At 43.1% G+C, this 215,335-nt stretch overlaps 6 protein-coding genes across 16 annotated transcripts; 2 read left to right on the top strand and 4 right to left on the bottom strand.

The window, feature by feature from the left end:
* Nucleotides 1–9,069: 9,069 nt before the first annotated feature.
* Nucleotides 9,070–68,024, bottom strand: TMED8 (transmembrane p24 trafficking protein family member 8). 4 transcript variants are annotated; one of them, XM_061611864.1, is made up of 6 exons: nucleotides 67,946–68,024; nucleotides 41,658–41,736; nucleotides 29,413–29,536; nucleotides 27,040–27,181; nucleotides 24,537–24,830; nucleotides 9,070–11,827 (listed from the first exon to the last, which is right to left on the bottom strand). In XM_061611864.1, the coding sequence occupies exons 1-6, from the start codon at nucleotides 67,986–67,988 to the stop codon at nucleotides 11,610–11,612; spliced, it is 900 nt and encodes a 299-aa protein (XP_061467848.1). In that variant the 5' UTR covers nucleotides 67,989–68,024; the 3' UTR covers nucleotides 9,070–11,609. The 4 variants fall into 4 exon arrangements, with proteins under 4 accessions (XP_061467848.1, XP_061467847.1, XP_061467846.1 ...); XM_061611863.1 differs by lacking the exon at nucleotides 67,946–68,024 and adding an exon at nucleotides 66,638–67,253 and having other exon boundaries at nucleotides 27,055–27,181; XM_061611862.1 differs by lacking the exon at nucleotides 67,946–68,024 and adding an exon at nucleotides 66,638–67,252.
* On the top strand, nucleotides 66,808–80,977 carry SAMD15 (sterile alpha motif domain containing 15). 5 transcript variants are annotated; one of them, XM_061611868.1, is made up of 3 exons: nucleotides 66,808–67,510; nucleotides 74,828–74,929; nucleotides 79,770–80,977. In XM_061611868.1, exons 1-3 carry the CDS (start codon nucleotides 67,130–67,132, stop codon nucleotides 80,151–80,153), a joined length of 867 nt encoding a protein of 288 aa, XP_061467852.1. In that variant the 5' UTR covers nucleotides 66,808–67,129; the 3' UTR covers nucleotides 80,154–80,977. The 5 variants fall into 5 exon arrangements, with proteins under 5 accessions (XP_061467852.1, XP_061467853.1, XP_061467854.1 ...); XM_061611869.1 differs by having other exon boundaries at nucleotides 74,831–74,929; XM_061611870.1 differs by having other exon boundaries at nucleotides 74,900–74,929.
* Nucleotides 80,978–84,940: 3,963 nt separating this feature from the next.
* NOXRED1 (NADP dependent oxidoreductase domain containing 1) lies at nucleotides 84,941–112,225 on the bottom strand. Its single transcript, XM_061612813.1, has 6 exons — nucleotides 112,051–112,225; nucleotides 95,619–95,815; nucleotides 90,964–91,144; nucleotides 89,999–90,153; nucleotides 87,110–87,335; nucleotides 84,941–85,220 (listed from the first exon to the last, which is right to left on the bottom strand). Exons 1-6 carry the CDS (start codon nucleotides 112,203–112,205, stop codon nucleotides 84,941–84,943), a joined length of 1,194 nt encoding a protein of 397 aa, XP_061468797.1. The 5' UTR covers nucleotides 112,206–112,225.
* Nucleotides 112,226–116,338: 4,113 nt separating this feature from the next.
* VIPAS39 (VPS33B interacting protein, apical-basolateral polarity regulator, spe-39 homolog) lies at nucleotides 116,339–146,391 on the bottom strand. Of its 2 annotated transcripts, none has more exons than XM_061611844.1 (20): nucleotides 145,995–146,391; nucleotides 139,301–139,393; nucleotides 138,172–138,268; nucleotides 136,435–136,578; nucleotides 135,087–135,125; nucleotides 134,256–134,320; nucleotides 133,073–133,129; nucleotides 131,973–132,032; nucleotides 130,976–131,009; nucleotides 128,686–128,788; nucleotides 128,137–128,164; nucleotides 127,881–127,954; nucleotides 126,199–126,274; nucleotides 124,963–125,097; nucleotides 122,874–122,915; nucleotides 122,429–122,518; nucleotides 121,317–121,403; nucleotides 119,726–119,815; nucleotides 118,674–118,778; nucleotides 116,339–116,656 (listed from the first exon to the last, which is right to left on the bottom strand). In XM_061611844.1, exons 1-20 carry the CDS (start codon nucleotides 146,052–146,054, stop codon nucleotides 116,636–116,638), a joined length of 1,500 nt encoding a protein of 499 aa, XP_061467828.1. In that variant the 5' UTR covers nucleotides 146,055–146,391; the 3' UTR covers nucleotides 116,339–116,635. The 2 variants fall into 2 exon arrangements, with proteins under 2 accessions (XP_061467828.1, XP_061467827.1); XM_061611843.1 differs by having other exon boundaries at nucleotides 131,973–132,065; nucleotides 145,995–146,388.
* Nucleotides 146,392–146,958: 567 nt separating this feature from the next.
* Nucleotides 146,959–162,077, top strand: AHSA1 (activator of HSP90 ATPase activity 1). Of its 2 annotated transcripts, XM_061611845.1 has the most exons (10): nucleotides 146,959–147,053; nucleotides 147,606–147,899; nucleotides 152,003–152,193; nucleotides 152,436–152,518; nucleotides 152,866–152,983; nucleotides 156,988–157,076; nucleotides 158,000–158,134; nucleotides 160,129–160,230; nucleotides 161,214–161,265; nucleotides 161,651–162,077. In XM_061611845.1, exons 2-10 carry the CDS (start codon nucleotides 147,820–147,822, stop codon nucleotides 161,821–161,823), a joined length of 1,023 nt encoding a protein of 340 aa, XP_061467829.1. In that variant the 5' UTR covers nucleotides 146,959–147,053; nucleotides 147,606–147,819; the 3' UTR covers nucleotides 161,824–162,077. The 2 variants fall into 2 exon arrangements, with proteins under 2 accessions (XP_061467829.1, XP_061467830.1); XM_061611846.1 differs by lacking the exon at nucleotides 146,959–147,053 and having other exon boundaries at nucleotides 147,593–147,899.
* Nucleotides 162,078–170,805: 8,728 nt separating this feature from the next.
* ISM2 (isthmin 2) lies at nucleotides 170,806–210,577 on the bottom strand. 2 transcript variants are annotated; one of them, XM_061611848.1, is made up of 6 exons: nucleotides 209,149–210,577; nucleotides 179,699–179,962; nucleotides 175,843–176,179; nucleotides 174,800–174,940; nucleotides 174,022–174,099; nucleotides 170,806–171,422 (listed from the first exon to the last, which is right to left on the bottom strand). In XM_061611848.1, the coding sequence occupies exons 1-6, from the start codon at nucleotides 209,284–209,286 to the stop codon at nucleotides 170,905–170,907; spliced, it is 1,476 nt and encodes a 491-aa protein (XP_061467832.1). In that variant the 5' UTR covers nucleotides 209,287–210,577; the 3' UTR covers nucleotides 170,806–170,904. The 2 variants fall into 2 exon arrangements, with proteins under 2 accessions (XP_061467832.1, XP_061467831.1); XM_061611847.1 differs by having other exon boundaries at nucleotides 175,819–176,179.
* Between the last annotated feature and the right edge of the window lie 4,758 nt (nucleotides 210,578–215,335).

Raw genomic sequence — 215,335 nt, forward strand, 5'->3', positions numbered from 1 at the left:
TTTCTCAAACTTTGGGCCCATCTATGTTGTTATGTGCCTCCAAGTCAACTGTGACTTATGGCGACCCTATGAATCAGTGACCTCCAAGATCATCTGTAATGAACCACCCTGTTCAAATCTTGTAAGTTCAGGTCTGTGGCTTCCTTTATGGAATCAATCCATCTCTTGTTTGGCCTTCCTCTTTTTCTACTCCCTGCTGTTTTTCCCAGCATTATTGTCTTTTCTAGTGAATCATGTCTTCTCATGATGTGTCCAAAGTATGATAACCTCAGTTTCATCATTTTAGCTTCTAGTGACAGTTCTGGTTTAATTTGTTCTAACACCCATTTATTTATCTTTTTCGCACTCCATGGTATGCGCTAAGCTCTCCTCCAGCACCACATTTCAAATGAGTTGATTTTTCTCTTACCTGCCTTTTTCACTGTCCAACTTCCACATCCATACATCAGGAGATCAGGAATACCATGGTCTGAATGATCCTGACTTTGGTGTTCAGTGATACATCTTTGCATTTGAGGACCTTTTCTAGTTCTCTCACAGCTGCCTTCCCCAGTCCTAGCCTTCTTCTGATTTCTTGACTATTGTCTCCATTTTGGTTAATGACTGTGCCGAGGTATTGACAATCCTTGACAAGTTCAATGTCCTCATTGTCAACTGTAAAGTTACATAAATCTTCTGTTGTCATTACTTTAGTCTTCTTGACATTCAGCTGTAGTCCTGCTTTTGTGCTTTCCTCTTGAACTTTCATCAGCATTCGTTTCAAATCATAACTGGTTTCTGCTAGTAGTATGGTATCATCTACATATCTTAAATTATTGATGTTTCTCCCTCCAATTTTCACACCTCCTTCATCTTGGTCCAATCCCGCTTTCCGTATGATATGTTCTGCTTACAGATTAAACAAATAGGGTGATAAAATACACACCTGTCTCACACCCTTTCCGATGGGGAACCAATTGGTTTCTCCATATTCTGTCCTTACAGTAGCCTCTTGTCCAGAGTATAGGTTGCACATCAGGACAATTAGATGCTGTGGCACCCCCATTTCTTTTAAAGCATGCCATAGTTTTTCATGGTCTACACACAGTCAAAGGCTTTGCTGTAATCTATAAAGCACAGGGTGATTTTCTTCTGAAATTCCTTGCTCCGTTCCATTATCCAACGTACGTTTGCGATATGATCTCTGGTGCCTCTTCCCTTTCTAAATCCAGCTTGGACGTCTGGCATTTCTCGCTCCATATATTGTAAGAGCCTTTGTTGTAGAATCTTGAGCATTACTTTACTTGCATGGGATATTAAGGCAATAGTTCAATAATTACTGCATTCCCTGGGGTCCCCTTTCTTTGGAATTGGGATGTGTATGGAACGCTTCCAGTCTGTGGGCAATTGTTTAGTTTTCCATATTTCTTTAAAGATTTTTGTCAAAATTTGGACAGATTCAATCTCAATAGCTTGTAGCAACTCTATTGGTATGCCGTCTATTCCTGGTGATTTGTTTCTTCCAAGTATTTTAAGGGCAGCTTTCACCTCACATTCCAAAATTTCTGGTTCTTCATCATACGGTTCCTCCGTGAATGAATCTGTCATCTAACCTCAAAATCCACATTTTCCATATTCAGTTGGTGGTCCCAAGATCCATACATGCTGTATTTGTGCTCAGATTTATTTTTTAAAACCCAAACGTGTGGGCTTTTTTTTTTTAGACTAATCTGCTTCTACGTTAGTCACACTCCTGTGTCCATAAAGTTATGATGATTGGTCCAGGGTAGTACTTCGCTTTTCTCATGCTTTTCCGGAAGAGCACAAAAACATATATCTGGCTTTTTGAATTAATGTGTATGTGCAGGTTTATTGTGTTTTCAATAAAGACTATTGGCCTTTGCATAATATTGCAAAATAGCTTTTAATTGGAAAGGTGATTCATTAAACATTTGATTTTATGTTGGATCGAAAAAGAGTAGGTTTTTTTTCCCTAAAGCAATGTGATACAGTTACAGAAGGAGGAAGTCATTCATCATTCATTAGCAATCACTCATGGCCGAGTAAGATTGTCTTCCAAGATAAGGTCTTTAACAGTGGGTTCGTAAGTGACTGTGGAGGCCAATTCTGGATCCACACAGCCTCCCACAGTGAGGACATAGGTTTCCACATGGAAGATAGTCATGATGAGGATTTGCTTGACAACCCTTCCACTTAGCTTGTTTGTCCCTTTTGCCCTGTACTCGTGCTTCTTCAAAGTCCATAGCATCTTTGATAATAGCCGACCTCCAATTGGGACACTCATGGGCCAAAACTTCCCAGTTCTCGATGCTCATGTTACATTTTTTTAGATTAGCTTTAAGAACATCTTTAAATCTCTTGCCGACCACCGATATTCCATTTTCCATCCTTAAGTTGGGTGTAAAGTAGCTGCTTTGGAAGACGGTGATCAGCGTTGGAACAACATGGCCAGTAGTGAAGTTGATGTTGAAGGATCATTGTTTCAACACTGGTGGTCTTTGCTTCTTCCAAAATGCTAACATTAGTCCATCTGTCTTCCCAAGTAATTTGCAGAATTTTCCAGAGGCAGAGTTGGTGGAATCTTTGAAGAAGTTGGGAGTGGCATTTATAAATGTCTATGTTTCACAGGCGTACAATAAGGTTGGTAGTACAATGGCTTTGTAAGTAAGCATTTTGGTCTCCCTGCGAATATCCCTATCCTTGAACATTTTACGCTTCATTCGGGAGAATGCAGCATTCGCAGAGCTCAGATGATGTTGAATTTCAGCATCGATGTCAGCTTTTACAGAGAGATGGCTGCCAAGATAGGAAAAGTGATCAATGTTCTCCAGTGTCGCACCACTAAGCTGTATTGATGGTGCTACAGAGGGACTAGTTCACACCTGTTGATGAAGCACTTTGGGATTTTTTATATTAAGTGAGAGTCTAAGCTTTCCACATGCTTCTGCAAAGACATTTAGGAAGATCTTTCTCTGAATGTGCGGGGACTACATTATCATCGGCATATTGAAGTTCTACATCAGAGGTTGACATTACCTTACTTTTTGCTTTCAGCCTACTGAGATTAAAAAGCTTTCCATCTGGTCGATATATGATTTCCACACCAGTAGGAAGTTTCCCCTCAATAAGGTGTAGAATCATACCAATGAAGATAGCAAATAAGGTAGGAGCAATGACACCTCCCTGTTTTACATCTGATCTGACTCTGAATGGGTCTCTCTGAAAGCCATTGTTATCCAAAATTGTCGCTGTCATGTTATCATGAAGGAGTTGCAAAATATTCACAAATTTATAAGGGCATCCAGTTTTCAGTAGGATGGTCCAGACAGTGATTCAATTCCCAGTATCAAAGGCCTTAGTCAGATCAACAAATGCTATATATAAAGGTCGATTCTGCTCCTTGTATTTTTCTTGTAGCTGTTGTGCAGTGAAGATCATGTCCACTGTCCCCCTGGAAGGGTGGAAACCATTTTGGGATTCAGGGAGGACATCTTCTGAGATAGGTAGGAGGTGATTTGCAATGGTCCTTGCAAGGATTTTACCTGCAGTAGCAAGAAGATGCCTCGATAGTTCCCACAACTTGTTTTCTCACCCTTTTTAAAAGGGTGATAATTATGGCATCCCTAAAGTCTTCTGGGATAAAGTACCCTGGTTCAGTACTGGAAGCAGGAATGAACTGAAAGAAAAGAGGAGGAGGCGTGGACAGAGGGTGGGATCTAACATCATCTGCTCATAATACAAAAAAGCAGGGAAAGATGTCCTCACTACAGAGGTTAAAGCAGCTAATAATCGGGACAGAAAAAATAATTCCCCATACCTGCTAAAGTGTGGATTTAACTAGGAGGAAGTCCAAAATGGCGGTGAACGTCATATGGACTCTGGCAAATTAATGGACGCACAAGGGGGTTTGATCGCAGATTAAAAGGATATGGATGGGTCCTTTGCTTCTAGCAGCACAACACATGAAATCTCTATGTACAGGCAGTAGTGTCATTGGTCTTTAAACCGCATGCCACCCACTGATTTGAGACTAAGCCCTATGGAACTCAATGGGACTTCTGAGCAGACATGTACAGGTTTGCACTATCCTATTGCTGGAGGGCAGCTTATAAATTGACTAACAGTGAAATCATTTACAGGTCTGTATTAAGTTCAATGGGACCTAAGTGTTTACAGCAGCCTTCCCCAACCTGGTACCAGATGTTTTGGACAACTCCTCCCATCAGCCCTAGCCCCTACTGAATTTCCCGGGTTGGGAAAGGCTGGTGTATACGATTGCAGCCTAAATAAATAAAGTCTACCACTTCCTGTTAAACAATATGCAGGGGTTTGGGATCACAATAAACATTTAAAAAAACTCAGATTCTGTTTCTTAGGCTGCAAACCTATGTACACCTATCTTAGAGTCAGCCCCATTGAATTTATTGGGGCTTACTTCTGAGTAGGCATGTATCAGATGGCACTGTTACTGATGATAGTACGAGATGGATCCATTGCATTTACCGACCAACCAGTGTGTTAGCAGGATAACCTTTTTAAAAAAATGAGATCAAATGGATGAGGCAGTTTTTAAGTAAGTGTGCTCCTTATATATTTATCTCGTATATATATCATTTTCTCAGCAGTACCAACCCAGCAGGACTTAGAGGCAGGTAATGAAACCAATTTAAATACTTTAGAAATTTTTAAATCAATCATTTTAAATCTTATAGAAAATATTTAGTGTTTGATCAATTGATCTGACTTTGCCTTTCAGAGTCAGATCAATCGCAATGGCTGGCAAAATCACTTACAAATCTTTCAGCACTACTGTGCAGCTGATAATTCCAATCTTTCATCTGTGGGACATAAGAGTTCCCCAAAGGCCATTGCAGCAAGGGAAAAATAAGTTATCAGTAGTTAGCAAGGGCACAAATTTCCTGAAAAGTGTTTTCACACTCTTTTGAATAGGGTCTTTTTTGCACTTGTAGTGCAGAGGAAACCTCTCACTTGCCATGGCATGAAGTAAGGCTGAACATTTGTTATTTTATTGTCATTTCTTACATTTATATGCCACCTTTCCACAAAGGAGTTTAAAGCAGGATTCATCCTTCTCTCTCCCCCCCACCTCCATTTTATCATCACAAGCAGGTTAGGTAGGTTAGACTGAAATATGATGACTGGCCCAATGTCACCCAATTAATTTCATGGCTGACAGGGAATTGAATCAAAGTCTGCCTGGCCCTAGTCAAACATTCTAACTACTATGCCACTCTGGATCAGTCATTGGTGTATGAAGGAACATTAGGTGGAGTTTTCTTGGTATCCCTTTCAATGGAGATGGAAAACCCATGGCCTTTCAGATATTGATGGACCACAACTCCCATCATCTCTGACCACTGACTATTCTGGCTGGGGCTGATGAGAGGTGGAATCCAACAACATTTGGAAGGTCACAGATTCCCCATCCCTGCCATAACAGGAAGCCCCATCTGGCTGTAGCAGATTGCTTAAATAAATTAATTTAAAGGATTCCTCCCCAACCCCTCCAAAGAAAACTGTAAAATAAGCCTAGAAACTTTTGATTCTAGGTCAAACCCCTCCCCTCTACTAAGATCGTAATATTTGAGGATCTTTTACGTAGCAAATTCTCTTGAATCAACTCTCTGCAGTGAACACTGAAAATTATTTGGCCCAAGTAATAAAAATAAGGTATGACCATGCAGCTGGTGTATCAAGAGAACTAAACCATTTAGGGCTTTTTAGGGCAAGTAAAATATATGATTTTCTTTCTTTAGCCATCTTAAGGCAAGCAAATGATTGGACCAGATATAATCTTTTGAGGCCATAATGTAATTGTGTGGATGTGAATTTGCCTACCCACACACCGAGTATTCTTGACATTTAAATACTAACCTATTCTCATTTCCAATTAGGGCTATTAGTACACATATATGCAGGTGAAGCTGGGACATGCCTGTTGTAAATATGAAGTATCTCCATTAGCTTTCTTTTTTAAAAAAATTTAACAAGGCACTCTCCTTTCATATGAAGGTAGCAAGTTCAAAGCAAGAAAAAACAAAGGGCATCACTCCATGCTTCAAATAAGCTGCAAACAAGGAAACCAAACCCTGCTGGTTTTCACTCCAGAATTTTCACTCCAGAAGCCCTCATACCGGGGGGGGGGGGGGAAACCACTTCCATTTCCAAAGCATCTTGCCTCATTGTGTGTCAAGTCCCTAGCATCTCCAGGTAGGGCTGGAAATACCCCTTACCTGAAACAGTGGAGAGCTGATGCTTGTTAGCGTAGACAGTGCTAAGCTAGATGGACCAGTAGTCTGGCTCAGTATAAGGCAGCTCCTTATAGTCCCTTGTGCCTTTGTACATAGCTCCCTGAAAGCCACTAATTTTGAATCGTAAACCATTTCTGGAGTGTTATGTGAAAAGGATAGGGTGCAAAAGGTAGGGAAAATTATATCCGTTGTATTCCTTCTGCAGGTGTTCTCAAAGACATGATATCCATTAGCTCCACTTGAAAGTACGGTGAAATTACAAAAGGTCAGTTTGGAGATATAACATGTTTGGTAGAGTAACCAGTATTACACAGTGGGAACATTTTGAAAGATTGTTTTACATCCAATATGCAACCTTTATATATTTAGGTAGTGTCACCCACTTTTCATGTGGGTCCTTTTCCTTTCTTGAAGAGCCCCCAGCCTTTCAGAGGCTCTGGAGGTGGGAAGCATTGGTCTGTAAGCAAAGACGACCTAAGACATTTGCTGCCCAAGGCAAGGCCAAGATGGTAGTCTCTCTCTCATATACATGCATGCCATTCTATGTACAGAAGCTGACTGGACTGGCAGCTGAATCGTACTTCAATGCTGGCAACAGGTAAATGCCTTCCAGTGCACTTGAAGGCAATAGGCTAGTTTAGAGGGCGTAAGGCAAGCCTGTGGTGCACATATTTCTGATCTCCAACAGATCACACAACTCACAGGTTCCAAATCTGAGCCTATAGCTGTAAACTGTGAGTTTAGGTTAAACACACACAATTATTTGGAGGAAGGCATATTAGAATCAAAAATCCCTGTTAGCAGCATGTTAAGTTTCACATATATTTAAGGCCAGGGAACTTCTCCCCACCCCCAATAACAAGTAACAGCAATTGGTTTTGGAAAAAAACCCTTTGTTTCATAGTCATGAGTGATCACCTCTATCTGTACCCTAACATATTTTGCTAGGATGCTCTTTAGTCTTTAGTCTGGGCCAATGAGTGGACACCTGCCAATATGTCTGAAAAGCTGCAAAGCCTAGCAAGTAGCTCATTTGATAAATCCCTCCTTTTGATCATAGCCTTTATGCTTCAATTGCTTCTTTTTTATCAAAGTAACGTATAGGGTATTCTTAAGAAGCCTCCAACACTGAAGAATTACGCAAATTAAGCACATTTGCTAACATTTACTCATCTGACATCATCCACATGGGAACTAATGATACTGCCAAGTGGAGCTATGAAGAAATCATGTCAGACTTTGAAGCTCTGGGAAGGAAACTAAAGGATTTTGGGGCCCAGATAGTTTTCTCATCCATCCTTCCAGTACTCAGAAGAGGAGTAGAAAGGGAAAGAAAAATACTCCCAAGTGAATAACTGGCTACGAAGATGGTGCCGATGTGAGAGATTTGGATTCTGGGACCATGGGCTACGCTTCCTGGAAGATGGACTGCTAGCAAGTGACGGGTTGTACCTCACAAGGACTGGGAACAATGTGTTTGGCCACAGCATGGAAAAATTCATCAGGATAGCTTTAAACTGAATTCTAAGGTGGACGGAGACATAAACTCAGCAGCAATGACTAATAGAGGCTTATGCACAGTAAGAGGAACTGAGGGAATAGCTTTAATGGAGCCCAGTAATAATCTTCATAAAAATGTAGTAAGGAAGCCAGACCATAAATCACATGGCCTTTGATGTCAGTATACTAATGCCCAGAGTATGGGAAACAAACAGAATGAACTTGAACTCTTAATTCAGGAAAGTAAATATGACTTGATAGGTACAACTGAAACTTGGTGGGACTCCCATGACTGGAATACAGTAATTGAAGGATATAACTTGTTCAAAAAGAACAGAAAGATTAGAAAGGGAGGCGGTGTTGCACTATACTGGGGAAGAACAAAGGATCCCCTTTAGGATGCACACCTTAACGTGGTGAGGGGGTTTGAGAGTGTTGAAGAAGCTGAGAGCAATGCTGTCAGGAGGCTAGACCAGGAGGCTAGACTGCTAGCAGGGGCACCCATGGCGGAATGGTCAAAGCTGAGACACCAGACTAAGATGCATGATGGTAGCACATATTTATTAAAATGTTTTGATTTGGGCCTGGAAATGAAACAATGAAAAAAAGAGGCTTCTGAACTTCTCAGATCTAGGCCAATGTTCATATTGGAGTCTTGTAGCAACCATATTGGTTGTATATAATGAAAATTGCAGAGCAAGCTTTTCAAAATGGTGGAAGTGAGCTTCTGAATTGCACAATAACTCTCCTTCCAGAGTAGGTCAAATAAAACAAATGACCCTATATACTGATGTCAAGTGAGTTGTTTGTCATAATCGACTTGAAAGCACATAACCTCAGGTTTTAAAATGCATAATTGAAATATAGAGTTTTTAGTTTGAACCCTTAAGCCTGAATCAAACTTCTGTGAAGTCAAACACTGTCTCAAAAGTTACATTACATTTGTATGTGGCCAAAGCATGTTTGCGAAGGAGTAGATTTTAAATTGAATGATTCAACCAGGACAGTGCTAAAACCATTTTGTCATTGAAAAGACTAGAGAAGAGACCATGTAAGGCCTTCGCTCATTTGAAACCTATTGCAGTATAGGTGATTAACTTTGATTTCAAATTCTATTCTTTTTCCCAAAATCAACTATTTTCAGCCAGGAAGGAGACACTGCCTTCTATATTTGTAGGCAGAACATGCAGTACAACTTCAGTAGCAATTAACATGATCTAGTACACCTCTAGCAGACATGGGCTAAAGAACAAAGACAGGTTTATTGTGCTGAGCAGAGATTTTCATATTACTCATGTGACAAAAAAGGAAACCGCTCTTTAATTATGAATAAACTTAGCTCAAACTTACATACTTGATACACACAACCTCTTTTTTTTAATTCCATATTCAGGCAGAACCCTAAAGAAAGCAAACACCTATCATTTTGATTTTCTATGCCCAAATAAGGCCCCTTGAATAAAAAATGGGCACATATATAGTGGGCTCAGTATGTTCTCTACAATGTGGGAAATCAAGAGATTAGGTTTTAAAGGAAAAATGCTTTGAACAATAACAAACAATGTTTAAATAACATTCAGGGGGAAGAGTCACTAAAAAGCTGTCCAAGGGCTGCGTAATAGTGATACACAAGAGAGTCCCTGTTTCGGTTTTTTAAGAATACCTCAAGGAACAGCTGCTGTCTAGGACATTTATAGAGAAATAAATACACACACTGTCCTTTAAGCCAAAGAACCTATTTGTGTTGCTATTAGAATGCTTATCATTTCTCCACAATACTTCCAATCAATTTGCAAAAAAGAGAAACCAAAACTTTGCTTCTTGCAAACCCTGTGCTTTGTATTTTATTGGAATGGAACTGGTCACTTATTTCTCCATTCTCACCTTGAGTAAAAACAAAATGCCTAGGAGTTGTTGCACCTGACTCCCACCTTTAAAGTTAGGAGGAGCCTTCATTTGCTAGTCTCCCTTCCAACATTTGAAATATGTAGGTTTTTATTTCTTTAGTCTTTTATCTGTTTTCTCGGCCTTTGGTTCCATGATGGAAGAAAGGTGGGATAGAATTTTTAAAACATATAAATAAAAATAAAATGTCAACTGGAACCAATAATCTCTTGCTACCTCATTTGCTTTGCCACTTTCCCTTACTTGGTGAAGCACTTAATATGGCATAGTTAGAGAATCATCATGTCTGTCTGAAAGATGAATTCTTTGGCATTATTACTTCTATCACTAAACTGTAACAGCAAAAGACAGCTGTTTTTCCTGGAAATATCTCCAAAGAAATCTTCCTTACACCATGACTGCCTCCTCCAATCATGCAAAGAACCAAACAAACACATTAGATAAACATCACAAGCAGTTGCTACTTTAAAAGGCATATTCACATTTGCACCTGAAATCTTAATAAATACATTTATAAATCTTTTGCTACAGAAAGATGAACTACACATATACACCCTATAAGACCTGAGCTGTGAATGATAGATGATGCAATTGCCAGCCTCTGAAATAGAATAGTTATCTGTGCTGCTTATGTTGAATTAAAGACCGGCATTGTCCTCTGAAGTGGGAATATAATGAAAGAGGCTCTCTTACAGACTCTTTAACACATGAGATCTTAAATTAGCGGTGTGAAAAATAAGGTCAAGGGACCTTCTCAGGCCCTTTATGCACACCATATCACACAAAATTACTGAATCATCAGGGCTAGGAAGTCCAGAATGGACAAAAAGGGCCAACTTGTCAAAAACTGCTACTGCATGCTCAGCTTTCTGTCACTGGTACTCTCTTGTGTGCGTCTGGGATGCTATGCACTCATATGCCTGTGCACAATAGTCTTGTGCCTCGGAGTGCTTATTCCTGGGGAGCCCAGGCATAGCAAACAAATATGCATAAGCATAACAATGTTATCATATGCAAACTATGTTATGTTTTATTTCCAGTAAAAGCACCTTTTAAAAAAAATTAAAAGGTCAGGCCTGGGCATCCACCTGATGAAATATTTGGAACCCCAGCCCATTTGGGGTTTAACACCCTGTCTTAAGTTACACTGAATTCAGGCAAAAAGTAATGAGTATAACATTATGCCCCAAAAGGCGTGTGTGTAGGTGGAGTGCACAGAATCTTTGTTTGGTAATTTTTTTCTTAGCCATGTTCTACGACTGGATTATTTCATTTAATGCTTCCCTCTTTCATAGTTGTTTTGCACTCTTTTCAAGAAAGAATGCTTGCAACTTAAGACTCTTCCAGACAAACTGTGAAATTCAAATATGTATACCAGCAACTGCACATCAGCTGTGCCTTACAATAAGCTAGCTACAGTTGCATGGAGCTAGAAGAGAAAAGTCAGGCTGCCAGTGGCCTGGATGACACACAAATGTTCCATTTCACAAGATTTCCAGAGACCAAGCAAATGGCAGTGCACCACAGTAACAGTGTAGTTCTAGGCAGAGTTCTACAGGCTGCTTTGATTGATCCCAATGATTATTTGCAGCCAGCAGAGTAGGTGATAATATATTTACCCAAAAAGAAAAGGCATATTTCAGCTTCAGTTCACGTAAGCGCAACAGAAAGTAAAAGCAGCCACTTGAGCCTGGTATCCAGTGACTTGCTTTCTATAGCTAAGTTCTCAGCTTGGTGTCTGCATAAAACAAACTGGAGTTGCCAATATCACGTGCACCACTTTAACAATGAGGCAGAGTAGAAAGAGGTAATCTGCACATAAGCATAGAGATTCAGCCATCAAGTGTGTGTGTGTCTGTGAGGAGATACTAGTCGTCAGGCAGCGTGCTTTGGTGTCTTATGTCCCATCCTCTCCAAATCCCATTGACGTCTTTAGCTTGCATAATAGACATGGAAGAAGAGAATCTTGTTGCGCAGGAGGGAGTAAGAATTGTCAAATTTGAGCAAGTAGATCCCCTCGCCTGGATAATCATGACTTCCTACTTGCACGTCCCGGTGGCTGTCCCTTCGGTAGACAGGCATGATCTCCCCATAACGGTTTCGCAGATAGCTTTTGGAGCCTCTTTCCACATCACCAACTGGAATAGGTCCTGAGAAGAAACACACAAAACACCAATCAGCAACAGTAGCTAAAATGAGGACTAAAGACTTAGGGTTATCAGACTGACTAAGGAAGCCTACATGGCCATTATGCCATACACTGGACCGTGACTTTCAAAGCATGTGCTGATGGCAATGTAGCTGAAACTCTACATCTCTCAAAGTAGATATTTGAAAACCAACGTCCCAATCCTTGTAACGTGACAAGAACTGTCACTATGGGTAGACACACATACAGGTGGAGATGCTGATTCCAGTGCATCTCCACCTTTATTTTCTGAAAATGAGGGCACATGACTCCAGTCAAACTCCACCCCTTTTTACTCTAAAACCCTAGCCAGATTTCGCAACTGATTGGTAGATCAACCCATTTGTCTTCCAGATGTGATCCATGGATGAATGAATAACTTTATTGCTCATGGCCATTGGCTGCCAAAATAAAATACAGACACACATTTATATACAAAAGCTAAAATACAACATTTTACAAGATTAAACCATTAAAACTAGAGGCCATGTGGCCATAACAATCCTAAAAACCCGAGTCAGAGATTAGTCTGCTACAGAACTGAACATTCCAGACACAGATTCGGGGAAAAAACTACCAAAGACAAGACCGGGCCAGAGTTGTTACTTGCTTTTGGACCTAATTTTGCCTGCGGCAAGTGCAAAATTTGCCACTTGACAAGTTAGAAACATATCTCTACCTGCTAGCAAAAAACTAATTTGTTCCAGAAGGGGCCTGCATGACAAAAGGCCAATAATAGGAGAAAGAAATTTGGCCCTCGGCTCTTTATACAGGGGACAGCTCAGGAGATAATGGACAATATCCTCCACCTCGCCAATTTTGCAAATGCACAGGCGAAGATGAGCTGGAATTTTGGCATATCTCCCCTCAAGCACAGCTGTAGGCATTGACTGAAAACGCAGAGCCATGAAGGCTCTTCTCAACAACGGCGCATTTAGATGAATGAAATATTGCTCCATACCAAAGGTAGTTTTAAAAATGGAGTACCAGCAGGAAAAAGAGGACTGGGAAGAGGCATGTAAGTCCCATCTGTTTGCATATAAGTTAATTCTTTCCCTTAGAATCTGTTTCGCCTGCCTCAAGCAATAAGAGGGAGAAGACCTTATTCCATACGCTGCCAGTATAGATTTAGTCCGAGATAACCAACTCTTCTGAGTGGGGTTTTGAGATTGTTCCAGAAGACTTTTTTTGGGAGGCGCAAGTTGGTCATACCCACCAGTCTTAGCCAGTACCCGGCTAAAGCCCCGCGTGCCAAAGCTTCTAAGGGGAGAGTACCTGTCTCTATCCTCATAAAGGCGATGGGAGTACCTTTTGGAGTTGCCAAGATATAACGAAGAAAATAGTTTTGTACTTTCTCTAAGATGGAGATATTGGCATAGCCCCAAATCTCAGCCCCATATAATAGCATAGGAATTATTTTCCTTTGGAACACCTCGATGACAGGTGGAATCAAGCTACCTCCTTTAGCTTTAAAAAACCAAAATAACAGTTGGGATGAATGGAAGGCTTTCAATTTAGTCAGTTCAAAGTGTGGGTTCCATGTAAGCTTGGTGTTAAAGGTAAGACCCAAATATCTATAACTGCATTTCTGTTTAATCAACTTGTCCTTTAATTTCCAGACATGAGATTTAGTGTTTTTCCCAAACACAACAACATTAGTTTTGGAATGATTAATTAATACATGTTCCTTATCACAGAACGTTCCTAGTTGTCTTAGCAATCTTCTCATGCCAATCTGAGTAATGGACAGTAAAGCTAAATCATCGGTGTAAAGTAGCACCGAGAGCTTGTCGTTTAGAATCAAGGGAGGAAAATACTCTGGACCAGACAGATCCATAACAATATTAGTAATATGAAAATTAAAAAGAAATGGGGCCAGTAAACAGCCCTGCCGGACACCTCTATTGGTTTGAACCGAGTCCAACAGGAGGCCATTAGCACCCAGTCTAACCCGGAGTGAAGTATTTGTGTGGAGCATTTGAATCAGCCAGAATAGCCTCCTAACTATATTAGTAGAGGATAACTTTTGCCAGAGTCGATCTCGATCGATGAGGTCGAAAGCTGATGTGAAGTCGACAAAAGTGACAAACAGTTCCTTTCTAGTGGTCAATGAATATTTCTGGATTAGATGAGACAATATAAAGCATTGGTCCATGGTGGACTTTCCCTTACAAAAGCCCGTCTGTTCCTCCACAATGACCATATTCTTGGCAGCCCACATGTCCAATTTGTCCAGTAAGTATTTGACATAGATTTTAGCAGCCACATCTAAAAGGCTGATTGGCCTGAAGTTACTCAGGTCCGCCTTTGAACCCTTTTTATGGAGAGGTATCACAATACTGTCACCCCAACCCCTGGGAACTGTGCCATATTGATTAATGAAAGTGAACATCTTAGCAAAGACCGGGGCCCACCATTCAAGATCAGCTTTATATAGCTCCACCGGAATCATATCCTCGCCCGGCGCTTTTTTCCCAGGAAGGGAGTTAATCAGTATGGCAATTTCTTGGGGCGTAACGGGTTCCCACTCTTGGCAATGTAATAACAGATGATCGATTTTAACTGGGACAGCCGTAAAATGGGGAGGGGGGGCCTGGCTATAGAGGGCAGAGAAGTAAGAGCACCACTGAGTTGACGTTATTTGGTTGTCTAGGTCAGTATATTCCCCATTTAATCCTTTGGTAATTAACCTCCAGAACTTGGCCGTGTTGCGATCCAGAGAGGCAAGGCCCAGCTCCAGCCATTGTAGGCGAATGCAGTTAGCTCTTTTGAAACGTAATAAATTTTTGTAGGTCCTACGAAGCTGGATAAAAATATCATAATTTTCTGGCGAATCTACCCGCCTCAATTTCCTGATGGCACGAGATAAATTATTTTTAGCTACAGCACATTGATTGTCAAACCAACTGTTGTTCCTCAAAGGAATCGAGGTGGGATGGATCATCAAAGGCCTTAGCACCATGATTATAGAGTTATAACATTTGAGGGGATTTGCTGCAACCAAGAGCTGATCCTGTAAGTTAAGAAGGGTGGGTGAATTTAAACGAGTAATTAGCTCATCTTTAATCCTCCCATTCCACCGGATCCTCTGCCCTTCCTGCATGATAATAGTATCCGAGGGGGTAGGGGCACTGGAAAGGGGAGCCAAAGGGACAGTGAGGGAAGAGCTGACAGGCATATGATCACTCTCCAATCTAATCAGGACAGCAAAGGACTCCAAATAAATGATAAGTGAAGGAGAGAGAATCATCAGATCAATAACACTCCTCCCTCTTGGACCAAAGTACGTGTATGAGTCTGAAGACGGATATCTAGGGGAGCCATTGCAGATAAATAGATGATATTTAAAAATGAGAGCAAACAGCAAAGATCCCACTGAGTTCATAATTGAGTCCCTAGAATCCCTTGCAGGAAAGGAGGATAAGTCCTCCGGAGACAGCCCCAATTTGTTTCCTATTTCATTATTATTTGAGCCCATTCTGGCGTTAAAGTCCCCTACCAGCAGTATTAAAGGATCTGGAAACTCCTGGAATATATGACTCAGTACCTGATCTAGTTCTGTCCAGATATGAATACCCCTTTGTCTAGATTTCAGGGGCGGAGCATAAACATTGATCAAATATACTTTTAAATTAGATGGCCAAATGATTTGCATGATTAAGATATTGTTGGAAGGCATTATCTCAACCTGGTTAACATTCAGATTCAAGTCTACCGAAATTAGCGTAGCTATTCCACCTCTCGGTCTGCCCCCTTTAGCAGACTTAATAGCGGGTAGGGAAAAGACAACATACCCTGGGAATGACAGAAACGATGTTGAGGTTGTCATGAACCTGTAATGGTCATGAGTTATTAGAAATCTGATGACAACACTTTGGTTCCAGTAAGGGACTCTGGGAGATGGTTATAGTCAGAAAGGACAGGCCTTGCCACTTTGCAAAGTTAAGTTTCATTTTCCCAGCTGAAGACGGTTAGAAGAAGCCTTAACAAGCTGCACCTGTTTATCTTTGTTGATTAGCCAGTGCCTGGCACCCAAGGTCATCCTTGGCCTATGCAGTTGGAAAACACCGTTGGGAGGGGGGCCTGAAGGCGCGAAAATGTGAGAAACATCGAGAAGAAAGTTACATCAGTCAATTCCTGATTGGTCAATTAATCTTGGACCGTTAGGATCTTTTTCCCTTAAGTATAGGGCTAGGGACCCACAGCCTTTGTTCTCTGTTCTCTGCCTATGCTGACTGGCACCAGAGTTCCAAACCTTTTCTGCTTTATGGTTCCTGGGGTTGCTTATGGGAAGGCAACCTATGTCTGGTTCCATTGCTTTATGTTGAACATCCATCTCTCTTAGGAGAGGTGCCCCGCAACCAACTACCTCGTATGTAAGTAGTTAGGTGAGCTAGTTTATTATTTTCTTGTTGTGTGTATGAATTCTCTTGTAAGAACCTAAACCCCTGTTGGGTGAATGGTCTTAAAGGATTACTTGCTGCTATATGATATGTGCACTTATATATTTTAATAAAGCTACTTCTATTTAACCTGGTGTGTTCATTTGAGAGAAGGGGTGGTTCTAAATTCAGTGTTTTGACCCAACCTCAGTCACTCACTACCAAAGAGGGTTAAGAAGTTAAAAGCTTGGATTTTAAGTGTTAAACCAGAGGTGCCTGGCAAGGAGTGTAACTGTGACTCTTGCCTTTTAGGACCTTGGTTTTATATACCTTCTGGGCTCAGAGATCCCCTGGCTCTGAGTGGACCAGTATACAGGGGTGGTGGCAGCCTACCTTCTACCTTGCAGGGTTGTTGTGAGCGTACACAGCCTTGGCAAGGGTGAAGTAATAGCTTTTCGGTTCCAGTCTCATTTCCCTAAGGGTGGGGGTCTGAGCCTGATGCATGTTCCCGGGACCCTGAGGGTCGGGCGGGCATGACATGGTGGCAGCGGTGGGATCGAAGCCATTCCTACTCTTAAGTGAACACGCTGTGTGAGATAAGTGCATTGCAGCAAGTTGTAAATTTTAAAGAGACTTCTGACACAATTGTTTGTTACTTTGGGTAGTAAGGTTAGTGCAGAATGTCGCAAAAGATAAAAACCAGATCTCAAAAGAATGGAGCCGAGGATGTGCTCCTGGCAGACACTGTGTTGCCTAGTCAGCTTGTTCAGCTGGAAGAAGGCGCTGCTGCTCTGTCGTTTATACCTCAGCCTTCTGTGGATGACAAGGAGTTCGTGTCTAAGCAAACTGAGGATAGCGAAGATGAGGAGGAATCAGATTTGGATGAGGAAGAGCTGCCTAGGAGCATGCAGCGCTACCTGGCTAAGCAAATGAAGCTGTTGTCCCTGCAGTTCAAGGCTATGGAGGAAGATCGCCGGAGTAGGGAAAGCTTTGCTCGTGAGATGCAACAACCGCGAGGAGGAAGACCAGACCTCCATAAAAAATCCTTTCCGACTTTTCGTGAGACAGATGACATTTTTACCTTCTTCCAAGTTTTTGCTCACTCTTGTAGAGATCAAGGTGTGCCTAAAAAGTACTGGATGAGTGCTTTACGCATTAATGCTGAAGGCGAGTTGAGAGAACTGTTGAACTCCTTGCCACTGGAGTATGCCGATGATTTTGATTACTTTTATGCTGTAGCCAAGTCTCACTTTGCGCTAACTTCAGAGGATTGTTTTCGGCATTTAGAAACAGACCAGAAGAAGTCTCGGGAAAGCTTCTCAGCCTTTGCTGCACGGATGGGCAGAAATGTGGAACGTTGGGCTGACACAGCCGAGGCTGTAACCCGAGAGGAGGTTTTAGATCTGTTTGCAAAAGAACTGTTTTACAGACGCCTCCCTCGAGATTTGATGGCTCTGGTCAGAGACCAGCAGCCCCGTTCTCTGACTGAAGCAGGCATGCTAGCAGATCGTATGTTTAAAAACAGAGCTGGAGAAAAGTATACTTTGTTTCGGAGACCGGAGTACGTTCCTGTGAAACCGCTGAGGCGAGAGACCGCAGGTATGCAGAAACCAGGGCAACCGGCGAAGGAAGAGAAAGGGGGGCCTGCTGGCTACTTCAAAGTGCCTTCCGCCCGGCCCGAGGCTGCATTGCAAGAGAAGCCCCGTGGAGAAATAATCTGCTTTAAATGTGGGCAAATTGGTCATAAGGCTAATTCCTGTTCTAAAACCTTGTCTAAGCCCAATCCTGCTGGAAGGAAGAACCCAAAGGTTGCTCCAGTTGCACGCGTGAGAGACTTAACGTCCCCTGGAGCGGAACCTCCTGAACTTTCTTCATGGTCGTCAGCCGAGGAGAATGAAGGAGCAGAATCGGATTTTGTATTTTCTGCCCCAAATTCACAAGACCGTCCTGAGACCCCTCGTGGACCAGTTGTTAAGGCCCTGTCGGTGAGTGTTGTACAAAATATATCCGGGGGCCAAGAGGGAGAAGAAAAGGATGGTTTGCTGCAAGGGAGGGACTGTCCAGAACCTCTTTCATCGGAATGCAAGGAATGGGTTCAAACGCAGTTTTCAGAACCCATATATGTTAACTGTATTCAGGTCATGGGACGGGTAGATTCGGGCGCAGAGCTCTCCAGTGTTGCTGAACACTTGGTGAAACCAGAGCAATATGTCCCTGACTTACAAGTGACTGTCACGGCTTATGGACCCAGGGCTGTGCAAGCTCGTGTGGCCGAGCTAGTGCTTTCATACAAGAATTGGACTGGGCGCCATAGAGTTCTAGTTCATTCAACCAACAGTTTGTGGGACGTTTTGATAGGAACAGACCTGCTCTTCCTGCACCATAAAGAGACTGAACGTAGGGCGGAGAGGGATGCTCTTGCTAAGTCTCAAGTTTTGTTAGACACCTGGAAAGGTAGTGGGAGAGAAGCTAAGGCTTTAAAGGAACGGGCTGTGTGCTTGCCTAAGCCACAGAAAGAAAGTTCGCTTTTGCAGCCCAGGGGAGGGGGGCTGATGGAATGTAAAGTGCCGCCTGTTGGCTCTCAAGGAACTAAGACTGTTCTAAAAAGGAAGGAAAGCCTTCAAGGTTGTAAAAGCAAAACAGAAGTTAACTCGGCTGGTTTATTACCAGCGGAGGAATCTGAGCCTCCTAATAGACATTTAATTATGGCCTGTACCAAGGCGTGTGAATTTGCAGAGGATTCTTTGGATTTGGTTACAGAGAGTCAACAAGCAGGGGGGATAACTGAAATTACCCTGCCCGAAGGTTTGACTCAGGAGCAACGAAGGCAATTAGTTCAAATCCTGATGGACTTTAAACCTATGTTTTCCAGTAAGCCTGGAAGAACTGACTTGGCTATTCATTCCATTAACACCGGGGATCATCCCCCTGTGCAAGCTTCTCCGTACAGAGTTATAGGACGAAATGCAGAAGTGGTAGAGAGGGAAATCCAAGCTATGCTGGAAATGGGAGTTATTGAACCCTCTACTAGTCCCTGGTCCTCCCCTATTGTGCTAGTGGCTAAACGGGAAGCTAATGAAGTGCGTTTCTGTGTGGATTACAGGAAGTTGAACCAGATTTCCCAAGTGGATCCGTATCCTTTGCCTAGGATGGACCATTTAATAGAAAGACTGGGAGCAGCAAAATATATCACTACACTGGATTTAACTAAGGGATATTGGCAAGTGCCTCTAGATGGGGACGCTGCTGTGAAATCTGCTTTTGTCACGCATATGGGCTTGTTCCAGTTCAAGGTTCTCCCATTCGGACTTCGAAATGCCCCAGCCACGTTCATGAGGCTTATTAATTCTGTGATTAATGGCCTAGGTGAATTTTCTTGTGCGTATCTGGACGATCTGGCCATCTTTAGCCCTGACTGGAAGTCGCATTTGAACCATTTGAGAATTGTTTTACAGCGACTGCAGGCCGCTGGACTAACCATCAAAGCGCAGAAATGTCAATTTGGTCTGGGAGAAGTTGTGTATTTGGGACACAGGGTGGGGCAGGATTGTGTCAAACCCCTAAAGGCTAAGATCGAAGCTATTCAAAATTGGCCTGTCCCTAAGACCAAGAAACAGGTTCAATCTTTCTTGGGGTTAGCCGGCTATTACAGAAAATTTGCTCCACATTTTAGTAGTGTTGCTACCCCTCTAACTGAACTGTGCAAAAAGACTATGCCAATGCGTGTCATTTGGACTGATAAATGTCAAAGTGCTTTTGATGCTTTAAAGACGATGTTGATAAACTATCCTGTTTTGAAAGCTCCTGATTTTTCAAGCCCTTTTGTAGTTCAGACGGATGCCTCTAACTTTGGGCTTGGAGCTGCTTTGCTCCAGGAAGATGCTGCTGGAGAATTGCACCCTATTGCATACATTAGTAAGAAATTGCTTCCAAGAGAGCGCAATTTGGCTACCATTGAAAAGGAGTGTCTTGCTTTGGTTTGGGCTCTTGATAAGTTACGCCCGTACCTATGGGGACGTCATTTTCAATTGCAGACAGACCATTCTCCTTTGTGTTGGTTGAACAGGATGAAAAACTCCAACCAAAAATTGTTACGTTGGAGTCTGGCCCTCCAAGATTTTGATTTTACAATTCAGTTCATAAAGGGGCGTGATAATATAGTAGCTGATGCTCTATCTCGCCTGTCTGTTCCAGTTGATTGATATTTGATTCATGCCTATTCCACTGACTGATTTCCCGGCTCTGATGACCTCTGGACCGTTTTTAGACCTTGTTTTACTCTTTTACGCTTTTAACATGTTTTATGGACTTTTTAAAGATTTTACGGCTTATGACCTTTTTTGAACTTGGACCAGTTTTGGATCACCCCATTTTTTATTCTATTTTTTTTTATTATTATTTTTTTTTTGATAATAAAGTTTTCTTTTTTTTTTTGGGTGTTTTAGGGGTCCCTTATTTCTTTTTTTTTTCTCCTTTATTGTTTGTTATGTTGTAACTTTGAACTTAATTAGAAGGCATAAGACAAGAAGTAGCTCACTTGCTTAAAATGTATTAAATTGTTTTTTCTTCTCTTTTTTATATGCTGTATTGTAATGTTGATGGAATTTTTTTTTCTGATTGTTCCCTTATTCCTGGTTGCTGTGGCGATGACGCAGAACTATTCAGAGTTCTGACATCATCTTCCCAAAAAGGGGCGTGTCATGAACCTGTAATGGTCATGAGTTATTAGAAATCTGATGACAACACTTTGGTTCCAGTAAGGGACTCTGGGAGATGGTTATAGTCAGAAAGGACAGGCCTTGCCACTTTGCAAAGTTAAGTTTCATTTTCCCAGCTGAAGACGGTTAGAAGAAGCCTTAACAAGCTGCACCTGTTTATCTTTGTTGATTAGCCAGTGCCTGGCACCCAAGGTCATCCTTGGCCTATGCAGTTGGAAAACACCGTTGGGAGGGGGGCCTGAAGGCGCGAAAATGTGAGAAACATCGAGAAGAAAGTTACATCAGTCAATTCCTGATTGGTCAATTAATCTTGGACCGTTAGGATCTTTTTCCCTTAAGTATAGGGCTAGGGACCCACAGCCTTTGTTCTCTGTTCTCTGCCTATGCTGACTGGCACCAGAGTTCCAAACCTTTTCTGCTTTATGGTTCCTGGGGTTGCTTATGGGAAGGCAACCTATGTCTGGTTCCATTGCTTTATGTTGAACATCCATCTCTCTTAGGAGAGGTGCCCCGCAACCAACTACCTCGTATGTAAGTAGTTAGGTGAGCTAGTTTATTATTTTCTTGTTGTGTGTATGAATTCTCTTGTAAGAACCTAAACCCCTGTTGGGTGAATGGTCTTAAAGGATTACTTGCTGCTATATGATATGTGCACTTATATATTTTAATAAAGCTACTTCTATTTAACCTGGTGTGTTCATTTGAGAGAAGGGGTGGTTCTAAATTCAGTGTTTTGACCCAACCTCAGTCACTCACTACCAAAGAGGGTTAAGAAGTTAAAAGCTTGGATTTTAAGTGTTAAACCAGAGGTGCCTGGCAAGGAGTGTAACTGTGACTCTTGCCTTTTAGGACCTTGGTTTTATATACCTTCTGGGCTCAGAGATCCCCTGGCTCTGAGTGGACCAGTATACAGGGGTGGTGGCAGCCTACCTTCTACCTTGCAGGGTTGTTGTGAGCGTACACAGCCTTGGCAAGGGTGAAGTAATAGCTTTTCGGTTCCAGTCTCATTTCCCTAAGGGTGGGGGTCTGAGCCTGATGCATGTTCCCGGGACCCTGAGGGTCGGGCGGGCATGACAGAGGTAACCCAAGTTTCCTGGATACAAAGGAATTGAGATTGAATATAAAATTCTTTAAACGAACTGTCCATAAGTTTGGCTTGCCAGCCAGCAACATTCCAAGACACCACTCTTATGGGGGGCAGATTCTTGACAATTGGTAGCAGAGGCGGTCAGACAGTACAAGGAGTATCCATCAGCCCATTCACAGGGAAGTCAAAATTTGTAGATCCTTAGTGTGAACTATAGCCTCACACATATGCGCCGGTCTACAAATGTTAGAAATAAATTGCTTCGACATTGGTATCAAAGGCATTGCTGTGCATTTGGATGGTGATCCCAACTCTGAATTCTCTAAAAATCTAACATCAGTCCATGACGGTAAGGAGTGGGTATTCAGATACACTCTTTCACTCGATAAATGGACCTTAGGGGATATGGTCTCAAACTGGGGAACACTTGGATCCTTCTCCAACAGTAATTCAGGGCACAAGGCGCCCACAGATCGTTGGAGTCCCTTCGCCTCTACGTTAGTTTGTGGATCTATTCTTTCTTGTGCAAGGGGCACAGAATGAATCATCCTCTCCTGTAACCAGCCGATTAGATTATAGAGTCTAGAGATAATGTCATATTGAGCATAGTCCGGGAATATAAGAAAATTTGTAAAAAGCTCCTCTTCCTCGTCGGTAAAGAAACTGCAGGCTTCTTCCTTTCTGGATAATTACGTTTGTTGTTAAAATCGTGGACAGGAGGAATTAACTGATTTACACCAGGGCAAACTTTGCCGCTGCCCACTGGGTAATTAGATGGAGCAATCCTATCAGGGGGAGACGCCATAGTGAATGGATCACAATTCCCAACCGACTGTCTCTTAGCCGAGGCATTCATACTATGCTCAGAAGGCACATCTGCTTGTATAAGGTTGACCGGATTCCGAGATGGAAACAAGGGATATGGACCATTTACATTCTGGAAATGCCGTTGAATAATTATCCCATGTAACAGTAAAATATGTTTATTTGCTTGTAAGAAATTTGTGGCTTCCAAATCTCTAAAAGTGATTAGAACCCTAGGATTCTTATAATTGTCCTGAAGATATTCCACTTTAGAGGTATCTGACACCTTTACCTGAGTCAGGTCCATCGACTGTAAGAGGTTAACCACATTTAATTTCCGCTTATAATAGGTGTCACTCAGATTGATCCTTGGGCAGTTGAGTAAAGCTATTTTATTCTGGCTGTATCTTAAGTTCCAGCACTTCTCTTTGCTTAATAAACCAATGGGGTTTGAATCTGGCCATCTTTCTTTTTTATACAGTTGCACCGGCACTTAGGGCTGCAAAGAAGCCAGGGCCACTTCAGAAAGAGGATTCGTAGATGGACCTCCACGCTCACGTGGGGGTTCAACATGGTTGTGTATATCCCTAGATTTTACTTGGGCTTCTAGAAGTTTGAACAATTTACAGTAATTCATTTTCTTGGCCCTCGGAGCCTTGTAATTCTTGATATTTTTAGATTTTTTGTTTGTTTGTAGGCCTTTTAGTATTAGCACGTCGTTTACTTGTCAGAGGTCTCTTGTTGGACTTGGTTTTATGACAGGACATCTGGTCCATGGTGGAGTTACTTGCGGTAATACCGACGCTGTAGTAGTCGATCAATTTTTTAAATCCCTCAGTAAGGATTGTTAATAAACCATTGGACTCCATGATGAAGGTTTTAATACAACAAAGATCCCTCGAAATTATTGCAAACTGAGACTCCATCCAGTGAAAATCACCAGTGCTAGAAGCACGCTGTTCGCCTGTTAAAGAATTCTGAGCTGAGGAATTCTGTGGCATATGACTAGTTGAAACATTTGCTGCCGGCTCAGGCAGAGACAGTAATTGGCCCAACACTTTGCTATGGGTGGTCATGAAAGATGTCAAGTCAGCAGAGGGGAAAGGAGGTGTGGCCAGCAGACAGCAGAGTCACTTCAAAATGCAGCCAGAAAAACCATGCTTGCTGCTTTTGAAGCTGAGTAGTGTGCCCACAGCCTATATTTTATACACATACACACGGTCCTTGGAGGGTTAGCCAGGGTGAATGTGGCCCTTGGGCCAAAAAAGGATAGTCACCCCTAATGTAAAATAAGTAAGTTAACAATGGTTTAAAGGATAACTGGCTTCAGTGGAATTGTCACTGACCTACAATTTTGTTTTGTTTTTTAATCCTGGTGTTGATTTTAGATTAAGTTGGTATTAAAGATACATTTTAATGTTTTACTTTATGAGCCACCACATCCATAATGGATATGGCAGGATATACCTATCAACCTATATAAATTAAATTTGATGAAAGATGTGTGAAGGGAAAAGCAGGATAAAAGGACTAAGTAGTTTTAGTGACTTCATTTGGGGCTTCAAAAATACAGAAACCCATGAAGTGTGAATAATATGAATGGACAGAAACTACATAAAAATGTATAGTCATGCAGATACCAAGGCAACAGTCATGAGTCTTGTCCAGTTCAGCACTGACCTTCAAACTCTTCCTCTTCATCTTCTTCATCACTTGATTCACTGACTTGCACAGTAATGGCAGTGCTAGTAACAGGAGTCCAATCGAAATAGACCCCAAAGCCAATGTCATAATCTTCCGTGGCAAACTCCCAGCAGACACGCTTTCCATCAGGGTGGGTTGGCACCCGGACTGTTAACACCTCACCCCTTTTCACTACCATTTGGGCATTCTTCTCCTTTGCCATCTTTGTTTTGAACTCCCTTATCTTGGCGCTTGTCCAAGTAGTGGGTGGAATCAGGGGTGGTGGCCGAGCTGAAAGAAACAAGGATGACTTTACTGGCTCCTGATTAAAAGGTGGTATATTCCTTAACTGGACTGTACATTTTAAATTGGTGGTTCTCAACTTTTTTTCACCCCTGGATCACTTGAAAATTGCTGAGGACCTTGGTAGACTACTTGATGCTTTTTTCCTGCTTGTTGTAGGAATTGTAATGTGCTGTGCTAGATGCTGAATGATTTTTAATTGCATTATTATTGCTTCTTTTATTTCTTTTACTGTATGTTACTGGGTTACAATCTGAATTCCACAGAGTTCTATAGAATTCAAATTGCAAGTGTTCTTCACATACATACTGCAGATCACCTGAATGAAGCTGCTAGTCCTTGGACCACTGCTAGTCCGTGGACCAGTTTAGGAACCCCTGTTCTAAATCATAGGGTTGTATCCAATGCTGTCTGTGAATAAGTGGAATGGATTTTACTTGTGCAATGAGACTTTACCTTCCTGTCATCTCCCAATCACCCTCAAGATCTGATCTGAAGAGTTAAGGGATCCCCCAGAGCAGATTTAGAGGGTAAATTGTGGGCTACAGAGGAGAGGAAAGGGAAGTCTCATTGTGCAAATGGAAGCCTACTCACACAATGTTAGTTTCTGCCCATAATGCTGCAATCTTTCAAAAGGGGGCAATAATAGTTTCCTTCTGCCCTTATACTATCAATTATCAAGTTATCAGACTTGAGAATAACAGTTTTTGTTCCTCTTCATCTCATCCCAACTTTTCCTTGGGAAAACTGACACTACTTTTTAAATTTGGATGACTAAAACCACACACTTAAACCACTGTGCAATAGCTTTAACCACACACCCAGACTAGAGCTTAGTACACACTTAGCTTCTGACAGTAACGCTTCTCACCGGGGATGGGCGACAATATATTAAATTGTCACCACAAGGTGGATTGAGTATATTTGCTATGGTGGAAGGATTGTTTTAAGTGAATTTCTATTCTGCGGGGACCTCCCCCCCAGGGCCGGATTATCCATTAGGCTTAGTAGGCTGAAGCCTAGGGGCCCGGAGCTCTTGGGGGCCCATGAGGAAGCAGGACAGGAGCCGCGGATCGCGGGACAAGAGCTTCCGAACCACCTGCCATCCCTCCGCTTCACTTACATTTTTCTCCGCTGTTTTTTGTGGTTTGCCATCAATCAAGATGGCGGCCGAGGTTTCCCTAAGGGGCTGAAGCCTCTGCTGCCATCTTGGTTGATGGCACACATGCGTGCTACATGCGCGCATTGCTGCCATCAACCAAGATGGCGGCAGAGGCTTCAGCCCCTTAGGGAAACTTCGGCCGCCGTCTTGATTGATGGCAAACCTGCACGCGCAGTGTGCGCAGCCGCAAAAGAAGCGGAAAGGTAGGTGAAGCAGGGGGGATGGGATGGGACAAAATAACATACAAGTCTATTAATAAAACTATATATACCATCAGTCCATTACCATTGTAAGGGGTTTGAGAAAAATATTGCCTAAGAGGAGAAGGGGGGCTCAAACACCAATCAGCCTAGGGGCCCTCCTCAGCTTAATCTGGCCCTGCTCCCCCCCCCGAGAAATATAGCTTTGAGAGCCTTGCTCCAGAGCTAAATAAACAAAGACAATATTTCAGATCTGTTGGCATCTCCATTCCACTGCTTCTCTTCCAATTCTATCATGGTACTCTAACCATGTAATTTACACTAAGCACAATACCACAGTATAGCTTGAGAACGCATAAAATATAAAGAAGAATCAAAAAGTGGCCAACAGAGGATAGGAATTGCTCTTCAACAGGACTCAAATGCCACTAGATAAATACTTTATTTATTTATTTGATTTATATCCCACCCTTCCTCCCAGTAGGAGCCTAAATTAAACAAAAGACGATAGCTACAAAAAAGAAAACTAAACTAAAAACTAAACAGCAAACAGTCTAATCTCCCAGTATTGCTACAAGACTCTGAAATGGACTGCCTTCAAGTCGATTCTGACTTATGGCGACCCTATGAATAGGGTTTTCATGGTAAGTGGTATTCAGAGGTGGTTTACCATTGCCTTCCTCCAAGGCTAAGAGGCAGTGACTGGCCCAAGGTCACCCAGTAAGCTTTACCATACCCTATTTGACATAAGAGTACCAATATTACAAATGCTTCTTGCCCAGAAATCTGGGTAATATTCAATACTCTGAGATAGAGATACAGTCTTAAACCTTACCTTTCTTCTGCTCACCCAGTAAGTCTGTAGTTTCCAGCTCTGCTGAAAGGACATCCACTGCGCCTGTGTATTCAGACTGTATCATGACTATATCACCTGGTCCTTGTGGGACACGATACTTTGTCATCAGCACTACAGCCTCCTATGCAGAGGACACAAGCTTCCTTAGAATCACACCACACTTGCATCTAGCTGCTCTTTCTATATTTCTTTAATTAATGCATTTAACTTTTTGATTACATTTTATTTGAAATACACCATTTCTAGATCACATACTAACAGCCAGGGACATTTCTAAAGGGTAGGAACTAGATAACCAGGAAGCTGTGCATGCACCTCTAAAATCTGAGTCACTAGGACAGGACACACATACTGTATCTACATACTTCCACTAGTTGTGATGCCCACCCTCTTCTCCCACCTGTGGTTGGGCAAAGTAGCAACTTGGTGATCAGAGTATATAAGTGAGAAGTTGGGCAAGGGACCAGTGCCAACACTAGGAAGCAGGTACACAGGTTGTTAGGGTGTATATTGACATCTTCCCCAGGTTAAAATCTGATATTACTAGTAAAAACTGTCAAAATTGCCCTGACCTCAGCCTTGGAGCTCTGGAATAGAAGTTAGGTTAGTCATTTAGAAATTCTCCTGTAATGAAATCATCTCAAAGTGCATTCATTGCAATAATTAGGACAATACAACCTTGCCATTAAAAGACATCTATTTTACTTCATTTAAGAAACCCTGAAGCACAGCCCAGACGTTTGCCTCTGAAGTCTCAGAGCCTTCCTGCTGGAAAAAAAGCAGGAAACTATAGAAGAACTTGATATTTTTTTCCCTCTTAAGTTTAATTTTCAATTCCAATCATACCTTTTACAGAGATTCAAAAGCAACCAAATTCACTTTCGAAGTATCGATTCTACATCACAGATGCTCAGCAACAGATAGAAAGAACTCTAGCAGAATTATATTTTTTATTTATTTATCTTCATAAAGGTACATACATCTTTATTCTCTCAATTCAAAGAATTTATATACAGCCAATACTGTATCATGAGATACTCTTTGCAACTTTGTTATATGGTCTAACACTCAAACCTTCTACTCCCAGAGCTCAGTTAAGAGGACTGAAATTTATGGAGGCCCACCAGACACAAAATGGTAGTGCAACTGTAATCCTTTCCATTTCTAGTTTATTTTTTTAAAAATCAACCTCTCTTTTTGCAGTTTCCTTCAGCACCTACTCGAAACACTTTTTCCCCTCAGAGGAAGGAAACTCTCTTCTCCCGCCCCCCCCTCCCCAGCTCCCAGTCACCTTTACTCAGCTGGTTCAACAAAAGGGTTACGGCATGGCCTGTGGGCAAGGCAGGTGAATGAGGTGGCACTGGGCAAGATGTGGAGTGAGGCCCAATAATGATTCCTAGTTCACCATTTCAGAACCATTAGCTTCTCCCTCTTATGTTCCAAAGCCACAGAGATGTCTTCTCAAGGTTCTTCCTCATCCCCGGCTTTTTTAAAATTTAAAAGATTTTGCAGACCCCAGCAAAGTCAAAATGCTCCCATGTCTGTTTATTAGGAATGGGAGAGAATTTTACTGAATTTGGATTGAGCATTGGAGTTTTCAATGGTCCACATATTCACCATCTTTGCAGAGCCATCATGTTCGGTCTGAACTTCAGCAACTTTCCCCCAACACCGGATTTCCCCCCCTCAAATATATTTTTATTTTACTCACAGCACAGCAGTACAGATTTCTCTCTGTGTGTGTGTGCCACCCCCCTCCATTCAAATAATCCAAGCTCCAAGCAGAAGAAAGCAAGGCACATCTTGGCCATGTTAAGAACTCAGAGGTTGCTGAGGAGAAGGTTAGGAGCACTGAAAGCTGCTTTTCTCCTTTCCTTTCCAAAAGGAAAACAGCCAGTCTCTGCTAACATGAAAACTGACTAGCCTCAGTCATAGCAGAGGAGGAGGCAGAAAAAGCCATGTTCCTTTCAAATAATTTAAAAAGAAAATAGTGATAGCAATATCAATATTTGTGGGGATGGAAAAAAACTGGATCTGTAAAAGCAGCAGATAGCAGACAAAGAACAAACTCTAATTGATACTGTCTGTAAAGTCGACTGAATACTTTTGAAGTGGCACCAGCCAATGGATGCCATTCCTACTGGTAATACACAAATGTGATGAAGTTGAAAAAAAATCTAAGAAATACAAAGAATAGTCCAATACGCTTAACAGGAAGTTCACATGTATTATGAACAGCATCACAAATAAACATAACAATGCATATTGTCCCTGTGCAGCAAAGATGAGTGCACTCAGAAACAAAGAACTGCAACAATAGTGTGTACACAGCCCAGGAGACAAGTCCCCCACCTCTTTTTGGTGCTGGTCAGTTAGGATCTCTTCCTTTCCTTCTACATCTTGCTCTTCCAGACTATCATCAGCAGTTCCAGAATCTTTTGTAGCCTCTGCATTCACAGGTGATCCATTTTGTAGCCTCTCAAAGAAAAACAGCAGATTAATTCAGGATGTTTTAAGAGCATGATGCAACAAGCTTAAATGAATCTCCAATCAAATAGAAAAATATTTAGGGAACAATAATAGGACTTGAGATGCTAAAGAAACAGGATTTCTTTTGCACATGTATTTCTGACACATCCAGGTAAAGTTGTCTCTGCTGAACCAAAGCTAATGTGAATAATTCTACTGCGTTGTACTCCCTTAGGTAGCAGAAATACACTCCAGCTGAGCCCATCCAACTATCTCTTCATAGCTGTGTTACTTTGTAAACACTAGCTGTAGCAAATCATACCCTGCACTCAGGCTGATTTAGCCATGATAAATTAATTTGCCCAGACAGAAAAAGTACACTAGAGAAATCTGACAATTTTATTCAAAGATCTCCATGCCTATAAATGCAGTTTTCACCAATAACATTTTAAAAAAGATTTTAAGTTTAATGAAATACGTTTTACAGGAAACAGTATAGGGCTTAGCTCATATTTTATAAACAAATCTTCAGGGCTGATTACAGCAGTAAGTTCCTGTCCATGACAACCTCTCACAAAACAGACTATTGCACTGAGCTTCATACAAACTATGAAGCTATCTTACATTGGTGAGACCATTGGTCCATCTAGTTCAATGCTGTCTACTCTGATTGTACTGAAAGATCATCTTACCCCTTATATACCCAGTCGATCACTACTCTCTGCAGGTGAGGGCCTCCTGCAGATACCATCTTATCAGGAGGTCCATTCTGCACAACATAGGAAGCAGACCTTTAGTGTAGTGGCACCTACCCTTTGGAATTCCCTCCCCTTTAATGATAGACAGGCGCCATCTGTTATCTTTTTGGTGCCTACTGAAGACCTTCCTCTTTCAGCTGCCTTGGGTTTCTATCATGAAAAGAAAGGTGGGGTATACATTTTTATAAATAAATAAACAAGCCTTTTAAGTAGAGACCTTATCCCAGTCTGTGTTGGAATTGCTTTTAAGATGTTTTTAAAGCTTTTTTTAAAAATATGTTTTTAAAGGTATTTTGTTGTAATATATTTTAAAGTCTGTTTTTATGAAGTTTTAAAGTGTTTTTAGTGCTTTTGTTTGCCGCCCTGGGCTCCTACTGGGAGGAAGGCCAGGATATAATATAGTAATAAATAAAATAAATAAAACTGATAGCAGCTCCCCAAAAGTGCAGGCAGCTGTCTTTACCAGGCTTGCTTTGCAGGATTCTTTAAAGTGGAAATGACAGGGACATTTGATCTGTCTATGACATCTCCCCTTCACAGTATGACAAAATCATTTATCAAGATTTGGCAGGAGGGGTGTTGCATTAAAAACAACCAATGTCTAAAGCCAGCTCCTTCTTCCACCCTCCCAAATCCTCTACTGTAGAAGTGTGGTCCTGAGGGTTATGTTCTGGCCTGCATATTTGGTGCCATCATGTAACATTCACATATATTGGAGGATCACAAAGGCCCTACTACAGCATAAAAGGAAGTGCTTATACGCCATGTTTGTCATTGGTATTGTGCAGACCTTTTTCTAGATTGGACTACCATCCAGCAACTTGCTGTGCTTACACTGACAACATCTGGCTATGTGTAGCTAACAAGTGACTCAAGCTATACTGGGGGGGGGGGGCATCGGGCTCCCGGTAGGGATTTGGAGTCTCCTCTAAGGTTAGCAAAGACCGGTGGAACACAGGGTGTATCCTCATGGAAGAGGGCAAGCGGAGCCAGAATGCTACAGGGTTGATCTGGGCTTCCACTTCGAATGGTCCCACCCTCCTACCTTCCAGTTTATGGCAAGGCACCCTCACAGGCAGATAAAGACTCTTTATAAAGATAAAGACTTCAAGTGCTATACCCTATTCCCCCACCTGTATTTCAGGGCCAGGCTGCTGGTGTTGGTCGCCTACTCTCTTGTAAGCGGCCTTAGCTCTTGCCAGCTGCTCTTGTAACAACTGTTGCATTGTCTGTAACTCTTGGACAAACTCTGCCACCACAGGTGCTGCCAGTGTGGAGTTAGGAGTGGGGAAGGTTCAAGGGTGGTAGACAAAGTTGGTGAAAAAGGGAGTTTGCTGGGTAGGGGCATGAACCGAGTTATTGTAGGCAAACTCAGCCAGGGGCAATAAAGATACCCAATTGTCCTGCTGGTAGTTGACATAGCAGCACAGGTACTGCTCCAGAGTGGCATTAACTTTCTCAGTTTGCCCATCCATCTGGGGATGGTGTGAAGACGACAGCCTTAGTTCAATCTGTACAAGCAGCCATAAGGAGTGCCAGAACTGGGCCATGAACTGGGGCCCCCAATCTGAGACAAGGCGGGTTAGGAGCCCATGTAGCTGGAACACATGCTGGATAAACAACTGTGCCATCTCTCCGGCTGTTGGTATGCCGGCACATGGAATGAAATAGGTCATATTGCTGGTCATAACCACCAGGATAGTAATTTTCCTTGGGAGAGAGGTAAATCCATGATGCAGGGTGACCATCTGCCAAGGCCCCTCAGGGAGTGGCTCCAACAACCTGGCCAGGCGCCCTGAGGTGTGCTTGACTCTCAGGCAAGTACAGCAGGAGTGGAAGTATTTCTCGACGTCATGCTTCATTCGTGGCCACCTGAAGTCACGTGCAACAGACTGCAAGGTTTTGAACACCCAAAAATGGCCCGCTATCGGAATGTTGTGGCCTTGCTGTAGGACTTTGGCTCGAAGCTCCCCAGGAGCCATGTAAAGGGCTTTGAAATGATAGAACAACCCTCATCTCTGGGTGAAGCCCAGGGTGTGGTCTTGTAGGAACTGCTGTAGCTCTTGTACTTGGGCTTGGGTGTATGGGTCTTGTTCCACAGCTGTACACAATTCTTCAACCCATGGACTGGGGCAGGCCACCAACACCATTTTGTCTAGGGGAATGATGTGGCCCAAAGAGGGTTCAGGCTGGGTTTCTTGATATTCTGGCTTGCGGGACAGTGAATCGGCCCTGCGGTTTTGCATCTGGGGAATGTAGCTGATGTGGAAGTGAAACCTCATGAAGAACTGAGCCCAGCGCAATTGTTGGTTCAACTTCCAGTCTCTTTGTAGGCTCTCGAGGTTCCAATGATCAGTGCAGACTACCACTTCATACTGGGCTCCCTGCAGGAGGTGTTGCCAGGTCTCGAACATGTCTTGAATGGTGAGCAGCTTCTTCTCCCACAAGGCGTAGTTTTACTCCAAGCTAGATAGCTTTCAGAAGAAGTAGGCACAGGGAAGCAACTCCTCTCCCTTTTCAGTGGGTTGTAACAGCACCGCTCCTATGGCTACGTCCAAGGCATCTGATTCCACCACGAATGGTTGGTGAGGGTCAGCATGTTGCAGTACAAGTTCCGAGGAGAAAAAACCTTCAGTTGCTCAAAAGCCTGTTGGGCATCTTCAGTTTAGCAAAAGGGACAAGTCCCTTTTAAACAGTCTGTTGTGGGGCTGTCTTGTTGGAGAAGGCGGCAATGAAGTATCTGTAGTAGTTGGCAAATCCCAAGAACCGCTATGGTCTTTCTTGGTTTGGGGGGGGTGCTAAGAAAGCATGGAACACACCTTTCCAGGGTCCATCTCTATTCCCATGGGGGTAATAAGGTATCCCAGAAAGTCCAGGGTGATCAGGTCAAAGCCACATTTCTCCAGTTTGGCATACAGGTGATGCAATCTCTGCAACACTGCTCTCGCACGAGCCTCATGCTGTTCTGGGGAGCCTGAGTAGATAAGGATGTCATCTAAATAGACTACAGTAGAGCCTCGCTTCTCGGCGCCCTGCTTTTCGGCATTCCGCTAATACGGTGCCAACGGGGCGATCAGCTGGAGGAGGGCTGGAGCTCCCCACGTTCCAGCTGATCTTGCTGGAGGAGGGGAAGATCAGCTGCAGTGTGCTCCAGCTGATCTTCTCCTCCTCTGGCGCGATCAGCAGGTTAAGTTCCAGACCCCTGCGCTACAGCTGATCCGCTTTTCGGTGGTTTTCACTTTTCGGTGGGGGTCTGGAACCTAACCTGCCATATGAGTGGGCCCCTACTGTGTCATGAAATGATCTCAGTAGTTCCAAAAGATGTCATTCATGAAATTTTGGAAGTCATCTGGAGCATCTGATAGACCAAATGGCATGACCAGATACTCAAAGAGGCCATACTGGGTCTAAAAGGCAGTTTGCCACTCATCCTCTTTCCTGATATGGACCAGGTTGTGAGGGCTGAGTAAAACCCTGCTGAAGGTTAACATCCAAAAAGTCCTGTAATGCAACCAGCTCTGGCTCTGACAAGGAGTATATGCATCTACAGGGAACTAGGGCCCCTGGGAGCAAGTCTATGGCACAGTCATACAGCCTATGGGGGGGGCTGGTCCACCTCCTTGTTCTCAAAGATGTCTCAATAGTCCAGGTATTTGGCAGGCAGCACAACCCCCTCAGACAGGGGCAGGGTGGCTTCTGCCGCAGGGGCCTCAGTAACCTGGCAGTGTTGTTGGCAATAGTCTGACTATAACATCACAGTGGCCTTCCCCCACAAAATAAGGGTGTCATGTTGTGCCAACCAGGTCATCCTGAGCACCACTGGGAAACGGGGCAGGGTGGCAAGGTAAAAGGCCAGCTGCTCTACACGCCGTGGTAGCTCCACCCACAAGCCCACAGTTGCCTGGGCAACCACCCGAGACGTCAGGGGCCACCCATCTATGGTTTCCACAAAAAGGGGGGCCTTGAGCTTGGTGACTAGCATCTCATGGTGTTTAGCAATGTCCAAGTCCATAAAGTTACTGGATGCCCCCAAATCAGCCATGGCATATATGTGGATCTTTTGGCTCAAGGGCAACCATAGACAGATGGGGAGATGCAGCGCTGACTTTGGCAGAATAGGTCCATCTTGAGGTCCCTGGCTTACAGTTGATCCCAGCTCATGGACCTCTATGACAGCTGGGATTTGAAGTTTTCCTGCACTGGGGCCTTCTCCAACTTCCCACAGCAAAGACACAACCCCTCTCTGTGCCGCTTCTCTTCCTCCGCCTCCATCAGGTGTGGCCACGCCCCCTCATCTGCATGGGCACCACCCCGAAGGGGGTTGAGGTTCCCACACTGGGGGAGAGGTGTGTGAGGGGGAGAGATATGGGAGGTAGGGTTCGGGCTGCCTCGGCCTTGTGCTCCAAGCAATGACCTTCAAGTCTGCGGTCAATCTGCATGCACAGCTGGACGAGCTCCAAGGTGATGTCTGGTTGCGGGGTGCGCACCAATTCATCAAGGATCTCGCTGCTGAGGCCATTATGGTATAGGTACATCAAGGTGGACTTGTTAAAAACCATCTCTTGGGCCAGGATACAAAAGGTGTTAGTGTAGGTCCTGACAATTTTTTCCCTGCCGCAGGGTTCCAATTGGAGGGACACAGTGGCCTTCTGCTGGGGGTCTTGAAAGATCTCTACCATGGCTTCAACGAAGTTATCGTACTGCGTCACCACAGGGCCGTTCTGGAGCAACAGAGGTATTGCCCACTGGGCAGCCTCTCCTTCCAGGAGGCTGATGACAAAGGCCACTTTCAAGGAGTCATTAGGGAAATCCGACTGCTGCACCCGAATGTAGAGCTTGCACTGGACAATGAATGTGGCGAACTGCTCCAGCTTCCCACTGTAACGGAGGGGCAGACTCACGGGCGTCTTGACATGAGGCACTGGCATGGGCGGGATGGGGCCCAGTCCCTGCTGCACGGCGGTCGCTTGAGCCCCCAGCTGGGTCACTTGGAGGCGCAAGGTCTGATTCTCCAACTGAAGGGACTGGGTCTCAAATCAGAGATTCTGTAGCTCAGTTAACACAGACTCAAAGGCTCTCTGGTAGTCCTCCCCTGTTCCACCACTTGCTTCCATCCTCTCTGTCATGGGGGCGCCAGTTGGAGGAGGTGGTGGCTGAGTCAAACTGTCCTGCCCAAACTCGAAGAACTCAGACTCAGACACAGCTGTAGCTTTTTCTTTTATTGAAGAGAAAGTTTCAGTTCAGTGCACTTCATGAATCTACCTCCAACTTATTCAGAACTCAGCATCCCTCTCTAACTACGCACAACTTGGCAGCAATAACACATTGACTCAGCAACTAACCCTTCTCCCTTGCCCAGCTTAAGTAGTACTGGGTGGGCTCTCTGCTTGTGTGTACCCTGAGTACTGTTGGGCACATGCGTGTAAGCGCAGACTTCTCCTTAGCTGGATTGTTGAATCTCCCACCGCATTTGCTTCCTGGACCAGGGCGAAGGCAGGGCCTCGGTCTCAGTCCCGTCCTCTCTCTCTATATATATGAGGAGTGGGTTGTCTGGCGGCGGCGGCAGCGCGGACACTGGGAGTGGAGCCTTGTCAGGCAGAGGAGTGACCGGTGGGTCTGGTGGTCTCTCCAGGGGGGTGTCTGGGACTGCTGGAGATGACCCGTCAACGTCCAGAGCAGGGATCACTTTGTTGTCCCTCCCCTCATTTGGTCCTTCTGACTGGGACATCCCACTCCAAGTCCTCTTCGCCCCCTCCTGCTCACCAGTCCACCCCCTGCTAGCATGGCTCATGACAGTATCTCTTTCTTCACAACTATCTACACCATCTAAATTAGAAGTGATAACAAGAAAGTGCACACATTTTATTCAACTGTGCACTTTTCTGTAAAGCCTGTAAGCCGTCAAGAATTCACTGAAAGGCTTCTTAAGGCTCCATGCTGGCTGCCCATGAGTTACTGAGCCTGAATCAAGGACTTGCTATTAGCATATAAAGCCCTAAACAACCTGTGACTTAGGTACCTAAAAGAACATTTCTCCCTGTATTGTCTACCATGTGCCTTGAGGCCAGCCAGCCAGGACCTGCTCATGGTTCCACCCGCAAGAGATGCAGGAGGGTGGTGACATGGAACAGGGCATTTTCCATAGTAATTCCCCCTCTCTCCCTGGGGAAATGCGGTCAGGCCCCACAGTGGATTGTTTCAAGAAACAAGTAAACACTTTATTTCTCTAGGCATTTGATTGAAGAGTTTTACTGATCCACTACTCTGTAGCTTTTGGAATTTTATTGGTATTTTATAGTGGTTCTATTTATTTCTTTTTTGTATGCATGTACGCATACATTTGTTTTTTATAAGCCACCTTGAGCTCCATATTGGAGGATAGACAAATTAATAAATAGATAATAAAAATAATCTTTAGAAATAATCTAATTATAGTGTATGATCTAGAAGAAAGGAAAGGGTCACACCAACAGAGAAATCTATTGAAGTGGGCTCTAGTCCACAAAAGCTCATGCTATAATAAAATTTGTTTGTCTTTAAGATGTCACAAGTCTCTTGATTGCTTAAATTAATCCATGACCAACAGTAAGAAGTACAAGTGCAACTAACCAGATTTTGTTGTTGTTGTAATGCACCTTCAAGTCAATTACAACTTATGGCAACCCTATGAATCAGCAATCTCCAATAACATCTGTCACGAACCACCCTGTTCAGACCTTGTAAGTTCAGGTCTGTGGCTTCCTTTATGGAATCAATCCATCTCTTGTTCGGCCTTCCTCATTTTCTACTCCCTTGTTCTTCCCAGCATTATTGTCTTCTCTAGTGAATCATGGCTTCTCATTATGTGTCCAAAGTATGATAACTTCAGTTTCATCATTTAAGCTTCTATTTATTTATTTATTTATTCGACTTATTAGTCGCTTATCTGGCTGAATTGTCAGCCACTCTAAGCGACGTACAAAGCAGAACATGCAAACATCAAAACATTAAGAGACTAACAATAAAAACTAACAATAACGGAAAAGCGAAAAAAACAGGAACAGCAAACCAAAAACATTCATCTTCCTGGTAAAGGACAGTCCCCAAACAAATGTCACTAAGAGCAGGGGTGGGGGGCAAGGCAGGTGGAAATGTTTGCCCCTTGATGGTCCCAGCACAGTCTCATCCCTGCAGCAGCATGACTCAGCCTGCAGCTCCTCCTGATAAGGCCCAGGCAGAGGTGTGGGGCAAGGCAGGTGGAAATGCTTGCCCCTTGATGGTCCCAGCACAGTCTCATCCCTGCAGCAGCATGACTCAGCCTGCAGCTCCTCCTGATAAGGCCCAGGCAGAGGGGTGGGGCAAGGCAGGTGGAAATGCTTGCTCCTTGATGGTCCCAGCACAATCTCATCCCTGCAGTGATAGTAATGGCTTAATTTGTTCTAACACCCAATTATTTGTCTTTTTCGCAGTCCATGGTATGCGCAAAGATCTCCTCCAACATCACATTTCAAATAAGCTGATATTTCACTTATCCACTTTTTTCACTGTCCAACTTTCACATCCATACATAGAGATCGGAAATACCACGGTCTGAATGATCCTTACTTTGGTGTTCAGTGATACATCTTTGCGTTTGAGGACTTTTTCTAGTTCTCTAATAGCTGCCCTACCCAGTCCTAGCCTTCTTCTGATTTCTTGACTATTGTCTCCATTTTGGTTAATGACTGTGCCACGGTACTGATAATCCTTGACAAGTTCAGTGTCCTCGTTGTCAGCTTTAAAGTTACATAAATCTTCTGTTGTCATTACTTTAGTCTTCTTGACGTTCAGCTGTAGTCCTGCTTTTGTGCTTTCCTCTTGAACTTCCATCCGCATTCATTTCAAATCATTACTGGTTTCTGCTAGTAGTATGGTATTGTCTGCATATCTTGAATTATTGATGTTTCTCCCTTCAGTTTTCACACCTCCTTCATCTTGGTCCAATCCTGCTTTCCATATGATATGTTCTGCGTACAGATTAAACAAATAGGGTGATAAAATACAACCCTGTCTCACACCCTTTCCGATGGGGAACCAATCGGTTTCTTCATATTCTGTCCTTACAGTAGCCTCTTGTCCAGAGTATAGGTTGCGCATCAGGACAATCAGATGCTGTGGCACCCCCACTTCTTTTAAAGCATTCCATATTTTTTCATGATCTACACAGTCAAAGGCTTTGCTGTAATCTATAAAGCACAGGGTGATTTTCTTCTGATATTCCTTGGTCCGTTCCATTATCCAACGTACGTTTGCGATATGATCTCTGGTGCCTCTTCCCTTTCTAAATCCAGCTTGGAAGTCTGGCATTTCTCGCTCCATCTATGGTAAGAGCCTTTGTTGTAGAATCTTGAGCATTACTTTAGTTGCATGGGATATTAAGGCAATAGTTCAATAATTACTGCATTCTCTGGGATCCCCTTTCTTTGGAAGTGGGATATATATTGAACGCTTCCAGTGTGTGGGCCATTGTTTAGTTTTCCATATGTCTTGACAAATTTTAGTTAAAATTTGGACAGATTCAGTCTCAGTAGCTTGTTGCAACTCTATTCGTATGCCATCTGTTCCTGGTGATTTGTTTCTTTTAAGTATTTTAAGAGCAGCTTTCACCTCACATTTTAAAATTTCTGGTACTTCATCATACAGTTCCTCCATGAATGAATCTGTCATCCTTGCATCTCTTTTATATAATTCTTCAGTGTATTGCTTCCATCTTCCTGTTATTTCATCTCGGACGGTCAGTGTGTTCCCCTGTTGATTATTCAATATCCCTACTCTTGGTGTAAATTTCCCTTTCATTTCTCTATTCTTTTGGAATTGGACTTTTGGCTGTTCTACCCTTTTTGTTGTCCTCTTCTATTTCTATAGAATAGTTATTGTAATAGTACTCTTTGTCCCTACATACTAGTCATTATATTGTTGCATTTAGGGTTCTAACCATGTTTCTATCTCCTTTTGCTTAGGCTTTCCTTCTCTCTTTAATCATTTCAAGAGTTTCTTCAGTCATCCATTAAGGTCTTTCTCTCTTTTTAACGGGAGGTATTCGCTTTTTACATTCTTCCCTGATCAGGTCTCTGACTTCAGTCCATAGTTCTTCTGGTTCTCTGTCAACTAAGTTGAAAGCCTCAAACCGGTTCCTTATTTGATCTTTATATTCTTCTGGGATGTTATTTAAATTGTATTTTGGCATTATGATTGATTTGTTCTTCTTTAGCTTTACTCTAATTTTCGATATTACCAGTTCATGACCTGTACCGCAGTCTACTCCTGGTATTGTTTTTGCAGAAAGTATGGAACTTCTCCATCTTCTGCTACCAATTATATAATCAATTTGATTCCTATATTGACCATTTGGTGATGTCCACGTGAACAGTCATCTTTTCGGTTGCTCAAAAAATGTGCAAGAAACAAATTATTGTAAGCCCCATTTCCCCACAATTCCTAGTTCTTCTGTTCCCTGCTTTTGCATTCCAGTCCCCCATGATTATCAGCACATCTTGTTTTAGCGTGTGATCAATTTCTTCCTGTACTTCTGCAGTTCCTCCTCTTCTGTGTTTGCCATTGGAGCATAGACTTGGATTATGGTTATGTTAATAGGTTTCCCATTTAATCTCATTGATATCACTTGCTCAGACCTTGCATTATAGCTCCTAATTACTTTTGCTATATACTTCTCACTATTAAAGCAACCCTGTTTCTGTAATTTTTAATTTCTTGCATAAAATACTTTGTAGTCGTCCTACTGAAAATGTCTCATACCCGTCCATTTTAATTCACTCACGCCAAGTATTGTAATGTTGATACGTTCCATTTCTTGCTTGACTATTTTGAACTTTCCCTGGTTCATGCCTCTCACATATTATGTTCCTATTGCGTGCGTTGTACAACTCCGGACTCTTGCATCTGTGCACATCAGTCTCTAGGCTTCCTTTCAGCTTTGAACTAACTGCGTCATTAGTCACAGCGCTACTTATCCTTGTCCTTTCTTCTAACCAGTTTAGCTGCCACCTAAATCAGTGGTAGCCAACCTTTTGGGTGCAGGACACATTTGGAAATTTTAAAAACTGTTGTGGGCACCACAAGATACCAATTTCACAGAACAGCTAGTGATGGTCAGACGCCCCTCCCCCAAAATAGGCAGAACACTTACACCCCTCCCAAACAAATAAAACACAATAAAAGTAGGCAACATACCCTTCAAAAAACAGGCAAAACATCCCCCAAACAAAATAGGCAAACAAACAAAAAAGCAGGCAAAACACTCAGGGACATTCTGGGGAAACATAGATGAGAGTGTACAGATGGGTGCACCTCATTTTCCAGTCTAGTACCACACACTGGGTGAGGGGCAGATCCAAAATAACCCATTCCAAAAACATCGCATTGCAAGAGGCCTTGGCAGGCACAAACAATACTATGTCCCCATGGGTAATATATTAATTCAACAGTATTCAGGAGCCCAGGTAGTCACCATGCAGAAAATATCTTCACAGGTGACCCAGTGCTCCCTTACTTCTACTGTCTTACTTGCTTCTTATATTGTGTCTGTTTTAAACCAGGAAATATTAAAAAGGTCATTGACCCCACCCATATCCTAGACTGTGCCTAGGAAGCTATTAGTAACCAATGGTGAAATCAAAGCTGAAAAATCAACCAGAGAGACTTATATCAGGACAATCACAGACATTTAATATTCAGACAAGTGAAGGGAACAAAAATGGTGGTCTTGCAAAAAATTATCTAAAGTTCATGCTATCACAGAGATTTAAATGCTTACTTGGCACCAACCAGATGCTGTACTGTATTCTTGGATGTAGACATAATTACAGAGGCAGCAGGGATTTTTATATCATCTTGATACAGATCTTACATGCCAAGATTACCTCAGTTTGCTTTTAAAAATAATGTGCTTCCACAAGAAGAACAAAGTTTGACCGATTTAATTGCAGTCTCTCTTTTTCAGTCTGGTGCACTATACAGCCTTACGATTATAAACATCAATAGATCAATGCCTGAACAGAAACCCATTAATAAAGGATCAGTATGCCATTTATGGATATTCTATACCATGGGGATTTTAAATTCGAGTTGTTCTGATCACAATCAGTTCTGATAAATGTTTGCTTTTGATAAATGCTTGCTTTTGAATCCAGACAAACTGTCTTCCTCCATTTTACAGGCGTAGTAGAATCCAACAAAACTCCAGAATAAAGCAACTGACAGATGTTCAATTTTCTACTTTATCTTCAGAAGCAAACGCTGATTGCCTGATCCATCACCAGAAATTCTCTTTCATTCTTTGCTCATGAGCAAGAGCTAATGTAAGCCTTCATCAACACATTATTTATTTCCTACCTGCACTGCAAGGCATCATTTTCTGAAGTGACAGGTGCCTGGAATGTAGATTCCGATCTTTGAGCTGAATCTTCATTCTCTAGAAGCGAGTAAATAGAAATAGTCTTTGGTCTTTCAGCTGTTATAGAACTCTAGCTATCATCCAGTGTTAGGCACACAAAGTATGACTGTTTTTCATCCTATATGCCATTTTGGGGGGGGGGGTTGCCTCAGCAGAATGCAAAGATCTTAATATATCTTCAGCTGCTTCTGGTAAAAAGTATGAGAAAAGCCAATACATTTTCTGTATAAAACATATGAATAGAGCAGGCTTCTCTTTCAAAACAGTATGCTTAGCTTTAGGATAACAAGTTCTAAACAAAAGCTAAAGCACATTTTAAAAGGCTCATAAAGTCCTAGACAAGCATCTGAAAGCAGCCTACAGTAGTTCCAAAACTACTGTGGTGAGGTTAAATAATGGGCTGGAACCAGGCTTTCCTGAAACATAATTCTGCTAAACTGGATGCTCCCATGAGTGGAAGAGGGGGAGACCATTTTTGGCTGTTTCTCCTCTACCCTGAAGCCCCTTGTTCTCCCTGAAAAAGTTGCTTCAGGGTTGGGGGACCCTCTGAAACACTGTGAGTTGTGGTTCTGCGGGTTGCAGGGGAAAGGGCTGCATACCCCATCTACCTCAGGCCACATCAGAACCATAACAAAATGTATGCCCTACTTCCTTACAGTTGGTTTACGTTACTTGCAGAACACAATGAGCTACACTGGCAGTATCCAGATTTTATAGCCTCTGAGCTGCAGAAAACAGATGTGGCAGCTTGACCGACAAGCCCTGGATTTAAGGTGTCTTCCTAAATGAAAAATAAGAGCTTATGATCAATGACATTTTACAAAGAGCTGTGGGCCTTTAGATGAACTCTTAATCAGTGATACTTTCCACAGGGAGTTATGGAACTAGATATAATATCTATTTTTATAGAATTGTGCAAAATTTTGTGACAATGGCCTTGTTTGGATAATGAGATATTGGCTTAATAAACCAAGAATATGCCTTTTGCCTGCACATGCAGCTCTGCATTACTCCCTTTGCACAAGCCGTCATTAAACCAGGAAGCCTCTGCTTAAATATAGTTTTCCACTTTATCTAAACCAGGAAACCACTGTTACCAGCTTCAGAACAAGCCAGGATATTAAAGCATATCATGGCTTGTTCCAAAGCTGATTAGGAGCCGCCCTGGGCTCCTACTGGGAGAAAGGGCAGGATATATATATAAATAAATAAGTAAATGAAATAAGTAAATAAGTGAATATTAACACATCATTGGCTGGCAGCAGTAGCTGGGAGGGACCAGCCACACATAAATTCAGAGCACCCTAGCGAGACAGCCTGCTCCACGAGCTAAGAGAGAGCCCCCAGCTGACGCAGTGACAAGGCCCCAGCTGACAAAGCGTCAAGCCAAGTTAAGCAGCAGAGCAAGGAGGCCAGGGCCCCCCACTCTGCCCGTCTGTTCCCTGACCTCAACTAAACCGCAGTTTCCAGCCCATTAACTTAAACTTTAAACAAAACTATGCAGGTAAGAAGCCAGCAGGGGTGGGGGTGGGGCTTTCCAGTGTTTTGCACTGCCTGCAGCATGTATGCAGCATGAACAAAGGACAAGTACGAGTAGCTAATGACGCAGCTGGGTCAAAGCCGAAAGGAAGCCAGGAGGCTGATGCGCACAGATGTGAAAGGAGAGTCCGGAGTTGTACAAAGCACACAATAGGAACATGGAATGTGAGAAGCATGAACCAGGGAAAGTTAGAAATTGTCAAGCAAGAAATGGAACATATCAACATTACAATACTTGGCGTGAGTGAATTAAAATGGACGGGAATGGGACATTTTCAATCAGGCAACTACAAAATATTTTATGCAGGAAATGAGAAATCAAGAAGAAACGGGGTTGCTTTAATAGTGAGAAGTGATATAGCAAAAGCAATTAGGAGGTACAACGCATGGTCTGAGAGAGTGATATCAATGAGATTAAACGGGAAACCTATTAACATAACCATCATCCAAGTCTACGCTCCAACATCAAACGCAGAAGAAGAAGAATTGGAGAGATTTTACGCAGAAGTACAGGAGGAAATTGATCACACACCAAAACAAGATATGATGATAATCATGGGGGACTGGAATGCAAAAGTAGGGAACAGAGAAGAACTAGGAATTGTGGGGAAATGGGGCTTAGGTGACAGAAATGAAGCAGGAGACTTATTGAATTCTGTGAAGCCAATGATTTGTTTCTTGCCAACACATTTTTTGAGCAACCAAAAAGACGACTGTACACGTGAACATCACCAAATGGTCAATATAGGAATCAAATTGATTATATAATTGGAAACAGAAGATGGAGAAGTTCCATACTTTCTGCAAAAACAAGACCAGGAGCAGACTGCGGTACAGATCATGAACTGGTCATATTGAAAATCAGAGTAAAGCTAAAGAATGAATGAATTGTTTATTTTGGTCATAGACCAGCAGAAACAGCACAAAACAATTTGCATATAATTTATGTTTACAGAATAAAAACTGAATCATCAGTAAGTTAAAAAGGAGTTTTAAAATCTTTAACTAAAACCTTCCGGCGAGCAACAGCGGCTGCGCAAAATTTCGCTACCAGTTCTGTAACCTCATGACATTTGTCCTCAAGTAAACTGTGAGTGTGTAGTGTGTCTAAGGCTCTCGGCGTTTTGGTCAAACAAGGGGCAATAAAGAGATCACGAAGATCAGAATACAGCGGGCACTGGAGTAAAACATGTTCAATAGTTTCCACTGCATCATTCTCACAGAGGCACACCCGATCAAGATAAGGGATTTTCTTATACCTTCCTTCCAGAAGTGCTGAAGGAAGTACGTTGAAACGTGCCAGTGTGAATGATCTCCTATACTTAATAATGCTCAGTTTAGTTAAATAATCCGCAGGCACTAAAGATCTCACACTAAGCCAGTAGGATGAGTATGCAGCCACACAGCTCAGATTATTTTGTAACTCGATGTCATAAAGACGTTGGCGTATGGCTTCCTTGGCCTTGTAATAGCCCAGGCCTATCACCGCCGGCTGTGATAGGCCTATCAAATGCAATTTTTTAATTACAGCGATTTGCCAGCGTGATTGGAAAGTGTTGATCAAAATTAGTGGGGCAAGCCCTAGGGGAGCAAATAACAATTTCAGCCACAGATTAAATCTATGGATCCATGCACACATTTCTACCAGAAGTGTCCCTAGCTCCAGGAGTAGCATCACGTTAGGGACACACTTAGGAACACCGAGAATACTTCTGGAGAATTTGGATTGAATACTCTCAAATACAGAATAATTACCCTGTATACAAAGCTGGGCGCCGTACAGCAATTGGAGAAGAACCTTAGCATTAAATACCTGTAGGGCTGAGGGAATGTACTGCCCACCTTTAGAAAAGAAAAAGGTAAGTACTGCATTCGCACTTCTAATTGCATTCTCAGCCGCGTAGTTCATGTGCGGAGGCCATGATCCAGAAGAATGGAACAATATTCCTAAATATCTAAAGGCCGGGACCTGTTCGATTTGGTGTCCGTTTAACTGCCAACGATAGTTGGACCTTCTATGGGTAAAGACCAAGATTTTAAATTTATCGTGGTTAACTTCAAGTTTTTCCTCCTTACAATAAGCAGATAACGCTCCCAGAAGATGCCGAAGACCCACAGGAGTTAAAGATAGAAGAACAGCGTCATCGGCATAAAGTAGGGCAGATAAAGATCTATTGGCCAATTTAGGGGGGTGAGAATTTACAGTTGCTATGGAGGCAGTTAAAGTTAATATAAAAATTAAAAAGAGTGGGGGCAAGTACGCATCTCTGTTTGACTCCGTTGATAGTTGAGACCAACACAGTCAGATGGCCATCGCGATTGCATCTCACCTTCAGATAGGTGTTTTCATATAAAGTGCGGATAAGAATTAAATATGTTTGTCAATACTGGACTCCCTTAATTTTCTCCATAGCCTATCCCTGGGGATCAGGTCGAAGGCTGCCTTGAAATCTATAAATGCAGCATAGAGGGATCCCCTGGGTCTTGAAGAATACTTGTCCACCAAGTGTTGTAGCACCAAACACTGATCTATTGTGGAACGTCCGGTTCTAAAGCCGGCTTGTTCGTCCACTAAAGTGTTTTTGGCCTCCATCCAATGTTAATTTCTACAGAAGATGAGATGCATACAGTTTGCTAATGATGCTCAGCAGACTGATCGGGCGATAATTTGCCAGGTCAGTTCTGTTCCCTTTTTTAAAAATAGGGATTATAATTGCTAGTCTCCAGTCCTCCGGTATGTACCCTGTTTGATCGATAGAAGTAAATAGGGCAGCTAAGATTGGCACCCACCACTCTATATTACCCTTTAAAAGTTCCGGGGGGATATTATCAGCCCCGGGTGCCTTGCCCAGTTTGAGGTTGTTAAGAGTGGTGGTTTCAGAGATTGACACTGGGGGCCAAATTGGGAGAGTATTAATATCCTCCCAATCTGAAAACGGAGTGCAGTGTCCCTTCATGAAGACAGATCTAAAGTGGGCTTCCCACGCACAAGGAGAGATGTAGAAATCCAAACTCGTTCGGCATCCTCTAGACACCAGTCTCTAAAATGTAGACGTGTCTTTTGTTCTGGCAGCATTTATTAAGTTTTGCCACGCTTCTCTTTGCACCAATTTCTTTTTTTGCTTTATTGTGGCCTTAGAACTTTTTTTTAGCTCTAAATAATCTGCAGGGATAAAATTTAGATCTAGACTTCTGTAATATTTGTATTTATCCAGAAGGGAATTCTTTAAATTAATACAATCCTGGTCAAACCAGGATTTGGAACCATATGAGGAGGAGAGTGGCCTTTTTTGTCTTTCAGCAGTTAGTTGAGTATTGAAAGAGTTTATCATCTCCTGAAAGAGATCTACAACTGACTCAGGCACTTTGGTGGATAATAAAGACTCGCGTAAAGTGAGGGAGCCAGTAGAATACAAGAAATTTGTTAAATTAGTCGCTAACTTAGGGGACCATTTAACACGCAAATATCTTTGTTCCACATCTAGATGTAACATAGGCTCACAAGTCACGTGGAGTGACTGATATCCCAAATTGAGGGAAAGTAATAAGGGCAGATGGTCACTATCCCCTCTCTCCCCCACACAACAATTGAGTACACCTATTAGGAGGCTATGTGAGACAACAAAATAATCGATCGTAGACGCCCCCAAGGGCTTGATACAGGTGAATTCTCCACACAAGTCACCTACCACTCTCCCGTTCAGTATCACCAGATCTAATCTGTTAATCAGCTGGGTAAAACAAAGTTCAGCATAATTGCATCTGGCATCCTTGAATGTCTGACTGGGAGGGCATGATCCGTCTCCAATTCCACATGGGGGGGGCATGTGAAAGTAAGAATGTAAAGCTGCATCGTTAGGGCCTATTCTTGCATTAAAATCCCCAGCCAAGATGACATGTGCCTCAGTGTGTTCACTCATCAATTTAGTAATAAACTCCTCCAATTTCCTCCAAGTATCTTTGACTAGAAGTTACTGATGCAATGGAGGAAGATAAATGTTGATCAGCAATAGATGAGATAAGGGGAATTTGAGCAACAAGGCCACCACAAGGTTTCCCAGCTCTCCTAACTTTGTGATACCCGCACCAAGTTTGGTCGACACCAGTATGGCTAAGCCCCCCTTGGGGCGACTCCCTCTCTCACTGGGCATAGCCCTGAGTGAATAGACAACAAAATCACTCAGAGCTAATTCCTCTAGGAGCCAAGTTTCCTGAACTAAGATAATGTCTTGTGTGGTGAGGAAAGCAAAATAGGAAGGGTCAAAGCTCTTATTCGCCCATCCAGCAACGTTCCATGTCAGTAGAGATAGTTGCTCATGTGGCTGAAGGGATCTCTGTCAGGGGGAAAGATACCTGGGGGTATTAGGATTAATATTTTTGTTTCTCAGTTCGGATTTGGCCTCCCAGCACTCTACAACCTCGATGTCCTTTTCAAGGAGCTCAATCTCCTCCAGGGATGTACTCCACCTGCTGACATTTGAGTATGGGCAATTGAAGGTCGTGCATGGATGATCATTTTTGGGAGTTGTTATTTCCGGTGTGCCCATTTCCCTCGGGTCCAGCCTTTGCATCTCTAACCATGTGGGGGTCACTTTAATCCTCAGGGAACTATTGCTGGTATATGGACATTTTGAGGGGCTCTTAGTATCTCTGCATACAGAGTTATTAATTATCAGGTTCACATCTACTAGAACCTGGAGTTTCCTCGTCCCAGGCTCATTGCCTGGGGCATCCTTCAGAACACTGGAGCCGATATAATAGGGTGTTTCACCACAGCTTTAAGATTTCCAATTTTGGGTCCACTTTCAGCAGAGGAGAGTGTTATCAAACGGGATTTTAGGGCTTCCAACCTTGCTAAAATTTCCCTTTGGGATGCTACAGGCAGCTCGCCAAATGAATCAAGAAATTTAAGTTCCTCCATATCAATGGAGGAGCCTACCTCATCACCAGAGAATCGAGTTTTGTCTACAACCTCAATATCCTCAGTCACCAAGTGGGCTTCTACAGTGTGTTCTGGAGATGGTTGAAGGAGATATTTACTACAGTCCACCTTTGTTGTCCCCATAGGGTTAGACACTTTCTTCACATCAGTGTTACGTAAGGGATTGTAGGGGGGCATAATCAGCGGCATAGGAGAAGCCACGTTTTCGAATACCCGCGAGACGAAGATGTTACGACTGTAGAAGGTATCTTTACAAGCGTAGCAAGCCCTGGCCAAGCTCTAATCGCTTTAGCGTTGATTCCGTTATAATAAAGGTATTTGGCACAAACTATGTCAGCAGATGAAAACATGCCTGATAATATTTGCTTTAAGACACTTATGAGATGAGATTTTCATTCATCTTGGGTCAAAAAGCCCTTAGGTTTATGGAAATTGCATAGAGCCAATTTTGTCCGGTCCAGGGTTAAATTCCATTTGTTTTTTATATGGAGCTTTTCCTTCTCACTATTGTTGATATTAGGCTCCTCGTCCTGTAGAGTTTTTTCCAGCCTGATGCCTAAAGGAAAAGAGACTGATGGCGAGTTGGAGTCAGGAGCCTTGGGAGTGTGCGACAAGTCCCTTTCCTTAGAGCAACTCGTATTGCTGTGGTGAAAAAGGTCCTGTTGCAAAGTACTCTGCTTAGGCTCAGGGTCTAGGTGTCGGAACAATTTTCGAAATTCCATTTTTCTATATTTTGGTAGCTGTATATTTTTGATATTTTTGCTTTTTTTTGCAACTTGGATCTCTTTTTTTTTGAAAGTTTAAGTCTCTTTTCATTGTTGTCCTGGTGTTGAGATTACTGGCTTTATCCGCCATTATATGGCGTGTCAGCTCCTCTCTGAGGTGTGCCTGATTCAGCATCAATAAAAATTCTGTGATGGAGGTTAAAAGGTTATTGCTTTTATCAAGAAAATATTTTATTAACCCAATTTCTTTTGAGATTCGAGAGAGCCATCCTTCGATTGACAGACCCTCAGTAGCTGAAGGAGATGAAAGCACCAATGTATTTTGCTTAGTTGCAAAAAGAGGCCATTGCAGCAAGTTTTCGGGGGTTGTTTCAATGTTCCTGCTGGCTGAGTTGTTTTGAATTGAAAAACAAGGTGACGGAGCTTGTAGTTTCACCTCCGCCTCCGCCAATGCAAGTTCATGAGCAAGATTAATATTATCCTCTTTATCCTCGCAATCTACCAAATTATTCTTGGTGTCTATAGACCAGTCTAAACTGGCATGGTCCTCCTCCTTACTCAACACCCTCTTCGTCTCTGCAAAGAATTGAGTAATTTTCATTTTTGTATCATACTTATTTGAGGGGGTATCTGGAAAGAGGAATACCCAGGGACTGGTATTCCAATCTCGTTAGCACCATATCTGCAATTGCTCCAACGATAAATTTTCTTGTAAATGTTTGTTAAGAAGCCAGAAGCCCTTGGATTTCTTGGTGCCTGTATCTTTAAGCCCCCGAGTAACTCCAGTAATGGCTAACGCTGGGCTCAGTCAATTCCCGCACCTGGCGTGGTAGTCTCAAAGGGCCATTAATCATAAAGTTCACTGAGGCATATGTATCCACATATTTATACGCTCCAAGGGTTTCAAGGTTAGTTTGTCTGTGATTTCCACAATCTACACAAAAAGTTAAGGCTTGAGGAAGGAGCACAGCAGAATGCAGCCTGTCAAGGAGCTATTTCTTTCTCGGAGCTTAGTTGTTTTATCTTTGTTGTCTTGGCTGAGCAAGAATCTCAGCTAGATAACAAGCAGCCAGGGTTTGTGGGGGGGAGTAACAATAGTTGTTAATATGGTGAGAGGCCTTTTGAAGTATTTTAAAAACATTCACCCCTCAGCTCACATGTATGCTTATCTCCCCTCATAGGGCAAAATAGGCCTCCACATTAAGTTAACTTTCTGGTCTTAGTTTGTTATCCTAGAGTAATATTTAAAAGAGTGAGCTATAAAATACTCAACAGAATGCAGGAGCTTGACCAACAAGCGGCCGGCCTCATTATTCTCTCCGCCGAAAGCTAAAGAACAACAATAAAGCACTCATAATTGAAATGAATTGAATTGAAACTTTATTTTTACCCTGCCCTTTTTCCAAACTGGAACTCAGGGCGGCTTACAAATAAAACTACATGTAGTTAAAAACATAGAAAAACATACAATTAAAATACAATTAAACTATGCACAACCTTAAAACTGTAAAAGGCACATAAAAATCTAAAAGCAATTTAAAATAATACAGATAATATAAAACAATAAAACAAGCCTTGTAAAGCCCAATCCCAAAAGCCTGTCGGAATAAAAAAGTCTTTACTTGCAGACGGAAGGATGGCAAGGAGGGCGCCATTCGTGCCTCCCTAGGAAGGGAGTTCCAGAACCTAGGAGCAGCCACCGAGAAGGCCCTATCTTGCGTCCTGACCAATCGCACTTGCGAGGGTGTTGGGACTGAGAGAAGGGCCTCTCCTGAAGATCTCAGAGCCCGGGCAGGCTCGTATAGGGAGATACGGTCTGACAGATAGCCTGGACCTGGGCCGTATACGGCTTTAAAGGTCAAAACCAGCACTTTGAATTGTGACCGGAAACAAACTGGCAGCCAGTGGAGCTGTTGTAAAAAGGGAGTTGTATGGTCCCTGTAACCAGCCCCTGTTAATACTCTGGCTGCAGCTCTTTGTACCAGTTTAAGTTTCCGAACAGTCTTCAAAGGCAGCCCCACGTCGAGTGCATTACAGTAGTCTAAACGGGATGTAACTAAGGCATGCATCACCATAGTCAAATCAGGCATTTCCAGGAATGCCAAAATACAATTTAAATAACATCCCAGAAGCATATAAAGATCAAATAAGGAACAGGTTTGAGGCTTTAAACTTAGTCGACAGAGAACAGAAGAACTATGGAATGAAGTCAGAGACCTGATCAGGGAAGAATGCAAAAAGACAATAAATACCTCTAGTTAAAAAGAGAGAAAGACCCCAATGGATGACTGAAGAAACTCTTAAAATGGTTAAAGAGAGAAGGAAAGCAAAACCAAAAGGAAATAGAAACATGGTCCGAACCCTAAATGCAACTATACAACGACTAGTACGTGGGGACAAAGAACACTATTACAATAGTTATTGTATAGAAATAGAAAAGGACAACAAAATGGGAAGAACAAGAGCCCTATTCCAAAAGATTAGAGAAATTAAAGGGAAATTTAAACCAAGAGTAGGGATGTTGAATAATCAACAGAGGAACACACTGACTGACAGAGATGAAATAAAAGGAAGATGGAAGCAATACAATGAAGAACTCTATAAAACAGATGCCAGGATGACTGATTCATTCATGGAGGAACCGTATGATGAAGAACCAGAAATTTTAGAATGTGAGGTGAAAGCTGTCCTTAAAATACTTGGAAGAAACAAATCACCAGGAATAGATGGCATACCAATAGAGTTGCTACAAGCTACTGAGACTGAATCTGTCCAAATTTTGACAAATATTTGTCAAGAAATATGGAAAACTAAACAATTGCCCACAGACTGGAAGCGTTCCATACACATCCCAATTCCAAAGAAAGGGGATCCCAGGGAATGCAATAATTATCGAACTATTGCCTTAATATCCCATGCAAGTAAAGTAATGCTCAAGGTTCCACAACAAAGGCTCTTACAATATATGGAGCGAGAAATGCCAGACTTCCAAGCCGGATTTAGAAAGGGAAGAGGCACCAGAGATCATATCGTAAACATACGTTGGATAATGGAATGGAGCAAGGAATTTCAGAAGAAAATCACCCTCTGCTTTATAGATTACAGCAAAGCCTTTGACTGTGTAGATCATGAAAAACTATGGAATGCTTTAAAAGAAATGGGGGTGCCACAGCATCTAATTGTCCTGATGCGCAACCTATACTCTGGACAAGAGGCTACTGTAAGGACAGAATATGGAGAAACCGATTGGTTCCCCATCGGAAAGGGTATGAGACAGCGTTGTATTTTATCACCCTATTTGTTTAATCTATACGCAGAACATATCATACGGAAAGCGGGATTGGACCAAGATGGAGGTGTGAAAATTGGAGGGAGAAACATCAATAATTTAAGATATGCAGACAATACCATACTACTAGCAGAAACCAGTTATGATTTTAAAATAATGCTGATGAAAGTTCAAGGGGAAAGCACAAAAGCAGGACTACAGCTGAACGTCAAGAAGACTAAAGTAACAGAAGATTTATGTAACTTTACAGTTGACAATGAGGACATTGAACTTGTCAAGGATTATCAATACCTCGGCACAGTCATTAACCAAAATGAAGACAATAGTCAAGAAATCAGAAGAAGGCTAGGACTGGGGAGGGCAGCTGTGAGAGAACTAGAAAAGGTCCTCAAATGCAAAGATGTATCACTGAACACCAAAGTCAGGATCATTCAGACCGTGGTTTTCCCGACCTCTATATATGGATGTGAAAGTTGGACAGTGAAAAAGGCGGGTAAGAGAAAAATCAACTCATTTGAAATGTGGTGCTGGAGGAGAGCTTTGCGCATACAATGGACTGCGAAAAAGATAAATAAATGGGTGTTAGAACAAATTAGACCAGAACTGTCACTAGAAGCTAAAATGATGAAACTGAGGTTATCATTCTTTGGACACATCATGAGAAGACATGATTCACTAGAAAAGACAATAATGCTGGAAAAAACAGCAGGGAGTAGAAAAAGAGGAAGGCCAAACAAGAGATGGATTGATTCCCTAAAGGAAGCCACAGACCTGAAGTTACAACACCTGAGCAGGGTGGTTCATGACAGATGCTCTTGGAGATCGCTGATTCATAGGGTCGCCATAAGTTGTAATCTACTTGAAGGCACATAACAACAACAACAAGCAGCATGTACGACTATCTGCCTGTTGGACAGAAGTCGTAGGTGTGCTCTCGGTGCAATGAGCTCCTGGCTCTCTGGGAATGACTCCATTTCCTTGAGGCCAAGGTGGTGGACCTGGAAAAGCTGAGAGAGGCAGAGAGGTGATGAGGCGTTCAGGGACATTATAGCTGTGTCCCACTCCAAGGATGATAGCTCTCCTGCTATCATGGAGAACGGGGAAGGACAGCATCCAGCCGAGAAACAGGAAAACGATCCCTTAGAAGGGACCCATTCCTTGGGGGATGAGCAGCTATCCTCTCGTGCTGTGGATACATCCTTGTAGTGGGTGATTCGATCATTAGGACATAGACAGTGGGGTGTGTGATGGGTGTGTAGACCGCAAGGTGATTTGCCTGCCTGGTGTGAAGGCTGCAGATATCGCCCATCGTTTAGATAGTTTGGTAGACAGTGCTGGGGAGGAGTCAGTGGTCGTGGTGCAAGTTGGCACCAATGACATGGGGAAATGCAGCCGTGAGGTCCTGGAAACAAAATTTAGGCTGCTAAGTAGGATGCTGAAAGCCAGGACCTCCAAGGTGGCTTTCTCTGAAATGCTACCAGTTCCACGCGCAGGACCAGCCAGACAGGCACAGCTTTGAAGTTTCAATGTGTGGATGAGACAATGGTGTCGGGAGGAGAGGTTTGGATTTGTTAGGCACTGGGGAACATTTTGGGACAAGCTGGGCCTCTACAAAAGGGACAGGCTCCACTTGAACCAGAATGGAACCAGACTGCTGGCACTTAAAATTAAAAAGGTAGCAGGGCAGCTTTTAAACTGACTGAGGGGGGAAACCCGACAGGAGCTGAGGAAGGTCCAGTTCGGAATAAACCTCCCCCCTGGGATAAAGACCAAAGAAATGATGAAATCTTAAAAGGGGTAGGCCTAGAAGTAGGCATTGTGAGAGCAGGGGCACAGGATATAAATTCAGAAGGGCAAAATTACCATAGGCCAAACCAAAAGTACCAAAGACACTTGAAGAGAGACACTGCTTACAAGTGCCTGTACGCTAATGCTAGAAGCCTCCAAACCAAGATGGGAGAACTGGAGTGCTTGGTCTTAGGGGAGAGCATTGATATAGCGAGCATAACGGAGACCTGGTGGAATGGAGAAAACCAGTGGGATACGGTTATCCCTGGATATAAACTATATCGGAAGGACAGGGAAGGACGTATTGGTGGCGGAGTCGCTCTATACGTGAAAGAAGGCATTGAATCCAGCAAGCTCGAAACCCCAAAAGAGGCAGACTCCTCCACAGAATCGTTGTTGGTGGTGATACCATGCCCCAGGAGGGACTTAATACTGGGAACGATCTATCGTCCCCCTGATCAAAATGCTCAGGGAGACCTGGAGATGAGATATGAAATTGAGGAAGCATCCAAACTAGGAAATGTGGTAGTAATGGGTGACTTCAACTACCCAGACATACTGGCCGCATATGTGTTCCAGTCATGACAAAGAAGCAAAATGTCTAGATATTCTAAATGACTATGCCCTAGACCAGTTGGTCATGGAACCGACCAGAGGGATGAGAACCCTGGACTTAATCCTCAGTGGGGACCTGGACCTGGTGCGAAATGTAAGTGTTGTTGAACCGATTGGAGCAGTGACCATAGTGCTATTAAATTAAACATACATGTAACTGGCCAATTGCCAAGAAAATCCAACACGGTCACATTTGACTTCAAAAGAGGAAACTTCACAAAAATGAGGGGATTGGTAAAAAGAAAGCTGAAAAACAAAGTCCAGAGGGTCACATCACTCGAAAATGCTTGGAAGTTGTTTAAAAACACTATATTAGAAGCTCAACTGGAGTAATCAGAAAAGGTACCGCCAGGGCCAAGAAGATGCCAGCATGGTTAACGAGCAAAGTCAAGGAAGCTCTTAGAGGCAAAAAGGCTTCCTTCAGAAAATGGAAGTCTTGTCAGAATGAAGAAAATAAAAAAGAACACAAACTCTGGCAAAAGAAATGCAAGAAGACAATAAGGGATGCTAAAAAAGAATTTGAGGAGCACATTGCTAAGAACATAAAAACCAACCACAAAAAATTCTATAAATACATTCAAAGTGGGAGACCATCTAGGGAGGCGATTGGACCCTTGGATGATAAGGGAGTCAAAGGTGTACTAAAGAACGATAAGGAGGTTGCAGAGAAGCTAAATGAATTTTTTGCATCTGTCTTCACAATGGAAGATATAGGGCAGATCCCTGAACCTGAACTAACATTTGCAGGAAGGGATTCTGAGGAACTGAGACAAATAGTGGTAACGAGAGAGGAAGTTCTAGGCTTAATAGACAACATAAAAACTGACAAATCACCGGGCCCAGATGGCATCCACCCGAGAGTTCTCAACTCAAATGTGAAATTGCTGATCTGCTAACTAAAATATGTAACTTGTCCCTCTGGTCCTCCTCCGTGCCTGAGGACTGGAAAGTGGCAAATGTAACGCCAATCTTCAAAAAGGGATCCAGGGGGGATCCTGGAAATTACAGGCCACTTAGCTTAACTTCTGTCCCTGGAAAAGTGGTAGAAAGTATTATTAAAGCTAGAAGAACTAAGCACATAGAAATAAAAGCCTTGCTGAAGTAGAGCCAGCATGGCTTCTGCAAGGGAAAGTCCTGTCTCAGTAACCTATTAGAATTCTTTGAGAGTGTCAACAAGCATATAAATAGAGGTGATCCAGTGGACATAGTGTACTTAGACTTTCAAAAAGCTTTTGACAAGGTACCTCAGCAAAGACTTCTGAGGAAGCTTAGAAGTCATGGAATAAGAGGAGAGGTCCTCTTGTGGATAAGGAATTGGTTAAGAACCAGAAAGCAGAGAGTAGGAATAAACAGACAGTTCTCCCAATGGAGGGCTGTAGAAAGTGGAGTCCCTCAAGGATTGGTATTGGGACCTGTACTTTTCAACTTGTTCATTAATGACCTAGAATTAAGAGTGAGCAGTGAAGCGGCCAAGTTTGCTGACGACACTAAATTGTTCAGGGTTGTTAAAACAAAAAGGGATTGCGAAGAGCTCCAAAAAGACCTCTCCAAACTGAGTGAATGGGCGGAAAAATGGCAAATGCAATACAATATAAACAAGTGTAAAATTAGGCATATTGGGGCAAAAAATCTTCATTTCACATATATGCTCATGGGGTCTGAACTGGTGGTGACCAACCAGGAGAGAGACCTCGGGGTTGTAGTAGACAGCACAATGAAAATGTCGACCCAGTGTGTGGCAGCTGTGAAAAAGGCAAATTCCATGCTAGGGATAATTAGGAAAGGTATTGAAAATAAAACAGCCGATATCATAATGCCGTTGTATAAATCTATGGTGAGGCCGCATTTGGAATACTGTGTACAGTTCTGGTCGCCTCATCTCAAAAAGGATATTATAGAGTTGGAAAAGGTTCAGAAGAGGGCAACCAGAATGATCAAGGGGATGGAGCGACTCCCTTACGAGGAAAGGTTGCAGCATTTGGGGCTTTTTAGTTTAGAGAAAAGGCGGGTCAGAGGAGACATGATAGAAGTGTATAAAATTATGCATGGCATTGAGAAAGTGGATAGAGAAAAGTTTTTCTCCCTCTCTCATAATACTAGAACTCATGGACATTCAAAGAAGCTGAATGTTGGAAGATTTAGGACAGACAAAAGGAAGTACTTCTTTACTCAGCGCATAGTTAAACTATGGAATTTGCTCCCACAAGACCCAGTAATGCCACCAGCTTGGATGGCTTTAAAAGTAGATTAGACAAATTCATGGAGGACAGGGCTATCAATGGCTACTAGCCGTGATGGCTGTGCTCTGCCACCCTAGTCAGAGGCAGCATGCTTCTGAAAACCAGTTGCCGGAAGCCTCAGGAGGGGAGAGTGTTCTTGCACTCAGGTCCTGCTTGCGGGCTTCCCCCAGGCACTTGGTTGGCCACTATGAGAACAGGATGCTAGAGTAGATGGGCCACAGGCCTGATCCAGCAGGCTCTTCTTATGTTCTTATGTTTTAAATAAATAACTATCATCTTCAGGTGCAGATGAAATGGGAAACTGTGCCTAAATAGAGATTTTCTGGTTTCATCACAGCTTCCATGAATGAACTTTGAGTGTGGGCAAAAGTGTTATAGCTCAGCATTACAACATCTGCCTTACAAGCAGAAGGTCCCATGTTTAATCCCCCGCATCTCCAGGTAGGGCTGGAAAAGACCCCTGTCAAACCCTGGAGAGTCACTGCCAGTTACTGGTAGACAATTCTAAGCTAGAGGGACCAACAGTCTGATTTGGTATAAGGCAGCTTCCTATGTTCCTAAGGCTTGCTGGTATTAAATCGAGATAATTGTCTGAATGCAGCCAATGAGTTCAGAATTGGCTGCAGAGTTAATATATATATTTAAAATAAACAGAAACATATAAGGTAAAATTTCCAGAAAGCAATACTGTTTGTGAATGCTAGAGATATATGAGGCTTGATGGAAATACCATAGCAGCAGTGTTGATTACAAAGTGGCTGCTGGCACCATAGCAAAGGGAGTACCCAGCATTAAGCAACATGTTGTCACTCCCAGCCAATGATATAGGTTTTCCAGGGGGGAAATTGTTTCCTCTAAAATTAATCTTATTTAGTAAACATGTTTAGTTTTTAGGCTTATATTTAGAAAGCAAAACCTTTTTAAAAAAGGCATTCCACATTTTACTTGCTATATAAACATCTTAAAAAAAATTTCAATAGCCAAAAATAGCAAAACTGGAATACACAATATTTTAAGGTATGACAACTCAATAGTAATACTTCCCTTAAATAATTTGGATTTTAAGAAAAAATGAAGGCACTGAAAACTATGAACATATTCAATCTGAAAAGTTGTGCACATAGGGACAGTGATATGAAAAGAAAATAACTTTGATTTTAGATTTCACAGGTGAGGTACTGTATCCATTTCAGTTGCACATTCTGATTTATATTGTATCTATTCATTATAGTACTTATTCAAATTTTGAGAAAATGTATTTCCAAACTGGGAAACAATCCAATGAAAAACATAACAGTCCACCCCACATCACTAGTACTAACCAACTGTAAATATTTCTCACTGCAGCTGCTTCTCTCCATTAGGGTGCAGGAAAAGCAGAAGCAAAGGCCCCTGTCACTACTCATCATGATGCCTGTAAAACTGCCCCTCTCAGCTCTTAAACAGCAGTGGAAAAATCAGAGACGACATTAATATTAGGTGAAAACCAGCAACAGTAGAAGGATAATGAGGGGCAACTTTTTAAACAAACAAATCAGGCCCATCTCTTAATCACTGAGAAGCACACAGAGACATGCTTTCTGTCACTGGAGAACAGGATGGCATTGTAAATCTTTTAGTCATGACCTTCTCAGTAGTGAATACCAAGAAAGAGAGCCGATTACCATTAGTCTTATTATTTCAATCCATTAAAGCCGAGACCAGGAGCGACAAATTAAATTCATTGTTTATAGAGCTCTGGTATACATTGTTCACCAACTGTACATTTAATGCAGGAACTGGGAACAAACAATACCATAACGGCTTTTATCTAAGCCCATATCTTCAGAACGGTAATAAAGCACAATACTACGGCAATTGTTAGAGTTGCATGTACACTGCACAGATGTTTTAATAAGCCAGAAAATCTACATAAAGGTAAATGAAATTCTGCACATTAATTACATTTAAATAAACTTGTTCATTTTGTACAATTTAGTCTGATTCCAAGATTCAGCTTTTCAAATAATGTAAAATTTTAGGGAACAATTTGCAGAAATGGAAGGAAGTATGGAGAATGGCAAAGAATTAGACTGGAAAATATGGAGAACAGTGCTGAAATAATAATACTTTGGCACTACCAAAGTGCTGTCAGGGCATTCCATATATTCTCTCGTCATCCATACAACATAATCCATTTCAACTCTGATGTGTGCGCGTGTGCATGTCAGAGAGTCGGGGGAAGGGGGAGAATAATAGTTGCTTAACACGACCTACTGCAGGACTGGGAAACCTGTGGCCATCCAAATGTTGTTGGACATTAGCTCCTATCACCCCCAGCAAAGGGGAGTCTATGGTTTTTATCAGGAGGAATCATGGGATACCGACTCTCAAAATGGATTTAGAAAGCCACCTTTAGACTTTTATCTTCCCAGTATTGTAAACCATTTGGGAAATAATTTTACAGGTAATTTTGTTGCACTGCCTTTTTGTTCAATTTAATTGATTTTCAGGAAGCTGTACAAAGCAATAAAGAAATGTTTGTTGTGATATAGTTGCAACAACTACCCCTCGCTGGATCGTCACCTTGCAGTGGTGAGTGGGCTTGCATGTTCCAATGAACCCTGTGAGCGATGCCGTCGGGAGTCATGTACTCTCAGCAGGGTCACCCATGGTGGTAAGGTCAAGGGAGAGGAACCAGACAAAGAATGATCCAAGAAAGTCCTCAACAGCAGAACAGGCAGAGGATGACAATGTGTATGTTACAATGGCTGTGAAGGCGGATGAAGACTGCAGCAGATAAAAGACTTCCAATCGTCATGGTATCCATGCCATTGGATCAAAGCCTTTTTCTGTCAAGATTGTGTGTTGATCATCATGCACCGATCTCCCCACATAAAACAAATTCACACACAGGTGTCTTCCAACCAAACCAAACCAAAAGTCCCATGGCGATCGGCGAATGGCGACGGGGGCAGGACTGTGAAATCCGGAAGCCCCTAGTCATGGACTGGCACATGGGCGGTGGATACAGACTCAGTCATCCTGGCTCAAGGACCGAGGCAGTTGAGTTGTTTAGCAGTTGTATCCACGACTGAGCAGTCCTATTCAGGATCCACTCTGCTCACCCCGTATGGGGAAGGGGCTAGAAAAGCTGCCCTAAACGTAGTCTGCCTCATCTCTCTCCCTGACTGGATCACCGTGTCCAGTGGGGTCACCACTTAGCTGTCACAAAAGACAAATGAACTTTGGAGTGTGGAATATACGGACATTGCTGGACAATACAGATAGTGAACGTCCTGAATGCAGGACTGCCATCATTGCAAAGGAGTTGAGACGTTTTGATATTGACATAGCAGTACTCCAAGAAACTTGAAGAGCAGGAGAGGGACAATTGAAGGAAGAAAAAGGAGGTTACACCTTCATCTGGAAAGGACTGCCTGAACAAGAATGACGAATGCATGGAGTAGGCTTTGCTATTAAAAATGATCTTGTGAAGCTCTTGTCAGAAGTTCCTACCGGCATTAATGAACGACTCTCAACTCTCTGATTAAAACTCGCCAAAAACCAGCAGGCAACCATTGTAAGTGTTTATGCACCAACATTAGATGCTGATGAAGACATCAAGGAAAATTTTTATACCCAGCTGGACACCATCTTATCAGAGATACCTAAAGAGGATAAAATTATCCTCCTGGGTGATTTCAATGCAAGAGTTGGGCGTGATTTTGATTTATGGCCAGAAACCATTGGGAAAGAAGGAGTTGGCAATAGCAACCTGAATGGAATTCTACTTCTGACAAAATGTGCAGAGCATAATCTTGTTATCACAAACATACTCTTTCGCCAGAAAGATAAATTTAAAGTATCATGCAAGCACCCTCAGTCGAAGCACTGGCATCTCCTGGATTACATAGTTGTCCGTGCCAGAGATCGTCATGATGTACTCCTCACCAGGGCCATGACGAGTGCCGATGACTGCTGGACAGATTACCGATTAATTTGATCCACTATAGCCATTAATACTGTTTCTCAACGTAGGCTCCAAGGAAGAAAACCAAGGCGTAAAATGAACATCCATGCCCTTCAAGATCCTATTAAGCGAGCTTGCTTTCAAACAACTCTCAAGAAACACCTACCTACGGAACTCCCTGAAAATATTGAGGAACACTGGATTAAACTGAAGACTTCCATTATTGCAGCATGTGAACAAACTACTGGATACCAAACTAAGAAACATCAGGACTGGTTTGATGAGAATGATAGTGAGACTGAACATATCATTGACAAGAAAAGGAAAGCCTTCCAGATATGGCAAAAAGACATTAACTGTGCTGCTAAGAAAAAAAATCTATGCCAGTGCAAAGGCTGAGGTCCAAAGAAGAACTAGAGAACTTAAGAACTCCTGGTGGATAAAGAAAGCTCAAGAAATCCAGCATTTTGCAGATGCTCATGATGCACGGGGCTTTTTTTAATGCCACAAAGGCCATCTACGGACCAACAAATTATGGTACAAATCCCTTATGTTCAACAGAAGGTACCAAACTTCTAAAGGACAAAGAGTCTATTGCACTGTGTTAGAAAGAGCATTACCACAACCTCCTTAATCATAACTCTATTGTGGCTGATGAGGTCTTCTCACAAATCCCGCAACAACAAATTAGAGATGAGCTTGTAGTATCCTCTAATTTGGATGAAGTCAGTAAAGCCATTAATCAAATGAAGAACAACAAAGCTAGTGGACCTGATGGGATTCTTGCTGAAGTCTTTAAAGAAGGTGGGCCTGAACTTACACAACAACTTCATAAACTCATCAAAAAAATCTGGATGAGGGAGGAGACTCCAGAAGACTTTAGGGATGTCATAATTATCACTCTTTTCAAGAAGGGTGATAGAACAGATTGTGGGAACTACCGAGGCAACTCTCTTCTTGCTATCGCAGGTAAAATCCTTGCAAGAATCCTTGCAAATCGCCTCCTACCTAACTCAGAAGACATCCTCCCTGAATCCCAAAATGGTTTCCGCCCTTCCAGGGGGACAGTGGACATGATCTTCACTGCACAACAGCTTCAAGAAAAATGTAGGGAGCAAAACCGACCTCTGTATATGGCGCCTATTGATCTGACTAAGGCCTTTGATACAGTAAATCAAACTGCTCTCTGGACCATCCTTCTGAAAATTGGATGCCCTGGTAAATTTGTGAATGTTTTGCAACTCCTCCATGACAACATGACGGCAACAAGTTTGGATAACAATGGCTCTCAAAGTGATCCATTCAAAGTGGGATCAGGCATCAAACAGGGATGTGTCATTGCTCCAACCTTATTTGCTATTTTTATCGCCATGATTCTACACCTTGTTGAGGGGAAACTTCCCACTGGTGTGGAAATCACATATCGAACAGATGGAAAGCTTTTTAATCTCAGTAGGCTGAAAGCAAAAAGTAAGGTAATCACAACCTCTGTCATAGAACTTCAGTATGCTGATGATAATGTAGTCTCTGCACATTCAGAGAAAGATCTTCAAACGATCCTAAATGTCTTTGCAGAAGCATATGAAAAGCTTGGCCTCTCGCTTAACATCAAAAAACCCAAAGTGCTTCATCAGCAAGTGCGAACCAATCCCTCTGTAGCTCCATCAATACAGCTTAATGGTGCGATGCTGGAGAATGTCGATCACTTTTCTTATCTTGGCAGCCATCTCTCTGTAAAAACTGAATTTCAGCATCGTCTGAGCTCTGCGAGTGCCGCATTCTCCTGAATGAAACGTAGAGTGTTTGAGGATTGGGATATTCGCAGGGAGACCAAAATGCTTACTTACAAAGCCATTGTACTACCGACCTTACTGTACACCTGTGAAACTTGGACCATCTATAAACGCCACTCCCAACTTCTTGAAAGATTCCACCAACGCTGCCTCCAGAAAATTCTGCAAATTACTTGGGAAGATAGGCGGACTAATGTTAGCGTATTGGAAGAAGCAAAGACCACCAGTGTTGAAACAATGATCCTCCAACATCAACTTCGCTGGACCGGCCATGTTGTTTGAATGCCTGATCACCGTCTTTCTTCCAAAGCAGCTACTTTACTCCCAACTTAAGGATGGAAAATGGAATATTGGTGGACAGCAAAAGAAGTTTAAAGATGTTCTCAAAGCTAATCTAAAAAAATGTAACATAAGCATCGAGAACTGGGAAGCCTTGGCCCATGAGCATCCCAATTGGAGGTCGGCCATTATCAAAGGTGCTATGGACTTTGAAGTACAGGGGGAAAGGGACAAACAAGCTAAGCGGAAGGCACGTCAAGCAAATCCTCATCATGACCATCTTCCATCTGGAAACCTATGTCCTCACTGTGGGAGGCTGTGTGGATCCAGAATTGGCCTTCACAGTCACTTACGGACCCACCGCTAAAGACCTTATCTTGGAAGACAATCTTACTCGGCCACGAGTGATTGCCAATGAATGAATGCAACAACTAATTTAATAATTCCTTTTTCTGGGCTTTATGTAAAAAGATCCCTCTACCTTATATTTTTCATAAAATATAAAGGATATTAACTACAGACAAGGTTGTGTTCCACAATTTCTCTAGGCCAGTACAGATTTTGGCATCAAGTACAGAATTCAGCATCCTAAGAATCTCAGGCTTTTCTGTTTGTTTTCATTTTTTAAAAAAAGAAAACACATTTTTAGAGTCTAACAGCTGTGAGAATATGCTTGAAAATGTGTAGGTAGTAACTGGCAGAAACCTGAGAAGCTGTTGAGAAAGACTTACAGTAGAGGCATGAGGCTCCAATACTGTTTTCATAAGGGGGAGCATGTCACAGAACTGAGGGGAGGATTTTCCTTTACTTTTATTTTTTTTAAAAAAACAAATCTACTCAGAAACCAGAGCCACCAATGGTTTAGAAGTTCTGAGGGTCATCATGATTTTAAAAAAAGTTAAAAGGACAAAGAGAGAAGAGTGGAGAGGGCACTTCCTCTCACAACTGTAGAAGTTAACATGTTGTATGGCACCAAAAACGGAAGCAAGTGTTTACTTTGATGATGTTACAGCTGCACTATGACAGCTGTGGTTTTTAAGAAAAAAATACTACATTAGCTTTGTGAACATAAAAGGAGAAAGAAGTCCAGCACTCTCATCTCCTTCTAGGATAGTCACCAGCTTGTCTCCAAGCCAGCATTGAAACCCAATACTACAGGAACAGATGCATTCATTTTTAATATCACTAACCCTCAACCTTTGTATGTTAACATAGGTATGAAGGAGCTAACCAACACTAGCATTTGCACAATGTTTTTTCAAAGCACTTTACATATATTATTTTGCTGTAATCCTGACAAGCAATCCTGACAAGTAGGTCAAAAATTACCCTCAGACATCAAATGAGAGATTAAGTCTATGATTTCCCTAGGCTCCCGAATTATGGAATTCTCTCCCTGATGAGGTACGCCTGGTGCCAACATTGTTATCTTTTCGGCGCCAGGTAAAAACCTTCCTCTTCTCCCAGGCATTTTAATATGTTAATATTTTAATATTTAATATTTTAATATTTAACATCTTAACATCTTAATATTTCAACCAATTTAATACTTTTTTAATATTTACTATTTTAGTGTTGAGTTTTGTAGCTGCTTATGTGTTTAATTATGTTTAGGTTTCTGGTATAATTATTTTATTTTTAAGTTGTTTAATATATATTTTAATTGTATATTGGATGTTTATGTTGTGAACCGCCCAGAGAGCTTCGGCTATGGGGCGGTATATAAATCTAATTAATAAATAATAAATAAATAAATAGGTCTACCTGGTGAGTTCAGATGGCAGAAACTAGATTTGAAGTGGAGACATCCTGATCCATAGCCCAGCTTTTCAGCCACAATGCTTCACCAGCTCTCAAAGAAAGTAATGGATTGCAAGCAGAGAGATTGAAGCAGAGAAAAGAGCATTTGCTGTGCACTTGGAAAGTCAGGCATAAGATAGGAAACAAACTAATAACACCCTGTACTTCTAGGATCCTCCAGTTGAATAATCAGTCAACATACTTCCTTTGTTTTCACTAAAGACCCTTTATGCTGTGTTATTACACTTGAAATTTAAAAGGAAGTTCCTGGTGCATAAAAGAAAGCAAAAAACTTTATGGCAATGTTACTACTGTCTATTATATGATGCAACAGTTACACCAAGGTGCATTAGCCTAATTATAAAACAGCTGGTATGTCAGGAAAAAACTAAACAATGCTGTACCCCAGGGGAACAGAAGCTATTAGAGACTAGCTCCTGACAAACAAGCAACACTACAGCATAATATCAACCATATTATTTCTTGAGCATTAAATGCAACACTGAGAGGTATTGCAAACTTCTAATGCAATATTATAATTTTGTCCTCACACCTGTTCAACACTGTTCCACTTTTCAGCAACAGAGTACTTAGTTAGTTCTTGGTGATCTGCTTATTAACAGTATTCTGTAACATCCAGATTTCCTAATGCTCATCTTTCCGTTATAGTGGAAATTGGTTCCATGCTCTTTGGTTTCACCTCTGGCTATTGGAATACTACAATTTTTAAACAAATGCGGAATACCTCTGAGGTCACAGAACAGGCACCAACCTCTACATCAATATGGACAACGGTTGTCTGGATACAACATATCTTCAAGGATTATTTTATGCCACTGTTCTACTCTGCCCGAACACACCTTTACCAGAGAGCACCTAACAGCTGAAGATCAACATAAAGGCAAGACAACAATCAACCCATTCTTTCTGTAAACCACTTGTCCAAGTAACAATGGTTCCAGAAAAATCCTTGATCCACCACCACTCAAGGCTTATTTTGGTATGGAGTTATATCTACAGAGGAGTAGGCTAGCGAAGGGATGCTGTTACATTTAATTTTAAGTGAATATTATTTGTAACTTCAGTTATGTGTCAGGGGAAGGTGAGTGCAAAATGGGGCAAATCCAGAAAGGGCGTAACAGGGTAAGTAGGGGAGAGATTATTTTCTGTCCTTTCAGCATGTATGTGGCCATTCGAAAACTCGGGCTGCAAGTAATCCTACAAAGCAGGATTACTCCCAGAGAGATCGCATACTTAAAACGGAGATCTAGGAGGGCCTGTCTCGAAACAGAAATCAAATGCTCTTCCTAATGGTTGCTGAAATGAGCAGAAACGGGTGGAGATAGTGAGCAATGATATTTCCAGTACCCACGCACCCCGCCCAGCTGGTCTTAGAAGGTTCCTTTTCAGGCTTCCACGATTCCTTGTCTCGAACACCTGCCGTCCCAGCTCCACACACACAACCCCACCGTCCCAGCCCAGGCTGCTTCCCTCACAGGCTCTGTGCAGTACGCCCAATCCGTTTCCCAAGATAAACACGTTCCGATCCCCCCCCCGCGACCTCCCCGGCTCAGGCCCCTCAGTCCCAACTAAAGGTCGGCACTTTATCCTGTTTATTTCATTTCCCTCACCCCCAACAGGGAAGCAACTCATTCAACAGGTGCAGCATATCCTGTCACAGCGTCTCTATTGCCGGGAAGGAAGCACCTGTAGAATCTCTGTCTGCAGCGCAGTTGTTAGGGCACAGGGGACTTGTAAGGTGGGGGAGAGGAGCAGGAGATGGCAAACCAACCTCCCCCCCCTCCAAACAGGCAGCTACTAATTCTGCCCTGCCCTCTTTGAGAGCTCCTTCAGTGAGATGGCGAGGGAAGGCCCGACAGAAACGCGCCGCCCCCATCACCACCCGAGAGCCGTGAGAGACCACCAGAAGCAGATCTATGGGCGACCCCTGAAGTACCTGAGGGAGGCAGGAGCGGCGGAGAGAGGCACCTTTTCTCCGTGGTTCCAGCCCCACCACGGAGGCAACTGTCTTCGTCGACGCTGCCCAAGCCCCCGGCCGCGGAGGGTTCGAAGCGGGTGCCAACCGCAGCGGCCAGCACGTCCGACATGGAAAGGCGGGGAACTGAGCCAACCGAAAAGAGTCGGGGAGAGTCGAGTGGAACCGAGCACACCCGGAAAGAGCCGAGCGGCGATCGAAGCAACGGCCACTCCGACCACAGCCGCTGCTTCTCAGGCCTCTGCCCTGTAGAGTTCCCGCCTAAAGCCGGCCGCAAACGAGGACAGCTTTCGTCAAGCTGCGGCACAGTCTTCCCTGAAAAGCGGAATGGGGAAAGGAAAGACAGCGACACTTCCCGGAAGTTCTGGTAACCATGGAGACCGTTCCAGGAAGGACGCGTTGCCATAGCGCCGCCGCCGGACTGAGAGGGACACGCATCCCTTTTCTATAAGGATGGAGGACAACGCGGAGGAGCTGGAAGATGTAGCAGACGCGGCAGAAGAAGAAGAAGAAGAAGAGGACGACGACGACGACGACGAATATGGAGACGAAGAGGACGACGAAGAGGAGGAGGAGGAAGAAGAAGAAGGAGGAGGTGGATGGACTCTGCGGCGCCAGAGGCGCCGCCCCCGCATCACACTCTGTCCCGAATCGAGTCTCAAAGTAGATTCTGCTAAATCTGTATGCGAAGCGGTGCCTCAAACCGAAGAGAGAACTGAGGAACAATTGACTCGCGAGCTCAAGACTCCCGTCCTGATTGGCCCCTCCTATTTAGCCTGGACCCCTGAAGAGGTAGCTGAATGGATCGAAGCACTGGGTTTCCCCCAGTACAAGGTACCAATCTTGACATTGTTGCGGAGGGGGGAGGGCAGGCTGGACTCCTTTTGAGGCAAGGCTCAGGGTGGAACCTGCTTTGAAAATCCTTAGTCCTGTGATTATACAGCCACAAGAGTGGCTGTATACTATAGCCAGCATGGATTTTTCACATTCCGCAATGTTAAATGGAAAGTACCCCCGCATGTCATTCTGATGCTTCCCATAAACGCATATCAAAACAAAACCTTACAAAACTTATAGTCCTGAACTCAGAAACGCTTGCTTAACAACCCTCTCAATTTTCATGGCGATACACAAAACAGTCAGAGAGAATAGACAGTTCAAAGTGTAAAAAGAGAGAGAGAAACCTCAGAGCCCTTTTGGACTTTTTTTCTGCCAGAGTTCTCATAATCTGTTGAAATTCATTAAAAATCAGCCATGTTCACAGAGTACCTGTAATCCTAATGCTGACCTTGCCCCATACTCTGACCTTCATCTACTGCAGTTTAAAAGTTTAAAAAATGCCTGGTTGGTTTTTAATTAATTTAAGAAATTTTGGCTGGAAGCCTATTATAACACAGGGCATGCTCAGTAAGGACCAACTGTCAGTGTTCTAAAAGCCTCACAGCTGCTGGGCTTGGCTAATAAGAGGGCCACACCCACACCAGGCTTGATTTCACTTGAGACAGTCATGGCTTCCCTCAAAGAATCCTGGGAAGTGTAGTTTGTGAAGGGTGCTGAGAGGAGACTCCTATTCCCCTGAGAAAATGGTTAACAGTCAGCCACTCTGATTGAAGGTCTGTGAGAGGAACAGGGCGTCTCCTAGCAACTCTCAGCACCCTTCACTATCTACACTTCCCAGGATTCTTTCAGAGAAGCCATGATTGGCTTTGAGCCATGGCTTTGAGAGAAGCCATGATAAATTCTTTTAAATTGCTTTTAAAAGATGTGTTTTTAAATTTGTTTATTTGTTTTTAATGTTTTTAGTTATTGTAAACCGCCCAGAGAGCTTCGGCTATGGGGCGGTATATAAATACACTAAATAAATAGATAAATAAATAATGATTGTCCAAAGTGTAATAGAGGCCTGGTGTGGATGTGGCCAGGGACAGCTTTGTTTTAAATTTGGGTGGGAGGTAGGGTTGCCAGGTTCAGGGCCTGAGACTGATCCTGTATCTTTAGGAGAAGAGAAAGTCAGCCAAGTGCAGGTGTTCTTGCAACACTGTAATGGGAAAAACCACAAGGTAGAATTCTCCCTTCCCCCAGCACAACTTTGAAAGATACAGAAGACATCTTGGTTGGCAGGCCCAGCCTGGTCAGTTTACCTATCCTAATCATGATTGCATAGGAGTATATCTGATTCAACTCAATAATCATACAAATGATCAGACCTACCTTTTCCTTCCTTCCCCTTTCCTCTCCCTTTCTTCTCCCCTGCCCTCTTCCTTCTGCCTCCTCCCCTGTCCACTTCAGGCTTCCCTCCCCATGGTCAGTTTTACCTATCCTAAGCGTGATTGCATGGGAGTAAATCCCACTGAACTCAATAAACATGCAAATGACCACATCTGTTGTAGCAGTGATTTCACGCGTATGCCCAGTGACCGGTTGTACCCGGTTGTAGCTAGCAGCAGTGTACCCAAAGATAGATAGACGCAGACAGTTATAGGTTTAAGAGTCTTTACTGACTTTAAGGTACAGACATAAACGCATTCCTGGCTTCTCCTAACTTCTAACAACATCTCCCACACTTGTGCTTTCGCTTTCAAGGATATATAGCTTTCACTGCCCTTCGCCAGCTGCATCTGCTGTGAGCTGACCTTGGCAGTCCTGAACACAGATTAACCCCTTTATAGTCAGTTCTGTACTGTACTGTCTTTCTGGAAAACTCTACACACATACTTCACAGCAGCCTACAGCTCCCACCTTTTCCATAAAGACATACATTTGCACTAACAATACAGGTTTGATACATTGCTTTACAGGATTACAATCATTACAGACAATCATGGTTTCACACAATCTAGATACAACGTTTCCTCATCATATTTTTCTGTGTTTTTATTTGTTTCTTTACTACTGATTGTGCCAATCCGAAACCTTTCCGGTGGTTTCCCCAGGTTAGCTCTTTCAGAGCATCTCAATGTTACAGTTTCCTCTATGTTTTCCCCATCCACTCCAGTAACAGGTTGTTTGATTACACACATCACATTCTATATATTTGTCACACTCCTTCAGTGTTACATCCACACTATTACTGGGGGTTTTCATGATTGTACCAAAACTAGCGTGTCCTAGGTTTCTGTGCCAGAGATGCACGCAGCTGTCATGAGGCTTTCTGTTAGCACTCGTAGCAGCACAACCTGCGTGTTTGAATTGAATGTAAAACAGTGAATCCTTCAGAAACCCCTGCATACAGATTTTGTCTCCTTTCTGTATCTCACACGTCCCTTGTTTAAATGTTACAGTATATCCCATTGTATTCAGTTTCTTTACAGACATTATATTACATTCCAAACCTGGTACATACAATACATCTGTCATGGATGTATTTAATACACTGAGTTCTATTGTACCTCTTCCCAACACCTCTCTGCGTGTGCCATCCGCCAGCACAACGTCCTCTTTCACGGGAAGTGAAGTTCTGAACAAAGTTTTGTCCTTTATTAAGCTATGGGTGGCTCCAGAATCAACAACCCATACATCACTGTCTCTTTTCTCACAGCTTTTCGGTTTATTAGTCCCAGCACTCACCAGCTGCACACTTGTCGGCTTCCAGCCTCGTCCTCTTCGCTTCGCTTCACCGTCTCTTTGTAGATGTGATTTCGAACCACAATAATAACAAGCTTTTAGTCCAAACGACCTTGCTTCTGTGTCTTTGAAGTTTGTCTTCCTGCTTTCTCTTTTCTCCATTTTCTCTCGTCCTTCGGCTTCTTTTCTTCTCTCCCATTCCTGGAGAAGCTTGCCTGAGACGTAATCCGTAGTCAAGCCTGCATCTTGCATAGCCTCTAATGAACTGACTAACGGATCCCAAGACGAATCCAATGAAGATAGGATTATATAAACTCTCTGCAACTGTGTGTGCTCTACATTCCGCTCCTGCAGCTCTGCAAACAGTCTTTGTAATTCCAACAAATGCTCAGACATTGTCCTGTCCTCAGCCAGCTTCATCTGATAAAGTTTACGTGCTAGATATATTTTGCTACTGGCTGGCTGTCTCACATGAACTTCGTTCAAAGCAGTCCACATAAGTTTCGCTGTTGGCCGTTCTTTCACGTGTAATAATTGAGAGTCTTCTAAAGCCAATATAATAAACGCTCTTGCCTTTTCATCCATGCGAATCCACGCTTGCTGCGGAGCTCCTGGTGGGTCTTCTTCGATTACCTGCCATAAGTCTTCTTTTGTTAGGAAAGCCTGCATTCTAAGTCTCCAGCTAGAATAATTACGTTCTGTGAGCCTCTCCAGAGGCATTCCGGCTGAAAGTGAAACTGCCATCTCCGCACAACACTTCTCCCTCGCCTTTCTCGATCAAGCACTCAGCCACGTTACCGCTTCTCCCAAGCTCCTGGCTCGCTTGCTTCTTTGCTGAACTGGTTGCCCCTTCTCTTGTCTCACTCTGGGTTCGAATGCTGCCTATTCTGGGGCGTAGCCTGGGCCCATAACCCCTGTTGTAGCGGTGATTTCACACGTATGCCCAGTGACCGGTTGTACCCGGTTGTAGCTAGCAGCAGTGTACCCAAAGGTAGATAGATGCAGGCAGTTATAGGTTTAAGAGTCTTTACTGACTTTAAGGTACAGACATAAACGCATTCCTGGCTTCTCCTAACTTCTAACAACATCCCCCACACTTTGTGCTTTTGCTTTCAAGGATATATAGCTTTCACTGCCCTTCGCCAGCCGCATCTGCTGTGAGCTGACCTTGGCAGTCCTGAACACAGATTAACCCCTTTATAGTCAGTTCTGTACTGTACTGTCTTTCTGGAAAACTCTACACACATACTTCACAGCAGCCTACACATCTGTCCTTCTTCTCCCCGCCCCCTCCTGCCAGCTCCCATCCCAGTCCTCCCCTCTGCTTTTCCACCCCTCCCTCCTCCCCCTCCTCCCCCTCCTCCCTTCCCCATCCCCTGTGGTCAGTTTCATCCTAAGCATGATTGCCGTATGTGTGTGTGTAAATCCCACTTAACTCAATAAGCATGCAAATGATCAATCCATTCTCAGCAAACTTGCGAAGGATCCCATTTCTTACCTCCTGGATTAAAAAGCAAGGAAATTCACTAATACGCAAAAAAACTTGCGGTTTAAGAATGTACCTATAGCCCACAGATATTTCTACCAAACTTTAACAAGCAGGGAAACTGGGCAGCTATAGTGAATGCACCAGGGGAGCAGGAGACCTGACCTCCTCTCTGAGATATTGTACTGCCCTACAAAGTTGTCAAAATGCAAACACAATTTGGGTTGGTCTTTCACAGTCCAATCCACTTGCTGTGTAGCTTGGAAGAATTTGGTAACATGTGCCTCTGAGCATACGGTGAGTGGTGGCAACACCTGCCATCTCCAAAGATGGAGAAATATATTTTTGTATTTTGTGTTCTTCTTACTTTGCTTCTTTCCTGTGTTACTAATGTTTCTACAGAGAATCTAAACCAGAAAATGTTCCCCCTCCTTATTCATCCCAGAAATAGGGTAGGCTCACTGACACAAAACAAAATTCCAGGTATCTAAAACAGTATAGTGAAGGTGCCTGCCTAATGTCAATGTCCTCTTCGCCCATGCATTTTAGCATGCGTTTTTAAATTGCTTTTTAAAAATGTGTTTTAAATTTGTATATTTGTTTTTAATGTTTTTAATTGTTGTAAAACGCCCAGAGAGCTTCAGCTATGGGGCAGTATACAAATGCAATAAATAAATAAATAAATGGGCAGGGAGTTCCAGAGTATAGCTGCTGCCACACTAAAGGAATTACTCCTCACAAATGTGGAACAAACATTGTGTGCACTTGTAAAAGTGCAAGTTATGCAGATTGAAGTGATCAAAGTGAATGGGGTAAAGCAATCCCTTAAGTAAACTGGTCCCAAGCTACTAGGGCGTTATATACCAATAGAAACACGAAGTCACAGACCTGAACTTACAAGATCTGAACAGGGTGGTTCATGACAGATGCTCTTGGAGGTCGCTGATTCATAGGGTCGCCATAAGTCATAATCGACTTGAAGGCACATAATAACGACAACAAAGCAAACTGCCAGTCAGTGCAGATCTTTGAGTACAGGTGTAATATGCTGACAGATTCTTATTTCTGTCAGCAATCATGCTGCAGCATTTTGCACTAACTGCAATTTCTGAATAAAGTGCAAGGGAAATCCCATATAGAGTGCATTGCAGTCATCCAGTCTTGAAGTTACCAGTGCCTGAACCACTGCAGCTGTCGTACTATCTGAAGCCTGTAAAAAGTACTCCTAGCCGCCAAGACCATTTGGGCCTCTATTGATAAAGCTGGACCCAGGAACACACCAAGACTGCATACCTGCTCCTTCAGAGGGAGTACAACCCCATCCAGAGCAGGCAATTGACCAGTTCCTTGGACACAAGGTCACTTGCCCACAGAGCCTTTATCTTGCCAAGATTCAAGATGAGTTTAGTTTTTGTCATCCAGCCCACTCCTGCATAGATGTGAAGGCCCAGGAAAAATTGGGGGATGATGACGTGTTTCCCCCCCTAGGCTTTCACATCTCTAGATGTGATGGAGAAATAGAGCTGAGTGTCATTGGCGTAAAGATGGCAACTGATCCCAAATCCATTAATGACAACTCCAAATAGCTTCATTGTAACTGCTGCTTTTTGTAAATTGTATTGTTTTTATTGATGTATTTTTATATTTGTGTTTTTTGTAAGCCGCTTTGAGGGCCTTTTGGCCAAAAGGCGGGGTAGAAATAAATAATAATAATAATAACAGATGTTAAATAGCATTGGGAATAAAATGGTGCCCTGCGGCTCCCCATAGCATACTTGCCAGGGGTCCAAAAAGCACTTTCCCAACACTGTTCTCTTGACTCAACCCCATAGGTAGAACTGGAACTACTGTAACACCTTGCCCCCAATACCCATATCACTGAACTGATCCAGGATACCATGGTCAATGGTATCAAAAGCTGCAGAAGAACTGAGAAGGAGCAAGATTACACTCCCCTTGTCCCACTCTCAGGAAAAGTAATCCATCAGGGTGACCAAAGCCAATTCAGTCCCATGGCCGAGCCCCAGCCTAGATTGGAATGGATCTAAATCAGTGTGTCCTAAGGCCACTTTAAGGTCGGCCTCTGTGCCACAGCCTGCCCAGTGACTCCTCATTTGCCTGCACTGTATCAGCACTGCATGCATACTATGTAAAGTTGGAAGGGATACAGAGAGGTTCATGGGGTCAGGAAGATCTCCCTTCTCTGAGTGGAAAGGGCTAGAAGAGGTGTTGAAGATAATTATGAAGTGAGATTAAAGATTAAGAATAATAATAATGTACAAGTTGAGTATGGAAGGAGAATGGGATAAGAAATTACAGGAGATGGGTAACAGTACTTTGAGAGTTATGTGGGAGTGGAGGAGGGAAGGGAAAGATATAATATAATTTGAATCAGCAAATTCTGCCTAAAATGGGGAGAATGAGTCACAATGACTTCAGATCAAATGTCTGTATTTTAGCTTGAGGAAAACTGAGCTGTAGAACTCCTTGCCACAAGGAAAACACTGTGGCAAAAAAAAAGCAATTTCCAAAGATGGATTAGATATCAGGAGAAAATTATGATGTAAACAAGGAGTCTTTGTGTGAAAAGAAGAATAGACTGGCAGTTTGGAGTCTGGCTAAGACCAACAGAGAGCTACATTTTTGGATTCTGGAAGATTTTAAAGTGTTTAAGTTGTACCTCCAGCTGTATTCAACCTCTGTATCCATAAACAAACACAAATATTACAAAATGCAGGTAAGTGCTGCACTTTGGGAGGAAACTTGTTACCACTTGGAGAACACAACAAGAGTGGCAGACTGTGGTCAAGATCCAGATCTCCAGTACATGTTTTATGGGAGGAAAAACTTAGCAATGTAAATAGTTCTTCCATATTTCATTTATTTTATTTATTAAATTTCTATCCCACTTTTCCTCCCAAAGAAGCCCAGGGCAGCATATGTGAGAAAATAGGGGTTGTAGCCCAGCTCAACTTCTGTGAATTTTTGGATTTTTGTTACATTTATTACATGCCATTGGTGAAGAAACGGGGGGGAAAGTAATGTTGTGCCACTTCTCATACAGACTATATGCTATGCTATGTTCTGTTTTTTGTTTTAAGCAGGAGTGTTTTACTGCAAACTTTATCTCTGGGCGCAAACTTATCCATGTAAACTGTTCTAATTTACCACAGATTGGAATAACTGACTTTGAGCATATGAAGGTAAGAGAACAAATTGCAATTGTATCTTCTCTGTAGAAGGGAAGCTTTTGTTATGTGACTGTTGCAAAACAGTCACGAGTGATGTAGGCATATGCACTTGCGTTGAGACCATTTTTTTCTCAAAAATTTCCCCCCTCCAAATTGATAGTATTCACTCATTCAGTTTTTCCGCAGAATCTAGATTTCCATTTTCCCTCCCAAGTATTAATGTATACTGATTTTGGGGCTTCGGACTGCAGCAGAATTTGTGCATGTATAATGACTAGAATAATACTTGCATTGCCTTCAGTGAATTTAGGAGCATTTTGTGACACAGCTGGGGACAGTGTCTTTTTTCCACATTTTTCAGCATAAATATATTAGTATAGATTAGAATAGATTAAAGCTCAATTTTGCAATAGTGATCACCCATGCGGTTTTTTTGTTAGCTTTGGAATAGCATGGCTGGAAACAACCACCACATATATTATGGGTTTGTAGTGGGCTTATTGTACAGGTAGGCATCATGTATGAAATTCTCAGGCTGTACTTTTGCCCTGTACTTTCAGATATATATTCACAGGTAAGGGGGTGGAATACTGAGGCATGGCAGTCAGGAAGAAGAGACCACTGGCTACCTTAATATGCAAGATATGCCCACCATTGTGTAACCACTTCTGCAGTTGTAGCATAGTTGGCGATTGTGTTATGTTAGCAGGCAAAATTATTTATTATCTTTATTTTATTATCTTTATTTTTACCCCACCCTTTTTCCAAAACTGGAACTCAAGGCGGCTTACAGATAAAAGTGGATACATATAATAAAAAGATACAAGAATCTGCATTAAGCTAAAATGAAACTGTTTGCAACATTAAAACATTAACATACACTCAAGATACTTAAAACAATTAAAAAATAGTGCAATTAAAACTATGAGCAATACAGCATACCTCTTAAGGCCCTGTCCTAAGCACCTTCTGTTCCAAAAGCCCATTGGAATAAAAAAGTCTTCACCTGCCGACGAAAAGACAGCAAGGAGGGAGCCATTCTTACCTCCCTAGAAAGGGAGTTCCAAAGCCTAGGGGCAGCCACCGAAAAAGCGCTATCTCACGTCCCCACCCGTCGTGCTTGTGAGGGTGTTGGGACCGTGAGGAGGGCTTCTGCTGAAGATCTCAAGGCCTGGACAGGTTCATATTGGGAGATACGGTCTGACAGATAGCCTGGACCTAGGGTTTTATAGGTCAAAACCAGCACTTTGAATTGTGCCCGGAAACAAACTGGCAACCAGTGGAGCTGTTGTAACAGGGGAGATGTATGATCCCTGTAGCCAGCCTCCGTTAGCACTCTGGCTGCAGCTCACTGTACCAGTTAAAGTTTCCACTCAGTCTTCAAAGGCAGCCCCACGTAGAGCATGTTACAGTAATCTAAACGGGATGTAACTAAGGCATGTATCACCATAGCCAGATCAGGCGTCTCAAGGAATGGGGACAGTTGACGTACTAGCCTTAACTGGGCAAAAGCACTCCTGGCCACCGCAGCCACCTGAGCCTCCAGGTTTAAGGCTGAGTCCAGAAGCACACCCAAGCTGCGAACCTGTGTCTTCAGGGGGAGTGTAGCCCCATCCAGCACAGGCTGCATCCCTATTCCCTGATCTGCCTTTCGACTGACCAGAAGCAGCTCTGTCTTGTCTGGATTAAGCTTCAATTTGTTCACCCTCATCCAATCTGTCACTGATGCCAGGCACTGGTTTAGAACCAAGACAGCTTCCTTGGCGTTAGGTGGGAAGGAGAAATAGAGTTGGGTGTCATCAGCATACTGATGGCCCCGAACCCCCGGACAACCTCTCCCAGCGGTTTCATGTAGATGTTAAATAGCATGGGGGATAAAACTGAGCCCTGAGGGACCCCACAGGCCAACAGCCAAGGAGTCGAACAGGAATCGCCCAGCACCACCTTCTGAGTACGCCCCTCCAGGAAGGAACAGAGCCACTGTAAAACAGTGCCCCCAAGTCCCATCCCAGCAAGGCGACCCAAAAGGATACCATGGTCAATGGTATCAAAAGCCACTGAGAGATCCAGTAGAACCAACAGGGACACACTCCCCCTGTCCAGTTCTCTGAGCAGGTTATCCACCAAGGCTACCAGATAATTTGATGTAGAAAACCAGAGTTAAAATCAGTAATGCAGAAGTGCAGGGTTACTTCATGATAGTCGTGCCATACCCCCTCACAGCCACACCCCCTCACCTGCTTGCTTGCTGTCATCATCTCCACATTCCTCAGACCTTCCTGCTTGTGCCTTCTTCCACAAGAACAGACATACCTAGGAGCCAATCAGCATGAAAGGGGAGCTTGTTAGATACCGAGAAGAGTCTTCTCAGTGGCTCACCTCCTTTCACTCTGATCGGCTTCTATCAGCAGAAAAGGATAAGGAAGCATATTAGAAGGTTCTTAGTGACTAACACACTCCCCTTTGATGCTGATTGGCTTGTAGGACGCTGAAGACATAGGGACCCTGCCCCCCAAAAAGGAAGGAGTGTAAGACCCACTTCAGACCCCGGATGACTACACCCACCCCTGGGTACAATTCAGCTTCCAATTGACTGTGGAACAGCTTTGACTGTGGAGTGTTAAAGGATATGGAAGCATAAACTCACATTAATATTGCTTTTGTTCACACATCTGGCATGTTAAATATTATTTGTGTTCCTGTTTAAAACCCATGTAACTGAGTGTGGCTACTTAAATGAGGAACTGTAGAGGGTTAATACAAAAAAAGGACAGGTGTCTGTCTTCTGTCATGGAACCCAATGCAGCATACAGGTGGTCTCCAATCCAGGCACTGACCAGACCCAGACCTACTTAGCTTCAGCAAGTTAGGCTGCAATCCAATACACTCTTACTCAAAAGTAAACTCCATTGGGCTCAATGGGACTTACTCCCAGGTAAGTGTGTTTTGGATTGCAGCTTTAGTGGCCTCATGTACTTTCAGTCCATACCCTGGAATAGCTTGAAGTTACACTTAATTCGATTAGTTTTCCTAAGTGTGCTTAGAAACAAAGAATTTCACTGCACCTTAGACTAACAAATTTATTATGGCATAAGCTTTTGTGGAGCGATAGATGAAGTGTTGTCCTTGGTTGGCAGGGACAAAATAATCAGATGTTCATGAAATGCAAGAAGTGCAGTCTTGACAATTTCACTGAAACTTTATGCAAAATAAATATAATTCACAACAACAGTAATTGATCATTGGGCTCTGGAGGACTATTGCCAGCCCCAGGAGACCATGCTGGGCTGGATGGTATAATGGCCTGTCTCAGACTAGGCAGTTCAAGGGGTCGGATTAGGAAGGCTGAACTGTGCGTGAGGGAGTGGAGCAGTGAAGAATTTTGTTGGGGGACAAAGAATTGCCTGGTTGCTTCAGTGTGACTTTCCCCACAGCAAGGCAGGCTAATTATTATTATTATTTATTTATTTTGTTCAATTTATATACCGCCCACAGCCCGAAGGCTCTCAGGGCAGTGTACAGCATAGGATAAAATACAATAAAATCACAAGAACAATAGAACATAAATATAAACAATAAATAACCTCATATACATTAAAAGCTTAAAAGGTAGATTAAAATGCCTGGGAGAATAAAAAGGTTTTCACCTGGCGCCGAAAAGATAGAAGTGTAGGCGCCAGACGGACCTCATTGGGGAGACTGTTCCATAATTCGGGGGCAGCCACTGAAAAGGCCCTAGATCTTGTTACGACCCTCGAGCCTCTCTGTGATTCGGAACTCGGAGGAGGGCCTTTGATGTTGAACGTAGTGAGCGGGTAGGTTCGTATCGGGAGAGGCGTTCCGCCAGGTACTGTGGTCCCGCACCGTGTAAGGCTTTATAAGTCAAAACTAGCACTTTGAATCTAGCCCGGAAACAACAGGATGTCTTACAGTGTGCTTGGTCCATCACAGAAGTCTCACTTTGATGGTGTTCATATACTTTCTCAGTTTGCTTCCATACTATGTAGTGACTGCCACCATCACTTGGATGGCTTTAAAAGAGGATTAGACATATTCATGGAGGATAAGGCTATCAGTGGCTACTAGCCACAATGGTTATGTTCTCCTTCCACTGTTGGAGGCAGTATGGTATTAAAATACATACCAGTTGCTGGGAATCACAAGGGGGGAGAGTTCTGTTGCACTCAGATCCTGCCTGAGAGCTTCTCAGAGGCATCTGGTTGGCCACTGTGAGAACAGGATCTTGATTGATCAGGTCATTTCTTATGTTTTTAGGATTGCAATATTAAATCAGTAAAATCTGTATAATGTTGCTGGGTCCTAGGTCCTAAAACTATTGTTATTGCAAGCTTATGGTAGAACTATACTAGATAGCTCCCTGTGTTTAGACGTTCTTATATAAATTAAAAAACCTTGTATATAACATAAAATAGCAGCAGCCAGAGTAATTCTAGGAAACCATAAAAGAAACTGCTTCAACAAAGGTTTCTATTAACTATCATTTCAGGTTTTTATCCTTCCCAATTAAAGGCTTAGTACATAGGAAGCTGCCTTATACCAGGTCAGACTATTTGTCCATGGAGTCCAGTATTAAGTACTCTGATAACAACTTTCCTGGGTCTCATGGAGAGATTTTTCCCATTACGTACTACACATGATCCCTTTAAATGAAGATGTCAGGAATTGAAACTGGGTTTTTCTGCATGCATAATATGTGTTGTGCCACTGAGCTATGGTCTCTTCCTGACTTGCTGTTTTGTTATACCATACAAGGATGAAAACTGAGCAGAGAAACAACACATTTACTTTGCTAATAGAGATTATTTTGTTACAACTTTCTTTTGCTTTTCAGGAAGTTTCACGGTATGTGCGAGAATTGCTAGAAATAGAGGAGCCTCTCTTTGTCAGAAGCATTGCTCTCCCCCCCAGGGATAACATGGGTTTGTTTCTAGAGCAAAAATCTCGGACTGGAACACGAAGTGATGCCCTTGCCTATTCTCAGTTTATTAAAGATGCAGGATTATGTGCATACGAGCCCCAGCCTCTAACTCCACAGGATGAAAGTTCAGAAAATGTTAGTTCGTGGCATGGAAGTTCACAATGTAAAAGTTTACAGCAAGCTAGCTCACAAGCTAGCTCACAGCAGGCTGGTTTACGGCAAGCTAGCGCACAACAAGGGAGCCCACAATGTGATAGCTCGCAGCAAGCTAGCTCACTTCTCCCAAAACAACAATAAAAAGATAAAACAAGACTAATGCTAGCAACCCCCCACACACACACACACTCACTGAACATCCAGTTGGACAACCTGATCTGAAAGAGAAAAAGCAGAGCAAACAGAGATGTGTTTCGCTGCAGCTTAAGCACTACCCTAATCCTAAACATGTTAAATAGAACAGTCATAGAGCTGCTGTGTCAACAGAACTAGAGCACACATGAACACAGGAGATTGTTGATACTGGAGTTTATCCTGTAGTCCTTTCTCATATTTGGGCCATTCCTTAGCATAAACTTGCATATGTGGAGGTTCCTGGAGAGGAGATTGCAGCCACTTTGCTCCTTCCTGGTCATTCTGCTACTACGCTGAGCTAAGCCATGGTTTGGCTTAGCATTTTGTCCTAACTTAGACCCCTGGTTTGGCTATCCTAGACAAACCATGAGCTGTGAACCATAGAACAAACCTTGGTTACAGCTTGTGATTAGAAGAGAACAAAACCCTGAGCCTGGGTTTCAATGACATGCTAAGCCAAACCATGGCTTAGCTTAGTCAGCACAATAGCAGAATGATCAAGAAGGAGCAAAGTGGCTATGATATCCTCTCCCAGAGCTTGTGTGCTCTCACATGTTTGCATTAAGCTATGGTTTGTCTTAGGATGTATGAACCAGGCCATAGTGTGGTGGCTATGAACATATGCTGTGAAAGCCATGGTGCAAAGTTCACCCCAGCCATGATCTCACCTGTTAGCCTTAGGAAAGCTACAATCCCTCATCCTTAATACCTCCATCTATGGTACAGAGTTGTAAGGATTACTTAATTTATGTATATGAAGTATTTAATACATGCCAAGTGTTTTTGTAATAAAAAATGTGAATCTGCAGTAGTTTATATTTTATGCTACAATTTTTGTGTTCCCATTTGTGTTCATAAAATACAGGTTTTACTTCATAATGCAACTTAGCAGATACCATCTGGATATCTGGATAAACAGTTACCTATTACACGCAAAGGAATACAAACAGACAACTTTCTTGAAGCTTGGTTCCTCCACTTCAGGAATAGTTATGACATGACCCTTGGTTGCAGAGGTTCTAGCATTAATCTTTAACCCTTTAATCTACCATTAATCTTTAATCTACCACAGAAGACGAGGGCAAGGCTATGTACGCCTTGTTCCTCGCTCCCACTACTCTCATGGATTATTTATTTATTTTATTATTTGATTTATATTCCGCCCTTCCTCCCAGCAGGAGCCCAGGGTGGTAATGGGCTGGGTTCCTCGTTGCTCATCTGCTGTGCCCACTGGCACAATACACAATAAGACCACACTCATCCATGATTTGATTGTGGATGAAGATGCCGATTTGGTTGTGGATTACCGACACCTGAGTGGGTGAACTGGGAGGAGTTCATCTGACCCAGCTTTGCCCACCTGGATAATCAGTGCAACACCAGCACAGGCTGCAGGGATGGGGGTGGGGGGAGGAGTTGCTGTGGTCTACAGAACTTCCATCTCTGTCAACAGGAAACCACTATCTTGAAGCTGGCAGTGAGGGCCTGCACCTGGTGTTGGCCCAAGGAGACAGGACGCTAGGGCTGCTGCTGGTATACCATCCACCCTGCTGCCCGGCAGCTTCTCTGACTGAGCTGGTGGAGGCCATCTCAGCTGTGGTATTGGAGGAGCCCAGAACAATAGTCCTGGGTGATTTCAATGTCCATGCTGAGGCTGCCTCTAGTGTTCCAGATTGGGACTTCATGGGACTTCACCAGCCCAGCACATAGGGCAGGGCACACCCTTAACTTGGTTTTTGCTCCAAATGGAGCAAGGGGTGGTCTGGAGATGGGGGGGTGGATTGTCATGGTCAGACCACTTTCTGATCCTTATGGCTCTGATCCTCCGCTGCAGGGGTGGTGGACAGGTTAAGATGGTCCACCCCTGGAGACTAATGGAATCCACTGGATTCCTAAATGCCCTGGGGGAGTTCCCAGTAGATAGAGCAGGTGACCCTGTTGAAGCCCTTGTCACACTATGGAACAGTGAGGTGTGTCGGGCCCTTGACACGGTTGCCCCTGAGCGCCCTCTCTGGCATTTTGGAGCCCGGTTTGCACTTTGGTACACCAGTGAGCTTATGGGCAATGAAACAGGCTGGACGATGGCTTGAATGCAAACGGCGAAAGATGTGCTGTGAGACTGATCGGGCACACATAAAACATAACTGTGCCTACTGTGCAGCAGTGAGGGAGGCGAAGAAGGCCCACTGCCCTGCTACCATCTCATCCTCAAGTAGCCATCTGGTGGAGCTTTTCTGTATTATCAGGGGTCTGTTGACATCAACTCCAGGAAATGGAGTTTTAGACTCTTCAGAGGTCCACTGTGGATTGTTTGCAAGGCAAACAAGGGTAAAGTTGATTGCATCCGCAGCAGTCTTGATGCCCCATCCAGATATACTGTAGTCCCTGATGAGGTGTCCAGTGCAACGTCTGCTACAACTTCTTGGGAACAGTTTTAGTTGATGCGGCCTGATGACGTGGACAAGGTGCTTGTGATGATGTGGCCAGTAATGTGTCCTTTCTATCTTTGCCTTTCTTGACTTATTAAAGCTTGCCGAGGGGGTTTGACCGAGTGGATCCAGGCTGTGGTCAATGCATTATTGTGAGAGGCAATGGTTCCAGCCTCCCTGAAAGACGCTGTGATCTGACCTTCTGAAAAAGCCCACCATGGACCCACTTGTTTGTGACAACTACCACCCGGTCACAAATACCCCCTTCTTAGGGAAGGTGATTGAAAGGGTTGTGGTGCAGCAAATGCAAGTACTCTTGGATAAAACAGATTACCTTGACCCATTCCAATCTGGGTTCAGGCCTGGTTATGGGACTGAATTGGCCTTGGTTGCCCTGATGGATTACCTTTATCAGGAGAAGGACAGAGGGAGTGCAACCCTGTTATTCTTACTTGATCTCTTGGCAGCTTTTGATACCATTGACCATGGTATTCTTCTGAGCCAACTTGGTGAGATGGCACTGTTTCACAGTGGTTCCGATCATTTCTCCAGGGATGTTTTCAGAGAATAGCATTGGGTGATTGTCTTTTTGCCCCCTGGCAGTTGTGCTGTGGGGTGCCGCAGGGTACGATCTTGTCCCCTATGCTGTTTAACATATATATATAAATCCCTTGGGAACAGTCATCAGGAGATTTGGGGCAAGGTGTCAGCAGTACACTGACAATACCCAGCTCGATTTCTCTATAACATCTGAATCAGGAGCAGGCGTGCAAGCCCTGGACTGCTGCCTGGACTCAGTGGTGGGCTGGATGAGGGCCAATAAACTGAGACTGAATTCTAGCAAGATAGAGACACTGTGGGCTGGTGGTTCCTGAGTTTGGATAATTGGTCAGTTGCCTGCTCTGGATGGGATCATACTTCCTCTGAAAGACCAGGTCCATAGTTTGAGGGTGCTCCTCTATTCATCTTTGTCGCTAGAGGCCCAGGTGACCTCCATGGCTTTAGCTGGTAAGACAGCTGCGGCCGTTTCTGGACTGGGATAGCCTGACCACTGTTGTCCACGCACTGGTAACCTCCAGGCTCGATTACTGTAATGTGCTCTATGTGGGGCTACACTTGAGGTTGGTCCAGAAGCTGCAGCTGGTGCAAAATGCAACGGCGAGACTGCTCACTGGGGCAGGGTATCGCCAAGATGTCACTGAAGGGAGATTATAAGGTAGTGTACATTCACTCACCCAGCCAATTAGGTTTGACCTTATCTGGCCTCCCTCATAATTATCTGATTTATTACTGCTTTTTAACAGCACTCATTTTGATATGTCTCATGAAAACAATGGGAAGGACTTTCAAGGAAACATGTTTACTGCTGCTACCCACATGAACAAGGCAGGTATACCAAGTGTTGGAATAGTAATTAAGAAAGATTAGTAATGTCACTGTTCCTGTTCTATATCCGCTGCTTCAGATCTGCCCTAGTATGTCACTGGAATGATCCAAATACTGGTTTGGGGCCATGTGAACATACCAATAGGAAAAAAAAAACTTTCACTGGATAAAGCATAATGGATGGACATTGTAGGGGTTTCCCATTCATTTATGTGAAAGGAAACAGTGTATACACAGGAATACGCCACAGCAATGTTCCTCTGCTCATAGAAAAAAATGGGATATTCCACCACTAGAAGTATGGAGTTGCTGGATCATAACCAATATTGTTTAAAAGATTGAACCAAAACAGGGTGTTCTTTCGACTGTTCCACTGTTTTTAGTTGAATGTCTTTTCAAGTGATCTTGCTTAGATTCACTTAAGTGCTGTTCCTATTTCCCCCTTATCCTGAACTCATCACCACCATCATATTGCAAGATTGCAAATGATATTTATTTAAATCACTTATGTTCAGCTATGAGTTTTAAGTAAAATTACTTAAATGGGCAAATGGGAAAACACAGGTTTAGCTAGATGGAAGGTCAAAGACCCAGAGGCTCTTTAATGATTCTCTTAGTATTTCTGTTCACTTTATTTTACAATAACATACAGATCAATATAATAAGCCTAAAAAAAAATTAAAAATAACATCAGTCCTGAGATTCAGTTTGCAGGATTTCCTTTCTCCTAAGTTTCCATTGTAACATCTTCTTCACTGATACATTGGATTTTAATTACAAATTGCTATTTGGATTTTTGCAATGCATGTGGTTAGAAAGGGGCACTAGTTATTACTACTCACATAGTATTTTTTTAAATACTAATATAAAAGCAAAACTTTTCCCACTTCTGTGGTTTGGAATCACAGAATAGTTAATTTATGTCTCTTCAGATTCAGAATCAGTACTAGATCCCTCTTCTACTTTGCTTACGCAAGTCCTGTCCATGCCATGAATCAAAGTTTTGGTAGGATCCAGTAGCACTGCTGAAAGAGATGTCTTAAGGGTTATTTTCATGGATTCTTCAGTGGGCAATGCTGCAATCATTTTACAGTACAAAGAAGCAATGCTATTCTGGAAAGATGTACTTGTTGCAAGAAGCTGGCTAAGAGGCGAGTCCTTTAGCTGTACAGTTGTCAGGTCAAACCATGGGAAGGTACTAGGAGAACAGAAAACATATAGATCAACAAACACATCCAAAAAAAGTTCTATCCCTATCATTTTACAGTTATAGAGTTATTAAACAGAGAAATGGGAAGATTTCATATTTAACCAGTCAATCCCTTTTCTCTTGTGTAAGTGTCACTAAGAGAAAACAGACACTCAAAGAACAGGACATACTGCACAGCTAGGTAGCACAGCTACCTTCTTGTCAGCAGTAGCTGTCCAAAACAGACATGACATTAAATGCTTTTTAGGAAACCTGTTTTTTCTCTTAACAAGAGCAGTTGAATAGAAGCTTCCCTCCTGAGGACAACAACAGCTTGGATGGGGAGAGGATTGTCAGCAGAATTGCAGCATGGGCAAACATAGGGTTAAAACCCACCCTTGCACACCACAGCTCCAGTCCTGCCCCCGCCCGCCCACTCACACACATAACTGCTATTGCTGAAGGGACAAAAAACAGATACGTTAAAATGTATTTGCTCATTTAAATTCATGTCTATTTATGCCAAAGAAGAAGGGAGAAAATGACTGAATAAGACAGCAATGTAAATATGTTTTACATTAGGGTAGAGTCAAACATTCTATTACAGCTGCTAGAAATGCTGGGAGAAGCTCTATGTAATGTTTTGGAAATTGTTCGCTCCATAAATAGTTTATCCATGCCAGTGGATTATACTCAGTGACCACAGCAATGTTATAGAACGAACACACACACACAGAGGATTATCCACCCTAAATATTATTTAAATAATGATTATGGTATTGCTATCATGAAGCATTTCCAATAGCCTCCACACAACCGCCCAACTTTAGAACTGACTCTGTCTCAAGCAGACACTAACCCCAGATGTTAGAAATAATCAACTATATAATCTCTAAGTCTCCTGGATACTTACACTGAGCAGAAATTGGAGAACAAGAAAATTGGGGGTTAGGTCATCAGAACTGAAGTTACTGGCACCTCTTCAAGAACATACCTAGGGTTCTTTAACTTGGAAATCCTGCTTCTAATGCAGATCACTCATAGCTACCAAAAATGAGCTTGGGGGTACTCCTGGATCCAACATTGTCACTGGAGGCTCAGGTGGCCTTGGTGGCTAGGAGTGCCTATTTCCAGCTACGGCTGTTTTGCCATCACAGCCCCTTTTGGACAGAGGTAACTTGGCAACAGTACTTTGTGCTCTGGTAACATCCATATTGGATTACTGCAATGCACTCTACGTGGGGCTGCCCTTGAAGATGACTTGGAAACTTCAAATGGTCCAAAATGTAGTGGCTAGATTACTGGCTAGGGTTGTTTTTAGAACTCATATAATCACTATTTTAAAACTGCTGCAGTGGTTGCTAGTTTGTTTCTGGGCTCAATTGAAGGTGCTCACATTAGTGTTTAAAGCTGTAAGCAACTGAGGCCCCAAATATCTTAGAGACCATCTCCTTCCCTACAGACCCTCTCAGGTATTACAATCAACGGAGAAGGCATTCTTGGTAGTTCCAGCAACCTCAGAAGTGTGGTGGCCTGGGGAATAGTGCCCGTGAGAGGGATTTCTCTGTGACAGCCCCTAAGTTGTGGAATTTCCTCCGTACAGAGGAGCATCTGGCACATTTGATGTACAGTTTTTGGAAACCACTAAAGATGCACCTCTTTTCTCCGGCCTTCAGCACTTGAGATGTATGTTTTCAGGACTATCCTATTCCTGTGAACGTAATTTGTATTGATTGCTTTTAATATTTTATCTTAAATTTCTGTAAACTGTCTGGAGACTTACTGGCAAAGTGTGGATGATTATAATAATAATAAATAACAAAAATAGAGCACTATCAGCCTTTTAAAAATGTTTAGGTCAAGATTAAACACCATTATTTCCAGTTTGACTGACTTACTCAGTATTTGTCAGGGAGGAAGCAAAGGCTGGGTTGATAAAGTTTTCACAAACAAGCACTGGTGATTCTGATTTATCTTCTACAGAGGCAGGGGCAGCATCCTCAAGAAAACACACTTGATTGAGAAAGAGGAGGGCTCTCATGTAGGGCAAATGCTGCCGTGTGTAGCTATTTAGAGCCGCATAGAAAACAGCTGCCAACCACTTCACATTGACAACAATTTCCTCTGTAAAATAACATATTGATCTGTTTTAATTGTTTTTAGTTACTAGCTGTTTTAATTGTTTTAAATAGGTTTTGATTTTAACTATCTTATTGATAATTTTAATGTTTTTGTAAACCGCTAAGAGGTGTTTACATTGAAGTGGCATATATAATTTTGTTAAATAAAATAAAGATAAATGTTGCATTAGACATATCAAATGTTTATTTCACCATATTTACAACATAAGGCCTTTAGGCCAATTGCAGCCCTCTCCTGTCAATTTGTGACCTCCATGTGGAGGCTTGCAAATACCCATGGTTTAAGGCCCCTTCCTGTATCTTTTTGGGGAAACATCTAAGGCCTGCACAAGAAGTATCGTGAACAGTGGTGCAGTGGCAAATTCAGAAGTGCACGGTCCCTTCATGATAGTCATAGCCTCACCACCTTCTCCCCCTATTTTGCTGCTGAGTTTAGAATGAGATCCTTCTTAAAGCCTTCTCCCACAACAACAGACATCCTTAGGAGCCAATCAGCACGGAGGAGAGAGTGTTAGCTATTGAGAAAAGTCTTCTCAGTGGCTGACTCACCTACTTTCACTCCAATCAGCAGGAAAGGACAAGGAAGCATATTAGGAGATGTTTCTCAGTGGCTAACACCCCCCCCTTTCATGCTGACTGGCTTGTAGGATGCTGGAGACATATGGACTCAACCCCCCAAAAAGTAAAGGGTCTAAGACCCCCCAAGACCCTGGACAACTACACCCCTGATGATGAATGGGGACTGGGCTGAGAGAACACCTGCATCACTCTTCCTCTCCCTGGATGCAGGGTCCATATTTACACGCAGCTAAATGAGGAAAGAATAAAATGGTTGGTTTCTGAAGCAGCTACCACTTCAGGACTATAGGTGGAAGTATCACATTTTTCATGTCTTTCTATTTATTTATTTATTTATTATTTCATTTACATCCCGCCCTTCCTCTCAGTAGGAGCCCAGCAGTCTACATAGACAAGTCCCTGCATGAAGAAAGCTAGTACAGCAAGAAGCCCAATAGTCTACAGATTTGCTAGTTATTTATTTATAGAAAGCTTTTTTTTTTACATGGGGGAGCATTAGCAAAAGTCACCCCTCTCACCTCCAGCCTGCTCTACCATTCTGCTGCATGTGTGGATTGAGTCTCAGAGGTATGTGGTGCTGGCACTACTTTTTCCAGGCTGATGTGGCCAGCGATATTACATGGTGCACCTGCCTCTGAGACTCCATCTCTGGGCTGCAGAGAGAAATAGAAAAAGAAAGTAAATGACTAACAGGGTCAGACCTTTGGTGGTAGGGAGAGAAGAGACAATGCTATGGAATGGAGAGAGAGACAAAGTGAACGGGTTAACAGACAGGGTTCAAACAGACAAGAACGTATGCTATAGCATTCAGAGAGAAAAGTGTTGGAAGTGGGGCAAGTGCAACTCCTGTTCGGGTTCTTTTTTGTTTGTATTCCAGAAGAAATATAGAGTTAGTCCTCCAGCTGGCTAGGCTTGCCTACCTAGCCTTAGTGATTTAAATGGAGGATAAAAGCCTACTTCTTAGGTAAAAACACACACTGGCACACTCCATACTCAGACTGCTGAGTTACTCTGCTCATATTTCCATAACAAAAATGGGTTTATCTATTTATTTATTTTGTTTATATTCTCCAAGGAGCTCAAGGCAGCATACATGGTTCTTCTTCCTCTCCATTTTATCCTCACAACAACCCTGTGAAGTAGGTTAGGCTGAAGGGCTGTGACCGGTCCAAGATCACCTAGCGAGCTTCATGGCCAAGTGGGGATTTGAATCCTAGTCTCCCAGGTCCTAGTCTGACATTCTAACTACTATACCACGCTGGCTCAAAAATGAAAAATAAAACTGTTAAAATTGTAACAAAAATAAACTTTGCATTTAATACCAGCTAGACTTAATGAAATGTATTCAGATACACACTTTATGTGTTGAACATGCTCAGCTATATACACTCATTTGTCACCTATCTGGTGGGAATATCAGGAGGTTTTATGGTTTTTGGAGGCAAATTGTGAGAACAATAATAGATATATGGTAGGATGTACACTGAGGCTAACTCCAGTGTTGGTCTTGTTTAATGTGCTTGAAGAAAATATCCCCCAAAATTTGAAATCCTTGATAGCAATTGTGTTAATTGTGGCAAAACCAATTTGGGCACGTAGATGGGAAAATCCACAAGCCCCATCTCTTAGGGAATGGCTACTGAAATATCTTGAGATGGCAGAAATGGACAAAGAGGAGAATTAGAAATTTTCAGCTTATGTTTGCAGAGAGATGGACTTGTTTTATCAGTTACTGGAATGAAAACCATGAAAATGTAACACTTGAAAGATATTTATTATTGAAAACAAGAGGTAGTATGGTTTATATTTTTCTGTTATCTGACTGATAAATAAAGAATGAATAAATGTTGCAGTCTTGGTCTCTAGTATAAACATAAAAGTGTTCCTCGGGATGATGCGATGTGCATCTTGATTCAGGGCTGGGCAGGTAAATTACTTATTTCCTATTTATTGACACATACAACAATCAGGCTATGATTACAACTAAATATTAAATTTTTAAAAATATAAAAAATCAACCTCTCTTCTTCACATGGGCTGTGAATTGAAGAAAAGTAGGTTACCTACCTTTAGGGCTACAGGGACATGTGGCTTGGATAACAGCTGGGTCTTTAAGGGCTTCCACAACCGTCCTGCTAGCCTCCCACATTTGAAAGAGTCCACTCTCTGTGAACTTGTACTGTGGCCTCAAGATGGCATTGCAGGAAAGAAGTTGCTTCAGCCTAAAAGCAAATAAGAGCAGAGTTACTCAAGATTATACTGTGGTCTGAGAGGCAAGCAGGAAGAAGGAGTACATCTGTAAAGTAGCACTCTATAACCCAATGCACACCAGTAGGAAAATTCCATTGGAACTGTATGGGATTTATTTCCCAGTTAACAGGGGTGTAGTCATCTGAGGACTCGAGGGGTCTGAGATCGGTTATATTTCTGCGAGTCCCAGCAAGGTCCATATGTCTCCAGCATCCTATGAGCCAATCAGCATGAAAGGGGAGTGTGTTAGCCACTGAGAAGAGTCTTCTAACATGCTTCCTTGTCTTTCCTGCTGACTGGAGCCAATCAGAGTGAAAAGGTGAGTGAGCCACTGAGAAGACTCTCCTCAGTAGCAAATACTTTCTCCTTTCATGCTGATTTGCTCCTAGGGATGTCCGTTGTTGTGGGAGAAAGCATTAACAAGGATCTCATTCTCAACTTAGCAGAAAAAAAGGATGGGAGTGGACATGGCTGTGACTATCTTGAAGGGACCCTGCACTTCTGAATTTGCCACTATACTACCACCAGTAAACATCCATAGATTTGCATTGTTACTCTCAAAATTCCAAAGTTAAATATGAACAAAATTCTTAGATCTAGTTCCCAAGTAAAGTACATGGAACTAGGAAGGGTCACCTAGAACAGGGTCACCAAGACTTCCACAAAGTAACAGCTAAATGTAGAGGAAATAGTTACTTGTTACTTTTAAGTCATATTGCACAGTTATACGATATGCAGTTAATTTGTTCAGACTAAACTAGCTCTGATATAATATACAATACCTGGGAAGAGGGATAGCTGTGACTAGGCTGTAAACAATGGAACATTTTTTAAGTGCGTCCTGGACTTCTGAGCAGATTTGTGGGAGGTGAGACGGAAGACAGCAGAGAAATACAGCATCTGCCCAGCTTACTAGCTTCCTATTGTTGTAAAAGCAGTCAACTCCCAACATCTGGAATTCCGCTAGAAAAGAACAAAAGAAAGGAATCATTATCCCTGCTCCCCTATAAGAATGGCCACCTATTTAATATCTGGGGCTGCAATCCTATGCACACTCAACTCAGAGTACCACTTGAGCACAGAACGCCTAATTTCTGAGTAAACTTATTTAGGACTGCACTGTTAGATTATGATGCTAAGCACACAGAACACTTGATTTGCATGAATAGCACACACCATTCCAAGGACCTGGAGTGGAAACAGACTATTCCAATTATCCCATTCTGCCCTTCTCTATAGCTCCCTATTCCTGCCATCAGTAAAAGCATCTTCCACTAGCACTTCCAAAAGATGCACAGCCTCAGGCTTTGGCAAACCTCTGGAGAGAGAGTATTCTACAGTTACAGAGAAACCCCTGAGAATTTTCTGTGCATGCCCTTTTAGTTCTGATCTGGGGCGTAATCTGGTGCACACTTAAAAGAGTATTTCCCACCAGCCTTAATGTAGAGGACACTAGGGTGGAGGCAGCGTCTCAGGTAGGTTGGCTCCATTACGGTGGGGAGCAGGCAGCAGGGTATGTGTGTAATTTCCTTTCAAATACATTAACGTGAAAGAAAACGAGCCACAAACTTGATGAGATGATCTCTTTGTAGCCAGTCCCTCTCATCTGATGCCACTTTGAGAATTTTGTATAGAAATTATGACAAGTAGATGTTATACAACACAGGTCATTAAGTTAATTAAGTTTCTATTCCAGAAACAACAAATATAGAAAAAATAATCAGCTGGCACTATTTCAAAAACTCTGATTTAAAGCCTATAATTCAAAAAGAGCAAAGCCTAGGGAACTGGCCACCTTTCAAAAACTATAAAAAGCCTTTTAATAATCCTCTTCTCCCTGCCCTTAGGGATGATGATGGAAAAGGATTTTATTTTTCTAAGCATCCCTCGACTGTCTAGTTATTCCATGTGTGTGTACACCTCATTTGAAATAATGACCTTCCTCGATATTTGAATATAATTATCATACATGGCAACATATCCTAATCGCCTGGTTCCATTTCTGAGTGTTTTTGGAATGCCTTGGAGTAAAGAGAGAGTGGGGGCAACTAAATTTCTGCAAGTTTATTTATTTATTTATTTATTTTATTTATTTATTTATTAGACTTTTATACCGCCCGACTAGCAATAGCTCTCTGGGCGGTGAACACAAGAAATACAATAAAACCACACAATATAATACAACAAAACATATAAAAATAAAACAATCTAAAATCAGTTACAACAAATTTTAAAAATTAAGTTAACTTAAATTAAAATGCCTCGGAAAAGAGGAAGGTTTTAACTTGGTACCGAAAGGATAACAATGTCGGCGCCAAGCGCACCTCCTCGGGGAGACTATTCCACAGTTCGGGGGCCACCACTGAGAAGGCCCTAGATCTTGTCACCACCCTCCGGGCCTCCCTATGAGTCGGAACCCAGAGGAGGGCCTTCGTAGTAGACCGTAGTGTACGGGCCGGTTCGTATCGGGAGAGGCGTTCCAACAGGTATCGTGGTCCCGCGCCGTATAGGGCTTTATAGGTTAATACCAACACTTTGAATCTGGCCCGGAAGCATATTGGTAGCCAGTGCAGGCGAGCCAGAACAGGTGTTATGTGCTCGGACCGCTTGGTCCTTGTTAACAATCTGGCCGCCGCATTTTGCACTAGCTGTAGCTTCTGAACTGTCTTCAAAGGTAGCCCTACGTAGAGCGCATTGCAGTAGTCCAAATGCGAGGTTACCAGAGCATGTACAACTGATGTAAGGTCCTCCTTACTCAAATTTGGACCTAGCTGGGCTACCAACCGGAGTTGGTAGAACGCATTCCGTGCCACCGAGGCTACTTGAGCCTCAAGTGAAAGGGAAGAGTCTAAGAAGACTCCCAGACTACGAACCTGCTCCTTTAGGGGGAGTGTAACCCCATCCAGGACAGGGTATATATCCACCATCCGATCAGAGAAACCATCCACCAACAGCATCTCAGTCTTGTCAGGATTGAGCCTCAGTTTGTTAGCTCTCATCCAGTCCATTGTTGTGGCCAGGCAACGGTTCAGCACATCGACAGCCTCACCTGAAGAGGATGAAAAGGAGAAGTAGAGCTGCGTGTCATCAGCATACTGATGACAGCGCACTCCAAAACTCCTGATGACCGCACCCAATGGCTTCATGTAGATGTTGAAAAGCATGGGAGACAAAACCGACCCCTGCGGGACCCCACATTGGAGAGCCCACGGTGTCGAGCAATGTTCCCCAAGCACTACCTTCTGGAGACGGCCCGCCAAGTAGGAGCGGAACCACTGCCAAGCAGTACCTCCAACTCCCAACTCCGCGAGCCTCTCCAGAAGGATACCATGGTCGATGGTATCAAAAGCCGCTGAGAGATCAAGGAGAATCAACAGAGTTACACTCCCTCTGTCTCTCTCCCGACATAGGTCATCAAACAGGGCGACCAAGGCCGTCTCAGTGCCAAAACCAGGCCTAAAACCCGATTGAAATGGATCTAGATAATCGGTTTCATCCAATAGTGCCTGGAGCTGGCCAGCAACCACTCTTTCCAAGATCTTGCCCAGGAATGGAACATTCGCTACTGGTCTGTAGCTGCTGAAATTTTCTGGGTCCAAGGAAGGTTTTTTCAGAAGTGGTCTCACCACCGCCTCTTTCAGACAGCCAGGGACCACTCCCTCTCGTAAAGAGGCATTTATCACTTCCTTGGCCCAGCCAACTGTTCCATCCCTGCTAGTTTTTATTAGCCAGGAGGGGCAAGGATCCAGTACCGAAGTGGTTGCACGTACCTGTCCAAGCACCTTGTCTACGTCCTCAAGCTGAACGAACTGGAACTCATCCAATAAAACATGACAAGACTGTGCTCCGGACACCTCATTAGGATCAACTGCTATAAAGTGAAGCTATAAATCATAAAACTGAAAAATATTGCTGTAACAATAGTGACTTTTCAGATCAATACTGAGACTGCTGGCAAAAATGTATTTGAGCCAAAGCAATTAAAAAAACTATGTAGATGCTTGCCTATTAACCTATGACTTATCTGGGGAAGATGAATAATAGAGCACCCATGCTTTTTTTTAGAAGAATTAGTTGCAAAAAAACCAGGAGCCTTTAAAGAAGGAGGGGGGATAATCCATTATATTTCTCTTATTTTAACATTCATAATGGGATTATATTTTTATTTGGATGCATAGATTCTTTTCCCTCCCATTCCCAAGAACTCAGTGTGTAAATAACAATGGGTTGTATTCATGGTGGCTTTGTCTTAATTGAATGGACCTGCTTGTGAAAGCTTCCCCCGTTCCTACCCTCAGGAGCAGGTTCTTTCGGGCAGGCCAAGGGCTTAAGTAGTCCGGGGTTGGCGAAAATTGGTTGCCCCAACTAGCACAGATGAAAGTGCTTTCCACCAGCAGATGCAACCCAACTTTTGCTTAAGTCATTCCACCTAGGAAAAACTCTGAAGCACGTTCCTATTTGTCTCAAATGTTCCATTTTAAGAATGTAGAACTGAGACAGACAATGACTTACCCCAAGCTCCCTACTAAGTCCATACCTCAGGGGTGGGGAACTGGATCCAACCCATGTATATTTCCTTCCCCATACCCTACCAGCCAACTTGATGAGAGGGGCCACCTACCTGTCAGTCTCCTGATGTATCAGGTGACAGCTTCAATGGGGCTGTTAATGTCAGTGAGCTGATTGCAAGCGACCTCTCCAGTGCCAAAGGGCTGTCCCCATCCATCAGCTAATCAGTAAGGAGAGAGCCATCCCCTCTGAAGTCCATTTGTATGACATACACTGGGGTTTGAATCCTTGCTCCTGGTCCAAAATCCAACATTTAATCTAGTGGACCACAGCAGCTCTTGTAATTTTAAACAATGTGGCTTAACTTGTGATTTATTCATTTTTTAACCATTTGTAGCTGGTACCTCTACAGAGTAAAATTTTGGAGGAGGAGAATAAATCAAATGTTATAATCAGGAAATATATCGTCATGTTGAAAGCCAATAGCCTATGGAGGTGGATTCTTAAGCAGAATTGGACTTTTACCATTGCAGGAGTCAGGGGTGTTCTTAGGAGTGACCCTGGGGAGGGAGTGTTGAGCCCCTGCTCTTTTGTGCCAAGCACAGATTTCCTGCCCCTTCCCCCACCCATTTTTTTTTTTTTTTACATTTAGGATGGCTGGGCACTCTGCAAAGTGCAGTGCTGGTGATACTCCACCCACCCACCATCTTTGTTTCCCAAAGGCACCTCTGCACATAAATGAGCATTATGCACATTTGTGTCATGGGCCTGTATTCTGAGTTCTTTAAGTATCTAGCAAGACCTTTCTTCGCAGCAGTGGGACTAAACTATGGTGGCAGGATTGGCAAGCAAGCTAGATCTGTAGGCAGGAGTGCTTCTGACATTTACAAGTAGAGTGCCAAATGTCTGTTAAGCATGTGATTCTTACACAGAGTTTCTGGCCGCCTTGTGGAGATCTGAATGTTCTTTCCTGAAATGCCACCCAGATGCTGCAGTGTCCTCACCAGCTGTTTCCCAATATGGCCTCCACCAATAATTCCAATGTTCAGACTTTGGCTGCCTTTCGATCCTGGGGGAGAAGCGAGTGTGCAAGCAGGTGTGCCTGCACAACTCTCCTCTTTCTTCCTGAGGAAGAACAGAAAAGAACCAACATCCCTTTAAATGGAAGTGTAACAAATTAAATTAGAAATAAGAATGGGTGGTACACACTCCTTAGAGCAGTCTTCCCCAACGTGGTGCCTTCCAGATGGTGGTGGACTACAACTCCAATCAACCCCATGGCCAGTGGTGAGGGATGACAGGAGTTCTAGCCTAATAGCATCTGGAGTCACCAGGCTGGAGAAGGCTGCTTTAGAGGAATCCTTCCTTAAACTAAGAAAATGTTTATTTAAACTGTTGTTGCTGTTATGTGCCTTCAAGTCAGTTACGACTTATGGCGACCCTATGAATTACTGACCTCCAATAGCATCTGTTATAAACCACTCTGTTCAGGTCTGTAGCTTCCTTTATGGAATCAATCCATCTCTTCTTCAGCCTTCCTCTTTTTCTACTCCCTGCTATTTTTCCCAGCATTGTTGTCTTTTCTAGTGAATCATGGCTTCTCATTATGTGTCCAAAGTATGATAACCTCAGTTTCATCATTTTAGCTTCTAGTGATAGTTCTGGTTTAATTTGTTCTAACACCCAATTATTTGACTTTTTCATGGTCCATGGTATCCGCAAAGCTCTCCTCCCATACCACATTTCAAATGAACTGATTTTTCTCTTATCCACTTTTTTCACTGTCCAACTTTCACATCCATACATAGAGATTGGGAATACCATGGTCTGAATGATCCTGACTTTAGTGTTCAGTGATACATTTTTGCATTTGAGGACCTTTTCTAGTTCTCTCATAGCTGCCCTCCCCAGTTCCAGCCTTCTTCTAATTTCGTAACTATGGCAGGCATGGCAAATTGTTCCTGATGTGCCTTGACAGTCTTCAGGAAAGGTAGATATTCCTCTACTATTCCCTTCTTTTTCTTATTTCTTTGATGTGAGTCTATGTGCTTACTATCTTGGGTGTGAATAGGCATAGAACATCTCTATACTCTCATAGCTCTAGTATGTGATTCTATTAGCTAGATGGTGCCCATGTTTTAATTATAATATCACTTCTATATTTTCCATTTTCCTCTTTCAAGAAATCAACCTTTATTATATCTTTAGTGTGTGTTTGCCAGATCCCTACTCAGGGTCTGGTCTCGTAATGGATCTCTCACACTGGCACAGGTCTCCCATGATCCCACTATTAGGCGCCACCTAGTAGTGCAATACTGCCCTGAGACTGTGCCTTAGTCTCCTCCACAGATTGCTACGTAGTGTCTGGGTGCACTTACAGGCCACAATCCCCATGTATTTTTCTGCCTTTAAAGATTACAGCCCTGGGTTGCTTTGGATACCTGCTGCTCTTACACTATCCCTTCACCGCTGCCACCATTGATACTGTTCCCAGCTTTGGTATTTGCTCTGCCCACCCTTCTGGTCTGTAATATCCCAGCCAAGGATCAGACATGCTGTTATACCAAAACTATTTATTTAATAACACAAGGAATAAACAAGATTATTTTTAAGTTCAGTCAACATGCATGCAGTTACATATAATAGTTTTCTCTTTATATATCTTAGTCCTAAAACCTGCCTCATTACCCGCCTAAACACAAATCCACCTCTTCAAAACCCACAACCGACAACAACCTCCAACTGTCATTCTCTCATTTATACATTCAACCATCCAGATGCTCAGCCAATCACACCTCAGCATTCTTCAACATTCCAACCCATGTACTCCCCCCTATTACTCACCCTACTTACCACAATTACCCTACAAAACCGACACTTACCATAATTACTATACAACATTTACAAGGGCATCACAATTCCCCCCTTTAACAAAAGCATAGTATTCTTCTTGTGCCCAAGAATAATACAATGCGTTACAACAGAGTTCATATCACTCAAGAGGAGAGTGTCCATCCAGTCCAACTTCCAGGTCAGGTGACTGAAATCTCTGGAACATGTCTGGAAAGTCCATCATCATCACATTGTCCGTTCCTTTAATATGTACAAAGTCCACTAGATATTCCTGCAGTGCCCACGACTATCTCTGGAGCATGGTGTTACTGTTCTTCATGGAGTCCAGCCACATTAGCGCATGATGATCGTTGACCACGGTAAATCTTCCTCCCCACATGTAGGGACACAGTTTACTCAGGGCCCACACAACAGTCAAGCATTCTTTTGGGTACCAACACAATTCTATATGACCATGGACTAATCGATTCATGTATCACACCTAGCTCTAACATTTCCTTCTCTTCCTTCCTGATCTCTTCAAGCACTCTTCCATTCACACAACAGGGTTAGACCTTATTGGAGGGTGATTGCCAGTGTCTATAGAGTGTTTTGCAACACTAGTTCTACCAGGTCTATTATCAAAGAGTCCCTCATGTTTACTCAAAGAGGAAATACTCTCAGGATTTCCTCTTTGATCTGATCATCCACCTCCTCTGACCACTCCAGCTGATCTAAGCCTCTCTCTGTCTTGCTCTCTTGCACCAAATCCGGCAAGTCAGCGCCACTCCCTTCAGGAAAAAGGTGACTTGTAAACAGGGCCGGCTCCAGGAATGCCAGGGCCCTTGGGCATCAGCTTGCCCTGGCCCCCGGCGTGTGTGCGCATGCATGTGCGTGTGCACATATCACACATGCACGCACTCCCCACTCTCCCTACCTTTCTGCTGTCTTTTACCATTGCCCTTAATGAAGATGGCGGCTGCAGTTTCCCTAACGGGATGACGCCTCCGCCGTCATCTTTGTTGATGGCACGTGTGCGTGCTACGCACATGCATCTGCCATCAACTAAGATGGCGGCAGGGGCTTCAGTACCTTAGGGAAACCGCGGCCACCATCTTCATTAAGGGCAATGGTAAAAGACAGCAAAAAGGTAGGTGGGGTAGGTTGGGTGTGGGGGGCATGGGGGGTCCATGGATCGCAGAAGGGGAGTGGAGGGGCAGCTGAGGGGCCCCCTGTAGCTCCAGGGACCATCGGGCCAGTGCCCAACCTGGCCGCCCTTTAGAACCGGCCCTGCTTGTAAAACCCTTGCATCTCTGGCGTGATAGGGCTTTAACATGTTCACATGTACCACTTTGTCTTTCTCCAGTTTGTCTGATGTTATAACATAAGTCAAGGTGTCTAATTTTTCTCTATTAACAAATGGTCCCTCCCAGCTGGCTTGTAACTTGTCATGTTTTCTGGGAATAAATGCCATGACCACAGCTCTCACTTCATAGGTATGCTCTCTAGCAGTCTTGTCATACCAATAGCTCTGTTTTTGTTGAGCTTGGCTCATATTTTCTTGTACCACTTTCATCATGGATTCTAATTTATTATGGAAGTCCATCACATAATCTACCATGGACGTTTTATATTCCACCAAGGACCCTTCCCAAGAATTCTGTAACAACTCTAGAGGACCCCTTCCTTGCATACATTAATTCAAAAGGTGAAAACCCAGTCAATTCTTGTGGCACCTCCCGGTAAGCAAACAAGAAACACCCCAAGCAATCATCCCAATCTTGTGGGTGATCCTGTACATAATTTTTTATCATCCCTTTCAGCACCCTGGTAAATCGTTCAGTTAACACATTGGTAGCTGGATTATAAGTGGTTGTTAGATGTTCAGCCCATAGCACTTCCATATGCACTGCATAACTTCTCCCAAAAATACACTGCCTTGATCTGTCAAAACTTCATGGGGAAAACCCAGCCTCATAAAAATCTTCAGTAAGGCTTCTGCCACTGCAGGAGCTTCTACTGATCTCAATGCCTCAGTATCTTGGTACCTTGTGGCATAGTCTACCACCACCCAGATATATCTCCAGCCATGCCTTGAGGGTTTAGAGAAAGGACCCACTATGTCAATCCCCACTCTGTTAAAAGGTTGTCCTATTATAGGAAGGGGTTTCAATGGAGTATTTGTTTTCACTCCACTTTTACCCACTCTTTGGCACACTGGGCAAGATAAACAGTACTGGTTGACATCTTTGGCAATATTCAACCAATAATAATGTGCAGTTAGTCTCTTTTTTGTCTTTTTTATACCTAGGTGTCCCAAGCAAGGTATACCATGTGCCATTATTAGCAACCTAGATCTGTATTTGCTGAGCGCTATTGACTGTTTGACTAGTTCACAGTTTATATCTCTCTCTTTTGGCAGTCACATTCTATACAGCACCCCATTTTCCCATACTGTTTGATCCCTCAGGCTCTCTGTAAAAAGAAATCCTTGTGGTAGGGCTTGCTCCTTTATGGCTTTCAAGATGGAATCTTGTTTCATCTCTGAACTCCTGTGCCTCCCCAGCAGCTAGCTTCTGTTCAGCTTCAGGCAAAATGGCTTCTGTAGCTTTGTCAAACTGTTGCCTTGTCACCACATAAATCTGGCCCTGTGATCCCATCACATCTCTGCCGAAAATTACAGGCTCCTGCTGTTGGGCATTGATACCCACTTTATAAGCCTCCTCTTTTCTTCTCCAGTTCAATGTTATCAAGGCCATCAGAATGCTGTCTCGCACACGTCTCACACCTTGTATAACCACTTTTTCCTGAGGTAAAATTTCCTCAGCTTTCACCAGATCTGGCCTCAACAGAGTCTGGGCAGCACCAGTAGAGCCCAATATTTCACTCCTTGCACACACACTTCTTCCCTTAAGCTTGGGTCAAAATCCTGCACATTTGACCAGCTTATTTGACAGAATTGAATTTTCTTAACTTTCCCCTCTCTCTGCTCATTCTTCACTGTTCTTACACGAACAGGATTGCTGGTGGGGTTGCTAGCTTCACACTGGAATCGTGGATGTCCTGGTTTACCACATCCAAAAGAGATTTTTCCCTCCATTTTAGGATACACAGACCCATTTTGAGGTGCCCTGCGACCTTCAGATTTTGTTAGAGTGTTTACTCTCTGTGGTACCACATCCTTTCTGCCATTTTTTTAAAATACTTTTGATTGAAACTTTAAACTTTTTTCAATCAAAACAAATCCAAAATATTCTTTTCATATTTTGTTATATACAAATTTTAAAACAAAAGCCATTATGATAAATCAATCTAAGATAAAAAACAATAAATGATTATAAATAACTCAGGTCCATATTCTAACATCATATGGCTAACTTAATAAAACCTTATATTAAACAAACAATCAACAAAACATTAAGACTATCCCCCTCAATTATCTCCTTATCACTCACCCTCTAGGCATAGCTATATTTAATCTTAGGCATTCCATATATTAGCATAATATATCGGCGGGGTTACATCCCCTTGAGCTTGATTAACATAAACTATGAATGGATACCAGATATCTACAAAGGTATTTGCTTGTGCGATGCCCTGAGCTTGCCGTAATTTTGAGGTCAATTTCTCCATAATGGCTATATACCATACTTTTTGGCTCCAATATTTCAGGGTGGCCCCTTTCAAATCTTGCCAATGTTTGGCTATAGTGAGCCGGGCTGCCATCAAAAGGTGGCCTATTAATGGTTTACAATTTAAATCTTTATTTAAATCTGTGAAGAAATTTAATAATGCTAATTGTGGTTTTTTTCCTATATTTTGTCCTGTAATTCATTGAATCTCATCAAATATTAGGGTCCAAAACATCTGTATTGGAGCACATGACCACCACATATGATGGTACGTACCTAATTCCTCGCAACCCCTCCAGCATTTGGGAGACATCGCGTGGGTAACTTTGGAAATTTGCACAGGCGTGGCATACCACCTATGCACTACCTTCAGCATGGTTTCATGGACTTGATGAGAGGAAGTGGGCACCAATTGTTTATTCCAAAGTTGACTCCATTCCCCCTCAAGCTCGATTGAACAATCGCCCTCCCACTGACTCTTAAGCCATAACAAAGGGTTTCCCCCCAATTCTAATAGCATTGAATATAACTTAGAGACAATTCCTCTTTCCTTGTTTTGGGTTGCCAGGATTATATTTTCGAAAGTGGATAAATTCAAAATAGCCTGAGTTTTAATTTTTGGACGGAGAAGAAAATCATGTATTTGTCCCCATTGTAGCCAAGGCACTTCTGTTTGACCCTTGCATGTCTGAATGATCTTTCTGTGATGGAGGTTATGTTAGGGAAAAAATCCTGAAGATAAAAGAAGCCATGTTCTTTCCATGTTTGCCAGGGTAGACTTCTATTAGTATTGAAGAAATCTTGGTGGAAAACTAATGGAATTAGCGGTGATGCATTAGGTACCACATGGTGTTTCCATGTTTTCCAACTTTTTAATAGTGCATTGGTAAGTGGGTTCTGCCCAGCAATCTGGAATATTTTTTTTTTAAAGGTCGAAGCCAAATTCCCAGTTTAATTTTTTGTATTGTTTTATTTTCTAATTGTGTCCAACTTTGTGATTTACTCCCTAATATTAAATGAATTATATGGAATAATTGATTAGCTCCAAAATAAAATTTCAGATTTGGAATCCCCCACCCTCCTTTCTTGGAATGTCTGAATAATAATGATTGTCTAATCCTAGGCTTCCTTTTATTAAACATAAAATGTTCCAATTTCTTCTGCCAAATTTTTAACTGTTTATCAGGGATATACACTGGTAATGCATGGAAGAGAAAACTGAGCCGTGGCAATATGTTCATTTTCACTGAGGCAATGAGAGCTGATAGGGAGAGATTTAGTCTTTGCCATCTCTTTATATCTGCTTTTATATTATACCAGAGAGGTCTATAATTTGTCATAAATAGTTTATTATAATTTCTATGTAATTGTATGCCTAATTATCTCAACTGCCTTGGACATAAACGTACGCCCAAGGCAGCTGAGAATTGTTTTTGTTGTATGGGTGGAATATTAAAACACAGTGCCTCTGATTTATTTAGATTTACTTTGAGACCAGACACCTCCTCAAAGACCTGTAACTCTTGCTTGATATGTGGTGTTGCTTCCAGAGGATTGGAGATTAATAGTGCGGTATCATCTGCATAGAGACTCATTAAATGCGTATTATTTTCAATTTGGACTCCTTTTATGTAAACATTATTCCGAAGGTGTTGAGGCAATGATTCCATAACTAAGAGAAAAAGCAGTGGTGAAAGGGGGCACCCTTGTTTGGTGCCTCTGAGAATATCAAACTGTGATGAATTCATTCCATTAATTTTAATTTTAGAGATGGTGGGCGAATATATTTTATTTAATAACATTATAAATTTCTCATTAAATTGTATTGTTTGGGCTGTTTTAATCAAAAAGGGCCAGGACACACAATCAAAAGCTTTAAACATATCTAAGGACAAGAATGCAAGGGGAGAATTGTTTATTTTACAATAATTGATAACATTTACAATTCGCCTAATGGGGTCTGCAATTTGCCTATGGGGTATAAAGCCAGATTGATCAGGGTGAATCAAATGTGATATTACACATTTTAATCTGTTTGCTATAACTGTGGTGAATATTTTGTAATCTGTATTCAGTAGAGCTATGGGCCTGTAGGAATCTACTGATAGAGGATAACGGAATGGTTTGGGGATAACTATTATTCTTGATTCTGCCCAAGTATGGGGAAATGGATCTCCATGTAATATAGCATTAAATAGGCACAATAATTTAGGGATTAGTATGCCTTTAAATCTTTTATAGAATTCGTTGGTAAACCCATCTGGGCCTGGTGATTTATTGGTTTTGAGAGAGAACACTGTTTTCAACTCATCTGCTGTGAGAGATTCCCTCTGCCTCTGATAAAGTGTTTAATTTTGAATTTTGGAGATAGGAATCAATGTCTTTAGGATTGGTTTTCTTATCTTTATATAGTTTTTTGAAAAAATCTATAAATGTTTCCTTGATTTCAGCCACAGAACAAGTCAGCTTATTATTTTCTTTTCTGATAGTAGATATGGTGTTCCTTTTTCTTTTTGATTTAAGCCTATTAGCCAAAAGACGGGAGCCTTTGCTGCCAAATTCATAGAATCTCTGTTTTGTATATAGCATATTAATCATAATTTTATTTGTATCTATAAGATCTAATTCTTTACGTTTTGTGTCTAATTGTTTATATACACGCTTTGAACACGTTATACCAAATTCCTGTAATAACTTCTTTATTTCCCTCTCCAATTGATCAATTTGTATTTTATTCCTAAACTTCATTTCTTTAAGTTCTTTTATGCAGACCCCTCTTACTACTGCTTTCATCGTTTCCCATTGTATTTTTAAGGGCATCCCAGGTGTATCATTTTCTTTGAAATAGTTTACAAGAGTTTCCTGTAACTTGTCTTGGGAAGTTTGTGTAGTTAAAACGAGAGGATTTAGTTTCCAGTCAAAATCTCTAATCTCTTGTATTTCTGTCTGCAAGGTGGCTATGACAGGGGCATGATCTGTGATTCTGATCATTCCTATTGTGGTGTCGTGAAGGGCAGGAAGCAATGCCTTTGTGATTAGGATGCTGTCTAGCCTGGATTGTGTATGAGTTACATGAGAATAATATGTAAAACTATGGTCATTTGGGTGGAGTGCGGACCAAGTATCTTTTAAATCATACTTATGTATGAGATCCATGAATTGTCATCCCAAATGTGAGACATTAGTCTTTCTTTTCATTTGTTGCTTTGAAGATGATCCTTGTCTCACTGTAGGTGTGAATAATCCCTTAAAATTAACATTGAAATCCCCTCCCAGTATTAGATTACCTAACGGAAACTTCTTAAGTTTGTATAATACCCTTGATAGGAATTTTAATTGGCCTTTACTGGGCACATACAGTGTTCCAAATGTGTAATAATCTTTACCATTCAATAAACCAGCCACAAATAAATAACGTCCTGCAGGGTCTTTCCAAATTTTCTGAGTTATAAATGGAAATGCTGTTTGAAAAATTATTGCCACCTCTCTGGCTTTAGAGGAACCTGGTGCTATAAATTGGCTGCCGAAATATTTATGATTGAGTAGTGGTTCAGAAGATTTTGGTTTGTGTACCTCTTGTAAAAAAGTGACTGCAGGGGACATGCGTTTTACATAGTGTGTCATCTTGTTCCTTTTTATTACATTGCCAAGGCCTTTTACGTTTAGTGTAACCAATCTTAAACCTTGTCTGTTATCTGTCATGTGCACACTTCATTTACACATTCTACCAGTGTGCGTACTAACATTAGAAAAGTAAAATGAAATATTTTAGATGCCATGCCTGCACCCTCCCCCCTCCCCATTTCTTCATTTATTATTACTATTAAAAAAAAATTGTAACCAAACTATAAACCTACTTATAAACTGTAGGAACATTGATCTGATCCTGCAGATACTGGTATGATTACCAGAACTGCGCCCTTGCCCATGGGCAAGGGATCTGGACTTAGATCTAATATGCTGAAAGCACATATTAAATTAAGGGGATAGGCCATCAAAAGAAGAACAAAATGCAATACAAAACTACCATTTTTCCCCTACTACTGTCTCCCTCCCCGGGAGAAAATGCCCCCGAAGAAAGAAAAAAAAAACTTCGGAGGTAGATATTAAATTATAAGGGATCAAACCCCCTATATCTACATACATATCTCCTCTCTCTAGTATTGGAACCTTTTAATAGAACGACATTGCCCCTTGTTATGTATGAATACTTAAGTAAGCAGTGGAGTGGTAAAGAAATATCAGGAGTCTTTGCAGGAGTTCGGTGTGGGTTGTCTATCTTTCTCAGCTTCCAAATGCATTTGGCGCTTCCAGGAAGATTTCCCTGGCTTGGATTTCTGCCATCAGTTCTGAGGGTCTCGTTGATCCATTTCATCTCCTTCTTCAACTGGAGGGTTGTCTAGCTCTACCGGGCAGTCTACATTGCAGGCTTGGAGTAATCTGATGGCTTCTCTTGGCGTCGCTGCAGATATAGTCTGGCCATTATACGATGTTATGAGACAGAAAGGAAATCCCCATCGGCAGCGGATTCCTTCCTTCTGAAGTAGCATAGTAAATGGACGTAATTCTCTTCTTCATCTTAAAGTTTCAGGGCAAAGGTCCTGCAGAACCATGACAGGGCGTTCTTCAAATAATAATTCCTTAGCTCTTCTGATTTTAAGTAGCAGTTCTTCCTTTTTGCATAGCATGTAAAACAAACCACAATACCGCGTGGGAGAGCTTTTTCTTCAGGCTTGTCGCCAGCGTTCTGTGTGCTCTCTCCAGGTCATCAGATGTTATCTCAAAGTCAGGCAGGGCTGTTGTAAGCCACGCTGCGAGGAAGGATGCCATGGAGAGCGAGTATTCCTCCGCACCTTCTTTAATCCCTCTAAATTTCAGGTTGGAACGTCTACTTCGGTTCTGCAGGTCCTCCAAGTGATTCTTAAGAATTTTATTTTCATGTTTTAATTTCAATATATCCTCTGAATTCTGTATGCCGACATCCAGGGCCTCTGATGCAGTAGTAGCAATTTCCCTCGGCTGCGAGTTTAAAGTTTCCAATTTATCATCAATTGGTTTTACTGCTGCTGTCCAGCCTCCTTCTAATTTCTTTTCCAGTATTTGCAGTTGTGAGGCTAGTTCGTCTTTGAAGTTACGTGAGTTGTGGCCTGCATCTGCCGTTGAAGCATGTGTGAGTTTGTGTTGCCCAGGGGCCATGTTGTCCAGTGCAGGCCTCTTTGTGGAGCTCGGGTAATCCACCTCAATCGGTCAAAAATAATCCTCCAGGAGTCCTTCTTTCGACTTAGAAAGGGAGGGGAGCATTCCTCAGAGTAAGACAGGAGGAAATTAAGAGTATTTGAGTTCAATAGTGTGTATAGAGAGGGTGTTGAATCCCGGGGAGGAGCAAAGGGATTATGCGGCCATTTTATGGCTCCTTGAAGCCACGCCCCCCTTCTGCCATTTGTATTGGGTTTTGTTTTAAAATATTTTGTGTCTTTCCCAACCAACCCGTTCGGTTTGATGCGAAATGATCTGCCAGCTCTGCAGCCTCCTGCACAGTCTTAGGGGAACAATCTTTAACCAGTAACCTAATGTCTGGTGGCAGTTGATGGAATAACTGGTCTACCACCATAAGGAGTTTTACCTCCTCCACAGATTGAGCTTTCACACTCAACATCCACTTTTCAAATATATCCATCAATTTTGCCCCCAACTCCACAAAAGACCTCCCTGTCTGTAACTGGCAATTTCTGAAAAGTTTTCTGAAATAATCAGGCCCCAGTTTAAATCTTTTAAACACTGCTTCCTTAAAATCAGCATATGTCACTGGCCTGTCTGAGGGGAAACACTGATATACCTCAGCCAATTCTCCTTTAATTAAGTTTGATAAATACTGCATATATGTATCTTCTGGTAACCCCCACATCTGTGCTGCCTTTTCAAAAGTTGTGAGGTAAATTTGGGGATCCTGCCCAAGCTCATATGCGGAGAAATCTTTTGGAGTCACTTTTATTTTTGCTGCATTTCTCTCTTATCTCCTCAGAATGAAACTTCTCCCTTTCTAATCTTAACCTTTCCACTTCCATCTCAGCTTCCATTCTCAATCTTTCAGCCTCTAAGACCCACTGCTTCTCCTTTTCTTCAGCCTCCATTCTCAATCTTTCAGTCTCTATTCTCAGTTTCACCATCTCAGTCTCTCTATCTTTTTCTTCATGTTCCCATCTTAACTTGTCTCTTAAATACTCCACATAGGCAGAATTACTTGAGCACTCTTCAGGGGTCTCTTCTCTCACAGGCTCTTGGTTTTGGACCGATGTATAACTGATTAGTGTTACACACAATTCATCTATACCCTCATGAGGTAAATGAAAGGCTATACATCAGGGGTTATGTGCCCTGCCACGTGTGCAGCCGTGGGCAAGCTACATAGTCCCAAGGAGTCCAGTTGCCCCCCAGCTGGCAGTTGCGGACAAGGAATTGGCTGGCTTGTGCAGCTGTGGCAAGCTGAGCAGGCCCTAGCCAGCTGGGGAGGACTAGCCTCAGAGGGAGGCAATGGTAAACCCCCTCTGAATACTGCTTACCATGAAAACCCTATTCATAGGGTAGCCATAAGTCGGGATCGACTTGAAGGCAGTCCATACATTTCTTCACCAGCTCTTCCCACTTCATTTTCAAGTACTCAGCCATGTTGTTAAGAACTCACAAACTTTACCACACACACTTAGAAGCTGTCTTTGTTTATTATTCCCCACACAACCACACTGCTTTCTGGGGACTCCCTCTTGTTCATATCCCACCACAACTGGCACCACCTGTCAGACTCCTACTCAGGGTCTAGTCTCGTAATGGATCTCTCACACTGGCCCCAGCACAGGTCCGTTTGGTCTCATAATGGATCTCTCACACTGGCCCCAGCACAGGTCTCTCACAATCCCACTACTAGGCGCCACCACTTGACACTCTGTAATGCAGTACTGCCCTGAGACTGTGCCTTAGTCTCCTCCACAGATTGCTACATAATGTCTGGGTGCACTTACAGGCCACAATTCCCATGTATCTTTCTGCCTTTAAAGATTACAGCCCTGGGTTGCTTTGGATTCCTGCTGCTGTTACACTATCCCTTCACCGCTGCCACCATTGATACTGTTCCCAGCTTTAGTATTTGCTCTGCCCACCCTTCTGGCCTGTAATATCCCAGCCAAGGATCAGACGTGCTGTTATACCAAAACTATTTATTTAATAACACAAGGAATAAACAAGATTACTTTAAGTTCATTCTAACCCATGTACCCTCCCCCCCACACTCACTCTACTTACCACAATTACCCTACAAAACAGGGGCATCATGGTGTTTTCTTGCGATTATTGCCAGGAGGATCACATACTTAGAGCAATGTGAAGGTTTAAATTCCAGAAAAAAGTTCTGTTACACTCTTGGGGTACATTTAAGTTTCATGCAAGGTGGATTCACATTGGGGGTTCAGACAATGAACAATGGTATTTAAGCAGAGACTGAACAATCATTGGTCAAGGATGGGGAACCTGTGGCCATTATCCTTAAGCAACTACCATAATCCTTAACCAATAGCCATGTTGGCAGGGATTTATAGGAGTCGGAGTCCAACAGCCAGAGGATGATAGATTCCCCATTGCTACTGAAAGTGCATCTTGTATTACAGATCCTGTACTAAGCAATGAGTTGGACTACATGACCTCTAAGGTCCCTTTCCACCTCATAATTCTATGATTTCCTAGCTGTTTTTCACAAGACAAGCAAATTATATTTTTAAATTAAAGTTGTGTTTTGTACTTTGACAGCACTCAGACATGAGAAGTTCACATGCCAGTGTATGTTATAGAAGAAGAATGCAGCACAATTCTATGCATGTTTACTTAAAAGTAAGCTCGACTATGCTCAATAGGGCTTACTCCAGGTAAGTGTGCATAGGACAGCAGCCTTAGACTGTTTTTACACAACTGCGAGAAGTACCTTTGAATCTCTCCTGTACTTTTGCACTGTTTTTATGAATGTTACCAATGTGGATGAAATGTATGTGTGGGGGGGGGGGAAGTACACTGAATAAAAATTCTCTTGCCAGTGTAAATTTAATTTTGCATGAACACAAATTTTCAATTTTGGTTTAGGATGCCCCTACTAATATGCACAATAAGAATGTATGTATATATACCAACTTATTCTACGGTCCGCTGCCCAATATAAGCTCATTCTCTCCTTCATAATACATCATATAGAAGAAATCCATAGTACTGTCTTTTCGTGTTCTTCGCCCCTCTCTAATAACCATTACAAACAGTGTCTTGCTGTGTCATGTACAGATCAATAAACTCAAACTTCGATTAAACAGGTGAACAAAAGGGGGAAAGCTGAAGTCAGAACAAAGTCTTAAAGTAAATGTTTGTTTTTGATCCCTTTATGTTTTGCCTCCAAGAAAAGGGGAAGAAAGTGTCTTTGACATCTTTTGTCAAGAGGACTAAAAGGCATGCAAGGACAAAGTCAACAGCACTTTAAAGTCCACCCTTGGCAAAATTTAGTAGTCTATGTGTTTCATCCTAGTGAGTGGTGTTCCATTAAAATAAAAACATATTCTAAGAACATAAGAAGAGCCTGCTCGATGAGGCCAGTGGCCCATTTGGTCTAGCATCCTGTTCTCACAGTGGCCAAAGAGCTACCTATGGGAAGCCTGCAAGCAGGACCTGAGCAAAACAGTACCCTCTCCTGAGGTTTCCAGCTACTAATATTCAGAAGCATGCTGACTCCAACCATGGAGGCACAGCATAATTGATAGCCTTCTCCTCCATGTATTTGTCTAATTCCCTTTTGAAGCCAATCCAAGTTGGTGACCATCACTGCCTCCTGTGGGAACAAATTCCATCGTTTAACTATGTGATGTGTGAAGTCCTTTCTTTTGCCTGTCCTAAGTCTTCCAACATTCAGCTTCACTGGATGGCCACGATTTTTAGTGTTATGAGAAACAGAAAAACTTTTCTCTATCCACTTTCTCCATTTCATGCATAATTGTATACTCGTCTATCATGTCACCTCTCACTTGCCTTTTCTCTAAATTAGAAAGCCCCAAATGCTACAACCTTTCCTCATAAGGTCCATCACCTTGATCATCTTGGTTGCCCTTTTTTTAACCTTTTCTAAATCTCCAATAAACTTTTTTGAGGTGAGGTGACCAGAACTGTACACAGTATTGCAAACGTGGTCGCATGATAGATTTGTATGACAGCATTAAGATATCGGCAGCTTTATTTTCAATACTTTTCCTAATCATCCCACATGGAATTTGCCTTTTCCACAGCTGCTACACACTGGGTTGACATCTTCATCAAGCTATCCACTATGACCCCAAGGTCTCATTCCTGGTCATTCACTGCCCCTTCAGATCCCATGAGCATATATGTGAAATTAAGATTTTTTTGACCCAACATGCATCACTTTATCATCAGCAAGTATCATCAGCAAACTTGCCCACCTCACTCCTCACACCTAACTCTAGTTTATAAACAAATTTACAAGCACGATGTAATAAACTCCGAATTGTTAATTTAGATTTAGTATCTTCTGCTGAGGATACATCTCTAGGGGAGTGGAGGGATCCTGGTAGTGTGTGATTCGATCATTAGATAGTTGGGTGGGTGATGGGGTACAGATCACAGGGTTAATTCCTGGCTGGCACAAACATTGCAGATGTCTGTTGTCTGGATAGCCTGATAGATAGTGCTGGGGAGGAGTTAGTGGCCGTGGTGCACGATGGCCCAAATGACACAGGGAAATGCAGTGGCGAGGTCCTGGAAGCAAAATTTAGGTTGCTAGATAGGATGCTGAAAGCCAGGACCTCGAAGGAAGCTTTCTTTTAATGCTACTGGTTCCACATGCAGAGCCAGCTAGACAGGCACAGCTTTGTAGTCTCATTGTGCTGATGAAACGATAATGTCAGGAGGAGAGGTTTGGATTTGGTTGGCTTTGGTTGGCTTTGGGGAACATTTTGGGACAAGCCAGGGCTGTTAAAAGGGAACAGGCTCCACTTGAACTGGGATGGAACTGGACTGTTGGCACTTAAAAAAGGAGGTAGAGCAGCTTTGAAATTGATTACGGGGGAAAGTCAGCAGGAGCTAAGGAGGTTCCTGTTTGGAACAAATCTTCCCCCTGGGATGAAGATGGAAACAATTGGTGAAAAATTAATTTGGGGAGACGCAGAACTAGGCATTGTGAATGCAGAGAGACAAAAGCACTATAGGCCTAAACACGAATGCCAGCAACACTTGAAGAGAGACACTGTATGCAAGTGTTTATACACTAATGCTGGAAGCTTCTGAGCCAAGATGGGAGAACTGGAGTGCCTGGTATTAGAGGACAACGTTGATATAGTGGACATAATGGGAAACTGGTGGAATGGAGAGAACCAGTGAGACAACAGTTATCTCTGGAATCGGAATATAAACTCTATAGGAAGAACAAGGAAGGATGTACCAGAGATGCTGTCACTCTGTACATCAAAGAGGGCATTGAGTCCAACAAGCTAGAAATCTCAGAAGGGGAAGACTTTTCAACAGAATCATTCTGGTGGTGATACTGGAGCCCAAGAGTAATTTAGTATTGTGGACATGCTATCGTTCCCCTGATCAAAATACTCAGGGAGATCTTGAAATGAAGAATGAAATCAAGGAAACATCCCAAGAAGGAAATGTTATAGTAATCGGTGCCTTCAGTTTCCCTCACAGACGGGCTACACATGTGTTCCAGCCATGGCAAAGAGGTAAAATTTCTAGATATCCTAAGTGACTGCGCCCTCGTTCTTATGGCAGCACACAGCCCTAAAAGGCCAGTTTGCAACTTTAATCCATATCAGAAAATCTAAACCAGAGAAGTATGTATCTTCTTTGCCTTACCTGGTGGCCTGGAGCAGTTTGCAGAAGAAGAGTGCGTGGGCACAGGCATTCACTGTCAGCCCTTTGGCACGGCATCTCAGGCTCATCAGGGGCTCATTTGTCCCTGCTCTATACTCTGGGTGAAAGGTCTTGAGATTCACCATAATATCATCCATCTTGAGCTTGAACAGAAACCTTTTGTGGTGAGCAGCAGCTGCAATAGCAACAGAAGAGGCATGCTCAGTCATGGCCATGCTTTTTGCAAGTGTCCAGTTGCAAGTGTTAAATCAATTCTAGCGCACACAGTTATACAGGTGTGGTACCCAGAGCACTGGGTGCTTTTGCCTCTAGTCAACCACACAGGGAACATAAGACAAACCTACTGGATCAGGCCAATGGCTCATCTAGTCCAGCATCCTGTTCTCAGAGTGGCCAACCAGATGCACATGGGAAGCCCACAAGCATAATCTGAGCATAAGAACACTTTCCCGTCCTGCAATTTGTAGCAACTTGTATTTGGAAGCATACTGCCTCCAACCTTGGAGACAGAGCATAGCCTTTATGGCTAGTAGCCATTGATAGCCTTATCCTCCATTAATTTGGCTAACCCTCTTTTAAAGCCATCCGGGTTGGTGGCCATCACTGTCTCCTGTGGGAGTGAATTTATGCACTGTGTGAAGAAGTACTTTCTTTTGTCTGTCCTGAATTTTCCAATATTCAGCTTCATTAAATGTCTACGAGTTCTAGTACTATGAGAAATGGGAAAAAGCTTTTCTCTATCCACTTTCTCCATGTCATGCATAATTTTATAAACATCTGTCATGCCACCTCTTACTCACCTTTTCTCTAAACCAACTCCCCCAAGTTACCTTTTTCTCATAGAATTGCTCCATCCCCTTGATTATTTTGGTTGCCTTTTTCTGAACCTTTTCCAACTCTACAATATCCTTTTTGAAGTGAGGCAATCAGAACTGTATACAGTAGGGCCCCACTCATATGGCGGGTTACACTCCAGACCCCCGCTGTAAAGCGAAAACCGCTGTAAAGCAGAACCCATTGAATAGAATGGTGCGTGATGCCCAACAACCGCTGTAAAAGTGGAACAAGCGCTGTATGAGTGGGCTTTAGTCTAATTGCATCTAATTGAGACCGCTGTATTAGCGAATGCTGTAAAGCGGGGCCCTACTGTACAGTATTCCAAATGCAGCCACACCATGGATTTGTATAACAGCGTTATGATATCAGCACTTATCTCTTCAATACCTTTCCTGATGATCCCCAACATGGAGTTTGCCTTTTTCACAGCTGCCGCATATTGGGTTAACTTCTTCACCGAGCTATCCACTATGACCCCAAGGTCTCATTCCTGGTCAGCCACCGCCAGTTCAGACCCCATGAGTGTATGTGAAATTAAGATTTTTTTTTGCTTCCATATGCATAACTGTACACTTGTCATCCCTAATTCAAGGAACCTTCCCCATCCCATTTGTTTGCACCTCCACCAGTTTCTCCTGCATGAGGAAAGACCAGCAAAGTGCTCCAACACTTGCCTTCCCCACATAAGTAGCAGCAGAAAAATACTGCATCCAGTTCTGGTCTTCACACTTTAAGAAGGACGCAGACAAACTGGAACAAGTTCAGAGGAGGGCAACAAGGATGATCAGGGGACTGGAAACAAAGTCCTATGAGGAGAGACTGAAAGAACTGGGCATGTTTAGCGTGGAGAAGACTGAGGGGAGATACGATGACACTCTTCAAGTACAAGAAAGGTTGTCACATAGAGGAGGGCCGGGATCTCTTCTCAATCGTCCCAGAGTGCAGGACATGGAATAATGGGCTCAAGTTGCAGGAACCCAGATTTCGACTGGACATCAGGAAAAACTTCCTGTTAGAGCCATACGACAATGGAACCAATTACCTAGAGAGGTAGTGGGCTCTCCGACACTGGAAGCATTCAAGAGGCAGCTGGATAGCCATCTGTCTGGAATGCTTTGATTTGGATTCCTGCATTGAGTAGAGGGTTGGACTTGGTGGCCTTATAGGCCCCTTCCAACTCTACTATTCTATGATTCTATGAAACTTTATCAGGCTGAAGTTAAGGGGAGACCTTAGACATTGCCTCGGCTGCTTTTTACATTGGGGAGGATAGAGATACATGTATCTTAGGAATGAATCAGCAGCTGGAGCTAAAGTCCCTGGTTCTTCAGCCTATGCTGAATTCAAAATATAGCTTGTAAAAAAAAGGGGGGGGGGAAGCTACTGACCAAGGCAGTCGAGTTTCCACCAAGGGGCAATTATCTTGCCCTAACAAAACACTGACGTCCAAGAGAAGCATGGTTGCCTTAGGCTAGCACAAGAAGGGGGGGGGAATCTCATCCTCTTACCAGCCTTCACATCTGCTGACAGAACCAGGCAGCTGCAGTGCACTGCACCACACTCTGTTTCGGTTGTAGGAGCTTCTGGGTCATCATTAACTGCCACGCTGGGCCACAGCCAAGAACACAATCCAAACAAAAGTACTGTTGCCATGGCAAATGCTTAGTAACTGAACCTTGCTTCTAGAACTCTTTTCACATGTGATGACTTCACAGTTGCAGCCTTGAAAGGGGAGGGCAATTTGTTTCCCTCCTTACAGAGAATCTGAGAAAATGTTTGATAGACATTGTTACATTTATTAATTAACCCTGTGTGCTTATCATATTACTTAATTATATAACACAAGTGGCTTACCTGTATACAGGTTATAGAAACTAAAATAGTAGATCAGTTTGAACTGATGTATTTAAGCTCTTTACAGTTTTAGACTTCTCTGTCTGAATATGCTTTGAAAACTTGGGTTTAAAATTATCACTGAGCATATTCATACAGCTATAAAGGATATAAGGGGGTTTGAGTGCCTTTCAAGACAAACACTAGGAACATTTATGGCTTTGTTTATTTTATGAATTCATATCTTTAAACTTTAATGCAGATGAAATTACCAGGACAACTGACAACACTTCCTGCCTTATTTTTTCATCCTAAAGCAAAACAGGGAAAGTGAATGCAGTTACCTAAAAATACGATCCCTCAAACTAGTCATAGAAGAATTGTCTGATGGGCATAGATACTAGTCTAAATGTAATCGTCACACTAAGGCTGTTCTTGTCGTATAGTGGAAAACAGAGGAACATCCCACAGGCTGTCAGAAAATAGCCACCACTGAAGCATGCTTCCAGATGGAGCTTCAACTCAGCCTCCCAGCTCCAAGTTCAACAGCTTACTCCTTTGCCACTGACTAAAAAAAAAAAAAGAATGTGCATACTGGATGTGCAAGGGTGGATACTCAGTGTGAGGGCAGCTGCTTTGCATGACGAAGGCCCCAAGTTCAATGCTCCAGCTACTCCAGGTAAGGCTGGGAAATATTCCGCATCTGAAATGCTGGGCAGCAGCGCACTGCCAGTCAGTTGAGGCAACACTGAGCTTGATAGACCATTTGGCTGGCTCAGTATAAAGGAGCTTCCTATACATGTGCAAGTGAATCCTTCTGAGTCCAGGGTAAACTCACAACTCTAGTATACCGAAATATGCTGCGTCCTCACACCAAAAAGCCACCCCAGGACAAAAATACTTCAGAACTTCCAGAATGCTATTTCTTATCATACGTACAGTCTCTTGAGGATATGGCTGCAACTAGTTGTTCTACTCTTGCAGAAGATAATCTTCATAGTCATATGTAAAAAAGCCAAGAAAATACACTGCAGCCACACAGAGGGAGGCAAAGCTTTATTTACAGGAAAAGAAAAAGTGTAGGATAAAGAGAGCAGGAGAGGAGTCCCATGTGAAGCCTGGAGAGAGGGATCCAGGCCTGTGGTACACTTTAGGGCATAAGTACCATGGGACAAATAGTCTTATTGGCTCTTGTGGAGGTAAAATGTTGTCTCAGCTGTCCAGTCAGCACAGGAACAATATTTATAGGTCTCAAACTAGAATTGGCTTAAGCTCTCCTTGGCCAAAAGCCAAGTGGTTAACATACAAGGATCTGGAGAGGAGAACACGAATGGGGTGATCTCCTTGAAGAGCTTTTATACAGCCTTTCCTAGGTTAAATAAAAATCCCAGTTATTTTGTTTAGTTTGCAGTTATTTTGCTCAATTCATACTGGAGGCAAAAACACTGCCCAGTCCAGAATGTTAATCCTATCAAAGCAGCCACTGTCCCATATTTCAGACCTTGATAAAGTAGAAGGACTGGAAGGACTGGAGATTTGCATGGACAACTGTCCTTCCTTGCCCTTTAAAATAAGCAGAGAGTCAGCAAGACGCATGTGCCAGCTTCTCAATCCATATTTACTTCTCTCATCTATACAATGATGTTCTATTTACCACAGAGTCAAGTTGAAAAGAGAGTATTGGATTCCAGCTTAATAGCTTTGTGTTCGATTGGTTGGCTGAACATCTCTTTGGGGAATGCCTAGATGTCTGTTTCTGTCCCAGGATCCAAAAGCAGCGCCAGCTGACAATAAGACAATCTAGGCAGTGGATTAAAACCAATGCAGAGGTATATTTGGCAGCTTGCCTTTATTGTGCCAGTGAAATCGGACTGCTGCCACCAGGAGTGAGCGCTTCTCAGTTCTTCCACCGGATTTGCTGAAAGAAAAGCAGAACAAGATATAGCTAGTATCAAATATAACAACACCTTCAGGCTGTCTGGGAAAACAGCCAGAGAACCTCTGCCCATTGAAACAGATGGAGACAGAGGATTTCATACACAGCTCACGAGAATGTAACAGGAGTAAGATCTTATCTTTTAACAAAAATAGAAAAATATTAGACTTTCCATTTGGTGAAGCTAAGTGGAAATCTAATGAAAGTAGAAGATCCTAATGAAAGCCAGCATTTAATGCTTGAAAAAGATTAATCAAAAGGGAAAATGGGACAAGCCTTGTTTCACACAAGCTGGGTAAAATATAGGGGAGGAAAAAACAAGCAATAAACAAGTCATCTCCTATAATCAGAAGATAAGTTTCACTTCCATCTGTATTATGCGGATAAGTATTTAAGATGCTGATAGAAAGAGTTAGGAGAATGATTTTGTACACAGAAATCTTATTCCAAACATTCTTGGCTTCTAGCTGTATATTGTTACGGGTCACTGCCTCACTGTTAATTGGAAAGGAAACTGAATCTGAGGTAGAATCAAAGTTCCTGAGGCAGCAGGGGTAAAGATGCAAACTCTCTTTCATGCCAGTTGACTATTAAAAGCAATTACTTAGCATGACAAAGAAAGAAAGATATTCTGATTTTTAACTCTGTTATCAAAGCTATACCTCTGTCTCAAAAGAGGGTTTTTGAAAAAAAAGTTGACACGTGTTCTGAAGGTAGCAAAGTGGTTTGATGATGCCTACCACTCATGGGAAAGTGAATGGATAGACCTGTGACAAGAGCCAACAGTAGGATCATTGAGCAGCTAACAGCTGCTCTTCCCAGTATCTACTTCTGCTTGCCTTTATCATTCAAACTCCCTTTCTGAAACTAAATCACAACCATCAGCTAAAAAAAACACATATGGCATGTCCGGGAAGTAGAGACCTGTGCAGTACCTGACACCACTTAAGAATACCAACCAACTGGCAAAAAAAAATATGGAATAAGAGGCCTCATAAAAATTGTACTTAGTGAGAAATACAGCAGTTTAATTGTATAAACAAAAAATATGAACAAACAAAAATAAGGCAGCAACCCTATCTGTAGCTGCAAGACCTACAAAAGAGTATCTTTATAGTTTTCTTTAAAAATTAGGGACAATGCATCCAGATAGACAGAGAGAATATGGAACAAAAACAGTAAAAGGCTGTTCATACAGGTTGCAAAAATTCAAAGACGTACTAATCAAGAAATGCACGAGTTGAAAGTGCAACCAGATACAAGGATGCATCAAGTGCTGTCTGTGTACAAGAGAAATTGATCTCTGCTCATGCAATAGGACTTCATCATCCTCCCCCCCCACTCCCTACATCCCTCTAAAATCTGCTCTGGAGGATGCATTGTGGGATTTGACCCATAGCTTTACTATATGTATAGCTGTATAGTTTTTATAGAAGTTTCATGTAAATGAAGAGTGATCTGTGTGATCTAAACAAATTTAGAAACGTGAAGACCAACAAGGACATTTGAATCCTGGTATTTAATGTACCCACGGCTGGAATCCTATGGTATTTACTTAGAAGAAGGTGGACTTCCTTCCAGATAAATAGTTAGGTTCAGGTTGCAAGAACGAGTGCCACGAGTGTTAATTATTTTAACCATTTCACTAAGCTCTGTCTTGAAAGATAGTCAGACCACAATCTTATATTCAACGTACATGGGAGTAAGCCCCATTGAATTTGATGGGACTTTAGAGATAGGAATAAGATTGCACTGTTAGTTTCACTTTCGTTTGACCTCATTCTTGGAGCCTATGAGAGCCTGATCAATTAAGGTTTTCATTGCTTGGACTCAGAGATTCTCCTTTAGTACAGAAGAGCTGATTTCATAGCTGCTTTTTTCTTCTCTGGTTAGGCAGACTAGTTATAATAATTGATCACTCTTTGCCAAGGCATAGATGGAAATGGAAGATGCAGACCTTTAAGATCAAACTGTGTATACATGAATTGTTTGTTCTTACTGGATTGCTGAGGATACTATCAATCTTCTCCTCTGCTGGAGATCCCCGCTCAACTTTGCATTTATACGCCATCAGCTGGAGACGGTCCTTCAGGTCTCTGTGTGTCTAGTTAAACAGCAAAAGTAAAAGCCAGCTAAGATACACCAGTCATCCTCATGACAGTCCTCTGTCTCACAGTAATCTGGAAAGCAATCAGCCAATCCTTCTCGGTGGCATGGTAGGCCTTCTCCGTGCCTAGGCTTTAGAGCTCCATCTCAGGATGTTTATCTTGGTCTATCATTAATGGTGTCTCACCTTGAAATGAAAACCCTCCTTTTCAGGAAGACTTCTGAACATTAAGCATCTTAAGCTCTTCTAAAAAATTGTTTTTAACTCTGCTGGAATTTTTTACTAATAGAACCGGTTTTAGTGGATGCAAGCAGTTTTTACTCCTTAGCTTTATTAATAAATTTATTCTGGTACTATGATACCTTCTGGTGTCCTGCTTGAGGAAAGGCAAATAGAAATGTTTTAAGTAAATAAACAAATCCTATCTCCACTAAGCAGTCTTAAAAGCTGCCCCAGTAGAGATGTAGAGCTTTCACCCCAACCTTTTTTGAAAAGCAGTAGTCTTTTTCCTTTGGGGGAAGGGTTGTAGCTCAGTGGTAGAGCAGCTGTCTTGCATACAGAATTACCCCATCACAAGGAGGACAAAACAGGGACAGACAGCAGTTCAGAAGTACAAGCTCCAAGGAATTGCCCATGACATCAAGCAGAAATGCAGGAGGAGAGTCCTGCCTGACCATTATTTTGGTTTCTAGAAGATCAGTCAGCTGGGAACTCTTGAGCAAAAAAAATAACACTGGCCTCCATGCACTCATATCTGAAAGCCGTACAAGGCTCAGTGAGCAGAGGCTATCGTCCGCGAGATGGCTCTGATAATTGAGGGAGCCTAAAATCCAGGAGACCAGATTAAAAGATTGGTGTGTTTAGGTGCAGGATCTATGCTTACCACTCACCTGCTTCAGGGACAGTTAAGAACCCCTTCCCCATCAAACAAAGCAGCGACTCACATCTATAACAACATCATGGCACTTGTATTTCATTGCAAGGTTCAACTTTGTCTCAACATCTTCTACCAAGCGCACATATTCCTGTAAGACCTGCAGAAGAAAGCAAGGAAGCATCAACAAAGCAGAGCTACCCATAGCTGTAAGGATGGATGAAATAGTGGGGATTTTGAATCTTTGATTCTTCTCAGTGAACCAAAGTTTGGACACCTGCAATAAGCAAAGAATCCTGGGAAACAGCCCCTCTATAAACTCTGCTACATATCTTAGAAGCCTGAGGGTATAGACATCCTGACTCTTGTGAAAATTTGCAGGATGTTGCCCAGTGAGAAGCACACACTCCTTACGAACAAAGAAATAAGTCTGCACAGTGTTTATGATAATCTTAACCTTTAGGAGGAGACAGCATAGCAATTATCTGAAACATCAGGAATTTACAGTAGGGAGACTGCAGCCATTATCTGGGAATTTATCAGGGAATGATTTCTGGAAAAAAGATTCCATGACTGGTAATCTTAAATCCTATTATTGTCTTTACCTGTCTCGTCCACATCTCTCTGGTCACGTTTACATTGGGGTTAGTTTTGTTAGAGAAAATATAAAACGTGAGGGGCTTGAAGGGGTTGGCAGTTCCTCTTTCTGGCTGCTTTACCTTACCAACGCACCCCAGCATCATTGGGACAAACATGGAGCTTCAGAGCTAAAGATTTGGATGAGATCTTTCAAATCTAGCTCAGGTTATGGGAAGGCGGAGCCTTGGCTCATCGGGCTAGATATGAAACTCTCTCTTAGCCTTAGACTCACAGCAACTCTCCAGGAAAGATATACCCAACTTCTGGGCTCCTTTCTTTCTGTGTGGGTAAACTGAACTTGTAAGTGTGGATAAGGTTAGTTTCTTGGCTTTAGTCTATCTAGCGCTATAGAACAAATGAATGAGTAATAGAACACTGCTCGCTATTAATTGTAATTGTAAACGGCAATATTTTTTATTGTTTCCTCTTTTAATAAAACTACTCTTTATTTTACTTTCTGTGTGTGTCATTGTTTTAAGGGAAGAGCTATACATGCTTTGGGGATGATGTGCAGATTAACTCTAGCAAAAGGTCTCACTACCCTCGCAATAGTGGAACTTGAATTTCTAGTGAGCTAAGCTCATGAGGAAGACCAAGGTCCATTTATAACACAGCTCATCCATCTCCCCTAGATTATCTGTATGCCACATTTCTCTGTATCTGCCTCCCTCCATCAAAACTGACCCACTTTTGCTTACTTTTTTGTTAATATTTCTGGATACAAAAATTATAATGCAAAAGGCACACAATCAAGCCAACAACCAAATGCTTCATTTATTATGTAAATATAAATTAAATTAAACCAAAGAAATATTTAATCAAGAAAGCCATCGCAGAGTTGGAAAACAGAGGGCAATTAGAGGATTTATCCTAACATCTTTTGTACAACAACATGAAGATGAAAATATACTTTTGGGAGACATGAAGACACTGCAGAGTAGAGTTAAAAGACCAATTTAAGTAAGTAGACCAATTCCAGAGGCGGGCTACTAGTGTACTCCAACAGGGCAGTTGTCACTCACCTGCACTGGGGCATTGTTCCGCTGTAAAATCTCCACCACTCGATGGAAACCGATAGGAGCTTTCTTTTTAGTGTACCCCAGCCAGTTCTGAAAACACAGAACAAAAATCACATTCATGTTAGATCTTGTTACAAAGGCACCCCAGAGATTCTAGGATGGGGAGTGCGGCAAACTTAGGAACAAGCAAAGGATGTTCTTGAACAATTCCTCCTCTGTCTGCATATCTCTCCTTATATGTTCAAAGGGCAGAACTATCCTTTCTTTGCCAGAGAGCACTGCTCTTTTCCAGCAGGGCTTGTCTGTAGAATTTATGAGCAGAGTCCCATGCTTCATCATTGTATTCAGTGTGTCATTTTGATCCTCAGTGTTTGAGAAGGATCCTCAAATGCGAAGAGCAAAACAGCCCTGGAACAAGCTTCTTCTTATCGAGGAGATAATTACAGTATAATTACAGCGTATCACAGGAGGGAGGTACCTTAAAGCAAGGGTGAGCTGAAGACTGAGATCTACTAGTAGTTCTCGGGTGATATGCAGAAGATCAGCAAGGATTCTGACTGTTTAATCATTCCCAACTGTTTAACACTAGCAACAATAAAATCACTTTTCCTATCTAAATTTGGCTGCTGAAATGTAGAAAGTTGACCAGGAGGTTGCTTATGTGCAAAAAGGGCTATGAACTTCCGGTATGAAAACCAACTCCTAGACTCAGAATAGGCTCAGAAGCACTCTGTTCTTTCAGTCTAGCTATGTCTTTTGCTCCAGACTCTAGTTGATAGGTCATGGGATTCTAGTAAAAAAGAAAATTAAGTAAATTCAACAAATCTGAACCCTGCCCACCCTGTCTTAAAGGATGATGGGAGCTTCACACCAGCCCAGAGAAGCTTTCTGCCAGAAATGGGGAACCTGGCCCTGCAGATGTTGTTGGACTCCAAGTCCCTTCAGCTCCAACCAGCATGGTTAATGGTCAGGGACGATGGGAAATGTTGTCCAACAACATCTGGGAGAGCCACATCCTTGCTTTATGTCAAGCAGACTGATTCACTGATATTCTTGAGCCAATGAAGGAAGGCCCAATGTCTGGTCCCAGCTCTGAGAAAACCAGCCTGACTCACCTTGGTGGTGAACAAAGCATCCACATCATGCCAGGCTCGGAGCTTGGCACGAGCAGCCAGGGCTGTCAGCACATACTGTTTGTCTGGAATCTGCAAAGCAGAGAAATGGAAATTTTAGAAAAAGAGTTGGCAGCAGGTTGGCTGCGGTCTCCCAGCATCTAATTCCCAGTCAACAAGTCAGCAATCAGTTGGACTTAGAATCCAGCAACATCTGGAGGGTACCATGTTGGCCACCCCTGCTTTAGAACCAAACAAAACCACTTGCAATAAACTTTGCCATATTGAGGTGCTGTGGCTACACTGAGTCATCTCTTGTCATACTCAATCCATCAAATTCCTTTATCCTAAAGCATATCCCTGCCTTTTCTACTGTGCACATTTCCAACAGTGCTGCCGTCTCCTAGAATGCACAGATGGTATGCTCAACAGACTCTAGGTTCCTTACCTTAAAGGTTTTCTTCAAGTTTGTTGGACTACTGAATGTTCCCTGGAAAGAAGAGACACGGCAAGCTTAGTAAATGAGAGGAAGGGAGGGAGGATGGTGTTGAGCCATCAACTCATTATGGCAGGTGATTTACAGAAATCTGGTGATACTTGATCACTTCTTTCTTGCCACGATGTTTGGATCTTGCACTCTATATTTTCTCAAATCTAGCCACCTTCAGCTTTTAAATCAAGAACTGTGTTGAAACCCATAATGCCAGAAAAGTTATTTAAGTATTTACATATTCATTTATCTTTCTGTCTTTACACACATTCCCAAACACAAAACTAACCGAACATGGTTGTACTGAACCCTTTAGGTTCCAGTACATTATTTTTAAAAATCCGATTCGCAATAAAGTTTTTATCTAGTTGCTGACCTTCTCTACCCCCCCCTTTTTTGTTGTTCAAATGTTATTTTTGGGACTTGATGTCCCAAATCTTTAACAACCATTCCATTATAAATTGTGAATATTTTCCTCAATTATAACTAATAATAATTCTTGCAACAGTGAAAAGGTAAATAACCGTTTCCCGATCCTGTGGTGGAAGCAGGCTACAGTTATGCATACTTTCGTGGGAATAAGCCCCACTGAACACAATGCAACATGTCAGAGTAAATATGCATAGGATTGTGCTTTTAGTAATCTAACATAACAAAATAATATAATTCGCAGATCCAGAGGTAAAATACAGAGCTTGGAAAAGTTACTTTTTTGAACTACAACTCCCATCAGCCCAATCCAGTGGCCATACTGGCTGGGGCTGATGGGAGTTGTAGTTCAAAAAAGTAACTTTTCCAAGCTCTGGATATAACCTTAGTTTCTTCTACACAGACCAAGAATGGTTTCCTATAATTTAGGATTTGAGAGCATATCCAATACATAATGGGGTTGAATCCGGCTAACGTATACTCAGAATAGACTCATTGAAATTAATAGACTTTAGCTAGACATTTCTATTAAATTTCAATGGATCCATTCTGAGCAGGACTAACATTAAATACAAGCCATGAACTATATCTGCTTGGATGGAATTATAAACATGCTAACAAATATAATCACAAATCAGACTTAAATCTTAATGGGGAGAGATGTCATCTGAAAAACAAGCTTATTAAATAAAGCACAAAATTCCTGATCCATTTCCATCAACCAACAGAAATATTTCTTTGTAGCTCTTTGGAGCTTGGATCAATTCTGATGGATCAATTATATACAGTATATTATATTACAGTACTTAATGTGCCTATTAACCTAGACTATTAAACCAAAATCTTAAAAAATGATAGTTTCTTAAAGACTATATTGTAATAAGTCAGCAATGGTTACTGGAAGGATAAAAGGTACTGTCGGAAATATCCAAAGGGGAAAAAACTAGGATTCTACCTTTCCGCACTGCACCAACCTGTCATTCTCTTGTCTTTCATCAGCTTCTGGGGGAGGGGTGGGCGTCCCCTGTTCCCTCCATGCTTTCCTAAGCGTGGCCTTAAGTGCACACACTTAATATTTGGCATTTATATATTGCTCTTTAGTTACATTGGTTCCCAAAACAGTTTATAAACATCCATTTAAGAAATATATATATATATACAACAAAAACAGAAGCCAGCAGCTGCAGAACTTTTAAAAACCAGCTAAACAGCCCAAGGTACCAAGCAAGCCTCCTTGGGGAGCACATTCCAAAAGGCAGAGTGCCATAGCAGAAATGGTCCTATCCCAGGTCATCACCCTCCTCACCTCAGACAGCAGGAAGGGCCCCTAATGAAGATCTTAACACTGGGCAGTAGTAGCCCAGATGTGGCAACTATTACAGTGTGAATTGTTGAGCCAGGTACATCAGTCAGGAAGGCAAGCCTCCTAAATAGTATCCTTCTACCCAATTATACTCTCAGAAATCCTGCAGTACTTGAAGAGCATGTTGCCTCTCTGAAACTAATGGGCTACTTCAGTTGTCCAGGCAGCACGTGTCAAATCTTGCTCCCTTCCTTTGACCTGGCAACAGGCTTCGGTGACTAATTCAGAAGACCCCATTGCTACTGTTGCCCTAACCTCAGTCTCTGTGTAATGGTAGAAGCAGGAGTAGAAGAGTGTGGTGACCAGTGGCATGTTTAGGATGGAGGCCTTCCGAGGGTACTTCCGAAATATCTCTGCTTGCCCGGATGATTCCAAATGCTTGTCGCTTGCCTTGAAAAATCAGAACAATAAATACACTGCATGAAAAACAGGGGCAATCATAGTGTCATATTACAGAGCCAAGGACAACCAGGTTTAAATCTCAACTCAAATCATGCAGTATACTAAGGCTGCAATCCTATGCACGTTTACTGAGAAATAAGGCTCACTATGTTTAGTGGGGCATACCCCAAGGTAAGTGGTGCATAGGACTTCACTCTTTGTGATCTTATTCCGGTCATTATCTCTCAGCTTAACCTACCTCACAGGGTTGTTGTGAAGGGAAAAAAGGAGAACCTCTTGTACGTCATCCTGAGCTTCTTGAAGGAAGGATGGAATACAAATGTAGTAACATTTGTTAAAATTTGTATCCCGCCTTTCCACCAAATGGTGCTCAAGGCGGCTAACAAGAAAATACAAATTAAAACACAAAAAGACCACTAAAAGCATAGAGACAAGACAGGTAAAACAGTTTATAAACATTCATTTAAGAAAAATATATATACAATAAAAACAGAAGGCAGCAGCTACAGAACTTTTAGAAGCCAATAAAACTGATGAACATAGTTAAAACTATTTCAGCTGATGCCAAACGCTTGTCTGAATAAAAATGCCTGCCAGTGAAAGGTCACCAGAGACAGGGCCACTGTATGACTTTATCCACTGCATGCTTTTTATACTTATGTACATCACTTAGAAGCTTCAGTGATTAAGCAGTGTAAAAGTAACCGAAATAAAACAACAATAAAAATACAGGCCTCCCTTGGCATATTTTTATTAATTATTATTATTATTAATAATAGTAGTAGTTTCAGGTTGTTTCTTTAAAGCAAGACTAGAAATCTCTTACACACAACAGCCTTATAAATGGATGCAGGACTGTGTTGACATAACCTGAAGGTTAAGAAGTCACTCGGCATGTATCATGATGGATTGGCTATGGCAAGGAAGCCACCATATATCCTAGTAGCAACTTCTTTGCTTAAGCGAAGCCTAATAATTTTTTTCTTCAGTCCAAATAGGAAGCATTGGTATTATAATAAACAGATCAGAGTCAGGAGAGCTAGGAGAATTCTCAATCACATGTGTCCAAAGGCAGAGCAAAGATCTTACCTCAATTATGATCTGCCTCTCCAGGAGTGTATAATGATCTTGAACATGAGCAGCATCCTCCAATGAAAATGATAACCTAGATTGGAGAAGAGCTCTTCAGTTTTGGATTTCTCCCTCTTTCACAGTGCAATCCTATGCAGGTTTACTGAGAAGATAAGTCTCACTGTGCCCAGTGTGGCTTATATCCTAGGAAGCAGGTTTAGGACTGCAGCCTCAGTAAACTCTTCCATACTTCTCCCATTCAGTAAAGGTGAACAGGCCAATTCCCACCCCCATCTTGACTTTGTTACTTGTGTTAATGAATTCTATAGTTTTACTAAGTGCTGTATGAACTACTACTTCCTTCAGTCTGTGGATGGGGAACCCGTGGCCTTCCACATCTTCCTGAATAACAACTACCACCATCCTTGAACATGCTGCCTTTAATGTTTTTGTCATTCTGTTGATAGTTGTACGTGTGTGTACGTGTATGTATGTATGTATGTATGTATGTATGTATGTATGTATGTATGTATGTATGTATGTATGTATGTATGTATGTATGTATGTATGTATGTATGTATGTATGTAGACAGTTTTGAAAGCAACAAACAGAACTTCACCCAAGCTTGCTCTGGATCCCTATAAGGATTCTGTTAATCACCTAAAATATATGCACATAATTGTGATTAACAAAACAGAGGTTTTTATTGTAACACCAAAACATTTCAGCTTCCGCCTTCATCAGCTGCTAACATACAAATGCTGTTACCAAGGTAGAGCTTTGAGGATGGAATGCTCAGAGGGGCTTCATTTGCAGAAGCTAAGTGATGCTGGTACTGTCCTCCTACTGGACACACACACGTAATTGTGATTAACAAAACAGAATATATATATATAGAGAGAGTGTGAATGATAGTGTGCGTGTATGTGTATACATATATGCACACACACTATGTGTGTGTCTTAGGAAGTGTTTTTTTATATAAAAGGATTGCTGATTATGTCACTGCACAGAGCTAATCATGCTTGTTTTGAATGATGGTGAGTTGAATTGCAATGTTGAAGTATGTATTAAGATTGTGAACTATATTAGAGGGATATTTTCTGAGTTCCCTACCTCCAAAATGAGCTGTTTTCCATTTCTGCATGATGGTATATAGTAGCTTCCTATGTTCACCTAGCTTGGTGTTGTCTACACTGAGATTGGAAGCAGCTGTCTAGTATTTCAGACAAGAGTCTTTCCCAGCCCTACTGAGAAATGCCAGGGACTGGCCCCAAGATCATTAACAGGGCTGGGGAACTTTTGGCCCGTCAGATGCTGTTGGACTACAACTCCCATCATCCTTGATCACTGGCCATGCTGGATGGGAGTTGAGTCCAACATCATCTAGAGGGACACAGGTTCCCCAATCCTGCTTTAGTCTATCCTATATCTCCCATTCAGCTTCATTCGATGACCCCGGGTTCTAGTATTATGATAGAGGGAGAAAAACCATCTCACTATCCATTTCTCTACACCTAACATAATGCGACACACTGTTTCCATGCCCCCTCGCTGTTTTCCCAGTCCTTATAGCCTTTCCCCATTGCTCTTTATTTTTCCAGTTTGTGGGGACAATAAGGCAATTTTGCATACCGGCAATCACCTCACCTCTAAGACTCATCCTGATAAAACTCATGTCTGCTTAACTAACACTTACCCAATACAACCTTTCAGAAACTCCCTTCGTTTATCTGCATCCCGAATAGTCAGGTGCTCACGGTACTGTGTCAGCTGGAGAGGACAGAAGCAAACATGCAGTACAGAAGGGTAGAAATAAAATAAACCAGGTCTAGTCAGCTGTGCCCATTGACTTAAACCAAAGGGACGGTCAGAGGAAAAATACTGAGTGGATGTCTCAGGACATCCTTGTTTCCTCCAAGTAAGAAGTGAGCCAAGACATGACTGATACTCACTGCAACCTCCTCTGTTCTATCCAGGAACCTGCAGAGGAAAAACAAGCATCAGACCTGCTCAGTGGGAGGGATGGGCAAATCTGTCCATTTCGGTTTCTCAGTTTTCCAGTCTGAAGCTCAGGTCTCCATTTAAAAAAACCAGACAGGTTTTTTTAAAAGTCTTCATGAAAATTCATCAAAGCATTTCTGCAAATTTCTGCTAATTTTTCTATGCAATTGCATAATATACACATTTTTGCAAAGCAACTGTCCCTAACATAATGTATTTTTATATTATTTTCATAATACTGTATATACATTTTTATGCACACTTGATCCGAGTATATGCATTTTTGTACACATTACTTGGCTAGAAAACTACACTGCAAAATTCAGAGGAGTGTGAATTTTGAAGGATGGCTGTGTTTTTCAGTTCACATATTGTTTCAGAAAGTGCAAATTAGGTAGGTTCTGCTTTAAATGAGAACTCAAATGAATTTCTCCCACATCCCTACTTGGCACTCCTGGCTCAAAATTTAGATTTGGCTATATGCTCTGATGTTATCTTACCTCAACAAGTCCAGGAGCAGTTTTTGGTCCCCAGTCTCCTTGAGAAAGTGTATTAAATGGCGCAAGGCCACCTGCCGTAGCTCCAGCTCTCTGAACAGAATCTCTGGATGAACAGACAAAAGTGCTTAACTGACCTGAACAGACTTGAATCATTCTCATACTGTTCAGGTGCTAACACAGGGGGGGCCCTCCATATGATGCTGAACTACAACTCCCATAATCCTTGGCGATTGGTCATGCTTAGGAGCATAGGAAGCTGCCTTATACTGAATCAGACCCACTGGTTCATCTAGCTCAGTACTGTCTACACTGACTGGCAGCAGCTTTCCAGGGCTTCAGACAGGGAGTCTCTCCCAGCCCTACCTGGAGATGCCAGGGATTGAACCTGGGACCCTCTGCATGCAAGGCAGATGCTCTACCGCTGAGCTAAGCCCTACCCAAAAGGCTTATAGTGGCTTCCTAAGCTTGCTGGGGCTGATGGGAGTTGTAGTTCAACATCTGGAGGGCCAAAGGTTCCCCACACAAGTGCTAGCTGGACTATGGTATAACTCTTCCTTTCTCTTAATAAATGTCACTTTCAATAGTAAAGATGGCTAATGGCCTGGGATTCACATTATTGTCTTCACATAGTGAAAACCTGAACTTAGATTTTGGGATGCTGAATCCAAGTGCCAGTGCTCATTGGTCACCCAAAGCTGCCTTTTGTTATAAGTTACCTATTGGTTTAAAGAATGCTACGACCTATCCATTAGGCTGGTCCTTTAAGCTTGGCACATCCCAATGCCAAGAAATAGTTAAGCTCCCAATGATACACATTCATTTTGAAAATCTCTTAGAGATCTTCTGTCAAGTAAGCAGTATATACGTTTTGTTAAACAAATGAATTGGTTGGGGGCCTTTCAGAAGTAATGGTTGAAAATCTTTCTTCAGTTTCATTTGTAAGTGCTTACACTGTGAATGTCATAGCTAGAGGAATTGTGAAATGCCACTTTCTTTGAGCTTACACTGTACTCCTAACAGAGGTCCAGAAGAAGCAGCCCTGGCCTTCTCTTTATGATTGCATATTTGTAACGGAACAATTTAAAAATCTCTAAGCAGTATACAAAAATACAGCTTAAAAACAATGGGTTGCAGCCAACTAAGCTCTACTCAGAGTAGACCCACTGAAACCAAGTTAGGAATGCTTACATGCTTACTGAAAAAAGTTTGCTTCACATAAACAGCTCATTAACAAGATAAATGCACTCTGTCTTTGGGATTCACTATCATTGTTATCTATAGCAACACTGGCTGTTTCTGAGAGCCGATTAACTCTCAGATTCAGCAGCTCAAAAATCAATAAAGTGTTATGGGTCACATGCTTTTTCACAATCATGTTTCCACAAATATGAACAAATTACTGACACATTCACACTCCAAGTGACCTTTCTAGGAATTCAACCTCACTAGATGGATACACTGCCACAGTGTCTCAGGTGGACTCATTCTCATTCAGTTCCATGCTAATGGCCTCCCTAGCACTCCAGTCAACCTCATTTCCCCAATTAAATAAAAAGGAGCCTATCTCAGAAGTTTGTTTGTACATCCTGATTATGTAGGCAACACGTAAGAGCTCTGATCTTTTTACTTTTGCAATATAAGTATTTTTTTCAGACAATGGTCAGATCCAGACTAAGTCAGTTGAACGTTAGATCTTACTATTGAAATCAACTGGACAAGTTAGTCATGACTTAACCTGAATCCCACCAATCTGAATGGGAACCAAGTTCAACTAATGTAGTCTGGATCCAACCCAACAACTGTACAGTTGTTAACTCAGTGGATAACTTGGATCCCAAATGTTTTTCTCAAGGTACCACTTCTGTGGTGAAGAAAGTACATTTCCCCACCATGCATAAGGCAATATATTGTTACAGAGAAAGTGCAGCTCCCTCTCCACCTGCCACCCAGTATGCCAGTTGTAATAATGCTGCATAGAACGTGATGCACAAATGGATAGCACCCAAGATTTCTCAGATGATGAGTGACAACTCTATTCCCCAATCCCACCATGCTCAGAAAATGCAAGTATAATGAACCCTGGAGCAAGGCTGTTCCCCTCCCACTTCAAGCAGAACTACTGTTTTCCAGCTAATGGGAACAGGATATTTGTTGCACCGCTGGCACTGAAATCATGGTGAGCACAAATGCTGTGCTAAAGAGGAAAAAACCCAGTAATTTTAATCGTCTGGAAAGGCTGCCACCCTGTCCTGGCCCTATGCCACTGAGTGTAGTCCTCAGCCGCACATACCTTTCTTCAAAGTCCTCTTCAGAAATATTAGTATCTGCAAGAAAATGGACAAGACTCCTCAGCTGAGCTGCTTATTTTCTGACAGGATCTTCTGAGATAATTGGAAACTGTTGCTTAGGAAGTACTTGGGTACCCTCAACAACTGGAAAGCTCTCCGGTGCTACCTGTATTTTACACCAATCTGCTGCAAATTTAGTGGTGGGGTAGACATCTTTGGGGAAATGGAACATGAGATAGAGAGGAGCATATTCCATTGACAGCCAGTGGTCTGAAAAAACAATTGCACAAAGGCTGGCAACCTTCCAAAAAGGAGGCTACGAGGCATATAACAAAGATTATCAGTCAGGTTTTTGTGGCTATTGGTCAAATCAATAGAGGTCTGGGATTTACTACAATTCACATTCTATTATAGTCAAAGACCATCTCAAATAGTTAGATTCACATAAATTATGTTTTAATTTGTGGTTACCTGGACAGAACTAAGGACAGACTGATCTCATATGGACAATAAAGCCAATGGCCCATGTAATCCAGCTAGCCTTGGAGAGGCCTCCAAGGTGTCAGGAAAAGGCCTTTTCTATGCCATTACCTAACTGGAAGGTCAACTGCAGTGGAACCTTGTATGTGAAAAGCATGTGTGCACTTTTCTGCAGAGATGCAGCCCTTCCCTAAACCTTTACATGGCACCTGAACCTTGGGATATTTCAGGAACAAATTAGGTTTATTACACAAGGTTTGTTTTCACTTCATACTCTTGAAGGCAAGGGAAGTTGAGGAAATGCCTTGTGTGTCAAAATGCAACCTGACATTTCCAATGATCAACAAAAGTAGCATCAAAAAGTCAACTCCAATTAATAAGACCCAACAATATATGAACAAGTAATTCAAATGCACCCACATGCAGATGCAACTAACCACAGGACACAAGGGTAATGGGATCAGCCTGGGCTATAGCCCACTGCCCTGCCCTACATTGTACGATCACAGTAGAACTCACAGCTGTAATGACATTTCCATCATGTACTGCAACAGCTTCATCCAGCAGCAGCAACTTGTCCTGCAAAGAGCGAAACCTCTCCAGTGAGCAGATCTAGAACGGGTTGACAATAAGGTAGGGAAGCAGTGGGTCAGACAGGCACCTGGACTGTCTCAACAGAGACCTACTTCAGATAGATAGCATTGCAGGTGGCTGCTCATCATGCATCCTCAGAAGTGGAGCTGTACTTTGTTAGCTGTTTGTATGAGCCATTAGCCAATTCAGGAGCAGAAGCACACCAATGCAAGCCTTTGTTGTCAGGGTGATAGCACTGGCACAATTAAAATTCCCCTGAGACAAATAGCTGACCATGTGATACTATGTCCATGAATTTGGACTGTGAGCAGCCACAAGCTGAGATGCGGCAGTTACTGGAGATTTCTGCAATATGAATCCTCTTTCAGGCAGCTTTCAGAAAAAGTCATTCTGACCAACTGCAGATCATGACCCAAAAGCTCTGGTAGGAATCGATTCTGTAAATCTGAGGGGCTGTTCAGTTTAATTCCATTATTTCTTGTATTCCCATTTCTTTATCCTGACCTCTAGGATTAACCTGCCCCCTAAAGTGGAGCAAAAATCACATAATAAACAGCCTCCTGTGACCAGCTAACATTTCTGCATGAATATTGCTTATACCCAGCTGTATGTGTCATCGCATCTCATCACCACTTCTGAAGCAGCCAGCATTAGCTTATGTTTCACCTCTGTAGCCACCAAAACTAATTCATTTCCCCCTTCATTTACCAATAAAAAGCATTGGGAGCCCTGAACCAGAACTATGGATGCTTCCTCATGGTATTTGTTCTAGAACTGTTAGTTAACAACACATTATCTCTTGCCATTGGAGATAGGGAAGCAGAGTCTACTATCACTGCTATAATCACCCAGTATTCCTGACATCTATAGGATCTCCTCTTTCTCAGATAGGGAAAACACAGGGTTGTTTCTAGCACAGAACACTGCAAAGTCACCAACATCTATATATCTCCAGTATGGATATACATGGGAGGATCCATGCAAGTATTCAACAGCTAACCCTTCAGAAGCAGGAAGGGTCCTACCTTGCCTCTCTGCAGCCGTCTTACTGTATCTTTAGGGCTCCAGTCACTGCTGTATTCCTGAAACATATTTTAAAAAATCACCACAATGTCTTCAACGCTCAAAGAATTTTGAGAGGCTCAATCTCTCACACCTCCCTCCTCATCCATGCATAGCTGAGGTACTTTGGAGTGGGGGGGGAGAGAAAAAAGTGACATTGCTTGCATCCTGTGATACAATTCCCAGGGGTGTAATTTGCAGCTAGTATTGCATGTAAAAGCACCCAAGACTGGCCTGGTCCGAGAATATAGCACAACAGCAGCAGCCACATCTTGGAAATGCACATTGGAGAAAGCTTTCTGGGAGGGAAGACGTATTTAAATAACTTATTTTTTATTTTAAAAATAAAATAAAATAAAATAAAGTGAAAGGACTGCAAGCCTGCTGGGAGTGCATATGGTCTACCTTAGATAAGATTGACCTAAAAAGCTGAGGGAAAATTGCACCAGGCTATGTCACTGGTCACTGAATGTGAAAGAAAGCCAAAGAGCTGTGGGGTCCCAGAGTATGGTCCAAAGGCATAGAAGGCTACCATCTTGCTGAAGCTAATCTGGTCTGGATCCCATCCAGCTACTAACCAGAGCTACTAACTACCTGGAAACTATATGTAAGCCACCTTGGGTTCCACGATGGAAGAAAAGTAGGATATAAGTGTAATAAATAAATAGTTGATGCTCCCCTCACATTAGACTTCCCTGATGCCAACACATACAATGACATTTACTACCCATTATTTAAATGGGCAAAATTAATATGTTGTTATGATAGCAGTTTCCAAAAAAGGGACACTTCAGTAGCACACCTCTCCTCTTTTCTCTTTCACCCACTTTTCTTGCTTATTAAAGATGGAAAGCTGGCTCAGCTTGTAAGGCAGCAAATCCATGCACATGTACCTGGGAGCAAGCCCCACTGAATAGAGTACAACAGACACAGAATTGTGCTGTAAGTTGACCACCCATTCAGTCTTAAGAAAAAGTAGTTTTGCAGCCCGAGGCTCTTTGCAAAAGAGTTACTGAAGGCAGACACTGCCACACATTTTGTAACAAGCATCCAGCAGATGGTCCTCAGATAAGAAGAGTGTGCCAGCTTCAAATCCTTCCATCCCATAATGTTATCCTTAAGCCAGGCTCCCCAAAATACACATACCTTGTACTCTGCTTTTGGTCTGCGCAGTTCTGGAGCATAATTTTTAAATCCTGTGTCTGTAAGAGCTGAAGAGGGAATGAAAACATTCTTTTAAATATATATGATTTTGGTCCACCAAGCAGCTCACAACTGCCTCATTTGAAACACAAGTGCCATCAAAATGACAAAATCACAATAAAACAATGCTAGTTATAATTAGAAATGCACATTAAAACACATCAGAAATAAAAGCCTAGAGGGATAAACGACAACAGCTCATCACCATCTTTCTAAAGACCAAAAGGGAGCTAGCAGTGGCAGCTTCAAGGATACAGTTATATACTGGTCTCCATGCTTGTGTTCTGTTAAATAAATAAATAAATAAATTTAATTTATGCGTCGCCTATCTGACCAATGGCCACTCTAGGCGACTTACATGTGAAAAATTAAAACACAATACAATAATACAAAATACAAAATAGAACAGTGCGACAGCAAAAGCAATAATAATACAGGGCATGAGGCATTTAATCATAGCATTTAGCCCTCCCCGGAAATCCCGAAGGCCTGTTGAAAGAGCCAGGTCTTTAAGGCTTTTCAGAAGACATTTAGGGAAGAGGCGTGCCGTAGATCTTGTGGGAGGGAGTTCCATTTGAGCAATGGGGTTCTGGATAGAGATTAGAGTCCTAAGGTGGCAAGGGAAAGCCACAAAGAAGAAGACTGCAGTAGTCAAGGTGGTCAGAGTTCTAGCTGAGGAGAGATGGAGAAGGTACCCCCAATTTCTACAATGTTTTGCAAGGAGAAGCCAGCCTCCTATTCAAACAAGCTGGGGACAAAGATTTAGATTCTTACCATCTGAAAGTGACTGAAAACTCCCGTGTTTGTTTCTTCCTGAAATGAAAGAGTAAGTAAGAAAGGCTGAGAAAGATTATTCCATTGTCTAACAATGGAAACCCATTATACAGCTAGGGCTATATTAAAAATGCCTGGCAGCATTAATTGATATCGAGACTCAGATTGGGAAACATCCATCTGATGATGTAAAAACCTATAATCTTAAATGAAGTTATTTGGCTGTATTCAGATGGGGGGGGTTATTGCCTTAGTTTTACTGATTATAATGGTAGCGCTTCTATCCTGATTTCTAATGCTCCTTTCAAACCTGTTGCGTTATTGAACTGTGGATTTTTGACCGATATTTTTGGCCATGTTGTGCTAAATTTCATTCACACAGTGGGCGTTGTATGACACAGCAATGATCAATGGACATGTCACAACTCTCCCACCCCTTCTGCACATGCACACTTCTGTTCCCCCAAGATTCTCCCATGAAAACAGTGGGAAAGAACTCTACATCAGCATACCACCCCAAATTTCGTCACTTCTCCCACTATCTTCTGGGTTAATGGGGCTGCAAATGGATTTTTTTCTGGAAGCAATTAACACAGAAATGAGTGCTCAACTTCCACTATATTCTGCTAGATTTCCCAAAGTGGCTTTTACGTTGTGTGAAAGACCAAATAAAATGTCAAAATTATCAGGTAAGGAAACATCAGGAATGAACTACTGTCTGAAAGCAGCTTTTGTCCCATTCAGGTAATGCCCAGTGCAAGCGCTAGGGACTGAAAGGATGATGGGAGAGGACATCCTTTTTACTTGTACAGGGGTTCTCAACAAGTTGCCTTTGCCTGTCTTCCACCTGCCCTGTTGCCAAAGTCCCAGGGGAAGAGAAGCCCACAGCTCCCTATGCATATTTGCTATGCAAAATTGATTATTATGTGGTATCATCAAGAGTGAGTTCTTATCAAACAGAGATGGTAGGGAGCTTTGAAGGAGGAGGGATTGGGGGTTTGGTGGTAGAGAACATATCTGGATGTAAAAACATCCCAGTTTCAATCCCTGACATCTCCAGGTAGGGCTGAAAAAGACTCTTGTTGAAACCCTGGATAGCCGCTGTCAATGGGAAACCTAGGTCCCTCCAGATACTGTTGGACAACTCCCATCATCCCTGACCACTGCAGCTGATGGGAGTCAGAATCCAACAACATCTGGAGGTCCACAGATTCCCACACTGGTGTAGACAATACTGAGCTAGAGACCCAAAGGTCTAAATGTAGTACGTTAGGCCCTGCTTGGGTCTAGGAGCAGTTCTATCAAGTCCTATCAAGTTCTAGGAGCAGTTCTGTCTATCAAGTCCTACCTTTGAAAAAGCTGCTCAGTGAGTAAGAAGAGGCTTGCTTGGGAAATAGTCCATAGGAAGAAGAGCCCTTTTGCCCACTGAAGTCTCTTCCCTCAGATGTATTGCTGCTGCTAGATGCAGTCTCTTTGATGGACCAAGAAATACCTATGGAGAGAGATAGTAAAGAACAATCATAGTAAATTCTCTAGCAGGCCTTTAAAGTTCTGGAGCAGAGAGAGAGATTATTGGTGCTGGAATGTTAACTTACTATGATTTTGAGTTTAGCTGCCAAGCTTTGCTTTTCTAAATAATAACTTCATGAGACATGCACATTTTAATTTAACCTTCATATTTAAAGAACTTTTTCTTTGAAAACATTAATATACCTGGAAAACAAAGGACAATTGGGAATATTCAAAACGCACAGACGACCTTCATACAAAATGCTATGATAGGGGAGCTCATAGAAATGGCGTGCTCTGGATATTGGGTCAATAGTGAAGAGCAGGTTGGAAGGAAAAAGCTAAGCTTTCGCAAAACAAGTCATGGTTTGTCTGTCTGTGGGACAACATGTGGTTTGTTTGTAGCTTGGTTAAACAAACCATAGCTTCCACAACCCATGGCTTAGCGATACATGTGAACCAGGCCAGCGACTGGCCCAATGGTTCTTTATTATTATAGCTTTCTTGTATTTTTCAGAGGAAAGAGTGATCTTTGACAGCAGGGCACCATATAGATACATTTATCATTGTCTCTCTATAAATAGCTCTTATTAACTTAGGAAGCAAACTATACTTCTCATTATAGCATCTCCTAGCACAGGTATGCCAACATGGTGCCTACAGGGTCCCCGTCCCCCCAATTAAAGACTTTAAAGAAGCATTAGCCAAAAGAATAGATCGTGGTGTTTGCTTGCTGGTGGTTGTGTGTTAAATAGTGTACAAGTGTTAAGAGGTATATACATTATTTAAATAAAAAAAGTTTTCTGCAGTTTGCAAATGTGCCCATGGGCCCAAAAAGGTTGGCAACACCTGTCCTAGCAAGCACAGCAAAACCTTACATTCTGGAAGCAGCGATTTCATGTGGTGGGGCTTGAAAATGTGTTGTGTTGCTTCCATCTAGCTTCTACCACCTGGGCTAAGAGAATGCCAAAGAAGAAAAGGAATGTTTCCTATTGTTAAGCCAAATGCGACAACAAAACTACACTTTTATTAGGACATGCCAAGATTTTACAACATGCACTGCAACATTTAAAGTCACACAGAACTGTTCCTCAGGCAGAATGGTAAACAAATGAGAAAGATGTCTAGATGGCTGGGTATTTAGCTGTCTCTGCTATGCATTTCAGCCTTAAGATGGTAACATAATAACAAATACCATGTTTTACTATCCCATTCTGTATTTTTTTCTAATGGATCAACAAGGCCACAAGGTTTTTGAACTTATTTAAAGTTACTGGAGAAGCTGTTGTTTCGCTCCCTGCATTTGTTTGATCTTGCTTACATGTTTTCCATTCATGTAGGAAGTGGGATTGGGGAAATTCTAGCACACAAGTAGCTAGGTAAAAGAAAAGAAAAAAAGTGATATTGCATGAAGTTATTAGACACTTTTCCTGCCTACACTTATTTCCGAATAGGTGTATTCAGGATTATAGCTAACTAGGTCTTCCCTGACAGAAGGCAGCAATAATCAGATTCAAAGAATGATGCCTTTGCATATATTTCCATTTCAGTCCATTTCAGTTTCCGCTGCACTTACTGCCCACAGGCTCCCCGCTCCAGCTGAATTTCTCAAGGTCATCATCGTCATCTACAATATCTCGGAGGCTGTTCACTGTCCGCTTAGACTCCTTCAGCTATGAACAAAACCAAAGTTAAAATGAAGGCAAGCCCTGTTCCACCCAGATACACTGTGCATTTTTATTCTAAATTACCTGCACCCCAGGAATGCATTCCATCCTTGCCCACAAACGATATCTTTCTCAAAATTTATATACCACTTAACAGAAGACCTCTAAGCAGTCTATGAAGAAAAATCTGTATTCATTTAAAAATACAGATAAAAGCAAATGTTCAAAACATAGTTTTTAAAAAATATAAATAAAACCAACTATTTAAAAATAATTATACATGTTAAAATTAAATGTTAAAATTGCATGCCTTGACACAAAAAAATGTTTAGCAGGTCCCTAAAGCAGTGAAGCAAAGGCGCATGCCTACTATCATCCTTCATTAGCCTGAGTATGGAGGCCAGGAACTTTGCCAGTTATAGAAGTAAAACAAATTGTTACGTAGAAGAATGTTACTGATTCACAACACATTCGAAATAAGACATCATATTTGTTCTGCAATCCTATTACACTGTTTGATTAAGCCATTCTTCAATTTTTATAGATGGCGCCCATTTTTCAGTTCTTATAGACTTTGAAAATTTGGCAAGGAGCAGTTTAGTAGCAGGAGAGAAGATGTGGCAAGAAAGGGGTAAAATACGTCTTTGGCGTAAGCATTGTTGGAGGCTATGAGGGAGGACCAGATGCTTTTGCACAGCACAGAAGTTCTGAACCTGTGAAAGCAAGCTCGCTTTCAAGCACATCTTCATAGCCACAAGAGCTAGAAACCTGTTCTATTTAATGAATGAAAAATGAGATTATCAGGAGTTCCGATTCTGTGCTACTTATCTTGTGAAATGCACAAATTCAGTCATATGTGATGAGTAGTTCTGCATTCTGCTCATATGAATATTGCAAAGCTCTCTCAGTTCCTTTGAAGTAAAGACGGCAGAGTCTTTTTGTAATTATGGCTACGTGCAGAGTTTTCCTTTCTGTAACACTTCAGACAAGGGAACACTCTATAAGGAGTTCTCGGTTTGTTCATACTAGGAACTGTACCTGAAAGAGCTCATCATCTTCATCTTCAAAAGTAAATGCTTTACATTTGGAACTGTGCCAGTATTCTTCTTCATCAACCTTCATTCTGTTCATCTGAAAAGACATTTTTAACACTGCAAATATATTTCTTGTGGTCAATTCAGAAACAATCCCCAGCCACCTCACTGAGCACTACACATATCTATATGATTCCAGCTTCCACATGGAACACATAATACAATCCATTGTCTATAGCCAAGTCATATGATGCAATTGCACTTGTTCAAGCTCCTCAGACAGGGACTCACGCTGTCAGAACTTATATTTGACATTCCAACAGCTACAATTGATGAAGAATTTTTCTCCATTGGGATCTTTTGCTGGGGGTCCTTAAAAAATATTTGAGGACACAGGCTTGAAGCAAAAAGGTAGGCCTTTATCCTTTACAAGCATATGCAGGGTCAGCCTTCAGGAAACATCCTGGAGAGACTGCACTGAGGCACTGTGGGCAAGCTCTTTTATACAGTACAGTTACAGCATGTGACAGTAGTTAACCAATCCCACAAGTTCCTTCCCACATAATATCACAGTTCCTCCTCTCTACAATCGTTCCAAACCAATCAGAAAGCATTAGGTAATTCTACTCCTGATTCCAAGATCCTGTCCATCTTGTTAATATCACCATTGTTCTGCTGTCCACCTTGACTAATGAATTTTCAGGCCAGTACTATTGTGAATGTGCTTTCAAGCATCCCTGTACTTTCATTGTTCTGATCGGCCACACTGACCCAGGTACACCTGGAGATATTTGAACAGGTTCCTGGAGTTAAGTTTGCCTCAACTTAGGGTGCTTGGAAATGTATGAACACCCCCAGTTCTATTCCTTTGCCATAGGGGTTCTTATGTCCTTATACCTTCTCAGAAATCCCATTTCCTTACTTATAAAATACATAGCTCAAGAGAGGGGATTATATTTAAAACACTTGAGCTTCATTTTGAAGCCACACAGACTAAGGAAAAGACTGGGTGACTCTGGCTAACTAATATCTTTCAGCCTCAGAGATACAGAGGAGGCAGGCCACCCCAGAGTACCTTTTTCTTAATGAAAACACACTTATAAAGTTATAAATATAATATAACACACTGGATTATTTTAAAATCATTATAAAAGCACACTGTTTGTCTCATTATAACTTCTAATACATGTTTCATAATTTTCCCCCTAGATGGAGTTCTTGCTCTACACAAGAAACCTATCTTTTTGGATCCAAACCAATATCATATTAATCACTGCTTACCAGTTACATGCTTGCTTGAATTAGAACAATAGACCAATTAATATATATCAATCATGCATCGGCTGATTTGGCAAGAACACAAGAGCTCAAACTAAGTTTACTTTGCCTACTTGCTCTATAGATTTTAGGATTCTCTGTGAGCCTGTTCTCAACAGGCCTTCAGGCCTATGCTTATTTCCTTATGATCATAAAACATATGCCTTCTTAATATCTATGATTATATATGTGTGGATATATAAAATTCTCCATCACAATACCCATCCAATGAAGTACAAAAATATATTGATGAGGCCAGACTGGTACCTAGGGATAATCCAGGACAGGACTAGAAAAGAAAGTGAGGAAATAACCACCTATTATCATAGTTCCCAGCTAAAGCTACACCAGTGTATCATCAATTATCTACAATCCATCCTGTACATCAATATTTCCTTTTCACAGGCCTTGGATGGTAGGTCTGTCCTTGCTAACAGCCTGCCCCAAATGTAAAACTACTACTCACCAGCAATAGCAGGCCACCTTACAGAAATAATCCCAGGAACCAGATCCAGCAACAAACTATGCCATCATATCCACTCACACTACATTATTACAGGACCTAATAACATCAACACCATGAAGAGACCCTCCCTGGACCCAGAAAAGTTTAATAAATATAGGCCGGTAGCAAGTGTTCCATTCCTGGGCAAGGTCCTTGAACGAGTGGTGGCAGGCCAGCTCCAGACACTCTTGGATGAGATTGATTATCTGGATTCATTTCAGTCAGGTTGTAGGCCTGGTTTTGGCATGGAAACAGCCTTGGTAGCCCTGTATGATGACCTCTGTTGGGAGAGAGACAGGGGGAGTGCGACTCTGTTGATTCTCTTTGATCCCTCAGCGGCTTTCTATACCATCGACCATGGTATCCTTCTGCGAAGACTGGCTGAGTGGGGAGTGGGAGGGACTGCATGGTGGTGGTTCCACTCCTACTTGGCGGGTCGGCTCCAGAAGGTGGTGCTTGGGGAACATTGCTCAGCACCCTGGATTCTCCAGTATGGGGTTCCGCAGGGGTCAGTTCTGTCCCCCATGCTGTTCAACATCTATATGAAACCATTGGGTGAGGTCATCTGGTGTTTTGGAGTGCATTGCCATGAGTATGCTGATGACACACAACTCTATTTCTCCTTTTCATCTTCTTCAGGTGAGGCTGTCAATGTGCTGAACCAGTGCATGGCTGAGACAATGGACTAGATGAGGGCTAATAAACAGAGGCTCAATCCAGACAAGACTGAGATGCTGTTAGTGGGTGGTTCTTCTAACTGGATGGTGGATGTTCAACCTGTCCTGGATGGGGTTGCACTCCCCCTGAAGGAGCAGGTTCATAGCTTGGGCATTCTCCTAGAACCATCTCTGTCACTTGAGGCTCAGGTAGCATCGATGGCACAGCGTGCCTTCTACCAACTTCAGTTGGTGGCACAGCTACGTCCATATCTGGACAGGGATAACCTGGCTTCAGTTGTCCATGCTCTGGTAACCTCCAAGTTAGATTACTGCAATGCGCTCTACGTGGGGCTGCCTTTGAAGACGGTTCGGAAAATGCAGCTTGTGCAAAATACAGTGGCCAGATTGGTAACAGGGACCAGACGGTTCGAACATATAAAACTGATTCTGGCCTGCTTGCATTGGGTGCCTGTATGTTTCCGAGCTTGATTCAAGGTGCTGGTTTTAATCTATAAAGCCTTACACAGCTTGGGACCACAATACCTGATGGAACGCCTCTCCCAACATGAACCCACCCGTACACTATCCTCAACATCCAAGGCCCTCCTCCGGGTGCCTACTCTGAGGGAAGCTGGGAGTCTGGAAACAAGGAAGAGGGCCTTCTCAGTGGTGGCACCCAAATTATGGAATTATCTCCCTGACGAGGTGTGCCTGGCGCCAACACTGTTATCTTTTCAGCACCAGGTCAAGACTTTCCTCTTCTCCCAGGCATTTTAGCATGCATTTTAAATTGCTTTTTAAAAATGTGTTTTTTAAATTCGTATATTTGTTTTAATGTTTTCAATTGCTGTAAACCGCCCAGAAAGCTTCGGCTATGGAACGGTATATAAATGCAATAAATAACAGCAACAACAACTAGAGGTCCTAGGGGTCCATTCACCTGATCATTCCCACATCTATGAATAAGACAGTCCCTATGTGAAATATTTATTTATTGTATTTGTAATCCACTCTTCAGCCAAAAAGGCTTATAAATAAATAAATAAATCTAAAAAACATGACATGCAAGGGGAAAGGGGCAGGGAGGGAAGAGGAAAAAGCTAACTCAGGCACAAATTATTAATTGGTAGAGATCCAACATAAAAATGGCATCATCAGTAAGCAGCGGGAGAACATCTCAATTTCCCAGTATACTATGCCACCACCATTCTTCAGCAAAGGAACACCATTCTTCAACAACTGAAGATTCCACTGAAATTGCTGAACTTGAATTTATCAATATGTTTCTTTATATTTGCTGTAAACCGCCCAGAGAGCTTCGGCTATGGGGCGGTATATAAATGTAATAAATAAATAAATATTTAGTCCTGAATCAAGCCATTTGCTTCGTCTCCCACATCAGGTATTGAAACAGCTAGAATAATCATGTTCTCATCTATTGTTGCTGTTGTGAATAGTCATTGTGCTTAACTTCTATAAATTTTGCAATATGTATACATATACTGTATAGATATATTCTATATATTTGCACAGAATTGTCACAGACATAGGCCCTCTTCAAACCTGTACTCATGGAGGCTCCCCACTTCACAAGTTCATTCTTCCAACTCATGGAGAGCAATAGGATGCATGTGGGAAGTTGCATTTCACAATCCCTTGGCCCCACTCTCTCTTCACATTGTTTCTGTCTATCCCTGTGTATATGTATATGTCAGCTGAGGCCAACACTTCAGGCATCTGTTCAAGAAGTCCCTAGTCCAGAAAAAGCTTATGCCACGGTATGCCATAAGTCTCACTTTTTGTATTTTTCCAAAAAACCAAAATAAACTTGGAACTTAACTTAGCAAACAGACATGGAAAAGCAAGGATTGAAAAACTGCTGTACCAACTCACTTATAGCACAATTTACCAGCCACTTAAATATGGCCAAAACTGACATGAACAAGAGCCCGAAAGATGTCTCTAATTTACCATTCTTGGGCAAGGTGATTGAGCGAGTGGTGGCCAAACAGTTACAGACACACTTGGATGAAGCAGATTATTTAGATCCATTCCAATCGGGCTTCAGGACTGGACATGGAACTGAAACAGCCTTGGTCGCCCTGGTGGATGATATGAGGAGGGTGTTGGATAGGGGAGAATATACCCTCCTCGTCCTCCTGGACCTTTCAGTGGCTTTTGATACCGTCGACCACGGTATCCTTTTAGCTCACCTGGAGGGATTAGGCATAGGGGGCACTGTTTTACGGTGGCTCCGTTCCTATCTCTCAGACAGGCATCAGCGGGTGGCATTGGGGGATGAGGTTTCAGACCCTTGGCCTCTCACTTGTGGAGTGCCACAGGGTTCTATTCTCTCCCCCATGCTATTCAACATCTATGTAAAGCCGCTGGGGACCATCATCAGGAGATTTGGGCTGCAGTGCCACCAATATGCGGATGACACTCAGCTCTATCTCTCGTTTAAGTCCTCACCAGAGTTGGCTGTGGATACCATGTCCAAGTGCCTGGCATCCGTAAGTGGATGGGAAGGAATAGGCTGAAGCTGAACCCCGATAAGACCGAGGTGTTGCTTGTGGGAGACAAGAGAACATTAGGAGATATAGACCTGGTGTTTGATGGTGTAAGATTACCCCTGAAAGACCAGGTCCGCAGCCTTGGGGTCATTTTAGACTCCCAGCTGTCCATGGAGGCTCAGATTTCAGCAGTGAGCCGGGCGGCTTGGTACCAACTACATCTGATACGAAGGCTGCAACCCTACCTTCCTGTTCATCTGCTCCCACGGGTGATACATGCCCTGGTCTCCTCTCGCTTAGACTACTGTAATGTGCTCTACGTGGGGCTACCCTTGAAAACGGTCGGGAAATTACAATTGGTACAAAATGCAGCAGCACGGCTGATTAAGAACAGCCGTCGTCGTGATCACATCACCCCGGTGTTAGATCTACACTGGTTGCCAGTTGTTTACCGGGCCCAATTCAAGGTGTTGGTCTTGACCTTTAAAGCCCTATACGGTTTTGGCCCAGTTTATCTGAAGGAGCGCCTCCAGCATCACCAATTATGCCGCCTGACAACATCAGCCACACAAGACCTTCTCTCGGTTCCACCAACTAAAACAGCAAGGTTGGTACGGACCAGAGAGAGGGCATTTTTAGTTGTGGCCCCCACCCTCTGGAATTCCCTCCCGTTTGATCTTTGTCATGCTCCCTCCTTAATTGGTTTCCGCCGGGCCTTGAAGACCTGGCTATTCAGGCAGGCCTATGGGATTTCTGGGATGGGTTAGTTGTTAACGTGTTATTAACTGGAAGAGTGGGTTAGATGATGATGGTCTTATCTATTTTATATTGTATTTTATTGTATTAATGTACGTCGCCTAGAGTGGCCATTAATTCGGCCAGATAGGCGACTCAGAAATAAAAATTTATTTTTTTATTATTTATGTTATGCCCCCCCCTTATACTACAATTTAATAGTTCTGGCTCTAGTTCATGGAGGGCTAGGAGTCGGTATGCTGACTTCAAGATCCTTCCCATCCATTTGTACTGGCTCACTCCCATGCTTATTGTCTTCCACTCGTATACACACTGCACTTAACAGGGCCACTAATAAATTTGATCAATACGGCATGTTTAAAAAACACACCACTCAACGGCACAGGAGACAGTCCTAGAACCACTGTCAAAACAAAGCTGCCAACAAGTTTGCCTCAGTTATGCCTAATATCTGGCCCACTTAATTTCCCCCCACCATTTTCTTGGAGGACAGGCCGCATTATGCCCTTAATACTCATTCTCAACTGTAACATAACGTTATGAACACGTAACTATATTTGTCCCCGTCTTTGCCTGTCTTTCATTATTTCTCCTTTCTTCTGCTATTTGCCTCACTGCCTAACTTAGAACGTAATCCGCTTGGAGTAAAGACCTATCCATTTTACCTATGTGCGTTTGTAAAGCGCCATGTAACACCGATGACACTGTAAAAACAAGAACAGTCAATGTATGGAGGATAACTGGGATTGATTTCGGTAAAACCCAAGAACCAGAAAGGGACGAGGGAGAAAGCAGCAAGCACTCCAGCACATCCAGCGAGCACCATCAAGCGTTTCCACACCCAGACACTAGTACTGCAGGACAACATCTGTGTATCCCCAATCAAAGCATCGGTGACCCCAATCATCCCCCTTCCCCCAAGGAAGGAAGAAACAGGCACCGATATACCTTTGAAGGAGCAGGACCACCAGAACTGGAAGGTACCAACTGGGCAGGCAAATCGATCATGCAGGCTCCCAGTCCATATTCTGCACAGGGCTCGGCCTTCTGCAGGAAGAGTAGCAACACGGTTGGGTCCTCTTGCTTCTCAACCACCACCACGGGCCGGGAAAGAAAGGCGGTTGTCCTCGAAAAGCATCATGGGATTAGTAGTTTCCGAGCTGTTTCCTAGCCATTGGTTTTAGCAAGGCTAAAGCACCTAGGAAGCTATAAAACCCTGCACGGCCACAATTCGTAGTTCAATGCCTTAAATCGGAAGAGAATTAAACTACAACTCCCGGCAGGCTCATAAGAAACCAGACTGGCTCAACAGTGAACATTTCCCGCCCTTCTTCCTTCTCTCATCCCGTATTTCGCGTTTATAACTACGGGTCATCAAGGGAGTCAAAACTCTTCAATTAGGCGCCACTAGTTTGAAAGGCTATGGTGTACATTAGATACTATTAGTTAAGGAGGAGTGCTGGCCGGACGTCAGAGAGGAATCAAAAGTGATAGGGGCCACAGAGATAGAAAACATTTAGAAGTGACACACTATTAAGTCTGTAGAGGTGACACACTATTAATTCTGTAGAAGTGACACACTATTAAGTCTACGAAAATTTCCCAACCTCTGAGCTTTGGCCGTAATAGTGTGGCATGAGGGCAAGGAATTTGTGGCCCTCTAGAAGTTATTTAACTCCAATTCCCATCAGCCCCGGACTAATAGCTAGGGATGATGGGAATTGTAGTCCAGCAATATCAAGGCACCCAAATGTAGGCAAGACTGCACAGACGAAGAGAGGCTTCACTTCTCCCGGAGTGTCTTACGTGACGGACAAGCTGAGTTGTAGAGATTAAAGTTAGAGTCACACACCATCGCAGTCCTTAATGGCACTTCCGCTGTAATTCAGCCGGTTTCCATTCTTTTCAATTCAAGGAAGCTGAGGGTGGTAGTCAATGCCGGTGGTATTCAATTCAATATTGTTCCTACTCAGAGTAGACCAACTGAAGTTAATAGAGACGACTAACGTAGGTTCATTCATTTTTATGGGTCTGAGCGCGTCTTAGTTGAAAATAGCCCAGTGTTTTCTCCATAGAGAAGCTAAAAATTGAGAGTGACGCGATTCTGCCATAGGGATAAAAATATCGAAGTATGTCACATTATCTTCCAGCCCAAATCCAGCGCTCCGCTGGATGGCGCAACTTCGCGCTCTGTTGATATGCATGCAGGCACAGTGGGATTTTAAATCATTAAAATTTTAAAACACCTTTTCGACCCGAAATAATGCTTGATCTAGAAACAGCATGAAGTCGTGTCTTGGCTGCTACCTTTTGTTTCTGGGCGGACACGCTGGTGCTGGCCAAAATCACAGTTACGCTGAAATTCTGAATTTCCCCAGTTTTTTCTACGGGCAGCTGTCAATTTTTCCCTCTGCTGAAGAGGGGCGTGGGGAGGAGGAGAGAGAAATGTCTAAAGAACTCGGAAGCGGGACAAACTATGAGAGTCTCCTTATTTAGGTTTATGCACTCTACTCCAATAACGGCTTTTCCATTTTATTTTTGGTTTCATCCAATGTACAGGCTGAGCGTGTGCGTATTACTCTGATTCCTCCCTCCCTTCTGTCTCTATGGTACTGCGGGAGCGGGGGAGAAACGGAAGGAGCCTTTTGCCGGTGACGGAAGCGAGGAGGCGGCGCGGCTGCCGGCACTTCTAGTAGCTTCTAGGCGCGCGCGCGGAGTCGGGCGCTTGTCATCGGCAGAGGCGGCTGCGGCGGCGAGTTCTTCGGAGGCGCTGATGGCCAAGTGGGGGAAGGGAGATCCGCGCTGGATTGTGGAGCAGCGCGCGGATGCCACCAACGTTAATAACTGGCACTGGTAGGTGGGAGAAGGCACGAGGGGGGTGTCCTCTCTGCTCTTACCATGCGGGCTCTTGAGGCGAATGTGCGGGCAGGTGGGGAGAGCCGGTCCAATCCTCGAGGCAATGAATGGGGCGCGTGTCTGCTTTTTCTCTTTCTCTGATCCCCGAGCTGGAACCTCCGGCGACTTCGTTTGCCTGCCTGGTGATTCTTACCCCCGCTATTTTATGTGTATTTACTCCGGTGTAACTTCACTTTAGGTTCTGTGGATCTTAGTCTCAAATAAATGTGCAAAGTGAAAGGATTACCAAACGATGGAAGGGGAGGCGGAGGAGAGAGAGAGACATCTGATAAAGACAGCGAGAGAAATATGTCTGGCCTGCTCCACTCCTATGCCTTTTTAATAGCAGCTGGGTCTGTATAAGCTGGCTAGAGAAGATTGTGCGGTTTTGTCTTGTTTGTTTTTTGGTGGCATAGAAATAAATTTGATCACCTAGTACTTTCTGTAGATCAAACTGCTTTTAAGTGCATGGGAGCAGACACTGGTAAAAAATAAAAAGTTGGCAGTATTTTTGGGGGGCAAATGCAGCATCTAGCTAAGTGAGTGAGGCTCAGAGTGTCTACTGAGCAATGGCAGTTTGTGACAGGGAGGCAGCTCTTGTACTTGAGTCATATTCTGGCATCACACAAGCCCTCTTCAGCATACAGAGTGCCTTGTCACTTTTTGTCTCGGGGCCTTAAGTTGTTTCTGACAAACAAAGGCATGCTTTTTGTCTGGCTAGGTTACTCTGATGGGTTGATTGGCACACTGACTTACCGTGCCCTGGTTGTGGAAAGGGTGGGTAGAGAGATACTGGTAGCATCCAGGGAAATTGATCGGCAGCAGTTTGAGGACAGGTAAAGAGAAGCATTCCACACATTGCATCATTAATATGGAATTAATTATGGCAAGACGGGGATCAGTCTTTAATTGGCAAAATGGTGACACAGGCTGTGTTCAGGAAGCCAGCAATTCTGTTGCAGACAAATTCATGGATGATTTTGCAGCAATCTTAATATAAATGGAACATACAAATACAGAGCAGTACACTCCTAAGTCCCAGACACTAAGAGCAAACAGGGTGGCTGTTGCCATCGCATCCTACTTGGAAGCTTTTAAGTAGCCATTGCTGAATGCTGAACTAGATGAATATTGGCCTGTTCTAGGACAGATTTTTTCTATTCCTGTAGAAATGAAAAGTCTACAGATGCAGGATGCCTGCCTGTTGCCACCTAGGCTTGTGCATCTCCTGCGTGTAGGGTTCAGATTTTAGCATGTTATAACAAATCTTTTCCTGCAGTTGCCAGTGTGTACTGAAAGTTGAATTGCACCTATGGTGGCAAGTGCATCTTGCCAGCAGGCCATGGGCAAGGAGCAAGGTATGCATAAGGTTTTCAAGTAGCTGTCATGCACAGAGTGGTTTGTGGAAAGATGCCCTTTTGCAGCAGTAAAAAGACCATGTGTCCATGGCACCTCACAGCCTGGTTTATTGGAGGTATGGGCAGCAACCCACTCCTTTCATGACTGATGTGAAGAAGACCGGTCTTACCCAATTGTGACTATATTTACCAAGTCCATCCTGCCCCTGAGATCTTCAGTCCAGTCAGCTTGGCTCCTTATGAAATCCGTGCTGTTCTGCATCTTTAGACTATATGATCACCATTCTCCTGACTTATGATAAGGGAGCAGCTGTTATTTTTTCAACTGCAGGAATCTTAAAAGGAGGAGGGGGTAGGATGAATATGTTCCCTGCTCTTGGAAGTAGCCAATTTAATTCTATCCAAAGAGATCCAAAAGATACAGAGTCCTCTAATATAGTTAACGTAGTCCTGAGGAGGGAGTGTGTACTTCTCCAGAACCACTGAGAGCTCTCCATTTGGCAACTGTTTATTCTCTTTCCTCTGCCCCAGTCTGGGAGTGGGGGGGGGAGCCAAAAAGAAAAACAGTGACATAAATGGTGTGAAGCGAGGCAGGAACTCATCCAGCAGTGGTGAGCAAGCTGTCATTTCCAAGGGTATGTAATGCGAATGCAGCAGCATTCAAGCAACTGTGAACCATACAGAGCATACTTTGTTTTTATATTCAGATTCTACAAAAACATTTTATCAGGATCGGTTTTCAAAACAATCTTGGGGATGTGGAGCCCTGTTCCAAAGGCCCCATTTGCTATGGAATGCCATGAAGAAAAAAATTGGGCTGCCTTTTCTCCCTCATCCCAACCAGTGCCTTGTGATAACTTTGGCTTTGTAGATTTCCTGGTTGTGAGCACTGGGTGCAAATGGAATTGGTATATGGAATTGAATTGGCACAGTATGCAAATACGTATGGTATCTTTTAAGAGGTGGGAGTGGGGACGATCATTTATATATGAGTTAAAATATTTCTAGGCTGCCTTTCATACACAGTAACAAGGCAAGGTACAAAAAACAAGTATGATAAAGTTACAATTCCGAAGACAATGACATTGACAAATAAGACTAGGCAAGTACTGTAGCAAGAAAGCCATGCAGGCTGATTGGCATCACATTGAACTAGGACATGGGAGGGCTGGATTTACTTCCCATAATTTTCTCAGATTCTCAGTTTCTGTACCTTATTTTATGGGGGAATAGAGAAAACTGCCTGTTCTGGACTGAGGTGCACTTCCCTGGAAGGAGCAATTTTGTAGCTTCAGAGTACTCCTGGATCCAGCACTGTCACTGGAGACTCAGATGGCTTTGGTGGCTAGAGTGCCTATTTCCACCTATGGCCCCTTTTGGACAGAGATGACTTGGCTACAGTACTCCATGCTCTGGTAACTTCCAGATTGGATTATTGCAGTGCGCTCTATATTGGGCTGCCCATGAAGATGACTCTGCCCAGAATGTAGTGGCCAAATTAGTGGCTGGGGTTCCTTTTGGAACTCATATAACCCTTGTTTTTAAACAGCTGCATTGGATGCCAGTTTGTTTCTGGGTCCTATTCAAGGTGCTCATGTTAGTGTTTAAAGCCCTAAACAACCAACCATCTTCACTGCTATTGGAGCCCATTCCAACTTGTCTATATCCTTCTCAGAGTGCCGCATCCGAAAATAGAATTGGCTGCCTAGTGTGAAGAATACTCCATTCTTGATTGTTTCTAACTAAATGTTATCTGCACCTACCCATGGTTGTCTAGTTGTTCTTGGTCCATAATCCTACTGAAGTAAAGTGACAGATCCAGGATAGAGCTGAGGGAATTTATCTGCCAAGGTTAAATAGGTGGCTTGTGTTCTTGGTCATGCTTGAAGCCCTTCTTTCTACAAGTATATTAGACGTCTCTCTTAATTACTGAGTGATGGGAACCGAAGTAAGTACTGAGTAATTAGGAGAATAGAATTAGAAGTAAGTCTGATTTAGTTTAGAGCAGAAGTGGGGAACTTCCAGTCTGCCTGGTCTCCCCATTTGGTCCACAAGGTCATTTTGGTCAGCTGTGCCCACCTGCCCTATACCTGATGTCATATATGACATCAGGTGTCGGGCCTGGCTCAGCTGAGAGCAGGTTTATAGGCATCTGCAAAACCCTATGCAAAGTGTGTCAAAAGATAGCGCTTTGAAAGGGGCTTCTGAAGATCCTACACTCAGGTGCTTGTCAGGTCTTCAGAAGCCCTTTTCAAAGTGCTATCTTGCAAAGTGATTTGCAAATGGCTGTGCAAGCTGAGGGAGGGAGGGAGGGTCACCTGATGACATTGTGACATCAAGAGATTGACAGGTTGGTGGCTCTGCCCACCTATCAAACTTGACCCACAAGGGGTGGGTGAGATAAAGATTTGGTCCATTGGCCAGATCCAGTTCCCCACTCCTGGTTTAGAGATATACTTGGATGTGCCGGGTACAGTGTGGTCAGTTAAAACCCTTGGCTACGCTCTTCCCAATCTGTCCGTACAAGAAGTTAGTTTTGAAAGTGTAACTTTTCAAGCCATGTATAGGCAAATACCACCTGTAGAGAATGGAACAAAGGGGGTGTATGGAAAGCATTGAGAACTGACCTTGTAACACTAAAGTGTTGAAGCTACCAGCTGTTACTTCTTTTTTTACATTTTGGGAATTTTGTTTTCTTTTTAGGACTGAAAGAGATGCATCTAATTGGTCATCAGAGAAACTGAAAACTCTGCTTCTGGCTGTTAGAGCAGAGAATGAAGAAGGGATTTGTGAAGTGACAGAAGTGAGCCAATTGGATGGAGAAGCCTCCATCAACAACCGTAAAGGAAAATTAATTTTCTTCTATGAGTGGACTATCAAGTTGGCTTGGACAGGTGAGTTCTCTTGCTTAGTTTTTATCTGTGTAAAGGTCCTATTGAAGGGTTCTGGAATGTTCAGTTGTCAAAAAGCAGAATATCTAAAGTCCTTTCAAAGAATTAGGAAGAAGATTGAGAGAAAACCACCTTGTCCCAGGGAAGAAAGAAGTGAGAGAGTTTTCTAGAATGCCCAAACCTGTCAGAAGATGCTGTTAGGAAAGTGAAATCAAGCAATTTATTTAGGATATTGCTCTTCACAGGCACTTCAAATACAGGCGTGAAGTATAAGGGACACGTGGAGATTCCCAATCTGTCAGATGAAAATGAGGTTAATGAAATTGAGGTAAGCACAGTTACAGATGATTTCTCTGACTTCTATTTCATTGAAGAGGGATCAGATATCAGACTAGTTCCATGTTTTACAGAAAGACTGAGGCTTCTGCACTGCTTTTGAGGGAGGAATTTGATTTTTTCCCCCTTCCTTTAGGACTTGTGAAAATCTCTTCTCAGCTTTTTATTCTTTTTTAAGCCCCATAAGTTCACATTTGATTTCTGCCATTCAGAGTTAGAAACAGCTTCCAACTTCATGTAAAAATGATTTCATGGATACAGTACAGGTGGAGGGTATATGCAGTAAAAACAGATTGTGTTCTGTTGGAACTGTATAGATTTTTCACCTTTTATTCTTAGATCAGCGTTAGTCTTGCCAAAGATGAGCCAGACACCAACCTGCTAACCTTGATGAAGCAACAAGGTGTAAAACAGATCAGCAATGCTTTGGGAACTTACATCAGCACTCTCAAAACAGGTAAGTAGAGAGGGTAAAATGAAATAGTAGAGACAGGGCTGTTTTTATGGAGGACAAAAGATGCTTGCTGTTTCTGTCTCTGTTTGGAATAGTTTGTTTAGGATAGACTCTCTGAAGTGCTGGTCATGCATCTGAAACCCCTTTCACTTCTTCTCCCCCCACCCTGCAGTTCCCATCATGTGAGGGGTGAGGAGGGATGAGTCATTCCTACAGCACCCTTCCCCCATGTTTGGAGCTGAATGTCTGCATCAGGGAGCCTGCTCCTCTCAAGTAGGCTCACTGCCTGACTTACTACCCTACTCTTCTAGTCTCTTAACCATGTGGAGAGCCTATTTGAGTACAGCAGGATCACTAGTGGAGATATTCAGCCCCCAACATATGGTGGGGGGGGGCTTCAGGAACAGGGACATGCAGAAAGAGACAGGGCTGATGGGCTCCTCCTCTATTTACTTTGCATGATGGTCATTGCATGCAGGGAGGGGAGAGTGAGACAATGGGGCTTTAGTTACATACTGATTGGATCACTGTAACAAACTGGGGCTGCCTGTGAAGCCTCTTTGGAAGTTTCAGCGGGTGCAAAATGCCACTAATAGAATTCTGACCTGTGGCTGGTTTGGGAAGCATGTTGGTCCCATACTGTATCAGCTACACTGGCTGTCAGTGAGCTCGAGCGCAATTCAAGGTGCTGGTTATCACTTGCAAAGCTCTAAAGGGTTTAATACCTGCGATACCTAAAAGATCTTCTCCACTCTTATGAATCAACAAGGATGATCAGGGGACTGGAAACAAAGCCTTATGAGGAGAGACTGAAAGAACTGGGCATGTTTAGCCTTGAGAAGAGGAGGGGAGATATGATAGCATTCTTTGAGTACTTGAAAGGTTGTCACAGGCATTTAAGAGGCAACTGGAGAGCCACCTGTTGGGAATGCTTTAATTTGGATTCCTGCATTGAGCAGGGGGTTGGACTCAATGGCTTTATAGGCCCCTTCCAACTCTTACTCTTCTATGATTCTATGAATCTACCTGTCTACTAAAGTAAATCTGAAGAGGCAAGACTCAGTTCAGGAGTGTAAAGAATGAACATATACCACTCCTACGATGAAATATAGTATTCACTGGTCAACACTAATTTTATTGCCAATGATGTTTGATCGATTTTAGGGTAACTTCGTGTCGCTGATTCCGAATATGGCATCGCTTTTGCTAGATTGGCTCTAATTTTTGAGATAATGGATGCCCCCATTGAAAAACATAACAAATTCAAAAAATTTAATGGTCAGGCATAGCCTACCCACAAATGACATGGAAACTGTCTCAAATCATACAAAAGTAAACACATGAAATACCTAATGGCGTTGTATTCAGTACAATAACATTAAAACAAAGTAAGCTGATTCAGATAATCACAATTAATGCATAGAAAAACGCTGTGTGTACGATTTTCTTTTATGTGGGGCATCAGGACAATCACGTTGGAGGCTCCAGCAGTAGTCTGCCATCATGTGTCTGTCCCATCTGCCTTGATACCTTTCCTCCATCACCTTTATATCCTGATGGAACCTCTCCCCTTGTTCCTCACTAAAATCACCAAGATTATCTGGAAATCTGTCTAAGTGGCTATGGAGATAGTGTACCTTTATGCTCATATTGGTACCCAAATGTTTAAAGTGAGCATGTTTTGCACCCATTTTTCATAATTGTCTGCTTTGTGCTTACCCAAGAAGTTCTTGACAACTGCTTTTAGTTTTTCCATAGTCAGTCCAAGGAACGATCTACAAATGTATTTGCAGCAATCACCATCTTCGTCTAAGGCCTTAACAAATTGCTTCATCAGTCCAAGCTTGATATGGAGTGGTGGGAGAATGATTTTTTCTCTGTCAACCAATGGCTTGTTAATGATGTTCACTGCACCTACAGTCATGTGTTCCCTTGAAGGCCATGTCACTTTTTCCCAATGATCTCGCTTTGCCCTACTATCCCACAAGCAGATGAAGCAAGGGTACTTCGTGTATCCACTTTGCTGCCCGAGGAAGAAGTTCACCATCTTTAGATCAACACAAATAGACCACTGGTGCTCATGATAGCAGAGCTTCTGCAAGACCATTTTGATATTTTCATATTCTTCTTTAAGTTTGGTTGAGTGAGCAATTGGAAGAGATGCATAGCGGTTACCATTGTGCAATAAAACACATTTCAAGCTTCTGGTGGAACTGTCTATAAAAAGCCGCCAATCTTCTGGTCGATATTCCGGTAGTCCCATTTGGAGAAGAAGTCCAGGAATGTTATTGCAGTATACAAGTTCTTCATCTTGGCTGAAGTATGGAAGAAGTCCCTCTCTCTTGTCCGATAAGCTGTTATGTTAGCTTCCGGCTGTAGACAGTTCTTTTCCATTAGCCTGGATGCTTTGACAGACTGAGGTCTCGTATCAGATCATTGAGTTCTTTTTGGGAGAACTGTTCAGGTGTTGAAAAGCTTCTTCATATCCACTTCCAGGGCTACCACCTGTGCTACACTCCACATCCAGCATTTCTTCGACATCTGACAATGGAAGGTCAGGCAGTGAGGTAAACACTGGTATGGGAACGTCTTCGCTGTGTGGCACAAGTCGCCTTGCTGAGTCCAAATCAGGATACTCCCACTTATGTTTCTTGTAGCGATTGAAGCCTTTCACATTCACAACACAAAAATAACAATCATCGTGATGCTTTTGCGGCTCTCTCCACACCATAGGCACACCAAAGTTTAAACGTTTCCTTTCTCCATTTTTCCACTGTCGTAGGCACTCTACACAGGTTTTGCAAACCTTATGGGGAGCCCAAGCTTCACTCCAAAATAAGCAAAATATGCTTGTTTTACAAAGTCAGTGATGTTTTTTCTTTGTTTTTGCAGAGTGTATTTGCCACAAATGTACAGTAGGGCCCCGCTTCCCGGTGCTCCGCTTCCCGGCGTTCCGCTAATGCGGCGGCTTTCGTTTTCAATTTTGAAGACGATTTTGCCGCTTTTGCGGCATTTTTGCGGTATTTTCGTGCGATGAGCCCCATTAAAGTCAATGGGGTTCTGCTTTACGGTGTTTTCCGGTTTACAGCGGGGGTCCGGAACGGAACCCGCCCTATAAGCGGGGCCCTACTGTAGCAGAATGCATTAGGATTGTTTAAGCAGCCTCTTCATGACGAACTCATATTCTTCTTCAAAAAAAAGAAAAAGTATCAATATGATATTATATGCAATGGATAAACTTGCAAAACAATGTTCAAGAGTAAAAAGACAGACCAAACCCTGCTGCATATGTCAGCAGCTACAGGTCGTATTGAGGTACAATCATCATTTGAGGGGTATCCATTATCTCAAAAACTAGAGCCAATTCGGCAAAACTAATGTCATTTTTGGATTTAGCACCCCCAAAATACCCTAAAGTCATTCAAACATCCTTGGAAACTAAAAAAATGTTTTTTTGGGGGGGGCTGTGTTATGAATTATTTGCCTCAAGTAGCATCAAGGAAACAGTCACATTGCTAGGGAAAAACATCCTTGTGGGCCAAATTAGGACCCCTGACAAGCCAGAGAGGTTCGCCATTCCTGCACTAGAGAACTTGGCTGGTGGTGATGGTGGACTGATATTTGTATACTGACTTGAAACTAACTGCCAGACATTAGGCTGTTTGCCTCCAATAAGTGGTATAGTGTATCTTGTAATTATTTTGGCCCTATTTCAAGCTGCCACTAAAACATTTTGTATAGGTTTTACTACATCCTCCTGGATGGTCTGAATAGATATGTTCCAGTTTTGCAATTATTTTAAACTAGCACCAACTAAAATGGATGTATGTGCATCTTAGAGATAGTTTTCACATCTCTTTTTAAAATGTGCAGTAACTTTCCAAACCCATTTTCCTTGTGATCCTGTCTTACCTTAGTGATGCTTTCTTACAGCTATGTTTGTTATGAAACATGGATTGGGTTTCTAGACTCTTTACCTGGAATAATGAGATTTTAATACCTTCCAGAGTTCACCCAAGGCATGATCTTGCCCACAGTAAATGGTGAACAGTCAGAGTTGCCACCTCATCCTGTGCGTAAAGCAGAGGAGCGGAAGGTAAGAGCACATGTTTCTGGGTGTATTCTGTTTTGAAGTACCTTGAGTTGGAAAAGCCTGGGCAGATGCTTCGTACAAGACGACATTTCCTTGCTCTGATGTAATGAGGAGTATAGCTACTTTACTACTTTACACTCTTAGTATTAGCAAACTTCTCAGTGTAGCATGTGAAATGGCCCTGAGCAGTAAACAGTGCTGCTGGGAATCATAGAATAGTAGAGTTAGAAGGTGCCTATAAGGCCATCGAGTCCAGCCCCCTGCTCAATACGGAATGGGTATATTCTGTGACATACAATTGGACCTTAATTCTTCAGGGAGTGTAACTAATACAGATTTCAAAATCTCCAGGATATGGGACTGTTGGGGTCCAGTGAGGAAGAAAGGTGGCTGCAGGCTGGTGCTTTGCTCCCATGGCAGCTGCAGGGAATGATTTGTTTTACTGGGAGGGTTCTGGATTAATTCCATTGCTCTAAATTTCCCTCCCTAGCAAAGTGAGGCCAGTGGCCACTAAGGGCTTTTTCCTTGGTGGTACCCCATTCATGGAATGCCCTCCCACGAGAGGCTCACCTGGCCACCTGCGCTATGGACCTTTAGCTGCCATCTGAAGATCTTTTTATTCTGGTCTTTTAATTCACAAGTGGCTTTTCACGTTCTTACATTTCTTTTCCTCTGGCTTGTTTTTAATGTTGGTTTTATACTGATTGTAAGCTGCTTGTCTTCTCTTTTGGGCTGTATTTGTGCTAATTTATATTGAATATAGTTGGTTGTTATTGTTTATACATTTTTAGATTGGTGTGTGTGTGTTCAAGCTTTTAAATTGTCCAGAGGACTTAGTTGACGGGTGGTAGAGAAATGTAACAAATAAAATAAACTATTCTAGCAGTTAAAATACATTTTAGTCTTGTGACTGATAATTCCCTTAGGCCACTGAAGCTGTAGCCGGCAACACACTTAAATCCAAATCAATAGGAGTCAAGATTCCTACTTGCAAGCTAAACCTGAAGGACGTTTTCTTAACATCCCCCGATGAACTGTATAGAGTATTCATTACACAAGAGGTAAGTTAGTACAAGTTTGTTTAGAGATTCTTGCCCAGGACCTTTTATGTAAATTACTCAGATCAGATTTGGTAATAAACATCTCTGCTGGCTGTTGAAACTAACACCCTCCCCCTGTTTCTCCTACTGGCTCTCACATAGAGGGAGAAGTGGTTGGATCTCTACAGCAGCAATGGCTTAGGCCTGTAGGAAACATTTCTGCCTCTTCTCAGTCTAGAAGGGTTATGTCTTCTGACAGCAGGCCTGCTTGCAAACATGCTTCCTGGAGCGATGAGCTTTCCCTTTTGCTCATTTGGTCCGCCCCTGGAGATTAATGGAATCCATTGGATTCCTGCCCTGCAGGAATTCCCAGTAGATAGATCAGGTGACCCTGTTGAAGCCCTTGTCACACTGTGGAACAGCGAGGCACGTCGGGCTATCGACACGGTTGCTCCCGAGTGCCCTCTTTGGCATTGTGAAGCCTGGCTTGCACCTTTGTACACCAGTGAGCTAAGGGCAATGAAACAGGCTGGACGACGGCTAGAGCGCAAGTGGCAAAAGTCATCCTGTGAGGCTGATCGGGCACAAGTAAAACATCATAACCGTGCCTACTGTGTGGTGGTGAGGGTGGCAAAGAAGGCCCACTTCACTGCCTCCATTGCATCCTCAAGTAGCCGTCCAGTGGAGCTTTTCCGTATTGTCAGGGGTCTGTTGACATCACCTCCAGGAAATGGAGTCTTAGACCCTTCGGAGGCCCACTGTGAATTGTTTGCAAGGCACTTTGAGGGTAAAGTTGCTCGCCTCCGTAGCAGTCTTGATGCCCCATCTACATATACTGTAGTCCCCAATGAGATGTCCAGTGCAATCTCTGCTGCAATTTCTTTGGAATGGTTTCAGTTGATGCAGTCTGATGACGTGGACAAGGTGCTTGTGATGATGCGGCCAGCAACGTGTCCTCTCGACCCTTCCCCTTCTTGGCTTATTAAAGCTTGCCAAGGGGGTCTGACCAAGTGGATCCAGAGTGTGGTCAACGCATCATTGCGGGAGGGAGTGGTTCCTGCCGCCTTGAAAGAGGTGGTGATTCAACCACTCCTGAAAAAGCCCACCCTGGACCCATTGGTTTGTGACAACTATTGACTGGTTGCAAATACCCCCTTCTTAGGGAAGGTGATAAGAGGGTTGTTGCGCAGCAACTGCAAGTACTCTTGGATGAAACAGGTTATCTTGACCCATCCCAGTCTGGTCTCAGGCCTGGTTATGGGACTGAATCGGCCTTGGTTGCCCTGATGGATGACCTTTATCGGGAGAAGGACAGGGGTAGTGCGACCCTGTTATTCTTACTTGATCTCTCGGCGGCTTTTGATACCGTTGACCATGGTATTCTTCTGGGCTGACTTGGTGAGATGGGTATTGGAGGCACTGTTTTACAGTGGTTCCGATCCTATCTCCAGGGTTGTTCTCAGAGAATAGCATTGGATGACTGTCTTTCAACCCCCTGGCAGCTGTGACATGGGGTGCCACAGGGTACCATCTTACCCCCATGCTGTTTAACATCTATATGAAGCCCTTGGGAGCAGTCATCAGGAGCTGTGGGGCGAGGTATCAGCAGTATGCTGATGATACCCAGCTCTATTTCTCCGTAACATCTGAATCAGGAGAGGCTGTACAACCCCTTGACCGCTGCCTGGCCTCGGTGGTGGGCTGGATGAGGGCCAGTAAACTGAGTCTGAATCCTAGCAAGATGGAGGCGCTGTGGGTTGGGCTCCTACTGGGAGGAAGGGAGGGCTACAAATTAAATAAATAAATAATTTGGAAAGGCAATGGCAGCTAGGAGGCACTCCTTGAAACTGCCCCATCTTCTCCCTAGTCCCCAGTGGGAGATGGTACTGGAATCAAGACTCAGGTTCCAGAATGCCACGATCAAGCACCTGTTGCTGTTACCTTTGGGTGAAATCATGGCCAGTTTAGTGCAAGGAGTCACCTTGTTACTCGGCTGATCTAATTGTTTTCTGCAGATGGTCCAGGCTTTTACTCACTCACCTGCCTTTGTGGAGGCTGACAAAGGAGGAAAATTCCAGCTGCTAGATGGCAGTGTCACTGGCGAGTTCACTGAACTAGTAAGTACTATTGACAGTACATTTTGTGTTGTTCAGTAGAAGGGAAGCACCTTCCCATTAGCTCATGGTCATGTCATGCCTGTCCAACCTGAATCCAAAAATTGGATAGTTCTTTTTGTGTGCCTAATGGTTTAGTTGGAGTACACTTTTGTAGGAAACAAATGAACAATATTGGCCCAGTTCAGACATAACAACCTTAGTCTGATTAGCCAGAGACCAAACATTGTACCTTTACTCCTTCCATTTCCTTGTGCCCTGTCAGAATGAAAACTGCAGTTTCCTGGTTCACGTGACAGGAAATAGGTTTAACAAACTCTGGAAGTCATTCATACAGAGCATGAGGGGAGGGGAGGAGGCACTGTATAGGCAAAATGTTCATCTGTATAGTTATGCCTGAACCAAGTCTGGTTCTGAGAAGAAACATTGTCAAGGGAAGTTGCAGCTAAATTTTGAGAATGCTGATATCAATACATTTTTCTACACTAGGAGTACGCAGTTGAGGGCAAACTAAGTTACACTGAACAGGTAGTGTAGCTAAGTCTCTAACTTTTCTTGAACTACTTACTGGTGGGACGGGGCTGCACGTTATCAGGATTGCAGTACACTGAAAGGAGGGGTTTATTCCCTCCCCTTTTGGCAGCAACCTCCCCCTCCCCAAAATCCCTCACGTGCAGCTACAAGGCTTAGGAAAAAAAACCCCACTGGTGCCAATTTTTTTCTTAGCTGCTGGCGAGGGAAGGGATGAACCTCCTTTTCCTGCAAGATGCAGTCCTGGTAACAATTGCTCTGCTGTACCTGTTGTTAATTAAAGAAAAAAGAGATGTCCCTGCACATTACACATTAAGCATTACATGTAGTTAGACTCAGTTACTCTTAAATAATATTGGCATCCCAAGCTTTTTTTCATTATAACATCTGTCATTCACTTGAGTGCTGAAGTGAAAATCTACCTGGTAAATAGTTCAATTTTCCTTCCTTTCCAGGTTCCTGAGAAGCAGATTGCTATGATGTGGAGATTTAAGTCATGGCCAGAGGGTAAGTAATTCTACTCCGTATAACAAAGTAGAAGATTACTTAAGTTTTAGCTGCACTTTGGCTTTGTTGCACTAATAGTGATAACCTTTCTTAAAGTACAGGAAAGCACAGGCATCTCTCAGCTGGTTACTAGGCTTGACCTTGGTTGTGCTGTGTGTTTGCTTGGCTTGAAGGACATTAAAATTGCCCATATGCATTACTTATACAGGATGTGAAATATATAAAAGGTAGATTGGTTAACGGTCTTGAGCATTTCCCAGCTGTTGTGATCTTGGGAAGAAGGGCAGATTTCTTTGACGATATGAGGGAAGAAATAGTTTGTCTTGCTGCATTTCTCCCGTTTGTGTCATGCTGCTGATGTTGGGGTTTTCTCTGGGTCTTTTAGGACACTTTGCAACCATCAACTTGACCTTCATCGACAAAGTTGGTGAAACAGAAGTCCGCCTGGAAGGGAGGGGCATCCCAGCCAGCGAAGAAGAGAGAACAAGGGAGGGCTGGCAACGTTACTACTTTGAGGGCATTAAACAGACATTTGGCTATGGAGCCCGATTGTTTTAACACTGGCTGTTGCAGAGAGTCTCTACCCAAAGATTCTGCCGTGTGAACTGATTTGCTTCTTGTCTGTCCCTTTCTTATCCTGTGTTTCACTGTTGTGACAAGCAGGATGGCAGGATGGCCTTGAAGGCCGCTGAGCAGCGCAGATTCCAATCCTTTACTGCTAGTGCATGTCTCCTGCTGTAGGGGATTCAAAAGGTGGATTCTCATAAATGTACATAAACTCATATTGCTAAATAAACATAACTTAAAGACAACATACTGACTTTCTTACCTGAGTGGACTAGAGAGATCACAGGGCAAGATAGATCAGGAAAATAGTGGGGATTTCTTAGCCCAGAAGGGAAAAGACAGAGGTCTCGTATTCCAACTTGTAGGTTTAGGAAGTATCTTAGTTTTAAGGGGAGCTTTTTACCCTTGCTCCTGAGAGAATACCTAGCAAATTTGCTACAACACATCTTAGTGTGATGACCTGTTAAGGCCTACCAACCAAGGGCTTAGGAAGAAGGTGTTCCAAACTGTTCTGAGGTGAAAGTAGAAAAGGCAAAGCCTATCATTCCCTGATCAATTTTGATGTGTGCTCAGTTGTATTGTCTTTGCGGTGGCCTTTTCTCTGAATAGTAGCAGACATTTTTACTGCCCCCCCCCCCATCAGGTTATTGGCTGTTTCCAAACCACACCTTATGAAACTTCTTGAAAAGGAGGTAGAATAAAAGAAACATGAGATGTGGGCAGTAGCTCCTCAAACATACACAAACCAAGACCACAGGAAGAATATAGTTGTAAGCCGCATAAAGTTTAATATATCTGAGGATCTTTGGTTTTGCTATTACCATCATATTCTGGGAAGAGTCTTTCTCATGGGGAAAATTGATTTATTTTGTTGCATAAAGTGCTTTTGAACTGTTAATTACAACAGGAAAACTGAAAGGCATAGATAGGATCTAAAATTTTCTCATATGCTATAGCTCTTAAATCTCTTCAGAACTGTGTCATAAGTTTGTTTGGGATATGTAGCTTCTGCCACACTTCAAAAGAATTAGCTGTGCAGTATAGACTGAATACTGCAGGGAAAAGGTGGTAGCAACAGCTCACAGGTGACTCTGCATGTATTGGGCAACTTGGTTTTTTAATTGGAGAATGCGTGATGTCCTATTAGCACATCCAAAGCTGAGTTCTTGGGAATACACAAAGTTCCCAAATTTTGCAGTCACAAGGCACACATTCTACAATTTAACATTAAATTGGTGTAAATTTCACAAACATGCTTAAGTTGCATGTTTTGTGCAATCTCTGTTGCATGCTGGAGATTTCTTTTTTTAGATAGATTGGAATTTTGTGTTCACATTTTTGTAAGGTATTGAGGAAGCAAGGAAATAATTTTGACAGTGGAAGGAAGGGTTGATGTACTGAACTGAAGCTACCCCACCTCTGTAATGCAGTGCTTTTCACTATGGAAAGTGGGAACTGGTGTAACATTTCTGTTCTGCCCTTTGTTATTCAATCTGTGGCAGTTTCTCAAGCAAGGGTTTCATTTGCACTTTGTGATTTGCCAAGTTTAGCCATTCCAAATAAGCCATTGCTTCAGTGGTGGCCCACTGCATACAGGATATCCGACACGAAATCCAAGGAGAAAGCATGTACAATCACTTCTTATAATAACCCATAGCAGCCAAACTATCATAAGGGAAAAGGCTGACCTAAGATGCATGTGTAGAAAAATGATAGATGTCCTCCGAGTAAGCTATTGCTTATGAAGTCTCACGCCACAAATTTTGTTACTCTAAATATCTAAGTGTGTTTTCTACTGGGTTCGATATTAAAAATTTGCCTTTGGAATTGATTGTGACAAGTTTTGTAAACAGTTGCTCACAAGATGGCAGTATTGCCCAACGTAATGGAATATAGGTTTGTAACAAGGTAGCATTGAATTCTCAATAGATTTGAAAAGCAGCTGCAGCAGGTGTAGTTATGCTATGTGTTTACATTCTGCCAGAGCAAATTGTTGGACTAAAGAATGGGGTGCAAATATTTAGACACTTAAGATCAGTGGCTGGAAGACTGATTTGCAGTGACTATCTGGAGAAGCCATTTCTGGTTCACCTGCCAATGAAAGGCAGGCTCCAGCTGTAAATCCTATGCATGTGGACAGTATGACAGATTGCTCTCTGGAATGTAATGGTTCTCTAAAATTACACAGCTGCTACAACAGCTTCCTATCTATTACACAGCTTGTGTTTAGAACCTGACACTGTCAACGAATGGAGTGACGCTCGAGCAGCTTTCTGTACTGGCTAGTGCCAATGGAGTTGTAGTCCAAAAGAAGAATGGGGACAGCTGACTGAGAAACTCTGAAAAGTGTTTGACAAGAAAAATAGTTTGGGTTTTCCTGAGGGTAAGACAGATTACTCTGAAAAGTGTGTAGCTTTTTGTCAGAGGGTTAAGCAGTCAAACCAAAGGTAAGCAGCACATACCCTTAGAAAATAGAATTTATATGGAAAATTAAGACTTTGCTTTGTAACATACCCCCACCCCCCCACAACTGGACTGAAAGAATGCCTGGATGTTTATTACTTTATTCATTTATTTATTAGATTTATATCCCACCCTTCCTCTCAGTAGGATGTTTGGGTTGTAGGCATGTCCCTTGCAGCCCTAGTTTTCTAAACACCCAGCAGAGAAGAGTCTCACTGAGTCTCTCGTATCCACAATGGTTTCAGAGTCAAGATTTCTGTTGATGGCAGTTTTTAAGATAGAAAACAAATTAATCAACAGCTAGAAGTTGCATTCTTAGTCCAGAAAATACTAGTGAGTCTAATCCATTTTCCACTGTCAGAATAGTGGCCATAATAGAACACTCCACATCTACAAAAAAGCTGTCTTTGCAAGCTTTTGGGTATGGAGCCCGCAAGTCTTACATGCACCTGACATTGTGTTTGCTAGCACAGAAGGGCATTGTTATGTAACTGAACATTTTTGGGCTTCCCTGTGGTTCCTGGGTGGTGCCCTTTTCTCTTCTTGAGCCAGTACCTAAGGAATTGGGATAGTGAGCTTTTACAAGAGCTGCGCTGACTTCTTTGTGCAACCCTGCTGCAAATGATGATGGTATTAGACTTCAGCTCATGGTTGAATTGATTTCTAGATAAACGGTGGTTTGCATGGTTAACTAGTCATTTCCCATTTGCCAGATGAAGAACAGGTGGGTTTACTTCATGTATAAATGACAAATATGAAAATTCTGCCATAGGAAGTGAATTAGCAAGACCAAGGGAGCACACACCTTTTGAGCTTTCTCCAGCTTAGTGGCAGCAGACTAAGGTAAAAGTTCTTATTACAGCCTTTTTGCATAATTTCTGCTGGATAATGTAAATCATCTGTATGCTATTGCTCCATCCCCACCCAGGGCAGCTATCTGGGAAGTGCTTGCTTTGTGGACAGAGGGTTTTGGTTTCTTTCTGGGCTTGTCATCAAACTTTTCAGCAGCACCCTGTTGCTTAAATACATGCCCATTCCCAAGCAGCTGGATCTTGCTTTGTGGCTTCACCAAGAACTTTGAAATTTGATGCTGGCTACATTTAGCTGCTGGCTCACACCCATCTCTTGGTTCCAGTGAGGAGTGCTTTGCATTGTCTGAAGGGGATCCAGCTGCCCTCATTGACAGACTAGCCTCCCTTGGCTTTGCTTCAAGTCCTTGTCCATTTTCAGGCTTTACTCCAGCTGTGAATCTGCCTGAAGACAAACTAGAGAGGAGGGGGTGCTTTACTATTATCCTGTAGTGGGAGGCCAGCTGGAATGCTTCTGGACAGAACAAACAGATGTCCCTCCTAACCTCTTTACACATGCTTACAGCTAACGCTAGCTTTATTATTGGAGGATTTTTATTGGAGGCCTGGGGGAGGAAAAGAGTTTGCAATGCTCAGAGCACACAAATGTGATTGCTACTACCTTCTCAGGACATCATAGTTATGTAGAACCTGCAGATGGCAGGGACTCTAGGTTATCAAGCGTTACTTGAAATAGAATTGAAAGTCTCACCTTTTTTTCTTAAAGGGTTCTAACCCTCGTTACTGTAAACCGCCCAGAGAGGTTCAGCTATGGGGTGGTATATAAGTACAATAAATAAATAAATAAATAAATAAATATATTAATGTAGTAGGAGAATCTGTTGTAGGCAGTTAACGGGATAACATTTCATTGTGCTTCCTATATACATCATCATGGACCACAGCTCTTACAAAACTAAACTGTGACATGTATCTGCTTCCCCCTCCCCCCTGCAGACAATGGTTGCTCATGTAGATCAATGTAAACTATTCTGATTAGCACACCCCTACGTGGACTCCAAGAAGAGTCCTTCCCCAATACAACTGTATAAGGTCTTTTTAGCTAGAGCTGCCAGGCATTGAACTATGCAGACAAAGCATGTGCTCTACCACTGAGACTATGCTTATGCTTTAGGCCAAGCCATTTCCCAAGAGAACCAACCAGCTTACATGCTCGGTAATCTCCAGAACTTTATCGTATATAGGGAAAAGCCTTAACAATGTATACAAAATATTGTTTAAAAGACCCGTCTTACTCAAAGCTCTTATTAAAATGAAACATCCGTTAAAAGGCTAATCTGGTTCTCTGCGGACTCTCCCAGAGCGCTTAATAGATTCTGCCAACTCTGGAGGATTAAACTGGCACCCTTAATGCAAAAAGGTTCATCACTTTCCACCTGTCCTGAATAACGGAGGCATAGGCTACTTGTAGCATGTTAACAATAGTGTTTAGTTTATTCATGAAAGAGACATCTGTCATCTTGCTTCCCTTTTGGCACTTCACACACACACACACACACACACACACACACACACACATCCTCTAAGAGTGAGGTCTCATTCACCACTGCTAGTATCTCCATTCCTTCTGCTATCATAATCATTACAAGCAATAAATACTGTACAAGGAAAAGACTGAAAAACAGCATAATACTTTGGGTGGAGTGAACCAGCAATGAAGAGGAACCTGGCCCAATCCTTCCACAGAACATCAAAAGCATTCACTACTCTTTGGAAAACAGCAAGGCGGTGTGCAGTTCTCAAAAGGGCCTTTTTTCTGAGGAATCTCAACATGCCACAGGAAAGGCCAAGCTCGAACCAAGTTTCTTTTCAGCGTTTCTCTCTCTGGGTGTCTTTACCCTGCAAGAAAACACCGGGATGCCCTTTACTCTGAGGTTCACCCACCATAAAGAAGATGGCAAAGTTCTCTGGGTCCTTCTTGATTGAGCTAATGACAAGTCCCTAAAATACACAGCACGAGGCACTGTGTTGTCCCTTTCAAAATGAACTAAACCACCCAGCAATATTATAACTGAAAATGCTGGTCACAAACACATATTTTGAAATAAAGTGCTTTCATCTAAAGTCAGACAAAGGAGATCTCCTCATTAATGCCATTTTGTAGAATTAATATATCTTTATACAAGAGTGTACTGATATAGCAATAAAATTATGTGGCAGGGACAATATACAATATTTTTTATAGCTTAAATAGAAATTGCTGGACAATATCTTAGTTACATGGTATAAAAAAATGAAACCCTTATTCCTTAGTATTTATTCACTTAAATGAGACAAAGCTTTCTGGGACTGTTAAGGTGCTTCTGAAAACAATAGCATTTGATATGCTAGTGGTAGAGAGACCAATCTCCTACAGGCATCTGCGACCCATAGGCACCACACCTACTGAATGGTGAAAGCTGAGGCTTTCCCCATTGTCTTGCTCTTTGAATAGTCCCTCTAGGGATCACTTTCTCATCTGCTTTGTGTTTGTGCATGTGAGCAAGTGCAGGAGAGATAGAAAGGGTGGCACAGAAAGAGCAAGAGAGCTATTGTGCAATCCTGCAAATTCCACCCACCACCAGCTCTAGCTTTGCCCACTACTGGCTGTGGCCTCTGACCAACTTTTCAAGTGGATCAACAGCCTTTCATAGGAAAAAGGGTTCCCCACCTCTGGTCGGGACTGTTCTAAAGCTGATTCTGCACAGGTGCAGACCTGTATGTGGAACAGAGATCATGAAGGAAGAAATGGGTATCTGGGTCCAATTGTGTACAGACCAGCACTTTTCAAAAGTAGCAAATAATAAGAAAATTAATTAGCTTGGAAAAATGCACTCCATTATGTTTTATCTGTGAGCTCTAAAATATTAATGGGCATACCTATATATCAGCTGCAAGCAGGGTTGTGACAGGTAACTTTTAGGAGTTGGCCCGAAGGCTTTGCCGCAAGCAGCCATTGGAAGTTCAGTAAGCAGGATGCAGTAGCCCATGGCCTTCACCACCAACATTCAGCATTCAACCTGACAAGCTCACCTGATCACACTTGCAACAGCCCAGCAGTGCTCAGAATTCATTATGCTGCTGCTTCATAAACTCTATTTTCTCTGCCAGCATCCTGTTGGGATTTATGAGCACGGTCTTCTAAACACAACAGCCTGATCTGAGAGAGGATGCCACCAAAAAAAGACTACAGGAAGAATGGGCCACCTAAGGCTCTAAGATGAGGCCCTACCCCTAGTTGCATGTGTGTGGTAAGGAAGGGGGAAATATTGTGAAAAGGGGTGGCAGAGAAAGAAACTCTGGGCCCCAGCTGCTGCCAAAATGCAGCCTGAAAGGCTGTCCCTGAGGGAATGTGGTCCTTCACAGAAAAGGTTGCCTAATCTTGCGCTAGAGAATAACAGCAACAGGTGGTACTAGTCTCCAATAAGTAGCCATAAACAAGGCAAGCCTTTGAATGCAGCAAAAAGCAGTGGCTTATGAAACTGTTCAATGATAGAAGCAGGCAATAGGATTCTCCCTGGCACCTGTATGTTTTCAGAAACTCAGGTATTTTTCACCTATGGAGTCCACATAAGATGGCAGACCCATTAATTCCAAATGTGGCCACTAGATGTCAGAACAAACATCCAAATCCAGCAGCCTGCGGACTGGTCTGACAGTTCTGACCAGGAAACATGAGCTCTAAGGGAAAAAGAGACATTTTTTTTTAAAAAAAGGAGACATTCACAGTTTTCTGCAGTGAAAACAAAACAGTGAAAAGAAAGGTTTGGTTGTGGTCTCCAAGTTGATCCTCTTCTCTGCTCACCCCAGTGACTAGTCTTGTGAGTGCTGCCAAAAGCATATTGAGTTCATGGCTTGTCCCTGGTTGCAATTCCGAGAATATACATGTTGTGTTTTGACACATATCAGAAATGTGCTGGAGTGCCTATAAGGCCGCTTATCACTTACAGGGGACTAAAAAGCCATAAGATGAGGGAACTTCAGCAAGTGGTTGGCTGTTCCATAAACGCAGGGCATTACTAATGAAGGAAGAAAGACTTAGAAGGGAAAACATACAGAATCTTGTGAAAGTGAGTTTCAGTATTAAGAGAAGCAAAACTTCCTAGTCCTCATGTTTGCAAAGAAAAGATGAGAAGCTTCCAGGCAGGGTTCCTGGTGACCAGGGAGCAATTAAAGGGTGGTTGTTGTTTTTCGATTGCAGGGAAATGTGAAAATTGCTACTGGGCACAAAATTTACTGAGCACAAATTTTAGATTTAATTTTTTTCAACACCCTTTCCAACTGATGCCTGGTGAGATTTCACAATATGGGAGAAAGAAGGGAAAACAAGGATTTCCAATGGTTTCATAACAGGGCTTGAGTGTCTATGGTTCTTTGCCCTTCCCCATAATGAATAAGGCAGAATAAACTATGCAAAAAAGATATACAAGGTTGCATAATTTGCATAATTGATTTGCGCAGAATTGGGGGCTTTATTTAGTTAAAGCTCTAGAGCAACAACAGCTCTAGGGTTAATCCTTCACTCACAACCCAATTGTCACCCAATGTATCAAGAGTCAACCCCTCCTCACACTATCAGTGATAATACAAATGGACCAAAAGATAAAATCCTGAAGAAAAAAAATCACAAAACCAAATGAAAATTCAATAATGAAATTTGGAAGGTTGGATCTTCTGCTCACAAGCCAAGAAACCAAGCAGCTATGCAAGTAATCCACACATGGGTTGTCCCAACCAATCCCCTGCCAAATATGGAGTATGAAACTCAAGAATAAAGTTCTGTACAGGCTGGCTAGATGTTGTTGGACTACAACTCCCATCATCCTTGAGCATTGGCGATGATGCCTGGGGGACCAGATGTTGAAGTCGGAGTCCAACATCTGGAGAGAATCATGTTGGTTGCCTCTGGTGCATAAATAAGATCCAGCTTGTCCTATTAACCCTGCAAACAAGTTGGCCTTGTCCCCTATCATCCACTTTAGTGGTTATGTTTTCACATACATCCCAGGACTTGCATTTCAAAGCATACATGCATTCCCCAGCACCCCTCCATCACAGTTTTTCCCAAACTGTGTGGAATGTCATCCTCTCTCTTCCATGGGACCATATCGAGATTGCAGAGGCTTGCAGCCAGATTTGTCACTTTGAATATATTCCCCAAAATCTTCCTTTTATCTAAAAACAGAAAGTTGATGTATTAAGCCATCCACCTTGGGACCATTTTTTGGCTCTATTCAAAGCTTTCAAGCACCTGATGCCATAAGTACTCCCAGTCAGCTTTGTGAGACACCATGAGTATATAAAACAAGTCACAGTAGGCCTTTTAAAACGCACCCTTCCCACGTGTTGCATACACCACTTTCCACTTCCTCTGGCTCTTCCCGTACCCATAAACCCTCAGGAAAATTTGTTGGCCAACGCAAGCATTCTGGTGCGTCCCCTTCAGGCCTTTTGTGGCAATTGCTGGGTAACAAGAAAGTCAGGAAAAAAACTGGAGGCCACTATGGAGAAGACAGGGCCAAAGCCACTGTAGAATCTGTGCTAAGGCTTCCTACAGATTCCCTTGTTACCAAGGGAATGAAAACCAGCAGCAACGCTGTTGCCATTCTGAACCAGAGGCCTGTGTTGACATAAAAGCTGAGGGGGTGAAGGGGGGAGAAAGAGAGAGAGAAGGAAAGAGATCCTGGTTATGTTCTCTAGTATGTTGTGTGGGAGACCAAAAATGTCATGCTGTCCATGGCCTTGGGTCCCCCCTCGCATGTTAATACTCCCTGGCCTCCTGTAGCTGAGATTGGAATTCGTCCTCTGGAGGGTTGTCGGCACACCGCTGCCCATTATTGGGAGGCCGCACAGCATGGTATCTGCTCCAGTCCCCCTTGCAGAGGATCCAAGGCAACATATCCACCTTGTAGTGCAACTCAGGGGAGAACTCGGTGCTGATGAGGTTGGGGGCCCCAGCCCCCTTGCCTCGCGTAATCAACTTGGTGTTCTCATCGTAGCAGCAGTGCTGCGCAGCCAGGGTGGTGCTGTCCAAGGAAAGCATGGAACGCAGGCAGAAGCGGGCCGTGGGCTTGTAGATGTCCAGCCGCTCCTTGGGCCCGCTGGCATCCCGCCAACGGAAGCTCTTGCCCTGCTGTTTGTCTTGCATGTTGACAGCACTGTAAACGGCTTCCAGCGGATAGGAGCAGGGGCAGCTGGGCAGGTCCGAGAGCACTTTGCTTAGGTATTTGTTGAGAAAGTCGCTCTTGCAGTTTAGCCATTTTTCACAGCTGTCCACATCTGAGGAAAAAAAGGGAAGGGGAGGGAAATGGCAGCCATATAATGTGTTACTACTAGTTTATCTTAGCCAGTACTGTCAAGGCTCTAAGTACAATCCTCCAGGCCCCTCTATCCCCTTGGGACTCTCCCCAATTCACACTCCCTCACTGGCCCTGCTACATTCCCTCGCCTCGGGTGCTTTTGCCTGGTTGGAATGGGTCGTGGGACTGGGATAATGCCTCTTGCTGGGATAGAGAGAGGCCGAGGGGATGCAAGTGTGTAGAATCCTCTGGCGTTTGTATGGGTGGAACAGGGACACAGGAAGCTGCTTTGCCCTGAGTCAGACCACTGGTCCATCTACCCAGTACTGTCTACACTGACAGGCAGCAGCTCTCCGGGGTGTCTCTCCCAGCCCCACCTGGAGATGCTGAGGATTGGACCAGGGACTTTCTACATGCAAAGCAGGTGCTCTTACTGCTGGGCTACAGCCATGTCTCCTACTGTAGGAATTTAGCGTACTGAACAGAAGTTAAGATTTGCACGCATTACTCCTCTCACCTTTGCCCCGGCCACAGCCACTTTTGCTTCTGGCTACTCCCCCCCTGGCAAATGTTCCCTGGAAAGCAGCCTATGAGGAGATGGGGCCCTTGGGCTGTCAAAGGCTCCCCGTATCAAATGTCCTTTCTTCACAGCCCTCATACCAGAGATCTATTAAGTCAGAGGTGGGGACCTACAGTCTCTCTCCCGGCTGTCCCTTTAATCCAAAGCAGCATGGAGCTTAGAAAAGCCAGCCCAGGGAGACGTGTCCCTCCCCAGGCGGAGAGAGTGGGTGGCCCCTCTGCCTGGGTAGAAGCAGAGGAGCATTTTGAATGTGTGGATCCAACTGGGTCTGCACTTTCCAAAGGCATCCTTGGTGTGGTGTGTGATACTTAAGACAGAAAGAGTGTGGGGTGATAATTATCTTGAGAGAGGGGGAACAAAACAGGAAGAGAGGAAAAAAACCTGCCCACCACTGTCTTTGGCCCCACCTACATCTTGTATGCACCCTCACTCCAAATTTCCTCTTAGGGACTAGAGTCCTTGACAGTAACCATGTTACCTATTCCTGCCTGAAATGCTGCTGAGGACTGAGCACGTAGTAGAGCAGGAACAGACAAAAGCAAAAGCTGGAGAAGAACAAGAGGATGTATAGTCAAGGCAAGGGGAATGGAAAGAAAAGATTGTTACATGGCTTTCACTGTCAGCCTCCATTTGGTGTCCAAAAATGGGACAATAGGAATGGCTAAAATGGATGACCGTAGGAAACGACCCCCCCCCCCCACTTTGACTCTTATGTACAGTCTCATTTGTGGCCTCTCTCTTTTTGCTTGACCTACTTACTAGAAGATGTTGGGAGAATCCAGAAAACTCATTGACCTTCTCCTCAGGAAGCTAGGTTGCAATAATGGTAATGGGATAAATTGTTTAGCAAACAAAAAGGCACCAGTCCTTTGACAACCTGAAGTTTCTGCTCCTTCAACGAATTAAAATCCCATAGAATTGCAGATACAAATTAGTTAGGACAATGGCACTTATTGGATGAGTCGGACAACCTCAAGCCATAGTCATTGTTCTCGACAGGTAAATCCATTCAGGACAATCATTCCCCCAGGTCAACCTTCCAGATGAGGCATCTTTGACTGATTATTTGTCAAATCTTCCACTTACCAGAACCTTCCTAGATTTTACCCAATCCCCTTTCATTCCCTTGTTTTCATCCTTTCTCATTCGTCACTTTTTCAATTTCCCTGGACACACTTTTGGATCCCCTACAAGTCTGTTTAAGACCAGGTTTTAGCTTAGTAGTGTCTTCTTTCTTTCTCTGGCATGAACATATTAAACATCTGAAGCCTCTGTTTTTTCCTCTCCACATTGTTCTCAAGGAACATCTTTACACTCACCTCTGGACCAGACCTAAAGCTTGGCAAAAGGTCTATGCCTGACATCGTGCTCTCCTAATAAAGATCTGAAATCACTGCAGGCATAGAACTCCTGAGCTCAATGCCTGGGTCTCCAGTGCACCCCCTCCGCACATGCAGTGTCTTAGCCAACACTAGGAGAGGTAACTTTGCAACAGTTTCTATCTTCTCTGCTATTCCTCTTTTTAGTGTAGGAATTCTTACTTCTTTAAGGCTAGAAGTGTGATTGTATTAGAATATTGTTTTATGTGTTCCTAGTACTTTAAATGTGCACGTTACTAACAAAATTATCTTTATCTTTTTATAATAAACTCCTCTTCTGTACTTTTGTGTGGGCACATGTTTTCTAGTTTGGGAGGGTACAGATATACACACACCAGGTAGTGCTTGGTTTTGACTCCCGCTAAAGGCTCCGCTGGGATAGCATATTGTAGGGATCAGGACGGTGGTGGGTCCATACCAGAGTCCCCAATACATGCATCTATCCAACCGTGTGTATTAAGATTCTCAAGATTATGCTGAATCTTACAGCCAATACCAAACGATGTGTTTGTCTGTGCTTGTATGAAACTGCAGTGTGCACACATTTCTCCATCTGTAGGGGGTCAAGTAATTCCTTAGCATAGTAATTCCATTGCCCTAAATAAGAGGAATTTACTGACCTGAGTTTAAGATCTCTGTAGAATTCTCAGCTTCAAAGGGTGTCTCTTCAGTGGCAAGAGCCAACTCCTCACCTGCTCCTTCAGAAAAGCACAGAAGGAAAAGGGTCAGGGGGCACCTCCCAAGGTATAACACATTCCATTTAAAAGATGTTACAAGACTAGAGGCTGGGTCTGAATGGCAAACCATGTATTTATTTCCTGTCCTTATCTTTTAGACCACAATGTGACCCAACACACAGAGGGCCCAGAAGCTTGTTTTTGACCCACAATACTTTGAGCAGGCTTTCAGCTGATGACCTTCATAGATCAAATGTGTCAGAGAAAAGAGGTATTGAATCAATCACCTGGATGGAAAGGTCTACAGCCTTACTTAAAACAGGGGTGGGCAACCTGTGGCCCTCTGGATGTTGCTGGATTACAACTCCCACCATCCCTTACTCGGCATGCTGGCTGGGGCTGATGGGAGTTGAAGTCCAACAACATTTGGAGAGCCAACCCTGAACTTAAAGTGATCATCAGAACCATCACTCTGAGCATGTTTCCGCATGGAGAAGGACACCCACTTTCAAAAACCTCTTCATTTGTTTATGTTAGGCAAAGTCAAGAGTGTTTGCCTTTCATATGAGCAACGCCAAATAAGAGACCTAGGCTTGAGTCCAAAGTCATCCTGTTCACTCAATGACTTTCACTTGTGCAACGGACGTTCCCTCTCTTTGGATCCCCCCCCAAATCTGCTCCAGTGGGACCTCCAGAAAATATGGAAGAAGAAAAGGCATACCAGGGCAGCGGTGGAGGTCACAGGTTCTCGACTCAGTGGCAGTGCACGCATAACCACAAGATCGGGTTCTCTTCTGGTTGCCGCTGCCACAGGTGGCACTGCAGGGAGACCAAGGGCTCCACTCCTCTTCATCTCCATAGTCTGGAGAGGGCAAGGAAGAGTTCTCTGTCACACACACTCTTCTATAAAGCCCAGATAAAAACTAAGCTTGAAATCATTCTGATGTCTTTCCTCCTTTATCACCCAGCTGTCTAGATCTCTCTCCTCCTGACCTATATTACGCAGCCAAAAAGCCAGAAGAGGAGAATAGTGTAGGCCACTTCACATGCTATTTCTGCCAGTATGGCATAGACCCTCTTCCCCCTCCCGTTTTAAGTAAAAAGCTGTGATTCTCAGGATTCTCTGCTAGACCACCTAGATTTTAAGTTGCATGGCCTGGCTTTGGTCAATCAGTGCTCTAAATTCGCAAGGGTTACCCTAACTACAGGCTCAACGTCTTTTCAGTTACCACACAGGTAAAAAAGTCCATTTCATGTTGCAAACTACTGGCATATGATACAATATGAAGGGTAGCACAAAAGTGTTTTTTCCATGTACACAACACTATGTTATCTATAACAGCAAAAAAAGAGATGCTTCTCTCTCACCCACCCACCAACCTACCATAGGGAGAAAGAATCATATGAATCAGACCTTACGCACCAACTGCACAGATGGCTTCAAACTCAATATGAATTCTTGAATGTAATTACACAAGAGAAATAACAAATATGGAAGGACCCTTATTGGGGGTGAGGGGTGGTGTCCATAAAGCCGGAATTTCAAGAGGATACATCCCATATTTTCCCATACTGGATCGGCTATATTGTCTGGTTCTGGACTGCTCATCTTAACTGGAGAGGAGCAGAAACAACAGATCAGGAGACACTGAACTCAAAAGACATTCTTGGTCTCTACTAAAAGGATGTCATGTTCTCCCATGTCCCTTAATAGCTGAAGAATTAGCACTGCACACCTACCAAGCAAAGGAAAAGGAGACTGACCATAATTATATTTCTCTTTGAAAATCCAGTTCTTCTTCTGATTGGGCCATCGCTGGTCCCAGTCATCTCCCACTCCACTCAGCACTGTTTCTTCCTCATCGTACTCTGAAGTATAGTCTTCCTCTTCGTCATCGTCTTCTTCCACCCTGCTCCTCATGTCCAAGTGATCTCCTTCATCTCCTTCCTCCATGGGGTCTGTATACTCCCAGAAAAGTGGCCAGAAAAGGTCTTTATGGGATAGCCACTCAGAGGAGGTCAGAGACCAGTCATTGCTAGTCTCCTTCAGCAGGTCCATCTCCATCTCAGCCTGAGGATCATCCACCACCTCTATGGTCACCTGAAAGTCAATGCACTCAATAAGAGTGTTTTGGAGCACCAGCACTAAAGCAGAGCCTTGCACTGTGGGGGCCCTTTAAAGGCAACAATAATTCTTGCATTCATCCCTTTGCCCACCTGACCTTTCACATCTCTCTCAGTTTAGTGCTGATCAAGACACACACTCTTAGAGCTCTCCTCACCTTGCTTTCTTAATCTCCAGCCATTCTCCACAGCTCCCCATTATCAGCTCAACAGTGACAGTGCTCAGACTCTGCTTCCAAATCTGCCACTCTACTTAAGTGTGACTATTAAGCCACTAATGATATCAATGAAAGCTGTCTGTAAAAGTCAAGCAGTGCATGACACAAATATCTGTGACCATTCTACAGGCTGGGGCGGGGTGAGATTGAAGTAGTTCCCCTAGTATAAAATCAACTAACAGCTGGATCATGTGTGTGTTTACTCAGAAATAAGTCTCATTTGAGTTCTATGGAGCCTACTCCCAAGTAAGCACACTTAGGAAAGCAGCACAAGGCAAAGTTATCATTTTATGATAGGATCTCAGTGATTGTGCAAAGTATTCAAGAAGACACAGAAGTGTACAGTGGATGTGGAGGTTACAGTACAGTGGGCTGCTGCTTACGAATGTAGGAAGCTGCCTAACACTGAGTCAGAGCACTGCACCATCTAGCTCAGAACTGTCTCCACCTAATGGCAGTGGCTCTCCAGGTTTTCAGATAGATGTTCATAGTCCTAGCTGGAGATGTCAGGTATTGAACTTGGGACCTTCTGCATGCAAAGCAGATACTCTAGCACTAAGCTATGGCCCTTCTCCTAGCTTCATACCACCCAGATTCATGTGGATCTCTCTGAGTGGCAAGTCATTGCAAAAGACAACAGCAGGTGAATGACAGAAATGGGGAGGGGGATATAAAGTTACATGAGGACATTGCTGTTCAGTGTAATTCACACAACTGATAGCACACACAAGCAACCAGAGCAGTATTAAACAGAGGTGTCTTCTCTAAATGCTGGGCAGCTGGGGACTTGTAGCTGAGGACTTAGATGTTCTTTAAATTGAGAGTTTAACACTGACAATTTGAACTGAGCTAAACAGGTGAGGGCAGACAGAAAAGTGAATTGAGTGGGGTCCTTCTGCTGTGCCATCTTGACTATGAATTCCTCTTTTACATATAAGAACATCAGAAGAGCCCTGCTGGATCAGACAAAAGGCCTATTTAGTCCAGCATCCTGTCTGGCCAACCAGATATGAAGGGCTGCATTCTGGACATAATTGTACTAAGAAATCAACAAAACAAGCTTCAGCCTTCAGAGAATCAGAAACAAGGGTGATGGGGGAGGGTTATAATATAATCTGTTTCTGGATTGTAATGCTAAAAACTAAACTAACATTTTGTAAAAAAATATAGGCCAAACCAACAACCCAGTCCTTTGGCTATCCCTGTGGATATCTCCTCGAATGAGAAGTTCTATCACACAAATACCTATATTTGTATTTGCAGCTTGATTTTGCTGCAAATATGAAAACTGTGCAGGTACTGGCTTGTCCTTTCACCCTGCTTTTGTGATAGCAACCAACACAGGACCTCCTTCTAATACAGCTTTCCCTGACCTAGTGCCTCCAGAAGTTTTAGACTACAACTACCATCAGCCTCAGCCAGATTGGGGAAGGCTGTTCTATTGGAATCAAATACATTTATTCAAAGGATTAGCCAAACCAGATGTTTTTCAGAAAAACAGGCATCTTCTTAATTTCTTTTGTAAATACAGAACCTTCTGTGGGATATTTTCTGTTGCTGAACAAATAGTTCTGGATTGATCTTATCATGCTGCAGACTGACTTATATTTTGTGAGAATGCCCTAGAACAGGATGTGCTGAAGCTCATCTACTTGATTAATTATAACCTGATCACTTTTTTACCTCTACAACCTCTCTTCTTTGTTGCTCTTGTACTTGTTTCAATATATATTGAAATATATATATTGAAAAAGAGAACAACCACCAGATGATCAAATAGGAAGGCTTCTGTAAAGTAGGAAGGACGTTTCATTTTCTTTCAGACTGTTGACATACCACAAACGGCTTACATTGGTACACGTGAATGTTAGGATTGGAGTAAACAGTCTTGTCTCGATCCACATCACTTGCACATGTGTAAACTGGCAAGTTTGTTTCTTCCCTGTGGGGAAAGTAACCTTTTTCTCTGTACAATGTCCCTAGCAGCAGGACACTCTATGGTAAAAAAGATGGCTGCCCCACAGTTAAATGGGAGCAGCCATTTTTTTCTCAGTACAGTAGGGCCCCGCTTTACAGCACTTCGCTTTACGGGGCTTCGCTAATGCAGCGGTGTCATTAGATGCAATTAGACTAAAGCCCCACTCATACAGCGCTTGTTCCACTTTTATAGCGGTTTTCGGGTGTTGCACGCCATTCTATTCAATGAGTTCCGCTTTACAGAGGTTTACAGTGGGGGTCCGGAACATAACCCGCTGTATGAGTGGGGCCCTACTGTACAATGATCCAGGAAGGGGTGGCATATCATAACATACTGCTGCATCCAGGGGGGCTTTAATCAAAAGTTTTGAGCAAGCGTGGCAAGGATCAACAATTTCTAGCTGCTGCAAAGAGCTAGAAATGGTTTAAAAAGAAGAAACAAAAAAGATTCTTGGACCATCTCATAAAAAAAAAATCCCTACATTGGAAAGGTTCATAGGCAGGAAATCTAACCTGTGTGTCTACAGTATGTTCCAGTCTGAGCATGGTCCATCACATGTGGACGAGGGAGGTTCACTCCAAATTATGGAGTGAACTGAAATACTCCCCCATTCCTTGTGGGCATATAGGCTACTAACAATTTTGTGAGCTGGTTGTTTTAGTGGTCTTGTTTACCAGGCTGTGAGAGGCTACTGTCATGTCTTCTACACAGGACAGCAGCTGTCCTCATGGGTGTTTGGAAATTATTGCTCTTACAGAATGTGGGAACCTCATGGAAACTGACCATTGCGAAGGCATCATATTAATCACAGAATTATAGAGGTGGAAGGCACCTTAAAGGTCATCTAGTCCAACCATCTGCCAATGCAGGAAATCTGGGGCTACTAGATCTCTGATAGGTGGCTGCCTAGACTCTGCTTAAAAACCTCTAACAAAGAAAAGTCTACACACTTTCTGAGCACAATTCAAGTTTCTGACTTTGGCAAATAAAGCCTTCAACTACTTGGATCCTTCATGCTGAAGAGATTGCCTCCCCTTCCCCTATATCCCATTACAATAGTTAAGACTGACCTAGAATGCTCTTTGGACTTTGTATACCAAACCTATATGAAATGAGCACCTACAGAGGCATTCTTGGTGACTGTTCCCCAATGATGGAATCCTTCTTCCATTCCTGCTCCAAGAACCCAAGTCAAGACAAACTACCCTGTAGCATGGTTTAAAGTTAACCGTAAGATTTTGCCACTTTTTTTGTTTGTTCCTAGTCTGATAAGTACAGTCCTACTTGCTCGTGGGCCTACCTGTATGTTTGGATTTGGGGCACTCAAGTCCACGTTGGCTAAGCCTGGCAGGTTCTGCAAGTCCAGCACAAAGGGTGTACTGTCTTCCTGGATCATGCCACCAGGCTGGAGCGATGCCAACTGGTTCCTTGCAGCATGTTGCAATGGCCAACGGCGTTTCTGCCGGCGTGGCATGGCCCGTCCGTTTTGCCTCAGGTTCCGGACTTTGCTAGACTGTGACATCTCCTCTTCTTTGACTGAAGCAATGTCAGCTGAAGTAGCGATCTGGCAATGAGAGACAACAATGGAAGCATCAGCACCACTCTCCATTTATCTTGTGAAGACTAAAATCTAGTTGCTTTCTTTGCCCCCGCACCTCAGGCACAAAACAGAATGGGGACTAATGATGTCAGCAACTTGCCCCATCGTATTAAGAGGAAGGTGTGCCTGGGCCAGAGATACCAAATGTACCATATACAAACACACACATTCCTATATTTTGGGCTAAAAGTTTACTATCCACACCTCCTAATCACAATGCTAGTCCATCCAACCTGATTTTTCCTCACTCCTTTATGGCTCAGACCAGGTTATTTGTGGGTTTTTTCTTCCAGCATTCAGGGACTGCCCATTTCAGTTCTGTTTCTTTGCTACATGTGAATAAATTAACACTGGCCTATCAATTCCAGAATCTGTTGCTCCTAAGTATTCCTGTTATAGCAGGGGTGCGGAACCTGCAGTCTTCCAGATGCTGCTGGACTCTAACTCCCATCAGCTCCAGCCAGAATGGCCAATGGTCAGGGGATGATGGGAGTGTAAACCAACAACATCTCGAAGGCCAAAGGTTCCCCATTCCTGGTCTATAGGGACTGCAACATTGGTTGCTTCCTGCCATGCTTCTGGTGCTACAAAGCCATCAAAAAGGTGGCAGATTTTTACTGGTACCATGTCTCACTTTGCACCTTTACCTCTCTGCACAGGAGAAGCACCCAGAGAAAGAAGGCACAAAGTGAACATGCAGTGCTACTCTAAGAGACCAGAGGAGGAGAACCTCAAAAAGTATCAGTAAAAGCCAGCCTTTCCCCGCTTCTTCAATGGAAGAAATGCTGATTCTGGCACTGCATGCATGCCTTTCAAGTGATAAAACTTTCTCAGCATACAGAAACACTTGCACTGATATCACATAAAAGCTAACCTAGACAAAATGTTAGAGATCAGTGACTGGATCTCCTAACCAGAGATGGCCAATCTGTCAATTTTGCTTTCTCACTGTTCTAGTCTTAAGTTCAGTTCTCTACATTTCCACTACAGGTTGCAATTTTTTAAAAAAAGGCCTTGTGAAAATTCATCACCATTTCAGTGCAAATTTCTTCTAATACAAACATGTTTGTATGCAATTCTGCCTAATATAAACATTTTGCAAAGAAATTTCCTAAAGTAATGCATTTTTGCTACATTTCACTAACATATGCTTTCTGTGTGCACACTTTGCCCCCTTATATGCATTATTTGGCTGGTAAAACCGCACTACAAAATTTTAGGCTTGCCTTTAAACAATCAAATTTCTCCCCATTTGATTCAGTTTAAAGATGAGCCTACCTAAAACTTCTATAGTGAGGATGGTAGGATTAACACTTTCCCTTTGTGCCATTTTCTTTGATATAAATCTCTCCCCCCCAACCCCCAATGCCTTGCTAGGGAAAAAGTTCAGTTACATGTAAGCTTTCCTACAGAGGAAACAGCACCTGGGGGGAGTATTTGCATCAGGAAAATGCTGATGCACATGCTCAGTCTCACCCAGCATATCTAGGCAGAGTTGGAAAGATTCCTGTCTGGAACCTTAGAGAGCTGCAGCCCATCAGTGTAACAGTACTGAGTTAGATTAACAAATGATCTGAGTTAGCATAAGGTAGTTTCCTGTGTTTCTATATCCTGTCTAACTTGACTACAATGCCTGATCATTTCAGAGGACATGCCCACCCCTGGAGTTTCAGAAGTAGATGCATAAGAGATGCAGGCTTCACTGCTTAGTTCTCAGGCCCAGCTCAAAAGAACAAAACTTAGGTATATGTAACTGCGTTTGCTTGCATACATCCTTTCATACTTTTGCTTTCCTTTTCTTACTGTCTAAAATTTAGTCCCTGTCAAGGGCTGTCTTCTGCTTAGCTCTTTGTGACATTTGTATCTCTCCTTCCCATCCAAAAGGATCAGCAGGATGGCTTATTAACAATCTGAAAACAAAATGCATTACAATTGCTGCAAGAGCTTAATAAAAGACACCAGGACAAAAACAATAACTAGTTGTCCACTGTCTGACATGTCCTCTGAAATAACAGGGCCTTAACTTGCCATTTGAACCCCTCAAGAAAGAATTACATCATCAAGGCACCACCACTGAAGAGGTGCTGTCCTGTGTAGCCACATATTCCACATCAGTGAGGGAAAATGAAGCAGGGCTTAGAGTAAAGATGATCTAAGCGAGCAGATAGGTTCAGAAGTTACTTCATAAAGCATGATTTACTGTAATTATAAATAATGCTCCTATAGAAAAATAACTATCCCACTTCTGTTTGACTGCCAGGTTTCACCTTGTTGATTTTAGCATCTCTCGTTAAAATGGTACAATGTGGCTATCAGTTTCAGTGTGGCAAAGAAATCAAGGTCATTTAAATTTCTCCACCACACTGCTTGCACAAAGTCATCCATTCTTTTTCACATATTCTGAACTACCACCTTCTATAAAGAAGAAATTGCCAGATTGGTGCATTCCCCTCACCCGCCAATCCTGACCTCTTTTAACAAAAAACTTAACATGGGAATTGGCAAAAGCCTAGCAAAAGAGTTGTCCCCCTAGAAAAACATTTTCCTGTGCCCTCGCATTTAAAACTCTTCACCAAGAAATTCCCAAAGGTTCCCCAGGGGGCTGGTTCCACAGGCCTACTGCATCTTGCCACTAGAAGCTATGGCCGAGTCTCCAGGTTTGTTTCCTGTGTGCTACTTTCTTTCGCTGCTGGACCCCAAAATGTAGCTGCCAGATTAGGGAAAACAGGGATGCTCACCTCCCCATATTTGATACTGAGGGGCACTATTATCTGCAATTAAGGCTTGATGGCATGGGAAGGACTCTTCGTCCTCCATCTCACTTTCATCCTGATCGCTGGAGCACTTCAAAGGGAGCTGGAGCTGGTCCAGACTCACATGAGTGCACACACAAGGCATCATCAGCGGATTTGCAAGGGCTGCACATCAAAGAACTGAAGCCCGTCTTCCCCTCCCACAGTGAAAGGAAGAGAAAGCAGCAGGGAGATTGCTGCTCCCTTTGCTATTTTATTAAGGAGCGGGGGTAGTTGTGGCACAAGAGCTGGAATAACATTCCCCTTCAAGCAGACAGAAGCCTTCATATACAAGACTGAGGGAAGTTTGGCCATTCTAGACTTCTGAGATCCTCTTGGATCGTTCCCCCAGGGCAACAAGGTTTGAGGAGAGCTGCAAGATTGGCCAATGAGATCTTCCAGTGGTGACTAAGCTAGCCAACATTTTGCTGCCTGAGATGAAGGACAAGATGCCCCCCCCCAATCTCGATGTACAGAATCTGACTGGAATCTCTGTCACTGCCAGAACCGTAAAAGCCCTTGTGCCAGCATTTATTTATTGAATTTATATCCCACCCTTCTTCCCAAAGGAGCCCAGTGCAGCAAATAAAAAGCGATAAAACAATAAAAACATATTTGAAAAACCCGTTCAGATACAGATGCAGACTGGGAAAGTTCTCAGGTTAAAAGACTTATTGGCAGAGGAAGGTCTTCAGTATGTTACATCAACAGGCTTCAATTAAGCTGAATAGCTGTGCAGCTGCCAAAAGAAAGCCGCATCACAGATGGCATTAAAATGCATATAAAACCAAAGAAGAATGCAGGTTTGCAAACGGATCTGCATGTGACTGTCTTTCAAAAAATGTCTCCAATGCAAATTATTTGTGTGACACACCATTAGCCTGAAACACACACACACACACACACACACTTTGAAAACAACACCCTTGTCTGATCATGTAAAAGCAATTCTTACTCTTTATATGGAAATCAATGGATGGCTATTGCATACGTGGTAAGAGGAACCATCACTTTTATGAATTTTAGCAGCACTATCTTTTCCATGAAAGCAGAACATCCATTCTTGTGACGTTCCCTCATCCCTTAGCTGCCCAGAGGACCCCTGCTCCCTGAAAAGACCCCATACCATTGCATTTCCTGCCCCTCAGACCTGAAACTGTCCCTCGGAATGCCTCTGTGCAACCACCTTCCTTATTCCCTTTAAATCCCTCCTCAAAACTCACCTTTTTCAGGAAGCCGCTGGCACACTCCCCTAGTCCTCCCCCCCAACATCCTATTATAACTAAGCCAAAGCATACGCAATTGAAATAACTGCATATTCCTGCCCTGTTTAGGTCTACAGTGTAAGTGTCAGGTCCCAGCCAGGGGAGTCCTCATCAGAGAAGTCCTCATTTGAGGAAGACCAGGAGGCTCTGGTCTTGGGCCCAGATCTGGCTCAGGCTCCATCTGAGGGTGAGGGCCAGGGTTCTATGACAAAGTCCAGGATGGGCCACCTGCACCCGGGGCAAGTTTGGCTTCTGACATCAAGGTTGAACAGCCCCCGAGCCCAAGGAAGAAGTGTTGCCTCTGACGCCTGATGGAGACCCAGCCCATCCAGAGGAGTGCCCAAGTACAGGCCTGGACTCCTCAGGAGCAAAGGTTTGGCTGCAGATGATCAGTGGGAGTCTGCTGAAGTTTGGGGTGTGGTCCAGCAGCTCCAGCATAGAACTCCCAGTGTTAGGCTGGAAGGGCTGCAGGAACGTCTATACACCAGCTCTGTACCTGACCCATCTAAAGATTGCTGGTGGACTCTGGACCTGTCTCTTGCCCCTTACCTGTGTTGCTTACAGACTGCTTGGCTTCTGACCCCAATTCTTGCCTGACCCCCTTGGTTTTGAGGTAGACCCTGGACTCTGACTTTCGACTTATCCTAGATACTGCCCTTGTGCTGCCCTCATCTGTGTTTCTGCTTTGTTTCTCCTTAAGGAGGCTGGTGACAACAGGAGAGTAAGGGCCCTGAAACAGAGACCTGTTAAACCAATCTTTTGTTAAGTACCAGGTACATAAGCTCTAACTGGCTATTCATTTTGTACATACCATTTTCATCGTGCAAGGAAGAGCTTCCAAGCTCTGCCCCTTCCAACGCGTCACATTCTGTTTCCCCTCCCTCACCCCCAAAATACCCTCCATGGATTGCAATTTTGTTTTGGGCCCACCTGTTCGTGGCAGGCAGTTCCCAGAACGCTGCCCAAGAGAGAACATGGCCCTTGGGCTAAAAATAAAGAAGTCCTCACTCCTGGCATGCACAATGTTGCAAGGAAGGGGAGAGGATGAAGGAGTTCTAGCCATCATGGCTATGCTCTACCCTCCATGATGAGAGGCAGCTTGCTTCGGAATACCAGTTGCTGAAAACCGTAGGAGGGGAGAGTGCTCTTGCACTCAGATCCTGCTTGCAGGCTTCCCATAGGCATCTGGTTGGCCACTGTGAGGATGCTGGACTAGTTGGGCCACTGGCCTGATCCAGCAGGACTCTTCTTATGTTCCTAGTTGTACCTATCAACTGCAAATTATCTTTATTATGCAGCTTTGAAATAAAGAAAATGACTCGCTACCATGTAGCTAGCTAGTTGTTCAGCTTAGGATATCTAGTCACCCTGCTGCATTGGATCACTCAATGGAGTAGCAGAAGAAATAGTAACTGGCCATAACAGAGGCCACAGCACAGCACATAAAATCAGAAGTCTTTCCAGCCCTACATCTGAAGCAGGTCTTCAGTGAGTCACCACTAAGTTGGCACCATGCCCTTTTCACTTTTAACTGGATTAATACGGTTCTGACCAACCACCGAGAACAGACCTTTCGGTGACTAGCCATCAAAAGACTTCAAGATTACTTTTAATTGTTTTGATCCGGAGTCTGCTCCATACCCACCAATGACCTCAGGAACAGAAATGCTCCTCCTGTGCACTGCGTTCATGCTCTTCATCCTACATTTTCCTATCTGCATAATCAGACTAAAATGTGGTTTTCTTTTTTAAAAATGTGGTAAAGGTTTGATTCCACTAGCTACTTTAGAGAAAGAGCTTGCGGCCTCAAAAACTGCAGCGGGAAAATAAACTGGAAGCCAATGAGAGAGCAGCTGTAAAACAGAAGGCGTAATGTGCCCACGGGGAGCCAAACATGTGGAGTACAAAAGCAAGCCTCTTGCACGGCAGAAATCAAGAAGAAGCTTGACTAACTTATTAAAACAATTTGAGCCATTTAATTCAATAAATGAGCTTATAAACTTCTATATCAAAAATACTTTAAAGTCCACAATAAGAAACCTTTAGAAACATAAAGCATACTTTTTTCTGACAGTTTATTTAAGGTATTTTATTTATTCATTTTATTAAATTTCTATCCCACCCTTCCTTCCAGAAGGTGCCCAGGGTGGCAAACAAAACACTAAAAATAATCTAAAACATCTTAGAAACAGACTTCAAAATATATTAAAACAAAACAACTTTTAAAAAATCTTAAAAAGCAATTCTAGCACAGACATAGACTGGGATAAAGTCTCTTAAAAGGATTGTTGAAAGAGCAAGGTCTTCAGTAGGCGCTGAAGAGATAACAGAGATTACGCCTGTCTAATATTTAAGGATAGGGAGTTACACAGGGTAGGTGCCACAATGATAAAGGTATGCTTCCTACATTGTGCAGAACTGTCCTCTGGATAAGATGGTATCTGTAGGAGGACCTCACCTGCAAAATGCTGTGATTGACTGAATATATAAGGGGTAAGACGATCTTTCAGATATTCTGATCCCAAGCTGTGTTGGGCTTTGTACACCAAAACCAGAACCTTGAACTTGGAATGGGCAGCCAGTGCAATTTTTTCAGCAAAGCGGTGACATGTTGACGATACCCTGCCTCTGTGAGCAGTCATGCCACTGCATTTTACACGCGCTGCAGCTTCCAGACCAACCTCAAGGGAAGCCCCACATAGAGTGCATTACATTAATCCAGCCTGGAGGTCACCAGTGGATGGACAACAGTGGTCAGGCTATCCCAGTCTAGAAATGGCTGCAGCTGGTAAAAGGCACTCCTAGCCACTAAGGTCACCTGGGCCTCTAGCAACAATGATGGATCCAGGAGCACCCCCAGACTATGAACCTGTTCTTTCAGAGGGAGTACCACCCCATCCAAAGTAGGCAACTTGGGAACCACCAACCCACAGCGCCTCCATCTTGCTAGGATTCAGACCCAGTTTATTGGTCTTCATCCAGCCCACCATCGAGTCCAGGCACCAGTCCAGGGCCTGCACGTCCTCTTCCAATTCAGATGTTACAGAGAAACAGAGCTGGGTATAATCAGCGTGCTGCTGACATCTTCCTCCATATCTCCTTATGATCACTTCCAAAGGCGCCATATAGATGTTAAACAGCATGGGGAACAATTTGGTACCCTGCAGCACTCATAGCACAACTACCAGGGGGCCAACAGACAATCACCCAATGCTATTCCCCCAAAATGACCAGGAACCGCTGTAAACCAGTGTCATCTCACCAAGTCGGCTCAGAAGGATACCATAGTCAGTGGTATCAAAAGCCACTGAAAGATCAAGTAAGAATAACAGGGTTGCACTCCCCCTGTCATCCATCAGGGTGACCAAGGCCGATTCAGTCTCATAACCAGGCCTGAACCCAGATTGCAATGAGTCAAGATAATCAATTTCACCCATGAGTACTTGCAATTGCTGCACAAAAGGGGTATTTGTGACTGGGCAGTAGTTGTCACAAACCAATGGATCCAGGATGGGCTTTTTCAGGAGCAGTCAGGTCACCACCTCTTTCAGGACACCTGGGACCACTTCCTCCCACAAAGATGTGTTGACCACACCTTGGATCCACTCGGCCATACCCCTTTGGTAAACTTTAATAAGCCAAGATGGATAAGGATTGAGAGGACACGTTGCCGGTCGCATTGTCAAAAGCATCTTGTCCATGTCATCAGGCCGCATCAACTGAAACCATTTTCAAGAAATTGCAGCAGACGATGCTCTGAACACCTCACTGGGGACTACAGTAGATGTGGATGGGGCATCAAGGCTGCTACGGAGATGAGCAACTTTACCCTCAAAGTTTCTTGCAAATAATTCACAGTGGGCCTCCAAAGAGTCTAAAACTGCATTTCCTAGAGTTGATGTCAACAGACCCGACAATACAGAAAAGCAATCCTAATATAAAACAGTAGTACTCAACACATAAAGACAGCATGGTATAGTGGACAGAGTGCCAGACTAGGACTGGGGAGGCCCAGGTTTAAAGCGTAAGAACATAAGGGGAGCCCTGCTGGACCAAGTCAAAGACTAGATGGCTATTGGAAGCCCAGAAGCAGGACATGCGTGCAACAGCACTCCCCCTACTTTCGATTCCCTGGTATCACTAGTATTCAGAAGCTTACTGCCTCTAACAATGAAATTAGAACATAGCCAGAGTGTCTAGTAGCCTTATCCTCCATGAATTTGGCAATTATCTACTTACATATATGACAGCACTATGGTCATTGTTCCAGTCAATTTAACAACATCTGCATCTCTCATTAAGTCCTGGCTACCAACTAAGACTAATATCACCTCCCCTCTATTCAGTTCCCTGACCAACTGTTCTAGGGCACAGTCATTTAAGGTACCTACACATTTTATCTCTTTGTCATGACCAGAACATGCATTTACCAAGTTTCTCTGAGGGTACTTAAGTCACTGAATACGAAAGTATTTTCTCCTTTGGATGCTTCCTTGATTATCCATCTCAAAATCAGGGGGGCAATAGCACCTCCTCAGTGCTAACTTTCGGTGCCTGGTATTGCCACCCACAGTGATTCTATAGAGGAAAATGCCCCTTGGTGAATTTCTAGTTTAATTCTATATCCTCTTTGGTATACCGTGTGACACCACCCTCAATATGCCCTTCCCTGTCCTTCCTATAGACATTTATACAGAGATAACCATGTCCCACTGGTTCTCTGCATTCTACCTAGTTTCCCTTAATGCCTTCCCCCTGAAACACTCCTTTAAAACCAAACCTCTGGTTCACCCATCTTGACTTGGTAGTTTCTAGCATTGGTGGCACTCCAGCACACTTCTATATGACTTGTCAGTATACAAAAATATAAATTCTTCTTGTTATGCCATTATTTTTGTTGTATACCTTCTCTATTTATTATTATTATATTAAATTTATTAGTCGCTCATCTGGCTGGCTGTCCAGCCACTCTGGGCGACGTACAAAATAAAAACATACAAATACATTAAAACATTAAAAATCTCAACAATAATAATAAAACCTAACCCACCCCAAAGGCCTGCCTGAAGAGCCAGGTCTTCAAGGCCTGGCGGAAGCTCATCATAGAGGGGGCATGGCGGAGATCATTTGGGAGGGAATTCCACAAAGTGGGGGCCACAATTGAAAAAGCCCTCTCCCTAGTTCTCACCAGTCTAGCTGTTTTAACTGGTGGGATAGAGGGAAAGCCTTTTGAGGCTGATCTTGTTGAGCGGCATTGTGACGTCCTTCCCTGGCTCTCCCTGTCAGGTTCCTACCTGCTTGTGGCTACTACCTTTCACTAGGCACCACCAGGGACTCCACCAGTCCGGACTGTCCTTTTTTATGGTTTCTCTCTCCGCTCTAGCACAGATCTCACTAGATCCCTCTGCTAGGCAGCACCACCAGTCACGTCCTATAACCAATGTTCCCAGAGACTTTGCCTGAGCCTCTCTCTATCTGGTTACTTTTGTGACTCCGTGCTTATGCTGTTCCCAACCCCTTTGTATCTATATAGATAACTCATATAACTCTGGGTTGCGCTGGATACTTGTAATGTTATTATTCCTCCCTTCACCGCTGCCACCATTCGTTACTGTTTCCCTTCAGCCTTGGTAATTACCTTGCCCTCCCTTCTGGTCTGTGAAAACCCCAGCCAAGGATCAGGCCTTCGGTAAACCAAAATAGTATTTATTAAATATCAGAAATAACAAGATTACTTTTATAATGGTACATAAGCATATGGTTTCATCTATTCCTGTGATACTTGTCTTATTATTAACTAGAACTCCAATTCCCTCTTTCTCCACACTCTCCTAACATCCACCACCAAACACCTTCTTCCTCTCACATCCACCAACTAACACCCACCCAGATTCAACTGTCATTCTTCCATTTGTACACCGCCCAGAGATCCTTCGGGCTTAGGGCGGTATATAAATTAAATTAAAAAATTAAATAAATAAAAAGTTATACTCCCAGCCATTCAAATGCTCAGCCAATCATCCAGCATTCTACTGCTCATGTACTCCCCCCTCCTCTTTCACTCCACTTACCATATGTCTTCTATATAAACAGCACTTACCATATTTACATTAATACAGGAACATCACAGGCATCCCTGATGATGTTGGAGGCACTCCTTCAGATAGATTGGGCCGAAACCTTATAGGGTTTTAAAGGTCAGAACAACACCTTGAATTGGGCCCGGAAAACAAATGGTAACCAGTGCAACTCCTTCAGCACTGGAGTGATGTGATCACGCCGGCGGCTGCCTTTAATCAGGTGAGCCGCCGCATTATGTACCAGTTGCAGCTTCCAGACTGTTTTCAAGGGTAACCCCACATAGAGCACATTACAGTAGTCTAGGCGAGAGGAGAGCAGGGCATGTAACCTGTTGCTCTCCAAATGTTAGCATCTTTGAGTGCTGGGCCACCTCCAACCTGGCAGCCATTAACAAGCAGTGGATGATCTCTTTACGCAACAAACGTTCTTGCACATAGTCCAGTACTGAAAGCACTGCCAGTGCTGGATCAGGTATGAAGATGGTGGCAATTATACCAGAGATTATCCCTAAAACTCCCCCCCCAACCTTTGACACTTGGGCATTCCCACCACAGGTGGAGGAGCATCTCCCTGTATTACAGCTCCTCCAGCATAATGGGGGGGGTAGTGTACCATTTATTTTATGTATTTATTTATATTTATTTTACAGATTCATAGACTGCTTCATAGCTAAAGTGGTGTACTATACAATAAAATGAGGTAAAAGAAAAACATACAGATTCTGAAAACAATAAAAACTTTGCTCCAGCCGTACAATTAATATTTCATAAACTAGTAAGGGCACACTTCAATGAAAGCCTTCTTAAAACAAAAAATGTTTTCAGCAGGACATTGGGGCCTGTCTAAATTTCCGCTGGTAACTGATGACGTGTCACCCATGTACCACTTGGCACACTGCCTCTTTGAGCTTCACTGATATACTTCTGTAAGACAGCACTGCCCCCCCTGCACACACCTAGCAGCCTAACTTTCATCACTAATTGTTATTCTTATATTGCCTTCCCAGGTGGTTTACTTTCCCTCCAAACTACCATATAAAATACCTTCTAATGAGGTATCAAAGATGGAAAGCAAACCCATCTGAGATCCCCCATGACACATAAATATTCAAACCATGTCAGAGAGGGGACAACTCTCCCTTGCAAATTACTGCCCTGGCAAAGGGGCAAATCTGCAGCTTGGCCTTCTGGCCTTCTTCAAACAAGGCAGCAATGCTCTCCAACCTTATGGGATATCGATTTTCCACCAGGTCCCTCACCCTGTACTGTCCCTTCTTCCCCTTTATGCTGCACAGATTTATTTGGACAACAGAATTGTGGGTGGTCCAGAAAAGGAAGCAGTGGGGATGGAAAGGCTGCTAGCCACTTTGCCCAATGTCTTCACACCCTGCAACAGTGCCTCAAAAATTGGGTTGTCACTTCGCCACAGCACAGCTAATAAGAGGAAGAAAGGGTGTCCCCCTTAGAGACAGAACCTGCCTACCCAGTACCTACCTACTACTTCCTAGTATTTCCATTGATACACATAAACTGTTGGAATCGATAGCTTATCATCTTCAGAAGCTTTCAATGTTGGGCTGATTCAAATTACAACTTGAGGTTTGGGGTTTCAAAACCTCTCGTTTCCTTGATATGAAGCAGAACTGTGTCTTACTCTTTCCCCCCCAATGGGCAAACCACTGTCTTCCTTTACCTGGAATCATTACTGGGAGGATCTGGAATAGGAACAAAAACATCGGTAAAATCACCATCTTCAAGGGCCTAAAGCTCTTGGCCACCTCCTTCAGAGGGAAGCCAAGTTCCTCTGCCTGAGTTATCTGAAATTGTTAGCAAGCGTTAACTCCAGCTATCAGAAGCCGCTGGGCTGGATACATGGTCCTGACAGCTCTTTCAACTTGTTCTGCACTTTCCTTGGAGTGTTGAGACATTGGCTCACGCTACAGTTCTCTGCTCTGGAGTCTACATGGAAGCATCCTTTCTCATACATAGTGCAATGTCCTCTCAATATCATCAGAATTGGCACAATAAGGGTTTTTTTTCTCTTTGAAGGCGGTGAGGCAAGTCAAGACCAGCTGCACATCACAAGTTCCTCTCGTGTTCTCCCAACCCCCGCTGCAAATCCACTTGGATATTTGCTTCACTACAGAAATTGAGACATACATTATCCATTTATCATTTTTCAACACAAACACAAGAATCTGATGAGCGTTCTAAAATGCACATTAATGTCCCAAGCAACGAGTTGACATAGCAGACCTTAGAGTATGTAAATATGCACTTACCTGCAGAAGCCATGGAGTTTTCTGCTTTGTTGCTGCAGGATGAGCTCTGTTTCTCCCCCCCCCCAACATATCCCTCAACTACACACGTACCAGACTCCAGATTCAGGGTGCCTAAGCTGCCCCTCCACCAAATCCCACCCCACCCCCTGCCAGAAAATATTGCTGCCTACATGCTGCTCCCCCAGGTCAGGACTCCATGCTTCCCATGTAAACTGCACCCCTCCAGTCCCAAAGAGCTGTTGGGCTGGCTGGCTGCAGGGTACATGATTGTGATGGGACTGTGGGGAGGCTTTAGCATGAGTATGCGTGAGTGAAAACGTGTGCAGACGCTCTCATCTGACGCCAGCTCAGGCACCACCCACTGCTCACCACTGCCACTTGTGACTCTCAGGGGCAAAAAAAGTAGCACAGCTCACTCCTGGTTTGGGGCTTTTTAGCTTAGACAGGGGACATAATAGAGCAGGGTAGCCAATGTTGTTCGACTATTTAACTCCCATCATCCTTGATCACTGGCTACATTGGCTGGGGCTGATGGGAGTTGTAGTCCAACAACACTTGGAGAGCACTACATTGCCCATCCCTGCGATAAAGGTCTATAAATTTATGAACAGTATGTATGGTACATCACGAACCACTTGAAAATCGCTGATTGTCTTGGCAGACCACTTAATTATTTTTCTGCCTGTTGTAGTAATTGTAATGCTAGATATTGTATCATTTTTCATTGTATTTTTATTGCTTCTTTTATTTCTTACACACACACACACACACACACACACACACACATATAAGAGAAAAATCAACTCATTTGAAATGTGGTGTTGGAGAAGAGCTTTGCGGATACCATGGACTGCGAAAAAGACAAATAATTGGGTGTTGGAACAAATTAAACCAGAACTGTCACTAGAAGCTAAAATGATGAAGATGAAGTTATCATACTTTGGACACATCATGAGAAGACATGATTCATTAGAAAAAGACAATAATGCTGGGAAAAACAGAAGGGAGTAGAAAAAGAGGAAGGCCAAACAAGAGATGGATTGATTCCATAAAGGAAGCCACAGACCTGAACTTACAAGATCTGAACAGGGTGGTTCATGACAGATGCTCTTGAAGGTCACTGATTCATAGAGTCGCCATAAGTCGCAGTCGACTTGGAGGCACATAACAACAACAACACAATTTGAATTCCACAAGATTCAAGAAATGAAAGAAGCAATAAAATGCAATTTAAAATCATTGTGAATATTTAATGTGGACATGTCATGGATCACGTGAATGAAGCTTGCAGACAGCTGGTAGTCCACAGACCACATTCTGGGAACCCCTGCCATAAATAAAGATTTTTCTTCATCTCTCATAGTACTGTAAACGCAGGACCACTCAATGAAATTAATTGGCAGTAGGCTCAGGACAGGCAGAAGGGAACAGTAGTTCATACAGGAGACACTTAACTTATGGAATTCTCTGCCAAAGAGTGTCATGGTAGGCCACTAACTTTTAGTGGCTTTTAAAGGGATAGGTCTCTATCAACAGCTATCAGCCCAAGTAGCTAAATGGAACCTCCATGTCCAGAGGCAGTAAACTACTGAATGCCAGATGTCAAAGACAAAAAGCAGAGGAAGGTTGGTGCTTTCTGAAGGCATCTGGCAGGGCTCTAGTGGAAACTGAACGCTAGACTGGATGGATGGGCCTTGATCTCTTCCAGCAGGACTCCTTGTATGAGACACACTTAGCTACAACAAAAGCTAAAAACACAAATGAATGTAAGATTGTTGAAAGTCTTAAACTTTCAGGATCAGCAGAGTCACAACCTGCAGCCCGTCTGCATGGGCACATAATACAAATGCTTGGCTGTTTAAACACACACACACACAGCATTGTCCAAAGCAAGCTGTCTCCTAGAACAACTAGGCCATTTTGTGTTCATACCAATAAATGTGTTATCTCATATTACTAGTTAAATCCATTCCTCAGTAACTTCACTTTTATGAGGGTACTACACTCTCATCAACAGATGAGACCGGACGCTTTTCTGAATTCTCCTGAGATCTTACTGTCCTCTTGCTGCTACAGCAAAAAATGCATTTAGAAAGCCAGATGACAGGGTATCAACAGCATTCACCCAGCCTTACTTCAAGTAGAAAGACAGGTCCAAAGCCTGGCAATCTCTAGAATAAAGACAAGTGTGTGTGCTCGGTTGAGCTGTAATAAACACAAAAGCTCTTAATGTGTTGGACTATATTGGTTCTTCCAGCTATAAAGCCCAGATGCTTTGGAAACTATTAATTTGTTCTGACTAATGATATACTTTTATGGCTTGCAGAATGTAACCCCCCCTCCCCAGTTCCAGGAGCTGCCCTCTTAGTACCCAACCTAACACCACAAGCTAAAGACGCATGCATTGTTAAGTCCACGTAAAGTAGCACAGGCCATTAAAACAAGTGCAGAGGCTCATGATCTGGGCTACGAGGCCAGTCCCTCAATTTTAAAAGAACAGTTGGGAAGAGGAGGTCATAAACACTTCCTCTCTCCCAGTCCCTACCATCTAACCCAGGGAAGGCTAACCCATAGTCTCTGGGTCGGATTCGGCCTACCAAGCTGCAGGAAGTAGCCTGCCTGCAGTTCCTGAGAAATAAAGCTCTCTACTTCATCTTTAGAGAGTGATCTCTAAAGAACAGTGTGTTCTATCTCTCGATCACTGTGCTGAGACTGGGAGATAAAATCCCACTGCCTGCTCTTTTGAGACCCTCTCTAAAGAGCAGGAAGAATTATCTTTTCACTCTAATCTATGGTCTGAAGGCACGTAAGGCCAGCTCCCTCAGCAGGGTCAGGTCTGGTCAGTGCCTGGATGGGAGACCGACTGGAAACCATATGTAAGCCGCCTTGGGTTTCTATCATGAAAAGAAAGGAGGGGTATAAATTAATTAAATAAATAGATCTTAACGCCAAACACCACAGCACTGACACTGGAGATAAAACCTTCACCCTGCTCTTTAAGAGAAAAGGACAGCATTTCCCCACCCCTCACTCTAGCACCAAGTACTCTGTGCTGAAAATCAGAGATAAAAGATCCTGCTGTCCGCTCTTCAGAGATTCTGACTCCACATTTAACTCCACCTACATCTCTCAATGCTACAAAAGTCCCCACCCCTGCAAAACATTGCTTCCCCAAATTTTCCAAGAGTTTCCCCACTCTTCCCCCTTGCTTGGAAACGCAAGCAAACTGCAAATTCCACACTCTTGGACATTGGGAGTGCTTCCCAATGCTTTTGTGCAAACTAAAATATCAATTAAAAACATACACACTCGACTAATATGGCACTGCCAAAGTGTAGAAGAGTGGCTTAAGGTTCAACCTCCTGAAACAAACTCTATTAAAACTACACTTTCTTACAAAGGTGGAAGAGTAGTTCCAAGGTGATCTGTTCCTGCAGAAATAGACATCACATATGACACCTTCTCATGACTCACCCTGGGCACTGCACCAGTCGACTCAATAGATAACAGACATAACATTAATACCCTGAATGCCTGAAAAGCACAACCAAAAAAAGAGAAGGAATAATAATAAAAAGAAACCAAGGGGGTGGTGCCCTTGCTTTTGTACTAACCCCAGAGGGCCTCTCCTGTTTGGTGCTGCCCTGCTGGGTTAACCCGCTAGTGGTGGCCTGCCACACTGTGGCAGCTGGCAAATTATACCTCCATGGCTTAGGTGCTAAGATGTCTGTAATGTCTTCTTGTTTCAGATCCTGCAACTTGCACTCCTGTTAAAAAAAACAACTAGTGGATTGGTAAAAACTCCTGGATGCAAGAGACCGAGTAGAACAGGCAAAAGCACATGGTTCAGAGAGGTAGTACAGGATTGTTTGGGCATGCCTAATGTAGAGGCACATTATGTGGCCTTCCAATTAAGGCAATTGATACTCTGATTAAAAAAGATGATAGTAAGCCCTGGGCAATGGTGGAATGAGAGACATGGTTCTAGGGGCTTACCTTTTCATCCAGATACGCTTAGGAAGGGAACTGAAATAGCTAATTCATTTCTAAGAGTCAACTTGCAAGTTGGGAAGCCGTTAAATATCAAAATCATAATCAAATTTATCGAGTAAGTCTTCAGACCATATCAAACACAATAAAACAAATACATATAAAAAGCAAATGGCAAATACATGGATCTTAAAAGACATAACTAAAATCAAAAATTAAAATGTTAAAAATATATTTTAGTAAAACGAGCTTTTTGAGCCCATTAAGACCCTGCATGGCTCAAAAAAATGACTGGAGTAAGATAATGGACCCACTTATAACCCCCCACTGATGGAGCATCCACTCTTCTACCCTGAGGAGAAGCGCCTACAGTTCAGGGAATGGGAAGGAACAGGACTCTTAAGACTAAGATTTTTTTCCCCTCACAATGTCAGCACCTTGCAGGAGAACCCTAAAGGAAAAGCTAAATCAGGTGAGGAACAGGGTCCAGTATTAAAAAAATATGGGGAAAAGACTTGAGTAAAAAAAAAAATCAGCTGAAAAGTGTTCATTGATTTGGAGTAAAAAGCCAGTGTGCTCTGTGTCAAATAAGAGGGAATTCCATTAAGTTGATCCATAAGCAGTATCTTATTCCCTTGCAGCTACCTCATATGACAGGCTCTGCATTTCCCAGTTGTGGAACACCTGGTACCTATTTTCATCTTTGATGGACTTGCCCTGTAGTCCAATACATTTGGTAGCAGGTGCATGAGCAAATACCAGCAATTACAGGTGAGAAAATATCTGACCCGCAGCTAGCAACTGCTTCATCTGTTTGAAGGTTCTAATTCCTGCTTTTAAAGGAGTTAATAATTTATAGCCCAGTACTCGAAGGAGGCAGATGCACCGTCAACCAATTTGTAGCTTCAGAAGGTAAGGCGGGTGGCAGTGGTTGAGAAGCTTATCTGTTCTGTACTGCAGCTAGAGGAACTGGAAATACAAACAACTTTCATACCACCTGGTATAAATATGTTTAATACATAAATGAGCCAGAAATAAAACATGCATCACTATAGACACATGGAAAACTCTGGACTGATTTAATTATATAAGAAGGAAAGGAAAGGTGGTAGAGAGCCCTGAAAGTTTTAATGTTGGGTAATCTATAGCACTGTTGCCACCTAGTACTTTAACAATAATTGGGTGATCCTTCTTGCATTATACCACAATAGTTTTTAATAATAGTGCTGATTTTGTTCATCCACAGTTCCAGTTATGTTTGCTGCAAATGACAATGAATATGATTTCATTGTTGAAGTCTATATTATACTGTGAAGTACATTAGAGGGTTATTTTCTGAGATTTCACACACACACACACACGGTCCTGAAATATGAGCTGAAATTGGAGGCTGGGCCTGGCAACCAAGAGGTCTTCTGTATCTTTAAAAGTTGTGCAGGGGGAAGGGAGAATTCCACCTTGTGGTTTTTCCCATTACAGTGTTGCAAGAACACCTGCACTTGACTGACTTTCTTTTCTCCTAAAGATACAGGATCAGTCTCAGGCCCTGAGCCTAGCAACCCTAGCTGAAATCCTCTGAACCATGATAGGAACCCACAAAGCTGCCATATACCAAGTCAGGCTATTAGCTCAGTATTTCTATACTGAGATTGGCAGCAGCTCTCCAGGGTTTCAGACAAAAGTGCTTCCCAGCCCTACAGGGAAATGCCAGGGATTGACCCTAAGATCTTTAACAGGGTTGGGGAATCTTCAGTCCTACAGACTACAAGTTCCGTCAGCCTTGACTACTGGCCTATCAGGATGGAGCTGATGGGAGCTGTAGTTCAACAGCACATGAAGGGCCCCACATTCCCCAACCCTGATATTTACCAAACATAGTGCTCTACCACTGAGTTATAACAATTCCCACAAGGATGGAGTCTATATATGGTTTCTAAGCCCCAATCAGACAGGCTTCCTTTTGTTAACAATAACTTTGATAGAAAAACAAAATAAAAACACAGAAACTATACTTCTCAACTGGCAAAAACTATGATATGGCACACTAGGGGACAGCAGTTTGAAGTGACCTATCTGTTTGCAGTGTTTGATTTAACGGAGTGGTGGGAGGCATTTATACTTTTACACTTCATAAATTTACCAAAATTGTACAGTTTTATGTGCTAAATTGTATGAGTTGCCAGCCTTTGGCTACAACCTATACTTGCTTACAGTGTGCATAACAGGACTTACTTCCGATTAGGCATGCATAGGATTGCACCATAGGCTAGCTGAACTTTAAGTTCCACTTAAATCACCAGGACAAGTTAACCATGACTAAACTGAAGTCCAACTGATTTCAGTGGAAGCCAAGTCCAACTAAGTCTGGATGCAACATTATATATTTCATTGTTTTAAAGGAATAAAATAAGATGAGGTTTGACACTCTATTTCTTATTCACCAATTCCTGTTTCTTTTTTGCTATGAAAAAGGTGACATATTTTTCTGCCTCCACTTCCCGCTGCAACTCGTGGCTTCAAAATCTTTGGAATTTTCTACAACTCTATGCTTAGGTGCCAGAAATTAGTGCTTTCCAGAAATCTGCATTAAAAAGGTTTCACAAACAGTTAACTGCACTGCCCCTGTAAAGAAAGCCTTTAGTGGGGCAATGTCATCAAGCCGACTCACCCTCCTTATGCTGCCTGCAACAACTTCAGCTGGAAAAGCCCTTTGTGACTGCAAAGGTTAGAAGCAACAGAGCAAGTGCTCTCAGTTCCCTGTACATTTGCACCCCAGTAACTGAGGAATGTACGTTACACCGCCTGTGAACAGTTGCTGGACAGAAAACCAGAAGGGATGAGTCATGCAAACAGGATTGAAATACAGCTGCACAACACAAATTACGCTCTCCTAACAGAGTTTAAAAAGCAGGACGTATATCCAAGTGTTAAGTTCCATGCAAAAATATCTCAGGGATACCCCGATCTAGACATCCTGGGAGATAAAGTCTCTTAAGTTGTCTCTTTTGACAGAGCATAGATTTAAGGAGCAGCTGGCTTGGCACAGCGATGCGGCCACAACTCTGTCAAGTGAGGGGAGGGGGGGGACAACAGCAGGGAGAAACAGATGTGAGCTGAAGACATCTGCACAGCCTCTTCTCTTGGAAAAGACGCTACACAGAGGCCTGCACCTGGCGCCCTCTGGGTTACAACAGTGAATGTGCCACTGACAGCATCTGAGAATCAGCCTGCTCCCTTCCTCAGAACCAGCTGATCAAGGGGGATGCTTGCTGGAAAGCAGCTGGGGACAATTAGCAAAATATGAACGATGCAGAGGGTCCTTTTATCCATGCTTGTTGTGCTGCCTTGAGTGTGGTAAGAGTGAATGAATGAGCACAAAGGAGCCTGAAGGCACACGGCTGCAAGCGCTGGCTCCTGTACCTTTCATGTTGAAACAGACAAGCCCAGGAGCACACTCCCACCACAGTGATTCCTCTTCTGACCTCTATAAGCCCCCCCTTTAAATTAAGGTTGCCATGTTTTTTCCTGCTACAGCCTCTGGGACTTTAACAGTTGCATGAGAAGTAGAAGTTTAACAACCGCAGCATCACTCACACTTCATCTCCGTGATGCTTAGAAATAAAGATGTCAAAATCAACCTTGCATTTCTAGCCAGAAGACGGGAATATTCCAACAAGCAACAGAAAATATTAAGGTTTCTTGAGAATATCGCATTGAGCTGCTGTCAGAATAGCAGCCCAGTCAGCCAACAGCTACGCCAGGGCACATTTCTGTTACCACTGAGCTTCTGTGATGTCAAAACAGTTCCAGCCAATGGAGGGCTCTTGAACTGCAACATACATTTATCTTAGGAATTTATTCTTTCTCTTCCTAGCTGCTGTGGCTTTGGTGGGAGTGGGCGTAAAGCAGGTGGGGGGAGGACATTAGCAAATTACTATTTGTTGCATATCAGCTCTTTGCTTTAATTTGATCTCATTCATTTCTTCCACCACTCTGTGTCCGAAAAGAGCCCCCTCTCCCCAGTGTGTGGCAAGGTTAGAATACATCAGCTCTTCCCCAAGAAATGCCTCTTAAGGAAGCTCTTTGTTTTCCCTGATAAAAAAGTAAACAGATTTATTTGTACAGTGAAGGAGGAGGATGTGTCCCCACCAGCTTCCCCAGAACAAGAAATCTCTTTCCTCCCAGCTGGCTCCCCATTGTTTCAGACTTTGCCTGTTCCCCCAAAAGATTTTCACTAACTTGACCAAGATAATTTGACACTTCTCCAAATGAGAATTTGCTACAAACTGGTAGAGCACCTTCCTGTGCGCAATAAGCCCTTTCTAGAGTGGAATGATACTTTCGTGCATGTTTTGTGCCTGCAGATCTGACCTCAAGTCAGAGTCAAAGCAAGCCGCAAGAGCACTTAATTGCTGAAGAAATGAACAAGTAAAGAAGCACATCCAGAGGCACAGTGACTCCCCCGCGGTGCGGCAGGCATTCCACACGCAAGCAGAGGCAGACTCCTCAGCGCTCAGCCAAGGCACAACAGCAGCTCCCCACCACCACCACACCCAGCCCCCACCTGGAGCCATCATTTACCCACTGTCTGTGACAGGACAATTATCTGTTGGCAAGACAAGGACAGACGTCAAGAGGGAGAGAATGACGCCTGTAGGTCAGGAATAAGCAGCAGGGAACAGATGGGCTCCAGGGAAGGGAATAGCCTGCCTTCATCCCCAGCCACAAAACTGAAGAGAAAATAAACCTTACAGAGACATTCAGGGCAGAGGTTACGTTAAAAGGCACTTGCCCCAACAGCAGCTCTGATGGAAAACCTTGTAAAAATGGACTTTATCCTCTTGTCACAGTAATTTTGTTCAGTACACAGCTGAACGTCAAGAAGACTAAAGTAATAACAGAAGATTTATGTAACTTTAAAGTTGACAACGAGGACATTGAATTTGTCAAGGATTATCAATATCTTGGCACAGTCATTAAACAAAATGGAGACAGTAGTCAAGAAATCAGAAGAAGACTAGGACTGGGGAGGACAGCTATGAGAGAACTAGAAAAGGTCCTCAAATGCAAAGATGTATCACTGAACACCAAAGCCAGGATCATTCAGACCATGGTATTCCCAATCTCTATGTATGGATGTGAAAGTTGGACAGTGAAAAAAGCGGATAAGAGAAAAATCAACTCATTTGAAATGTGGTGTTGGAGGAGAGCTTTGCGCATACCATGGACTGCAAAAAAAGTCAAATAATTGGGTGTTAGAACAAATTAAACCAGAACTGTCACTAGAAGCTAAAATGATAAAACTGAGGTTATCATACTTTGGACACATCATGAGAAGCCATGATTCACTAGAGAAGACCATAATGCTGGGAAAAACAGAAGGGAGTAGAAAAAGAGGAAGGCCAAACAAAAGATCGATTGATTCCATAAAGGAAGCCACAGCCCTGAACTTTGGTTCAGGACAGATGCTCTTGGAGGTCACCAATTCATAGGGTCGCCATAAGTCGTAATCACTTGAAGGTAAATAACAACAACAAACATTTCCAGTAACTACCGGCAACACTCAAGAGGCCTCAGCCCAGTGTTAAACCCTCACAACCAGACTCCTGAACACACAACTGTTGGCAAAGTGGACAGCTCAATGGCATAAGGGTAGCCATTGTAAACCCATCATCAGAGCACATGGATCCTCCATATGCCAAAGGGCTAATAAGTGGGCAATTCTCCTTGTGTCTCTCAACAAATAGGCTACCAACCTGAGCAAAGGAAGGGCAGGTTGGGAGAAGGTGCTTCACCCTTTCCTCTCCCATTATTTTTTAACTCAAAGTTGCACCCCCAAACCTACCCCCCCACACACTTTTTTAATCCTTGGGGTACTAGCATATTCTCTCCTCCAGTTGAAAAAGCAGGGGCAGGGGAAGATTGAGCTTTAAAACAAAGGGAGGAAGAGGACGACTTCATGAGAATAGGTGTTGTCAGATTCCGTCTTCAAATATCAAGGCTGAACTGATATTGATTGGCTGGTATGTTTGGTATGGGTACCTACTTTGTTCTTTTCCCATTGCATACAGCACAGTTCTCTTGCCTGACACACCTGAGTTTGTTTTACAGCATTTGCTTTAGAGACTTTGTAGGCATCCATGGCAAATGCTACTCTCTCTTGCTCTCTCTGCTGGTGGCACATTTTATCTAAAGGGCTTGTATGTATGCTCCTATTCTGCAGGAGCACATAAAAACTACAAAGTGTAGAACCAGATAGAGAATTTATTTTCCTAAGAATCTGAGATTCTCTCTTTAAAAAAAATACTCAAGTTTTTAGGCCTCATGGCTGCCCTACTTGCAAATGTGTAGGGGGCAAGGGCTGTTGAGATCTGAAAATACTTGCTGAGTAAGAGGCAAACCACGTATTTTTTATTTTATTTTATTTATTTAATTACATTTCTAGACCGCCCTATAGCAGAAAGCTCTCAGGGCGGTATACAACAAATAAAATCACAATTAAAATATGAGCAAGTGTGGAAAAATATATATATATATAGTACAATTATGAAACATTAATAAAATTGCCATTGAGATTTAAATTAAGATCATATTAAGTATCACGTGGGAGACTGGTGACCAGATCTCCGTGTGTGTGTGTGTGTTGTGCTGTGGGCCCACAGAGGTCTGGTGCTGGCCGTGGCTGTGCCTGTACTTTCATGTCTCCCCTGCCCCTGATCTGGTAATGTCTCCCCTGCCCCTGGTAAGAGCAGCTTCAGGGGAGGGGATTTAAACTGGTGAAATGGCATGGGGGAAATAAAGAGTTAAATACACACCTTCCTCACTTATTGCCTAAGCAAATAAGCAGCCTCCCCAGAGTTGCATTGAAGGAAAAAAAGGAACAGATGAACAATGCCTCCTGCAACATGCAGGGCTGGCTCAAGACATTTTGCTGTCTGAAGTGAAAGACACTGCACACACACCCAGTTCTTCTACATAAAGAAGGCAACTGGAAAAGCAACTGGACCTGAGGAACTAAGGTTGGCACAAAACCTACACCAAAATTAAGGCAGTGACACCTTCACCACCCCTCCTTCATTATCCCTACAGACACTCCACACTCTTGTGAAATGTCAGTGGCTGGACTGGGATTAATCTCTAAAGGAAAGGCCTATAATAAACAGATATATTGCACGGAGGGGTGTTATTTTGCCTGCTTTTAAAGCAGAAGATATTGGCATTTAGATATTTTGAAATGTTTTCCCCTAATATCAAGAAATGTTTTACTTTCCCACTGAACAACCTAATTTAATATGGTTCAGCTCTTTATCAACATAAATGTTTCTTTCAAGCATCTTGATTTCTCCGTCTCTGATTGCCATATATTTGTTTAAGCGCTGCTTATCTTTGTCTCCCCCGTACACAGATGTGCCTACAGTTTCCGGCTAATTCCCTGGTTTAATCCCATGCTCTTTAGGACCCAGCTTGGCTCCACTTTTTATAGTGGCAACAGCATACTATAGAATCTATAGTGAAGGCAGAAGTTAGGCTCAATCTAAGCAATGCAAATAATAGGAAAAATAGGACAAGAGAACAAAGCAACAAACCACATGAGCAGGCGCACACACCCCTATCCAAATCAGGATCCTGAAGTGGGGGTAGGGAGACTTCAACCCAATCTTCCATTCATGCAAATGGAAGCTTTCCTTTTAATGTTTGATTTAGATCCCTGCCTGCTATTTACTTATTTATTTATTTTAACAATTGTATGAATGGCACCTCATCTAGTTTGGCCCTTAGATAAATACCATGTTAGCCTACTGCACACAAATTCTCGTGCAAAGTTCAAGATATATTGTAGCAGTGTGACATCACAGCAAAAAAATGGTGGATTAGCCCAATGGCTCATCCTCAAGTCAAATACTATTAAGAAATAGCACATAAAAGCAACGAAACTCATTAAATTCACTCATCTGAAGAAGACACATGATTCAAGGCTCACAGGAAGCGAAGGAAAAATTACTTGCTTGCTCTGGGGCATGGGAGAACAGAAAGCCAGTGGAGCTGAGTAATGAGGAGGAAGGTCCAATAATGGTGCAAACAAACAAACAAAAGATCAGCACAACTCTCCAAGGAGGATTGGAAGCCTAATATAGACATTTTAAAGCAGTTCCAGAATGAGCTTTCTAAGGAGTGGCTGAAGGAGATTAATCCATCGAAGATTGAAGTCAAAATAATGGCCACCAAAACGGGGGATATTACAAAAACTGCAAATGAAGTGCTAGAGCTAAGCCTGAAGTCATTAAGGGCCTCAGCAAGGCACCAACTGACCTGCGAGTGCACATGGAGGACTGGGAGAACAGAAATTACTGACAGAATTTGTGGGTCTGTGGGGTCCCTGAATTTTTGGAAGGTCCTATGTGCCTACCTTCTTTGTAACCCAGTTGAAAGGGGTGTTTCTGGAGCTCAAGAAGGAGCTTAAGGACATAGAATGGATACATCGTGCTCTTTTGCCAACCTTCCCATCCCGAGTGGTAAAGCCTCAGAGATATTTTAGCACAATTCATGAGATACCCTGTGAAAGAAATGATTATGCAGAAAGCAAGAGGGAAAGCTGAAGCAATATGTGGGTGAAGAAAGGGTACTTTTCTTTCAGGGCCTCAGTACTGAGACCCTGCAAGAGACAGGACATAAGCAACATACAGGGCAACTTCAGGAAGCAGGTGTCTGTTATCAGTGATGACTTCCTTTTAAGCTTATGGTTTTTCAGGTTGCCTCAGCACTAACAGCAACAATCTACCAGGAGGTGCACAAACAATGCTTTTGAATGAGAGTGGGTACAGACTCAGAAGACCCAGTGATGGCAACAGTGACCACCAATATGATGAGTTGTATGACTGGGGAAAAAATGAAGAAGAGGAAGAAACCAGAGACACACAAAGATCAGGGCATCCATGATCATGGGAACCTTCAAAACCAACCCATGGAGGACCACTGAGCTTCCACTTCACCAGAGAGACAAATAAAAGTGGCCAGTTTGGGTTCAGGGAGACTATATTCTTTTTAAGATCTGCATCATGCAATGATGGATTCTAACTCCTGGCACCAGCAAGGATTCTTGTTTGCTCTTTAGTTCTATACAGCTTAAGTTCTAGGGCAGCCTTTCTCCCAACTAGTGGGCCACCAGATGTTGTTGGACCACAACCCCCATCAGCCTCAGCCAACATTGCCAATGGTCAGGAAAGATGGGAATTGTGGTCCAACAACATCTGGTGGCCCACTAGTTGGGAAACGCTGTTCTAGGGAGAACAGGGCAGGAAAGAGTCAGATGAAGTAGGATGGTAGACATGAAGAAGGATGGTTGCTGCCCTGGGCTCCTACTGGGAGGAAGGACGGGATATAAATCAAATAATAAATAAATAATAAAAATTGTGCTGACATTGGGTCGGTTTGCAGCTGCCCCCATCATTGGCTGCTGTCTGGGTGATCATTTGGAGATCCCTGGGCTGTGGATTTCAGCCCTGAGTTCCAGCCCTAGCTGCACCATTACTGATGATGTAGGCTTTAGTCCATGAAAACTCAGGCCATAAGAAATCTGTTGATCTATAACGGGCTATAGGACTTCCTTGTTGTTTTAAATATCTAGCTGTACTGCCACTGCCCTGCCTCCTTTGCCTTTCACCACTGTGCATAACTCTGCTACTGACATTAGCTATCACCTTTTCATGTTTGCATATGCATCATATCAGAATGGCCACAGTATAAACACACACACACCACAATTAAAAAGCAACAACATAAAACTAAGCAACACAATAGTATTCAGAAATACAGTGTCTGTTTCAAGAGGTGGATGCCTCACCAGCAGTTGCATCACCTTGACTGACACAAACCTTCCTTACATGATACTCCAGGTGACCAATTCCTTTTGCCTAATGACAACTTGACCGTCTGCTGGCAGGCAAATATGTTCTTACTCAAATAGGCCTTTGGCCCATGAGCTCACAATATGATACAACTGGTTTTTAAGTTACTTCTGTTGGTTTTATTGATGGGTTTGTCTGCCTTTTTTTTTGCTTTGTGTTTTATTTCTGCTTAATTGTATTTTTCATTTTATTGCTGTTAGCCATTTTAAGCACCATTTGGTGGAAAAGCAGGGTATAACTTAGCTGTGGTTGTTGTTATGTGCCTTCAAGTTGACTATGACTTATGGCGACCCTATGAATCAGCAATCTCCAACAGCATCTGTCCTGAACCACTCTGTTCAGATCTTGTAAGTTCATAATATACCCAGATACTGATTGGTTCTAAACTGATTAGAACTACTTGCAATCAAAATAAATCTTCACGAATCTATAGAATTCATTGCAATAAGATGTTGCAATACCTGGATGATTGGCTTAACCAAAAATTCAGTACCCAGAAGAATATACCAATGGCCATAACCACCATATCCAGAGCCAATGTAACACTGATCACTAGAGGTGGAGAATGAATACAGATAAAAATGCTTTGTTTGTGATCTTCCTGAGAGCACTTAATTATTCACTGTCAGGACAGAAAATGTCAAGCTAGATGGATCATGGGCCTTATCTGCCATGTAATTTCCCTAACAAATCTGGCAACCTGTAAGCAAAGAGGAGCTCCCAGGTAATCTTACAACATAGAATGGTTGGTGAGAGGCTACTTCTAGGAAGGCACCAAACTGGTACCCGATACTCCAGCTCTATAAAGCCTCCTAGCTGATGTAAAGACATGGCAGAACAGGGTTCAAATCCCCACTCAACATGAAGCTCACTGGGTAATCTTGGGACAATCACCACGTCTCAGCCTAACCTATCTCAAAGGGTTGTTGTGAAAAGTAGTGTAGTAGCAAACTGAGAAGCGTAGAGTCCCTTCATGATAGTCACAGCCATACCCCCCCCCTTTTGCTCCTGGGTTGAGAATGAGATTCTTGTTAATGCCTTCTCCCACAACAACAGATGTCCCTAGGAGCTAATAAGCATGAAAGGAAGGAGTGATGGCTACTGAAAAGACTCTTCTCACTGGCTGACTCATCTCCTTTCACTCTGGCTCCAATCAACACAAAAAGTCAAGGAAACATCTTAGAAGACTCTTCTCAGTGACTAACACACCCCTTTCATGCTGATTAGCTCATAGGACGCTGGGGACATAGGGACTCTGCTGGGACCCTCCTCCCAAAAGTGTAAGGGGTCTAAGACCCCCTGAGACCTGGACAACTACACCCCTGCTTGTGAGGATAAAATGGGGAGGAGATAACTGCATACAACATCCTGAGCTCCTTGGAGGAAAGGTGGGATATAAATGGTCTAAAAAAACCAGGGTCGGATGTTACTGGGACACAATGAAGTTCTTCATGTGGATTGTGCAGAACACCCACCATGAAATAAAGTGTTATTGGGTTTATGCAGAGGTGTACACCTTAGAAATGAGTATGAAGAGTCCCTGTGACGTATTATGCATACATCTAAAAATATATACCATGAATTTGACAAGTGCTTACAAACACAAGTTCTACCATGCAGATACACTTATTGGGGGGGGGTTGAATAGCTGCAGCTTCTTTTTTAAGTGTACACTTCCGGGCAAACCCGCATTTGCCCTGAGTAATGTGTGAAGTGACCCGTGCAACTCAGCTGCAATTACAAAAGGAAAAAAGTCACAAGTTTCCAGAACAACACTACGAAGAATGCCATGCTGGATCCAGAGATTCTTTGCTGGGCATAATCCTGCTCATGCCATCCTTATTGCAATAAGGGACACATATGACAAAATGTCAAAACCAGCAACTACTCTACCCTCTCTTGATTCACCTACCTAGAACTCATTGTCACAGAAGGTAGCTAAGGCTAACAGCAAGAATGACATCTGCCTACAGAGATTAAGGCTGCCCAAAGCCATAAAGTTAGTACTACTTATTTACACAGTTGGAGAACTATAGAAACTTATTGTCTGGAGCCAGAGGCCATCTGTGCAAGAGATGGACTTTAACCTGTTGTGCGACCTGCTGAATTTTGGGATCCGCATTGAAACCCATATTTACAACATTTAAGAGCAAGGCATTGCCACATCAACTCTCAAGCAATATTGCACTTGCTATTATGCTTTCACTTTAAGAACTAACCAGATTCAGAAGCAGACTGTTCAGTTTAAGCAATGTAGGGGACTGATCCACCGTATCAGACCATGTGGGTTTTATTCTAACCCCCCTGAAGTTAGAAGCACAGTGGCCCAGTTTTTGGTCTCAAATACCACACAAGATCACACCCTTGTGCTCTGCGTCCCAGCTAGATCCCTGCTTGGCTCTGTACCCACAGACGCTATTGGTTTGAAACCCTTCACTTTACCTGAAATGGTGCCTGGGAAGGGTGGGAAAATCCACCCCTTTAGCCAGTTTTCAGTCACCATGATTATGGATCTGGGTGGTGAAAAAAATGTTAAGGGAAAACTAAACTGCATAATGTTGACTTTATGCACAGCAGACCAAACTGGATGTCCACATGTCTTATTTTTGCATCAATAAGGGAGGAGGGAGCAACATTTCAATCATTTTGGAGACTGATTGTCTGAAAATCACACAAGTTAACACTGAAGTGGGTTTAAATAGGCCTTGTTGGTAGGCACACGATTCATTATCAAGATGCCCCCAGAGATGCAGTTGAGTTTCCCTGGAGTAACCCCGACATCTCATGAAGGCCCTCTGCTCTTTCAAACAAACGGCAATACGTTGCTTCCACTCACCTCCACCAATTTATAGTTCCTTTCCTTCGGACTGTGGTTGCGCTGTTTCCTCAAGGGCAGCCCTTTCACCACATCAAGAAAAGTCGTCAGAAGCACAAAGCTAAGAATAAGCATAGCCTTCCTTCTGATCTTAGACATCGCTTCCTTCCACTCCACCGAAACCTCCTTTCCACACACAAGGCAGGCAGCGCACACTAATACCCAAACTTGCTAGCTTTTACAAAAATCAAACTCTTGAGGAGAGAGACAGAATAGGGATGAAAAGTCGCAATCCTCTTGTCAGCCTTCTGCTTCAATCCCGTGTCTTTGGAAATGTCCAGAGCAGAGCAGATCAAGGGTGAGCGCGACAGAAAAGATTAGGAGAGGGAATGACACACGCTCTCGCTCGCTCTCACGCACGCCACCCTCCTCCCCCCCCCCAGCTCGCGTTTCCACGCTCCCTCTGATCTCTCGCCCAGTTTGCTGGTCACGTTTTAATTTACCAGCCCTTGCTGGTGGCCAGGCCACTGATGCTGAACTCTGGGGAAAAAGAGGAGGGGGATCAGAGATGTGAAATAGAGCAGAGAGGAAGGGGTGCGGGAGTCGTTTTCTGTCGCTGGCTGTCCCCTTTTCGATAATCCTTTCAGCAATTGGGTGTCTCCCCTTCCCGCCGCCGTCTCGCTTGAACCTCACGCGCTGGCGAGTTCCGTGAAACAACTCCAGAGAACGAGGCGCGTGGATCCCCAAAGCCGCTCCTTTCCCTTCCAGCGGCGAAAAAACCGCTTCTTTTTGCGTCGCGGGAAAGAGTCCTCCCCTTCGCAGACCTCCCTGTTACAGTATCCGACGGCTCCATGCACCCGGGATCCTCTTGGCGATGTTGCCACAGCCGCTGTCGCCTCCTCCTCCTCCGCCCCAAACGGGAGGAGTTTTTTGAAAAGCCAAAATCTCCCCCCGTTCCCTTCCAAATGTCCCCCACCTCGTGGGCTCAGCCAGTCGCTTCTCTGGCCGCAGAAGCCGCATGTCCCGCGTTACCTCAGCTGCGGCTGACGTCGCTGCAAAGAGCTCCGGCCTGACCGTTTGCAAGGCTCCAGCTGGGCTCGCATGTTGCGGGACGCGCTGGTTTCCTCTTTTTTCCGCCCACGCAGGCGAACGACTCTTTGTTCTACAAACTCTTCGCTTTTCCCTCTCTATGTCGGCTGCTCTTCGCAGAGCTCCCCGGACTGAGGCGTCACTTCAGCAGCCAATTTGCGGCTCTTGCTGCACGAGGCGCTTTGCAGCCGCGTCGCCTCCCGCGCCCCGCGCCGCCCCTGAGCTCCCCCCAAGACAAGGTCCTTTTGCTTCAGCCCCGCTGCAACGGTCCTTTCCAGGCGGCTTCCTCGCGCAAACTCGTGCCAAGTACCTCCAGTCCCTCCGCTCGACTCTCTTTCATCTTCCCCGCCTACCCTTTCTTCCCCCGCGGCCTCTTTCTCCCCCGCCCGCCGAGATCAGACGCTTTCGGAATAGGGATCTACCGCTCTCGGATTTTGCAGAGCGTTTTTTACAGCCTCCTCCAGAGGTCCCAGCGTGGCTCCTGCATTTCCTCCAGGAGATCTTCTACACGCAACCCGCTCTTTTCTCTGACGTTGCTGCAGAATTCTTCCTCACTGGCCGAATAAATGAATGATCGGGATGAAAGCCACGTGAATGAATAAAGGTAGTGATCAGCAGAGTGGTGCGGAGATAAAGGTCGGTATGATCTATGGGGAGGTGTCGTGAGGGAGAACATGACTAGGAATTGGTAAAATGAATTTGAAGGACACATGGAGTGGTATTTAGGAGCAACAAAGAAAATAATTTGGGATGGCTGGTTCTCAAGAGAACCCCTGTAATTTTATTCAGGAAGAGGAGGGTGCTTGGAGGCCAGGATGATCTAGTTTGCTGCCTGGGGCTGATGGGAGTTCTAGTTCAAAACAGCTGGGAGACACCAGGTTGGGGAAGGTTCTCAGACAAGGGCCCCGCTTTATGGCGCTTCGCTTTACGGCGCTTCGCTAATGCGGCGGTCTCAATTAGACGCAATTAGACTAAAGCCCCACCCATACGGCACTTGTTCTGCTTTTACTGCAGTTTTTGGGCATCCACTCCATTCTATTTAATGAATTCCGCTTTTCAGCGGTTTTTGCTTTTCAGCAGGGGTCCAGAACATAACCCACCGTATGAGTGGGGCCCTGCTGTATACTAATAACTCACTTTATATCCCCCCTCTCCCCTCAAGGAGCCCACTTTTCATGATGCTCTGACAAGTTGGCTAATTAGCTGACCACAGATTGTCTTAAATTGGCTCCTTTTCTTGGGTACCAAAACCCCAAACACTGGGAAAAAACCAAACTATTCATGACCCCACTGAAAGGTTTCAAAATTTATTTATTATGTTATTTATTTCTTATTTAAATACCACCCTTCCTTCCAGTAGCAACAAATCCTCACTGCATTGGTCACACACGGTAACGTAGTGGCAAATTCAGAAGTGCAGGATCCCTCCATAATAGTCACAGCCCTGCTCCTTCTAAGATTATACAACCTTCTAAGATTTAATAATGATCTGGCCAGGCTTGAACGTTGCTTTCTGCTTCTTCACTGTCATCATTGGACCGTCCTTTCTCACTGTCAGAGATAGTGTTTGAATTACTGAAATCAGTGTCTACACGTTTAACTTCTGCTGCTACCAAAGGGCTTGATGATGCAGATGAGATGCTATAGTCAGGAGTCACTGCCCTTCTTCTGCAGTTTACAGAATTCTTACTGTCCACAACTTAGCTTTTTGAAGTAGGAACTAATAGAAACTCCTTTTACTTTGATTGGCTCCAATCAGTTGCGAATGACAAGGAAATATGTTAGAAGATTCTTCTCAGTGCCTGACATACTTCTCTTTCATGCTGATTGGCTCATAGAATGTTGGAGACATAGGAACCCTGCTGGGACCTGGCTCCCAAAAAAGTAAGGGACCTGACTCCCAAGACCCTGGACAACTACACCCCTGCATGCCTCACAGGCTTCCCAACTGTTCCTCAATAGGGAAGCATTTGGGATGAGTAGCATCCCCTGCTCCAACACAGACCATGTGCCCTGGACCACCTGAGAACCTATGTGGACCCCTCATCTGCAAAAACTCACATCCGTGCTCACAACCAGTCGATGTGGCTCCTCTAGGAGCATCCCCTCTAAGAGCTGTTGGGGATCTTCCCCCCACTGGAGGGCCTTCTTCAGGGAATGGGGACCTTGATCAACAGCTGTTTCCATATAATTATCAGATTTTGGGGAGGCAGCAGAAAATGTAACTTCTGAGAGTAAAATTGCGCCCACTGGATGAGATCATAGGTAGAGACCATCAGACCCTCCAGACATGCCAGCAACATCAGCTCTACCACCTCCAACTTCTGTATCCGAGACAGCGTCTCCTGAATGGAAGAGACCCTCTCTGGTATGAAAATGGTAATGGACTGCCTTCAAGTCGATTCTGACTTGTGGTGACCCTAGGAGATAACGCTCAAAACTGTGCCATATCAAGGAGAACTCCCAGATGAGTAATCACCTGTGAGGGGGAAAAGAGAACTCTTGTCCTGACTGATGACAAACCCGTTTCTGAAAGCAAGCCAAGGTAACGCTTGTGTCCCTTCAATAGCTGTCCTCTGATAGAGCTCGCATGAGGATGTCATCCAAATAGGGATGGATCTGAATGCCCGATGCAGAGGTGAGCTATGATTACCACCAGGACCTTGGTGAAGACCTTTGGTGCTGAAGAGAGGCTGAAGGGCAACACCCTGTACTGGTAGTGATTGCCATTGTAACTGAACCAGAGAAACCTCCGGTGGGCCTGCCAAATTGGGATACGCCTCAGAAAGGTCTATTGAGGTCATCCAATCTCTTTCTTAGCCCTGCCATGATAGACCACAGGGTCTCCATTTTGAAGTGTTTTTTTGCGACTCATTCAGTGAGCCATTTTAGGTGTAAAATGGCCTGAATATCACCGTTCTTTTTGGGCACCAAGGAAAAAACTGAATAAACCCCTTATCTCTGCATTGAGGGTGGCACAGATTCTAGGGCCTTTATCTCCAAAAGGTGTTGAATGGCCCACATGTAGTTTTGGTGCTTGTCTGGTTTCTGCAACTGAGGGGTAAATACAAACAGGTTGTGTGGTACCCTGGAGAACTCCAGAGCATAACCCCAAGACAGTCTCCAGAACCCACCTGTCTGTGGTGATTCCCCACCACAGGTGAGCATAGTGCAACAGTCTCACCCCTACTCGAAGCCGCCTCAGACTGCCTGAGTAGTCAGGCTGATGCTGGCTTCTTTCTCCCTCCCAGAGAGAACTTGGAGGACCCAAAGGAAGAGTGCCTCCCCCGGAAGGCTGACACCCTGCCTTCCCTGGATGCCCCCCCCCAGTGAGGCCTGTAGGATGAGAAACCCCTCTGTCAAAAAAACTGCTTGGGGGGAATGAAAAACTGGGACTGTTTACCCTTCTGATCATCCTTTTTAGAAGATAGAAGTGCCTTCTTTTTGCCTCTGGTTTCAATGAAATGGGCCTCGAGAGGGTCCCCAAAGAGCTTCGCCCTAGAGAAAGGAAGGCTGAAGGAAGGAAACATACAGGAAATGGAAGGAAGGCCAGCCAACAAAGCAGGAATACAGACAGGTAGCATGGAATTGCAGGGATGGCATCAGGAAGGCTAAAGTTGAGAATGAGCTGAAGTTAGAGAGAGGTACCAAAAGCAACACAAAAGTTTTCTTCAGGTACATCCTTAGTATAAGACAGAGGGGGGGAAATGGTGATACAGCTGCTGAATGAGGTAACAGAATGAACAGATGACGAAGTACTCAATTCCTAGTTTAGCTTAGTCTTCTCCCAAAAGAGGGTCTATGACCCTCCTGAGAAACGTGAAGTTGAAAGGGCAGGATTGCAGCTTGAAATTAATAGACAAAGGTCAAGGCATACCTAATCTATTTGAATGAGTTCAAATCTGCAGGGCCCGGTGAACTGCATCCTAGAGTATTGAAGGAACTGACTGAAGAACTCTCAGAACCACTGTCTGTTACTCTTTGTGAAATCATAGAGGATAGGTGAAGTGCCAGATGACTGGATGAGGGCTAATCTTGTCCCTATTATCAAGGAGGAGGAACCTGGGAACTATAGACCAGAGCCTAGAAACACGCATTAATATTTGGTAGAACCACCTTTCACCGCAATAACACCTTTAAGTCTTTTGGGGTAGGTATGTACCAGCTAATGTCACTATCTTGAAAAAGGGCAAAAAGGAGGAACCTGGGAAATATAGACCAGTCAGCCTGACGTCAATCGGTGGGAAAATTCTAGAGCAGATTATAAAGCAGTCAGTCTGTAAGCATCTTGCACTAGAAGTCAACATGGATTTATCAAGAACAAATCCTCCCAGACTAATTTTATCTCATTTTTTGATCAAGTAACTTCCATCATAGACTGTGGGAATTCTGAGGACAAAATATACTATGCCTTGCAAAGTAATCAGACCCCTGACCAATGCTCACATTATTGAAGTACAAATGGTACATTATAATTTTGTTCTGTATATTTTGTTTTGAAACACTGAAAACTCAAAATCAATTATTGTAAGGTGACATTGGTTTTATGTTGGGAAATGTTTGTAAGAAACATAAAAAACTGAAACATGTTGCTTGCATGGGTATTCAACCCACACACATTAATATTTGGTAGAACCACCTTTCACTGCAGTAAAGTCTTTAAGTCTTTTAAGGTAGGTACGTACCGGCTTTGCACACAGTGTCAGAGGGACTGTGGCCCATTCTTCTTGGCAGATTCGCTCCAGGTTGTTCAGGTTGGTTGGACATTGTTTGTGGACCACAATTTTCAAACAGCGCCACAGATTCTCAATGGGATTGAGATCAGGACTTTGACTGGGCCACTGTAGGACATTCACCTTTTTGTTCTTCAGCCACTCCAATGTTGCTTTCGCCTTGTGCTTAGGATCATTGTCTTGCTGAAAAGTGAATTTCCAAGCCTGTTTTTTAGTGGTTCTCACAGTATTTCCCTGTATTTTGCTCCATCCATTCTTCCTTCGATTTTAACAAGATGCCCGGTCCCTACTGATGAGAAGCATCCCCACAACATGCTGCTGCCACCACCGTACTTCACTGTAGGGATGGTGTGTCTTGAGGCATAGGCAATGTTAGGTTTGCACCA

Source organism: Rhineura floridana, chromosome 2, assembly GCF_030035675.1.
Source record: "Rhineura floridana isolate rRhiFlo1 chromosome 2, rRhiFlo1.hap2, whole genome shotgun sequence".
Lineage (NCBI taxonomy): Eukaryota > Metazoa > Chordata > Lepidosauria > Squamata > Rhineuridae > Rhineura > Rhineura floridana.

Coding starts and splice junctions, on each gene's coding strand:
- SAMD15 (XM_061611868.1), top strand. CDS start 67,130: ATGGAGGACAACGCGGAGGAGCTGGAAGATGTAGCAGACGCGGCAGAA. Junction 67,511..74,827: donor TGGGTTTCCCCCAGTACAAG/GTACCAATCTTG, acceptor TTTTGTTTTAAG/CAGGAGTGTTTTACTGCAAA. Junction 74,930..79,769: donor CTGACTTTGAGCATATGAAG/GTAAGAGAACAA, acceptor TTTGCTTTTCAG/GAAGTTTCACGGTATGTGCG.
- ISM2 (XM_061611847.1), bottom strand. CDS start 209,286: ATGTCTAAGATCAGAAGGAAGGCTATGCTTATTCTTAGCTTTGTGCTT. Junction 179,963..209,148: donor GGAACTATAAATTGGTGGAG/GTGAGTGGAAGC, acceptor TCTCATTGCCAG/ATCGCTACTTCAGCTGACAT. Junction 174,100..174,799: donor TGACCTCCACCGCTGCCCTG/GTATGCCTTTTC, acceptor GCTTTTCTGAAG/GAGCAGGTGAGGAGTTGGCT.
- TMED8 (XM_061611862.1), bottom strand. CDS start 67,082: ATGGCAACGCGTCCTTCCTGGAACGGTCTCCATGGTTACCAGAACTTC. Junction 29,537..41,657: donor AATGATGCCTTGCAGTGCAG/GTAGGAAATAAA, acceptor TTTCTTTGAGAG/GCTACAAAATGGATCACCTG. Junction 24,831..27,039: donor ACTGGGTGAGCAGAAGAAAG/GTAAGGTTTAAG, acceptor TGTTTCTTTCAG/CTCGGCCACCACCCCTGATT.
- AHSA1 (XM_061611845.1), top strand. CDS start 147,820: ATGGCCAAGTGGGGGAAGGGAGATCCGCGCTGGATTGTGGAGCAGCGC. Junction 152,984..156,987: donor CATCAGCACTCTCAAAACAG/GTAAGTAGAGAG, acceptor AATACCTTCCAG/AGTTCACCCAAGGCATGATC. Junction 160,231..161,213: donor CTGGCGAGTTCACTGAACTA/GTAAGTACTATT, acceptor CTTCCTTTCCAG/GTTCCTGAGAAGCAGATTGC.
- VIPAS39 (XM_061611843.1), bottom strand. CDS start 146,054: ATGATCGATTTGCCTGCCCAGTTGGTACCTTCCAGTTCTGGTGGTCCT. Junction 136,579..138,171: donor GAGCGGGGAGCCTGTGGGCA/GTAAGTGCAGCG, acceptor CTCTCTCCATAG/GTATTTCTTGGTCCATCAAA. Junction 122,519..122,873: donor ACTTGAAGAAAACCTTTAAG/GTAAGGAACCTA, acceptor TCTGCTTTGCAG/ATTCCAGACAAACAGTATGT.
- NOXRED1 (XM_061612813.1), bottom strand. CDS start 112,205: ATGGATGATATTATGGTGAATCTCAAGACCTTTCACCCAGAGTATAGA. Junction 91,145..95,618: donor AAGGCGGCCAGAAACTCTGT/GTAAGAATCACA, acceptor GTTCTTTTCTAG/CGGAATTCCAGATGTTGGGA. Junction 85,221..87,109: donor TCCTCCCTGACAAATACTGA/GTAAGTCAGTCA, acceptor CTGTTCTCCTAG/TACCTTCCCATGGTTTGACC.